General features: G+C 40.0%; 3 protein-coding genes across 7 annotated transcripts; 1 reads left to right on the top strand and 2 right to left on the bottom strand.

Moving 5' to 3' along the window:
* Window positions 1-6,509: 6,509 nt before the first annotated feature.
* On the bottom strand, window positions 6,510-136,757 carry LOC125232804 (trithorax group protein osa). The gene is given in 20 exon segments (XM_048138619.1): window positions 6,510-7,792; window positions 7,795-7,870; window positions 7,872-8,696; window positions 10,044-10,352; window positions 12,149-12,280; window positions 13,866-14,118; window positions 14,521-14,608; window positions 15,414-15,494; window positions 16,549-16,698; window positions 17,151-17,367; window positions 18,680-18,868; window positions 21,532-21,573; window positions 22,217-22,371; window positions 23,243-23,426; window positions 28,141-28,427; window positions 42,895-43,024; window positions 85,966-86,028; window positions 94,879-95,037; window positions 115,095-115,259; window positions 135,545-136,757. Coding segments are annotated over 20 exon segments (5,064 nt in total). The 5' UTR covers window positions 136,094-136,757; the 3' UTR covers window positions 6,510-6,782.
* A 25,478-nt stretch (window positions 136,758-162,235) lies between these two features.
* LOC125233241 lies at window positions 162,236-163,294 on the top strand. Its single transcript, XM_048139177.1, has one exon. The coding sequence runs from the start codon at window positions 162,236-162,238 to the stop codon at window positions 163,292-163,294; it is 1,059 nt and encodes a 352-aa protein (XP_047995134.1).
* Window positions 163,295-174,191: 10,897 nt separating this feature from the next.
* Window positions 174,192-238,366, bottom strand: LOC125234307. Of its 5 annotated transcripts, XM_048140604.1 has the most exons (12): window positions 237,895-238,366; window positions 208,405-208,510; window positions 190,368-190,497; window positions 189,609-189,757; window positions 189,100-189,258; window positions 187,937-188,058; window positions 187,383-187,454; window positions 187,109-187,216; window positions 186,454-186,612; window positions 185,380-185,460; window positions 177,837-185,194; window positions 174,192-177,328 (listed from the first exon to the last, which is right to left on the bottom strand). In XM_048140604.1, the coding sequence occupies exons 1-12, from the start codon at window positions 238,084-238,086 to the stop codon at window positions 177,130-177,132; spliced, it is 8,835 nt and encodes a 2,944-aa protein (XP_047996561.1). In that variant the 5' UTR covers window positions 238,087-238,366; the 3' UTR covers window positions 174,192-177,129. The 5 variants fall into 5 exon arrangements, with proteins under 5 accessions (XP_047996561.1, XP_047996482.1, XP_047996636.1 ...); XM_048140525.1 differs by lacking the exon at window positions 187,109-187,216 and having other exon boundaries at window positions 177,180-177,328; window positions 177,837-185,460; window positions 187,275-187,454; XM_048140679.1 differs by lacking the exons at window positions 187,109-187,216; window positions 190,368-190,497; window positions 208,405-208,510; window positions 237,895-238,366 and adding an exon at window positions 190,213-190,315 and having other exon boundaries at window positions 177,180-177,328; window positions 177,837-185,460; window positions 187,275-187,454.
* Window positions 238,367-238,804: the final 438 nt, after the last annotated feature.

Raw genomic sequence — 238,804 nt, 5'->3', positions numbered from 1 at the left:
TTGGTGTCGTGAAAATGTATTAACTCTTGTCTATTGCTATAACCCTATGGCTATAGCTACTTTATTGCTAAGAGATTTTCTACAGGAGCTTTTCTTATAGGAGCAACCACCCGATTTCATTTAAAATCAAATCGTTTCAGCCGTTGACCCACAACTTGTCAATATGTGCGTATCCCATGTAAACAAGAGTAGCGGCGCGCATCAGTTATATTCTACGCTTTAGAAACCTTTGCTCATCTCATAGTTAATTTTTATTCGTTGCAAATATATTTTGCCAGGCGCTTATTTTACTTACGCTCGTAGAACAATCACTAGCGGAACGTGCTAAGGACCTGCCGCCCTCTTCTTCCCTTTTCTTTTTTCCACGCTTACGTTTAGATGCATCGAACACTTGAAACAATTTCTTACTTTCACTTGCCTTACACTCCATTACAATCTAACAAGGAACATGAAGTGTTTAACTTAACTAATACAATTTTAATGAGAAGTTACTACAATAAATTAATTTACGTTAAAATGTTAACCAAAGATACACGGATAAGATGCATAATGACGGATGTGAAAGAAGTTGAATAAAGAACTTCAGTGAGACTTGAGCTTGACGTGAGTTATGTCATTAGCTGCCAGTTCCAAATACTGACGGTTAACCCTTTGAACGCTTGGTTGATTAATGTAACCATTAATACCTACAGTCAACCAATGAGGAGGCACACTGACATTTTATCCCGCCAGGCGGCGCTGGTGCAAGTGTCTAGGCTTGGTTGTAGCACAGTATAATAAAGAGTACTATCGTATTGGTTGTAGTGACCTATGGTTCCAATTGGTTGACTGTACATTCCAAGACTCTTCTTCGCATTTATAAACGCCTGACCAGAAATATATGACTACGCGCCATGTTACGGAATTACATTAGAACTATTTTCTTCATACTATTCTGAACTGCCACCCCATACATCAGAATAACAGCGCCATCCTGACAATAGTAGTATATTTCTGATCAGGCTTTAACTATGAAGTTTAATACTTAATATGCATTTCAGTGCCTGCGCGTGTTAGTTACTTAATTTCCCTGCTAGTTGCGTACGAAGTACGAAAATGACAAAGTACCTACTCGTATATGTTTCCCAGCCCGCTCAGATGTATCTGCTGCCTGTCTAACGACTACTGTCCTGATTTGAGCGTTGGCGAATTGCAAGGCCTTTGGTTTCATATTCATAACACGAATCCTTCATAATTGCATGTCGTTTTATATCACAATTTCATGGATGTTTCCCATTTAGGTAACACTTGCCCAGTCGCTGCTATCAAATACCCTGCAACAGCAGACTAAGCTTAGCCTGTCTATTGACTACAAATTAAGAGGGCCATTACCAGTGCCCATGACAGTAGCTAGGATGTATTTTCAGAGGTAGCGTTGCACGCTATAGATAAGTATAAGCATGGTATAAGTACCTACTCGATGCAGTCATTTATTCAATACTCAGACCCCACCGTATGACGCCTGTCAATTTTTGACAATTGAAAAAGTGGCATTTTAAAATATTAGATTAAAATTCCCACGCATGGGTCTGAGTATACGAGGAGTTAGTGGTGTTCATGTGGATTGAGTGAGCACCTTCCGAAAATAAAAAAAAATATGCTGGTCATTTAGTAAAAGTTCTAAAACAATTGTAAAACGAATCTCTGAATTTGTAAAAAGATAAATCAAAAGATACAGTCATTAGCATGTGCTCACTCAGTTCTCACAAACTACCAATGAAAACAGTGAATGTATTCATTTAACATATAATATTTATATACTAACATTTAGTAAAAAATATGCCAACCTACCTCTATAAATTTTAGATCACCTAGTTACGTATTTAATTTTTTACAAATAGTTTCTTATGCTCACTCAATCCTCACACTTTTGAAAAGCCGAATTTTGATGAAAAACATAAGATTTAGACCGCTATTATATGTGTATAGTTTAGTAAAAGTGAAATGGGAATTTGTAAAATACAAAACGAACCATTAACGTGTCAGGTTTTTTTATAATAAATTTTTGTAAGTGCTTACTCAGTCCACACGTTTTGAGAAAGTTAAAAATGTAATATCTTAAGATTTGTAGTACCACAGACACTCGAAAGTACTTCAACATTTAGTAAAAAATTTTACTAAATATCCGCCATCTAATATTTTATATTCGTTGTCTGGTTTTAAAGATATTCAGACATAACTTTTCTCATACAAATGTATCATGTAGGGTGACCACACTATATCGGCTCCTGATTTCTGGTTTCTTACTAGTGAAGTATTATATTCTTTGTTTCTTACCAATTATCATTCATGTCCTTTTTAATGCATGAATGTCGATATGGTTATTATCCTGACGCCGATAAAAATTACACAATACACATCATCACTAGGCCAAGAACATAACTTAAAAACAGTTTGCAGATGGAGAATTAATATGGTATTATAAATTTAAATAGATATCATACACGAAAGAAAAAACGACAAGGCCCACTGGTGGCCGAGCCGGGAAACGAACCCGGGTCTTCAGCTTACGCGGCTAACGTCTTCACCACTAGACCACCCGCCCGCCGTGGTACCCGACGAAATTTCTCTAGTGCATGTTATCTCTGATAAGGCTAGGCGCCTTTTGACCAACTCTAAGGGCGAGCAATTAGTGCTTGCACCTCCTAGTGCAATTAGTGCTTGTGTTTTTTCCTTCGTGTATGATATCTATTTAAATTTATATATAGTAGTGTGACTACTTGAAAAAAGAACAAATCAAAAAATATTCAATAAAATAATTTGATTTGTTCCCTAGTTGTAATATGGTATTAGTTTAATATAAACTATTATCAAAATTGAACGAAACTCCCCAATCTCAATATGACAATGAGAAGGCGGAGAAAATCAGGAGGGGACATAGTGTGGTCACCCTACATGATACATTTGTATGAGAAAAGTATGTCTGAATATCTTTAAAACCAGACAACGAATATAAAATATTAGATGGCGGATATTTAGTAAAAATTTTTACTAAATGTTGAAGTACTTTCGAGTGTCTGTGGTGCTACAAATCTTAAGATATTTACATTTTCAACTTTCTCAAAACGTGTGGAATGAGTGAGCACTTACAAAAATTTATTATAAAAAAACCTGACACGTTAGTGGTTCGTTTTGTATTTTACAAATTCCCATTTCACTTTTACTAAACTATACACATATAATAGCGGTCTAAATCTTATGTTTTTCATCAAAATTCGGCTTTTCAAAAGTGTGAGGATTGAGTGAGCATAAGAAACTATTTGTAAAAAATTAAATACGTAACTAGGTGATCTAAAATTTATAGAGGTAGGTTGGCATATTTTTTACTAAATGTTAGTATATAAATATTATATGTTAAATGAATACATTCACTGTTTTCGTTGGTAGTTTGTGAGAACTGAGTGAGCACATGTTAATGACTGTATCTTTTGATTTATCTTTTTACAAATTCAGAGATTCGTTTTACAATTGTTTTAGAACTTTTACTAAATGATCAGCATATTTTTTTTTATTTTCGGAAGGCGCTCACTCAATCCACACGCACACGAGTTAGTGCACTACTGGTAATTTTCCCTAACTCGTCATTTTCGTCAGTTTCCTTAATTCGTCAATTCCCTAACTGGTATTTTTAACCCCCGACGCAAAAACGACGGGGTGTTATAAGTTTGACGTGTCTGTCTGTCTGTCTGTTGCAGTTTGTCTGTCTGTATGTGTGTCTGTCTGTGGCATCGTAGCTCCTGCTGGTTATCTTTCGACTCGTCACCTGTCATTATTAGTATAGATATAGAGTCTGTTGGGAAAGAGAGGAGTCGTGAAATCAGGGAGAATAGAGGTACCTCTAATCTCCATACGTGAAATGTATAGGGTCCAATCAGGGTCCAATACATTCCACGACTCTTCTCTTTCCAAACAGATTGTAGTCAGGTGTGTGTGTGTGGATTGAGTGAGCACCTTCCGAAAATAAAAAAAAATATGCTGATCATTTAGTAAAAGTTCTAAAACAATTGTAAAACGAATCTCTGAATTTGTAAAAAGATAAATCAAAAGATACAGCCATTAACAGGTGCTCACTCAGTTCTCACAAACTACCAACGAAAACAGTGAATATATTCTTTAACATATAATATTTTATACTAACATTTAGTAAAAAATAGGCCAACCTACCTCTATAAATATTAGATCACCTAGTGACGTATTAAATTTTTTACAAATAGTTTCTTATGCTCACTCAATCCACACACTTTTGAAAAGCCGAATTTTGATGAAAAACATAAGATTTAGACCGCTATTATATGTGTATAGTTTAGTAAAAGTGAAATGGGAATTTGTAAAATACAAAACGAACCACTAACGTGTCAGGTTTTTTATAATAAATTTTTGTAAGTGCTCACTCAGTCCACACGTTTTGAGAAAGTTAAAAATGTAAATATCTTACGATTTGTAGCACCTAAGACACTCGAAAGTACTTCAACATTTAGTAAAAATTTTTACTAAATATCCACCATCTAATATTTTATATTCGTTGTCTGGTTTTAAAGATATTCAGACATAACTTTTCTCATACAAATGTATCAAGTAGGGTGACCACACTATATCGGCTCCTGATTTTCCCCACCTTCCCATTGTCATATTGAGCTTGGGGAGTTTCGTTCAATTTTGATAATAGTTTACCGGATTTGTAAGTGGGAGCGAGAAAAGAATAACTATTTCTCGCTCCCACTTACAAATCCGGTACGCTCATCTGTTAGCGCGATTAGATTACCAGGTTCTGGTTTCTTACTAGTGAAGTATTATATTCTTTGTTTCTTACCAATTATTATTCATGTCCTTTTTAATGCATGCATGTCGATATGGTTATTATCCTGACGTCGATAAAAATTACACAATACACATCATCACTAGGCCAAGAACATAACCTAAAAACAGTTTGCAGATGGAGAATTAATATGGTATTAGTTTAATATTATCAAAATTGAACGAACGAAACTCCCCAATCTCAATATGACAATGGGAAGGTGGGGAAAATCAGGAGCCGACATAGTGTGGTCACCCTACTTGATACATTTGTATGAGAAAAGTTATGTCTGAATATCTTTAAAACCAGATAACGATATATAAAATATTAGATGGTGGATATTTAGTAAAAATTTTTACTAAATGTTGAAGTACTTTCGAGTGTCTTAGGTGCTACAAATCGTAAGATATTTACATTTTTAACTTTCTCAAAACGTGTGGACTGAGTGAGCACTTACAAAAATTTATTATAAAAAAACCTGACACGTTAGTGGTTCGTTTTGTATTTTACAAATTCCCATTTCACTTTTACTAAACTATACACATATAATAGCGGTCTAAATCTTATGTTTTTCATCAAAATTCGGCTTTTCAAAAGTGTGTGGATTGAGTGAGCATAAGAAACTATTTGTAAAAAATTTAATACGTCACTAGGTGATCTAATATTTATAGAGGTAGGTTGGCCTATTTTTTACTAAATGTTAGTATATAAATATTATATGTTAAATGAATATATTCACTGTTTTCGTTGGTAGTTTGTGAGAACTGAGTGAGCACATGTTAATGGCTGTATCTTTTGATTTATCTTTTTACAAATTCAGAGATTCGTTTTACAATTGTTTTAGAACTTTTACTAAATGATCAGCATATTTTTTTTTATTTTCGGAAGGTGCTCACTCAATCCACACACACACTAGTCAGGTTACTGCGTTTTCACATGTTCTTGTGAATTAAGTTAAATAAATTTTGAAATAAATATTAAAGGCGCCATATTTGATTTTTGCCTTTGACATAATTATATCCTTCCTACATCCGATTGATCGGATAATGTGAAAACGCACTCGCGGGCGGTAATCTGTACCTGTAATCTTAACCTATATTTACTTGTCTACAATCAACATCCCAAAAGTCAAATGAATGATCAGTTAGGTAATTAACGAATTAACGATTTTTTTGGCATTGAAGATTTAACGAAAATTGCTAGTTAGAATTACCAGAAGTGCAGTCACTCGTGAAAAATAAACCCGGATTATATATTTAGATTTTTGAGCCTTTTTTTAATCTTCAAGCGTTTGACAGATTGTTTTCATACATTTGATTTTCTACTTAGTGGCAGTGTGTTTCAAATATTAACATCATTTCATTTCAAGGCAGAAAATCAATTGAATTAAAACTTTTCGTCACGCATTAACTAATTTCGAAAAATAATTTGAGATATACTTGAAAAGTATATTCAATTTTGAATTGAGGTGAGCAGAATTTTAAAAAAGCCAATTCAAAAAATAAATAAAATTCAGATTCAATTTCAATATATTATAGATTATTGTAATAATTCACATTAAACTTAATTTAAACTTATAGCCCACATAAGCTCCTCACACTCCACTAAGATTTCTTTTATAGACAAAGGCGCTAAAGGTACTCGGTATAAAAATCTCCATCATAAAACCAATAAACAGATTCAAGTCCCATTTTATTATAAAAATCAAAATTACGAGTTATAATACATCTTTTCTCAATCGAACAATATAAATCGATTATAGCACATTGACATTCTTGTAAATAAATCATCGTGGACATAAATAACAAAATCGGATTGTACAGCCTAACACGTCAGACGGTGCCGCGGCCTATCGTCGGCCAGCGCCGTATCACTATATGTACACGTACCGACAGGTATAACTCAGTCTCATGTGACATCACCACACGCACACACCGCACTCTAGCGTCTATTGTTCGTGGTGGTCGGGCGCGTCCTCGGGCCGCGGCTGGCTGCAGTGGTACAGCACGTCCGCCAGCTCGTGCGCCACCTTCTGGTCCAGGATCTGCGACATGACCAGCGACAGCAGCCGCCGCTCGTGCCGCCGGATCAGCGGGCGGTTCTCCGCGTGCTCCGCCAGCCGCAGCAGCGTGGCGGCCGCGCGGCGCAGCATGTCCAGCGACGTGCCCATCGCGTCCGGGTTGTCGCGCAGCGCCGCCACGCCGTGCTGGTTGGCCACGCCCAGCGCCGTCTGCTCGGCGCGCTCGATGAACGCCACCAGCTGCGCCACCGCGGGCGCCTGCAGCGCCACCTCGCGCGCCGCCGGCCCGCCCGCGCCCGCCAGGTAGTGCAGCAGGTTCACCGCGAACTCGCGCACCACCGGCCGCTCCGGCCGGCACAGGTCCCGCGCCAGGCCCGCGCACAGCGCCGCGATGCGGCCCCGCGGCGGCGTCGCCAGCACCAGGTCCACGTTGGCGTCCGTCACGCACAGCTTGCACAGCGCCTCCAGCGCCAGTCGCCGCGGCGACAGCGGCGAGCCCGGCGCCGCGGCCGGCGGCGCGTCGCCCGCCACGGCCGCCGGGCACACGGCCCAGTGCAGCAGCCCGTCCAGCAGCGGCCGCGCCACCGCCTCCGGCTGCTGCTGCAGCTCCACGGAGCCGGCGATGTTGGCGCACGCCACGAGCGCGTCCTCGCGCAGCTGCGCCAGCGCGTCCCACCACCACTCGCCCTCGCCGCGCAGCGACGAGCAGCACGCGTCCTGGTCGGCGTCGTCCCGCGCGGCGCGCTCGTACGCCCGCGCGCGCGCGGCCCGCGGCGCGTGCTCGTGGTGTAGCAGCAGCAGCTTGCCGGCCAGCGCCAGAAACGCGCCCGAGCGCGAGAACTCCGCCTCGTTGCCCGGCACGAACGTGAGCCCCCGCAGAATATTGGATAACGCTATGCAGCGCTTCGCGAGAGCGTCGCGGCTCTCGCTAACTAGTTGAGACTCGGCTCGTCGCGCGTGTAGCACTCGTCCTCGTAGTCCTCGAGGCGGCGCCGCTTGAGCACGCCGGCGGGGTCGCGCACGGCGAGCGTGACGCGCCGCTCGACCTCCAGCTCCATGGGCTCGGCCTCCAGGTTGTCGCGGTCCTCGGCGGGCGTGGCGGGGCGCGGCGCGGGCTCGTCGGGCGGCGTGGGCGGGCGCGGCTCGGCGCGCCGCGCCGGGCTCGGGCGCCGGCGGCTCGGGCGCGCGCTCGCCGGGCAGCACGCGCACGAAGGGGAGCGGCAGGAACTCGGCGCGGAAGCAGGGCATGACGTGGTCGGCCAGCTGCCAGGGCTCGAGCGCGTCGTGGCGGTCCTCGGGCTCGTCGGGCGGCTCGGGCGCGAACAGCTCGGCGGCGGCGGCGTCGGGCTCGGCGCGGTAGGAGACGTGCGAGCGACGCCGGCGCGCCGCGAGCGTGTAGTTCTCGCAGGCGAGCACGCGCACGCGGTCGCCGGGGTCGGGCGGCGCGAGCGCGGGCTCGGCGGGCGCCTCGGGCTCGGCGGGGCCGGGCGCCGCGTACCAGGGCGTGTCGGGCGGCGGCGGCGCGTCGAACACCTCCGCGAGCCCGCGGTGGAAGTGCTCCAGCAGCAGGTCGAGCAGGCCCGGCATGTGCTGGAGGCCGAAGTAGCCTATGCAGTTGTCGTCGAAGAGCAGGATGTTGAGGATGTCGAGCGCCCAGCAGGTCTCGGCGAGCAGGCCGGACTTGAGCGCCATGACGACGCGCCAGGCGTCGACGGGCGCCACGTCGGCCTTGGTGAGGCGGCGCCGCTTCTCGCCGGTGGGCGCGGTGGCCTCCACGCACTCGGCGGGGAACGTCATCTCGCGCTTCAGCTGCCCGCCCGGGAGGCTCATGCCGGGGGGACCCTGCAACACAAACGAGGCCAGTCTTAAAACTAAACCACCGATAGAGTATATGGTAAGTATAAGTATTGCAACGGCGAAGCTAAGTAATGAAGTATGATGTGTGGATGAGGTGACTTACGGGCGAGGGCACGACGCCGGGCGGGTAGGAGTCCGCCGGCGGCCGCGGCGCGCCGCCCCACGCCGCCCCTGCCTGACCCTACAAACAGTATGTGCTCTTTACCATCGACTGAACTGAACCAAGCGCGCGATGGGAAGAAAAACGCCGATACGCAATTTACAAGAGCTAAAACAGCTCATACTATGAAATGATCACGTGATGTTAGTTATGTTATGTGTTTTATGTCATTTGGACGTGTGAATTTTTGAACAGGGTTACTTATTTAACCTTAAATGATAATTTTTTAAAAAATAAATGTACGGACACTGTTGATAATTATGATTAGTGTCAAATGGATGCCGGTTTGATTTCGTGTACTATGTTCAATTTAAGGGTCCCCCCACATCTAGGTCTAGGTATAATAAGTTGGTATGTTTAAACTAAAACAGTGTATGTAATATTGTGTAGCTCTGTCTAGTTCGTTAATTTTATTCAATGCACCTGTAGAGTTGTGATTTAGTGTAATGTAACCTATAACTTACATGTTTGGTTTACCTAGTGTAAGTTGGTTGATAATAAAGGAAATGAAATGAAATCTAGCGTCTCGCGAGCGTAGCGTCGGTCCAACTGTATGGCAAAGCCTGACGCCGCGTCGGCGCGACGTCGACGCGACGTCTTTTTTCATACAGTTGGCCCGACGCTACGCTCGCGAGACGTTAGATGTGGGGGACCCTTAATATGTGTAGCTATGAAAGAAGTCGAATAAAGCGGCATATATCAGAAGTCACTATCGTAAATAAATGTGGTTCTCCATCGCAAATGGGTTCTGAAGGGGAATTAGGTACTTTTCATTTGAAATTTATACTGAGAATCGCCGTCGTATTGTGACTCTGTGGCGCTATCATATAAGGCATTTTTTACTACAGATGCGTTTCGCCCGATTAGACTAGTCAATAGTGTTTTATTTTATAATGCGATGGTTTCTGACTATTGTAATCCCGTCATCCTTACTTCACACAGCTCGAACGTTCTTTTGTTATTTCGAATTGAGCTTATTTTCTTTGGATTAAGAACTAACGCTAATGAAGTGTTTAATTATCAATACTGTGGGTCTAGTGAAAAGGGTATAACTCAAATCGACTCGGCGAATTGAATCAATTTGAGTTATTACCCTTTTTCAGTAGAGTCACAGTATAGTGAGCGTCGATCGAGAAAGTATCAGGTTCGGAAGGGGATAGTGCGGGGCGTACCTGCGGCGGGTAGGGCTGGTGCGGCGGCCAGGGCTGCGGCGGCTGCTGCGGGCGCCAGGCGGGCTGCGCGGGCGGCGGCTGGCGCGGGAAGGGGCCGGGCGGCCAGGCGCCGGCGTAGCGCGGCCCCGGTGGCGGTGCGCCCGCCGGCACGGCCGCGCCCGGCGCCGCGTAGCCGTCCGCCTTGGTGAAGTCGGGGTGTCTCCGCGGCGCGCCCGCCGGCGCCGTCGCGCCCGCGCCCGCGCCCGCACCCGGCCCGGCGCCCGCGCCCGCGCCCGCTCCGGGCCCCATGCCTGGCTTGCCCGCCCCGTACTGTGGACAGATCGGTGTGTTAACGCTTCACCCTAGCCGGGAGGACGGACCCCGAGATGCTCGGTTTTATTACATTTCGCGTGCTAATTTTATACCGATATCGAAATTAATGAAAACCGTCGTCTCGAGGCCTCCTTCGATTTTTTTGTGCGATGCGTCCGACTTTTGGAATACGATCACGCGCGGGCCCATTCCTGCAAATGTGAAATTAAACCTTCCGTTATATTAAACGACCGATTTCGTTTTCGTACGACGAGCGATCCGTTGTGATCGTACCCTACGAGCCTTCCCACTTGAATAGTCAAAACTTTTACATAAATCACATACGAACCTTCATCTAAGAGTGTAAAATTTTGACTATTCACTGATAAAAAAACAATTGAAATCAACCGTCTGTACTGAAACATAAATCGTTCATAATGCGTAAAATCGTCAATACAAAACTATTCACTCCATTAAAATTTGTCAGTTTACCATTATTTATTACTTGACACGACAGCAAACTATTCCTCAGTCAGACAATTAATTCAAATATTACCAACAGAATTATATAAAAAGCAACAATAGGTGTTATTACTCTGGCCGTGATCCCGTAATGTGAACGCTTATAGAAAAATAATGACGCTTGTGGCTAATCTGAAGAGCATGGCGGCGCGCTGCCGTTTGTTTCTAGTACTCATACTGAGGCTCAACTGCAACATCCACAGATTTTCGTAGCATTTTCTTTGTCAAATAACGTTCGTTCTTTTTTAAAAGTTCACGACAGCAGTATGCACATAAAGAAATGTACATACTGCACGGCTAGTATGTAGTTAATAATCATTTGAGCCAGTTGCCTTAGTTTCCACGCCAGTATGGAACAGCGAGAAAACCCTCAGAAGTACGGCAGCGCGCCGGCCGTGCCAGCGAGCCGCTGCAATGTACAAAGCGGCTCTGCACTCGCGGCAAAGCCAACATGATCTGTGTAATTAATGCATGCAGATGATTTAGTGACCAAAGATTTATCATAAAAGCCACCACCACACACTCTAAACCTTTACTTCCATTTTTTAAATATGTTTTGGTTAAATTTTGACGGACGGGTTTTGGCGTGATGATTGAACAAACCGGAAAGCCAATTGATAGTACCGCAAGCCGAATTTAGTGAACAAAAAGAAGGATTGAATAGTGATATGCTCGGAATTTTGTCAAACTAGCTAGTAGTATTAATCGAATAAAATAAAATGAAGCCAAAACCACGGATGAGATTATGTCCCACATCGATCGCCATAAAGTATTTGCGTCGGTCTATCGACTATATTTGTAATCAATTCGATAGACCGACGAAAATACTTTAAAGCAGACATGTGCTATACCGCTTCATCTTATTGTTCACTGGAGCACCCTGGGTATGCGAAGTTACTCGGTTACTTATCATCACAGGTCTCATCGTTTCATATTTACAGTGAATACGAAATTTATTGAAAAGATTAATCGTATATAAAGTCAGGTGCCGGGTTTTGAGAAGTCAAGTTATGACGAATTTTTCAGAAGCAAAATATAATTTTTTTTGGGGCGTTGAGAGATTTTAATGTAGTTCCTGAAGAACAGTCGCTGCAATAACAATAACGCAGAATATGTTTAGAATAAGATAAGGTCCTGTGATGAAATCGTAACCAAATATGTCATCACATTCAGAGGTACTACAGAGGTATCAATAGATGAAGGGTGAGCACAGCCCTTGCGGGAGTCGTGAGTGCGGATGACCGGTCGCCAATGTCGGAAGCGTGGTGGAGTGCGTGGTACAAACGTCGTACATGGTAGGCGCGCGGCGCGGCCGGCAGCGGCGCCACCAGCTGGCGCGCCAGCTGCGAGCTCATTATCCCGCCCCCGCTCGCCGCGCTCACCGCGCTCACCCCGCTCACCCCGCTCACCCCGCCGCCCGACATCTACACAGACACTCAGCCTCAGCTCTGCGGCCGCGCTCCGTGGTGGCCCGGTGACCGGGCCCACCAGAATCCAGGACAGTTCAATAGACGAGGATACGACTAGCGAATTGTGAGAGTTGGCCGTAGCAGCTATGTTAATGGCCGTAGTCCACTATTATATGTTTATCATAGAAATATGATCATAGGCAACATGCCGTCCTTTTTCTTCACGTTGGAGAAAAAGGGAGGCATACAGACCTATGAGGGATCAATCCTAATTTAGACTGAAGCTTTGGTTTCCTAGGACATCGTTACCGTCATATACCGGCCGTTTCCATACTTCGTTCGTTCTAGTATGTAGACGGCAGCTACGAGTATACAACGGCACCGATTTCCTCGGAAACCCGCGCTTGACATGGCATATGTCTTAACACGTGAAACCTTGTTTACTGTACTGTCCGGGAGTCCGATATATTTTCGACTTTTGATGCAGCCTTAAAAACTATGCCGTTTTAATTACCATTTATTCAAATCATCATTTCTGTCATTCCTACCATTATATATTTTTCTTCTGGTCACTTAAATATCAAAATAAGTAATCAAAACGTATAATCGACGTTCTGTCAAGTTGGGACAAAAATACTTTTCTTAAATAAAACATGCTGCCATATTGAACCAATCGGATACTTTGAAAAAAAAGGGAATTTACTTTCATGCTAAGCTAGCCTGTTACAAAGACTACTAGTTCAATAGACAGGTAAAAGTATAACACACAAGCTAATTTGAGTACTAAAACTAATTATGCATATATGAGAAGTTATATAAGAAAAATCTAACTGGGGTGTTACCAAAATTCATCTTTACGGACGGGCAGTAAGTAAGTATAGAATACGATACAATAAGGCACAATATCACAAACATGATGCGACTGCCTGACATGCCAGGCATGCAGGACATGAATATTCTCAGGCTGATACTAGTTACGAACACACATTCCATTTATTGTCATAGTAAATATTATATTGATAAAAGAATCTACGTTTACAATTAACAGTCTACAGATCCATCCGACCTGAGATCTTTGACGAAATGAATAATTTGAAAGGTAAAGTACATATATGTCTCGTCTTGTCTTGTTTGAATCAGCAGAAATTACTTCGACACCCATTCCATTTCAGATTTGAGGCCTGTTTGGATCTAATAGATATAAAAGGACGTTTAGTTCATGAACAGGATTGAAAAGGACGTCTCGCTTCTATCCTACAGATTCATTTATACACATCGATCCGCCAAGACATGGGATAATAAATTATCTCTCAGTAAAAAATATCAGCGACACTTAAGCTCCTTCCGTGCAGATTAATCGATATGTTTAAATGAGTAAACAGTTGGCCATATAATTCGTCCAGTTCTAGACTATAACGAATCGAGGACCGCGAAACGCACACTCCGAGCGTGATCGTGAGACTGACGTCCGTTCGTTTCGTCCCAATCGTTTTAAACACTGGCGTTCAGTATACGCGTCCGACACGCTAGGAGGATAAATTTCGGGTCCCCGGCGTGACACGTTAATATCGTATACAAGTAGTATAAAAGTAGTAGTTACCTCGTGTTGCTGCGGCGGCGGATGGGGCGGATGGGGCGGATGCGGCGGGTGCGGCGGATGCGGCGGGTGCTGCGGGTGCTGCGGGTGCTGCGGGTGCGCCGGGTGCGGGTGCGGGTGCTGCGGGTGCGGGTGGCCGGCGTGCGGGTGCGCGCGGTAGTAGTCGGGGTAGGGCTGCGGCGGCGGCGTGCCCGCGCCCGGCGCCGCGCCGCGGTAGTAGCCGCCGTAGCGGTACTCGCTGCCGGCACCGTATCCTCTGATTAACATCACCATTATCGTGCGGGGCGGCCGGGACCGACTCCCGGCCCCGTGCCAGATACGCTTATATTTTGGTGGACGTTTAAGCCCCGACTTCGGTAAAATAACTTGATAGCCGTACGCCGGTTGTCCGGGTACGGGTTGAAATATTATATAATATACGGCAGAATTGAGCCACAGAGGCCGGATCACGATTTCTTTATACTTGATATTATATTTAAAAAAAAATAACAATGAAATATACTAGATAATAATCAAACTTTCATAACAGAATAATAATTATGTTCATTGTACCTACAGAATATCAAAATTTCAATCATAGAAAATATAATGTATGTTAATAAACAAATGTCAACAATAAATTATTTGTAAATTAGTAATTAAGATGAACAAATCTTACCTATCCCCTTCGGGGCCGTAAGGTGGATATACCGGCCTCGTAGACTGGTAGGGTGACCCGTATTCGTAGCCGTAACCGGGCTGGTAACCTGAAATATAAACAATTACGAGTTACTTACAGATCTAAAAAAATAACCTAATAGAACGAATAGTATATCATGCTCCATGTTAAAATGTTATTTCATGCGAAAGTAATTAAAAAAGTGTATTATACAATATTAAAGTTAACATTAATAATAAGACTAGCAAAATAAACTAGACAATAATAAGCCAGAGCTAGTGTAATGTTTTTTTTATCATCTTATTCGAAATTTTCAGACATCTTTTGTTGTTTGTTAAAATTCAAAGTCAAATATATGTATGGGCTGCGTCTTCAGTTTCTTCAATCAATTTAATTCAGTAAAACTTGTACATGAAATATGTGTTGTGCAAGAATTCTGAACCTTGTCGCTATTGGGAAAGTATTCAAATGCGAGCTGACCGAGCAAGGTGTCGACTCGGCTTTTGATAGGCAAGGTTTCGATATCCGAGTGTGGAACGGAACTAATAACCACCGCGCCGCTTGTTGAAACTCAACGTAGTCGGCTCTCTTTTTTGTCATAGTAAAGTACTCGAATTAAAATGTTATTTCATCCAAAAAGTTACTGTAACTCTTAAAAAGTCGTTTATTTGTAAGCTCTTCGGTGAATAAATGTGAACTTAATCGTTTTTGTTACTCAAAGTATGTACGGAGCGGATGATGATCGAGAACGGTGAACATGCGTAATGGTTATTAGATCCGCGGTTAAAGTGCGGGCGGTCGGGGCACCGAATCAAAACGGAGCGCTCTTGAAGTTGGCGGTGGCGGTGGTGGTGGTGGTGGGAGGTGGGTGGTGGGTGGTGGGAGGAGGTTACCTGGTGGCGCTCGGCGCGGCCCCGGCGGCTCGTCGAAGGGATTAGACGCGGCCAGGTTGTCGCCCGGCCCGGCCCCGCCGCCTACAACCACACAACTTGTACCGGGCCCCGGACTGTACGCTCACCCCGCAGGAATGTATATACGACTCGATGCTCTCCAACTATACGAACCCGGTCGAGAACGTTCTTCGAACTTGTCGCGTTAAACACTATTCGCCGACTATAAGTCGCCTAACATATACAGGCTTCCCGGACACCGACTCGAATCCGTTCGGTCTCGCTAAACCGACCGGTGCATTCCTCTAGGGTGAGCTGTACGGTTAAGGGTTAGTGAGAAGCGGTCACATGAGACGAATGATTGGTTAGCTGTGAGTATCTGGTTAAAAGATGGAGTTAGTAAAATTGCGCAAATAAAAATAATAAGCACCGCACGCCGCACGTCATAATCATATGCTTTAACTGCGTGCGGACTTTTCTAAGGTTAGATATTACGAAAATATTCGATTATATAAAAAATTAATGATAAAACATGAAATCTTTACAAGAGAGAAAATAAACTATTATTTTCGTAATACTTTGCTATAGAATTTAAAACTGTACAGGAATATTATTTAGTGCCAATATTATATCACAATGTGCCACTTTAGCTCGTTGTATATCCAAAGGATTTTTTTATCAACCTTTTCGCCGCCGCGTAAATGAAGTAAAAGGACGCTTTTTATTTTAACACGTCAAGTAACAAACAGATCAAGTCTTAACGTGTGGGGCACGTAACTTTATAACAAGTAAAATGCGGCGAAAAGGTTAATTGTGATACAATTTAGTAATTTCTATTTTTATTTGCACTAAACGTGAAATAATTTACATTTTGTAGCAGTAGTTCATATCGGATATAAAAGATTTTTGTTCGTATAGTTAGATGATATTTTGTAAATTCAGTAATTATTATTTTTGTAATAATATTTCATCCATGAAAACTACTACTGCAAAAATCAAGGTGCAGTTATGTTAGCACAACGTCCGACAATCACAAATGAGTACATACATACTGTTTTAATTTACAAGTGTGGATATGTACGGACCGGAGTCTGTCGAGAGTTTTGAATAGTAAGGTAGTGTCGGGGCGCGCACTCACCCTGGCTGGTGTTGGGCTGCGGCGGGTAGGGCGGGTACTGCGCCGGGTAGCCGTCCATGCCCGCGCCCGCGCCCGCTGCCGCACCTGCGCCCGCGCCCGCGCCCGCTCCCGCGCCCGCTCCCGGGAATGATTCCTGCGAGTTGCCCGACCCTGTGCACAGAAATCGCATTCAGTGATCGGTTCCACATTCTAAATGTGATCGCGCTTCTTATCTAAGCGGGCGACGGATTGTCGAGATTCAATATTAACATATCTATAAAGTTAGTCGAAGGAATTATACTCGAAGGCTTTCGAAATGCTCACGAAATGCGACACATTTTCTACGGAGAACGTTGTGAACTTCGCACGACAAATATCCATAATATTGACGACCGACGCTGACTGAATCTAGTATTGTTCACCGAACGACTAAAAATACACGAACTTTGTATTTTTTTTTAAATATCACTTGTGTACATCAACATTTTAAGATGAAAATTAGAATGTGTCTAACTAATGGACATTTTACCAATTCTCATCGAATAAGGAATTAAGTCAGTCACCAATCGAATAAGGAATTAAGTCAATAATTATAAGCCAGTGATAATGTGAAAAACATGAACCTTGTGTAGGAGTGGCGTTGGACTTGCCGCCCTTCTTCTTGGTGGAGGCCTCGACCTGGTTGATGATGGGCTGCGGGTCGATGCCGCCGCGGTCGAAGTGGCACTCGTACGCCAGCAGGTTCTTCGTGTAGTGCTTGCGCAGCGTGTACGCCGCCGACGACGACGCTCCGATCCCCAGCAAACCCGCGATGTCTTTCCACGTCTTGTTCTTTGTCACCTGGAATCCACAACGCTCAATTGAACGAAAGTGCGAGGAGAGAGCTGACGCGCGTCGTAAAAACGGTCGAGTCGCACAGCAGGCAATAAACTGGCGCAGAGTTATATTCGAGAAATCTTAGATTGATATATGAAGCGGAGTCGCGCGTGAGCGTTTGAGGTTATTACTAATCGGCGAGAACACGATTGGACGTAAACGGCGGGACATAAAGTGTGCATGTTTAGAGCGGCGATAAGTCGGAATGTTAACGAGTGGACTGACCATGGCGACCGGCGGCGGCGCTGGCCGACGCGGCTCTGCGGCAACATTGTGCCGAGCGGTCTTTGCGAACGCTTCAATGATAAAAATTTATTAACTATCGTTAAAGCCCCGGCGAGTTTATGACGCCTATTTCCATAAAGCCGGTACATGCACTAACATAAATCCTGAGCAGAGCCCATTAGCCTCGGTTGCATCACGAGCGTCGCTCGTAAGTTTTACTAGCAGCGCTTAAGTGATATTCCGGAGTGCAAATATTTACGTTCCAAAATGTCTTTCCGTAAACACAATTGCGAATAATTGGACTTCATTACATCTAGTAAAGTAAAGCTATTTGTGTGTAAAAAGAGATATGTAGGTATTATAAGTTAAAATTTCCAATTCACCAAGCCAACTAAGGTAAGTCGTATAGCAAAAAGGTAATTTATTGGCGTAAATAAATTTTAACTCGGTTTTTTCTGAGGCTATAAGTTAACGAAGCTTTTAGCCGTTTTTTAAGATATTATTTGCAATATTACTGGAATCATGCCACAACAGTCCAAGGCTTTGTTCGAGTATAACTAGTATAAGTACGACCACAAGATCCGCACAAGGTAATATTAATTAATGATAATGTTTATGATCTTAAGAATCGTTTAAGAGTAGGTGTACTTTTATGTTTATCACAAATTTTCTGATCGATACTTGACAATTTTCAAGCAAAGTCAGTGTCAACCACTTAATGATGTGGATGGGTCGTGTGTAGGAGCGTGAGCTCCATTTGTGTCGTATACCTACGGGTCGCAAAACTTTATTGAATTTTTACGCTACGGTGGCTCAACGATTGTACTGTTACCGTACAGGTCAATTCCCAAGAGGTGGCACGAATGGGGAATAAATGAGCGAATGAAAATATGCACGCGTGTGACAGATTAACCAATACAATGCATGTATATCGATACAGATGTCGCTCATACAATCAAAGTTTAGTGTATTCGCGGCCAGCTTTCGTGAATCGATCTGTAGTGTCGGTCCCAGATATAGGGGTGGGTATGGGTATGGGTATACAACTCACCTCGACGAAGCCGCCGCGGTCGCGCACGAGCAGATAGAGGCGGTAGAGGTCGAGCGGCTGCTTGGAGATGGTGGGGCAGGCCTGGATGGGCGTGCGGCGCTCGTCCATGAAGCCCAGCAGCCGCTCCACCCAGCCGCGCCGCTCGGGCGCGTCGTCCATCTCGTACAGCTTGCCCAGCGAGTCCGACTTCTGGCGCACACACGCTAGTCATACATCTGCTCCGGGGAGCGCCTAGCCGACGACCGACTGGGGACGCACCACGAGTCTACCCGACTACGATTAACTACACGCTTTTCACGTGTGTGTAGTCTATTTTGCGAGGCTCGGATTCGTGTGCGACTCAGTTGGCTTTCGGCTAATTCATAAACAGTGATCGGGTTTGGCTGCAAAGAGTGCAAAGCCGCGGTAAATCAAGTTGAAAAATAGTAACATTAATGCGACTTCTGCGTGGGACGAGGAAATTAGTAGCTCGTGTCAATTTAAAACACTCCCTTCGGTCCTGTTTTAATTTATCTCACTCGTACCGAACTTCCTCTTTTCGACACTTGTATTGTATTGTACTATTTACAGTATAGGTAAGCAATATTGTTATAGAATAATTATAGTAAAATAAAATTTTGGTAGACAATTTTGCCAGACTTGCAATCAAATCGCCGATCACTGTTCATGAATACTCATAATATTCAAGAAAAAAAGAAAGAGAAAATCAAATGTGCATTCACTAAAACTACTCCTCCTGGCAAACTCCTTTTGGCAAAAATGTAACGCGTTTAAATTTTAAATCAATTAGACCCTGAAACCTTTCTAACATTTAATACTTGAGTCAATTAAAATGGTGTTCCCTAAAAGTTCCTCCTACTTGGGACAGCAGAGCACGCCTCGGGGAAATAATCGTAGTCGATTGCGTCACCCGACTTCAAAATTGCTACGATTAGTCATCAGGAGTATAACCCTTTCTCGTATTAAAAAGTAACTTAGGTACTGGAATAAGTTTCGTATTTGTATGGCTTTTCCCTCCCAGGAGATTCCCTAATCCTGCATGATGTTATTGCTATTAATTGTTAAATATCTAAACGTCGCTAATGCACTTAAAACACAGCGACATTTTTTTAACTAGTCACGTATGTATCAAACCCCATACTTCTTTCACGAGTGAGCAATAACTATAAACGTCATGTCCGAAACGTCGAGTTAAATATAAACAATACAATACAAATACAATACAAATACTCTTTATTGCACACCTCAATACACGAAACCACATAGCAAGTATAAACAACAACTTAAGAGGTAAAACAAGAGGCGGTCTTATCGCTAAAGAGCGATCTCTTCCAGACAACCTAGGTAGTGGAGAATAATAAATTTAACCGTAAAAACGTAAGTTTTACGCGATTATGTCCCGATTTAATTTAATAATATGAATAACTATAACGACAAAATATCAATATAATTGACTGTTTCTTGTATTTGGATTGCAAACACTGTTTGAGTACAGTATTTGCAGGAATGTGTAGTAAATGAGCAATTCCAAGCAGGACTGGGTGAGTCAGTGCTGCAGCCGCAGCGTTCGAGCACTCGTCACAGTCAACAAGGAAAGCCCCGTGACGTCATTTTATACTTGCCAATAATAAACTTGAATCATGTCTAATTATAATGCATGACGCGTTTTACTATCAATTTGTTGCCTAACATATTTATTGTTAATACTCATTAGCAATAATAAATGCCTACTGACAGTAACGATAAACAACCAAAGAAAAAAACGCATTATCGGAATACGTTTCCTGCGTCCAAATTAATGACGTATACAGTTTATAAATATATTCTACTATAAGGAAACATTTAGCAGCGATTAACTACTTAATAAATAGCAAATTCATTCACAATATGAAGAAAATAAATACAATTACGGACAACACATCAAATCCAATGCAATAAATATAACCATCCAGTTACGCAGCTAATATTTTCCCCATTGTGACATACACAATACTTGACACAAAGTTTACATAGCATACGGATGTAGAGTATAATAATATATGAATAGTATAGAAACAAACAAAAGTGGCAAATAAATTTTCCTAAATCAAAAGCCAATAATGCCAACACCTGATAGAAAAGAAACAGCAGAAAGCAAGACACTATAATTGACACACCACATAATGGTACAAGTTTCTGTAACAAAAAACGCATAGTCATGCATTTTTCAGTGTCAATGTAACTTCATAGTTAGTAGATGCTCAAGGTCGCGAAGCGAGCGTCAGAAAATTATCATCGTTTTTCGACCCACTAGGTTTTCGACATTTTTGGTTCTCATTTCATTTTGACACTAAAACTAAGGAGGAATCTTTCTATTTTATCTGCTTCGGTGCATTTTATTTGCGCTTTTTATCGTTTCGTGCCATATTCGATATTTATAAAATGGCCAGGAGTGTGCTTCTATCAAGAAATATCGTAATCATGTGTAACAACGAAAAAGAACGACAATCAAGTGACATGAAGAATGTAGAAATGTCGGTGTAGGTAAATTTAACTATCTAATGTAAAGTACATTTGGTACACAAAAATGTCGACAATCTAATAAGAAGAAAAACGCTGACGATGGTAGGGGGTTAACCGCAAACATTGTGAATCGGAAATCATGTACTCCTTTCTCTATGGCTCGTTTTATACAAGAGCGATAGAAATGGATATGAAACGATGTCCCGATTTGAATGTTGGCGATAACCGCGACGAAAAGGAACGCTCGCGTCAGAAGGATCGACTACCATGCATTTGCTAACACAAGCTACGAGTAACGAGTGCTAACTTGGGTACTACACATGCTTAATGATCTTTGACTTGATATAAACCTTTGATCTGTAGGACTCCGGCTGTATGTGACTGTTAAACACCTGAAATATATGACAAATTGGATATTTGCTATGCTCCAGATTCGTGTAAATGTCAGTAAGTGTCTACATGTTCTGAAGGTAAGTGTTTGAAGAGTAGTAAGTAGTTAAAACAAGTTCCCAGACGGCACATTTAACAAACATAAAATAATAAATTCAAACATACTTTTACATTATAAAGCGGTATTTTCACTGATTAATTTAAACGCCCGCCCTAATAATCAAACATGTAGATGCAACCAGTGATATCACAAATAAGAGTAGGTATAAAATAGTTCTCGTTATACACGAAATAGAGTTATATTATTATTACGTGAGTTACCCGATTTTACACGTTTAATACTTTTACGAAATTACGAAGTGTACTTTTCCCCGGCGTCAAAATCGGTGTGAATTTAGCTTGAATCAATTTTAATAAAAGCCTATGTTATGTAACTTTGCCAACTATTTAAAATTTACAATATCATTCCCACACGTCGTCTTCCCCGGACTCGTTTCCACGCTCTAGACACGGGAAGCATACCATAACCGCTTCGAAGCACACCCATAGGTTTTCGCCTTCGCGGATAAGCTTTCGAGGCGGCTAAGGCGCGACCGTTGCGAAGTCATCTCGTCAGACGTGCGATCAGTAGGAGGCTCGACTCACGGGACTAGAGGGCGGGCGCGGCCAGGAGGAGGGCGAGGCGTCGTAGTCGTCGTGCGCGGAGTGCGAGCCGCCGCCCGGCGACGGCGAGGGCGCCGCGCTGCCCAGCCCGAACTCCTTGCGCTTGCCGCCGCCGCTCACCGGCTCCTCGCCGCTCGCTGGAAACACGACCGAGACACATTAGCGACTCCCAAACACATGCAGCTCCGGTTCCGAGGAGACAACTGCCCGGTGCCCACCCGACTCTGAAGTGGCAAAGGGTCCCTATAAACGTTTACATTCAATTACGGTAAATTTTGTTTCGAGTTAGCTCAGTCTCACTCTTTATTCTCTTTACCTATATGCCGAAAACGTATTCGGCGTATATCCAAAACAATATTGTGCAAACAATGACACAATCTATTGCCTAGAATAGACATTGTACTTGGTCCTCCACCAATCTACGAAGGTCATGAGAAACCTTACCTTTTTCGTGGGAATACCGTTGGATGCAATTAAACAGCTTCGAGAAAAATGAATATTTGACATATTTTTACGCACTTAAGACACATTTATAGAATAGAAAAAACTTTATTTAGGACGCTTAAACAATGAAAAAAATACATAAACATGTCACAATAATTGCATTTAAACGTCACTGAAAAGGTTTCTACTCAGCTTGGTGTCAAGGTACCTTTTGGATACTCTGACGCTGGTATTCCGTGGTACTTTGACTATTATAAAAATAAAACTTCAAGATATACCATGAGTATAAGAGGTAGATCCGTAAATTGTGGTCGGCCCGACTGGATATATATATATATTTTTCATTTATTCAGGAAACAAACATAAGTGATTAAGTTTTAAGAGTACAAAAGACCTATAGTTCCATTTAGTATCAAGTACACATAATTAAGATCGTCGAAACAGGGCTTGTGCGGCGTTGCCCACAAGTAACAGAATGAACAAGGTGACATATTTATATTAAGTACACCACTAAGAGAGTATCTACATTAGCGTTTTGGCATCGGAGATGAGGTTATATGTTACCTGCGGAGGCGTTGCTGAGCGTGCTCTGCTGGCTGCCCTCGTCGAGCGGCGCGCCGTCGGGCCCGGTGGTGACGAGCGCGGTGGCGGGCGGCGCGGGCCCGTTGTCGTGCGCGTCGCCCGGCGCCGTCGGCGGCGGCATCGCGCCCTCCATGCCCGGCGGGCCCATGTGCCGGGGCTGTTGCTGCTACACAAATACATTCATTCATCTTATACAAATCGTCACTACTTTAAAAAAAAAACTTGTATCTTCTTCTGTCAATGAAGAAAATAATGTAGTAAGTATGGTATAGAATGCATAGAGACTTACTACGTTTTAACTTTGAGGAAAAGTGTGAGATACGAGATTATTTCAAAGTAGTGACGAAATCATAATATATACATATTACAGTAGGCTCAAAGGACATAGGAGACAAGATGGCTCAAAACTCAAATGGTACACAGCAATAGACAAACAAAAAAGTGTACACGCTCTTTACTGAAGTCTTGATCTGTTTTGTGCCTAACAGCTATTGCTATTGCGGTAATCAACATTCTAAACTAACTATACAAATAAAATTTTCAGTATAAATTGAAAACTTGTTATAAAACATTATAAACTCAATGGGGGAAATAAGTCCGACACTAAAAGACTGAAAATGAAAATGAAAATGAAATATTTATTTTTCAAGTAGGCATATTACAATGCGCATATGAACGTCAAATAAAGCTACGCCGGCTCTAACCCTACGCCTCAGCCTCGAGAAGATTTCAGTCCCCCCTCAGTTGGGAGGGGGGTATCCACTATGGGACCGGCAAGAAACTCGGCGGGCAACTTCTTTTCAAAACATTACATCTTATAATTAACATGCATTAAATAACAACATACTTACAATTTAACATGCAAAAGTATTCATCAAAGAATATGAACAGACTAGGTACTCTATGGAAATCAATTTCAATAAATTATATTATTGCTTAATAATACGTCGTTCTTCTTCAGAGAAAACATATCAAATTGTCATAGAAGAAAAAGATAATATGAATCTCAATATCATTAAATATGTAATTTACCTACACAACATAAAATATAAAATATTTGATGTGCTTTCTTATCTGAACTGTGTCCTCTATACATAATACAATTATTTTAATTGCTATTCGTTTTTTGTAGTTTCTGGTTCGGGCCATGCATGTTTGTCTGTCAAATAGTCCTCGACTCTGTAATAAGCCTTTAACATCAATGATTTTTAAGTAGTTCTTAAGAGCTGGGAGGGGTAATCTCAAAGCAGTGTCAGGTAACTTATTATAAAAATGAATGCATTGCCCAACAAATGACTTCTGTACTTTACGGACACGAAACTTCTTTATGGCAAGCTTATTTTTGTTTCTAGTGTTATAATTATGGATATCAGAATTCTTAGTGAAACAGTCTAAATTCTTAACAACATAAATTATACTATCATAAATGTATTGGGAAGCTACAGTTAAGATATTAATTTCTTTGAAGAGTTCTCTTACTGATTCACGTGTTCCTAAGTTGTAAATAGAACGAATGGCTCTCTTTTGTAATACAAAGATAGTCTGTATGTCAGCTGCTTTGCCCCAAACCAGAATACCGTATGACATTACACTGTGAAAATAACTATGATACACTAGGCGAGCTGTCTCAACATTAGTCAGTTGCCTGATTCTCCTAACGGCGTATGCGGCTGAACTTAATTTGCTTGCTAGTTTCTTTATATGAGGACTCCATTGTAGATTTTTGTCCAATGTTAAACCAAGAAACAGTGTTGTATCTACCATCTCTAAGCATTCATCATTCAAAAGTATTTTTGTATCGATTGGTTTAACATTCGGCAGAGAAAATCGAATACATTTGGTTTTCTTAGAATTAAGAAGTAAATTGTTGACAGTAAACCACTGCAGTACATCAGCTAACGTGCTATTAATTACATTGTAATCCGTAGATTTTCGGTCAACATTAAAAAGCAGTGATGTATCATCAGCAAAAAGTACTATTTCACAAAAGTTTTTCACTATACATGGCAAATCATTTATATAAACCAAAAACAGGAATGGACCTAAAATTGAGCCTTGTGGCACTCCTAATTGGACTACAGTCCCGCTAGAGCGAGTTTTGTTAACAACTACTGTTTGTGTTCTATTGCTAAGGTAAGAAGACATAAAGTTTAGGGCATTTATAGACAAACCATAGTGTTCTAATTTCAAAATGAGCGTTCCATGATCCACACAATCAAAGGCTTTTGAAAGATCACAAAATATGCCAATTGCATCACAAGAATTTTCCCAAAAATTATATATATGTTTAATGAGTACCGAAGCAGCATCGGTCGTGGAACGGCCCCTTGTGAAACCGAACTGTTTGCTTGTAAGTAATCTATGTCTGTTGAAGTGTCCCAGTAGATCATTTAACATTAGCTTCTCAAAGACTTTACTTAGTACAGGAAGTATTGATATGGGACGGAAATTGGTTATATCACTCGAATCACCCGATTTAAAAAGCGGTATGACTTTGCTACATTTCATAAGATCTGGAAAGGTGCCTTGTGAAATTGAAATATTATATATTACGGCCAAGTAAGGTGCTATTATATCTATGACATGACTAATTACTTTAACTGATGTTCCCCATAAGTCTTCCGTTTTCTTTAAATTGAGTGACTTGAATGTTTTAACAATATTTACAGAGTCTACTTGACTAAATTCAAATGAATTATTACATTTCTTAACATTAGCACAAAGTAATGAATGGGCTTGAGCCGCAGAAGAATGTAAACATTTTGTGGTGTTAACGGCTATATTTGAGAAATAATCTTCGAATGCCGAGGCAACATCGCTGTTCGACACTATTTGTTGATTATCTGATACAATGTTGACTTGACAATCGCGTGATTTACATTTACCAGCTTCTTTATTTATAATACTCCAAGTTGTTTTCACTTTGTTGTCCGACACTTTCAATTTAGAACTAATAAAGTTTTTCTTGGCAGTTAAACACACTTTCTTGAAGATTCTTGAGTAGTTTCTTACATAGTCCAGGAATTCTGAATTCTTGTTCAGCTCTCTCTCACCATAAAGTTCATAAAGTCTTTTTCTACTTTTGTGAATACCTACAGTAGCCCATTCACTAAACTTTGTTTTAACTTTTGACCCACTAATAGATTTCACTTTGAAATTGTTATTAAATTGATTAAGAATTACATTGAAAACATCTTGATACAAATGATTACAGTCATAATGCGAAAATGGTATTATAGACAAACTATGTAGAATTTCATTTTTGAATGATTCCAAGCGAGATCCAGTAATGGGTCTATATGTTATTGTTTGTGGAGTATCATGAATAACGTTTAAGAAAGCTGCCCTTTGGCCGCTGTGATCGGAATGAAAACAGTTAAATAATTTCTTATCTATACATTCACAGTTACAAAAAATATTATCTAGGCATGTTGCACTAGTCACACCTACCCGGGTAGGTTCAAGAAATAAATTAAATAAATTAAATGATTTAAACAAACAGAACATTTTAACAGTATTACTAGATGACTCGAGCAAGTTAACATTAAAATCTCCACATACAATAACATGTTTTTGGCCCTTGCATACTAAATTCAGAACATTTTCCATTGTAGATTCAAATATGCTGAAGTCAGCTGATGGTGGTCTATAAACACATACAATAATATATCTGTCTAATTCAACACATGAAATTTCTATAGTTCTTTCTATGGAATATTTTACAACATCTTTGCGCTCTTTACACTTCATACAATTTTTAACAATAATAAGGGAGCCACCATGAGCAGCAGATTTTCTGGCAAAAAAACTAGCTAATTTAAAATTAACATAATCAAATATCAACTGTTCTTGCTTCAACCAATGTTCAGTAATACACATAACTTCAACATTATTACTATCTAAAAATAATCCTACTTCTAATTCTTTGCTGGACTAGAGTAGAAGACCGTGAAACAATTTAAATTACGTATATTATTATACGTCATTTCATTCGTTATTGTTAACATAACACATAATTACTATTACATAATATTACTACAATTTACAGGGCTAAACAACTGTAATGGCAATTAATTTGACATACATAGTTGTACAAAATGAGGTCAACGTTCATCAATAATAATGCAAAAAAATGAAATGGCTTAAAACGTTATTTTACGTTACTATGCTATTAGTTACGGTTAATGTGGTAAATGGCATAATTCTAGGAGCGCCTACCGTTCTGTGTAGTCAAAATAACGTCACAGTAGTTTTAAAAGTCATGATGAGTGTTGGAAACCAATTAATTATTGCCCGACTAATATCATGAATATACTGACAGGCCACATCGCTGCGTAAAAGACGTCGACGAATCTTTCGTTATGTTGTTAAGCATGTTACACTGCGGTATGGTCGGTCCTACGACAAATATTCTGCCCTCCTAAGCCGAAAAGTATCTATAGCTGACAGTTCCATTTTCCAAATTTTTTTTTGAGATAGCGCCACTCGGCTTAGGGCCACTTGCACCAACGGAAATGGAGGGATAACCCGAGAGTTAACCCACCATTTTATATGGAATATGACAGTTGACAGCCCACTAACCCTGAGTTAAGTAGTTGGTGCAAGTGGGCCTTAGCAGGGCAGTATTACTAAATTGACTACCACCTGTTCTTTAGTGATTATGCAAGTCATCGAAATCAAGACCGCGTAAGACCGTTTTCACATTATCCGATCCGATATCGGATGTCGGAAGGATTTCGATAGAAAAAATCCAAAATGGTGCCTGTAATGTATGGGACATCGGTCCGACATCCGATATCGGATCGGATAATGTGAAAACGCACTAAGAGCATGCGTTTTATGTTCTAGAATGGGACCTGGCTTCCTTTTGCGCAACTTACTTTGAGCGGCGGGTAATGTTGTGGCGGATGGGGCGGCGGGTGCTGCGGGTGCGGCGGCTGCGGCCGGTAGCCGTACTGGTAGGGGTGGTGGTTGCGGGGCGGATAGCCGTAGGGCTGCGGCGGGTAGGGCTTGTAGCCGTGGTGGTAGGGCTGCGCCACCATGGCGCCCGGCGGCGGCACGGGGCTCGGCGCCGGCCCGGGCGCCGCGCCGCCCGGCCGCGACGTGGGCCCGCTGCCGTCCGACAGGGAAGACGACGGCCGCGGCGGCATCGGTACGTTCTGCGTACCTGGAATAATCAAATATATTCATTTAAACAGTGTATTACCGTGTGACGTTTGATAATATTCATTAAAATCCTCTGACAAAGACACGACATACTGCAATGTCGATAAATTCCCCGTCAACAACCGTCTAATCTAGCTAGCCGCTAGATTAGACGACCAGAATCGATGTCGTATTTAGCCACTTCAATTAGTGCGTCACCGGGATGGCGTATGACTAGGGATGTAGACATAATTCGACACTAGTGTGATTAAGCTGTATCGAGAGTGCAAGCGGCATCGTTTTCGGGTATCGGGTGTGATCGATCGTCGGCTGGAGCTCGTATTTGAATAATACTGTTAACGAGGGCTCGCCTAAGCCGGGCGCATCAATCGAGGGCGGAGAGACGCACCGATTCACTTTCGTTTTCCGCCGGCACGTGAGCGGCATGCACCGCTAGCCTGCGAATTCTCGCTGCACTTTATTGCATCCGTATAAGTGCATACGACATGCACGCAACGCATTGACCGAGGCAGAGATACGGGCTGGCAGTGATTTGCGACGATGAAAGTGGTAGTGCAACTTTTATGTGGGTCGAAGTGGCATTACGAGGTCGCGTTAGTGTTACGTGAGGGTTAACTAACGTCTGTCAACGCTGCCCGCTTCACACGTCCCCGTCGGGAGCGTGACGCGTGCGTGGGTTTTGATCAAAATCAAAATCGCGAGAGAGCTTTGCACTCAATCACCGCCGGCTTCAGAGCGCATTCATGGAAGTGTCAGAAAAAGAAAGGGAAAAAACTGATTGCGAGAGTAGACTGGCAAAAGAACGGGAGCGCTTATGTGCGCACGGGTAACACAATCAAAGTGTTCAATTGCGTTTTGCAAGAGCGCAGAGGTAAAAAAAGAGGCACGTGTTAGTAGTCAATTTAATCTCATCAAGAGAGGGCCATTATCGAGTGTGGGGCGCGATCAGACGGCCGTCAGACAGAAAGGCGCCGCTTAATCATAGATAACACGGTGCCATACGCGCCCACCTATGAGCCGCGTAGGTACCTATTTGTTTATGAACGCGACCTTTAACGACTGCCACTGGTAATGGCTCCGCGCCGGATCAGTAACCTACTCGGAACCAATTAACTGTCAAACACATTCACTAACCAATCAGGAAGGCAAGCATGGTCGCGCGATAAGCGATTAAAACATCGGGCCGTCCCTATCGCACTTCCAAATAGTGCGGTAGGGATGACCAGATACTTTATCATTTATCGCGCGATTATGCTATCGTGCAGGATTTACGCTCTAAGCTAAAGCAGAAATACGCTTTTTGTTTTCAAATAAAACTAAACTTGAGAGTAAAGAGCGTTCCGATGTTGTCATTAGATTTAGTTACAAAACTTCGTTCTAAAGTAGGTATTGCCCTCATAGCGTCGGTAATCCAAGGGAGACGTTGACCTTGCTAACAAGCGTAAGTACTCGACAACGAGAGTAAACTTCCAAATAGAAAGTTATTCGAACTTAGCGCTAACTTCTCTCATATACCTAGAATTTAGTTTGACAGAGTTCCTTACATATTATTCAAGTAGTTGGGTAAACAGAATCACTCAAATTCACTTAAAGATCCTGCTTAAGTTCTTGGGAACTATTAGTGTAAATAAGATAAGCTGCTGCTGTGTGAAGTAAACTTGAGCTTGATTAGAATTTATTAGTAGCACAGTAAATCACGTTGCTACGGCTAATTCTTGGTTGTCATTCTAATGTATTACAGAGCGTAGACTTAACGTAATCTCGGCTCAGGAAACCCAGGATAAGCAGCTCTCTGAATACCCTATAGTTGTAACGAAGCCAGAGAACAACTAACACTGGGGAGCGGAACACGCTCAGTCCGTGGCCGCGCAATCAGGGATACACGACTTGTTCTGAATGTCAGCGGTTCCAATGTTGCACGACTAGGCGCGACCGAGACTTATGGCTGCGGATCGAAGTTCACTGGGTTGCATTGAAATTGAATTCTGGCGGTTGGGAAACATCGTACGTGCGTTATGCCAATATGCCGGCCGCTTAATAGAGGATTTTCTATCACATGGCTGCTTTAAGAGCCGACGGCGACTATTGCAATAGTCGCCGTCGGCTCTTAAAGCAGCCTGTGACACTATATTTCAAGAGTTTACCTGTATATATAATATGTGCAACAACAATTCACGGTGCCCTGTTGTTATGGTAAATATCAAAACACCAAAAACTTACTTCGTACAACATATGCTAATATTACGTGTGCAAGATTGTAGCTCAAACCTTAACCTTTAACACAACATGTATAAACACACGTACCCGAGTACATAACGTACCTGGCAACAGCCGCGACTATGATTAAAGTAACAACGTTCTTGTTATAGTAGAGTTGCAATTCTGAAACTGGAATTAGTACAAAACCAGCTCTGTCAAGGGCAGAGCCCGTCACCGCGGCCACCGCGCCGAGGTCTTTACTTTCCCATCTGAGCTGTGCCTCGGCGCAGATCTCTTGTCCCCTTCGAAGACACGGTAGGAACGACAGTTGGAGCGAGACGAGATAAAAGGCACTCGATTTAAACTTACGACGTGATTTCTTGGTAGTTGGCAGTGATATATCAAGCGCATTAAAGGATTGATCATGCACGATCTATACGACAAGAGCTAACTTCGCCTTTGTGATCATTGACGTACCTACTGTAATACATTTAAAAGCAATATCGAGTTCATCAATTATGTTCTAAACAGAAAATATAATTTAAAAAAACAGTAAGAATTAAATACCAATGCAATTGAGCAAATTGATTTTTATTCATTTAACACGTTCACTGCGAAACAGGTCATTCTGACCCTGTTCTGGACTTCCCCCTGGTGCGGCGACAGAAATGCGCAACTTTACCCTAGTGCGAAGCCAATATCATTGTGATATTTTATTATTTTTATATAGTCAAGTATACGTTTATATTTGTCATTTTACACTCTATTTGACAGCATATAAATTAATAAACAGGTCACATATGTCCTGTTCGCACCAGTCTTAAACTTTTGTTATTCAGTGCGGAACAGGGCCTATAATGACCTGTTACGCACGACCTTGTATAGCACTGGAGCAAAGTGCAAAATGCATTAATGTTGTTACCATATTATCAATCCACACGTTATTTTGTGGTGAAAAAATGTGTTTCGATTGTTTTAAATGAAATTCGTTAACTACAATATAACGCTTTTATACGCAAAACGCTTACAATTTTGCTAAATATTATTACGTAAAAATATATTGTAAAAAGTTTAAATTGCTTGATGCAAAATATTTACTAAAATTTCTAAAAATCGTTTTGTAAATAATGTTAAGAGCAAAGTTAAAAGTTTTGGTTGTATATAAAAATCTGGTTACATTAAAGGTAAAGAAAGTAAGAATTGGATGACTGGATCGATATATTAGTTCGTTTATTTTCCTCATCACTACTAAATCATCGACATTTTTACCTGTGCCCGTTCTGGCTGTGCGGTACAAGTCAATTTTGACCTGTAGGCCTAGCACATGATTGCCGCGAGAGTATGTCGCCGCGAGATAGACTACCCGTCCTTATGTCATTAATACAGTTAGAAGAAGACGTGTGATCTATCTCGCGGCGACATACTCCCGCGGCCATCATGTGCTAGGCCTACTGTTAATTAATTCGTCTATAAAATCTAAACGAACAGTCATCAACTTCGGCGAAGACAGTATTGTGTAGATTAGTTATTAGACTAAACATTGTTTCAATAAAATTTAATAAATGTGTATCTGGTAAAGGTATTTTAGGTAAAATATGAAACCCTCCTTACAAGCTGTAATTGACTTGTACCGCACAGAGAGAAAGCTCAATACAGGACTCTCATGGGTTGTAACGCACTGAGAGCGAGTTCACAAAATCCGGCTCCGCATGAACGTGTTAATCATATTTTACTTTCCACCGGGAGCTTAAGTTAAAGGCTTTAATTGGTGATGGGTTCATTAATTATACCAATTAAGGTCCGACTATTTATAGTCGTCATTATGATAATCTGCTAACCGGTTTCCTCTTCGCCCATCATTACCGGTCATAAAAGCATTTTTTATCTAAAAGTAATTGAATTTTTATTATACAGCCTACGTTACCTGATTGTGAAATGTGGTGCAAATCTTTGATTTAAATATCCCTTTCATTAATTACGAAAAAACAACGAAAGTGATTAATTTTGTAATTAAAATTTAATGACTTTGATTTTTAATATATTTTCTATTACTTTCATAATTTTTTTATACTACGTCGGTGGCAAACAAGCATACGGTCCGCCTGATGGAAAGCGGTCACCGTAACCTATGGACGCCTGCAACTTAAAGTGCCACATGCGCGTTGCCACCCCATTAGAAACTTGTATGTTTGTACTTGTACTTGTATGTATGTTAAGTATAAGTACACAGCAAAAAGGAGTGTACAAGTTTAAAGGAGGGTTTGGGTTGCCGACGACTCAGAGGACAATAGACGGAACAAATTAGTTCCGTAAGTCCTCCCGTCGTCACCACCCCGCACCCTCGTTGAGCTCTGGTAGCCTTACTCACCGACAGGAACACAACACTATGAGTAAGGTCTAGTGCTATTTGGCTGCGGTCTTCTGTAAGGCGGAGGTACTACCCCAGTTTTTTATTTAAGAGCGCTTTCAAAAAATCTGCTTGCTCGCATTTCGACGCCGGCGGCGCTGGCGTGCGCCTGTGTGCAGACGCACACTATAACCAGAAGCATAACGATTGTAGCCTGCGGTACAGACATAGCCTGCGATCCTCTTCGAACCAACCTTACATGCGGCTAGAGCGAAAGGGATAGCATTCATGGTCGGTACCGCCACGCCGTCAGTAGCGTTGCGGACTAACCATTATTGATACTTGCGTAAAAACACCACCATATATATTACATATTTGCATACATGATTTCGTGCATAAATACTTGACCTTTTAGTTTAATTATTAAACTTATCACAGTTTTTTTTATTAAAACGTGTGTAGCCTTGGAAGAAATAAATTAAAAAACTTTTATAATATAATAAATTGTGTATATAATATTGTCTTCTGTCACCGCGATAGTTACTCATGAAATAAATTTATGGAATCAGATTATATCGCGTATAATGAATATAATCCGTTTTCTTAGTTTTATTTCATTTTGTATATGATATGTTTTCTAGGTTCTTTTCGGTGAAGGAAAACATCGTGAGGAAACCGGACTTATTCCAATAAGGTCTAGTTTACCCTTTGGGTTGAAAGGTCAGATGGCAGTCGCTTTCGTAAAAACTAGTGCCTACGCCAAATCTTGGGATTAGTTGTCAAAGTGGACCGCAGGCTCCCATGAGCCGTGGCAAATGCCGGGATAACGCAAGGAAGATGATGATGTTTTAAACTTTCACGATTATTACACATAATTATTTTTAAAAACCGGGACTTAATCGCGTATAACTACATAATATCTGGGCGACCGAGCTTCGCTCGGTTCTATTTTAATATATCACGTCTTTAGATAAAAAAAAACTCTTATAAATACAAAAACAAAAAAAAAAGACAAAAAACAAAAACTTAATTTCTGACCGGGATTCGAAACCCTGACACCTACGATCTATCTGCGTACATTAGACCGACCTCGTGCGACTGAGCTAAGCGGAATCGATGCGCGCGCGGCGAAATTAAGGACCATATTTTACGTTTACAAATGCGAAAGAAAAACTCATGAAAACTCGAAAATTCGCGTTTTCCGGGATCTAAGGCTATGCTAGATCGATTTTTCACCCCCGAAAACCCCCTCAAAACAAATTTCAGCGAAATCGTTAGAGCGGTTTCCGAGATCGTCGGTATATATAAATAAATAAATAAATAAATAAATAAATATACAAGAATTGCTCGTTTAATAGTATAAGATTAAACTGACCTCCAACGTATAATAACAACAAACAATAATCAACAAATAAACAATAATAAACAGTAATATCGACAGTCGTTAAATCGAATATCGTCAGTGTTGTATGTCGACAGAGTAACATTCCTAGTGCGCAAAACTCGCGCGGCTGTCAGAAGGTGTTGATGTCATTTCAAGCCAGTCTTCTCCGAGACCACGGGGACAACGCCGTCCTTGAAACGTTGGAGGTCAGTTTAATATGTAGTTATACGCGATTAAGTCCCGGTTTTTAAAAATAATTATGATGATGTTTTCTAGGTACATATATATAATGGAACTAAGATCGGTTTTCTTTTCATTAATTTTAAGTAGTTTTTTTTAATATTTAAAATGTGTTTTTAGGGTTTCGTAATCAACTAGGAACCCTTATAGTTTCGCCATGTCTGTCTGTCTGTCCCTCCGTCCGTCCGTCCGTCCGCGGATAATCTCAGTGACCGTTAGAACTAGAGAGCTGAAATTTGGTACCAATATGTATATCAGTCACGCCGACAAAGTGCAAAAATAAAAAGTGGAAAAAATGTTTTATTAGGGTACCCCCCCTACACGTAAAGTAGGGAGTGATTTTTTTTTTCATTTCAACCCTAACGTATGATTTATTGTTGGATAGGTATTTAAAAATGAATTACTGAAATCGTTTTTTGATAATATTAATATTTTCGGGAATAATCGCTCCTAAAGGAAAAAAAAGTGTGTCCCCCCCCTCTAACTTTTTAACCATATATTTAAAAAATATTTAAAAATCACAAAAGTAGAACTTTATAAACTTTCTAGGAAAACTGTTTTGAACTTGATAGGTTCTGTAGTTTTTGAAAAATATGGAAAACTACGGAAGAGCCGAGCGGCTATTTACCAACGCGGCTTTAAAAACCGGCCGAGAGCGTGTCGGGCCACGCTCAGTGTATGCACTGAGCGTGACCCGACACGCTCTCGGCCGGTTTTTAAATATTATGTTGTTTTAATTGCATGGAGCACAGGAAGGTCCACATCTATGTATTAGTTTTTTGTAAGGAAATACAACTCTACGCTACGCTTACCTGCTTTAGTTGACTGTTGACACACTGAGACAGTGGATGCGCCAGAGTATAAAAGAGTGATTACCATCTCTTGTCAAAGATCTTGTTGAGACGAATCAAACGAACCCAAACACGAAGTGGTTTCAAGACCTGGTCGTGGAATACTCTTGACTACCTTCCAGCTTCATCATCAGATCCTGGGTACCATCTCTCGTCAAAGATCTTGTTGAGACGAATCAAACGAGCCCAAACACAAGAGTTTCAAGACCTGGTTGTTGAATACTCTTGACTATCTTCCGGCTTCACCATCAGATCCTGGGTACCATCTCTTGTCAAAGATCTTGTTGAGACGAACCAAACGAGCCCAAACACGGAGTGGTTTCAAGACCTGGTTGATGAATTCTCTTGACTACCTTCCAGCTTCATCATCAGATCCTGGGTACCATCTCTTGTCAAAGATCTTGTTGAGACGAACCAAACGAGCCCAAACACGAAATGGTTTCAAGACCTGGTTGATGAGAACTCATGACTACCTTCCGGCTTCATCATTAGATCCTGGGTACCATCACCTCTTGTCAAAGATCTTATTGAGGCAAATCAAACGAGCCCAAACACGAAATGGTTTCAAGACCTGATTGATGAGAACTCATGACTACCTTCCGGCTTCATCATCAGATCCTGGGTACCATCACCTCTTGTCAAAGATCTTGTTGAGGCGAATCAAACGAGCCCAAACACGAAATGGTTTCAAGACCTGGTTGATGAGAACTCATGACTACCATCTGACTTCATCATCAGATCCTGAGTACCATCTATTGTCAAAGATTTTGTTGAGACGAGTCAGTAACCTAAAATGATATTCGATAATAAATAATACTTACTAAAAATATTAGTCAAGTTAATTAGTTAGTTACCAAAGTCGTCAACCCAAGGATCAAAGTTTTCGGTCGCAGTATACATGCAACAGTACAGCCAAACACGCACACAAGTGCGGTTTTGGAAACGGCGGGTGCCGCACACAATGACAAAATAACTTCGCGATCGTCGAGCCGCGTGCGGAGCGGACTAACATACGTCCTGCCTCTACAAGCTCTGCCGCGGTACTGACATCGCAAGCGCGCGTAACCGGTAATATGGAGGCATTTTTAAAAAATCGTCAAAAATATTAAATTGCAATTAATAGAAAACTTTTGCATAAAATCTGTTTGAGTAAGCGTTGCAGATTATTTTTATATTAAAACTACTTCAAAAACACGTAAGTTTTCGAAGAAATTGACACTTATTCTGAGGTGATTTCTGAAACAAATTGGATTCATCATATCCTCATTTACTCTATTCTAAAGCCTTATAACAAAGAAGTAGTCTCAGAAGATTGTAGTACAGGATATACATAATACAAATTTACCACTTGAAGCATTCAAAACTATCCAAATTTTACAAATTAGACGGACTAAGTCAGCACTTTTCGCGGGTTTTCCTAAACATGCACCAGAAAAAAAATCATAATTAATTAAGTGAGTTAGTTTTTAAAAATCCAGTCTCACAACATGTAAGTTAAGAAGATGTCCTAATCGAATCCTGAACTTAATAAGTCTTTTAGATGACGGAAAGTGTAGCATTTTGCCGACTAAAACTATCAATTTTACATTATTACGACGTTTTCGTTGAATGCCCTCTTAATACTGGAACAATGTGTAAGTTCCAATTAATATGAGGCTGCTAGAGTCTGTTCGGAAAGTGAAGAACCGTGGAATGTATTTGACCCCATACATTTCCAGACTCTTCTCTTTCCGAACAGACTCTACATGGCACATCATGAGTTCATGTTATATATCGTATAATATTATACACTTCAATTAATACTAAATATATAAAATAAAGTACGCTTTAGTCTATGTTCGGTTTTGCCATTTTGGCTACGGGATCAAAGAGAGTCTGGCTCTTATGTCCAGGGAATGAGGCTTGTGCTCGACATCTCGCACCGTTTTTAGCGTGTCTATGTCCGCGGCTAACTTGCACATATGTATGCGAGCATTAAGGAATAACTCGATGCTGGTGCGCGAATATGAGTATCGTGCACGTATGCAGTAAGTACCGTTGGGCGATGCGCGGCGCATGCGGCCGAGGTTCTCGAGCTATGTGCGGCGAGCCGCGGACCGCTCATCGCACAGCGGAGCCGAACACATTCCAAGCATTCGATCACACCCTTACCAAAAGTACCGCACGCATACCTGCATTACAAAAATGTTGCCAATACTATCTAGAATACATGAATGTTTAAAAACGCCACACGCCAATTACACTGACCATTTTCAGCGGTAAGGTGTGGCACGTTATATTATTTCTACATGTAGTGGAACAACTTGTTCATATCATATGTTTCAATGTGGCTTTTGAGAGTTCTTGTGAACTCAAGTTAAAATCGGCCATGTCATTAACTCTGCATACGTATCCCGATGGCGGACCTGTACGAGTAATAACTATGTTGCAAGATAACAAACCATAAGATCATAATGATGACTGTAACAGTATTAAATTGCAATCGGATAAGTCCGAGGCCAGTCAATAAAGCTCTAAAGTTATTCGATTGGATCGTAATCAGAACAGGTCTGTGAGTCGCCCTGGCAATGTAAACAGAGCATAGACAATGGCGTTAACAAGAGCGGCCTAGTTGAGACAAATGGTGGCGTCACGACGACCGCCGTGTTTGTCGACCCATTTAGTTGATCACCACCAACGCTGGCGCCGGCAGGCAGCGGCACTACGTTATCAACGCGACTGGCTTTTCTCGCTAAACCTTATTTGTCTCCTAATCTATTAGAGACTGTTGTTTCGTCTCGCACTAAATGATGTTAATGTCTAAAGACAATGTTTAGTCTGTTAGTTAAATACAGAAACGAAGAGAAAAACTGGCGAAGGCAACATGTATGTCGTAGATATTTACATATCTCAAGAAACGCCATGAATGGAATCGAGATGTCGGCGAGGGTATACCCACCTAATTATCAAGCGAGGGACGGGAAGGCAAAAGTAAATAGGGATATGTATAATAAGTGGTACGGGTAAGTCTGGCTAGGGTCTGTTAAAGAATGTCCGCACCATTAGAGGGGGCAGACGGAACGGGGTGAATGGGCTGTCGAACCCTCGGGCGACCTTGACTCACTGAGATTTATCACTTTTCCGGGGTAATCTGAATACAATTAAGCGATGGGCAGTGGGAACGGGTGGGTACAGCCCCGGGCCCGCAACAAGTTTCAATTTTTTTTTGTTCTAAGATATATTTACTTTCCTTACGCATTAGCTCATTAAAACTTTAATGAATAAATCTTTTTTTTTAATATCCAACGGCAATAAATTGATACCCGCAATAACATTTAGAAAATAATTATGATACTCGAACGCTCTTATAAACAAGTTGTACACGTTCAGCTATAGAATAGACAGATTGATTGGGTTGAGAAGAAGTAACTTGTGTATGGCGCCAGAGAGAAAAAAGCTAAGATGAAAAGTTGCGAGGATTTATTTAAAAAACTGACGCAGTGCAACATACACAATAAAAACGAATAATTAATTCCATTTGAATGACAGAGAGGCTTTAGAGAAACCACAGAAACGAAAAAAGATTTCACGATTCACGAGAGCTCGTTGACGTCAACAAACAAGATGGGAAGGTTTACGCTACTCTCTTTTTTATTTAGATTAGGGAGGTCGTTGCCCTGTCAAGGACGCGGGGCACGTGGCCGGCGGAATGGGAGTATTTATGTGATGACAGACACACTGGCCGCACAATTACTGTTATAATAGTCCCAAAGGGTCGTAAACCGACCCTTGATAATGGATCACAAAGGAGACGGATACTAACTTCATAAAATCACAAAGGCATATATTATATCACTTCTGTTCTGATGCTTTTGATTTAAAAAAGGATGTTTAGAAATGTACTTTGGGCTAAAGTATGGTTTAACTGGTTTACTGGGATAACACAAATTTTAGTTCATTACGCCTACAATGGAGACAATGAAAATATTTAAAACCTTAAACGCATAACAATCTCAAAATGTATTTCATATTGTACTAAAAAAACAGGTTTTTATTTTGGTTACTGTTTTATATTAGAATACAATTTAGCGCAGATACTTAGATAGATATATGCAAATGTATATATATATATAGAAGCCTTTAAATGTGTTTGGAGACAGCGGACGGCGGCGGCGGCGGCATTCAGTGTGAGCTGCGCTCCCCAGAGCCAGCCTTATCTTAGTTGATGGCATTCCTGCGCTCGGCCGCCGATACGCACGACGGACGACTGCGAAACGCTTTTAGCGCCCGTATGGCGTATACTATTCAACAATCACCTTATAGCGGCAAAATCAACTTAAAACAAACTAACAGTAAGGTAGGAAATACCATATTATGGTAGAAACATAGACACCACACAAAAGAAACCTTATTGGACAAAAATTAAAGTCGTTTTCGAAAGTCGCGTTGCATGCGGGCGTCAAACAATACGCAATTCACCTTCGAACGCGCCTGGTTGCGGTATTGCGGCTTCATTGTGTTCAAATAACGATGGAACTTAGATTGGAAAAGAGCATAATGCTGTCGATAGTAGATACTTTGAGAATCGATAACGATTGTCCACTATATCGGACAATGCCTAAAATGAGAGATGACGTCCAATTCAACAGGCAGATGCTAAATAACCGGTTGGTTTTTAATGCCCTTAATATACTATTTTCAGTACACGGCATGCTGTTCCATAACCAAGAACATGGTGTTCCATAACTAAGAATTGACGTATAAATCCATAACGCTGCCCTAAAAAATTGTAAAAATGTTAATAGTATTAACTAACTTTATACATGAACTGAACCAATAAAAAAAGCTCTATGTTTAGGATTTCCTCAAGCGCTCGCTAGGTCTATAATTTTCTAATACGAGACTCCACATTATCCGAGTGTTTGTCGAGAGCCAAGAAGCCCCACGAGCCGAACGGTTGACGTCATGCCGTCATGTATAACTTGTACCACCTCGCCAGCTCGCGGCCAAGTTGGCGGTGGGGGCCGAGTCCAAGGCGCGGGCGCGACCCGAGCCTAGTATTGCTCTCGAGCGAACCGAGCATTGGATCAGAAATAGCGGAGTGTTTCGATAGCACATTCAAATCGAAATGGAGGTATATTGCGGTCATATAACCGGTATTCGAGTGCGACGGCACAGTTGCCGCTCGCCCGGTCTACAATCCGATGTTTTGAGAAAGCCACGCTAGGCAATCGTCCGTGGTAACAAAACAAGAATCGTTTTCGGTGGGTGTTTTTATATTCATAACTGACGTGATAGTGATAGGGTATATGTAATTACAAATCTGTTTAGTAACAAAAATAAATTAAATAATGTAGGTATTCCTTGTAAGAATAGCGTGATGCAGTCCAAAATGACAGATAAAAAGTAATATTACTTACTAGTTACTTGATTAAAATAAGAGCCTTTCTAGAATTAAATGGCTTCAAGCAAGCGCGTTAGTTTTTTATTATTATTTGTTGCGTGTATAAAAATCTAGCGTGAAATTAAACACACAAGTCGGTGATGTCCGATTTGAAAGCAATCATGAATTTATTTTCTCATTTCCATTCAACGGGGCGAAGAATAGTTTTATTCATTTTATGATCTTCATGCTGTGCGCTATGATTCAAATGTATAATCGAGAGACTCGGCGATATTGCCAGACAATAAAAGCAAATAATATTATGTATCTTCTCATACGCATGTAATTGAATCAAGAAAATCAGTCTCCGTATCATGAATGAATGAATGAAGTAGTAGTAAATACTCTGAAATCAGATAGACGTAGGTACGTAGGTATGTAAAGCGATTCGTGTCAGTGGGTAAGTATATAAGGTGGCGGGTGAACTCGTCAAGGACACTTTGAGGGAAGCCCGACAAGGGCGTTACAGAGATCTTGGCATAATTGTGCCGACGGTCCGGCACATAAGACCGACGCGTCGGGACTCCGGGGTGGAAGGTCCTGTTTTGCGTGCTCGCCTCGGCGGTGGGTGTAAGTTTTTCACGAGGCCCTATATACCGCGACCACCCCGGCTCGTACATAAGGTAGGCGGGTGGGGTGGTTCGCGCCCGCAAAAGGGGCAAAATACGGCGTACTGTGGGAGCCCGCTCTATGTGGGTCAATGTCGGGAAAGCCCGTGTCTACTGGTGACGAAGCAAGCATGCACAACGAATCTGATCAACACGCCACCGGCCAAATAAAGGATCCTACTAACTCTATCCAAAGTTAAATTGATCCTTATCACCAAAGTATAAGGTTCAAATTACTCACTCCTAAACTAGACCTCGTTAACCTATCAAGAAATCAATCTCATAGATATTGCGTTACATTTTAGGAAATTCGTTACAGCGTGATCTATTAAAATGGAACATTGAAATGTTGTTTATTCTTGTTCACAAGAATCACAAGCAACGTCAATTCAAAAAAACCGGCCAAGAGCTTGTCGGGCCACGCTCAGTGTAGGGTTCCGTAGTCTGTATTTTTCTCAAAAACTATTGAACCTATCAAGTTCAAAACAATTTTCCTAGAAAGTCTTTATAAAGTTCTACTTTTGTGATTTTTTTCATATTTTTTAAACATAGGTTCAAAAGTTAGAGGGGGAGGACACACTTTTTTTTTCCTTTAGGAGCGAGTATTTCCAAAAATATTAATATTATGAAAAACGGTTTTAGTAAACCCTTATTCATTTTTAAATACCTATCCAACAATATATCACACGTTGGGGTTGGAATGAAAAAAAATATCAGTCCCCACTTTACATGTAGGGGGGGTACCCTAATAAAACATTTTTTTCCATTTTTTTTTTTACACTTTGTCGGCGTGATCGATATACATACTTGTACCAAATTTCAGCTTTCTAGTGCTAACAGTTACTGAGATTATCCACGGACGGACGGACGGACAGACAGAATGGCGAAACTATAAGGGTTCCTAGTTGACTACGGAACCCTAACAAAAAATTACCTAAACAGGTAAGATGTGAGATGGGTATATTTGGTATTCTTATTTTAAAAGTTGTACTCACAGACCTCAGGTATATATAGGTGTCACGTACAGATGTAGTGCGAAAAGATTTGCCTTCGTATTGTTACGGAAACGTACGAAGTACGAACGTGTCATGTTATTTCAGTCAGTGTCAGTACAAGATGTACTGAATTTGACTGAACTAGCATGACAAATACGAACGTTTCTGGAAAAATACGAAGGAAACCCTTTTCGCACTACATCTTGTATTAGACGGAGCGTTCAAGCTAACTCAAAGTCACCATTCACACTCACATTATGCTTTCGCTGACAGTGCTCCGCCTGTTGACGTACTGTCACTGAAAATACATACACGGGTATGTGGGGCATTTTTGAACACAGCACGACTTGTGCAGCATACAATAAACGGTATTAAATGTTGATACAGACGTGAAGCTTGTATTGTATATAATGATAACTCACCGACAGCCGGTGACATGGAGCGGGATCCACTGGAGCCGGTGGGGCTGGGCGTCGGCCTCAGGTGCGGCGTCGAAGCGCGCCCCGCGCCTCCGCTGCCGCCGGAGTCATTGCTGTTCTGACCGGTCAGATCCTGGAACAAACGACATGTTCATTGTTACTGTAATGTTAATTATACCACAATCAATATCTGATTGTATTGTTATAACTTATTAACCCTAATAAATGTAGTATTTTGTACCGAACAACTAATACTTGCAGCTTGCTGGAAGGATATCTACTAGATATATCTACATTCACTGTCCAGTGTTCGCACAAAAGGGTCGCCGAAAATTTTATTACAAAGCCGTAAGGTTATTAGGTAGGAGGTAAGAGGAGGTAGGGCATAGCGAATGATATTCCGCTTTGTGTGGTAGGGCACAGCACAGCGGATATCGTCTCGCTCGAATCTAGAGCAGAGCCCAACTGGGGTAGTACCTCCGCCTTACAGAAGACCACAGCCAAATAGCACTAGACCCTACTCATAGTGTTGTGTTCCTGTCGGTGAGTAAGGCTGCCAGAGCTCAACGGGGGTGCGGTGTGCTGATGACGGGAGGACTTACGGAACTAACTTGTTCCGTTTATTGTCCTTTGAGTCGTCGGCAACCCGAACCCTCCTTGGAGCTTGTGCACTCCTTTTTGCTGTGTACTTAACACAGCAAAAGGGAATGTACAAGTTTCTAATGGGGTGGCAACGCGCATGTGACACTGTTTGAGTTGCAGGCGTCCATAGGTTACGGTGACCGCTTTACATCAGGCGGGCCGTATACTTGTTTGCCACCGACGTAGTATATAAAAAAAAAAAAAAAAAAAAGGTTTACAATTCATACATAGGGAGAGTGGACATGTTAAAAGTAAATATAAGTGTATAGCTCTATATGTTTATGGGTGTTCCTTATCTAAAGCAAATATCAGGGGAAATTATGGCAAACTTAATGCCTTAAGACATTCTCTAGCATTCAACCGGGCGAAACAGAAACTCATGACAATTACAACACACATTTCTTGTAAAATATCTTCATTGAAAATTGGTCAATGTCATCTAGTTCGTGCTAGTCCAAATGTTAAGTAGTGAGCATATGAAGCTCCATGTGCTAAGTACTTCCAAAAGGCTTCATGGTAAAGCTACTTATGTCTGAGTCAACGGACACACCAAGTACCTACGGCGGCATATACTTAAGGCGATAGACGCTATCAAGCGCGATTATTCTGTCGGCTCCTCCGCTCCTCGGCTCCTCACTTATACTCAGCACGAGATCGAGTGAAATAATACTCTCAGTCCGCTACTGTCAACTCAGGGACTTCAAGATTATTGGGGAATTTATATGAAATGTCCAATAACGTATTTAACCCAAAACTGTTTGCGCCATCGTGAAGGATTCGCGTTGCTAATGAAATAGAACCGACACCATCTACCAATTATTCCTAGTACTTATGTAATTATCAAGCTTGGAAGAGATTCTGGATTTCTAAGTCTGCATTATTGGTGACAATGGATTATTATGTGGCAAATCTGCAGTCGCAATCTGCAGAACAAAAGTATTTACATTAAATATTCTAGTATCCACATTAGTTAGGTGGTTTTTGTAACGAAACGCCATGTTTAAAAATACTTTTCTGCTGAATTAGCAAACCTAATAGTTATCAATCAATGCCCCAATGTTTTAGTCTATGAGAGATCAACGCGGCGCTTTGTTGTACTCAAATTTTTCACCATTTTTTAAATCAACATCTTCTGCCTCCATGTAGAACATTAGAATGGTTGAAATTTTTTTGAAAATCTCATACAAACCTAAAAAAAATTCAACTTTCAGATGAAGCAAAAAAAAATTTCGACAGTATTATGTTTAGTATATGTTATTGATACATATCATTATGAGAAACTACAAAAAAATAAAAAGTTGCGAAAATAGCGTCAAGAATCGCCATAATTTGTCTAGTTTCAGTACATTCAGTATGCCAAAATAGCCGCTAAAATACTGAATATTGGCGATTTTTAACGCTATTTTCGCTAAAGTTTATTTTGTTTGTAGTTTCTTGTAATAATATGTATCAATAATGTATACTGAACATAATACTGCCGAAAAACATTTTTATCTAAAGTTGAATTTTCAGGTTTGTATTTTGGACGAAATGAAGGACGGTTCTATTAACACTGACGATTTTCACTAAGGAAAATTTCAAACCTAAGTCCGCATTGAGGGACTTCAAGATTATTGATTTATCCTATGAAATGTCCAAACCTTTTTTTGAAACTGTTTGCTGCATCGTGAAAGATCAGATCGCTTGCTAATGAAATACAAGAACCGACACCATCTACACAATTATTCTTACTATGGTATATTGTTATTTCAAGCTTGGAAGAGATTGATAAATATTTGGATGTGTTTCTAATTAAACAGACTAGTTTAGTTATTTATACTATGTGAACAATTGTCCCAGAATTTACAGAAAATGTTTTACTTCAAGATTATTGGGGAATTTATATGAAATGTCCAATAACGTATTTAACCCAAAACTCCTGGATTTCTAAGTCTGCATTATTGGTGACTAGTCGCAATCTGCAGAACAAAAGTATTTACATTAAATATTCTAGTATCCACATATCGTGTAGTAGCAAAAATAAATGGATCCAACCATGAAAAATTACCCCTAATACAAGTAACTTCCCTTCAGATGTTGGCGCGTTACATTTAACCTTATTCGGAAAGTTGTTTACGACGGCAAGTGCTCAATTAAGTCAAATGAAACTTCAGAAGGGTAATAATTAGCATACATAAACAGTAAAGGTAGGAAGTTGCCTTGACATTGCAACCTCGGCAGTTAGCCCACAATGGCAGTCCGTGTCAATAGAGCACGGGCACTTGCGGTAATCGCACAATAAAACAACGCGCGGAATCCCGCAAATGCAAACAATGCCTGTGCTGTGCCCACCGGTCGAAATAAAAACAAAGAGGCTGGCCCGGCACGGCGGAGACGTTGTCTTTGCGGATCATCTTTCTGAGCTGCAGAACATAAGGTTTCTGACGTTTTGTCCAAAATCTTTTTTGCACCATCTTATGTATTTGATAAGGCTTGTATCTAGTCATAATTATATAGGTACCTCGACTTGGGTTGTCTCATAGATACAAATTATAATCCAAAACTATAGAGTAGTTTGTCAAGGATATGTGTTTTTTTTTACAATAAGACATTCAAGGAGTTCATCCAAGTGGCATGGCCGTAAACTGTCAAGAACAAGCGAACTGAGCTGGGAACCTAAACAAGTAATATAATTTGTCGGCCCTACTTGTCCGTTGGAAGCGAGCGAGCGAGCGAAGGAGGCGCACGAGTAAGTCGACCCCACGCCGCCTGCGTCGAGGTTAGTCCGCCCGCCTGCGAGAGGCTCCGGCCGGTGCCGGTGTCGATCAGAGTCCGGTCCCAGGGGCGCAGGCGGGCGCGGGGCGAGGGAGGGGCCGCGATAACCGCGCCGATGTTTTTGCCGCGCTCCGGCCGGCTCGCTCGCTCGGCGCTCCAGCGCGTTCTTCATTTCGTACAGAGTCCATTATCTCTCTGGGCGTCCTGCTCGCACCCGCGGCGAGTCGTCGCGCCTCGCCGCACCCGGCCGCTGTTTTATTGCCGGCCGACGATTTTAACGTGCGCTCGCAACGTCCGCCGGAGTACAAAAGTTTTTATGGAAATTTCATTCCGAACGCGCCTCGCTCGCTCGGCTGCTCGCTCGGGAACGTCAATATAAAAGCACGATAACGAACGGACGAGTCAATTAATTATTATTGTTGGGAGCTGTCGGGACGTGCTGGGCCGCCTCTATTTTCTTTTCTGTAGGTACTATGCACTATGTATGTAACTTGGTTTCTGATTAACCTTCAGATTTGGATAGGTACAATGAATGCTACAAATATATAAGTAACCCCAAAAATACCAGTAGTAGAAATAATAAACATTGGATAAATAACAATTTGAAAAACATGATAATAGAGAGAGATAGACTGTATACAATGTGGTGCAATGACCCAAAGAATATGATTAAAAGACTTAATTATACTAGATATAGAAATAGATGTACCAAAGCTGTCACCAAATGTAACAATGAATACGATAGAAAATGCATTTTAGAGTGTAACAAGAACATTAAAAAAATCTGGGAAAAAATTAATAGTTTATTAGGAAACACTAAGAAGTCAATAGATGATAATATACTAAATAACATGGGCAAGCAGGGTGATATAAAATACATATGTGACAAGTTTGCGAGAAACTTCTCTAACGATGTGAGTGTTATCAAACATATATGTACGGATAAGTGGTTAGACAGGGGCACCTATGTAAAGGACTCAGACATGAGCATGAGGTGGCAGCAGGTGACCAGCCATCAAGTCAAAAAAAAAATTAATAACATGAACACCAGAAAGGCTCCGGGCAGCGACCTCGTGCGCATGTCTGATCTAAAATTACTTGTAGATAAAGTAAGTCCTATTATAGCTAAATTAATTAATTTATCAGTTAATCATAATTTATTTCCCAACAAATTAAAAGAAGCCATCATTCGTCCGATTCATAAAAAGGGTGACCGTTCAGAGTGCTCAAACTACAGACCAATATCAATCTTGTCAAGTATAGAAAAAATTATGGAAAAGTGTATAATTAGTCAAGTAGGGAATTATCTGCAATCCAATTCAATTCTTTATAACTATCAGCACGGGTTTCAAAAAGGCAAAGGTACGCATACTCTATTATCTAAATTCACCGATGAAATAAATACACATATAGAACACCAAAAATTTGTTATAGCAATATTTTACGACTTTAAAAAAGCTTTTGACACTCTCGAAACGGAAACTCTTTTAAATGCTATGGACGAATGTGGCATCAAACAGCCGCTTAACGGATGGTTCCGCGACTATCTCACGTCGCGGAGCTATCGAGTGAAGGTTGGCGACGTGCTCAGTGACGAGGTGGCGGTGGACTGCGGGGTGCCGCAAGGCTCGGGGTGCGGCCCGGTCTGCTACCTGATGCATGTCAACAGCATAGGAGGAGTTGTACGTCACGGTACACCCTACATGTTTGCCGATGATCTGTGCACTGTAAGTGCCGGAACCGATCTCGATGACATGAGCCGAAATATACAACAAGACATAGATGCAATAGTACAATGGTCCCACGATAACGGAATTTTATTAAACGCAGAAAAAACTAAACTTCTTGTAATACATTCTCCGCACTTAAGTATGCCAGATCGTAGAACTCATCTTGTTGCCCATAGTTATCAATGTTTACATAATAATAGAACCAACTGCCAATGTAACGCCATAGACAAAGTAGACTGTGTAACCTACCTAGGAGTTAAAATAGACACTAAATTTTCTTGGTCTCAACATATAGATTATATTTGTAGTAAACTAAAAATATTATTATGTAAGTTTTATCATCTCAGTTATAAAGTACCTATCGGTACATTAAAATGTTTGTACTTTGCACTGGTAGACTCTATATTGGGATATGCTCTTGATTGTTATGGTCTCACATTTAAAACCTATATAGATAAATTAGAGTCACTGCAGATTAGGTTTTTAAAACTACTAGTCCCCAAAAAAACTAAAAACATGTGTAAAAACGACTACCGAAAACTATTTAAAATATGTAAAATACTCCCGATTAGTTTAAAACACAAGTACCTATTAGCCATCAACAACCATGACAGTCAGGAGCACGACCTGTGTGGGGCTCCACACGCATATGGCACCAGATCGGTGTCCACGGGTAAATATGAAGTGCCTAGAGTTAACAACTATTACGGTGACAGAACTCTAAAAAAGCGTTTACCATACACTCTCAATAGTCTACCTGTGGACATCCGTCTCGAACCAAACAAGCATAAATTTAAGAGAAAATTAAAAAAGTATTTATTAAATAGCCTGCCATAGTAACTTGTTCAGTCCTAATTTTAAATGTTTTTAGATATTACTTCCTGTAACTATTCTTAATAAGATACTCTTATCCTGCAGTCAAACTGTTAAACAGTTTTGCAGGGCCTGTGATAAATTGTAATATTTGTCGACTGTATAGTAATTCAATAAATAAATAAATAGAAGCCAGACTATGGGTGGATTATTTTATTACATCCCGGGAGATTTAGATTTGCTTGAACAAAAACAACAAAAGCAAACTTTTTTCATACTACTTTTTTATATTTACGTCGGTGGCAAACAAGGATACGGTCCGCCTGATAGAAAGCGGTCACCGTAACCTATGGACGCCTGCAACTCAAGGAGTGTCAGGTGCGCGTTGCCAACCCATTAAAAACTTGTACACTCCTTTTTGCTGTTTGCTCTTTAACACAGCAAAAAGGAGTGTACAAGTACTAACTATGGAGGGTTCGGGTTGCTGATGACTCAAAGGACAATAGACGGAACAAATTAGTTCCGTAGGTCCTTCCGTCACCAGCACACCGCAGTCTCATTGAGCTTTGGCAGCCTTACTCACCGGCAGGAACACAACACTAAGTAGGGTCTAGGGAATTTTGATTCTTATTGTACTTGCGATTGAATTCAATTTCATTTGTTCGAAAAATTTTAGAAACAAAAGAAATTATATTTTATTTATTTACATGAAAGTTAAAATTCCATTGAAACCAAATGTACTTCAGAAAGTACATTGGGCGCCAAGATGCTAGTTTCGAGTGATATGATATCCGCTGTGCTGTGCCCTACTCATCTCAGGAACGCTTGATGACGCGAACGCTTCTTTTAATGATTAGATCATGGAAAGAAACGTTCGTTTTCGCTTCAACTCCAAAAAGCAGTTCACAACAACAAAAAATTTAAAGATACTTTTGTGCCTAGAAACCCGTTGGCACTACGATTTACAACGAGGAATATTCTGAAAAACTTCCTTCACTAGTGCAATTCTTTTGGAGTAGGCGGGTTCTTTGAAGATGCAAAACATATAATATGTAGCTTATTTTACACTAGTTTGTGTAAGTTAAGAATGAGGTAACGTCATTCAAGAAGGCGATATGTAGAATGTGCTAAGTATTTACTCTTCTAGAAGAGTGTTATCTTATCTTATCTTAAATCTGCGGGGGCCCTTCCGGATACACTTCGACCCATCGGGATCTTTTGTGCAATTACCCCCTACGATCCTAAGATCCTTCAGCTATTCAGGAGCTTCTCGACCATCTCCACGTATCGGATGATGAGGCTCATGGGTAGCTCTCTGAAGTCCTTCGGTGCCAGGTAGCCTGCTCCAAAGTTCTTCATTCTTTGTCTGGCGAGGGCGTGACAATCACACTTTAGATGTCTGACGGTCTCTTCCTCTTCGCCACACATGCGGCAATCAGTGTTGTCAGCGTGTCCCATCTTGGCCAAGATTCGTTTGACCCCGTAATGGGTAATGGCCTGTGAACCGTTATAATTTGGAGTTGTCTTTTGCCTAGCTTTCCTAGCTTTTTGCTCCATCCAGAGTCAACCCTCCGCATAAAGAGCTTTGAATGCTTCAGACCTACCAGGGCATCCCACTCTTTTTGGTGATAACTAATGAGCCTTTGTTCGGTCTTTCATAGCCGTTTTTAGGTTCCTTGTGAAAGGCCCACAAAAGGTTCTAGAAGAGTGTTACAGGATTATAATCTGGGGATCGATTTTTGAATTTCGAACGCACGAATTCGCCGTTCGAAAGTCTGTGGAAAATGACGTAATGCTATTTTTGAAAAGGGTGGCTAGTAGTTTTAAAACTAATGGTGATGACCACTCGCTTTCGATTCTGTTAGTAGAATTTAAATCGCTAGTAGTGGCGATATTATTGAACGAATTTCACGAAATCGAATGGCCGAGATTCAAAAATCGGCCCCATGGCCAAGAAATCGTATTCTCATATTATTAAAGTGGGAGACGGCGGCAATGGGTTCTACTGAACATGTTCTTTCCAATTTATATTTACTACTAGTGTTAGCTCGGTAGAGGTAGTAAAGTAATGTAGGTACGAGGTTCTGTACAAAATGAATATTGCTGTTTGGTGTAGGTGTACCTATATTAAAATCTACTAATTATACGGATAATCAAGTTAGAAATTGTTAAATTGAACAATTTTTAAATTGAAACTCAAAAGCGAATAAATTGCTTAACTAATTATCGATTAAATAGGTATGCATAATATTTGCCCAACGTGTGTAAAAATGATAGTGGCAGTTTAAGCAAACTCTACCTAGGTATATCCTGAATCTTATTAATTGAAATGTATTTCTTTATGATATTTTTTCAAAGCAAGTTGACCATTTTCAACGTTTCAGTGAACTCAATTGGGGTGTACAGACTTACAGGGCAATAATTTCCACAAAAATAGTTATTGTATTCTTAGACCTTTTGTAAGCTTAGAGGAATCTCTGTATGAAGAAACAATGCACGTCTTTAAAGTAAGCCGGAAATAGCGTCCGAGTCAGTCAGCTAATCCAACGGCAATCAGCTGTTCGGCTCGGGCGTGTTCTGTGATATATCGGCACGAACGACATCGGCTTAAATTCGTCGACCGAATGCACTTGGCCCAAATCCGACGCAAATAAACACCGAACGCTCCTGTACTACGTCTACCGCACAATGTGCCCGCAGTAAATAGAAGCACGCGGAGCTCTACATAGTACATAGAGCTAAGGCTATGTGCAGCGGAACCAGGCGACGACAATCACGAATTGCGCCATTGATCTTTGAGGGAAAGTTGGAGCCCGTTGTGCAATATATTTACGTTGTTATATTGCATCTATCTAGTTAGTGAGAACTATTTGTGAGTGTGCACGGAAAACGTACCACTTTGTCGATTGATATAAAGCCGCTTTGTCAGTTTATTCATATAAACATTCAAGTAAATCTCGCCTTAATGGTAACCGACAAAGTGAGACGTTTTGCTAAACACACTCACATTTTATTATAGTAGCTTTAATTTTGCTATTACGACTATTACGTTTACGAGTTATCGTAGCAATTAAATGATTAAGGGATGCAAAAGAAAATGCCTCTAAATATATCTAAATATTGTACTCCATTGAATAGGAGCATTCAATGGATAAAACCACACCTACACCATTTATCCAAGCCGAAACTAAAGACTGGTCTGGATTGTCGGTAACACTTGACTTGGGTGAACTTTAGAGGAAACACATGGCAGGACGAAGAAAAGGGACGTTTAAAAAACGTTTAGCTAGGTCAGTGGCACGCATCACAGGAAAGTTATAAATAGATGTTGATGGGCGGACTCATCGAAATAACCGCACATCCCCTACGTGGAGCCGCCGCTGCATTGCCTGGCGTGGCGGTTACAAGCTTGCGGCTATTTGTACTCATTTTTCTGTTGTTTGGTTACCGTTTTTATGACGCTATTGCGGTTTATGATATTATGTTGAAAGGGAAATAGTGAGACTTCAGGTTGCAAGAGTACGTACTTGCAACACTTGATTGACCACTGGAAAACATTTTCGAATTAAGACAAGTTCTGGAAACGGTGACTATATATTGCTGTTGATATGAATCACAAAACAGTCCACTATACGTCAGCTACACAACACGATACAAGGTGATCATAGAATAGAACTCAAAAAGATTATCAGACGGTAAGCGATTAGAGCGCTAAGAAATAGGTGCATTAGCGTCATTCAAGAAATGGCGAGATTAATCAGAGCAAATGCGTTCCAAGATCATTGAAGAGTTCGTCGACCGGCGTGTGAAAATGTTGCCTCGTAAATAAATAATTCACAAGGCTAGTGTTCTCGGGTGGGCACGTGGCGGCAGCACGTGTAGTAGGTTCGTAAACATTTACATTACATAACCGGCCGTCATTGACGACCGCGCTATCGAGAGCGAAATGCCGAGTCTTGCGAACTATCTGCACTGCGTCTGCCGCTGCACCAACAAGCATATTCCACGGACGCGCTGGATGTATTCAACATTAATTATTAGTTGTTAGTGTCATTATAATTAATTTCCTTGTGACACCGCTAAATCCTACAAGTTGTAGGTACACAACTCATAATCTCATAACCGACTAAAGAAAAAGAGAATAAGAATGATGATTACTACTTGATTCCAACTTTATAATATCTTACAACACGTCAAAGTACATACTAGTAACACGAATATGCCATCACAGGATCATGTGTCGGTTTTAAGCTGCTTTCCAATTTCCCAATAATCCCAATATCTCTGCCTACTCTAAAAAATCTAAGCTACAACATATTCCATGAAATGAAAAGTTTACACAGAGTAACCCGATATAAAGATAAAAGCATGAAATTGAAAGCAAACTTCAAAATTTCTCGCTTGCATTACAGAGGGAAATACGAGCGTTCAAGAAGATGAGAAGGGCCTTGATTGACTTGGAAATGAAAGCTAAACATTGTGGGCGCTTCGGGCGGCTCGCTGCGACCGGGTTTCAGATACAGAACGTTGATGAACTAACTTGTCTGTATGTGCCTACTGAATAATAGTGATCATATGGTTCGTGTACCTAGCCACGTGTTGGGGGGACAAAAGGTCGCCTCCCCAGTCGAGTCGGTCACCCATTTTCTTTCAACCTCACCCACCTCTCGACTGGCCTATTAAAATTTCAAGCTTCCGCGTTATAAGAAGGTATACCTTAAAACCCTGTCGCACTAAAGCCTGATTAGAAATGAAACAACGAAATGACTTTTTCAGTACATATGGTATTTTTTCTACGCACTAGTGCGAGAAGTGGTTCATTATATGCCAGGTCGAAACTTCGGAGGCTCATCTGTACTGAAAAACGTCGTACGATACACGTGCGAAAAGGAAATTCGTAACTTGTGTCGATTTAAAACACTCCCTTCGGTCGTGTTTTAATTTATCGCCACTCGTTTCGAACTTCCTTTTTTACGCACTTTTATCGTAATGTACTATTACGTAAAGTCTTGTTTGTAACTAAATTCGATGTAATATAAAAATTTGAAAAAAAGGACGGACATCAAAATAACTTTTTCAGTAATAACTAAATTAATATGTAATTAGGTACCTGACTCTATATATAATACGATACGACTGCATTGATTTTATAAGTATACTAATATATTCTAAGCATTAGCATCTTCACGGTGTTTGTTAACAACGGCTCTTATAAATAACAAACATCTTTGTCAATCGATTTGATTAATTACTTACTCATCTAAGGACTGTATCGTTAAGTATAAGGACAAAACAAACCTCGTCTAAATGTTGACATGTGCATAATTTTGTATTATTATGTTCCGAGAGTATGATCTTAAGGTATTGGTAAGTACTATTTGATATAAGAAGGTCTGATATTTTTTTTATTTTAGGGACTTTATGGTACTTTCATTAAGGTCTAGCAAATAAATTTCGGACAACCCCTATCTGGCTTAATTTGAGAATATTTCAATGACTCTTTGTACGATTTCAACAAACAAAGGTTAATATGCTGCCAAAATATATTCTTTAAGAGTCCTTTTCATGGTTTTTCCAATTGGGTACTTGTAGAATAAATGCGGCGAATTTATATAATTAAAAAAAAACGCAATTTTGAGCAACGTTCCGGATTGCCGTAATTTTTTGATGCTAGCAGGATGAGAGAAACAGATAAAAAAATTAGCCATAGGCCAAAGTCTAATTGACATTCATGGTGTTTGAACAGTGCTTAAACCAGATCGATATAAACAATGTATGATAGTCAAATTCGACATCAAAGTTGGAGTTAGAGTAAGCACCATGCCACATTCTCTAAATGGCCGCCATACACAGATCCTGAACTATATTTTTTTTAAATAACAGTGGCTAGACTATGTCCAGATATTCTGCTTTGTGGATCATGTGTCGTTGAGGTTCACACCATACAATTTTTTTTCGCAATCGTATCGTCTTTTACGCACTTTGTGAATTTTCTAGTAGCATTTGTCCGGAATCGTAATTGGTACTCGGGAGGATTAAGTCAATACTGTCTAAATCTAAACCATATGCTTTACGTCGAGTTTCTAGGACAAAATGTGTACCTTATTATGTGCCTTATTAAGCCCATGGCTTGTTATAAGAAAAAAATATAATAGCAAATAAATACGGCTACTCAACGTTGTCTTCATACTTAACGATACAGTCTTTAATCTGTTTCGACTTGAATACCAAATCTTTATCGGCGTTAGATTACTTGAGCGAGTAATTAACGACAGTAAAAGAATAGCCATAAAAAGTCTGTCAAGTCCGGGTTTACGGGTGTATGCGTAGGAAGCGGGAGCATTTGTGTAAAATAGAGGTTCCAAGCGAAAGGCAAGTGGTACACTTTATTGAATGTCTTTATAGGCCACCTGTTACTCGGGTCGGTGTCGACTAAACAGCTGATCGGGCCCGAGCGAATTATTATTATTGTTGTCGGATGCCGACTTTGGTTCATTTATTTGTGACGAGCGGCGAGGGGTGAGGGCGCGCGCTCAACTTTCGCCGGCAACTTATAGGTACCTACTGATGTACATAGTTAGATGTTATTAGCGGTGACGAGAAACGGATTATTTATAAACACTAGCAATTTGTGATTAGATAATAGGAGTGCGTTGACCTAGTGACTCATTATAATACAATTACACCGTTTATGGAATTTAGAAAATGACGTAATTGTTGACACATTATTCTGAGATCGCGTGTCATTGCGACCGGCAGAAACAACAGAAATAATATAGCGCTGCAGAGACGAGTCGAAGCGGGGAAATTATGGAGTACATGTTCCTGCGGAGGGTGTAATCAGTGGTAGCAATGTTGCAGTGGCTTTTTTTGCCAAATGACATGTTCCTTGCACGGTTATTGGTAGTCTATACTATTTTGTGCATACAACTGCCGTCGTGGTACAGATATCATTTCCCGAACTATAATATAGTCTACAAAGACAGCATAACCAACTATGAAATCATTAATAAACTAAAGAGCATGACAATGCTATTCATGAATGAATTAAGTAACAAATAAATAGCGTCGAGTTATTAATTCACAACCAAATAAGTTTATCAAGCGTATCAATCATTACAACGATAGGTACATAAAAACACGAGGGAACAATGTGAATGTCCAATTAAGCGGAGCTCGAACACGTCATCGAAAGGTGTTTCCCGAAGAACGCACACACACATTGAAGATCAGCTGACTGCTCCGATTTTAACCCACACCACAGCCGACTGTTAGAGAGAACATAAATAATGACGGCCCACCTACCTAGCTATACGTAACACACATCGTATAATTTGTATGAGCGACCGACGGAGGAATGTGCGATACGCCGACGTTTTCTCCGCCATTATCGTTTTTACGACAAGAATAATAAAAGCTGTGAACGATTCGCTTTACAGGCAGTTAGGACGTTCTCGACGGGCGCGGACGATGTGAGATCGCATTAAATAATCAGAAATACATACAACCAGTATAAATACACGTGCGACGATAACTATAAGCTCGTTGATACAAACAATGCATGGCAACTTTACATATTTACAGCAAAGTTTAAGATCGTGCAGATATTTTCTTCACTATATTCAAAAACTTTCGGACATGAAAAATTGTAGAACAAGGTGTTCCATAATGTAGTAGTCAGCACAAGTTACCTCTGTGTCGCGTTTGCAATGATAATGTTTGCAATATTGCATTGATTCTTCCTCACTTTGAGAAAACGGTGAAAAGAAAAGTTAACGGACTGCAAAACTAGGGACAAGAGTATATTGCATAGAGTTCTGACAAAATAGACAATCTATGTACCCCAACAGGAAAAAGATGACAGACAAAATTGTTCTCCTGAGTCTAAGTCTAGGAATATACGTTTTAAAACTTTTAAGAATAATAAATACACCTATAAGTATATGTGTAAGTATGTGTGTGAAATGAATTGTGAGATCTCATCATAGTTGCTACTGGAAATAAGCGGACTAGATACTTTATATTTGCAAGAGATAATCCACTTCTAAAGACCCATTATTAGCAACCTTAAATTTAGCAGTTTCTTTACTGTTTTATTTTGGTGAAAGTACAATTAATACCGTATTGTGGCCGTATATCCATAGTAAAGAAAAACACAGAAATTTGTTTTTAATAGGTTACTAAGTAATACATAATTACATGAGTACGTTACTTGTACTACTTCGTAAATTTTCCATCAAGTATCCTTCCAACAATTATAGGTATTTCAATAAAAAGAAAATACATAAAAAGACCCGTTCCACTTGTATACCCATGATTGTAAGCATGAAAAAATCAAACGTTAAGTTGATTTAAAACGCTTGACAGTTAGGTAGAGGTAGTAGAGATTTAATAAAATGTTAAGTTAACCAATGGCAGTTAAATAAAAGCTGCACGAGGCTGAACAGTGCCGACGGCAACGTTCAGGCGACCATTTGGACAGTTTGTTTTATCGGCTCTTCCTGACATGGGGTATAAATACTACAACTAGGGGATTAAAGTAAATGTAGAATAAAATACATACAACTTTTTGATATTATTAAATCCACCACTGATACCGAACTAATGTTGGTATTTGAAGCGATAGAAGAAGACACTATATGAAAATGCTTAATCACAATTTCATAAAGCTGACAATAGATCTAAATGAACTTGGAGCAGTTGCCGGTCATATGATAATAAAAACAAACATTTAGCGGCTACAAAATAGAACTGAGTATTGAGCCAACACACACGAAGGCGGTATGTAACACAGGCGAGCGCATTCGATGTAGCACACTCACGCACACACACAGGCAGTAGATAAGAATCGTCCCATTTTACAGTCATGTGGACGTACAGCGGCGGCAATACTCACTGTGTTTGCAGGCAGCCTTATGATGAGGGCCGTCTCGAAACCTTTAACTGTGCAGCTCCAGATCACCAAGTACTCGACGTGCACATGCACTCACACAAGAACACAGTAGGTACGCGATTTAAGGGCGCTACGGTGACGGCGAAAACGTTCCCTTAAAGCGTCTCGTTCGTAATCGTGGCGATATTGGCGGGTACACAGGGTGCAGGGCAGGGTGGGTGGAGGTGGACGACGAGAGAGCGAGGGTCTGTTGAACGTTCGATTGCGCTAGCGGTGCGCGCGTTTCAGTTGGCGCACGGCGACTGGCGCAGGCGAGGCATGCGGTGCGGCGAAGCGGGCGGGCGAGCGATTTCACCGGGCTGATATTGCGACGGCACGCCGCGCGCCGCCGCCGCGACCCATATGTACGTATGTATAGCTCCGAGCGAGCGAGGGCAAACCGAACCACCAACCTAGAGCGGGGGGTCGCTACAGAACACACAATTGCCTGCACGCACCCGACCAAGTCTCCAACTCGACCAGTTGTTTGTTCGCTCGAACCATATTTCGTATTACGAAGGTAGAACATGACTCAGAAGAAATAGCTGCACAGAAATAATGGCTGCGGGCCGTGCTGTGTTTGTATTCTGAGCTCACATAGACACGAGGTGGTTATTAGAAACGATAAAAGCGATTGTATCGTTAATGGTGAATATAAACAGAATGGTTCAAGCAAAAAGTATGTGAACAAGCGGTCGGAGCTTCGTTTTATTATGAAAGGTTACGAACGTGTGCTCAGTCAAGAGCATTATGAATAATAAAAGCCGGCTCTCTGATGCGAATAATGCCGAGGTAACGTAACACAATAAACATGAAATCGTTCACATACACGTGTGATAACAGTGTCGTTAATATCAATGACAACGATGTGCCAAAACAGACAATGCTCAGAAGTCATATATTTCCGATTGTGTCTTGAACACAGAAACTAAGGACAAGTCTAATTTCGGGAATGTACTAGTTTTACTACATCAACCTCACAATAGATAATTATGTTAACTTTTAAAGCATTAATTTCAGTTCTAATTCTAAATAAAGCGTATTGGTAACGTTCCGGTACCAAGTAATATATACTACGCTTTAAAATTAAATTCTTGACAATCTTGACAGGAACTTATCAAATAATCTGTAGAATTGGATTTATCTCCCGAATCTAACATTACATTTAGCATCTGCCAATAACTGCACAAAGAAATATTCGGTCCAATGCAGTGATTTTAAATGAAGCAATGATTTAAAAAGCAATCAGATATAGATGGATGTGTAACTAGCGGTGTATTGTGTAGAGAGAGCGTAATTAGGCAATATTGATCTGCATGCGACCGACGTGTGTTGAACATCAGCGCCCGTGCTGCAAACAATATCACTATATTACCTATTAGGGATGCGGGCCAAATGTATGTTGATGTATGTGCATCACATAACTACGATATAGCCCATAAATGCTACCTCAAAATAGAAGTGAAATGATTTAACAGACAAATCGTCAAATTGTTACTTACAATCTCAAGTAACCACTTAATCAGGTAAGTGATGGGCTGACTTTCAAAATAGTTAAATTTACACTTCCGTATTCGACGCAGCTTTTGACAATCAACGTTATTAAGACGCTACAGGAGCGAAAATGCTAAAATGGAATGGAGCCCCCCACAGAACTTAATTTAGATAGAAGAAACAAATTCATATATTTGTATAGGGGCCGAGCGTGTCAAATTTTGTACTGAAGTTGATTCTTGCCTGTAATTTTAAATATGTCTCAGGCTCTTGATTGTTCATAATTTTTGTGTTGTTGCAATTTAATATCACGTAACGAGGCATTTTTTATGTTTTGGTTGACTTCAACTTACAAAAATTGACGCCCGAAAGCTGTAAGCTGCGAGTAAAGACGGACAACTCAGTGGATTTCACTGAGTTCATTTGACACGCTAAGTAGATACGTTTGCTTGATCTAGTGGAGCCCCCCTTTCAATTTGGGAATTTAGTTAAATTTACTAGTGTTATTAACTAGATGTATCGAAAAAAAAATGTCCATTGAGAACAACTCAGTTAAGAGGCCTTTCATGTGAAAAATAGTGAAATCGCAACCGAGCGCTTAATCATACCGTGTGTCACCGTGTGTGGTATCATATTGGTATCATATTAGTAAATATATAACATATTATAGGACTTTTTCTACTTGGTCTAACAAAATATGAGAAAATGTCCAGAAGTGGCAATAATTGTGACGGGGAAGGCTCGATTTCAAAAAATTGCCAAAAATATATAATAGAAATTTATAATCACTAAGGCATAAGAGTAATTTTAGTAAACGTTGCAGATTAATTTTGTACGAAAATAAATCCGATGTGATGTAGATTTTCAAAGAAATTGTCACATAATTTTAGGTAATTTCTAATAAAAATGTAGTCTGAGAAGTTTGTAGTACAGGATATACGTATTATAAATTTACCAGTTTCAGTATTCCAAATTGTCCAAATTTTACAAATAAGATCGACTAATCCAGCACTATACGCGGGTTTTCCTAAACGTGCATCAGAGAAAAATTCATAATTAATTTAATGAGTTAGTTTTCTAAAATCCAGTCCAGTCTGATAAGTATCAAGATAATAAGATGCTCTAATTGAAACTTGAATTAAATATATCTATTAGATAACGGAAAGTGTAGTATTTCACCGACTAAAAGTATCAATTTTACATTATTTTGACGTTTTTCTCGAAAGCACCCTTAAAAGATATTGCGAAATAAACTTTAAAATCGAGGTTCCGCTCTCGACTGTTTCTCCTTCAAAACGTAATCAATCGTAACGAAATTTGAAAAACTGTATGACAATGAAATAATCTGTGTCGGACCGTTAAGTTTTTTTGGCTAATTGTTAATTTGTTACCAATTTTGAATACCACACCTTTTTTGCGCCTTAATCAATAAGACCGATTTTGGAAATTTTTGATGGGCTTCTGGCGTCTTTAAAAATAAGAATATCAAAAAAATAAGAACGGTCCGACACAGATAAAAATAACAATAATCTGTGTTGAAAAAATCATTGCTCTATTTTCAAAGACCAGGGAGGAAATAGTCGAGAGCGTTTGTATGGAGAATTGACCCCTCTTGTATCGTCTTAAAATATATCAGATCGTACACAATCTTATTATGTATTATTGTATTTGCAAAATTTGGTTTGTTTTGTGCTAGCCTGTAAATTACCTTCGCATCCTATTTGTGGACACCTGTAATTGGCTTTTCAGATACACATTTTTGCTAACTTAGTCTTAGATCTTAAGCTGTTGGTTTTCCGAATAAAATAATATAAAAATAAAATAAAAAATAGCAATCATATAATATTCTTACTGAAGTTGTCGTCTATCTTGTGATGTCCTGGTTTTTTGCTACAACTCATGGAAACCAGACTTAACGTATGGTATATATTTTGTCCTGTTGTTACGATTAGTCGATATGAAATGAAATGAAATTAAATATATTTATTTGCTTTAAGTGTGGTACTTTGAGGTTATTTTAGCATAATATAAATTTGAATCGCACACTTACCTACTAAAAAGCATGCAAAAATTGTTCTTATGCCTAAACTACATGCTAATATTAACTATAGTACATATTTACAATAATTACAACATAATATAATTTAAAAAATAAAATTATAGCAACGAAATAACATAATATTACAAAATGCAAATACATTGTATACATGTCAAAATCTAAATACTTAACTAAGGAACTACATTATTCATCGTCACAAGGTTCAAAAATTCATTAATTGTATAAAAACATTTTTCTTTCAACCATCTAAACAGATGCCGCTTAAAGTGGGCAATCGACAGTTGTTGCCTTATTTCGAGAGGTAAACTGTTAAATATTTTTATTGACATTGCCTGACAATTTTTCTTCTGTAATGCGCTTTTACATTTTGGCATAACTAATTTTTTAGGATCTCTGGGTCGGAGCTTAGGGTGTGTACTAATTGTCGTATATAAATGAGGATTACCATAAACAAATATAGATACTTCAAAAATGTATAGCCCTGTGAGAGTCAAAAGGTTTAGCTTTTTAAACAATGGCCGGCACGGTTCTTGATATCCTACTCCGCTTACGGCTCTCACACATTTCTCGATATTAATTTATTATGTATATTATTCGGATTATACCGCGATATTATGCAGCCAAATGTTTTAAACGAATAAAGATAACACTGCTATAAGTCCTATCCCAATAAGGCCTAGTTACCCTTCGGGTTGGAAGGTCAGATGGCAGTCGCTTTCGTTAAAACTAGTGCCTACGCCAAATCTTGGGATTAGTTGTCAAAACGGACCCCAGGCTCCCATGAGCCGTGGCAATATGCCGGGATAACGCAAGGAGAATGATAAAAGATAACACTGCTGGTAACGTAGAAGAATAAAAAGAAACCTCCTCAGAAATCTGTGCGTCTTAGAAGCTGTGATCAATAAAGAAAAGAACGTCTAATAAGTTGAGATACTTGAGATGAAGCGCGGCGCCATAGCGGCGCCTACGTTCTACGGACAATAGACGCCCAACGGTCTGCGCAGGGGCATTATCCTAGTATTAATTATCTTTTGGACAAACTAACAATGCAAATGGTGTTGGGTTTTAAATCTCGACTTTCTTCCGTTAAAATTTGCGTGTATAGACAATTTCGGGCACTTAAAATTATAGATAAAAACTGTATCAGATCAGAGCCAAATCCATAGCCGGAGACTTCAATACAGAAAATTATTAAATAAGGTAATTCCTTCCTTAGGAATGTTAAAAAACCGCAATATAACAGACACGCATAATAATTGTATTTCCATAAAAAAATTAGATGAACGTTTAAAATTGTCCTCAGAAATGGATAATTATATTAATTATTAAACTTGAGCTAACAATAATTATTCGGCTCGAAGTCAATGACGATATTTTACAAGAAAAACCAACACAGTGTTTTAGGAGCGTTACATAAATGCCGCGCTCAAATTTAAGACGGAATTAGGAAAATATGCAGAAAGGGTGAGGCTGCGGCGGCAACTCGCAGGCTTTTATCGTAAATTTATATAGAAACCTGTTCGAGGCGGCTGATGCCAGGCTGGGTATTCCCAACGCGACACCGTGTCCGGGAAACCAGTGTACATGACTGTGGTCCATCTCCTATGCATGCACGGTTTCATGAAGAACTCGTATCTTCACTATTACCAATTATTGGCTTGCCTGGATTAAATGCCTTAATTATTAAGATTGTAATCTAGTAGAATAATGCGGTGGGGTGCTTGAGTCCTCCAATATATAATTTTGATATAAAGATTAAAGAATATAGTATAATACACTCTGAATACCACGATAAAATAATCTGGCATATAAGGATACATTGATATTATTTGTGTTCCAATTGAATTCAGGTAGCCTTAGGAAAACACTCGCCTGCTCGTACCAAGCCTGCGATAGGAATACAGCCCGGAGGCCACCGCAAAATAAAAGAAATATGTTTTAGTGGGTTAGCGAGCCTGTTTACGATCGGATTCCTCTGGAGCGATTATGCCGCCATTAGTTACATAAGCGGCCGGGCCTCGACGTAATTAAACCATTTGTCTTATTATCGATATTGCCGTAAAATTATTTTTCTCAAACATGCAATGAAATATTGTCTTTACGTTCCTTAAAATGGGCTGGGAAGTATCGCTTTTTGGGCGCAACAACTCGAGAGGACTGTAAAGGGATTTCATATTATTTTTTAGGCCTAGGCCTGCAAAGTAACTTTTTTTTTATAAAATATTGTCCTTTAGCGCATTTTTTTTTTATTTCATTGTATGTTTGAGAAAAGCACTGTACATGCCTCGGCGTGAAAACGGATTCCCGGCCTCGTATCCCTATCCGGCCTCGCTCGCACGCTCGCTCGGCCGTATATACCCACTTGGCCGGAAATCCTCATTTTCCCGGCCTCCGATGTAATGTACTATTCCGAGATAGCAACTTATCGGGTAATAGTAGCCACTGGATCTGTGCTGAACTTTCTACGAGTTTAAGGATTCTTTTAATCAATATGACGACTTGACGTCAGACGGGGAAGGAGAACCGGATAGTTTAATACCAATATTTTTTTCGGAATTTATGTACGAAGTGTTAAGTGATGGCATGAATCATCACCGAAACACATCGCGAAGAAACCGGATTAATCCCAATAGGGCCAGTTTGTTAAGTCGGAAGGTCAGATAGCAGTCGCTCTCGTAAAACTAGGATTTGCCGTAGGCAAGGCACTACGTTTCCGGTTCGCTTGAACCGAAACTCAAATTACCCTATTGTATTGCACAGTACAACATAAAGTCAAAAACACATATTCTCATATAAACATAAATTCAAAATAGCCTAACACCGAAATACCAAAGTCCCAAAATACCCTAAAAGTCAAAATTCAAAAGGAACTTATCTCTGATATACACTATTACCATTATCGCCTACTGTCATAAAAGGAGAAGGCCCAATCAAGCTATTCCCGTAATACACGGTCCATGTTCTACACGATATTCAAAATACAATAGTTTCAAAACAAGCTAGTCCCAAAATAGCCTAAGTGGCCTAGGCCACTAGTGTTTAAAAAAATCTTGACGCGACTTCATTGCAATTAGAATAAGGATCTGTCAAGCCAATTTAGTGAGTAAGCTTTAAAAAATAGGGTGTTTTGAGACTGTTTTATTTTAGAGAAAGGTGTATTTTAGGATTAGTCTATTATGGGATTAGTTTGATCTAAGTTTCAACTTTTATAACATTATAGGTGATGCGGGAGTAGTACGTAATCACGATAAGTTCGTTTTGTTTTTAGAGTGTTTTGTTTTGGGACTAAGGTATTTTGGTGTTAGGGTATTTTGAATTTATAATCATATGAGAACATGTGTTTTTGACCTTATGTTGTATTGTGCAATAAGGGTAATTTGAGTTTAGGTTCAAGTGAACTGGAAACGGCACTACTTGCCAAAGAAGTCCACAAACTCTCGTGGGCCGTGGCAAAATGCCGGGATAACGCAAAAAAGATGACAAACAAAATTTTGCTCAATAAAATTCCTTGAGTTTTCAAGAAATTGATTGAATCCTCAGTGGAGTACCTAAGCCTTATCCTTTGGAACACTTGATCATTTCGGTGCTATTGTAATATGGCTGACAGTGGGTGCAGCTTTCCAACGGTTCCCTTGTATGAAGTACAAGTCCTGCGCAATTGTTAAGTCGGAATTTGTTTACTTGGTTGGCATTCACAAGGAACGTTAATTCGTATGGGAACGAGGGGCGCCGAGCGAGGCAGCGCCATCTGTCGGGCGGCCGGCGCGGCGCGGACCGGATGCCCGACCAGTTTGGAGACACCGAACACCTGCAGCACAACCGCCACCGCACCAGCGCGTTTGTTTTGATCAAACTTATACTGTGCATCTTCTTGAAAAATTTGCACTGTATGGCATTAACTACACTTACCTAGGTTGCCTAGGTACCAGCGGACTTAGACTGCATGAAAGATGTTTATTTTGTGAAGGCTCGAGGACTTTTAAGGTTTTGTTTAATGTTGATGTACTGCCTATGCCGTCAGATATTGTTTGGTTATTTGTTAGACATATACCACAGCAGCCGTAGCATGAGAAACGTCGAGTCCAATCTGCTGTTTCATTAAAAATCTCATTAAATTGGTCGAAGGAAATGGTCTGCGTGTCCGGACCGGAAACGTCGGCCACAATGGCAATCTCCACACGTTTCGCGCAGAACACTATGTTAAATTAAACGAGAAATTCCACTTCGTTAAATAACGTGATTAAAACTTTTAGCTCCCGGCGCTTGAGTTTACTAAAAGTGTAGGAGAAATATTGTCTTGTGAAAAAACCTTTCCAAAGGCCATTTAAAACTAAACTTTACGTCAATATGACAAAGTTTGATAAGACTTTGCAGATAACGTGTTTAATGTTTTTATCACTACTGTTTACTAGCAACGTGTGTAGTATAGGGTCAACTTCTGATTGAGAATCACTGCCGCATTACCGTTTCCCTTACACGCTACGTGACATCACACATTATGCACTTGTAGGGCGGCCCACATGCAAGACAATGCACGGCCATTACGTAAGTGAAGTAACGAAATGAACGTCACTGTTCAATGGCATCTCGCTCTCGTCACTGACCCACATTACTCGACCATTATACGATTACAATACGCGGACGTATTAGGCAGTGCAGACTGCAGACTCACTTTAGACGCATGTTTCTTGAGTGGGTGATCTACATACATGCTTAAGTGAGGCCGAATAACCAGGGCCGATTGATGTACGATTATATGTACATATAATGAAAATCAACCAATTAACTTTTTCCTGCAACTTGTTGGTAGAATTACATACATACAACATAGACAATTGTACATATATCTCTAGTATGTTTTTGAGTGTGTATGTCGTATTAGTTTTAGTTTTGAGTGATCGTTTAGAGGTATGTGATGAATAAAGGTGTGTGTAATTTACATACAACATAAAAATGTATTATTTACTTTTTGGAGTGTATTACTACATACACACTGCATCGTAGAGTTAAAATTCAATTGTTCATCATGTTTATTACTTATAGATGATAATATATCTTTGTAACAATTTGTTAGATAAGGATGAGCTAAGCAAATGAGACAGGACAAAAACATCGCTGACATAGACCTTGGACAGTGTCAACAACAGTAACTTAGATAAGGTATTTAATTCAATGTCGTGTGGTTGGTAGTCAGTTCCTTGTTAATGACAGATAATTATTTATAGCATCGAAAGTTAAATGAGGCGTTCGTGACGTTAGAGTGGGAGTGCGTGTCCCAGTGTCGATGTAGGCCATTGCCAAGGTCGAATGTTTAATATAAAGTCTGGCGTCGGAACATTAAAATGGTCGGCCTCCTCCCGGCCCCCCTGTCCCGGCGGCCGCAATCGTTGCACTCTTTATTTATTATCTGGCGGCATCCCCCACTCACAAACGCCTCCGGCCCTCGGTGCTTACTTATACAATATATACCTATAGGTACAGAGCAACAAAGTAAGAGCCGGTATCGGGACGACCCGGCCGTAACAACCGTCTGAGCCATCCCATGAACAGCTGACACGACGTCTATTCATAGCTCTACTTTGATAGGATTTTGCCCAGTCCTATGCGCTGCGTAGCGTTGTGTCTACCCTTATTCCTGCTACAATGTTCGTGAATAATTCTGACGCATTCAAATGTATATTTTTATTGGTGATCTAAACAGAGCAGACGACTGCGAGACGAATTTGTTTTGACGCTTTTCTAGGGTAATACATACTTATGCAAATGACACGGGCTATATAAATCCGCGAGGATCGGTCGATGCGAGACGCAGAGCGCAATCTCGAGAAACTTGGAACTCTCACTTTCGAGCAAGAAACGCTTGGATGCTTGCTAACAGGCACGTGCTTACAACGTCAATAATAAATACACAACAACTACACAAAACAAAGATGGATGCCGGTTGACGTGACATTGACCCAAACGCGGCTCCGGCTATGAAATTGGAATGTGTTGAATGGAAGAATATCTATCCGCCTAATACATATAAACATCGTACACATTACAACACACCACGCGGTAATTATCAAATCGTCTGGTATACGTAGGGGTTTCCCCGTTGGATCACCGCCAACCGGAAGGGGCCATCTGTAAATATATTCCGAATAATAATGCGTACAAAGCCGTGTGGAAATTAGATTGATTGTTTTTGAGATACATATTTCATTTCTATCGACTACTTCATATTATATACACAGTCATGTAAACAATAACATAGATTTCTGCTGTAACTTCTATAGGGAACGACATTAGTAATAAAAAGTTGTAATAGGTTACCCCATATTCACATAAATTATTTACATTAAAACCTAAGTCAGCTGGGTATATAAAAACTTACAGTCACATGTATTTATAATACTTATAATATGAAACTTTAACACTACCAAGTAGAGTTTGAATTTAAGCTAACATTTTATACGACATGCAGTAAAGGGTTGAGCACGGAAATATGATAAACAGAAGTACATAATATATCCTCCCATTACTTTACCGTAGTTTGCATTAGATGCGATGCGTATCAGTACGGCATGGGCAAGCAATTGTTTATGAATCCGTTTCAGCTGACGTGCTGTCGCAGCGCAGTCGCAGTCACTGCGGCGAAAAATATTAAAGTCGATTTTGTTTTCGTTTATAAATACATTGATAACATATAAATTTAACATTTCGTTTTGGGTCACATTCCTAGGGTGCTTTTTTAGTAATTTGGTAATTTGTGGTTATAATTTTTAATTTGACCTAATGTGGTAAAAAAAATATTCGAGAGAAAAAATGTAACTGTATTGCATTTAGAATGATATTTTTAGCGTGTATACGTAGTTTGGGTCAATTTACTCGAGTGTTATATGACAATTTGTCATACCTAGCGAAACAGACACAAAAAAATATTCATGTTAAAAAAAATAAGAAACGTCGCATTGCCTCCTTTAAATATATCAATAAACTGAAATTGTGTTTTCCTACTCCAGTGCTTGATAAAATTTGCGATAATTTAGCAAAAATAGGTTTTTACCATTCCAAAAAAATATTAAAGTTACTAGAGTTCTTATCTTATTAACTAAAAAGACAAGATAAATAAGATACGTGAATTTGGGTAAGTTTAATAGAATGCTTCGAAAAATAATACGGTATTAATATTTGCGTTCGATCAAGTCAAGCGAGCGCAGTGACGCGGGTAGTGTAGGTATTATGATACCGACCGCGCGGCCGTGGCGCGGCAGCGGGGAAGGGCAATGACCTCTCTCGACATTCGACAAACCACACGTTGTGTGTGCACGCCAAAATTTATTTCAACTGTGCGCATCACGCTATTTAATGCTAAGCCTGAAAGGGTTGTATTTGATAAGACTACTAGAGTAACAATTTTAACTTAACATACCTATTTTCCACATGCGTCAGTAAATAATTTAATTTATAAATAATAAATTTAGTATACATCGTGGAATCTACTACTACTACTGCTGCCAAATAAAATAATGCGATTTATCATCTAAGTACTTTAGACTTATATTTAAGCGTGTCACTCACTATGCAGGTAGCTGAGCGCTTATCTTTCAATATGAATCCACATACATAAAATATATATAATTCAATGAGCTAACACACGCGCCGCCGATTATTCATATTTTATTTTGAAGTACATGTGGGGATCGACGTTGGTACGAGATCATATTATATCGTAAAATGGTGAGGAATTTATATGTAGAAAATACAGGATTATAAAGCAAAATACAGGATGTACTTTTTATAACCGGCAATATTTAACGTGGTGAAGTCATATAACTGATATCGAATACAAAACACTAAACGCCCAATGGACTTGCCTCGCGTGACGTCACGTAGTGTTTTTAGGGTTCCGTTGTCAACTAGGAACCCTTATAGTTTCGCCATGTCTGTCTGTCCGTCCGTCCGCGGATAATCTCAGTAACCGTAAGCACTAGAAAGCTGAAATTTGGTACCAATATGTATATCAATCACGCCAACAAAGTGCAAAAATAAAAAATGGAAAAAAATGTTTTGTTAGGGTACCCCCCCCCTACATGTAAAGTGGGGGCTGGTATTTTTTTTCATTCCAACCCCAACGTGTGATATATTGTTGGATAGGTATTTAAAAATGAATAAGGGTTTACTAAGATCGTTTTTTGATAATATTAATATTTTCGGAAATAATCGCTCCTAAAGGAAAAAAAAGTGCGTCCCCCCCCTCTAACTTTTGAACCATATGTTTAAAAAATATGAAAAAAAATTTTTATAAAGGCTTTCTAGGAAAATTGTTTTGAACTTGATAGGTTCAGTAGTTTTTGAGAAAAATACGAAAAACTACGGAACCCTACACTGAGCGTGGCCCGACACGCTCTTGGCCGGTTTTTTAGATAAAAATTAAACGAAATCTTTCCTCAAATTACTATTAAGCCAATCTTATCCTATCCTACCTGTCGTTTAAACAAAGATGAAATAAAATAACTTAATTCTTTGCATGTTAATTTGGTTAAATATAACTTATATATTTTCTTTAAGAATATCATATACTTTTAAATGAGCAATTCTTGTATATTCATTTATTTATCAATTCTATATTCTATTCTATTTTTCTATATAATATAAAGCTGCAACCCGACTGACATTTTTCCAAAAATAGCCAGGAGATTTTGCAGGTGGCAGTATTTGGTGTGGCTGTGGTAGTATAGAGGTTGATCTTGCGACCCCGGAAAAATCCGACCGTCGGTCTACCGGTTCCGGGTAAAAAAATGTTGAACGGTCTGGCCAAACGGCAGGAGATAACCGGGGGGTGCTCGACCAAAATGTCATAGAGGACCCTGGGCAGTTTTTGACGCCGCCATTTTTTTTTTTTCAAAATGGCCGACTTTTTTTGAAGATTTTTCAAGTTTGTCGTAGAGTGCTCAAATTTTTGTTGTAGAATCTCCAAGAGGCCTTGATTGGAATGAAATAAAAGAAATTGAAAAATACTACAAATGTGAGAAAACTGGCCACTTTTGTTTTGTATGGCAACTTTTAAACGGTAAGAGATAGCCGGGGCTGCTCGACCAAATGTCATACAGGGTTTTAAGTAGAAAAAAGTTTCATTAAAAAAATCAATATGGCTGACTTTTTTTTTGAAAAATTTCAAAATGGTCCTAGCGCGCTGAGATTTGTCACACGGGTGGACGGCCACCCGAAGATTAGCTTCGCTGAAATTTGTTATATAGGGGTTCTCGGGGTTGGAAAATCGATCTAGCGTAGCCTTAGGTCCCGGAAAACGGCGAATTATGGAGTTTTAATGAGTTTTTCTTTCGCGTTAGTAAACGTTAAATATGGTCGTTAATTTCGCCCCGCGCACATCGACTGCGCTTAGCTCAGTCGTACGAGGTCGGTCTAATGTTCGCAGACAGATTGCAGGTGTCAGGGTTTCGAATCCCGGCCAGAAATTAAGTTTTAATTTTTTGTTTTGTTTTTTTTTTTTTTTTGTTCTTGTATTTATAAGTTTTTTTTTCTAAAGACGTGATATAATAAAATAGAACCGAGCGAAGCTCGGTCGTCCAGATGTTTTAGGATATTATTTATTGATTGGCTGCAAGAAATGCCTAGGAGTATTGGCCGAACGGTAATTAACAAAAATTACACAGTCAAAAGGTTAATTGTCATTAACCATTAAAAATTAATGAACACCAATTGTCATTAAAGTTAATGTATTTCGAAAAATAACAAACAAATTATCATCGTAATTAAAGAAATCGTCACGGTGAGTTCGTGGGTGAGCAGTATCCAAGATAGAGCTGACACTGAGCTGACACTGGCTCGGCTGTACCTAGTAGAACTCAGGTTTGGTACAATATAGAGATTATATAAAGACACGCTGTTTTGGTACGACTCATCATGATAAGCGCTTGGGAAAGTAGTACCTAAGCTTTAGCTCATGCTGAACCCTGAGCCCTGTTAGCGTAGCCAGCGTTTTTGGGTATCTCTTTATGATATCACTGCATGATTTGTTTTGTTGATTTTTACGCTGGGTAACGTTTGCTCTTAACGCGGTTGTACAAAATGGCCGAGGCGATGCCAGTCACGGACGTCTGAAAACTGTCACGACTTCGAAACTAGTCTCCAAAGTACTATATAAAAAGTTTTCACAAAACAACAGTTAAAGCTTTTGAAATGGTTGATACTGTAGGTATCTCGAAAATAATAGATACATCATTTCCTTATTGAGGAATTATACTATGAAATAATAAAATCATCCCCTATCAAAAATAAACACGCCAGTGTTAAAGCCTGTTAAAGGTATGGCAAAAACCATCGTTTTGAACTATGATTTTAATATATATCCATAATTTTAAACAGGCCTATCACAGCTCTCGTTAAATATTACTTAGATACGAGAGACTAATACGATTGGTCGGCCGAAGGCAAGACAACTCATTGTGATTCGCTGAGACGCTGCTGCAAAAGAATACAAATAGATAAACCTTTTCATTAAACTTAACTATCTTATAATTTAATCTGGGGGCACGGCAGTACCCCCGCCAAGTCGAGCACGAAGCCAACACTGCCGTACCATCCTTTACTGGAACCATTTCGCCGCATTTTCAGGCCCCTATTTGAGAACCTCTGGATAAGACCGGAACGCAGAAATTTTCATCGTCTAGTAAGCTATAATAACATACTTAAAACTCAACATTTCAAGTCTGTACGTCGCAACACAGGTGGATAGCCGCCCCAAGATTAGTATACAAAAAGAAAATTTCTAAAAATTCAAAATGGCTGCCTTTGAACGCCAATTGAAATTTGTATGGAGGTTTTTTTTAATCACCATAGCTCCGTAACGGTAGGAAAAAGGTTAAAGTGCTTGAACTAATGTTGTACAGTTATCTTAGGTCCATCGAATGGCATTTACAAAATTTCAAAATGGCCGACTTTGAATTATTTTTTTTTATCTTCGGTCCGAGCGCGGTAAAATTTGGCACGTGGTAAAAACGGGGGCCAAAAATAGGAATGAGAATTTTTTTTTTGGAAAAGTCAAAAACGGCGGCGAGAGGGGACAACGTCAAATTTCCCAAAATCAAAGTCGGTCATTTTGAAATTGTGTAGTTCAAGCTTTTTTGACCTTTTTCCTACCGTTACGGAGATATGGTTATTAAAAAAATCTTCCATACAAATTTCAATTTGCCCACAAAGGCCGCCATTTGAAATTTTTCAATAATATTCTTTTTGAATACTAATCCGTCGGCCGTCCACTCGTGTGCCAAATCTCAGCGCGCTAGGACCATTTTGAAATTTAAAAAAAGTCGGCCATTTTGAATTTTTTTTAATACAACTTTTTTCTACTCCGAGATCTGTATGACATTGACCCGAGCACCCCCGGCTATCTCTTACGATTTAAAAGTTGCCATACAAAACAAAAGTAGCCAGTTTTCTCACATTTGTCGCATTTTTCAATTTTTTTTTATTTCATTCTAATCAAGGCTGCTTGGAGATTCTACGACCAAAATTAGAGTGCTCTACGACAAACTTGAAAAATCGTCTAAAAAAGACGGTCATTTTGAAAAAAAAAAATGGCAGCGTCAAAAACAACCCAGGGTCCTCTATGACATTTGGTCGAACACCCCTTGGCTATGTCCCGCCGTTTGGTCAGGCCGTCCAACATTTTTTTACCTGGAACAGGTAGACCGACGGTCGGATTTTTACAGGGTTGCAGGACAAACCTCTATACGGCCACACCAAACACTGCCACCGGCGGAACCTCCTTCTGGCTGTTTTTTGAAAAATGTCAGTCGTGTTGCAGCTTTATATTACACTAGCTTTTGCACGCGGCGTCGCTCGCGTTAGAAAGAGACAAAAAGTAGCCTATGTCACTCTCCATCCTTTCAACTATCTCCACTTTAAAAAATCACGTCAATTCGTCGCTCCGTTTTTCCGTGAAAGACGGAGAAACAAACAGACATACTTTCGCATTTATAATATTAGTATGAATAGATAAATGTAAGTAAAAAAAATACATACGTATTTTAATTACCATTTTTCTAAGGTAGGGTTAAATTCGAAACCAATTGAGGTAATGTCGAAAATCTGTAAAAAGGATACTAATGCCATATAATGAGAATAATTACAATAATGGCTACCGCAGTCTCACCACCTGTGTTTGCACACACGCGCGCGCACACAGACACACGCGGCGGGGGACTTTGTTTTATAAGGTGTACAGATATATTATGCCGCCGTGCGCTTCGTGTCCATTATAAATGAAAATTAAGGAAAATATAGGAAATAATATTCAAGTTACAATTTATTGTTTTTGGGTTTTGTATCCATTTGCATCCATAAATATTTCCCGTCATAAAAATTACACCCTGTATTGTGGAACTAAAAACTGAAATCAATAGTTACAATAATATAATCACGGTGTATGAATAGGAGCGCCGGATCGAATTAGGTACTTCAATATCGGGACAAAAGGTTCTGGAGTTTCGAGGATTTCGTAGGGAAATGTAAAATAATAGTGCATTAGGGTAATTCCGAAAGTTGTTTAATTACGAAAGTCACATAAAAATCACCATTATTTCCATCATATCAAGATTCCCTCTTCGAAATTACCAGAGCATTTTTGTCATTCGGAATTACCCTAATGCACCATAATAAAAATTTACGATAGTTTAGCTAGTTTACTTCGTTTATTTTAGATAGTAGACCTTTACGTGTTTTCGACATTTATAATTGGTCTGTTTTCGTTACTAATGTAATAAAGTTCTTAAGGTTACCTACTATGTATAAGTTTTAATTGGGAAGACTTACAAAAAAATCGGGAGAATCCCGCCAAAGCCCGACCCTCTGGCAATCTTAAATTATGTATGACTGCGCACGAGAAGTAGGTACCTACGCCTCGTGTCACAGCGCGGCGTCGCGCCAGCGGCATGCGCCAACCTGATTGGCTATCGGTTGCGCGCCACACAGCGCAAAAATTTAAAATACTACTCTATTGCGTTGCGTTTTATTCTGCCAAATATTGAAAACCCATGGATGAAAGTGACCCAAATTAAAAATGATGACTTGATATCATTTTATAATAATATAGACGTCAACTTATTAACATGAAATTTTTTTTCAGGCTTTGACAGGGTTTTTATTAAAAAAAATTTTTTTATATATAAGCAATGGATAAAATGTGACACACTTTAAGAAAATATATATATAATAATGTCCTGAATGGTATAAGACTTCACTTACCAACTCTAATATTTTGTTAGGTGTTTTAGGGCCAATATTAGACATTTTTAAAATATCATTAAACCCATGGATGAAAATGACCCAAAATGCATATGTACATCGGCAACCACGTTGTTTTTATATAGATACAAATAATTTCTTCTCGAATATTTCTTTGACTGAACACTGCTTAAAAATAGAAATACCTAAATTTCGAGCTAAGCAGGTACCTAGGACGACCCAAAATATTATTTTTATATTTGATCAATAGTCTAAAAACTATATGCAAAAAAGAAGCAACGTGAATATTATCGAAACCTCAAAAGCTATCGCTACCCGACTACCGTGCCTCGGCATAAAAACGGCTCGTTTTGATGCTTCGCAGAACGCGCTGTTCGGCTTGGACTGGCACTAGGTATGCATGAGTCGTTTGCAGTCTTGGTCACGGAGCGGCCGTAAGACCGGAGTCCGTGCCGCCCATACATGACATCATTCAACGGGAATATTGCAGTGTTCTTTGAAAGTTATACAAAGTCAATAAGGTAGTGTGAGATTGGTATAAGAATGTTTTATTGTGTCTCAACTTGGCAAATTCGTCGTGATATCAGTCTATAAATTACAGTGGCGGGGCGTGAAAATTTTCGATGGTGATATCTGTTTTGTATCTACAGATAAATGACCCGTTTCAAGTTGTATCGACGCTCCGCCACTGATAAATTATTCAAGTATCGGCATATCAACTACTATTAGGATCTTTAAAAATAATACGCACCGTGGTAGCACTGTTTCACAGCAATACATAGGAGCGACCAAGCTAAGTTTTTATCATCAGATCAGCCGAATGGTTCTAATAAAGTATGAAAAAAATCTGCTTAGTAGCCTTAATTGCCCAAATTGCAAAAATTGTAAACTAAACACTATCTACAAAGCGTAGTGAATGACGCAGAAAGTTAAAATACGTTACCCAGAAAGCGAGGACCCAACACTTACAAGGTACAACAAACAGTTCGAATGTCGTATGTCTCGCCGCAGGGACATAGTATTGGGAGCAGAGGAACAATGGGATTAGGTAACAGCCGGTGTTGGCGTCGCGAAACGTCACCAACGAGCCGGTGATTGATGGTCGCGACATCGTTGCGTCACCACTTGGGGTCGCGGGGTCAATGCCGTCATGAGACTCATGAGCGATTACCTATAACTACTCCTTTAGGCCGATCTTTATGTTGACCTTCGTACGTCATAATTGGGATAACTCGGGAGGCGACGGTTAAATTCAGTCAGGCGAGCTTCCACGTGACTCGTGAAAAGCAGTTATTGCGGAATACAGGGACTAGGGTGTCATAAATATGTGCATTGAACGTGCATATGACTGGCTGTGATGCTGAGTTAACAGTTTAGGGAACAAACTTCGTAACTTGATTTCAATATCAGTACTAGCCTCATGTAACTGTTTCAATAAGATACGTTACTTGTCTACGCCATCTATAGCCTAGTAAGTAAGGTGACAGATGATTTCTAAACAATTCCAAATTCTACCGTTGCTGTCGCTCTACTGGTATCGAATTGAGTAAGTTACTCTAGTAAATCAAGAACGCTGCACAGTAACAACTGTTTATAGTTTATGAAAATTGATAAACAAACAAGGTGGGGTGGTCCAGGTTACGACCGGGCGACCGGCGGGCTTGCGACCCCGCAGGGTCGCCGCCGTAAACGACACGGCTGTTTTACGACGACTCGACATCCGAACTCCACTGAAATAATAACGACACACAGGACACACTGTTTCCCAATAAAGTTTGTTTTGGTACCTACTTCCTTTTGATCAATTTCGGAAGGTTGGCAGACAAGTTTTGCTGCGTTAGGAAGATAAACTCGAAGTTGGTAATGTTTTATTCGTTTGTATTAAAATTAAAATGTCGACAGTCTCACTACCAGAGCTCTACCATGTACTCGTATGTAAAGCATATTTCAAGCAATGTTTAAGGGACCGGCCACATCAGAGCGTGCGTGTCTCGGGGCGCGCAACGGACGTCCGCGCCACGCCACCTGAGTGTAATTCAAAAAACGTCTCCTCAGTACATTTTGTATAGGAAGGACGTAAGACGCGCCGCCAAGCGGCGCGGCGCGCGCCACGCCGCCGCCACGCCACCTGGGGCGCGTCTTAGCCAGCATTCCCACTTAAACGTCGCGTGTCTCGGGGCGCGCAACGGACGTCCGCGCCACGCCACCTGAGTGTAATTCAAAAAACGTCTCCTCAGTACATTTTGTATAGGAAGGACGTAAGACGCGCCCCAGGTGGCGTGGCGACGTCCGTTGCGCACCCCGAGACACGCGACGCTCTGATGTGGCCGGTCCCCTATACAAAATGTACTGAGGAGACGTTTTTTGAATTACACTCAGGTGGCGTGGCGCGGACGTCCGTTGCGCGCCCCGAGACACGCGACGCTTAAGTGGGAACGCTGGCTAATAGATCCCATAATTCAAAATTTACTTAATATATCACTTAACTGCTTGGAATAGGTGTTCCCCTCCTGCAAATAATGCCTAGTCGAATGTCTAATTCGAGGTACAAAACGGTAAGCGGTAACTAACGTCTATTATCCCATAAAAATAGGGAGATCAACCTACCCCTACATTATTTTAAGGTTAAGTAAACTAACCAAATGGAAAGCGGTAAATTTTATCAACTGACATTTAATTGGAAGTTTTCCTTATCTGGTCATTATAGTCGTAACTTTATATCTGACACATCGTGCCCGTGATCGTGAATTTTAAGACTGCCGTAAAGCATTTATAGCACGCCCGGATTTCGCTTTAATGTGAAATGAAAATAAAAACCCTAAAAAGAATTAATTAGGGCGGTAGTAAAAGTCACAATTGGGCTTAAATTTATAGTGGTTGCAATGAGAAGTATGTTAATATCGTCGGGTGGAAATTGCAGCGATGTCCGATGCAGTTAAAGTAAATGCGGCGGCCGGCACGCGAGCTCAGGAGTAGAAACAGATTAACTAACTACCCGAATGCGAAACATTTTGCAACCGTCTATTTTGCTCCCTGTATTTTTTTGCGATTTGGATTTTATAAATAGGCTAGTACTTGTGTAACATCATGTTGTTGGATGTTTATACATCGTGCTATGTCAGTATAGACAACCATCACCTCACCCTTATATTATTACTACTACTAGCATTTTTAAAGACACTGTACATACGAGAACGAGGATGATGTCCAAATGAATCAATCATATTCTCACGATGCGTGAAGCAGAATAGAACTGCAAAAGACTTACCACAGAATTATTAACTTATTTTTCACAAAAACAGCGCGCACGAATGTTTGCTCTACAGAAGCAATTAATTCCAAACTGTGGTCGTAACTTATGACACACAACCCGAGAAGAAATATAGCGTTGCAGAAGTTGAGAAGGTTCGGTTGCGTATCAGAGCCGTATCGTACGGTCCGGTTTACGGCCTCGTTACCGGCTGTATCGTTTTTACGGCGCGATTAAAGTGCCCGGCGCCGGCACACTACGGCGCAGTAATTGGGGTAAATCTTTTTATTGTGTACCCTACTGCCAAACGAACCGTCGCCTCTTTGCATAGGAAAGCCGTGTGCGCATACCTGAATAGAGAGTGTAAAAAATATATTGCAAATATTATTTTTCTTTACGTACAATCGTTTTACAAAGGTCCTTAAATTCAGAAGTGAAAAGTTATGACAATTAATTAATTGTTGTATTTTATCATGCGGTAAAACAGAAAAATCAATACAACAGATATGACATTTTTTATGTGTCTAAAAATAAATTGTTTTATGTCATGTGTGGGGGTTAATATTTAAACCTTTATTACACTAAAATTCACAATAAATCCACAGCTCAGGCTTCGTGATAGGTAAAGCCTGACCAGAAATATATGATTACGCGCCATGAACTATTTTCTTCATACTAAACTGAACTGTCACCCCATACATCAGAATAACAGCGCCCTCCTGACAATAATCATATATTTCTGGTCAGGCTTTAGTATGTTAATTATGAGGGGACGGATTAAAAATTACATCGTGCAATTTAATCAATACCACGCTGATGTTTCATTAAAATAAATGAAAAACATGAAAATGCTTTATCTGTTTTGTGAACCGCATAAATTATGAAAACGCAGCACGTTTTCGAGCACATTATGTCCGAGCGGCCTCGCGGCGCATTATCGAAATCTCACCGCAATAATTACATTCGGCCAAACGCGGCCACTCCGTCCATCTGGGCCAACTGCATCAATATAAAAGTGGACATTTTGCCGACCGATACATAATAATGTGGTTCTGAATTCTGAACATGTTTAATTAATAGCTCATGTTGATCGAGTCAGGAGGGTCTCAGAAAAAGTTGATGTGACTGGAGAGTATACTGCTGACAAGTGGTATCGTTGTGATCGGTAGACTTTACTGAGTACGAAATAATGACTTGTCGCATTCTCAGACTGTGGGGGGTTAACTATGACGTCACAAAGATCGCGGTCCCGGGTTTCAATTTTTTGCTAATTTGTCTAGAACCCCTTATCCAATTTTGAAAAATGAGGTGTCGATTGAAAGCGTATAACATGCTGATTAAGATTATTTATATGTGAAAAGTATAGTTTTTTTAGTTATTTTTTAATTGACAATAATGCAAAAAAATACTTTTTTTTACTCTCTTTTTTGATTTTTGTGACTCAAAAAGGCAATGAAAACGGCCACTTAGCTAAAAAATATGTTATATAAATCATTTAACTACATTATTAAGCTATCTGTTGCTTTTTAAATTTCTACGATCGGATAATAAATAAGCAAACTACAACCACATACCTGTAGGCGGGGAGTACCGCTTGACACGCGTTCCCATACATTCGGCGTCTACCAAATTACACCTCGCGCAAAATTCGTTTCAAGCAGATACACCTCTAATCTTATTCATCGTAACCTATCAATATTGGTATCATTTGAAAGCACAATTAAAGTACTTTAAGAAACAATGTCAATCATTTTCTTAAAATCAATAATCGCCAGTCTGCGGTGGTTACAAAGGAAAAAAGTGGGTATGCAATTTGACTGGTTTCCTAGGTTTGATACCCTAGACGAGTTTAAAAGGGGAGGTAAAGAGGTGACATATGGGTTGTTCTCTGGCCTAAAAGCTATACAGAGGGTCAGGGGAGAAAAAAACTAGGGTTTAAGTTTAGTTTTAAGTTATTTTTTCTTTTATTTGTTGATTTTATTGTGTTTAATTTTTTTGTAATTTTATCAAGGATACACGTTGGTTTCTTTTGCTGAAAATTCCCTTTTTTATGAGAAATGTTATGAATTTCATGGCATTTTCCGATAGAGACTAAAATTAACTTTCAAATAAGGCCACATAGTCATACTTTTACTTATATAATATTAAGGGTAATAGCCCCGGCGAAGTACCTAGTGCAAGCGGGACAGCAGTGTAGCAATCCATAGACCTGACTTCACTGGTTCCTCAGTGCCACACATAGTCTTACGAGGCGGCCTGCGTGCCCTGCTCTCTAATATGTGGGTCAATACTGCTTCAACGCAAACGATTGAGATGTGTGATTTTTTTGACACTGAGTGTATTTGCAGGAGCTGCATGTACTTAACAAGTGTACCTCAACAACTATTTCATATTTCTAACGCATTATTAATAATAAATATGCTCTTAATGTTATCTTGACTTCTGTGAATAATTATGTTTTGAGAAAAGTGGCTAAAAGTGAGGATTATAATTACTAAAACATTATAGGTAACTTCATTTTAGTGATTTGATGTGTATAACGACCGAAGCCCAATCGTTTTGATTTTACGATTACTTTTTAATACCTACTGGGTCAAAAAACCGCACCTCTAAGTCGTTTGAGTTCAAACGGTATTACTTGGTATTACCCTTAATATTATATAAGTATCAGTATGACTATGTGGCCTTATTTGAAAGTTAATTTTAGTCTCTATCGGAAAATGCCATGAAATTCATAACATTTCTCATAAAAAAGGGAATTTTCAGCAAAAGAAACCAACGTGTATCCTTGATAAAATTACAAAAAAATTAAACACAATAAAATCAACAAATAAAAGAAAAAATAACTTAAAACTAAACTTAAACCCTAGTTTTTTTCTCCCCTGACCCTCTGTATAGCTTTTAGGCCAGAGAACAACCCATATGTCACCCTTTACCTCCCCCTAAACTCGTCTAGGGTATCAAACCTAGGAAACCAGTCAAATTGCATACCCACTTTTTTCCTTTGTAACCACCGCAGACTGGCGATTATTGATTTTAAGAAAATGATTGACATTGTTTCTTAAAGTACTTTAATTGTGCTTTCAAATGATACCAATATTGATAGGTTACGATGAATAAGATTAGAGGTGTATCTGCTTGAAACGAATTTTGCGCGAGGTGTAATTTGGTAGACGCCGAATGTATGGGAACGCGTGTCAAGCGGTACTCCCCGCCTACAGGTATGTGGTTGTAGTTTGCTTATTTATTATCCGATCGTAGAAATTTAAAAAGCAACAGATAGCTTAATAATGTAGTTAAATGATTTATATAACATATTTTTTAGCTAAGTGGCCGTTTTCATTGCCTTTTTGAGTCACAAAAATCAAAAAAGAGAGTAAAAAAAAGTATTTTTTTGCATTATTGTCAATTAAAAAATAACTAAAAAAACTATACTTTTCACATATAAATAATCTTAATCAGCATGTTATACGCTTTGAATCGACACCTCATTTTTCAAAATTGGATAAGGGGTTCTAGACAAATTAGCAAAAAATTGAAACCCGGGACCGCGATCTTTGTGACGTCATAGTTAACCCCCCCACAGTCTGAGAATGCGACAAGTCATTATTTCGTACTCAGTAAAGTCTACCGATCACAACGATACCACTTGTCAGCAGTATACTCTCCAGTCACATCAACTTCAAAACTAGACGACTTTTTTCAATTCCGCCGCCTTACTAATACTTTAATAGGCGTGTTTGATAATTTCCCGAGTAATAAATGCTTAAATTCGATTTTTCGAACATGAACTATGTTATGTTTAAATCTTCGGTTGGAGTAATTATTTTATATTATATGTATATATCTACTGACATGTAATAAAAAATACACTACATATCTTTTTCTTATGTTAAATTGCATTTTTTAATAGCGTTTGCACTCGGTGCACTTTTTTTTTAGACCTGTTTCGTTTTGATTTTATATGGTGTTTGCACATGGCACATTTATTCTGTGGAGTAAATTTGTGTGACATAGTAACACTAAATTGACACCGTCCGCCATTGTTATGTCACAACTGGTCTTCAGTGAAACTCTCTCTGTCTACTATAGTACCTCTATGCTCTATCCATTGTCCATACTCAAAAGAAGGGATTGTCAATTGTCATCTTACTTTTTTTTTTCAATTTCATAAGAGGAATGGGCGTGGGCCATTTACATTTTTTTAATGGTAAACACAATTATATACATAAGTATTATATAAATTTTAGTAAGTGATGAAATTTAAAAAAAATCACAATTAGGTAGGTAAATGAAAAATGCCAAAGGTAAAACTAGCAATGATAAGTCGAGAACACTGCGAAACCAGAAAACAGGCACAATTTTCAAATCAAAAACAAACAGAGGCTGCGTACCTACTGCGTAGGCTGCTTACTCGACTTTGGCCCGAGGCGCGCCCGACCGGATTATATAGCACCCTCGGCTTATTCAATTAAAAACGGAACTCGGGCGCTTGACTATTCGCAATTTTGGAGGAAGAGCTCATGTTCCCCAAATGAAATTTGTGCTTGGGGCGGTCGTGAACGGAGGAAGGCTCGCGAAAACTCGCGAAATTGAGTGCCATCGCTTTTTCGGTAACATTAGTCAGGAATCCTAGTTTAGTTAAGGTAACTGAGGGAAAACGTATCATTAAAAGGACACAAGACAAGAACAGTAAATTATATTCAAGAAACTAGGATAACGTATTTTAAATATAAGACTTCGTAGCAATATTTTTACGTAACAACAATTCAGAGATAAGACTCGTCTCGTGTCAACCCTTAGCAATTTGGTAGACAGGGATGGAGGTCTCCATCAGAAAGTTGGGCGGCTCGAGGACCCAGCCGACTGCGATGGCTCACTCGATAAAGATATTTTGTTTGCGGCGCAAATTGTCAATGCCGCGTTTCAGAGGTTAAGGGTTGTACAGAAATCACTAGGAGGGATCATGAGTGGTTTATATTTTGTTTTATCATGTCAGTGAGTAAAGTATTATTATGCTGGAAATGTCGGCCGAGGAGCCACGCTCGTCGGATCGCACCGGCGGCTGATTACGTTCGCTGGTGCCGTCATTCATTTGCGTCCCGCCCCACTCAATCTCGTTTGTTATGAGCGTGCACCGGGCTGCCCTGCCTCTCGCTTTTTACATTTGAATATTACGCATTACTTTTATACATGCTTACATAAGTAATGTTTCCAGCAGAGCATTATTATGCTCGCGCAAGTTGTACGAAGTTGGGTATTATGGTCGTAAAAGGTAAAAAAGTTGTACCCTATGAGCCCCATTTTTTTTAAAGCATAATGTTGTCATTAAATAAATAAATAAATAATAAATAAATATTAGGATTCTTACACAGATTGTAACGGTAGCTCAGGCTTGTGTTGTGGGTTAACATATTTCTCACATCCAACTCAGGAACTCTGTGCTCATCACACAAATAAATGCCCTTACCGGGAGAACCCGGGACAAAGGGTCACATAAATGCGCCAGACCGGTCGTCAAATGTCATTAGATAGTAATAGCAGTTAACATTTTCTCAATAACCGCATTTCAACACTGAGAAACAAATACATATGTGACAAGTTAGCAGCACAACACGCCATTCTAGCAGCCCGAACATATGACTGGTTATACGGTAATCCCAGCTCAAACTGCATTGTGAGCTCCAATGTTAAGGCATTGTATAATCGTAGTATATTGTTTCCCATTCTGGTGCTCGGCGGTAATGCACGCGATTATGAATGATATTGTAAAAGGACATTTATACAAAGCACTCCCCTCGGCGCCTATTCCTCTTGAGCCGGCACATTAGACCCGTCATTCAGAGAGCCTGGAGTTGCATAAATAAATAACTTGAATTAGAACCCTTCGCGTTCTTGCGAACGGCGGCAGAGGCGGTGAATAATTTTCTTAGCTTTTGTTGAATATATGTATTGTGCTCAAAATAAACATCAAATTTGTCAAAAGAATTTTACTTCCTATATCTTAAAATTGTTTTTCTTTCACGCAATAGTTTTTTTATGTACTTTGATAATATCACTGGGAGTTTTGCTAACCCTTTAACAAAACAAGACGCTAATCAAATACAAAATAATAGTCATAAAAATCCTAATATCATATCTAAAAATCGCACTTGAAAGAATCAAAGAGCGAAATAAAAAATACGGCTAGGATCTGTTGTTGGGCGCTACAATAGATAGCGAGGGGACCCGGGGCAGTCATTACAAAAAGCGTCACATCGTACGGGCCGGGTTTAATAATTCCACTCATTTGGGCCCCCCGGCCGCGGCCCCGAGACAATGCCGCCCGCCTAACGGTATCAATCAACATCAAACAGGCTCGCGTACAAGCACACGAGTTATAGGGTTGATAGATTCTGACAAAAAGACTAAAAAGGGAAAAGGGGGATTAGATCAGCTGTTGCAAACGAGATTGTGTAATATATTTGTTAACCGTGAAATGATGGCATTTTATGATTTTTAGTAAGATTCTACAAAATAATATTGATCGGATGTATGATTCTAGCAAATAATTTGACAACGTTTAAATACTTTTAAAACTAGGCAGTCTAAAATAGCCTGAAGTACTATACTAAAAACCCTAGCTGCTCAGTGCTCACTATGTGCCTACATTAACCGTGCATACTGATAATGTCTGACACTACTAGCTGTCCGTTAGGGCGAGTGACAGCCCTTAACGAATATGTCACTGTCGCCGGCAATACTTTTATCGCATAGGTCGCAACGCAATGCACGCAAGCGGCACCGAGGGCGCGCCCGCCGGCTAAATGAACTCTCCCATCACCCGTCCGACACAGCCATCACTTTGATCCGCTCCAAATGAAATGGCCAAATGAATAGCTGCAGCACAAATAGACACCCGATCAACAAAACCACTCCGCTCTTCCTAACTTAATCAAACTTAACTTTCATTCATGTTACCGGCGCGCAAAGGTGCTTCGATTTCCTTCAGGTAAAATAAGGAAATTGCTTTCAATTCGCGAATAAAAACAATAGCGATGTATGTAAATAATATTATTTACGGCGCAAGGTTTCCGTTTTAAACGGAGCATCGTCGAGCGAGGCATAATTTAGCAAACAAGCTTATTGTGAAGTGAGTGCGCTTGCTAACTCGGAATATGGAGTGTCAGTCCGCAAATAGAGCCCGGCCCGGCTCCGCTCATATTCACAGGCCCACATGTGCTGTGCGCTAATGAAGACGCGGCGTTTACAATTATTTTTATTCATAACCGTTCCGTTTGGAGTACGGCTCCCGCACGTGTGAGACGGCGAGGCCGTGGTAATTACCGACCACTACCACGAATATTGAGCTTATAACGATCTCATTAATCAGTTAATGCAGCATCTTTATCATATCCCGCAGAAAATTATCTTATTAATATAGGTGATTTTATAATTTTAAAGGGTGTTTGGTGTTTAAAGAAGCAACACTGTTCGCAGGATGTTACTGGCACTAAATGCTACGAGAAGTCTACTTCGGCATTAACTCGTACGTGTAGCACTCAGTATAGCGCTTTACTTGATTGTTTACGTACGTGACTCTAGCCGGTACGTTACTCAGCCATTAGCGTACATCACTCTTGTCCAACGTTGCTAATTCAATACAGAAATGCTTCGCTATTTGCATTCCAATGAGATAGAAAAGATGTTTAATCAGTTAAAAGTCGGGCCAGAAACTCTTGACTACCTACACTGCTGACTGCACTATCTTTGCGAGTGACTTGGTTACGCAGAAGGTATTTTATTCGATATTAGCACGCGCCTGATAGCTTTTTAATAAGCGGTCCCGTGACTCATCAGCCGCATGTCGTCGTTGATTGATTGCGGAGAAGTCAACGCTCTATTCACATAAATTCAAACGCTAACGGAAAACTGAAGACGGTTTTTGAATTAAAATTCATAATTACTAACAACAGTAACAACACTAACATGAAAACAAAAAAAATAGTGGTAATTGCTAGAAGATAATTGATTTGTCTGCTGTTCTCTCACTTCATTGATTTTGCTCATGAAACTGGTTTTTAAAATACCTCCGTAGATTACTCTCAGTGACTTGACAGATTATAAATGAAGCTCCTACAAGTAAAAATAGTATTAATAAATGACTCACCGAATCAGGATCGTGTGCGTTTGGCGTGGACGGCTGAGGTGGCCTCGGCGGAGGTGGGTAACCCTGCGAAAGTTAAAACATACCTAGTTAAGAAAAACATACCAAAATAAAGTACTATTACTACAACATTATTATAAAAAATAATTTAGAACTTATTATTACGTGCCACTGACATACGAATTATATCATATATATGTTAGCCATCAAATGTTTGAAGGCTTAGAGGAACTTGTAATAGTGACAAAATGTCATGTCAAGTAAATGTACGACCGTACAATCTCAAGATATTGTAGTCGGCAACTCAGTTAAGCGACTAATTGAAAACGGCGGCGGGCTTCTACGAAACTATTCCTTTCCACTTCCATCTGCCTTTATGAGAGATATTTTAAAATCTTTCTCGACCCGAGAATTCTAGGAACGGACGCGGAGAATACTATATACGAGGTATACTAAGGCACTAGGAATAACTTTAAGTTTTAGAGCTACATTGCAGGAAGATAAAAGATGTTTGTTATTGAATGAATCATAAACATTTTTGTAAAATAACACCGCTGTGCCGTTATTTAGCACTGGCCTTTTTAAAATCAACGCAACAACTGTCTCGCCATAAAAGTAAAACTGTCGACGATTTAAGTGTCCAATCGTTTCGATTCATGTTAAGCGTTTAAACGACAGTCGAACTAAGGCGAAACTCAATTTCTCCCGTTACATTGAATAACAAAAACAAGTTCGTGCTTACATCCGAGGGAAGAAAGAAATGAGTCTCGAATGCGCCAAAGCGAAACGTAGTTATTTTGTCGACAATTTACTTTGTCGTCCACAGGCAACCCTCATTATCCCCGTCTGTGTGGCAAGTCAAACTTGATCATAGCTTTTCCTTTAGCCTTAATGAATGAATGTTTTTAATGTGTCGACATAAACTAATGATAGGACTAGTAAATATGTGTCCTAATTATCTCGGTATATTATTGTCTTATAATTTGTTTTTACTATTTTACTATTTATAACCTTTAGGGATTACATGTTAGAAAAGTATTAATTTTTAGGCGACCAATGATTTGAATGAGGTGGAGTGGAATATTTTTTTTATCTTTAAAGCGTTTATCTTATTCGCGGTTTTGTCACAACCTACAGAGCCCGTATTGGTTTAGTCATTGTAGTTAGTTAGCAAGAAATTGAGCGTGTTTTCGCGGAATAGCTTTAATATTGGGGCGTCTGTCGTGAAACCGACGTTTCGAGCGCCGTCGCCCGATATCGACGGCGGCGTTACAAGTTCTAATCTTTCAAACGTGCTCTTCATGTGTAATACGGGGGGGCAAATTACTACGACTACCAGACCCTTCATTCCCCTAGCGTAACGAGCTTTAACCGCAGACAAGCCAGTATCTGTGTAATATCCCAATATGAATAGTTGTTACGTTACGACGTTCGAGTCACACAAATACTAGTTTGCATGCCCTTAGAAAGTACCTACCAGGGACTAACAGTCCTGAGGTTGCGGTATCTCTTCGCATACCGAATTTAGATTTGGATAGAACTAACCGGCGCTAGTGAATCCGAAAGAGTACTTCGACTCTACCGGGTGCAGTGTAAATGAGAGTTTGCGGTTAGAGCCGGCACGGTTCGGCTGTAGTCCGCCTTCGCAGTGAGATGTTATTCTAACGGTAAACGAATCGGTATAAGTACGCGCTCCCCTCGTGCAGATAATACGGATTTAGAGGTCACGTTACCCTGGTTGGTAAGTGTTCAGCTCAGCTGTGCTCTGTAGGCAACCAGAGCATGGCTTGCAACCGCCCGCACTAAATCGTGCCGTCGTCAGGGTAGACCTTTGACGTCCGTTCCGAGAGTCACTTCAAATAGGGTTGGCTGCATTGAATGTGTCCTTTCAATTTTCTTCCTTGACTCGTACATTTTCTATAGTCTGGACGCACTCTCCTCTCTGAGAGCTACTCTGATTCCTTTGTAATACAGGCTTACAGAGCGATAAAGGTAAAACTAAAATGTAAACACCAGCAAGAAATGCTTGTCCTATCATCCTATACTGAATTTTGGGCATTTTAGTCTTGCATTAAACAGTAATCACAACACATTTTAAGCAGCTAAGTGAGATAAAGCACGTCGTATTAATTTTAGTTTCCTTTTACTTGGCTAGAATATGATTATTCTGCAGGGGTGGCTCCGCCCCATTTGTTAGCGTGCATTCCGGCAACCCTGGCCTGGTATTCTTTTTGTTGCGCAAGTGGAGGTGACTCGAGAGCCAAGTGTAACGTGGCCTCATAATACTCGACAAATATGCGTGTCCAGAGAGTTCAGATAGAGTGGTTTGTTGAGCAGACAAGTATGCGAGCGTCGGGAGTGACAGGCGTGCTGTAGAATGCGCTGCAGTCAGCGCTTTAGAGGCTTCCTGCTAGCGAGGGCGATATGCCACACTAAAGTTCGCAGAATCTGTAGCATTTTGCTGTGTGTTTATGAGAGCGGGCTGGAGCGCCTGGAGCACAAGAACTACATATTTTGTATTAAGTTTTTGACCTTAAATGTGTTTCATGAGGGTAATATATCCCGTATGCCTTATATTAATCTAACTACATACTCGTATATCAATATTACTTGTTGTTGTTGCACACAGTACGGAGCTTCACTACCTGTTAGGCAGAGCAAAGTAAAAGCAAACTAACTAAACTATTAACCTACAAAGACATGAAAAATGACATTATGCGTTATAAACCACTTTTTTCCTATCCTGACTTCTGTTTACAACTTTTAACTACAACAACTTTTATAACAGTTTGTTAACAATAACAACCTTTAAATAATTAAGACAAATATCTAAAGAAATTCCAAAACTATGTGAGTCAAATTCCTTAAGGCAAAAATCCCCAAAGCCCACTTCAGAAGAGTCGAGCAATTAATCGCACGGCCTTTGACAATATATTTCCTTGACAATAAAATATACTGTGTTATCTGTTTTTTACTGTCGGGCTAGCAGCGCGCAGAGCTGTCGCGAGCGACTGTGGGGGAATATTAAAGCGGCCCGCCGGACCATTATAACTTGTCATTCTAGCCCAGTTATATTCAGCGAGCTTTGGAGATAGCGTAGCGAGGCTTAAGTAAACGACACGTATGTATTCTTATGGATTTAAGCTCAAGCAAGCTAAAGTCAGTAATGATAAAGCATTATAATAGCTGCAATAAAAGTTGGATGTTCCGATTGTATGTAAAAATAAATCTACAAGTATAAAACGCAGCATCGCATAGTAATTATCGTTGGTTTAATGCTGGAGTCCAGTAAAATATAATTAGTGATTCCTCATTACCGCGCTGGCCTGGCCCCTCTGGACGTTCGTGCGTCTACGGGCTTATGGTTATTAATAACGCCGGCCGGCCCGCCCCGCCCCGCGCCCCACGAGCCCCCGTGCTCGCCCCCTGAACCGCGCGTCTGACATTTTAATTCCGGACCCGCACCGCAAGCCTTTTATATCGACATTATTTTATCGACACATAAACTTCTCTATACAATTCCTAAGTTAATGTCCCCTATTTACACGACGCTGAATCTACAACTTCGTTGATTGCTGTCGCCTATGAGCATTCATAAGTGAATTTGCATTCCATTTAGCATAGAAATGTGATGTGACATCGTTATGCTTCTTTATTTCATCAATCTAATGTTCTAAGTCTGATAAGAGGTAGTGGTGAAATAGGTACTATGTAAGACAACACTTTCTCATTGTTCTTCTTCAATTCAAACCCAAAACTAGCATCTTCATAAACCATTCAAAAACATAGCGAGAATGAAATATTTTAAATTGAATATACTGTAGCAATTTCTATTAGATCCCTTTCGTAGATTTATAGAAGGGAAAAGCAATTCGGCAGATATTGGTGCAGGCCGAGTAAGTTGGGCGAGAGTTGGTATTAATAGCGTGTTACATCGAGTCGAAGTTACGAGGAACATCACTAGCTACAATGGCGGTCGGGCGAGCGCAGGTCGAGCAAAACATGGCTGCCTGGTAGGCGGTGCGCGCGACAGGGACCGCGCTAGCGCCGGCTGGTGCCGTCCCCGTCACTCTCGCACGCAACACGCGCATCGATCTCCACTCGCCGTACTCGCCCCCAGCACCAGAAAGGCGGAACTAACAAAATTACTGAGCGCTTTCGAGCCGCTAATCATAAAATAAGATACGACGTTTCATTTCGAGCGTAGGACACTAGCGATCACGATGCTGGAATGGTCCTTGACTCTCGAAATTCTCTACTGACATCTTGGAGTACTAACCGCGCGTCGCTTGCCGAGACTTTTGTGAAGCCTGCCTACTGAGAAACAATTTATTTTTTAGAAGAAAGATTAGGTAGGTACATCGATATGCGAATTACACTGATCACACTTCAGTGTTTGTTTAACACGATAGTATTATCGTTAGGTACATTGTTAATGAGTCTTGCAGAACTCTACCTTATTTTGCCGTCGGTGGGCAACAAGGGTAACTGTCGGCTGCCTGACAGGTGTAATAAAGATTTGAATAGACGGGTATCGGCGCTCTCGGCTCCGGTTACGCTAGCATAAATTGGAGGTGAAGTTCTCGTAACCCTAACGGAGTGTTTAGAGAGAAGCGTAAAGTTAAATCGACAGAAGACGCGCGCTCCCGAGGGTTGATGTTCTGCTCCGTCTATCATGTGATAGCTATAACTGACGTTTCATTTTTTCCACGTAAAGTATTTTCTATGTGAATTATCGACCAACATGAATTGCTTAGTTTAAATGAAATTTTTGGAAAAAATATACCTATTCGAAAGGGAAGTTTTGCTTTTGTATCTAACTGTCCAGGACTACAAAAATGTACATATTCTAGTTCATACATCGTAACCAAAACACAACAATTGTGTTACTGTTAAACTTTTAAACACGTGTCACAAATTTGAACAAAACAAATGATGGCCTGATGACTGCTGTATGGTACTTATTTTAATAAAACCTCTCATGCATTAAATGCTAATGGTATAAGATATTACATAATAAGAATTCAAATCACCTGCACATTTGCATAAACAGTAATGTCACTTTGATAGCTGTATCTACGTTAGTAAGGACTAATTGCTTTGCTAATATCGTATCGTATCTACTCTGGAAAACACAAATCAGAAGCAACCGTATACCTGAAGACACAGAGCTTAAATTAGATGGACCGTGTTTATAGATAATGTTGAATATGTAGGAAGAGGTAGTTAAGGAGCATGTCTTATCGTTGGCAGCAGACCGCCGGCCACGTGCGGCTCATACAACCGGGAGTATAGTAGAAATATGTAAATCTTCGAGGATGCGAGCGTGCCAAACAAAACCCTTCGCTCCCGTTGCAGTCAATTATTCGATCGCTGCAGTAAGCTCTGATGATATGAAGTCACGCACACATATGACACGGCACGACATGTATGACATGCCTACGTTTATTATAATAAGGGGAAATCTATGGAATTTTTAATTACGCAACAACCATTCGTGCATCACACGTGAATAGCTGATTCTTAACTGAAAAGAATGTGCTCTGGCAATGGTAGTATGTCAGTAATAAAAACATTATTGGCACTAATTTAATTTATGATACCTACCTACAACAAGCTTTTGCCGCTGACCGTACTTCTTGTAACAAGCAACTAATAACCGTCGAGATAATTTATAATATAACAAACCCAACAACAATACAGTTACGTTGTTTTAGCACAGTTCCCCTAGACATATGCCAATTATGTCCGGTGCGTTTCATTCATGCAAATATTGCCATGTCATCCAATTTACATTTATTGTGAAAGTTTCAGATTTTTCGGTAACCGAGAAGTGAGTCAAATTCGAATGATATTTTGAAAGAGAGCATGCAATCATTGTACCTAGTGATGTGCAAGTTGCGGAAACTTTCCAAAAGAACCTTAAATTTCTTGAAAAATTCACGAAAGTTTCATGAAAAATAAAGGGAATTTAAATTTATGAAATGGAAAGTTTCCATCCATACAATTGTCCATACAAAGTACGGAAAGTTTCCGAAGTTTTCCTATGTGAAAAATTCAGAATTTTGGAAACTTTCCGTAGGCACATCAGTTTGTACCTAAATTCAGTAAAAGTTTGTGAGAAAATACCTCTGGCATGCCCAGTTTTGGAGCCTCAAATATGCAACTCGGAATGAGTTTTACGGGCGCTTGGCCACTAGAGCTTTATAAAGCAACAAGTAAGTTAATTTAGGACAAAGTAAACAAATAAGACAGTTATGACAAAGGCCACTTATTACCGCGCCGCCCACGCCCACGGCGGGAATAAACAAACCACGGGCCGAGGGTTGCGTCCAATGCAATAAGAGGGTTCATAACCCGAGTTTCACCTCACCTAGCCGACTTTAAACTTGGTATAGCTTTTCTTCGGATATTTCAGGCGTGACTGAAATATTCTCTCTGACGCTACTTTGGTAGACAGTTTTCATTAAACTCTGCTTAAGTCTTTTTAGCCGAGATTTGCCGAAAAACGTAAAATTTACCTAACAAAAAAATACAATAAATATAAGGAAATACAATTTTCAGGAGTAATACGAGATCATTCATGATAATGTCAATACGTAACGTACAATTACTCTATAGCGTACAATAGCAAAAAAATATTAAAATGCACAGTAGCTACACCTCATGAGTCATGAACGTGTTACAGAAAGAATATATAAACGGCGAAAAGTAAACATCAAATGACTCTGTAGTAAAACCCGAAACTAGATAAACATCGACGAAATCAACTTCAGAGCATTCGGAATCGGAGAAAAGCCGTTTATCTTGCCGGCTCGCTTTGCTATCTCGCGCAAACGTATTTCAGCGGAGCAGCCGACTCGGCCGAAATTATCGAAAATTTCCGCCGCCGACGCCGCCTTGCCGTGATATCGGAGCGGTAAACGAAATGCAAACATGACCAGTGTTGCCAACTTGGGAGTTTATTAAGCTGCCAAAACATAACGTGTTACACTGAACTACTCAAAATATCCTACCAACATGAACCCAAGCAGTTTTACAAGTGTTCTTTATTTTTATCCGTTTACTTATTATACTGCTAAATAAAGGGATTGTTACTAGTCGATATGTAAATCAGTAATCTGTATCAGTCATCTCGTAGGTTAAGTTTCGTGTTACATTTTCAGTAAAGCCGGCAATGCCAATCTAGAACTTTACCTGGATGCTGATGTCACATTCTGATGAATCAATCTTACACGGAATCTGAACTATTGGTTAATCTGATTTATCATTGTTAAGAAACGGGTAATAAATTATCCATACTAATATTATAAATGGGAAAGTGTGTGTGTCTGTTTGTTTGTCCATCTTTCACGGCAAAACGGAGCGACTAATTGACGTGATTTTTTTAGTGGAGATAGTTGAAGGGATGGAGAGAGACATAGGCTACTTTTTGTCTCTTTTTAACGCGAGCGAAGCCGCGGGCAAAAGCTAGTTCCTAATAATTAGCAAATTTAATAAGTACCGAATTCATTCGCTGCTAACTAGAACTGTCAAAAAAATTACGTCGCTCGCTCGTCGCCACATGTGGCTTACATTACGGTCCAGCAAAACACAGGTTCCGATACTTTTCAAAACAATTACAAACGTTATCCGCTTCTTTAACGCGAATTGTAATCAGGGGGTGGATCCTTTTCGACGTGTCCGACACATTGCCGGCCGTGTTTGATAAAGGTACGTCGATATCAGCGATTTGTTATCAATTGCACGGTTCTACTTTTATACGTGCGTCATCCAGTAGGATATGCAATCAACTGATTGCAATTTTCTGGGTATATGAATCCATTGCCACATATTTAAATATTGCCCATACAATACAACAGTGATATTACTAGTTAAGTTACTGTAGGTGTTAAGAATAGATACTACGTATCACAAAATTACCAGGGCCCGTAACTTTCATGCCGATGACATAAATTTGACGTCACGCGGCATATAGGATGATTCAAAGTTTTATTTAATAATTAATCATTATTCATCAATCATTTTAATCATGACTTCAAAACTAATCTATTCATACGTGATATAATTAATACTTACTTGATACGTGAAAAGTAAATTAAATTGTTTGTTTATTTTTTATACACACATTTTATTAAATAGTTTTGTTATCATATTTCAATAAATAATTAAAATTAAACAAATTGTTTCCTTTTCGTTTCACGTATCAAGTAGGTATTAATTATTCCACGTATGAATAGCTTACTTTTGAAGTCATTTGTACATGATTAAATTAATTAATGAAGAATGATTAATTATTACAATAAAACTATTTGAATCATTCTATATGCAGCGTGACGTCAAATTGATGTCATTGGCATGAAAGTTACGGGCCCTGATTATTACAAGTATTTACGAACTTTACTATACAAGTGCAAGAAAGAACTAAATATTCAAGAGCTGGGTCCCACAACAGTCTAACATGCTTGCATTTACTGCACCACTAACAATGCACGTTTAAATTACGTAACGATCTAACGATGTGGTGCGAGGGTCGAGGTTGAAAGGTCTGACAGTTGTTCGCTTGAGGCAAATTTGCTTCATGGCTTTAGTCTAACAAGTGAGCACCATTTGCACTGTGCAGGTACCTATCGATCTGATCAACATTTAAAACAGAGGTGGTGCCTGTCATCCCAAATGTTTCATACTAGTAATTAATCACAATGAAGTTAGCAGAAGCCACAGAAGGTACCCCATTAACGCATGGTGGCAGCGCGTGGATTTGGGTCGAGCGCTTCAATCTTGCATTGACGGTGCCCTAGCTGGGGCTCGGAGAAACGAGACAAGCTCCGAGCTCTGAATAATGCTTGCATATACCTGGATGCTAGCGGACCCCAGGCTCCAAAGTCGAGGTAACGGAAGGAAAATGGTGATTACCTGGTGCTGAGGTGGCTGTGCCCCGTGGGGCGGATGGTGAGGCGGGTGCTGCGAGTCTTGCGTCGGGGACATCCCGCCGGGCGCGCTCGGCGGCGCTCCGGGGCTCGGCGCGCCCGGCGGCTGCGAAGGAGGCTGTGGCGAACCGCCTCTCTCGTAACCCTGCAAATATTTCGATACCTTAAAACTGAGTCAACAAGTATAATGAACAGTTACATTGACTAAATTAATGAAGCAATTTTTGACTGTATCATAACTAGTCAAAACTTACAAAAGTTACAAACGTGCCTAATGTGACCAGAAGAGGCCTAGCACATGATTGCCGCGAGAGTATGTCGCTACAGTCCAGAGTCTGAGGCCTATGGGACGGCACATTTATGACTTTATTTAAAAGTAAAAAAAGAACGACGCACGTGGTAGCAACGATGTCAAGTTCATCAATATTTCATTTAAACAGCATGGGACGTATTACTTAATACTTCTATTACATTAAATGTATAATGCATTGTTGATTGTATCTTATTAGTCTTATTACCCATTTTTTACCAATTCTCTTCATTTTTATCAATTCTCAAGTAAGACCGTAACCGAACGATTAAGCTATCAAAAAACGTGGCATGTAGTTGCGGAAAATAGCACAGCGGTAAGCATGTTGCGTACATATGTCCAGCAACAATCGAATCGGAATAAGATCGTACGATTAATCATCTTAGCCGTCCTTGGCCATGACTCAAACAATCACATATACCGAATCAGCCCACTCCAAGACCCCCACAAACCTATATTTTGTTGACACGGTACCGCATTCTATCAAAGAGATTTGCAACTATAATACGTTGCTGATTATGATAACGTGAACTAAGATTGTTACTTTTTATTCTTTAGCCATTATCTATTTTTCATATTTTAATTATTCAACAACTTTCAATCTTACGCGCACGATTCTAGGTAGTACGTATGTATGTATGCATATCTACTGATAAATTAGTAAATAAGAAATGGCTTTTCATGCAATTTGTGAATACACAGTTAGACATTGTATGGACAGATTTTGTGAATCATTCCAAAATATCGGGATATCGTCGGGTTTTCGAAATATCGGGACCTCGAAAAAAATCAAGAAGATAAGTAAAATAATTTAATAAACCAATCATTTTTATATGTGACGCAGACGCGTAATGTTAAGGTAGAAGTCAGTTCATCAAACTAGTGTCGTTCGCGGGTTGAATCGCTTTTGTGAGATTGAAAAGACAAAAGCAGTCAATATTTCATAGTAAGTTAAGTACCTAGATTTCAAGATTTCCCAGCACAAGAGTGCGATGTTATATAGAGGTAGACCACAGAACATCTATCAGACGCCAGCGACAAATGTACGAATTTAAATTCAGCTCATAACCAACCAAAGCTTTGAAAGTACCATTCAACAATAAGGTATGAAACAATCGAGCACGTGCAGAGGTCGTCGGCCGCGGCCTTGACCGTGCATCCATTATGCACACCCGTTTACTTGCGAACGAGTGCACTACGCACCTACCAGTATCTACCTACTATACAATGTCTGCTCAGGCCGCAATTAACGTCGAGCCTCGCTAAACATTGGATGAGGCCAGCGCAGAAAACATTTCATTTCAGTCGGCCGTGCATGAATGGCTGGAGTGACGTGTTGGCAGTAATAGCTTTCTGATGTTACTTTATGGGGTGTTTTCTCCCTACTTCGTCCACCAACGGCCTTGAGACCAATGCATTTGTTATGCACAATAAATTATTACGCTTCTGTTCCAATTCCCTCCCAAGGTACGAGAGTAGTATACAAATGAGTCTTCTAATTTTTCCGAGAGTATAGTTACTACTACTTATTAATCTTATTACTTGGTTGTTCATAAATCTAATAAGCACTATGCTCCATCCTCTTTGCAATTAAACTGAGCTAAAAAACAAACAGTGTTTAAGTAATATGAGCGCAAAGGAATACTCCTCGTCATCAAGTCATGATTGAAGGTCATCATCATGTAATTTCTCTTACCGAGAGCGCTACGGAGAATAACATAATTGAACACAATGATGTATGGACCATAGCGAAACGTCGAAATCGGTCACAAGCTTCCCTTGTCAGCTATGTGGCAAAATATGTCGCTCTCGCATAGGTCTGTTTAACCATCAAAAGCGTTGTCTCTCGGACATTGCACCATAAAATGTCTGAAATAGACGCTAAGGCTAAGGCCAATATATAAATTTCAGAAAAATATTCCTTCTTAGAATGTATAGGTACATTTGATATAAAATAACCTACAATAAAGACTACGCTTTCTCGACTACTTTAGATACAGTGACTTAAATCTAAATATTGAATTATCATATGACGCAACGTTTAGTAGAATAATGTACCTACCGACAATCCGCTCATTTTCCTAAGTAAAAAAAAAACTACTGAAGCTCAATCGTTCCTTTACAAAAGGTTTTTTAAATATGATGTATTATGACAAGCAACAAAAAGGTGCATCTTAACAATTATTTATAAGAACAACAGTAGGAGATTGTATAAACTTTTTCATTTTAGACATTTCATGTTATTCGGAAGAAAAACGAAGGCAAATAAAGCAGTATTTACGATGTTATCAGCAGTAGCCCTGCGGTGAAGCGAGGCGTGCTCGGCACGGTTCACTGCAGCAGTCATTCCGTCAATCTCCGAGTGCTTTCACTCCGGGTAGCCACCCGCGGTCTCCGCGGTCACGTTTCAAGGTTGCCAGATAAGCCTGTGCTGATATTTGTGACCCCGGGTCAGAGTTATTTCACTTTACTTCCTCTATTTGCATGCAATTACGAAGGCTACCTACATTAGCTACAAACAGCTGTGTGGCTCTAAACTAGTTATAAGTGATATTACCTAAAGCGGTAGTTAATCAAATACAAAGAGTCCAAGGTCATTCCACAAACATCAAATTCAAGGCATTTTCTTTAGATATGCACAAAAAATAAATTGTATCAAATATTATATCAGTCTCTGAGTTTCGAAATCAAAGGAAGTTTAAGTGACCGGCCACACCAGAGCGTCGCGTGTCTCGGGGCGCGCAACGGGCGTCCGCGCCACGCCGCTTTAGGCAGCGTTCCCACTTATGCGTCGCGTGTCTCGGGGCGCGCAAAGGGCGTCCGCGCCACGCCACCTGAGTGTAATTCAAAAAGCGTCTCCTCAGTACATTTTGTATAGGAAGGACGTAAGGCGCGCCGCCAAGCGGCGCGGCGCGCCCCGCCGCCGCCACGCCACCTGGGGCGCGTCTTACGTCTTTTCTATACAAAATGTACTGAGGAGACGTTTTTTGAATTACACTGAAGCGGCGTGGCGCGGACGCCCGTTGCGCGCCCCGAGACACGCGACGTATAAGTGGGAACGCTGCCTTAGTGTAATTCAAAAAACGCCTCCTCAGTACATTTTGTATAGGAAAGACGTAAGACGCGCCCCAGGTGGCGTGGCGGCGGCGGGGCGCGCGCCCCGCCGCTTGACGGCGCGCCTTACGTCCTTCCTATACAAAATGTACTGAGGAGACGCTTTTTGAATTACACTCAGGTGGCGTGGCGCGGACGCCCTTTGCGCGCCCCGAGACACGCGACGCATAAGTGGGAACGCTGCCTTATGTTATTACTTATGAATCTTAATCTACTTATGAGTATAAAGGTCAATGTACCGTTAGTACAGTTTATGTAGATGGCGACATCAACTATTCCTCCCCAAACTTGGAAGCGTCTTTAAGTTATAATAACGACCGGTCCTATCAAGACATTAAAACAAAGTTCAAAAGGGCAACGTTTTAATCGGCTTAGGGCGTCGGTACGCCTTGGGTTTTCCACTTCTGCGTAATTGGATATGCAGCGACCCATTTATTTCGCAGCCGAAACCTATTCAATACGATAGGACGGCGGCTATCATTCCAATTAGCATCGTGGCTAGATTCCTCAATTTGTATCGAATCCACTGATTCAAAGGGGTCGATTTCCATTCCAAAACTGGAGAATTAAAGTTTTGTATTTCTGTATACTTACTGTATAGCACATGATTCACATGAACAGTTTATCCGTATGAAAGATATTGTTAAGTAAACAACGATTTCTGTCGACAGATTTATAGAAAGAATTGTTAAAGAAGGGTCGCAAACAAAACAAAGTATGAACAAAAACTTTCGCAGAATTATAATTTCGGAGGTAAAGTTTGTCTGGAAGAGCAAAACAGGAAATCGGGGCTATTGCCTTGCTGTGGAGTTGAAGCGAGTTTCAGTGGAATAATCCGCGCCAGTCGCCAACCAATCCATCAAAGGAAGGCGACCGGATCGGGTGTGGGTACACCCCCCCCCCCCCCCCCGTACCCACATAAATATTGCGGGTAGGTGAATACAAACCCTTTGACCGAGTTCTGTTTACTTTCGTTTTCGCTCAGCTGACGGGGACGCCACCCCCATCGTACGCCTCCACTATTATTATGATAATTAGAGAGCTATCAGCGTGATATTCACTACGCAATGTCTAATTGCAGTGACGCTGACGAGCGGCACTGTTGTTGTCCGCCGTCAGCTGCTACAATGAATATCGACGTTCTTGTTTAGATACTCGTTCTTATTATGAGCGTTTGTTATTGTTTTTGAAGTACGTGTGAGGATTTGACGACTCAAGCACGGATTCACCGACAGTAAGGAAGGCGAGGCGTTGCGGTTGGGCGATGTATGTAACTAGGGTGACCAGGAGTTGTGTGGATGGTCCCAGACTTTTGTCTTTTTTCTTTTTCTTTTTCTTTGCGGGCGTCCCCAAGAGCACTCAAGGTTGCAGCGGGTGCGGACGCGGCAGACAGGGCGCAGACGTGCATTATTAGGTGGGTGCCGGAACACCCGCGGGAGCCGCGGTGGGTGGCGGTGGGGCGCCGTACGTCATCACCTGAGGCGCGCCCTTGAAACCGTCGCATTCATTGCACCCGGATGCGGGCCGTATCTCACAACCCGCAAGATACCACCTAACCTATGTACAGAGACACCCGGCACAATCCTTACAACAATATACTCGCGCCCTAGTTCCTCTACAAGGAGAAAGTGACTTCCTCCGATGCATCTATATCAAAAAGTGAAGATAAAGACTGTATCGTTAAGTATAAGGACAAAAAAAACCTGGTCTAAATGTTGACATGTGCATAATTTTGTATTATTATGTTTCGAGAGTATGATCTGAAGGTATTGGTAAGCACTATTTGATATAAGAAGGTCTGATATTGATTTTATTTTAGGGAGTTTATGGTACTTTCATTAAGGTCTAGCAAATACATTTGGGACAACCCCTATCTGGCTTAATTTGAGAATATTCCAATGACTCATTAGTACGATTTCAACAAACAAAGGTTAATATGCTGCCAAAACATATTCTTTAAGAGTCCTCTTCATGGTTGTTCAATAGGGCACTTGCAGAATAAATGCGGTGAATTTATATAATTAAAAAAAACGCATTTTGAGCAACGTTTCGGATTGCCGTAAATTTTTGATGCAAGCAGGATAAGAGAGACAGATAAAAAAATTAGCCATAGGCCAAAGTCTACTAGACATTCATGGTGTTTGAACAGTCCCTAAACCAGATCGACATAAACACTGTATGATAGATAAATTCGACATCAAAGTCGAAGTTAGCGTAAGCGCCATGCCACATTCTCTAAATGGCCGCCATACACAGATCCGAAACTTTATTTTTTTTAAATAACAGTGGCTAGACTATGTCCAGATATTCTGCTTTGTGGATCATGTGTAGTTGAGGTTCACACCGTACAATTTTTTTTCGCAATCGTATCGTCTTGTACGCAGTTTGTGAATGTTCTAGTAGCATTTGTCCGAAATCGTAATTGGTACTCGGGAAGATTAAGTCAATACTGTCTAAACCACATGCTTCACGTCGAGTTTCTAGGACAAAATGCGCACCTTATTATGTGACTTATTAAGCCCATGTCTTGTTATAAGAAAAAAATATAATAGAAAATAAATACGGCTACTCAAAGTTGTGTTTATACTTAACGATACAGTCTTTCATCATAGGCCTCCCTTCGTGTACGCCACTTATCCCGGTCCTGGGCTAATCTCATCCAGAAGTGCCCCGTAGTTTTTCGGATGTCGTCCACCCAACGAGCCAACGGATGCCAGGCGCTTCTTACATCCGATAGCGGCCACCATTCGGTCAACATTTTAGTCCACCTGCCATCACTCTGCCTGGCAACATGCCCCGCCCAATTCCATTTGCGTTTGGAAATGACGTCACCCACGTCCCGCACCTTGGTGCGGCGTCGGATCTCGACATTCCCCACTCGATCTTGGAGTTTCATGCCGAGCATGGCGCGCTCCATCGCTCTCTGTGCTACCCGTATCTTATGCACAGCCTTTCTAGTGAGCGTCCATGTCTCGGCACCATATGTCATGGTGGGCAGGACACACTGGTTGAAGAGACGAGTCTTCAGGCATTGTGGAACATTATTTGACTTAAGGATGTCCGCTAGTTTGTTGAATGCCGCCCAGCCTAGCTGGATTCTCCTGGATATCTCCTTGTCTTGTTGTCCTTTATCAAAAGATAGAATATGTCCAAGATAAACGTATTGTTTGACCATCTCCAGATTTTCGGCTCCAACCGTTATAGTAGGATTCGAATCTCCAGTGATGTTCGACATAACCTTGGTCTTGGACATATTCATCTTGAGACCTACCTTTAAAGAAGCATGGAATAGACCTTGGAGCATGCTTTGGAGATCATCCAGGGACTCGGCAAACAAAACAATATCGTCGGCGAATCTTAAGTGCGACAAGAAGACACCATGGATGTTGATACCGGTTCTGTCCCATTCAAGCGTTTTTATGACATCTTCCAGTAATGCTGTAAAAAGCTTGGGTGAAATAGTGTCTCCTTGTCGCACGCCCCTTTTGATGGAAATCGGGTCGCTTGTCTTATGGAGACGAACTTGCATGGTTGCCGAGCCATACAGCTCCCGAAGCAGATCAACATAGCGCGCATCTACAGAACAGCGATGAAGAGCGTCAAACACGGCCCAGTGCTCGACACTGTCGAAGGCCTTCTCATAATCGACGAAGGCCATGCACAAGGGCCGATTGTATTCGTGACATTTCTCCATCAACTGTTTTACCGCGTGGAGGTGATCAACTGTTGAATATCCGCTTCGGAAGCCGGCCTGCTCGGGTGGCTGGCATTCGTCGAGGTTGCGAGTGAGACGGTTGCATAAGACTTTGGAAAACAGTTTGTAAGTGTGTGAAAGGAGACTTATAGGGCGATAGTTTGATAGTTTTGATATATCTCCTTTCTTGTGTATAAGCGTGACGATGGCCGTTTTCCAGGACTCCGGAGTTCGAGTTCCCTGTAAGACTTGGTTAAAGAGTGATGCGAGGATATTAAGAACAGGCTCGCCACCAGCGCGTAATAAATCAGCTGTTATGCCATCTTCACCAGGAGATTTGTCGGTTTTCATGTAGTATAAAGCTTTCTTAATTTCGCTTATTATTATTAGAGGTAAATTGTTTTCTTCTGTGTGTGCTATGGGTGGTGCTCTTAAATCGGAAATTATTGAGATTGGCCTTTCTGCATGCGAGGAATATAATTTTCTGTAGAAGATTTCAACTATATTAACAATTTTGTCCCGGTCTGTAACTAAATTATTATCATCATCTTTAAGTTTCACAATTTCTTTTGTTCCTGTTTTTAACTTTCTTCTAAAAACTTTTGGGCCTCTGTACTTTTCTATTGTATTTACTATAATTTTGGTATTGTGGTTTCTTAAATCCTTTCGAATTGATTTACTGATTACTCTATTTAATCTTTCTATTTCTTTTTGATCTGCTATTGTATGTTGTTTCAGTCTCTTTCTTTCTTCCAATAGCTCTAGTGTCTCAAGTGACAGCTTATTTTCCTTCTTTTTTCGTTTGCCGAGGTGTTTTTTCGCCGTATCTGTCATGGTCTTAATCAGCAATTTATGTAAGTGGTCAACATCGAGGCCGATACAGGCGAGGGCGATACAGTCTTTATCTCGCTCTAACAAATTTCGATTCGATATCAGGTCCTGTTGTCCTGTATGAAATTGTTCTTTTTTTATACACTTGTATTGTCGACTGGTCCTTCTTTTGCACATGAGTACCTACATGACGCATCAATTCCAGACCTACTTGTAGGAAACGTTTACCTATGTAAGTACAACCTCATTACCTTAGTATTTCTAGTTACGTTTAAAAAACGGATTACACAGACTTATCGCTTTGAAAAGCTGCCTGCGTTTTGAAAAAAAGTCGATATCATTATGTCTAGCAAGTTTACGAAATTAATTATAATTATGTATGTAGTTTGTACTAGAATTCAGTTATCAACCTTATCATAAACGCAATAAATTAAGTTGAATTTTAAAGCTTGGTAAACCAAATGCCTCCTTAACACAATTCTATTGGATTATCACTTTATCACTACACGAGAATCTTCAGAACATAAGCTCAATACGTGCTAACACGCGGCGTAAATGTACCACCTGACATGGCGTACAGTGCACATGAATGGAGGTGGAAGTGATTGGTCATAATAAACAAAGACTAGACCCGTGTTTCCGGAGACTGCAACCTTGACGCACGGGGCACGGGGAACACTGACCAGGAGAAATGAGAAGCTGTTATAAACCAGTTTTATTACTTTTATAATAGTTATTTGTTATACAAGAGTGCAAAGTTGTATTTTAACGCCGAGTGTGGAATTGAAAAAGGAGCAAGCGAAAGGATTCTTTAGTTGAACCACGAGCGAAGCGAGTGGTTCGAGAATAGAATCCTGAGCTTGCGAGTTTTTCAACACACGAGAAGTAAAATACATTTGCACTCGTGTGTAACACAAAACTTTTCCCCTCACTATAGCGAGGAAAGTACAACGCAAAAAACGCCTTTATCACTGCTTCCAGTAGTTCCACAGGTGGTAAAACATCTTCATCACTAGATTAACCCACTTTTATCAATTTTAAAGCAGAAAATTTGCCTCTATTCAAGGTCAAATCACTTTATCCACTAGTGGATAAAATGCGTTTTTACCCGCTGGTATTAAAGGACAAAACACGTGTTTCCGAGCTAGTGAGGGGAAAATAAATATTATGTATTTATGTACGTAAACACTTTATTGTACATAAGATAAGTTAGGACATAGAAATACAGTATAGTTATAGAGTACAAGGGCGAACTTATCCCTATTATCGGACCTTCTGAGTTCTGTTGTATGTCTCTGTCTACGTCCTTCCTATACAAAATGTACTGAGGAGACGTTTTTTGAATTGAATTACATTCAGGCGGAGACACAGATTGACTAAATTCCACGATAAGCTCGTCTTGTGTTGTGGATACAACGATGTAATTATACATAATATATACAAATACGTAAATACATAGAAAACACGCTTGACTCAGCAACCAATTTCTGTGCGCATCACAGAAATTAATGCCCTGACCGAGCAATTTTATGCAAGTAGGTAGTATGAGTTTGGAGCACATAGTAATAGTAGACACGCTAAACTACTGAAAATTAATAATCTTCTAGATTAAAACATCAGAATTTTGTGTTTTGTGAGCTGTGTTTTTGGACTACGCCAGCTAGTACTATTATATATTCTGTGCTGGTACGTACAAAAAGGGAGCCCTTATTGACAAGCACCTGTACTTAGCACAGAACATCGGTATTTTGATTTTTCGTCAATGCGTTGCCGCCGGGCGAGATAGTGGAGCGTGTCTGTTCTGTATGAAGTTCAATAATTTTTACTCTGTGATAGAGACTAGACCACGAAATAGAATCTTCGTGTGTGTTCACCTTGAAGTAAACACAAAGATGGCTGGATATAGACTGCTTTATTAAATAAGTAAACCTACCCACATAGGTATTTATAAATATGCTACATCTTCCCCTTAATGAAAGAAAGTAGTAAACTTAACAGACTAACGAGCTTATACTTACTTACTACATTAAATATGAAGGCCTTTACACAATGCAAATATAGCTAATACATTTCACGAATACACTTGATTTTCAATCTTATTAGTAAATATTCAAAGTCCACTTTCGCTGGCCAGATTCGTGAGATGCAGTATCTATAAGATTATTTAATCTTACGCATTGGCCGTATGTAGAGAATATCATCTATTTACTAAACTTATTTACTATACAATATTTTATATGTTTATCTTTCCTATCCTAAGAAGTTATTGCTTGGCACTAGTATTGTACCAAATCGAATGATGCACATACATAATAGATACACAAAATGTGTTAAGATTAAAATATTTAGAACACAATAACTTTCCATACAGTATTTATAAAAGCAAATAGCTACTTACATAATAGTAATGTTTAAAGTATTTATGGGTAGCTCTTAATAAGACATTAATAATAACTAATTTTTATTATAGCAGGAACCTAATCTGCTTTAAAAATTTCTAAGGTTTCTTTTATGCTAATACATACATAAGGTTCATTTTAGAATAACAATAAGATAGGTACACATCTTATTTTATCTCTAATTTTAGTTTTTGATAAACAGTGATTTCAGTTTACACACCTGTACATGACCTATAAAAATATCTAACCTTATCTTAACCTAATACATAACATTTGTTATTATTGTTTAAGCTTTTTCTTAGCCTCGATTGCAGCAGTTCGCGGTAAGCGCTGATTATTATTAGGCCCTGGAACAATTATTGACTGCTCGGCCTGAGAACGTGTGTCCTGCATCCGCCCCGCGGTGTCGGATGCCGCGTCAAGCGTTTCACCCATGTCGTCGTAAATGCTATCGTCATTAGAACACCCTGCATCATCACCGTCCAATACCTCATGAGATAATGTGGGAGACGCATCCTCGGGTTCTAGTTTGATCAGATGCCGCCTGTTTCTTCGATAACGCTTGCCTGAGGCATCCGTTACGAAGTAGGATCTTGGCTGCGGCGCCCGGCCCGCGACACGCGCCGCGCGCCTCCGCCCGCCGGCACCACTCCCGTCCATAGCGATGACGTCATCGCCCGGCTGCAACTCCGGCAAGGCTCGCGCCCGCTGGTCGTGCCATTGTTTACTACGCACCTGATTACGAACTATATTGTCATAGTCGACAGTGTTGTCCCTATCCGGTACTAGTTTATTCTCATGAATTGGCAATCGCGTATTTAATCGTCTGCCCATTAACAACTGTGCAGGACTAGCGATTCCATCCCTCGGCGTGGCCCGAAAATTCAATAAACCTAAATAAAAATCCGCACCTGTGTCCAATGATTTTTTTAAAATGCTTTTCACGGTCCTAATCATCCGTTCACTGCGCCCGTTAGACTGAGCGTAGTTAGGAGACGATGTGGAGTGCCTGAAGTTCCAAACCTCAGCAAACTTCTTGAACTCCCTTGACGAATATGCTGGACCGTTATCTGAGATGAGTTCTACTGGAATTCCGTGTCGAGCGAATTGATCCCTTAGTGCAAGGATAACAGAGGTCGAATTTATTGATCGTAAGGGACATACCTCGACAAAGTTTGAAAAGTAGTCCACTAAAAGCAAGTAGTTTTTACTTTTATACTCAAAAATGTCAGAACCAACTTTGACCCATGGCAGACCCGGTATGAGGTGCGGCACCATCGGCTCCCGCTGCGGCGCGGGCGCGTGCTGCGCGCAGGTGCGGCAGCGGCGCACGGCGCGCTCCACGTCGCGCGACATGCCCGGCCACCACATCACCTCCCTGGCGCGCCGCTTGCACCGGTCTATGCCGAGGTGGCCCTCGTGTACACGCGATATCATCTCTGACCTGAGACCGCTCGGAATAAACACCAGATTGTTCTTGAATATCACGCCCTCTGTATATTCAAAGCATTCCCTTGCGTCCCATAACGCTCGCACGGATTCATCAGACTCATGTTTCGAGACAGGCCATCCATTTTTCATATAATTTATTAAAACTTGACATACCTTGTCTTCGCGAGTGAATTGTCTTACTGTATCCATCCTGCAATCACTTATGCGCACCAACCGCAACAGGAAACAGGTTTGGTCGTCTACTTCTTGTGATACCTTATCGCTCATTAAGTCTGGAAGGGCCGCACGAGACAATGTATCCGCGATGAACATGTACTTTCCTGGTTTGTATACCACAGAGAAATCATACCTTTGAACCCGCAACATCATACGCTGCAACCGAGCCGGTACCGCGTCCAGTGATTTTTTAAACAGCGCTTCCAGCGGTTTGTGGTCGGTCTCAACTACCACGTCTGATTTCCCAAATACATATTGATGAAACCTCTCGAGAGCGAACACAATGGCCAGCATCTCTTTCTCAATCTGCGCATAGCGCTGCTGGGTGTCGGTGAGCGTGGCAGAAGCGAACTCCACCGGCCGCTCCTGCTGCAGGATCACCGCGCCCAGAGCCTGGCTGCTGGAGTCCACGGAGAGCACGCAGGGCTGGTCGGGCGCGAACAGCGCCAGCACCGGCGCCTCACACAGCGCCTGCTTCAGCGCGCGCACCACGCTCTCCTCGCACTCGCCCCAGCACCACTCGCTGTCTTTTTTAAGGAGATTTCTAAGCGGAGCTACTTGTTCTGAATAACACGGAATGAATTTGGCAACATAATTGATCATACCTAGAAACCTTTCCAAAGATTTCCTGTCACTGGGGCTGGGCATTTCTTTAATAGCTTTTAATTTGTGTTCGTCAATTTTAACCCCTTCAGAATTAAAAGTATGACCCAGATATGTTACCTCATTCACAGAAAATTCACATTTTTCTTTATTAAACTTTATACCTACTTGCCTTGCTCTTTCGAGCAAACTCCGCAATCGGTTGTCATGCTCCTCTTGCGTGCCTCCCCAAACGATGACGTCATCGACAAACGAATCTACACCTTCGAGGTCCTCCAGCAGCTGCCTTATTTTACTGTGAAACACTTCAGAAGCCGAATTAATTCCATACGGCAAACGTAAAAATTGGTACCTACCATATGGGGTACCAAATGTGCACAGATCAGCACTGTCATCGTCTAGCTGGATCATCCAGAACCCGGACCTAGCATCCAACTTACTGAAGTAGCACGCCCCCTTTAACTTTGTCGCAATTTCCATTACCGTGGGTAACGGGTAGTGCTGACGACGTACTACACGATTCAGGGGCCGCGGATCGAGGCACACACGGAAACTCCCATCTTTTTTAGCAGCCATAACTATGGCATTTACCCACGACGTGGGGTGCGTCACTTTACGTATGACACCTAGGCTCTCCATGCGATTCAGCTCGGTCAACAGCTGATCCCTGACACCCAGCGGTATCCGGCGCACAGGACAAATGCACGGACAAGCATCGTTCTCAATAGGTATCTTATACTGACCCGGGAGTTTACCTAAACCACTAAACAAGTCAGAATAATCATCAATGTCTAACGAATAAATACGCTTTACGAGACCCAATTCTTTTAAAGCGTATTTTCCTAGTATACTTTCATAATCATCAGTGTCATTACCTACTATGACCATTTTCAACATATATTCTTGCTGCTTGTATATAAATTTAATGATACACGAACCAATGAAGGGAATAATATTACGACAATACGATTGGGCTTTTACACAATCGGTTCGTATATCTGACAGACTAAAACCTAATTTTACAAAATTAGATTTGGATATAACATTCAAATCAGCACCAGTATCCAATTTGAATTTATGTCTTACTAGTTTACCTGAACAAAATAACGGAAAAGATTCATACCACTCAGAGTCCTCGATGCGATTAATATCCTGTATAGTGTCCATATAATATAACTCGTCATCGTTCTCCTGTATCTGGTACACTTTGTTTGACTTGCGACCGGGACACACTTTTTTAAAATGACCTCTTTGCCCGCACAAGAAACACTTTACACTTTTAGCCGCGCAACGAGCCCCGCCGTCACAATTACTTTCCGCACAAGATGCACATAATCGCTCCCTCGCGCCCGCGGCCGCTCCCGCGCCACCAGCCGCCGCGCCGCCGCCGCCGGCCGCCGAGCGCGCGCCGCCGCGGCCTCCGCGCCAGCCCCGGCGCGCCGTCCCGCGTCCGTAACCCGAGCGATTCCTCAACACATCTACCGACAAACTGTCCACGGACTCCTTTTTTACGCCTTCGATCTCCCGGTTCTCTTCGCTTGTTATTTCACCCGCCTGACATATACGTATAGCTTTTTCTAATGTCAAGCCGTCTGTGCGCAAGAGTCTATCCCGCACTACGCTATCCTTGATCCCGCACACGATGCGATCGCGTAGCAAGCCATCTTCGAGTTTATCGAACTCGCACTGTTGACTAATTATCTTCAAAGCGGTTACGTATTCATCGATTCCTTCGCCCGCCTCCTGACTTCGTGTAAAAAACTTAAACCGCAACATAATAACGTTTGGTTTTGTGCCGAAATGCTGATCAAACTTTTCAATCACCTTATCTATGTTATCGCGGTCCTCTTTTTTGTCAAACTTCAAAGTGGTGAAAACATCGTACCCCTCGGGCCCGATCAAGTTTATTAATAAACTCGCTTGTAGATCCGTAGATTCCTTGTACACGCCCGACGCCTTCAAAAACACTTGAAACTGTTTTAACCATTTACGCCATGAATCAGCACGATTCGCCGGACCGCCTTCTAACGATAATTCCGCAGGAGGACGCGCGTGCTCCATTGTTGAAAACACGTATTTACTAAAAGTTCACTGGAATTGGTGTTAAGAGTTCGCACAAAACACTAAAATATATATTTTGTTAATTATTTCCGAGCACCGCTGCCACCATGAAGTAAACACAAAGATGGCTGGATATAGACTGCTTTATTAAATAAGTAAACCTACCCACATAGGTATTTATAAATATGCTACACACCTCACTGCGACAATAATATTTGCTTTATTTGTTCGTACTTATTTCGACTGTATCATACGTCTTATCTTGTGCATATTTAAAACTTCGTCTTGAAACAGTTTTAAAGCCTCCGCCACACATAAAGCGTTTTGATAGCGTAACGAAAAAATTGCGAAGTTCGAAAATAATTATCAACTTCTCGTAAACTGTTGGGTCTACAGAGACAATTTTACTATCTTCTTTAAAAACGTGTAAAAGAAGGTTTTTCAGAATTTAGTCATTAGGCTTACAATCGCCAAAATTTGAAAAAGTATCGTTTTTTTCGCGGTTTTCTCGATTTTTTACAAAGTTGCGTTCGGCGCTCGAGGTCACAAACTTGGATTATTCATTAGGTCAACATCATAAACAATGCAAAAAATCATAACTACCGGATTTGACGCATACTACAGATGTATGAAGTTACTGGATTAAGTATGTATTTCACGAGAGAAAATTTTCGTACCATGATTTTCTATGACTTTCGATGTCATTTAAGTCAACAAAAGAGTTACTTCGTTTGGCCTTTCACATTGAAGCCCCATATCGTGGCACTGTTTAAATCTGATTAATAAAATTAAACGTGGTCGCACTAATTTCACTGATGATCAGCGTGAGCAAGATAACATCAGTGTTATGCGGCGTATGATAGAGACTGACAAAAAAGTGACCTACCAGCATATTCCGACAACTTTAGGAATCGGTATGAGTCAAATGCACAAAGATTTAATGAAACCAATATAATACATATAACATCAATCTTCAATATACTTACATAAATTACCCCCTACCAACCTTAAATTAAAAACAATAACACTAATCACATTTGAAAAGTCATCCGCAACGCAGGCTTCGTCAGGTGGCCACAAATGCAAATCAGCACCATGCTTCGTCACAACCAAACCAATGATTATATCCGCAACAGGCTTCGTCATATGTATATAATAATTTATGCTAAGTAAAAAACCGTCTCGAATCGTACCTGGTTCAAATGTCCCTATCACACCTGGCAGCATTACCGCGTTGAATAGCCACTGAGATCTGTTGGATCAGGTACGATCCGGACCGAGGGTCACACCCCTTGTCCCTTAGCCACAGTCCTCCATGGACAATTGGACATTTAGTAGTCAGGAGGCTTTGTGCCCGTTGGATGATACCTCATAATTTGACACGAGACCCAAAAACTACCTATTAAAGAAAAGTGGGCAAAGTGCTTTTCTCAGTGGTTCCATCGGATGCAGCGATGTATTGATGTGAAGGAACACTATCTTAGGCAGCGTTCCCACTTAAGCGTCGCGTGTCTCGGGGCGTGCAACGGACGTCTCCGCCACGCCGCCTGAATGTAATTCAAAAAAGTCTCCTCAGTACATTTTGTATAGGAAGGACGTAAGACGCGCCCCAGGCGGCGTGGCGGTGGCGTTGCGCGCGCCGCGCCGCCTTGGGGCGCGTCTTACAACTACAGATTTCGTAAATTTTACTTTTATAAGACCAGAAATTAAAGTTATTTGATTAAATTCGTTTAATAGTTAACATTAAGTCTAAAAAACCAAGCAAGAAAAAAAACCGCTTTTTTGCAACCCTAAGTTAGTCTATTGAATGAATAATATTTATCGAGGTGAGTAGAGGTTAGATGAAGATATAATGGTCAAGCTGACAAGGAAGATAATTAGGTGCGTGTATTGCACTAATGACCGCGTAAGGCAATATCGGGTCTGATGCGATTTGCATGTATTTGTCCTCTGGACGAGTGACGACGTGTCGTACATGGGATGACTGGGATGTATTGCTTGCATTTACATAAACTCCAATTATTTTGCGAATCCAGGATAGAACGTTATCAAGAAAATATCACTCAACTTGCTCTCATCCCTAAATGCCATAACTATAAAATTGGCCCGTAACTGTTCTGAAAAATTATGGCACCCCTAGCTATAATACTAAAAGAGTATAACTTGAACCCTTGCTTATGTATAATGAAATAGTATATGGGACTTTTAAAATTACATTATAGGTACATTTTAGTCCATGTTGAGGCAATAAAGTAAAAATCATAATATCTAAAATTCAATCAAGTATTCAAAAGGAAGTGACCGGGAAAATCTAAAATTATATTCTACGTCAATCGGAATTGGCAGACTGAAAAATGGCAAACAAGTTACCGCTAACGGAGAATTAGAAATAAACTGAATCAAATAATAAATCGCAGACGCTTGCTTGCTATCGGACGTTTTCCCCATTATCATTTTCGCTCGCAACTGTATTGAATCAGAGTATTACTTATTATTATTAATATCGGTTTTAGTGTACCTAAAAGCAAAGTTAGAAATGATGGCACGGTAGTGCACGTTTACGTGGTTTTTTATTGTAACACAAAGGATATGTGAGTCATCAAAAACAATTTCTATACTGACTGAAATTGTAATAATCTTAATTTAATTGCTGTTAAATAATTTTATTGATGAACGTGTAATATTTATAATATTATTAATAAAATGTCTATGTCTATGTCTATCAAGCTTTTAATTTACAAGTACAGTCGCCATCAGACATATCGGAGCGGTCAAGGTGCTCAGAAATATCTGAAACCGCCTCTATTTTCAAGACGATAAGGCGTGTTCAGGTATTTTTGCCGCTGAGATATGTGTGTTTGTACGAGTTAAATCTTGCAAATTTAACATCTTCTCGTATTCAGATGAAGCTCAAATTTTGCACGCGTATGTATGTATGTAACGGACGACAATGTAATATTATTATGGTGACATCAACTGATAAACGCAAATCTACTATCGTAGGTAGGTAAATAGTAGTCAAATTTATATAGTTTGTTGTATCTAGTAGGTTCAGTTCCGTAGAGAGAGAGAAAACCTTGATGTTGAGAAGAATACTCTTTCATTTTGATTACCTACATTACGCTGTTGACGAAAATAATCACATAAAAGCTGCGCTTCATATACCCACATAATATACCTATTACGAGTGTTAGGGACTGTATGGTATTATTAAAAGCTAATGGCAGCCTGCACTAGCCCTTGCCTCCGAGCTGTCCTCCCGCCTATTGAGACGGTTTCTTAACTCCGATTTCTACACGAATTCGCTCCAAGAGCCCTGCTTCAAACCGTACCTCCGTTGCACAACGAGCTTACGTCAGCGAGCGCGAAGCGGCTTACGTCATTCGAGCGTATCTCGCGCTGTCGAGCCAACATAGAACCTACGCCTATTGGATTTAGAACCGCGCTAAGAGAAGCTTAAGTATGATAGAACGTTATGTTCGTATGAGTGGATGAGGCTCCGAGTGCTCCGACGCGCCGCCGCCGCCGGCTCAACGATTCTGAGAAAACGTTCGACTCGGCTCTCTACTTTGGGACTTAAATATGAATCGTGTAATAATGCCTCGACAGCGACGATAGAGCGGAATATAAGTAACTTATAATGAAATTAATCACAATAATCTTCTTAAAATTCAAGCATATTAACACGTAAATCTATCCTGTCGTATTATGAAAGAGACTAAAGCATTAAACAAACACATGACAGCGTCATACGGACAATAACTCAATAAAGCTACGCCGGCTCTAACCCTACGCCTCAGCCTGTCCCCCTCAGTTGGGAGGGGGTATCCACTATGGGACCGGCAAGAAACTCGGCGGGCAACTTCTTTTCAAAACATTACATGATAATTAACATGCATTAAATAACAAATACAATTTAACATGCAAAAGTATTCATCAAAGAATATGAACAGACTAGGTACTCTAGAAATCAATTTCAATAAATTATATTATTGCTTAATAATATGTTCTTCTTCAGAGAAAACATATCAAATTGTCATAGAAGAAAAAGATAATATGAATCTCAATATCATTAAATATGTAATTTATACACAACATAAAATATAAAATATTTGAGCTTTCTTATCTGAACTGTGTCCTCTATACATAATACCTCGTTTTTTGTAGTTTCTGGTTCGGGCCATGCATGTTTGTCTGTCAAATAGTCCTCGACTCTGTAATAAGCCTTTAACATCAATGATTTTTTTAAGTAGTTCATAAGAGCTGGGAGGGGTAATCTCAGTGTCAGGTAACTTATTTAAAAATGAATGCATTGCCCAACAAATGACTTCTGTACTTTACGGACACGAAACTTCTTTATGGCAAGCTTATTTTTGTTTCTAGTGTTATAATTATGGATATCAGAATTCTTAGTGAAACAGTCTAAGAAGATAGAATGCTAAACAGTCATATTAATAAAGATGATGTTGATTAGGCATCAAGTTACGGGTAACCTGTTATTATGCTAACACGCACATATGTCCTCGGGTTATTGACCCTAATCCCCACATATCTAAGCTATCAATCAGAATTAATCTGCGGCTTGCATACACATAATGTGCTACATAGACGCAAATTACAATCTGCATAGAGCCATTGGGATTGTAATCGGTCAAGTTGATAACATCAAAGGCACATTCAACACAATTCTATATATCCGTATATTGAATGCCATAGTTGATATATTATATCGACATGAATAATAGATTAGAAAGAGTTAATAATGATTCAGAGAAATTCACATAATTCATTTATTACGTACATACATGTTTCTAAGGGCATCTTTATCACTTTTTACTCTAAAACAATATCGCTGATGTCAGTGATGTCGCTCATTTTTTACGAGGGAAAGTTAAAAACTCTGGCTTCGTGGTTAAGTAAGACTTCATGGTCTAATAAGTAAATTTTTTCGTAGCCCTACTGTGTTCTAAACTCGCTAAGCCTTGAGCACTCCACTAACTCCACTTCCACTCTTTGAACCTACCAAATCTTAATATGAACCACTAACTGCACTAACCGAACGGTTTTTAGAAATGAAAGAACTCCAGGTTCATTCAAAGAGCTGTTTTCATTGATAGGTGTGATAAGACTGATAAGTCGTATGAACCCTATAATTATTTAGGGCCACTTGCACCAACGAATATGGAGGGTTAACCTACTATTTTATATGGAATTTGACAGTTGACAGCCCAGTTGCTGAGTTAAGTGGTTGGTGCAAGTGGGCCTTAGTGCAAAGAGGATCGAGTAACTGTAAAGTAAAATATTTAGCCTGCCATATATTGGTACAGGAGTCTTTTAAACCACAGTTTTGGCAATTTCGCACATATTCGGTCTTTTAAACCACAGTGTTGGCAATTTCGCCCATATTCAGACACATCAACGTTCAGAGATCCAACCAAAGGTAGCGCCGTCTAGTCGACCATGAATTATTCTTGATGGTCTATGCGCAGTTATGTCCTTGTTTAGCGTGTTTCGGTACTTACCGGGTGCGAGGAGAACGGTGGCCTGGAGTTGGGTGCTCCCGGCGGGCCAGGAGGCGGCGGATACCGCTGAGGATAGGACCCTGGCGGGCCGTAGCCGGCCGGGGGCTGCTGGGGCCCCCCCGGGGCGCCCGCGCCGTACGGAGGCCCGCCGAAGCCTCGCGGTGGCTATAAACAACAACACATTACATTACACCACGGCATCATAAGGCGCAGCCGGCCAAGCGGCGGGGCGCGCGCCCTGCCGCCGCCACGCCAGTAAAAATAATACGCAACGTTATATCATTGAAACGTATCAGGAAGGTAATCACCCCTGACCCTCGATTGGCCGAATAATTATGGTTTAAAAAAAAATCAAATGAGGGTTTTTAAAAGTTATGTCGCTCCTGCTCCTGACCTAGTTACGTGACGTCATAAATAAATTATTAATTCTACTGGTACTTTTCATAACATTGAATTGATGGTTACTAGTACCTACTCTGTTGAATAAGGCTTTTGCCGTGCAATAAATATAGTTTACACTAATGAAAAATTTAATTCGTAAGATTTTTTTTTTTTAATTTCCGAGACTATCTCTCTTAATACAATACCTTCTTTACACAATCATGCTCTTTAAATCCCTGTTCACTTTAGATACGTAAGTTTGTATTTGTAACGTCAAATGATAGTTGATAGGGTTTAACTAGTTCCTTTTTTATCATCGGCTTATTTCAAGTTTTGCTGCTGTTTCCATTTTTCTTACATATGTCTGATCTAAAGGGGCAGGCAGAACATATGAAACCGCTCAAGTTTCTGTCCCACTTTTAGCAATTATGGGGTTGAAACAAAACGAGATCGTGATATTCCAGTGACAGATTGCTAGCCCACCGACCATACCACAATTGAACCCATATCCCACAGTCGACTTCTACGACACACATACATTTATTCTAAAATGCCAAATACATATGTCCATGTAGTAAAAAGCTATGGTTTAGGATAGAGAGGTTTCCAGACTTATCCTTGTGCCTATTATAATCCATACTAATATTATAAATGGGAAAGTGTGTGTGTCTCTTTGTTTGTCCGTTCTTTCACGGCAAAGCGGAGCGACAAATTGACGTGATTTTTAAGTGGAGATAGTTGAAGGGATGGAGAGTGACATATGCTACTTTTTGTCTCTTTCTAACGCGAGCGAAGCCGCGAGAAAAAGCTAGTAGTTTATATTTAAAGTGTAGTATAACCGATACACGTTAAATTCACACAAACCACAAAACTAAATTGTACACACAATTACTCAAATCTAGGTTCCGACGGCGTCGGACGTGAGTACGAGAATGCAAACAGCGTAAACAAACATACTGTCACCTGGGACAGCGACGACTCAGAATACGACGTTGTCAAGGCAGTAAATATCTTATAAAAGCATCCAATAATTCCCCTACCCTTTCACGTCATGCTTCATCAAAAAGTAGACCGTTCTATAATAAATTTATCTGTAATTCTAAATTCCATCGAGATAACATGTCTAATAAATTGACGTCCGAAATAATTCGTTGTGCTAACAAAGTCGCCCCGCTTCAGTTTTCATTTTGTTCTATGATGGAAATTCAATTATTCGTACGAGCCCCGCTACGAGGCAAAAGAGTGACGGAGAGCCGCGTTCGCTTTGTTCGCACTAAATGTTTTAGATGGAACCCGCAACTACATTCCGGCCCGGTTCTCGGATGTAGGTAATTTTACTAGAAGATATGAGAATTGTGTCCGCAATTAGTTTCATTTTTACGAACATCGGGGGTGTTTTATGGCGGATTCAATGATTTATGGGGGCGGTGTTGGGGGTGTGCGGCGCGCGGGACGGTGCGGCGAGGGTTGCGCAGGGCGCGAAGCCGGGGGGCGGCGGCGCGCTATTGGCCGACACGGCATCGATCGCGCGACGAGCTCGACTCGGCCCGCCCGTGCTGCCAGCCAGCCTCCACCTACGTTAATAAGTAATCATCCGGCCCCGCGATACCTCTGCGAGTTTTCCGGAGCTGGAGCCATTGAGACGGGCCATGGATCTCCAGTCTGCTGGAACAAAGAACCACCGCATAGGGCGACATCCGTATTGATTTATGGAGTAATTGGCCGACGGTGCGCGGGCTGCGCACCTACGCCCTCCACGCATCCTCAATATGTCCACAAACATGCATAACTATCCATAGATGCAACATAAAACTATTGCAAATACAAAGTCTAACTGCCGATCAAAATGTCCTGGCCTCGAAACGTAAACCGTGTCTCATAAATGTCAGGGCAGTAGAGGGAGGCATTTGTCACAAAGATAGGGGGGTAAAGGATCACTTGTCCGGACCACAAGTACTTAAGTTAAGCCTAACCAGAGAAACAAGTTCCGTAATCGCTGATGTGGCTCTAAAATGAGTAATGAATCATACCTCAAATTTGCCTTCGAATTAGTACCTGAGCATTATTTTCTGTAGCTAATGTCGATTTTTTTTTTTAGGATAAGGAAATGTAGTTTAAAAATAGCACCAAGCAGTAGGTATTATCGTTTCTGGGTTGCGTTGTTTATCTGTTTTAACATGTACAAAACGCCACTTCCAACGGTCCTATTTCAGTTTGGAACAAGTAAAACCAATGCTCTAATTCCTTTTTTTGCTATCTAAGCCAAACGGTTTTTAAAGGCTCATTTGCCTTTGAGTTTTGTTTTACATTGCTACACTTCGTTTACCTTCAAAGGTTCATTCAGTGAGTGAACATAGAGGTAAGTCTTTTGAACAAGCAATGCCAAAGTGTAAAATGAGGAGTGAATGTGGTTCGGAAGCGTTTTATATCCAACGGAATGGATTCTGTTTCATGCTTCGAGGATAAAACTGGACTATTCGGACGTAGAAAAATAAGAACTTTCCTACAGGAATAAAGCTCATCTGTTTAGATGAATACAATTTTGCCTAAAATGATATCCTTGCATAAATCCAGGTAGTTTAATGAGCCTGAGTTGTGATGTGAATGATGTGATGCACTAGCATTACATATGAAAATATGTTGTGAAAAAAACTATTCGTCACGATAACATTTTTTCAGTTCAGATGGTGTTTTTTTGCGCACTAGTGCGAGAAGTGGTTCATTATATGCCAGGTCGAAACTTCGGAGAGTCATCTGTACTGAAATATGTCGTACGATACACTGGCGAAAAGGAAATTCGTAACTTGTGTCGATTGAAAACACTCCCTTCAGTCGTGTTTTAATTTATCGCCACTCATTTCGAACTTCCTTTTTTTCGCACTAGTATCGTAATGTACTATTTTAAGCGTTATTTAGAAAGAACGATGTATTTAATCTCTATTTTTGGCACTCAATCGATATGTTAAATTGCATAGGGATAATTTGAATTCGAGTACAATAAGCACTTTAAACATTACAATATTTTTCTTCCTATTTAACTTCCTCAAAACGTTGCAATGTTTTTAATGTGTTACAAATAAAATAAAAAAAATAAATAATAAATAAAACGTTTATTCAGAACGTAAAGCTTAACCCTATTACATATCTTCTGCCAAACCACTTTGTGGTTTGTTGGCAGACGAGAATGATTAAGCCTCGCCTATAGAACTAGTGGGTTCTACCCATACGAAGTAGTTTTCAAAACCTTACTATGTTTTGGGTATGCACTGCATTTTGAATATCCTGGTGGGGGAAAAGTAAATCACATATTCAGCCATATCGAACACAGTAACAAGTTTCAGGGTAACAGTAACTTGGCGAAACTTTAGCCTACTGCATTAAATTTAGGTTGATAGGTAGGCAGTGAGATTTCCTAGCATGCAAGTAATTCTTATTCGATAATTAAAGGAGAAAAAATTATCCACCAGTCATATTTAATGTTGCGACTTTATAGTTTATAAGGTCACATTGAACGATCTTTCCTATTAGTTGCATCTGTAGGGTAAATTATACGGCTATTGCTGAACCAAAGATGCACACTCCTATGTAAGACCTGTAATGGCAACTGCGATAATTCTAGGTATATTAGTGTTTGAATAACACTCACTTTTAGTTTGCTTGCTGGTTTGTTTCAACTTTTTTGGATAATAATTGTTTTATTTTTTGATACATTGTAATAGACCGCGAAGCATTCATCAAAGATGATATAGAATTGGATTTAGAGGTATTGGAAGACGAGGGCTAGGATCCTAGGAACCATTGTGCCAATTTTTTGGATTTTTTTTTGTGTTAGATTTTTTTTAATAAATAGGTACTGTAATCTTTACTTATTTTTTTATTTTACGAAGTTTAACATCTTCCTCGTGCACATATGAGTCCTATAATGTATTTGACATCCTTAAGTCATACAAATATGGTACCAACTTGGAATAGTAGCATAATGAATACCACTATATAGATTGAGACCTTATTTTCCTCCAGAGCAGAAGCTGCCAAAACCTCAAAAAACTAACATCAAAAATCACGGTGGCCCCACTTCGAAAATTCATTCTTGGGCCCTAAGGACCAATCCTACCAAAGGAAATCTTTGGTTCAGCAATAGCCGTATTCCTTGTTTTTTTGCCTTGTACAATTGCAACTATATGCGACCAATGCCGAAATAGCAAAAAAATATTTCCTGTTTCATACATTCCGGGCATTCCAGCTGATGTGATGCCGCAGATTTCTATATATATTTTCACCGTAGCATGTTAAAAGCTGTTCAGTACAGTATGACTTTTAATTTAAAGTCAATACACAGATCATGATTGGTGGTTAAAATATCCACCAACAAATAAATAAACGAATCAACATTTTGAACAATTAAGAACTTAACGTGCATATGCTGTAAAGCTACAACACGCTTACACACATAATCGCACGCTATAATTCAAGCCAAACATTTCTCAGTTTAGAATGGCATAAATATGTAGGAGTGAGATGTGTTGTGAGTTGTGATATAATTGCAGCAGCAGAGTGCAAGTGCAGGCCGTTAGGAATGTGACCGGATTCCAGGCCGGTAGAAGCGGCGCATTCACCCACTTTGCATCACTATTATGTCATTGCCAACCGACGGCCGAAACATTACACAATAATGCCAATTACAATCGCCCTTTACAACACAACGAGTGACGTTTACCTTACCGATTTTGAATTCATTAACAGGTTGTTACGACTGTACCTGTGTTTAATGGCAAGGAGTGTGAATTATTAACATAATTTCCTTATAAACTGTTAAAGACATACGTTTGTTTAAATAGAAACATAGGACAAATGACGTCGATAGTTCGGCAACACAATGCACTTGTTTCCACAGAAGAAATAATATGACGGATAAATAAATTCCGAAGTCAAGGTAAAACAATTTATTACCCTGCATGTAAAAATGTAAACACCGTTTAACGGTAATGTTAATGACCTATGACTAATACAAGAGGCAAGTTATGTGTAACATCGGCATTCGTACAAACAACGGTAGCAGCCCGTGCGCCGGCGGATACGAGCAAACATTACATAACTTTGATTGTGTTTGTAAAAAGTTGGGGATTCCCTCCACTACAAACGCACCTTACGCCGACACACCACTATGTAAATGTGTGAGTGTAACCTTGCCTTCCTTTACATAAAACGCCGTCGGGGTATCCCTTTGCGTATCTACAAAAAAACTCAAACCCATATATTGTTGAGAGTAAAAGGGAAAATGAATGAGATTGACTGTTATTACTATTATTACTCAATTTCATCGGCTCCTGCGAGGAGCGATAAAAGGTCTGCTGACCGGTTTACTTTTTATACAAGTTTTGAGTTACAACAATGGGACGTAAACGGTATTCATCGAATCATCTGTTCCGACTTCCGTTGATGTGTGCCTGAAAGTAACGGCGCGAGAGCGATAGCTAGTTTTCAACTTTTTAACACTGGCCGCTGTGTTTTGTCATAATAATTACAACGGTGCTAATTAAAAGGGACTGACTGAGTGAGCTATTCATAAAAGGAGTTTCTTTCCAAACACAAACTTCTGCAGCATCGGTTGGTCGTCAGTGAGCGGCGACGCGCGTTCGTATCGCAATCCGCGATGGCGTCACGGACTAGCGGTTGGTAAATACAAATGTCTGTGTATTTAATTATAAGACTCTATAAATAGAAAGAGCATTACGTCGTGTTATGCGGTCGGTTACGGCAAGTTATTTCGGTCTGCGCCGTCACGAGCGCCCCGTGAATGTCAAGCTCGCGGTAACTAGGTGCTGCGGCTGTTGGGCAACAGGTGGCTTGCACTCCGATCTTACACGACACATTCTTTGTTTACTATCTAATCGCCCGAATCAACTTTAGAGCACATCACGTCGAGTCTGAGGAGCCAGGCAGCTCTTCTTGAGAGCGGGTAAAGGTGACGTCTAATCTAACTGGGTATCGATTGATATTATTATATTTATATTTATTTATTTAGAGATCCAACAGCTATGACAAAGGAGATGCTTGGAAACTGAAGGACACTTTCTGAATCAACTACACGGATGGCATTAAGTGTAAAGTTGTAAACTGGAATAAAAGCTACGTTTAGTAAACTAAATTATCATTATTCAAAGTAAGGACAACATCTCAAACAATATCATCAATTTACATTAAGTAACAGTTTCCTTATTTAAAGCTTAAAAAATAGTCAAACTCATCCTTCAGACGCCACAAGTGTAAACAAACGGATTACAAGTGTTACTGACCTAATAAACCGACCCCTTTTCACCCAAGACGGTTCAATAAAGAACTCCCTATAGGTACCTACTATCTGGAGTACATAAAGAGTGGCGGTCGTGACCTTTCAATGTAGATGTACACTATGTATAGACGCGCGCCCCGTTATGTACCGACAACTCATGGATTAAAGAAATATTCACCCCTCGCTGGATACGGTATGCCACCATTCGTCTACATTGGACGTCTGGATTTCTCGGCGAAAACGTATATAAGTATAAAAATATAAACGTACGATCGACTTATTTCTACGTCATTACAGATTACGCAAAATATCCTTAACTTTCAAACATACCATTACAAGTATCTCAACGAGGTTAGTTAAAACCAGTTTCCTATTTAACCGAGGCCAGTATGAAATGATCAACACCCGTAATACCAAGGAATGACACTCTTGAGATAAGGGTCCAGTTAATAATGTCGCACAAAACCTGATACTCAAACTAAAGCACGTCATAAGAATTGTAAATTACGGACTCGAAATGACATGATAAATTGAAGTCTGACTATTCCATATTACTCTTTTGATGAAAGCAGTATGGCAATAATCGCTCAGTTAATGATTAACATTTCACTATATGACTTGAATTGTAGGTCGCGACGAGATAATAATAGAAGGCTGACTTAATAGCGCACTACTTTGAACCTGTCGCTTGGGCTTCATGCTAGCAGACATTACCCAGTCAATGGAAAGGAAATCATTATTTCAAAGCATAACCTCAAGTGGGAAAATAAATGATTAAGTTCATTAATGATTTGTTTATATGAATATCCTGTTACATTGACATGACGTACCTACAATTTTGTTCTTATCGCGTTAATTGAAACAATAGTTGATAATGTGCTTGACCTACAAAGGCCTCCCTCGTTGTTTTGTTATTAATCCGTCGTTTTGATTTCAACTGGCGAGTGGCGAAGGGAGCCGGCAATTATGTGACGTCAGGTCGGTTTAACGACCCCATTACAACGTTCAACATATTGTATGAATGAATGCAGGCGTGTGACGTATCAGTGACGTCTCAGTCCGCCGATACGAATCACGATGATGCAAGAACCTTGTTGGATACTTTAAGATTCACAGCAGTGACTACAGAATACAGATACTGCACAACAACATTCAGACACGTTGAGAGAGACGTTGCCTTGTTCGTGATCTCATAGAAACAATTTTGACAACCAATCTTTTCATGGGTTGTCCACCTGCTCAGGTGCTACTCCAAATTGAATGTCGGAATGTCAATAAGTCTCGGTATAAAGCAAGTGAAATTTAAACACATTAAATTAAAGCAGTTAAACGGGCAGTGACCCCTCGTAGTTGTGGTAGACGATCGGGGCCGTCCCTATTATCCAAGCACAACACAATGACACGATTATCGGCGGTACGCGGGCCCGAGACGGTTCGCATTGATTTTACGAAATCCACATCACGGACTCGGAACGAACGGTCTCCGTCGGCCCATTCATCTCGTTTTCATGTACAGTGCCTCTATTGCGATACGAAAGCGAGAGCGAAATTTACTCCGGCTGCACTACGCACCACGTATTGCCCTAAATACGGGAGAATAGGAAATCGATCACTTCTCCGACGAGCTAATTCTAACTGGATAAGCCGCCCCTCCTAATATACAGGCGCGTATTACATTTGATATACCTGTCGGTGCTGGCACGGCATGTGAAGCGAGAAACAGGTGTGAATACATTATTTACACCTGTCAAGAGATGTGCCACTGCCACATAAGCAGTCGTTGTTAACGTTTGGATCGAAACGCTCCGTAAGACATACATGAGCGAAAACAGGTAGAGAAAAATAACGAGAATATTTCAACGTAAGACAAGTGCAGAGCAATACATATCCACAATACACAGCTAAATCTAAATATAGCGGGCGCCGATATCAGCGGGTCGCCCTTGAACCAGTCGCACGGAAACATTTTATTATTATTACCGAGCTGTCGGCGAACACGAGTATGTAGGGTCGTTGACCTCGCAACCACGTGTCTCCTTATCGACAACTATCTAACACGATTGTGAGTAAACGACATGCCGAGATAAATGACTAATTCCACAATGCTTGCCCATTCATAAATAATCAGCGTAACGTCATAGCGATTTCAATGACAATGTGCGTTCACGTCCGAGACACTGGAATTCCGAAAGAGCAATGTAGGTAGCTACACATTATGTAAGAAAATATACAATGACCTACGTCGATTTTCCCACATAAAACAATAAATTTATTAGTCCCTGCTACTGATGTGCCTACGGAAAGTTTCCAAAATTCTGAATTTTTCACATAGGAAAACTTCGGAAACTTTCCGTACTTTGTATGGATGGAAACTTTCCATTTCATACCTTTAAATTCCCTTTATTTTTCATGAAACTTTCGTGAATTTTTCAAGAAATTTAAGGTTCTTTTTTAAAGTTTCCGCAACTTGCACATTAGTCCCGGTATCTGAAAAACATGGCCGGCAGAAATATTCAAAGAGTGCATTAGACACTCAAAATCCTCAGGCAAAACATGCGCGGCTCATTCGTCGAGTTTCATAACTTTCATAGAGCGAGCACCGAAAGTATAATAAAATAATAACCTAACCACAAAATTAAAATTTTGGAAAAACCCCCGACCGCGACATAGTAGACCGATTTTCATGAAACATGGCTAAGAACACTCCCGACTAACTCAGCTTTCAGCTTTCAGACAAAAAAACTAAATCTAAATCGGTTCATCCGTTCGGGAGCTACGATGCCACAGACAGACAGACAAACAAACAAACAGACAGACACTTCAAACTTATAACACCCCGTCGTTTTTGCGTTGGGGGTTAAAAAATATATAGCATTGTTTTACCGCTACTATTGATGCTCATTGTACAACAAAAATAGTAGCAATTATTTATCCCAAATAGACAAGCAAAGCATTTGGCCTAAATTTTACCTAATGGAACATCGTAGCGGTTTAATTTGTTTTAGCTCCCCAAGCGCACAGGAACGTTAGGTATATGTAATGGGTATTATTTGAATAGCTTTCTAAACGGTCATTGAAAACTACTGAGAGCCATTACATGCGAAACTACTGCGATTATAGCACAATTGGTATAAAAATAGTGTCAATAAACCGTTTACCGTCATCATCATATCAGCCCTTTATCGCCCACTGCTGAGCATAGGCCTCTCTTCTAGTACGCCACTTGTCCCGGTCCTGAGCTAGTCTCATCCATTTGTGACCCGCAATTTTCCGGATGTCGTCCACCCAACGAGCTAACGGATGCCAAGCGCTTCTTACATCTGTGAGCGACTACCATTCCGTTAACATTTTAGTCCATCTGCCATCACTCTGCCTAGCAACATGTCCCGCCCAACTCCATTTTAGTTTGGTAATGACGAAACCCACGTCTAGCACCTTGGTGCGACGACGGATCTCGGCATTCCTCAACCGATCTTGAATCTTGATACCGAGCATGGCGCGCTCCATGGCTCTCTGTGCAACTCGGATCTTATGCACAGCCTTTTTAGTGAGCGTCCATGTTTCGGCACAGTAGGTCATGGTGGGCAGGACCCATTGGTTAGGGACCGGCCACATCTAAGAGACGCATGTCCTGAGGTGCGGAACGGACGTCCGCGCCACGCCGCCTGAATGTAATTCAAAAAAAACGTCTCCTCAGTACATTTTGTATAGGAAGGACGTAAGGGACCGGCCACATCAGACCGTTGCGTGTCTCGGGGCGCGCAAAGGGCGTCCGCGCCACGCCACCTGAGTGTAATTCAAAAAGCGTCTCCTCAGTACATTTTGTATAGGAAGGACGTAAGGCGCGCCGCCAAGCGGCGCGGCGCGCGCCCCGCCGCCGCCACGCCACCTGGGGCGCGTCTTACGTCTTTCCTATACAAAATGTACTGAGGAGACGTTTTTTGAATTACACTGAAGCGGCGTGGCGCGGACGCCCGTTGCGCGCCCCGAGACACGCGACGCGACGCTCTGGTGTGGTCGGTCACTAAGACGCGCCCCAGGTGGCGTGGCGGCGGCGTGGCGCGCACCGCGCCGCCTGGGGGCGCGTCTTAGGGACCGGCCACATCAGAGCGTCGCGTGTCTCGGAGCGCGCAAGGGACGTCCGCGCCACGCCACCTGAGTGTAATTCAAAAAACGTCTCCTCAGTACATTTTGTATAGGAAGGACGTAAGACGCGCCGCCAGGCGTCGCGGCGCGACGTCCGTTGCGCGCCCCGAGACACGCGACGCTTAAGTGGGAACGCTGGCTTAAAGAGGCGAGTCTTCAGGCATTGTGGAATGTTAACAGGTTTGAGGATGTCCGCCAACTTGTTGAATGCCGCCCAACCCAGCTGGGTTCTCCTAGAGATCTCCTGCTCCTGGTGTGTTTTGTCAAAAGATAGAATATGTCCAAGATACACGTAATGCTTGACAGACTCTAGCTCTTCGTTCCCTACCATAATGGTTGAGACCGAATCACCAGAGATGTTCGTCATTACTTTAGTCTTGGACATATTCATCTTAAGACCTATTTTCAAAGAAGCATGGTACAGGTCTTCGACCATGCCTTGGAGCTCTTCTAGGGTCTTGGCGAACAATACAATATCGTCGGCAAACCTCAGGTGCGACAAGAAGACACCATGGATGTTTTACCAGTTTTGTCCCATTCAAGCGTTTTTATGACGTCTTCTAGTACCGTCGTAAATAGCTTGGGTGAAATGGTATCTCCTTGGCGCACCCCCCTACGGATGGATATTGGGTCACTGAGTCTATGAAGCCGGACTTGCATTGTTGCCGAGCTGTATAGCTCCCGGAGCACATCCACATAGCGAGCATCAACTGAGCAGCGATGGTGAGAGTCAAACACGGCCCAATGTTCGACACTGTCGAAAGCCTTTTCGTAATCTACGAATGCCATGCACAAAGGACGGTTGTACTCGTGACTTTTCTCCATAAGTTGCTTTACTACGTGGATGTGGTCGATCGTCGAAAAACCGCTCCGGAAACCGGCCTGCTCGGGAGGTTGGCATTCATCGAGAGTACGAGTAAGACGATTACACAGAACTTTTGCAAATAACTTGTATGTGTGGGAGAGAAGGCTTATGGGGCGATAGTTGTTTAGTTTTGAAATGTCTCCTTTTTTATGCAAGATGGTGACTTCCTGGATGGCTGTTTTCCAGGATTCTGGTGTGCGAGTACCTCTCAAGACTTGGTTAAATAGGTTAACGAGAACTTTGATGACAGGATCACCACCTGCCCGAAGAAGGTCAGATGTAATGCCGTCTTCGCCGGGAGACTTTTCAGCTTTCATCTGATACAGTGCTTTTTTAATTTCACTGGGTATTATTAATGGTATGGGCTCTTCATCATTACAAGGGAATGGGGGTGCTCTGGGATCAGTAGTAGTTATGTGTGGTGCGTTCGTCTGTGATGCATAAAGTGTACCATAAAACTCTTCAACAATTTTAAAAATTTCGTCACGGTCGGTTACCAAATTGTTATCATTGTCCTTTAATTTAACTATTTGATTTAATCCTGGTCTTAACTTTCTTCTAAATACTTTTGGCCCTCTGTGATCTTCTAATACGTCAAGAATTATTTTAGTTTTATGTTTTCTCAAATCTTTCCTAATACTTTTGCTAATTATTTTACTTATTCGTTCGATTTCTTTTTGATCCCTTACAGTTTCGTGCCTCAATTGTCTTCTCTCTTCCAATAAGGTTAGCGTCTCAGGTGATAGCTTTCCCTCTTTTTTCTGTTGTTTGCTAAGATGTTTCTTTGCTGTTTCCGATAGGGCCTTACTCAACAAACTATTAATATGGTCAACATCAAGGCTTTGCTCTTCCAGCCCCTCGTCTAGCCGAAAATCCTCCTGAAGAAAAGCGATATCCTTTGTGTCATATCTTGAAGGAGTGACTATCATCTTTGCTCGCTCTTTCTTCAGGTTAAACCTTAACGTTGCCCGAACCAACCTGTGGTCACTACCAGCTCTAAAGTTTTTCAGAACGGTTACATCGGTGACTACATCTTTACGAGAACTTATGATGTAGTCGACTTCGTTCTTCGTTTTTCCGTCGGGACTCGCCCATGTCCACTTCCTTGACGCACGCTTTTGGAAAAAAGTATTCATCGCGTAGATATGTCTCCGCTCAAGAAAGTTTACTAGGGTTTGTCCACGGTTGTTACGCAGTCCCAGCAGGCCTGTCCCACTCGCGCGTGTAGGTATCGAATCGTAAGCGCCCCTTGCAAGTGGCAATCAGTGGGGCCTCACGGGCGAGCGGTGACGCACGCGCCAGAGGTGTTCGTCGCATACCTACGTACTGATTCGACCGCTGTCACAGAATTGATACGAGTATTAATAATCTGATAACAATGAACAAAAAAAAGGCCAAAGAAATATTGTGCAGTGTTTAGCTGTCTTAACACGGAATGCGAACCAAATTTAACTTTATTTAAGGACGATAAAAGCTAAGAACTGTTTTTAAATTGATATTATTATTATAGGTTTACATCCAATTACAATTACTTATCATTATATGATTATACTAAATAGGTTTAATACTTCTAGGTAAGTATAATAGATACTAGTTGGGTTACCAAAATAAGTAGGTAGGTACCTTTATTAACGTAGGTAGATAATAAGTACTGGGTTGGTGTTATTTAAATATTAAGATTATATTATTTTTTAAAAGGAGACTACCCTATATCGTCAGAAAAGGTACGAGTTACGTGATAGAAAGAGAGCGCGCTTCTACGTCAATATAATTGTAGGTATTTAGCGTTGCGCGGTCGGAATTTCAACTTAATAGTATCGTAGCGCGAGTCGTTATTTCATTAGATGGGCTGTTGGAGTGGGCTTTCTGTACTTGTACTAATATGTATTCTGTGGTCCCAGGCCAAATCTTCCTACAGACCTTTCGGAATCTAACTGTTGCCCAATTTTGGCATTGAAATCACCTACAATAGTGAAATATTGGCACGGACAATCTTCAATAGCTTTTTCTATGTCGTCATAAAAGCGTTTACGTAATTAACAGTAAGTAATTAACAGTAAGTAATTACTAATTAGTAGTAAGTTTAGTTAGTAGTTGGTTTATTATACATAGAGAGATCATATCATACTATTTAACCATGTTTCTAGTTGTCCATGTGCATTAAATGTGCGTCTGTAAAAAAATTAAGCAAGTTAACAAGGAATACTGTTAACTTTAGTAAGCATATGACACGTGGAACCTTCCTATGATCCTATGATCACTTGATCAGCACCACTGTAGATGTACCTATGACTATTGTATTTAGAAAGGGGAAGCCTTGCCTAGATTATTGTATGTATGTGATCTATTTCCCCAACCCAGAAATCGGCTTTCCTCAAACTTTTATGCCGATAACTCGCCGCAAGTGTCAGAAGATAATCCATTACCGTGGGAAGTGGGACAACGTTACGTAACCGGTATTTGTTCACCGGCCAACCTACACGGGCACATCCTTTACAAATGCGTACGACCTTGAATGTGAACTCGAAAGTGTAAACACGTGCTCGATGCATTGTTTTATGGCCGCCTGTTATAGCTAGCTGTTCGATTCAGTCGTAGGATTTCAACTTGAAATAGCTTTTGCGAATATCCGTACGACTTTGTTTACAATCGCCTGCCTGTGGAGTTTCTTTTTACGGAATCGTGGTAGGTGTAAGGTTTCAAGAAAACACAACCGAAGAACACGAGGTATCTAGTATCTACCTTAATCATCTTTCTGTAAAAAACATCTTCCTACTTTCGTCTGATAAATATACATAAAATAAAACTATGGAAACGGATTAAATCGCGTATAATGAATTTAAAATACATCCCGACGTTTCGAACTCTTTACAGCGTTCGTGGTCAGCGGGTGACTGAGGAAAAATTAAAATGTGCAAAAGCTACCCACTTACAAGAAATATTAACGAACCATGACCACAAATAATATAGATTTCTAAGGCAGGTTCACACTATTAATAAAGCCAGTTATACAATATTCAAAAAATTTTACCATTACTCTGTTAAAAAAATAATTAACCAATTAATCTACACAAAATTGACAAAGAAACAAACTGCAAATGTCCAACACCATACAACACAAATGCCTCACAGCCTTCAGTTTTATTTCATGAGTAACTATCGCGGTAACCGAAGACAATATTAAATATAATATACATAAGTTAAGTTGTTTTATACATACCTCAGATGCAGAAAACACATCTGACATGCGACAATATATTTACTTACCACAGAAAAATACAAGCAAAGAAACTGCAGAAAAAACAATTTCCGCATCTTGAGCTGGGTATTCAAATGAACCAGGCAACGATACTGGCAGGTTACAACGAGGAACTAAACAAAAAAGATATCCCTTTCATCTCCCAAGCCGAACTGGATGTGTACACGTGTCAGATGTCAAGGCCTCCTCCATTCAGCCTGGCTCCGTCAAACACACGTCCCACCGGCGTTGGCTACATAATGTATGTGCAAAGAGAGGAGCCCGGGAAACGCCGGTGTATCCGCGCTTTTCGGCAAGCTTTATTCCATTTCGGAACCGAGAGGCGAACGCACAAATCTCCGCCTGGAAGCGAGTAATATTTGCCTACACATCAAACTTTCACTATCGCAGTGCGCTTTCGTTTTTATATCTCACCAACCCACAGCGACGGACCGCGTTATTATTCTGTCGCGGCGCTTTTCTTGTTTGCTTCCTCTCGACACGCCGCCAAGATATTACTATAGGACATTTCTTTTTAGGTGAAATAGGTACCCACTCTTGAAATTGAACATCATTATTTAGATCAAAATTACATCTCATGTTCTAAAATCACAATTCTAATTTTCATGAACTGTATGTACTCTTCCACTGAAATAAAGTAAAATAGGAACTTAGGAACTATACTAAATGTATCAAGAACCATGTAAATAGAAAATCATAATAATTGTACCAAAAATCTAACCTATGAACCTAACCTTTCCTTTCCTTCCATAGAAAAGGGAAGTTGAAAACATGGTTCGAAAATATCCGATATTTATAATAAATATCAAAATATCGGATATTTATGATATATATATATCGGATAGATATCAACTTTGATATATATCCATTTTGTATGGAAGGCATATTATTATTTTGTTGCATTATTTATGAATACAATTTTAGATAAGGAAAATTCTACTAAAAAACATAACATTTAGTAGAAAAACAGTAACAAACACAAAAAACTATATTTTTAACAATGTTACATTTTTAAAACCTTTTTTGTATTGCAATATTTATAAACAAATGATAAATATCGGATATTTATATCCATTGATATATATCGTCGAACCCCGCTGGATATATATCGGATATACAACCTGTTTTTATTGAATTCCGTTAACTTCAAGAGAAGATTCTTTAGTTCAAATACAATCAATTTATCTAAGAAACTAGCCTCTTAACTCTTACGGTTATCGAATTATTAAAAAAAAAAAATTAATTACTGAACACGTGTGTGGCATCCCTTACCACTTCCTAATATTATTTGTTTTGACATGTGCCGTCAAACACTTGACAATGACTTTAATGTTATGATTAAGGTGCCCTCACACTAATTAATCCATTTATTATGTATGGAAACAAAAAAAAATGGCCTCTCATGCGCCCGAAGCGCTGGAAGGATCCCGCGCCACGCCAATATCAATGATGTTATCCGTCGGGCCCTTGTCAGCGCGAAAGTGCCAGCAGTCCTGGAGCCCAGCGGCCTGGCTAGGGACGACGGCAAGAGGCCTGACGGTATGACGCTGGTGCCTTGGAGCATGGGTCGGCCGCTAGTTTGGGACGCTACTTTCGTTGATACACTGGTGCCGTCCCATGTTCCAGTCACCAGCGTTGCTGCTGGCGCTGCAGCATCCTCAGCCGAAAGCATCAAACGCCGCAAATATGCCGCCCTAGGAACCAGCTACATATTTGCGGCGTTTGGCGTTGAGACCTTGGGGCCATGGGGGCCCAGTGCCCGTCATTTGTATAAACATTTGTCATCACGCCTAATAGAGACCTCAGGCAACCAGAGGGCTGGCCAGTATTTTGCGCAACGTATAAGTATCGCTATACAGCGTGGAAATGCTGCCAGCCTTCTGGGTACCTTGCCCATTGACGGCGATTTAGGCCAATTTTTTTATTTATAAGTAGGTTAGGTATTTCGTTTTAAGTAGTTTTATCATGTTTTTATTTGTTTGATGTTTTTTCGAATTTAACAAAAAGCGATATACCTACAGGATGGTTCCTGATGATGAACCTAACTGCGTGTCGAATTTAACGGAAAACAAAAAAAACACGGTGTATATCTTGAAATATATCCTCGAACCCTGGTTGGAAAAGTTTAAAGGATTATCGCTTACTAGCTTTTGCCCGCGACTTCGCTCGCGTTAGAAAGCGACAAAAAGTAGCCTATGTCACTCTCCATCCCACTATCTCCACCTAAAAAAATCACGTCGATTCGTCACTCCGTTTTGCCGTGAAGGACGGACAAACAAACAGACACACACACACTTTTCCATTTATAATATACATTCCTCCTCCACCATGTACTTCTAAATTCTATAGCAACTCTTTTTCCTTCCGGGCTGTACGGTTATGGAATTCCTTACCAGTAGAATCACAGAATATATAATAGTACAAGTACAGAAGGCCCACTGCTTTGATGTTCACGAAATGCCGCCTTTTTAAATACCTACAAAATTCTTACAAAGAAACGAGCCGCACGTGCGCGGCGTCCGGTGATAGGGTTACCAATGGATCCAAACGAATTAATACTCACATAAAATGTTATAAAATCAAGTCTTGGGTACTTTTTAGGTATATATAATTCCGTGAAAACGCGCGCAACCCCTGAGTAGGCCGCGAACTCGCGGCCGCCAGGATGTACTTGTAGCGCGGCGATAGAATCGCGGAGTGAGCCGCCCCTGGTAGAATTAAGGCTAGCTAAGTCTCTTCCAATTTTCAAAAATCAGCTTAAATTATACTATCTATCTCTATCTTAAGTTGCCATTTTTAGGGTTCCGTAGTCAACTAGGAACCCTTATAGTTTCGCCATGTCTGTCTGTCCGTCCGTCCGCGGATAATCTCATTAACCGTAAGCACTAGAAAGCTGAAATTTGGTACAAATATGTTAATCACGCCAACAAAGTGCAAAAATAAAAAATGGAAAAAATGTTTTATTAGGGTACCCCCCCCTACATGTAAAGTGGGGGCTGATTTTTTTTTTCATTCTAACCCCAACGTGTGATATATTGTTGGATAGGTATTTAAAAATGAATAAGGGTTTACTAAGATTGTTTTTTGATATTATTAATATTTTCGGAAATAATCGCTCCTAAAGGAAAAAAAGTGCGTCCCCCCCCCCTCTAATTTTTGAACCATATGTTTAAAAAATATGAAAAAAATCACAAAAGTAGAACTTTATAAACATTTTCTAGGAAAATTGTTTTGAACTTGATAGGTTCAGTAGTTTTTGAGAAAAATACGGAAAACTACGGAACCCTACACTGAGCGTGGCCCGACACGCTCTTGGCCGGTTTTTTATTTATTGTATGTATGTATGTATGTATTATGTGTATGTAAGGTATATTTATTTATGTATTCGGTATATATGTGTGTGTTTGTGTTAGTTTTCTCTATATTTTTTGTTCTTGCACTGCCTGTTAGCTTTAGTTTCTGTTCCGTTTTTCCAGCTACCCTAAGGTTGTCTGGAAGAGATCACTAGTTTTACTCTCACTCAACATTCTGTATATTTGTAACGTGTGTAAAATGCTAAAATGGTGCAATAAAGAATATTTACTTACTTACACTTAGCGATAAGACCGCCTGTTGTTACCTAGTTTTACTCTCACTCAACATTCTGTATATTTGTAACGTGTGTAAAATGCTAAAATGGTGCAATAAAGAATATTTACTTACTTACACCTATTAAATCCACTGTTTTACTAAATATTTTGTTGCAAGGAATTCAAGGACATCGAGTATAGATTATTTTATTTCCAATAGAATGTTAATTTTGTTATAGTATTGTATACTACATGTATGTATTTAGAAAAAGTTATAGGCACAGTTACAATAAGCACAGACTTCACTGTCAGCAAGATTTCCTTTGACAGATTAACATTTGTGTTTTTAAGATGTATTTTTTAAGAAGTGGGGCCTCCCATATTTTTGATGAAGGAAGAAGGGTGGAGGGGATTTTTATGGTCAACAACGTTTATGATTGATAACTATTTACCCATACAATACCTTTTAAGGTCGAGAAAACTAGGGTCCGCATAAGTCTGATCTTTGTTTTGCGGTTGATGCTTCTATTCTCCCATATCTTCTCGAGTCGAGTCGTCGACGGAAATTTGCTACTGTGCTAACCCTACAGTATAAATCATATAAACAGGATAAAAAATAGATTATTTGTTTTGGCAAACAATGACAAACAGGAACACCAACCAAAAAACATGATCATATGTGGATAGGTGTTTGACAATATATCGGTACTTTTTTTTTGGAAAAATCAAAGGGGTGTTTGACAAACAGGCATATTCACCAAGCTTGAGGATGCCATTTGTGGTGATACACATCTGAGCCTGTGCTTGAGCGGCACAAGCAAGAGCTGCGCGTCACGGAGATGAACATACTCCTTTGGATGTGTGGAGTTTCGCGGAGAGACCGCGTGAGAAACTCCCGCATTCGCGGCAGTCTTCATGTCCATGACATAGCAGACAAGTTCCAAGAGAGCCGCCTGCGATGGTACGGCCATGTTTACATAACCGGCAAGTTACAAGTTATAATTTACAAGTGGTAGTCAATGTCTAATATGACAAGTTGAAAAGAGAGTTCCGTTCCAATTGTAGCTTGTAACTTTCAGTTTTGAGAAAGGGGCCACTGGGATCTGGGAATATATGTATAAATAACTTAACTAAAGTAATAAGTTTTTATTAAAGTCCAAAGTCTATCTCAAAAAGCTATTGGGATGGATTTCAAGACCATGTTTCAGTAACTGTGAGTGGTTCTACATATTGTAAGTTCACAGCGAATTTCAAAGACCCATCTGGGCAAGGGTTAAGTAAATAAGAGATTTGAATGACTCACGGTTAGTTTCATATTAGACTTATCATCATTCTCTTGCCCTCTTCCCATTATTTGGGGTCAGCGCAACAGATTTTCCTCCTCCATTCATCTCTATCAAGCGTCATTTCCATACTAACACCTATCACTCTCATATCATTGTTCACACATTCCATCCATCTCTTCTTAGGCCTTCCACTACCATTGTCGTTATCCACTTTCATATTTACCACATGTTTTATAACATTGCTTTCATCCCTCCGCATTACATGCCCATACCATGCTAATCTGCTTCCTCTCACCTTAGATTGTGATTACCTTTTTGACATTTGTAAAGCCCCCAATACATGCTTCCTGATCTTGTTATTGCAGACATTATCAGTTAATTAGATATTTAGGTCTAATGTAATAAATAGTATTCTTGATATAGGTACTGTATTTCAAGAATAATGTTTTACATTTAACACTATATAAAATATCTAAATCAACACATGGGATTGGTAGACTCTTCTTACACCTAGTTTGAAAATGCTGATGCTTTTAGGGCCTCTGCATATACCTTTTTTTTAAATTTACCACCACAGCAAAAAATGTTCAAAGGATAGCGCTATGATTTCATACAAAAAGTGTTATTAATACAATGTATGATGTTGACTTACCGTTGAATTCCTATAGGGATTGGCTTGAGGGTTATACGGAGGCATGGGCCGCGGCGGAGGCCAACCAGGCCCGGGCCCGTAGCCCGCCGGCGGCTGCTCGTAACTATTAGGGTAGCGATGTGGCGGCGCACCACTCGACTGTAGCAACGAGTTGAGCGTTGGCGTGGGTCCCGGCGCCTGCGATGTCGGCTGTCCCGGGAAGAAGCGCTGCTGCGGCGGTGGACCGCGCGGTTTCCCGCCGAATCCCGGCCGCTGCGCGTAGTACGGATCTGTGCCATCCGGATATCTATATTGACCGTACAGATCACCGGGCGGCCGGTCTGCGATCCGGTCGTGACCGGGCGCGTCGCCGCCGTCTCGTGGCGGCCCCGGCTCGCCTGACATTGGCGATTTACTCTTTGTGTTCACAACGCCATCGGGCGGAACGCGCCCGACGGACTTGTCGGTGCCGTTTTGTAATAGAGCGTTCCGAGATTCACTGAGCTGTTCCGATGGAGTCTGATCTACGTTCGTATCGCTACGCTGAGACTCGGCCTGCGTTGCAGCCATGTCGGCTGGTGGCGGACGGCCGCCTGCTTACACTCGGCTCTAGCGATCGACCGGCTCGCTTACGTTACGTCGAAATCGGGCATCGGATTGCAAAACCGCGACGCGGACACTTCCATCACTAATAACCCGAATAACTTCGCACAAAATAACGCGAAACGGACGAATTATCGTTCACCGACGCACACACATCGATCACATATCTACTCCATTGGCGTAAACGAGGTTAGGGAAAAGGTTACATAGCTAGCAGGCGCTTTTGTCACGTTATAACAGAACATTTCATAGCACTTTCACGTTTGAAACACTTTGAGCGCGATCACTAATAACAAAACTCATTCCCGAATGATTAAACTATTGAAATACTTGAAAACAGAACAATAGAATCACGAAACTTCCAAATTATTGGCGTCCGCCATTAAACGGACTTGAAATTTCTATAGCGCTTGACGACGCTTCCACCTATATTCACTACGGTTACAGAAAATAAATTGATGTCGAAACTTCGATAAATAGATATCTTTATCATATGTCACTTGAATTGTTTTTTGTAAATATAGTTCGTTAGAGGGTAAAATGGTTATTATAACACCAAGAATGGAAAAATATCAAAAAATGTTTGTGCATGTTTACATTTTCGTACTCTTGCGACCACGTAGTTACTACAGTGTAGCCAACCTCAGCGCGGTTAGCTTGTGACAAGTTCCGCTGGCGCCAATATGTTTCTAGCTAACTTCACGCTCTAACATGAGATAAATGTAGGAAAAATAGAAGTTATTTACTAATGCATTCTTTAAAATATATTATCAGGATTGTAAAACTTATGTTTTATTTTACTTGAAATAATAACTATCTAATTATTTTATGTCATTTTTAAATTCATTGATAGATAGACCGGAACGGTGTGCGAGTCCATTTTATTTTGATTTTTAAATTATCTTCGTATAAATGAATTGAAGATTTTAATTCAGAAAATATTACGTGTATTTTACTGTCTTTTTTCAATTACTCAATGATTATAATCAAAAATATAATATATTATAGTTCAGCTTGGCTGAAAATACGAAGGTCTTTGCTTCTATGGAAAAATAAAGTTTACATAGAGATATTTGATCTATGGATTAAGTTGGTTTCCTATTACAGAAAAAAAATCGGTTGTTAACTTTGATTCAGTATCGATTCGTATTTTAATCGATCGAACATCATTTATTTATTTATTTAATCTTTATTCAGAAGTAATGCATGGAGGAGCTATTGGTCCATGAAGGAACTGATGAAGGGCGACCTTCCTCTGACCTTGAGACGGAAACTCGTTGACATGTGCATCCTGCCCGTCCTAACCTACGGTGCTCAAACGTGGTCACTCACCGAGGCGCAAAAGACCAAATTGAAGGTTTGCCAAAGAGCTATGGAGCGCAGCATCCTAGGAGTAAAACGGATTGACCGAATCCGCAACTCCACGCTGCGCTCAAAAACACTCATTACAGATGTTGGGGTTAAGACCGCCAAACTGAAATGGGACTGGGCAGGCCATGTCTGCCGTATGCACCCACAGAGGTGGGCTAAAATAGCCACCGTATGGGTGCCGCAAGACGGGCGGGGATCTGGCAGGCCCAGGCGGAGATGGCGGGACGACCTGGACGTGTATCTCAGCGACTGGCCGGAGATCGCTCATAACCGGGACGAGTGGAAATCAAAATACAAAATACAAAATCATTTATTCAGCAAATAGGCCACGGGGGCACTTTTACATGTCAACATTACAGAGTATTCATTAAAGTTAAACAAATGAAATTAATAGAAATATTAACTAATCGAAGGGGGAGGCCTTTGCCCAGCAGTGGGACACGGTATAGGCTTTAAATAAAATCTTTATTGCCATTGAGGTATATGTACTACGTACTAGAGGCGACGTTGCCAAGCGAAAACACTGCACATGCTGACAAATGCGCGGGGCGGGGGGAGCGGCAATTTACGCATAGAGTAGGTCCACCATCAGATGTGACACATTATTATTATATTCTGCCTAACGGAAATTTTACATTTTAAAATACGGCTATTCTAGTCAAAATGATTTATTTATTTACAACTTAACACGTTCGCGGACGCTCAGTCACCCCTCTGGGACACCAATATTTTGTATGGGAATTTTTTCGACTGCTATAGCATACTTGTCCTTAGACAGCTTATATTAGGGTTATTATGTGACGAGGAACGCCATAGCATTCGGATGCTATAGCATACCTGACAAAATACAGAGGTAAAATGTGATCTTATGTGACACCGTATGCTACAGATATACATACGATGCTATAGCATACCGTGACACAATACTGAGTCAAAATGTGATCTTATATGACACCGTATGCTATAGCATACGATCCATAGATGGTGATACAGCAGATTCATTCTGTAGAATCATATCAAATAAAACATTTAGTGTTTCTGGCTGCGGGGATGATGCCCACAAATAAAAGTATAAAGCTTGTTCACGAATACAGAGTTTTTTGGTACAAGAAGAATTGTCTAAATGTGTATCTCCTACAGACTCTTTTGGAGTACCTAACTTTCGTCAGAACTGTAGTCACCCGTTTCTTCATTGAGACTAGAATAATGTTTGTTCAAACCTGTTGTTGTATAGGTGCTAAAGGCCTTCGTTTGGTGCGATGATTTCTGGGTAGAACTCATCCACTACCTCTCACTACGCGATGATTCGCCCAGCTTTATATACTATTTTACAAGCATCTAGACCAAGTTCAAGTAGTTAAACACCAACAAAATTCACTCAAAAAGACATAATTTAACGTAAACAGTCAGTATCAACCAGAAATAGGGTTTATTCACAATTATATGAGCAAAGCAATGACTAAGTACGAAGGAAATTACTCAAATAATAGGTTGCCTCGGTTTTCTTAATTTATCGTTATCGTAACCAAAATCACGGTGTATTATTATAAAACGACAGTGGACATGTTTGTTAACAAAACCGCAACACAAAAATATATAGAATGTGTAAAAATAATTACTTATGATTTTTTAAACAATCCGTAAAATTGCGTTTGCGCTCGAAATTTGGCCACATTTCACGGGCCAACTCCCGGTGACACCAGCGGGGCTACTGAGCAAATTTCCATACAAAGAGGTATTCTATAAATCTATAGCATACGCGTCACAAAAAGGTGAACTCGATTTGTGATGCACCAGCATATTTTTTAACTGCGATAAAACTATGTAATGTTGCAGTATGCATACTATGATTCTAGTGAATGGTAGAGGAAATGTTGGTGAATAATATTATACTGTGAACAAGCAGATTACTAAGCAAACAGACGCAGAAATTCAAACCAAATAACGTATTCTATAGCATACGCGTCACCAGAAGTAGTACAAAAACGTATGCTATAGAATACGCGTCCGCGAACGTGACAATACAAATTAATATAATTGTGCTGTACTTATCTTCTTCTTTAAAATACAATGAATGAACATATTATATATGTGTTGGACAAAGCGTATCCATTGTTCCCTTTTTTCATGACCAGATCAAAGAAAACTGCAAAAAGTGAGCGTGCTAAAAATACAATTTCACTCAAAAAATATTAAAAATCAATAAACAAATAAACTTTTTTTATATTATAGTAACATAATTCATGAAGTAGTCATTAGTTACCTAATAATTTTCCAAATAGAAATATTTATATTTCGCAAATATATTAGAGGTGAAACACTTAGTAGGAACAATGTAAATGGCACATCTGCGCGGTTAGTGTAGTGTATAGGTGTCTCGAGTACATATGGGAGTCGGTGTCCGAGTGCGATGGAGCACGGACGTGCGGTGTGTATTGGCGAGCCAACCCGATGTATATAGTGTAATAGCGTGACATTACAAGTGGCGACGAGGATAAAAGCAAGTACTTACCACGTGAATCTAGTATTCGGAAAAGATGGGATAGAAACATAAGTAACATAACCTATAAAATCGAGTAACGATGCGCCATGATGCACCGTTATCTTTTTGTAAACAGGTTTGGTTACCTGCCGTTTTAAATTACTGGCATTCTTAGTAGTTTCGGAACGTAATGAAGCTAAATGAAAGTGTTCATTAAATACTACAAAGCGAAATGATTATAACGGCAGTTTTTCAAGAATTAAGTCAAAACCAAATAAAAAATAAATGAAATGTTATTTCTTTTAACCGTGCGAATATAAACCTTAAGCAGGTAGCCAAACGATGCAATTAATAAAATGTTTGAGGCAATTGACAACATACGGCCAGCCTTCCTAGATTGTCATGCCTATACAGGTGTCGGTGTGTGGCTCCTACCTACCTAGTAAACGGTTTGGTTACCTACCTAGATTGCCAAATGTTTTTAGGTACCAAAATGTTATTTGAGTTTATGTGTAGTGGGTTTATAAAATTGATTTATTATTTACATAAATCACAGCCCGGAATCATTACAATAATTTCCGTCCAACCAAAAGAAATGATATTTATTTTTAATTAGTGAAGTTACCATCTACCTGTTGGTTGGTTTAATACACAAAATTATGTGATGTTGCTAAATTTATGAATGGATAAGCTATTTACCTAAATAAGGCATTTACTTGAATGATAAAATGTTGTACAACCATCACACTTAAATGTCCTATGGTAGCATTAGTCGATGTTTGAGAGTAAGGTGAAAACCAAAACAAACTAGATAAATACTTACCTAAGTAGGTATACTTCCTTACAGGGGTGAATTTACGTAAAAGTAACGTAAGTCACGACTTCATTAAGTGGTTATTTGAACTACAGCTGCAAATGAAAGGATCTATGCATATGTCGGGAAAGTAACACTTATTTAGAGATAGATTATCACTTGAACGTGAATCTTTTGAATTGATTGAACATGCCATAAAATCGTGACTAATACTCTTGTCGCGGATTGACTTACGTAAACATTCCTAACGCCGATTTCGAGCAGTTTTATCTGAGTATTTAATTACTTAAAAACCAGAAAACTCGATGGGTTCACATTAAGTGCTAAATATACCTACTTATAATAAATAAAGAAATATACACCCTGTTGTTATTGGATTATGTTAACTTAAAAAAAAAAAGAGATTCATTACATCAAATACAATTAATTTATCTATGAAACTAGCGTCGTAATTCTTGCGGTTATCGAGTTAAAAAAAAAAAAGTGCTGAATACAACAATTCCTAATGTTATTTGTTTTGACATATGCCGTCAATCACTTGACTCTAACTTGAATGTTATTCTTAAGGGTCTCTCACAATAATAAATTAATTTATTATGTATGAAAAGGATGAACATTTTTTATTGCATATTTACCTAAAAGTGATATACAGGATGGTTCTTGATAATGAACCTAACGACGTGTCAAATTTAACGAAAAAAAAACACGGTATAGAACAAAAAAAAATACATTTTTGAAGCACTTATGATAAGCAGTTTCCATCTAAGTATTAAATTACTTTGTCAGTAAAGTCGGCAGAAAAAAAGAGGCATTAAACGGATATGCAACTCTGTACATTCAATTGTATCGAACATTTAATTGGCACCTAAGTACTATGAAATTTTATGCCATTTGTGGCTGAAAATAAGGCATTAAATTGCGAATTTGGAAACAGCACATGGAGGTGCACTCTGTACATTCAATTGTATCGTTTAGTATCGACCATTTAAATGGCATCTAAATACTATGAAATTTTATGCCATTTGTGGCTGAAAATAAGGCATTAAATTGCGAATTTGGAAACAGCAGATTACAGAATCTGGACATTTAATTGTCATGTGTGTGAATTGGATAACAGAAATTCTGGTTATTAAGCTAGTTAATACAGCAGATTACCGAATCTGGACATTAAATTGTCATGGAAAAAAAAACCTACTGGTAACAGAATAACAATGACCTGACCTGTACAGTGTGCACGGCTCATTCAAAGCAGATAAAATGTATCTGGTCATTAATTTGACATGACTTTAGCCTTACGAGGATAAATATAGATATATGTGGATTTAGCAGCAGATTACTGAATCTGGACATTTAATTGTCATGTAAAATAAATGAAAAAAAAAAACATACTTACCTTGGTTAAGGCAGATATATTTATCTGGTCATTAAATTGTTGTAAACATAGTTAAACAGCAATAAAAAAAAAAAAAAAAACTGAACATTGAATTGTTGCAAATATGAGCTTAATGATAATAACCTAAACACGAAGTAAATTACGGTTATACTGGTTGAACGTGCGCTTAAATGACGCTTAGATCAGATGATAAATGCTATCTGAGCCTTCAATTGTCATAATAGTAGATTGACGTCGGTCAATAAATATCATTAAATTGAAACCGAAATAAATTACACATATGAAAGAAAAAAATACCAAGGCATCCAGTGCCTGAGAGTCTGAGACAACTACCCCAGTAAAACACTCAAGTACAATGACTGAGTACTTTGAGATAGCATAAGTTGAAATATTTTCAATATAATATATTTTGACTTGTGTTAGTTAGAATCATTAAATTGATTGGGTACAGGTTGCCCCAAGAAAGTCCAGTATGGCTTCTTAATTGTCGTTGGAGGCATTTGACAGCGAAGGTGATCCTACATCAGTAGGAGTTCGGTGGGAGCGCTGGAAAAGAGCACTCTTTATATACCTAGATGCCGCTAACGTCAATCAGAGTGAAAAGAGTGAAAAAAATAAATAAATAAAGACAGTTTATTGGTTTGACATTGCATTGTATATAAAAAAAACACGTAGTGGTGCAGCTGAATTGAATAAAATTAAGCGAACGCTTGATACATTTCAACAACGCGGAAAAAAAAAGAAGTTGCTAACTCTGCTTACCGTCAACAAGGCTTTGTCAGTATGGGTGACCTCAAGAGAAAGACATGCCTATTTAAGTTGATCTATGATAGATTTTCAAAGACAATCTACGTCAGTTGAAAATCATTACAAAAATATATTGGTACTGAAGGTACTCGTTATCAGTTAGGGTAATAGGTACATACTGCAGAGATTCATGTAGGTGAATCTCATACAAGTCAGGTGTCCAGTTAAAACAAATAAACTAATGGATCTGTGAGCCTCTATTGAACTAATATAGAAAAAAAAATAAGAAATAAAAATGCTGAACTTGTTTGCGTAATTTCACGGGAGGATATTGAAATGTGGTCTCTCTTTCGTGAATACATATTAAATTTGTATAAGATTTTCCAAGCGAACTAGTAACCTAAGTTTGTAAATTTATAAAATAAATCTCACTAGTGACCTTATTTCGTCTGGTCAAGAAAATGAATAAAAGGACAACAGTCAGCGGCTGAATCAGCTTTGTCTGTAGTGATTGTAAAATGTTAAATAATCACAGATTTCAATGCTTCACGTCAATTATCTAGGTACCTAACTACTTACAATGCACATTATTTAGAAGTTAGGGAACATGATTCTATTCTATATATAAATGGATTGATAGACGGATGTGAAGTTAAGGGTACAACTGAGAGAAATTTGCCTTGTGAATCTAACAAACTCGTCTTGTTGCGTGTTTATCTGTTTGAAACAATAGTATTTTAGTAAAGGGAATAAATCACAATATTGATGATACAAGTCAAATTTGTACGAACCAAACAACAAGGTCAAACTTGTTAAAATATATTTTATTGAATCAGCCAAACATATGTTTAAATCAATCGTGGTACCTGGGGAGAAACACTGTGCTTACCTACTACGAGGTAGTTACCTCGTAGTTCGGTGAGCTGTATAAGTATTCTGTTACTCCTGTTACTCCGGTCAATTTCAGTATGACTTGATGCCTTGTAAATGGGCATGCTGATTTGTTCGGTTAACAGCGCAAAGAAAGTAAATGAAGGAGATAATATTTGGGTAATAATTTAGATAATATTTTATCAAAGGAATGGAATGCACTCCCACCATAGATGTTCCCAGAAAAATACGACCTCGGTCTCTTTAGGATAAAAGTGAATATGCTAAGTATTACTGAATCGGTGAGCTCCATCTTCGACTATATCTTCACCTTCCATCAGGTGTGACTATGGTCAATCGCCAATCAGCCAAAAAAAAAAAAGTGGTTTTGTAATTTCTTTAATAATCATATTATAAAATAGCCTAGCCTAAGAGTTAAGATCTTAAGATAGATAAAGAGATAATAATAATAAAAAAAGATGTTGATAAAATACTTTAAAAGAAAAGTGTTATCTAAAATATATACATACTGTGTAGATATAAATCGGATGTTAGTATAATTGGGTCAATTGGGTAAGCACTTCTTAAATAGTATATGAACAGCTATCTATTTTAGAAAATTAATCGTTGATTACTTTGTGTGGTACAAAGTATCTACGAGAAAGAAAGCTGATCATGATGAAACAAAATCAATAAAACGATAAAGTGGATACGTGACCCTGAATAGGATTTTAATGCATATTCTATATAGTATCTCTATGTATTACAATGCAATGAATCACGAGCCCTTTCGATCCCAAAAAAAAACAGTAGACAGTAAAAGTTTTAATAACTATGCACTGCAATTTATAATTAAATTTATGAGTAGATCTAACTAAACATTATAATATCCGTAAGTATTATGAATTGCATTAGATGAAATGAAAAATGAAATAAAATGAAATAAATGTTTATTCAAAAACTAAACCTACAACTAAATTTATCTTCTGCCAAACCAGAGTATGGTTTGTCGGCAGACGAGGCTCCAGATACATTAGGTTCTATAACTAAATACTTATATGTACTATTTACTAGTTACTAGCAATAATAGGTGCATATAATGAAGTATAGGGCCGATACAATCAGTTATCAATGTTATCATCAATAATTACCTATTATACATTAGACGCCTGACAAGCGACCTATTAAAAAAAATAATAATAATAATAATAATGTAAATCATGAAAAGGTATGAAATTAGTGAAATATTATTGTACGAGCCGTACACCTTAGATGATATGATTCTTGATGGTTGATGGTAGTCTTGTCGCGACGTTTCGCGAGTTACCTGGCAACACTACCAACTGAACGAAACAACCTCCATTCAAACCAGTAAAAACCTGTTTGTCACTTTATTATTCGTAAATTAAATTCGTAAATTAATATTCGAATCAGTGCTCATCAAGGGGAGCCGAGTCACCAAAGAAAGCTAAGTGGTGTTTTTTATCTCTTGATAAGAGGAGTTATTCTCCCAAAACGTTCTCGTACATTTAACCTAAAACTAACTTTTCATGATTGAATATTATTGCTATGCATTATTACAAAGTTTACGATGATGGTGTTTCTGTTGTTGATAATATGTTGAATTGGAGTTTATTCCATGTTTATTCATATTAAGAACATTTGTAGACGTAACAATTGTTGCACCACAAGATGGAGTCTGCCTCAGCAGACTTATAAATTGTGATTGTTATGAAATATAACTATTATGTCTGTTTAGACTAAGTTAAGAATTATGATTTTGCGTCTGGAGAGACGGCAATACGAAAAGAGCATGATTGCAACACACAATGGCGTATGGAGGGCGTCAAAAGGCAATCATGGCTGTTATTAAGTCAGCGCGGCCCCAAATAGTTTGGGACCAGGCATCGGGTAACTCTGATGCTGGTACGACCGCAACCAGAGGCTGGGGGTGTGGTCCAGCCTTGGTAATTGTGCTATCTATTTAATATGAGGAAAGTTATGAGTTTGGCTGGGGTTGGAGTCGCCCCCGGCCTTGGTAAGCGCCGGATGAGTTTGTTAGACCCGGCCGCTGACGCCTGAAGGCCATGGGTTCACGCATCCTCTGGGAGGACCCCCCAAGATGGTGAACACTGTAAGGGCAGTCAGGCATGTGTACAAGATTAGCGCTTTTCTGGGAGGTTGACGAACCTTCGTACACAGTTTGGGTCCATAAAAGTATTTGTCAAGCGCCGGCCATTGATGTGGGGCGTTGTGACGCTATGTAAGTGTATAGCCTTAAGTCTGTAATGTATATATGAGAGGCTTTAATAATGTGGTTACCAAAGAGAGTTTCTGTGGTATATGAAAGATAAAAGAGGCTTTAATAATGTGGTTACCAAAGAGAGTTTCTGTGGTATATGAAAGATAAAAGAGGCTTTAATAATGTGGTTACCAAAGAGAGTTTCTGTGGTGTATGAAAGATAAAAGTGGCTTTGATAATGTGTGTACTACAGAGGTGTTCTGTGGTTTATGAAATATCTCTAATAATCTGTAATGTGTTGATCTATGTGTAATGTTAATGTGCTTGCCATAGTTGTGTTTATGAGTGGTGTTAAGATACTTGCAATGATGATGTTATACTCATCTGATCTGATGTTGTATCCGTGATATACCATCTGCATTTATTCTCTATATTTGAGAAGTGTACTTTGTGAGAGAATGGTTACAAAGCTTTCATATTGAGTTTGACTATCATATGTGGAATTTTGTATCCTGAATATGCTGAATTGAGTTGATATATCTCAATACATTAGTTGAGATAATAGCAACTATAATGAAAGACAAATGTTGTTAGAAATTGACTTTGTTTACTGATTTACTGCATTATTTGTGTAGTACTTTGGTATGAATATTGATGCACCATAATGGTGGCTGGAAAGTATCTTTGAGATACTTTACATATGTATTTAAGTACTACATTTATGTAGTTCAAAGGGAACTAACATGATGATGGTCATGATAATGATGATGATGATAAATAGTTGGAACTGTAATAACTTTAATAAGCAACTTGGAATTAATGATTTCAGTGAGATTTGAGAACCTATAATGGAAAGAATATAATATGAGATTAACCTTGTAATAATACTTGCATAGAACTAAATGTGTGATATTATATAGAGATAATTTAGTGACTTTGTAAGTCATAGTTACCCCTTTTTTAATACAGATCTTGAGATGCCAGTCATGCTGACCAGTGTGGAGGCAACGAGGACAGCGGTTAGAGAAAGGCTCTAACAGTCATTCCATACATGCAGTGTAGCCACTGCTAACCAAAGGTATGAATCATTCCTTTGCTTGACTGACGTTTATACAGATTGAGTTATAATGATAGCAGTTATAGTGATAAACCTTTGGAGATGAATTCAGGCAATGTTTTAATTCTTTTTGTTCCAAACTTATTCCCCAGAGTTTGGAACAAAATTGGTTGAGTTAGTCTGGGATATTTGGTAGTGGCTGGGAGACGCTGCCAAAATCACAGAAAGAATAAAGTTAAAAGTACATTTCATTTGTTAAAATTCTATTATGTATGGTATCTGAGAAATTGCATAAAGACGTCAGTTCATGGGATGTGTGATTCATATCATTTAAAATTATTTATTTGTGTTCTACATTCATCAATTTAATGAAAAATAGGTTTAACAGGTACTAGAAGAAGCTGATTTGAAATTATTAATGTCATCTAGCGTCGAGTAGAAGTGATAGCCACGAGATGGACACAGAAATTGGCAGCATAGCATTTACGTTATGTGTGTTATAATAAAGATATATTGCTCTTTTACTTAAGCATAAATGTACGAATTGTATACTTATTTTATTGTGATTTCCCTTCATACCAATTATGTGTAGAAATATTGATAAAGAATGTTTGTTTGTTGTTCGACAAAGTGAGGTTGACAATTGGTGCAAGTTTACGAAGTTTGATAAGTACAAGTTTACGAAGTTTGTAGAGCTCAAGTTTACGAGGTTTGTTAGTACTTACAACATTTTATTTTCAAATGCTTATTATAAATTAATAAATATGTTAAACATTAACAAAATTAATACACAAATAAAAGGACAAATAATTGCTTTCTGTAATTATTGGTTCTTAAAACATAAATGAAAAATCGATGTGATCGATAAACACGCATAAAAAACAGTCGAATTCCGAACGTCTGTCTTTGACATATGACATTAAAGGATTGTAAATGTAAATATTGTGACCGGCAAAATATGTGTTTATATAAACAAAGGTAGTGAAATTACTTGTTGATTACCTGAAAATATGACGGGGAGTCCGTTTCTACACAGGGAGGTAGTACCAGGATAAATCTACGCTAATTCTAGCCACTGTGGTCCCAATGCAGACATTCGGTTTTATGGCTCATTGGGAAGCAGGCACAGCAAAGAGGTTTGGGGTTTAATCCCTAGCAAGGACGCCCTTGTGGCGATATGAACGCCCTTGGGGCAAAATGTTGAAAGACTCGGTGAGTGTTGTAAAAGCTTTTAACTACTTTAAAGTCAGGGGATATTAATGATAAAGGTGTTTTGTACATGTTCAGTTTTGCATCTTTTGGCAAATGATAAATAATGAAATTCCACGCAAATTTGTATTGTACGAATGTGTTCATCTCAAAATATCTTTACGCATTGAGTATAGGTACTCATCATTATAGTGTTATTGTGAATTGTGCTGTTTGACATCACATAAAATTAAAATATTGATGATCCATCATTTGCAATTTAATCACATGAAAATTTTCTGAAAATGAACTACGAAATAACCGCATAATTGACGTTGTTAAAATACTTCTTATTGGAATCAACCATTTTATGCCCATATTAACAAAGCCTGCTTGACCAAGTATCCACATTTGTTAGTAATATAGAGAAGTTAACCACTGACACCAAGTGCACTAATACCATGAGTTAAAAACAAATCAGAACAAAGCGTCATCATTTCATCAAAAATTACACACTATAATAAACCGGTTAAATACTGAACTTTATCAGTATTTTAAAATTGTAAACAAACAAGTACCAATGAAATTTCTAAAGTGACTACCTACCTCACAGCTCGGAGGTGAAGAAGTACTAGCTGAATTTGAAAATGCCTTAATTCTACAATTTAATATAAAGGTGTCTAACATACAATTAAGTAAACTACGGGTTAATAAGCGAAGCAAATTATCTGAGTTTATACTCCACAAGTTTAAGTGAAATGTATTGGACTGGTACCCCTTGATGGGACCAGTTTCATTCTTGTATAAGTCAGTGGGACTGATGTGATGTTGATAAATTAATATACTTAAAAGGAGGTATGGAGGACCTCAGTACTAAATTGAACTTCTTCAGTTTTATTAATTTTCTTGTGACCTCGAAACGAGAGAGAGAGGATTCTCTTGCCATTATAACAATATCAAGTTGTTTTCTAAGTTCTTGAGTAGATTTAAACTTACTTAGTTTCACTTCATATATTATATATTCTGGAAACTTTTCTATGAGTATGAACCTCAAGTGATGATGATCAATATTTCCCTAATGACTGTTAAGAATATGAGATGTTATTGGATCTCATTTATGGTCTTGTGCCAATCTTCAAACCTTTCACTCTGTATAGAGTGGCATAATGGATATTAACCACTTGCTTGGGTTTTCAGACCTATTTTTGAGTATATCGACAGCACTCTGATAACTAAGGTTGGTTATCTATACCTCATCACCTATTAAAATTTAGGCTCTCCTTTTTTAAAGAGGCCTTATGACACCAAAAGTGAAAATATAAAATATCAACTTAAATGGAAAGCTAGAAAATTGTGAAAACAATTATTACAGCCTGCCTGTGTGGTGACGGGTTAAGAATTTCACCACCCCCTTTCTTCCCGTGGGTGTCGTAGAAGGCGACTATGGGATATGGGTTAAATTGTGGTGTAGGCGAGAGGTTGGCAACCTGTCACTGCAATGCCACAGTTTTATTTTCTTTTAACCCCTTATTTGCCAAGAGTGGCCCTGAAGCTTTAGTAGTTTCATGTGCTCTGCCTACCCCTTTATGGGATACAGGCGTGATTGTATGTATGTATGTATTATTACAGCGATTTTGCCTTATCTATGAGGTCATGGAAAACCGTATAAGAAATTAACAAACAGCTGCTATATTTGTGTTAAAGGAAGACATAGAGAAAAGAATATAATCAAAATGTCAAATGCGTTCATTACAATACTACAGGGAAAATTAACAAGGCCTTGTGTCCGAAGCCATGACTTTCAAATAGTAAATAAAACCTGTCAACACCTTACACATACACAGAGAAGGAACCACTGTTTTACAAACAGCTGCATTGTCTGCTATAAAAAGGAATGGAATTGTCAAGAAATAAATATCACTTATTGAGGGACAGTAGTTCTCAAAGAAGTTATATGACACAAAGAATTGAAAATAAATTATATTTAAGCACAGAACAGAAAATTAGCCTATTTTTTCATATTTGAAACTGAGCAACTAAAGGAAATTAAAAGTAAACTGATTAGAATTTGCTTGAAAATATAGGTATTAAGATTATTGTTTACCAATATGGTACCAGCAATTACACCAAGTGTATCATGTCCCAGAGAAGATCTGCTTACATATGTGAGCAATTACAATAAAAGAATAAATTTAGTAGATGATAACCCTTTGTCAGATCGTATTGACATACTTATAGGAAGAGATTATTATTATTATTTGCATCTCCGTTTAAAATTCTCGGGTCTTTCGAGCCCGCTCATTTATTATTATTATTATTCTTTATGAATACTGAGAAACAGAATTTTCAGAAAATCTATATTAGGCTAGATCTTATCAGGAAAACCTGATCATAGAGACAAAATGACCTGATGGTTTTAACTTACTTTCAGACTCTGTATGAGAATAAATTAACAAAACCTGACCCTACTTTAGATGTAGGAAATGTAAAAGTTGTGTGAGAACTAGAATCCATTATTATCACAGATACTTCTAGCACGGATAGAGATGAAGAAACTATTAATAATTAATAAGACCACTACTATTATTAACAACTGTCATGTAGTTAGTTGGCGGTAGAATGAGTATCCTACGGATCTACCTGCAAGCTTCGAATTGGCCTAAGGTAGCCTAGTCAGTCAAGTGAAAGGGGCTATAGAGAGTCGCACTGCTCATTTATGAACAAATCCCACAAGACCGATTAAATAAAGAGATCATAGAGTTTGTCCCTAATCACAGCCAGGAAGACCATTCAGTATATTTTGGCCCACCATGGAATTTCATTGAGGGGAAAGGACATGAGAACTGTACAACGTTTCAGCAGAGGGTAGAGAAGGTAAAAGCTTGATTGAGTCTATATCATGGCCCTCTGATGCTAAAAGATCTCATCCAACTCGTGGTCAAGTTCAGATGTCATAGAATAACAAATAGCTGATATAGAAAAAGCTTTCTTATAAATCGGACTAAATGAAAAGGAAAAGAGATGTGACTAGATTTTATAGCTAGAGAACATTAACAAAACGTATTCTATGGATACAAATCCTACGGATCTGGAAAATCATTCCAGAAATAGACAATAAAGGCACAGTAAAAACTTTAGGATTGGTTTGCGATATGTGCAAAGATACTTAAATTAAGAACAAATCCAACAAAAATACTTTTACCAAAAGAGAAATACTAAATACCATAGCTTACATCTATTATCCGTGTGGGCTTGCAGCGCCTATCGTTTTACCAGCTAAATTGCTCTTACAATCTTTATGGGTAAAATATATTAGATAGAGCTCTACCTTATTAAAAGATATATGTAGGTATACTTACCTAGAAATATATCCAGTGAAGAAACTTGTCAAAAAAAAAAAAAAAAATTGTAACATACTGGAAAACTATATTAAAGAATTAGAGGTAGTAAAAGATATATGTAGGAATACTTACCTAGAAATATATCCAGGGAAGAAACTTGTCAAATATATGGTTTCACAGACGCATTAGTCAATGCATATTCTGCTATAGTGCATAGAGATACTAACTATAATGTATACAGCAAAGGCATTAACTGAAATAGACTGACTCTCATAAGAAATCAAGGATGATTTAAAAATAGTCCGTTTAGAACTATGAGGCACCTCAATAGAAAATAGATTAATATAATATGTAAAAAGATATCTCCCAATAAAAGGTGACTAAGCAAACATTAGAGTGTGACAGTCAGATTGTTATAGGTGGCAGTCAAACAAGTTACTTGTACTATTTGTAACAAAAGGGATAGAAGAAATGTAAAAGAACAGAAACTTGGATCTACGTTAATGTACCCTCCAAATTGAATCCGGCTGATGTGGCAAAAGGACCGTTAAGTGACATAGAAAAGTTACATTTTTGGCTACTTAAATTGTCCCGAAGTTCTTGTTATATAGCCCATCTAAATGTCTGAGCAATCAGATGATTGACAATTCTTTTTCTGGCGCGGGAGGGTCTCTCGAATTGTGAGAGGTTAAGAATAAACAAGTGAGAGTTCAAGTTAAGGTGGCACCACGTGTTGTGTTGGTGACATAGTATGTACAAATTAAGAAAAAATCAAGAGAACAGAGAGACTCAGAAAGTTGATCGTATATCAAAATTAATTACAGAAATAAATGGGCAATGTAGAGTGACTAAAGTAAAGTAGGTAACACTATATTTATAAGATATATAGCACATTTGTGTCCTTGAGATAGGAGAATCAATGGTGTCTGTGGATCCTGCAAAGGATATATTAAATGATAAACATCCTATGAGGAAGAAGTGATGGATCTTGATATAGAAGTAGATATAGGTACCGATTCAAAGAGAGGATGTGAAACTAAAGCAAAATAGATCAAAGAAAGAGATAGTGGATAATAACATATTAAGTGGACAGAGATAAGATAAGGTGGATATGGGCTTAAGTAGAAGGCATCAATGAAACAGAAATCATGTAAGTATACCTCTGAAAATATGTCAGAGTGATTTGCACAAGATGGCATAGAGTCAGTGACGCCTAGAGATGAGAGACAAAAGAGAGCAACAGCGGTCCAAGCAATTGGAGAAGATCAAAGAGTGGTCCCGCCACTTGTTGCTTACACTAACTCCTTTTCATTAAACTTTCGTCGTCGGGTGTGTCGCGACGTTTCGCGAGTTACCTGGCAACACTACCAACTGAACGAAACAACCTCCATTCAAACCAGTAAAAACCTGTTTGTCACTTTATGGCGTGTTGAATTTAATTATGTAAATTAATATTCGAATCAGTGCTCATCAAGGGGAGCCGAGTCACCAAAGAAAGCTAAGTGGTGTTTTTTATCTCTTGATAAGAGGAGTTATTCTCCCAAAACGTTCTCGTACATTTAACCTAAAACTAACTTTTCATGATTGAATATTATTGCTATGCATTATTACAAAGTTTACGATGATGGTGTTTCTGTTGTTGATAATATGTTGAATTGGAGTTTATTCCATGTTTATTCATATTAAGAACATTTGTAGACGTAACAATTGTTGCACCACAAGATGGAGTCTGCCTCAGCAGACTTATAAATTGTGATTGTTATGAAATATAACTATTATGTCTGTTTAGACTAAGTTAAGAATTATGATTTTGCGTCTGGAGAGACGGCAATACGAAAAGAGCATGATTGCAACACACAATGGCGTATGGAGGGCGTCAAAAGGCAATCATGGCTGTTATTAAGTCAGCGCGGCCCCAAATAGTTTGGGACCAGGCATCGGGTAACTCTGATGCTGGTACGACCGCAACCAGAGGCTGGGGGTGTGGTCCAGCCTTGGTAATTGTGCTATCTATTTAATATGAGGAAAGTTATGAGTTTGGCTGGGGTTGGAGTCGCCCCCGGCCTTGGTAAGCGCCGGATGAGTTTGTTAGACCCGGCCGCTGACGCCTGAAGGCCATGGGTTCACGCATCCTCTGGGAGGACCCCCCAAGATGGTGAACACTGTAAGGGCAGTCAGGCATGTGTACAAGATTAGCGCTTTTCTGGGAGGTTGACGAACCTTCGTACACAGTTTGGGTCCATAAAAGTATTTGTCAAGCGCCGGCCATTGATGTGGGGCGTTGTGACGCTATGTAAGTGTATAGCCTTAAGTCTGTAATGTATATATGAGAGGCTTTAATAATGTGGTTACCAAAGAGAGTTTCTGTGGTATATGAAAGATAAAAGAGGCTTTAATAATGTGGTTACCAAAGAGAGTTTCTGTGGTATATGAAAGATAAAAGAGGCTTTAATAATGTGGTTACCAAAGAGAGTTTCTGTGGTGTATGAAAGATAAAAGTGGCTTTGATAATGTGTGTACTACAGAGGTGTTCTGTGGTTTATGAAATATCTCTAATAATCTGTAATGTGTTGATCTATGTGTAATGTTAATGTGCTTGCCATAGTTGTGTTTATGAGTGGTGTTAAGATACTTGCAATGATGATGTTATACTCATCTGATCTGATGTTGTATCCGTGATATACCATCTGCATTTATTCTCTATATTTGAGAAGTGTACTTTGTGAGAGAATGGTTACAAAGCTTTCATATTGAGTTTGACTATCATATGTGGAATTTTGTATCCTGAATATGCTGAATTGAGTTGATATATCTCAATACATTAGTTGAGATAATAGCAACTATAATGAAAGACAAATGTTGTTAGAAATTGACTTTGTTTACTGATTTACTGCATTATTTGTGTAGTACTTTGGTATGAATATTGATGCACCATAATGGTGGCTGGAAAGTATCTTTGAGATACTTTACATATGTATTTAAGTACTACATTTATGTAGTTCAAAGGGAACTAACATGATGATGGTCATGATAATGATGATGATGATAAATAGTTGGAACTGTAATAACTTTAATAAGCAACTTGGAATTAATGATTTCAGTGAGATTTGAGAACCTATAATGGAAAGAATATAATATGAGATTAACCTTGTAATAATACTTGCATAGAACTAAATGTGTGATATTATATAGAGATAATTTAGTGACTTTGTAAGTCATAGTTACCCCTTTTTTAATACAGATCTTGAGATGCCAGTCATGCTGACCAGTGTGGAGGCAACGAGGACAGCGGTTAGAGAAAGGCTCTAACAGTCATTCCATACATGCAGTGTAGCCACTGCTAACCAAAGGTATGAATCATTCCTTTGCTTGACTGACGTTTATACAGATTGAGTTATAATGATAGCAGTTATAGTGATAAACCTTTGGAGATGAATTCAGGCAATGTTTTAATTCTTTTTGTTCCAAACTTATTCCCCAGAGTTTGGAACAAAATTGGTTGAGTTAGTCTGGGATATTTGGTAGTGGCTGGGGAGACGCTGCCAAAATCACAGAAAGAATAAAGTTAAAAGTACATTTCATTTGTTAAAATTCTATTATGTATGGTATCTGAGAAATTGCATAAAGACGTCAGTTCATGGGATGTGTGATTCATATCATTTAAAATTATTTATTTGTGTTCTACATTCATCAATTTAATGAAAAATAGGTTTAACAGGTACTAGAAGAAGCTGATTTGAAATTATTAATGTCATCTAGCGTCGAGTAGAAGTGATAGCCACGAGATGGACACAGAAATTGGCAGCATAGCATTTACGTTATGTGTGTTATAATAAAGATATATTGCTCTTTTACTTAAGCATAAATGTACGAATTGTATACTTATTTTATTGTGATTTCCCTTCATACCAATTATGTGTAGAAATATTGATAAAGAATGTTTGTTTGTTGTTCGACAAAGTGAGGTTGACAATTGGTGCAAGTTTACGAAGTTTGATAAGTACAAGTTTACGAAGTTTGTAGAGCTCAAGTTTACGAGGTTTGTTAGTACTTACAACATTTTATTTTCAAATGCTTATTATAAATTAATAAATATGTTAAACATTAACAAAATTAATACACAAATAAAAGGACAAATAATTGCTTTCTGTAATTATTGGTTCTTAAAACATAAATGAAAAATCGATGTGATCGATAAACACGCATAAAAAACAGTCGAATTCCGAACGTCTGTCTTTGACATATGACATTAAAGGATTGTAAATGTAAATATTGTGACCGGCAAAATATGTGTTTATATAAACAAAGGTAGTGAAATTACTTGTTGATTACCTGAAAATATGACGGGGAGTCCGTTTCTACACAGGAGGTAGTACCAGGATAAATCTACGCTAATTCTAGCCACTGTGGTCCCAATGCAGACATTCGGTTTTATGGCTCATTGGGAAGCAGGCACAGCAAAGAGGTTTGGGGTTTAATCCCTAGCAAGGACGCCCTTGTGGCGATATGAACGCCCTTGGGGCAAAATGTTGAAAGACTCGGTGAGTGTTGTAAAAGCTTTTAACTACTTTAAAGTCAGGGGATATTAATGATAAAGGTGTTTTGTACATGTTCAGTTTTGCATCTTTTGGCAAATGATAAATAATGAAATTCCACGCAAATTTGTATTGTACGAATGTGTTCATCTCAAAATATCTTTACGCATTGAGTATAGGTACTCATCATTATAGTGTTATTGTGAATTGTGCTGTTTGACATCACATAAAATTAAAATATTGATGATCCATCATTTGCAATTTAATCACATGAAAATTTTCTGAAAATGAACTACGAAATAACCGCATAATTGACGTTGTTAAAATACTTCTTATTGGAATCAACCATTTTATGCCCATATTAACAAAGCCTGCTTGACCAAGTATCCACATTTGTTAGTAATATAGAGAAGTTAACCACTGACACCAAGTGCACTAATACCATGAGTTAAAAACAAATCAGAACAAAGCGTCATCATTTCATCAAAAATTACACACTATAATAAACCGGTTAAATACTGAACTTTATCAGTATTTTAAAATTGTAAACAAACAAGTACCAATGAAATTTCTAAAGTGACTACCTACCTCACAGCTCGGAGGTGAAGAAGTACTAGCTGAATTTGAAAATGCCTTAATTCTACAATTTAATATAAAGGTGTCTAACATACAATTAAGTAAACTACGGGTTAATAAGCGAAGCAAATTATCTGAGTTTATACTCCACAAGTTTAAGTGAAATGTATTGGACTGGTACCCCTTGATGGGACCAGTTTCATTCTTGTATAAGTCAGTGGGACTGATGTGATGTTGATAAATTAATATACTTAAAAGGAGGTATGGAGGACCTCAGTACTAAATTGAACTTCTTCAGTTTTATTAATTTTCTTGTGACCTCGAAACGAGAGAGAGAGGATTCTCTTGCCATTATAACAATATCAAGTTGTTTTCTAAGTTCTTGAGTAGATTTAAACTTACTTAGTTTCACTTCATATATTATATATTCTGGAAACTTTTCTATGAGTATGAACCTCAAGTGATGATGATCAATATTTCCCTAATGACTGTTAAGAATATGAGATGTTATTGGATCTCATTTATGGTCTTGTGCCAATCTTCAAACCTTTCACTCTGTATAGAGTGGCATAATGGATATTAACCACTTGCTTGGGTTTTCAGACCTATTTTTGAGTATATCGACAGCACTCTGATAACTAAGGTTGGTTATCTATACCTCATCACCTATTAAAATTTAGGCTCTCCTTTTTTAAAGAGGCCTTATGACACCAAAAGTGAAAATATAAAATATCAACTTAAATGGAAAGCTAGAAAATTGTGAAAACAATTATTACAGCCTGCCTGTGTGGTGACGGGTTAAGAATTTCACCACCCCCTTTCTTCCCGTGGGTGTCGTAGAAGGCGACTATGGGATATGGGTTAAATTGTGGTGTAGGCGAGAGGTTGGCAACCTGTCACTGCAATGCCACAGTTTTATTTTCTTTTAACCCCTTATTTGCCAAGAGTGGCCCTGAAGCTTTAGTAGTTTCATGTGCTCTGCCTACCCCTTTATGGGATACAGGCGTGATTGTATGTATGTATGTATTATTACAGCGATTTTGCCTTATCTATGAGGTCATGGAAAACCGTATAAGAAATTAACAAACAGCTGCTATATTTGTGTTAAAGGAAGACATAGAGAAAAGAATATAATCAAAATGTCAAATGCGTTCATTACAATACTACAGGGAAAATTAACAAGGCCTTGTGTCCGAAGCCATGACTTTCAAATAGTAAATAAAACCTGTCAACACCTTACACATACACAGAGAAGGAACCACTGTTTTACAAACAGCTGCATTGTCTGCTATAAAAAGGAATGGAATTGTCAAGAAATAAATATCACTTATTGAGGGACAGTAGTTCTCAAAGAAGTTATATGACACAAAGAATTGAAAATAAATTATATTTAAGCACAGAACAGAAAATTAGCCTATTTTTTCATATTTGAAACTGAGCAACTAAAGGAAATTAAAAGTAAACTGATTAGAATTTGCTTGAAAATATAGGTATTAAGATTATTGTTTACCAATATGGTACCAGCAATTACACCAAGTGTATCATGTCCCAGAGAAGATCTGCTTACATATGTGAGCAATTACAATAAAAGAATAAATTTAGTAGATGATAACCCTTTGTCAGATCGTATTGACATACTTATAGGAAGAGATTATTATTATTATTTGCATCTCCGTTTAAAATTCTCGGGTCTTTCGAGCCCGCTCATTTATTATTATTATTATTCTTTATGAATACTGAGAAACAGAATTTTCAGAAAATCTATATTAGGCTAGATCTTATCAGGAAAACCTGATCATAGAGACAAAATGACCTGATGGTTTTAACTTACTTTCAGACTCTGTATGAGAATAAATTAACAAAACCTGACCCTACTTTAGATGTAGGAAATGTAAAAGTTGTGTGAGAACTAGAATCCATTATTATCACAGATACTTCTAGCACGGATAGAGATGAAGAAACTATTAATAATTAATAAGACCACTACTATTATTAACAACTGTCATGTAGTTAGTTGGCGGTAGAATGAGTATCCTACGGATCTACCTGCAAGCTTCGAATTGGCCTAAGGTAGCCTAGTCAGTCAAGTGAAAGGGGCTATAGAGAGTCGCACTGCTCATTTATGAACAAATCCCACAAGACCGATTAAATAAAGAGATCATAGAGTTTGTCCCTAATCACAGCCAGGAAGACCATTCAGTATATTTTGGCCCACCATGGAATTTCATTGAGGGGAAAGGACATGAGAACTGTACAACGTTTCAGCAGAGGGTAGAGAAGGTAAAAGCTTGATTGAGTCTATATCATGGCCCTCTGATGCTAAAAGATCTCATCCAACTCGTGGTCAAGTTCAGATGTCATAGAATAACAAATAGCTGATATAGAAAAAGCTTTCTTATAAATCGGACTAAATGAAAAGGAAAAGAGATGTGACTAGATTTTATAGCTAGAGAACATTAACAAAACGTATTCTATGGATACAAATCCTACGGATCTGGAAAATCATTCCAGAAATAGACAATAAAGGCACAGTAAAAACTTTAGGATTGGTTTGCGATATGTGCAAAGATACTTAAATTAAGAACAAATCCAACAAAAATACTTTTACCAAAAGAGAAATACTAAATACCATAGCTTACATCTATTATCCGTGTGGGCTTGCAGCGCCTATCGTTTTACCAGCTAAATTGCTCTTACAATCTTTATGGGTAAAATATATTAGATAGAGCTCTACCTTATTAAAAAAAAAAAAAAAAAATTGTAACATACTGGAAAACTATATTAAAGAATTAGAGGTAGTAAAAGATATATGTAGGAATACTTACCTAGAAATATATCCAGGGAAGAAACTTGTCAAATATATGGTTTCACAGACGCATTAGTCAATGCATATTCTGCTATAGTGCATAGAGATACTAACTATAATGTATACAGCAAAGGCATTAACTGAAATAGACTGACTCTCATAAGAAATCAAGGATGATTTAAAAATAGTCCGTTTAGAACTATGAGGCACCTCAATAGAAAATAGATTAATATAATATGTAAAAAGATATCTCCCAATAAAAGGTGACTAAGCAAACATTAGAGTGTGACAGTCAGATTGTTATAGGTGGCAGTCAAACAAGTTACTTGTACTATTTGTAACAAAAGGGATAGAAGAAATGTAAAAGAACAGAAACTTGGATCTACGTTAATGTACCCTCCAAATTGAATCCGGCTGATGTGGCAAAAGGACCGTTAAGTGACATAGAAAAGTTACATTTTTGGCTACTTAAATTGTCCCGAAGTTCTTGTTATATAGCCCATCTAAATGTCTGAGCAATCAGATGATTGACAATTCTTTTTCTGGCGCGGGAGGGTCTCTCGAATTGTGAGAGGTTAAGAATAAACAAGTGAGAGTTCAAGTTAAGGTGGCACCACGTGTTGTGTTGGTGACATAGTATGTACAAATTAAGAAAAAATCAAGAGAACAGAGAGACTCAGAAAGTTGATCGTATATCAAAATTAATTACAGAAATAAATGGGCAATGTAGAGTGACTAAAGTAAAGTAGGTAACACTATATTTATAAGATATATAGCACATTTGTGTCCTTGAGATAGGAGAATCAATGGTGTCTGTGGATCCTGCAAAGGATATATTAAATGATAAACATCCTATGAGGAAGAAGTGATGGATCTTGATATAGAAGTAGATATAGGTACCGATTCAAAGAGAGGATGTGAAACTAAAGCAAAATAGATCAAAGAAAGAGATAGTGGATAATAACATATTAAGTGGACAGAGATAAGATAAGGTGGATATGGGCTTAAGTAGAAGGCATCAATGAAACAGAAATCATGTAAGTATACCTCTGAAAATATGTCAGAGTGATTTGCACAAGATGGCATAGAGTCAGTGACGCCTAGAGATGAGAGACAAAAGAGAGCAACAGCGGTCCAAGCAATTGGAGAAGATCAAAGAGTGGTCCCGCCACTTGTTGCTTACACTAACTCCTTTTCATTAAACTTTCGTCGTCGGGTGTGTCGCGACGTTTCGCGAGTTACCTGGCAACACTACCAACTGAACGAAACAACCTCCATTCAAACCAGTAAAAACCTGTTTGTCACTTTATGGCGTGTTGAATTTAATTATGTAAATTAATATTCGAATCAGTGCTCATCAAGGGGAGCCGAGTCACCAAAGAAAGCTAAGTGGTGTTTTTTATCTCTTGATAAGAGGAGTTATTCTCCCAAAACGTTCTCGTACATTTAACCTAAAACTAACTTTTCATGATTGAATATTATTGCTATGCATTATTACAAAGTTTACGATGATGGTGTTTCTGTTGTTGATAATATGTTGAATTGGAGTTTATTCCATGTTTATTCATATTAAGAACATTTGTAGACGTAACAATTGTTGCACCACAAGATGGAGTCTGCCTCAGCAGACTTATAAATTGTGATTGTTATGAAATATAACTATTATGTCTGTTTAGACTAAGTTAAGAATTATGATTTTGCGTCTGGAGAGACGGCAATACGAAAAGAGCATGATTGCAACACACAATGGCGTATGGAGGGCGTCAAAAGGCAATCATGGCTGTTATTAAGTCAGCGCGGCCCCAAATAGTTTGGGACCAGGCATCGGGTAACTCTGATGCTGGTACGACCGCAACCAGAGGCTGGGGGTGTGGTCCAGCCTTGGTAATTGTGCTATCTATTTAATATGAGGAAAGTTATGAGTTTGGCTGGGGTTGGAGTCGCCCCCGGCCTTGGTAAGCGCCGGATGAGTTTGTTAGACCCGGCCGCTGACGCCTGAAGGCCATGGGTTCACGCATCCTCTGGGAGGACCCCCCAAGATGGTGAACACTGTAAGGGCAGTCAGGCATGTGTACAAGATTAGCGCTTTTCTGGGAGGTTGACGAACCTTCGTACACAGTTTGGGTCCATAAAAGTATTTGTCAAGCGCCGGCCATTGATGTGGGGCGTTGTGACGCTATGTAAGTGTATAGCCTTAAGTCTGTAATGTATATATGAGAGGCTTTAATAATGTGGTTACCAAAGAGAGTTTCTGTGGTATATGAAAGATAAAAGAGGCTTTAATAATGTGGTTACCAAAGAGAGTTTCTGTGGTATATGAAAGATAAAAGAGGCTTTAATAATGTGGTTACCAAAGAGAGTTTCTGTGGTGTATGAAAGATAAAAGTGGCTTTGATAATGTGTGTACTACTACAAATACTTTCTAATACAAATTACCTTACAACAAAATGATTTGCGTAGCTTGTAGGAGCCCGGTTATCGCCGAGGAACAGTTATTATGTGTGGGTTGCAAAAGTGCCTACCACTACGAGTGCCTCGGAATTCCGATGGAATACTATAGTCAAATGGCAAATACTGTTAAAAGCAATTGGCTCTGCGCGTCATGTAATAACGTCACTCGACGTCAGAAGGGGGACAGTACGCCAGTGCGAAGACACTATGAGCACTCGCCGCAAGCTGACGCTGAAATGTCTATATGCAACGACTCACGGTATGATTGCAGCACCACTGAACCCTGCGAGATGGAGCATAACCTAAACTTCACCTGTAATAATATTACCACCGAGTTTAGTATGGACTCGCTGGCCAGCTTATTAGACTCTAAACTAGCGGGCCTGAGACGTGATCTGGCCTCGATAGATACTAAATTGGACACCACCAAGCAGGAGCTGTTTTTGGAAATGAAAAACGAGTTTACGCAGGCCATCGATCATATGAAGGCAGAATTTACGGCAACAACGGACCATCTCAGCGATCGAATAACAAGTTTTCAGTCGGAGCTCTCCACAGTACATCAAAAAATTAAAAGTTTAGAAATGGAAAATCAGCGCCTGAATAACGAACTGTTATCAGTCAAAAACAGTCAGAGCACGTCGTGCAATATCGCAGAGTTACAAGGCGTTATCGACCAAATGAACACCGAACTAAACGAGAAAGACCAAGCGCAACTGCTGAATGACGTCGAAATAACGGGCGTTCCTGAGTATCAAGGCGAGTCGGCCCTGCATATTGTTCAGGCGCTTGCGCAAAAAACTGGAATTACACTGGACATGCGTGACGTCGTCAGTGCGGAGCGGGTCGGCCCAATAAGAAGCTACAGCAATAGTGTGGGAATAGCATTAACTCGCGGCGCGACGCAGGACGCTCAAGGAATCGGCGACAGCGTAAGCACACCAAAACAGCGTCCCCGTCCCCTCGTTGTGCGCCTCGCCAGGCGGTCTCTGCGTGACGAGTTGTTACGTAGCGCACGCGCACGTCGCGGCCTGGATACCGGCAACATTGGCCTTCCTGAACATACCCACGGCCCAGTTTACTTCAACGAGAGACTAACGAAAGCTAATCGCAGGCTGTTATGGAAGACCCGCCAGGCAAGCGCTGCAGCAGGCTGGAAGTTTGTATGGACGAGAGAAGGACGTATTTATGCCAGAAAATCGGACAATCACGACTGCAGACCGGTCCGAATCGTGAGTGAGAGAGATGTAATGCGTGTTTTCGGCATGGACCCTACGGAGGTTAATAATAAATAAGAAAAATGTTATCCGGTTTATGTCTATGTTGTTATTGTCCCACTGTACTTACAGGGTAAATTATCATGTTGTGCAAACCAACGAAATGTATAAGTTTGTATGTTCCTGTTTCCCCCGACTTTTTTTCCCAACCCTACCTCTATTTACCTATATTATAACCCCTATTAAAAACCCCTTATCAATGTATATATGCTATGAAATACACGATTATATGTATAAAGTATGTATCTGTTATTATCATTTTTTATTCGTTACCTATTCTTATTACTGGAATGCGTCGCATCCGTCACTCAAATTACACAACACGATTTTAAGTAAAACCTTAAGCCAGTTCTCTATTGAACACCGACATATGACTATCCTTAAACAACTGCTTATTAATTGTTTGTATTGCCAACTGGTTTTCTCATATGTAATTAAATTCATGGTAAAAAATAAAAATATTAAACTAGGATTATGGAACGCAGGCTCGCTCGGTACGCGTCACGACGAGTTTTTGGTAGCCCTTCAGCGTTACCCTGTGGACATCCTTGCGATAAACGAGACTTGGCTGCGTGCGGGCGAGGAGGCGCGCGCCCCAGCGCCGGTCGGATTCCGACTGAGACACGTGCCGCGCCCGGCAAGCGTGCGCGCGCGGCGGCGGCGTTGGATTTTACATAAGCAAGGACATACGCACGCGAGGATTAGTTACGCCCTCTATTAACGCTGTTGAGCAAATGTGGCTCAGTTTAACACTCAATGGTATCAAGATTGCCATAGGGACTGCCTATAGGCCCCCGTGGCAAAATGTGGACCTATTTCTTGATGCACTTAACGAGTCAATATGTACATTATCGAAATATGATCGCGTCGTTTTGCTTGGCGACTTTAACATTGACTCTTCACGCGTATCTGATCCTAATACAATTAAGCTAAACGACTTTTTAAGTACTCTTCAGCTAACGCAATTTGTTGAACAACCCACACACTTCACCGATCACTCGGAGACGCGTATAGACTTGATATGTTCCAATTTTCAGCTACGACACGTAACAGTTAACCACATTCATGACCTTGGTGGTCATGCATTTATAACGTGTGAACTCAACATCCGTAAAACTAAACCGCTCCCTAAGTGGGTATCATTTCGGCCACTCAAGGATATTGATACACAGAAATTCAGCGAGGACCTTGAATCTGTGAACTGGGAACGATTGATATGTGACAATGTAAATGACACGCTTCATTATTTTAATACAACTTTGCTTCACCTGTTTGAAATCCACGCGCCCTTCAAAAAAACTCTCATAAAAAAACAGTCCCACCCGTGGATCACCCACACAGTAAAAGAGATGATGAGACTCCGTGACGACGCTCACGTCAGAGCTCGCAAAACCGGTCTTGAGTCACACATACAGTACTACAAGGATCTAAAAAATATTGTAAATAGGGCCCTTTTCACTGAAAAATCTGCTTACTTCCGCTCTCGTATAATAAATAACCAGAATTGTCCCCGCGCGCTCTGGCGTAATATTAAACGTGACATCGTCGATTTCAATAAACTTAACGAACTGCCTTATAATTTTAATAATCCTGACATAATCAACAGTCACTTTCTTAACGTACCCGCGGGGAGAGGCGTAACTATATCTAGACTGACTTATTTCGAACATCACAGGCATGGACAGACTTCATTTGAGTTAAGGCCAGTCGATGAAATTGTTGTCTTAAACGCCATTAAGTCATTCACGAGTAATGCAATGGGTAGTGATGGCATCACACTAGATATGGTCAAATTGACCCTACCTAGAACACTAACCCTTATTACCTCTTTAATTAATCAATCCATCGCTACCTGCAATTTTCCTGAAGTTTGGAAGTCGGCCATTGTTAAGCCTATACCCAAAGTTTCTGAACCAACTGATTTAAAAGATCTTAGACCCATTAGTATACTTTGCTGTGCTTCCAAAATTTTAGAGAAAGTCGTTTGCTTACAACTAACTGAATACCTGGAAACAAATAATATTCTTCCGAGTAAACAGTCTGGGTTTCGCAGGACGCGCAGTACAGCCACAGCTCTGCTTGACGTGATCGACGACGTTCTGTCAGCACAGGATAAGGGAGAAGCTTCTCTTCTGGTCTTATTGGATTTCTCTCGAGCCTTTGACACAATTAACATCCCCCTCCTGCTATCCAAACTTACATACTATGGTTTCAGCAATAAAACTGTTAAATGGTTCGCCAGCTACCTTTCGGGCCGGACTCAGCGGGTTGGACTGCATAATCCAAGGGGATTGACTGATTTCTCCTTAAATACTGCTGTGAAACATGGAGTTCCCCAGGGTTCCATTTTAGGCCCGGTGCTGTTCATTTTGTATGCGGCGGATATAACCGACTGCATTAAAAATTGCCAGTACCACATGTACGCTGATGACCTACAAATCCACATAAGTTTTGCCCCAACGGGAACACAGCCCGCCGTAGAGCTGCTGAACCAAGACCTTGCCCGTGTTCATGACTGGTCTGTGCACAGTGATCTGGTCCTGAACCCCAATAAGTCTAAATTCATAGTGTTAGGCACCAGAAGGCAAGTGGAGAAGGTTGTCAGTTGCAACCCTCACATACAGTTGGGAGCAGATCGCCTCGAGCGTGTTGCCGCTGCACGAAACCTTGGCCTGCTATTCGACGAGCAGCTCCGCTTTGAACAACACGTCGTAGATGCTGTAAAAAACTGTTTTTATAGACTTAAAGTGTTGTATCAGGTCCGCAACTATCTAAGCGTAGACCTTAGAATCAGATTATGTGACACTTTAGTCTTATCAAAGCTAAATTACGTAGATACTGTTACGAACGGGTGTCTGCTGGCTCGATCCAAGGCTCTACTTCAACGTGTCCAAAATGCCTGCGCGCGGTTCTGTTTCCCTATCCCCCGCGTACTCACGTCACCCCTTACCTTAACAGTGGTGGCATGTTAAAGATGGAAGCGCGACGCTTTTTGCATTTTGCCTCCTTGCTCTTCGGAGTGGTGCGCCATCAACAGCCATCATACCTCTTTCACAGGCTAACTTTCTCTACGCGACCAACGAGAGAAGCCACCCGACTAGTTTGTCCGAGACACGGCAGCTCAGCAGCATTTCGTGGCAGTTTTCGATATTCTGCTACGAAGTGCTGGAATAATATACCACCCCCTATACGCAACTCCAATGGTCTTAGCTCATTTAAGAGTAAACTAAAAAAACATCTTTTAACCCTGCAGCTGTCGTGATCTCTACGAAGTGTGAGCCGTGTGAGTGTTACGGATCGTGGTGTTTGTTAGTTTATGTTGTATGTTTATGTATCGTTTTACCCCCCCCCCCCCCCTCCCACTCCGCTCTTCCCCCCCCCCCCATATCTCATTTTATCTCATTTTCTTCCCCTCGCTACTCCTGCTATATTTTTTGTCTCGTTCTAATAATACAAATATATTTTTCTATTGACTTTTTGTTATGGTTTTAGTGTGAATTGTATCTCTAAATGTTATCTTACTGTACTGTACCCTCACTTATTGTGTTACTCTATCGACCGACCCTGGGCCCCACGGAAGACCAGCGCTGTGGCACCATCTGTGCCTGAGCATATGCTGAGTGGTGTCCTTTTGCGACCACTATATCAAACATTATGCATTTACATGTTGTGTTTATGTACTCTAGTATATAAGTAACCTTCTGGTCGTAATAAACGTATTTTCTTTCTTTCTTTCTTTCTTTCTACTACAGAGGTGTTCTGTGGTTTATGAAATATCTCTAATAATCTGTAATGTGTTGATCTATGTGTAATGTTAATGTGCTTGCCATAGTTGTGTTTATGAGTGGTGTTAAGATACTTGCAATGATGATGTTATACTCATCTGATCTGATGTTGTATCCGTGATATACCATCTGCATTTATTCTCTATATTTGAGAAGTGTACTTTGTGAGAGAATGGTTACAAAGCTTTCATATTGAGTTTGACTATCATATGTGGAATTTTGTATCCTGAATATGCTGAATTGAGTTGATATATCTCAATACATTAGTTGAGATAATAGCAACTATAATGAAAGACAAATGTTGTTAGAAATTGACTTTGTTTACTGATTTACTGCATTATTTGTGTAGTACTTTGGTATGAATATTGATGCACCATAATGGTGGCTGGAAAGTATCTTTGAGATACTTTACATATGTATTTAAGTACTACATTTATGTAGTTCAAAGGGAACTAACATGATGATGGTCATGATAATGATGATGATGATAAATAGTTGGAACTGTAATAACTTTAATAAGCAACTTGGAATTAATGATTTCAGTGAGATTTGAGAACCTATAATGGAAAGAATATAATATGAGATTAACCTTGTAATAATACTTGCATAGAACTAAATGTGTGATATTATATAGAGATAATTTAGTGACTTTGTAAGTCATAGTTACCCCTTTTTTAATACAGATCTTGAGATGCCAGTCATGCTGACCAGTGTGGAGGCAACGAGGACAGCGGTTAGAGAAAGGCTCTAACAGTCATTCCATACATGCAGTGTAGCCACTGCTAACCAAAGGTATGAATCATTCCTTTGCTTGACTGACGTTTATACAGATTGAGTTATAATGATAGCAGTTATAGTGATAAACCTTTGGAGATGAATTCAGGCAATGTTTTAATTCTTTTTGTTCCAAACTTATTCCCCAGAGTTTGGAACAAGTCTTGATAGAAACACTGATTTTTGATACACTTATAAATTTATTGATAACCAAGGTATACTGAGTACTAGCTAGGAGCACGTATACTATAAACATAAACTAATGCATAAATCGATGTATAGCGTAATCGCAAATACAGCGATCAATCAATCAATCAATCATTATTTATTTGCAATAAAACATAACTAAATGCATGCAAATGCAATCAAGCAATGCAAAGCAATTCTAATCAAGTCATAATTATATTAATTTTAATGCTGACGCGAGAAATGTGCGGTGCTTGCATTGTACAATTATATTGTACGCTATTGAAGAAAGAAAAAAAAACAATCATAAAAAAAAAAAAAAAAATGTACTAATCTAGTTTTCAAAACAGTCTGAATTGAAAAAGGTAACAGATTTAAAGAAGAAGGAGTGAGTCTGACATCTAGGAATTGTAGTTAATAAAACACACAAGTATGTTTGAGTATACACTGCAGGTGGTGGTGCAGCGTCCGCTCTGAGTCAACCCTCAGACCGGAATGTCCTAAACATATGACTAAAGATAGAAAATTAATCCCTAATTATAACTACTTCACATACAGTACTAAGTGGTAAAGACGGAGATGATCAAGTTAGGAATGACGAAAGTGGGCAGACAATTAGAAGAAACGTAGTTCATTAAAAAGAAAAAAAAAAGATACACGGCACAGCATGGCAAGTATTTGAATTAAAACTAAATTGACCTATTATTTAAATATTTATAAAAAAAAAATTAAAACAAGAAAGGGATGTAGTGTATAGGTGTCTCGAGTACATATGGGAGTCGGTGTCCGAGTGCGATGGAGCACGGACGTGCGGTGTGTATTGGCGAGCCAACCCGATGTATATAGTGTAATAGCGTGACATTACAGTTAGTCTATGATTGCGTCACCAAAATGGCGGCAGTCCCGCTCCCGCTCGCGTATTTGTAGAATATTCAATCTTAAAATATTATAGACGAGTTTTTTGTTTAATTTACCGATGAAATGTCACACCTTGACTTTTATTTGATTTTTTCGAGTGATTAGAACAATTTTTAAGCACACAAGAACGTATTATTCACGTGGAAAGTAAATGCATCACGGCACATCACTGCACTGCGAGGGCCTGGTGACGACTGACAACGTTGCGGTCCATGGACCGCAGTGGGGTGTGTAAAAAATTCTCTTAGCAGCGTCGCCTCTAGTACGTAGTACATATACCTCAATGTTTATTGCACAAAGAAAATACAATGGGGGATGTCTGAAAATTTTAAAATCGCCTGATATTTTTTCTGGTGATAGGAATAAGCATTTCTATTTACAGAAAAAAGTTACAGATTTTTTGGTAGCACCATACATTTTATAAAAATAAAAACGTGTTGCTCGACTGCGCGTACGACACACTTCGGCAGTTATGAGATTTGTCTTAGTCTTTAAAAAAATTCCATTTTGAATCTGTGCTGGCCACAGACACTGACAGTTGATTGTCAGCTTGACATTTTTCTCGGAGAATTCATAACCATATCTGGTGAACTATTTATTACTGTTTTCGACTCATTTTCTCTCCCTGGCCTCTGATTTTGCCTCCTTCTACGACTACCTTCGCTCTCGAACCCCGGACGTTGATTTTACTGGCTTAAAACGACGACCTTTGATATTAACCTCTGGACCTGATTCTGCTTGCATTAACGAAGACGTTTGCTTTTAAACACTGGACCTGATCCTGCTGAACTGTTTACGATCCGTTTTGCCTCCCTGACTTCTGATTTTGCTTGATATAAGGACGATCATCGCTTTTAAGTTCCGGACACTATTTGTTATAATGAATACAAGTACATAAACACGATATAAGGATCCCAAAACATGCTTTATACCAACTTGTTCTAAAACCAACCAGAAAAACCCAGATTTAAAATTGTTCATATTAAGAAAGGAGCTGAAGGAAAGTTGGTCTCAATAGGTTGGCAGGAACTGCCCAACCAGAGTGTGATTTTGCTGTGAAGACCACCTGAGTGTAAGATACCGTGTCTTGTTTACCAACCTTAAAATGCAGTTACACACTGGCAATAATATCATAAAAAAGAAAGCCATAAATATCTGACACGGTGGCATTTTATAAAATGTGTATTTTGTTGGATAGACCAATAGGAAAAATATGGTAAAATACATTTTTTTTTATAATTTGCAATGTCCTATAATAAAATACAATTGATTTATTTTATTGTGTTGTTTTATTTTACTTCTGAGTTGTAGGTGTGTCATGTGTGTCGAGTTACTGTCAAGTTACTATCAAATTCAGTCGGCTATGGCTTTCCATATTCTTCTATGGCCCTCCATACTGTTAAAGCATGATTAACAGCACTATAGTAGATTGTGTTACGAGGGAGCAAAATTGCATATTTATAGCGAGGATATAAATGGAATTGTGAACAAAGTGAAGTATTCTATATGTAATTGAATACTGAGTGTAGTGACTGGGATTCGAAAAGAAAGGGTTATTTTCTTCCCTGCACTGCGAGGAGGGTGCAAAGAGGCACTTTTCCTCTTTGCTATTAGGGACCAAAGTGATACTTTTCCCTTCAAGGACACATTTTTTTTACATGGTTACATAACATACCATTTTTTATGTTCATATAACATATCATTATATATAAATTTCCTAAAAGTTCATATAACATATCATTATATATAAATTTCCTAAAAGTTGATGTTAATATGTGTAGCAAATTTAATTCCACCTTGTGTCTTAACACTTGAATCCCTCACTACGCTCAGGATTAAATTTAAGAATACCTTGCTACACTCAAGATATATATCTCATTTTTCTCCCTTGTTGCACAATCTACTATTGCTACCATTTGACACTTTTTTTTTCATATCATATAAGCAAAATACTAAAATATGAATCAGGTCTGTTGTAAAAATATTATGCACTTAATCGACACAATTTTTTTATACATAATATTAAAATATGTTACAACATAAAAATGTTCTCATAGCAATATAGGTATTAAGATTTATAAGATTATAAGTATTAAGATTTTTAGTTATTAAGAACTATATTTGCAGTGCCCTTACAGGGTTCATAGCTGTGCTATACCTACTGAAATGTAACAACTTATGTACCTATGATAGCAATAAAGAATTACTGATTACTGATTATTACTTATGTGCAAACACTTTCCGTGGCGTTAATATTTTATACAGGCCAGACAAAGTTATTGAACAGAAAAGTGTCACTTAATTCCCTCCTAACAGGGCCGAAAAGTACCCTTTCTGAATGGGTGATGTGAAAAGCAGTAGGCGTCACATCGCAAACTCATTTCCTTTTTGAGCACTAACTACTTAAAGCAGACAATAAACCAACAATCTAAAGTTATTTGTTTAGGGCACAGGTCCTTCTCTAGTTCTCATCTGTAGGCAGGTGCGCTTATGAATCACTACTAGGAGTTAGCCTGTTTTCACATTACCTGATCCAATATCGGATGTCGGAAGGATTTCAATGGAAAAAATCCAAGACGACGCCTGTAATGTATGGGATATCGGTCCAACATCCGGTATTGGATCGAATAATGTGAAAACGTACTTATGGGTGCTAAAATGAGTAATAATGTTAATATAGATCAAGACAAATTTATGTTTATTACACTCTAATAACATGTAGTTGCACTTTTCAAAATTAATGGGATACACATTCTCTGTCCAAAATATCTCTGCATCTTTCATCAATTTCTTCTTCACAGGCATTGTGTTTGTCGCTGTTCCACATTTTGGCAAATTAGATGAACTAGCTCTTACAAAATCGCTAGTACCTATCCACGTTTTCCCAACTCAATGGGCTTAAAAATTGTAATCAGGTCCGGGGTTCAACGCAAAGGCCGTCGGCAGCAAGCAGGGCAAGCACACGTCTTCGTTAATGCAAGTAGAATCAGGTCCAGGGTTTAAAATCAAAGGTCGTCGTTTTAAGCCAGTAAAATCACGGTCCGGGGTTCGAGAGCGAAGGTAGTCGTAGAAGGAGGCAAAATCAGAGGCCAGGGAGAGAAAATGAGTCGAAAACAGTAATAAATAGTTCACCAGATATGGTTATGAAACTTATGAATTCTCCGAGAAAAATGTCAAGCTGACAATCAACTGTCAGTGTCTGTGGCCAGCACAGATTCAAAATGGAATTTTTTTAAAGACTAAGACAAATCTCATAACTGCCGAAGTGTGTCGTACGCGCAGTCGAGCAACACGTTTTTATTTTTATAAAATGTATGGTGCTACCAAAAAATCTGTAACTTTTTTCTGTAAATAGAAATGCTTATTCCTATCACCAGAAAAAATATCAGGCGATTTTAAAATTTTCAGACATCCCCCATTGTACACAAGGCGGACTTAATGCTATAAGGCATTCTCTACCAGTCAACCTTCGGACAAAACAGAGAAATTGTAGGCGGTGCAACATTAAATTATATTAAGAACAAAATAGTTAAGTTATTTGCACAATATTATTAAGCTAACCTATATGTAATACCTAACCTATATGTGTGTCATGTCATCGTGTTTTTTCATCATAATTATTTTAAATAAATTAAGGGTGCGCGCCCACGGGTAACGAAGTTGCTCGGCGACTTAGGGTCCTCCCACATCTAGCGTCTCGCGAGCGTCGCGTTGTATGGAAAAAGACGCCGCGTTGCGTCGACGCTTCGTGTTTGCCCACAGTTGGCCCGACGCAAGCCCATGGTCGCGACGTATTTGTATGAAAAGTTGCGTCGCTTCGTGTGTGCACTTTCATACAAGCCCATGGTCGCGACAAAAAAGTCGCCCGTGGGCGCACCCTCTTATATCATTGAATTATGCCACGAAAACCTGAATAGTACTTATTTATATCTATTATGAGTTCTTAAATAACTTAACAATCCTCATTGAATCTTTAATTTGAAATGGAATTAGAATAATTCAATTGTAAAAATTTTTTGATGTTGCCACTGCCAAAAACTTGCTTCAAATATCGCAAAAAGGTAAACGACCCCCGACGTCGGGTCTGTTGCATTCAAAGCATTTCAACGAGCATTAATCATTATATATTAATACTAACTAGGATCACTACTAAACGTAGTGATTATATTCTCTTTGCTACTAAACTTGCATTTTACAAAACGTAATGTAACGTGGCGGCGGCGTGGCGCGCGCCGCGCCACCTGGGGGCGCGTCTTACGTCCTTCCTATACAAAATGTACTGAGACGTTTTTTGAATTACATTCAGGTGGCGTGGCGGAGACGTCCGTTGCGCGCCGCAAGACATGCGACGCCTTAGTGCGTTTTCACATTATCCGATCCGATATCGGATGTCGGACCGATATCCCATACATTACAGGCGCCATCTTGGATTTTTTCTAGTCTTTTTTCTCTTGAAGTCCTTCCGACATCCGATATCAGATCGGATAATGTGAAAACGGTCTAAGTGGGGTCGGTCCCTTATATGACCGTCGTTAGATGTAGAGATGGTAGAGATCTTGTGAACTACAACACCCATTGTCTAGAATAACAAATAAAACAAAATAATTTCATCATTAAAATGGTTTTATTTTATCTATTTTTAAGTTTTTTAACGCAAGATTTGTTAACAGGTTGCAAAAATAAATTTTAGGTCCTCTAACTTATAAAATAATTTGAATGTACAATTCTCATTTATAATGTTCTGGCAACACATTTTATTTTCAAGATGCCATGTTTAGAAACCTAATTGAGGAAAAGTTACAATATTTCTTACTATTACCTACATATTTTGTGTGTAAATTAACATATACAAAAATTTAATATTGTTATGAAGAGTTATGACAATCTATGTTAGAAAAAAAATGTTAGAATGTATTTTATACTAGGGAAACATCGTACAATTTTACAATGATTTACAATTATATACAGTAAGTAGTACTCGTGTGATTTACTACATGTGTATACTAAAGAGTGTCATATTATAATCATTTTATAGTTAGAGGATTACTAATTATAATCAATGTTTAGGCTTTACAAGCTCAAGAATATTATTACTATTAAGGTGCATTAGGGTAATTCCGAATGACAGACATGTTCTGGTAATTCCGAAAGGGGAATCTTGATATGATGGAAATAATGGTGATTTTTATGCGACTTTCGTAATTAGACGACTTTCGGAATTACCCTAATGCACCTTACAGAGTGTAACAAAAATGGTGGTGATCCGTTTAAGGGCGTATTCAGTATCGTATTCTGATCAGGAAAAAGTAGAAGAAAAATTTTTTTTCGCGAAAAAAATTTTCATTTTTGTCTGGGCCGGGCCGCGAGAATCGGCCGAACCGCCATACAAAGGTAAAAATTTTTTCGCGAAAAAAAAATTTTATACTTTTTCCTGATGAGAATACGATACTGAATACGCCCTTAAAGGGATAACCACTATTTTTGTTACACCCTGTATATAATTTAAGAGATCTTAGAGATAGGGCAAGATGGGATATGACAAACACTGAGACAAGACTAACAATTTCAGGTAATCCTCGCAGATATAGGAAGGAAGGAGATCAGTCATGAGACTTTTATTGAATTCGCCTATCGCAAGTTCTTGAACCCACCCACACACACACACACTTATAGGTGGTCGCAAACACGCAAGACATTTCCATGCCTGTGTAAACGCGACCGACCATCGAGTCGTGTCATCACGCACGCACACAACGACAACTGTATGCTCAATGAGCTAACAACTGCGACACGTCCGCCGGCGGCGTGTCCGCTGTCTAGTATTATATGCTCTGAGGTAATCCTTATACTGGTGCTCTTGATCTGAGTATAATAAACTTCAAAGTATGTTAGTCTTACCCCACCTGACTTTAATAACAATCATATTCTTAAACTAGCAACCTAAGGTTGAATATAAATCGTACTTTTTATTTTGGAAACATGTTTATAGCTAATTTATATGATAATAATCACCTTTGTTAAGATTTAGTTTTCCTATTGCGTTTTATTAAAGAATTAAAATTTATTTCGATAAAAAACATGTCAAAGGTAGTAAAAGCATTAGGCACATGCATGCGGTGTTCGCGGGAAGATTCTGTTATGTATATGTACAAAACAACCAATTATTGGTCATACAGGCTACAAAGGTATTCACAGTCTTCTATAAAAAAAAAAACTCAAAACACAATTCTAGATTTTAGTTGAGCTAAATTATGAATAAATGCCAAATATATATTTCATACTTATCAAAATAACGTTACGATTTGCTTTCAATATAAATCTATAAAAAGTACACATAAATTAGTTATGGCATATAATTATATCTTAACAATAAAAAAATCTCGAATTTAACCTAATAAGTACAAAGATCACTGCTCAAAAACAATAACGAAGTAACAATATGTCCCAAGGATGTTTCGATCTCGAAGGAACCTGACGCGCACTCACAAATTTAGTTGCTTCTAATAACAATAAAAAGAAAGCACGCATCGTTTTCGATCTGAATGATTACAGTTTATCATGTATATAATTTCAAAATGAGACAAGTAAATTTACAACGGTGGAAACAAGCTATAACGGCATTCACTGGATAATAAGCTCATTTTCAAAATTATTGTATATAGTTTGTGCTATGTAATACTATGGATTATCTTGAAAAAATAGTATATCTTTTTAAAAGGTTAAAATGCCAAATATATTACACACTTTTTTAAGTTAGAGGCCTATAATCTATATTATTTCCAAATCGGAATGTTTTCCTTTTGATAATTGATTTCTACATTTAGCTGACACTTATTATTAATTTCGATATGCCACTATAAATGTTACTTGTTTATTAATACTGACACAGTCCTAATGTTGCTCCGATAGCTTACACATCTATGAGTTAATAAGGCATAAAGTCATTCACTCTTCAGTTATTTCTTGCAATTGGATCACAATTTGAAACAGTAAAGGAATATTTCTAGTGTTAAACACGCATGATATTTGATTTCTGTGAAGTTCTGAGGGCCCTAACCTGCTAAAAGTAATGGATAATTTCAGAATATTTCGCTCTTTATGCGCCAATTGACAGAAATTGTCACACACATTCACCTGATGATATTTGTTTCTGGTCAAATCGATTTCAGTACTAGATATTACTAATTAGTTAAACATTGTAATTGAAACATGCACTCAGGAATTGTATGCACAAGCGACCAAACCCGTAATTTCTAGCACTAAAACGCGTACAATAAAATTTGATGATTAGAACACTCAGAACCGACTTCTTATGAAACTGTCGACATCTTGTATACCTATGGTCCAAACAGGCTGTTTTTGCGACACTGATACAAATATTAAACACAAAGAAACAACATTAAGATATTATTATGCTGTGTGTATAACTTTCATACAGTATAATAATCCACCTGACGTGACGAAAGACATTACGGGGAAAATTTCATTCTTCACAGGAACACCAAGGTTCAAACGGGGACATATGGCAACCCTACCGTAAGGGCCAGCCCTAACGTAAGGAAGACGAGAGTGTGAGGCGCCTTTATAGACGGCCGCCCACTTTACACCTGGCGGGCACAGTCCGCGTGATAACGGCCACGTCAGTCCGTACTTTTCGCACTAATTGTAAGTGCGATAGGGACGCACCGACACGATAAAGTTTATCATACTAGTTTACATAAAGTTTATCAGCTAGCTAAGCTAGCTGGTGTTAGTAAGATACCCTTCATAAAATCTGTGCTGCGATAGCGTCCATGAAAATTGTCTTTGTGTGATGAAAAGTAACGGCTCGGCTCCTTGGCGAACTGTTATGTTGGCTGCTTTGAATTTCTCCACGATCCTTTGCCATATAGTATTAGTGTCGCAATTACAACCGTGTTTACTCACATGCAATCATATTTCACCAGGACACTAGACAACTCACCTTTTGACTATAAAACTGTGAGACTCAACCATATTTAAAAATAGTTTAAGCGAAAACATGGATCGAAACATGTAGAACGCTATATCGACTTAACACGTGAGTAACCCGCTTAAAATATTTTTAAACTCACCCTTTATTACATTTAGTGGATGGCTCGTCGGTATCGCCATAGTGTCTCAATGAAATATTCTAAAAATCATTTTTTTCTTTCAAATTTATACCAACAATCAGGAGGAACCGAACTCGGCCATCCAGGACAAGTATTTCTGTATGTCGCCCTTGGAGACTGATTTGTTGCACTTGTGTAGCGCGTCCACGAAGTCGGCCTTGGTGACGGGCAGGTCGAGCTCTTCCTTGGCGAGTTGTTTGATCTGCTCGGGCTTCAGGCCGGCGATCTTGCGACGCATTGACATCATTGATGCGTCTCTGTAAGCAAAAAAATGGAACATTAAATTTAGATTTTATAAACGCACGAGTTCTTAAAAAATACCTACGTAGAAATGCGCAACGCTTCTGGTACAAACCTTTTCCTTGTCTTAAACTTTAGAAGAGTTTGATTTTCCTGAATATCTACATAAATAATGGTTTTTCATTTACAAAAATGGTGTATTCCTCCTTGATACAGTCAGAATAATTACCCAAGTCAAGTCAGAATTATTATTAGGCCTTATTGGAATTAGTCCGGTTTCCTCACGAAGTTTTCCATCACCGAAAAACGACTGGCAATATCAAATGACATTTCGTACATAAGTTCCGAAAAACTCATTGGTACGAGCCGGGGTTCGAACCCGCGACCTCCGGATTGAAAGTCGCACGCTCTTACCGCTAGGCCACCAGCGCTTCACGAAATAAATAAAAGTAAAACATGTGTTCGTTGAGGTCGTCAGCGTCACTGGTGTCTGGTATGCAGCGGCGGCAGGAGTACAGTACAGACCTGCAGACGTTGGTGATGTCGGCGCCGGAGTAGCCGTCCAGCTTGCGCGCGATGTGCGCGAGGTCGACCTCGGGGTCGAGCTTGACCTCCTTGAGGTTGATGGCGAGCAGCGCCTCGCGGCCGTGCTGCGTGGGCAGCGCGATGTAGATGCGCTTCTCCAGCGGCGGCAGGAGTACAGTACAGACCTGCAGACGTTGGTGATGTCGGCGCCGGAGTAGCCGTCCAGCTTGCGCGCGATGTGCGCGAGGTCGACCTCGGGGTCGAGCTTGACCTCCTTGAGGTTGATGGCGAGCAGCGCCTCGCGGCCGTGCTGCGTGGGCAGCGCGATGTAGATGCGCTTCTCCAGCGGCGGCAGGAGTACAGTACAGACCTGCAGACGTTGGTGATGTCGGCGCCGGAGTAGCCGTCCAGCTTGCGCGCGATGTGCGCGAGGTCGACCTCGGGGTCGAGCTTGACCTCCTTGAGGTTGATGGCGAGCAGCGCCTCGCGGCCGTGCTGCGTGGGCAGCGCGATGTAGATGCGCTTCTCCAGCGGCGGCAGGAGTACAGTACAGACCTGCAGACGTTGGTGATGTCGGCGCCGGAGTAGCCGTCCAGCTTGCGCGCGATGTGCGCGAGGTCGACCTCGGGGTCGAGCTTGACCTCCTTGAGGTTGATGGCGAGCAGCGCCTCGCGGCCGTGCTGCGTGGGCAGCGCGATGTAGATGCGCTTCTCCAGCGGCGGCAGGAGTACAGTACAGACCTGCAGACGTTGGTGATGTCGGCGCCGGAGTAGCCGTCCAGCTTGCGCGCGATGTGCGCGAGGTCGACCTCGGGGTCGAGCTTGACCTCCTTGAGGTTGATGGCGAGCAGCGCCTCGCGGCCGTGCTGCGTGGGCAGCGCGATGTAGATGCGCTTCTCCAGCGGCGGCAGGAGTACAGTACAGACCTGCAGACGTTGGTGATGTCGGCGCCGGAGTAGCCGTCCAGCTTGCGCGCGATGTGCGCGAGGTCGACCTCGGGGTCGAGCTTGACCTCCTTGAGGTTGATGGCGAGCAGCGCCTCGCGGCCGTGCTGCGTGGGCAGCGCGATGTAGATGCGCTTCTCCAGCGGCGGCAGGAGTACAGTACAGACCTGCAGACGTTGGTGATGTCGGCGCCGGAGTAGCCGTCCAGCTTGCGCGCGATGTGCGCGAGGTCGACCTCGGGGTCGAGCTTGACCTCCTTGAGGTTGATGGCGAGCAGCGCCTCGCGGCCGTGCTGCGTGGGCAGCGCGATGTAGATGCGCTTCTCCAGCGGCGGCAGGAGTACAGTACAGACCTGCAGACGTTGGTGATGTCGGCGCCGGAGTAGCCGTCCAGCTTGCGCGCGATGTGCGCGAGGTCGACCTCGGGGTCGAGCTTGACCTCCTTGAGGTTGATGGCGAGCAGCGCCTCGCGGCCGTGCTGCGTGGGCAGCGCGATGTAGATGCGCTTCTCCAGCGGCGGCAGGAGTACAGTACAGACCTGCAGACGTTGGTGATGTCGGCGCCGGAGTAGCCGTCCAGCTTGCGCGCGATGTGCGCGAGGTCGACCTCGGGGTCGAGCTTGACCTCCTTGAGGTTGATGGCGAGCAGCGCCTCGCGGCCGTGCTGCGTGGGCAGCGCGATGTAGATGCGCTTCTCCAGCGGCGGCAGGAGTACAGTACAGACCTGCAGACGTTGGTGATGTCGGCGCCGGAGTAGCCGTCCAGCTTGCGCGCGATGTGCGCGAGGTCGACCTCGGGGTCGAGCTTGACCTCCTTGAGGTTGATGGCGAGCAGCGCCTCGCGGCCGTGCTGCGTGGGCAGCGCGATGTAGATGCGCTTCTCCAGCGGCGGCAGGAGTACAGTACAGACCTGCAGACGTTGGTGATGTCGGCGCCGGAGTAGCCGTCCAGCTTGCGCGCGATGTGCGCGAGGTCGACCTCGGGGTCGAGCTTGACCTCCTTGAGGTTGATGGCGAGCAGCGCCTCGCGGCCGTGCTGCGTGGGCAGCGCGATGTAGATGCGCTTCTCCAGCGGCGGCAGGAGTACAGTACAGACCTGCAGACGTTGGTGATGTCGGCGCCGGAGTAGCCGTCCAGCTTGCGCGCGATGTGCGCGAGGTCGACCTCGGGGTCGAGCTTGACCTCCTTGAGGTTGATGGCGAGCAGCGCCTCGCGGCCGTGCTGCGTGGGCAGCGCGATGTAGATGCGCTTCTCCAGCGGCGGCAGGAGTACAGTACAGACCTGCAGACGTTGGTGATGTCGGCGCCGGAGTAGCCGTCCAGCTTGCGCGCGATGTGCGCGAGGTCGACCTCGGGGTCGAGCTTGACCTCCTTGAGGTTGATGGCGAGCAGCGCCTCGCGGCCGTGCTGCGTGGGCAGCGCGATGTAGATGCGCTTCTCCAGCGGCGGCAGGAGTACAGTACAGACCTGCAGACGTTGGTGATGTCGGCGCCGGAGTAGCCGTCCAGCTTGCGCGCGATGTGCGCGAGGTCGACCTCGGGGTCGAGCTTGACCTCCTTGAGGTTGATGGCGAGCAGCGCCTCGCGGCCGTGCTGCGTGGGCAGCGCGATGTAGATGCGCTTCTCCAGCGGCGGCAGGAGTACAGTACAGACCTGCAGACGTTGGTGATGTCGGCGCCGGAGTAGCCGTCCAGCTTGCGCGCGATGTGCGCGAGGTCGACCTCGGGGTCGAGCTTGACCTCCTTGAGGTTGATGGCGAGCAGCGCCTCGCGGCCGTGCTGCGTGGGCAGCGCGATGTAGATGCGCTTCTCCAGCGGCGGCAGGAGTACAGTACAGACCTGCAGACGTTGGTGATGTCGGCGCCGGAGTAGCCGTCCAGCTTGCGCGCGATGTGCGCGAGGTCGACCTCGGGGTCGAGCTTGACCTCCTTGAGGTTGATGGCGAGCAGCGCCTCGCGGCCGTGCTGCGTGGGCAGCGCGATGTAGATGCGCTTCTCCAGCGGCGGCAGGAGTACAGTACAGACCTGCAGACGTTGGTGATGTCGGCGCCGGAGTAGCCGTCCAGCTTGCGCGCGATGTGCGCGAGGTCGACCTCGGGGTCGAGCTTGACCTCCTTGAGGTTGATGGCGAGCAGCGCCTCGCGGCCGTGCTGCGTGGGCAGCGCGATGTAGATGCGCTTCTCCAGCGGCGGCAGGAGTACAGTACAGACCTGCAGACGTTGGTGATGTCGGCGCCGGAGTAGCCGTCCAGCTTGCGCGCGATGTGCGCGAGGTCGACCTCGGGGTCGAGCTTGACCTCCTTGAGGTTGATGGCGAGCAGCGCCTCGCGGCCGTGCTGCGTGGGCAGCGCGATGTAGATGCGCTTCTCCAGCGGCGGCAGGAGTACAGTACAGACCTGCAGACGTTGGTGATGTCGGCGCCGGAGTAGCCGTCCAGCTTGCGCGCGATGTGCGCGAGGTCGACCTCGGGGTCGAGCTTGACCTCCTTGAGGTTGATGGCGAGCAGCGCCTCGCGGCCGTGCTGCGTGGGCAGCGCGATGTAGATGCGCTTCTCCAGCGGCGGCAGGAGTACAGTACAGACCTGCAGACGTTGGTGATGTCGGCGCCGGAGTAGCCGTCCAGCTTGCGCGCGATGTGCGCGAGGTCGACCTCGGGGTCGAGCTTGACCTCCTTGAGGTTGATGGCGAGCAGCGCCTCGCGGCCGTGCTGCGTGGGCAGCGCGATGTAGATGCGCTTCTCCAGCGGCGGCAGGAGTACAGTACAGACCTGCAGACGTTGGTGATGTCGGCGCCGGAGTAGCCGTCCAGCTTGCGCGCGATGTGCGCGAGGTCGACCTCGGGGTCGAGCTTGACCTCCTTGAGGTTGATGGCGAGCAGCGCCTCGCGGCCGTGCTGCGTGGGCAGCGCGATGTAGATGCGCTTCTCCAGCGGCGGCAGGAGTACAGTACAGACCTGCAGACGTTGGTGATGTCGGCGCCGGAGTAGCCGTCCAGCTTGCGCGCGATGTGCGCGAGGTCGACCTCGGGGTCGAGCTTGACCTCCTTGAGGTTGATGGCGAGCAGCGCCTCGCGGCCGTGCTGCGTGGGCAGCGCGATGTAGATGCGCTTCTCCAGCGGCGGCAGGAGTACAGTACAGACCTGCAGACGTTGGTGATGTCGGCGCCGGAGTAGCCGTCCAGCTTGCGCGCGATGTGCGCGAGGTCGACCTCGGGGTCGAGCTTGACCTCCTTGAGGTTGATGGCGAGCAGCGCCTCGCGGCCGTGCTGCGTGGGCAGCGCGATGTAGATGCGCTTCTCCAGCGGCGGCAGGAGTACAGTACAGACCTGCAGACGTTGGTGATGTCGGCGCCGGAGTAGCCGTCCAGCTTGCGCGCGATGTGCGCGAGGTCGACCTCGGGGTCGAGCTTGACCTCCTTGAGGTTGATGGCGAGCAGCGCCTCGCGGCCGTGCTGCGTGGGCAGCGCGATGTAGATGCGCTTCTCCAGCGGCGGCAGGAGTACAGTACAGACCTGCAGACGTTGGTGATGTCGGCGCCGGAGTAGCCGTCCAGCTTGCGCGCGATGTGCGCGAGGTCGACCTCGGGGTCGAGCTTGACCTCCTTGAGGTTGATGGCGAGCAGCGCCTCGCGGCCGTGCTGCGTGGGCAGCGCGATGTAGATGCGCTTCTCCAGCGGCGGCAGGAGTACAGTACAGACCTGCAGACGTTGGTGATGTCGGCGCCGGAGTAGCCGTCCAGCTTGCGCGCGATGTGCGCGAGGTCGACCTCGGGGTCGAGCTTGACCTCCTTGAGGTTGATGGCGAGCAGCGCCTCGCGGCCGTGCTGCGTGGGCAGCGCGATGTAGATGCGCTTCTCCAGCGGCGGCAGGAGTACAGTACAGACCTGCAGACGTTGGTGATGTCGGCGCCGGAGTAGCCGTCCAGCTTGCGCGCGATGTGCGCGAGGTCGACCTCGGGGTCGAGCTTGACCTCCTTGAGGTTGATGGCGAGCAGCGCCTCGCGGCCGTGCTGCGTGGGCAGCGCGATGTAGATGCGCTTCTCCAGCGGCGGCAGGAGTACAGTACAGACCTGCAGACGTTGGTGATGTCGGCGCCGGAGTAGCCGTCCAGCTTGCGCGCGATGTGCGCGAGGTCGACCTCGGGGTCGAGCTTGACCTCCTTGAGGTTGATGGCGAGCAGCGCCTCGCGGCCGTGCTGCGTGGGCAGCGCGATGTAGATGCGCTTCTCCAGCGGCGGCAGGAGTACAGTACAGACCTGCAGACGTTGGTGATGTCGGCGCCGGAGTAGCCGTCCAGCTTGCGCGCGATGTGCGCGAGGTCGACCTCGGGGTCGAGCTTGACCTCCTTGAGGTTGATGGCGAGCAGCGCCTCGCGGCCGTGCTGCGTGGGCAGCGCGATGTAGATGCGCTTCTCCAGCGGCGGCAGGAGTACAGTACAGACCTGCAGACGTTGGTGATGTCGGCGCCGGAGTAGCCGTCCAGCTTGCGCGCGATGTGCGCGAGGTCGACCTCGGGGTCGAGCTTGACCTCCTTGAGGTTGATGGCGAGCAGCGCCTCGCGGCCGTGCTGCGTGGGCAGCGCGATGTAGATGCGCTTCTCCAGCGGCGGCAGGAGTACAGTACAGACCTGCAGACGTTGGTGATGTCGGCGCCGGAGTAGCCGTCCAGCTTGCGCGCGATGTGCGCGAGGTCGACCTCGGGGTCGAGCTTGACCTCCTTGAGGTTGATGGCGAGCAGCGCCTCGCGGCCGTGCTGCGTGGGCAGCGCGATGTAGATGCGCTTCTCCAGCGGCGGCAGGAGTACAGTACAGACCTGCAGACGTTGGTGATGTCGGCGCCGGAGTAGCCGTCCAGCTTGCGCGCGATGTGCGCGAGGTCGACCTCGGGGTCGAGCTTGACCTCCTTGAGGTTGATGGCGAGCAGCGCCTCGCGGCCGTGCTGCGTGGGCAGCGCGATGTAGATGCGCTTCTCCAGCGGCGGCAGGAGTACAGTACAGACCTGCAGACGTTGGTGATGTCGGCGCCGGAGTAGCCGTCCAGCTTGCGCGCGATGTGCGCGAGGTCGACCTCGGGGTCGAGCTTGACCTCCTTGAGGTTGATGGCGAGCAGCGCCTCGCGGCCGTGCTGCGTGGGCAGCGCGATGTAGATGCGCTTCTCCAGCGGCGGCAGGAGTACAGTACAGACCTGCAGACGTTGGTGATGTCGGCGCCGGAGTAGCCGTCCAGCTTGCGCGCGATGTGCGCGAGGTCGACCTCGGGGTCGAGCTTGACCTCCTTGAGGTTGATGGCGAGCAGCGCCTCGCGGCCGTGCTGCGTGGGCAGCGCGATGTAGATGCGCTTCTCCAGCGGCGGCAGGAGTACAGTACAGACCTGCAGACGTTGGTGATGTCGGCGCCGGAGTAGCCGTCCAGCTTGCGCGCGATGTGCGCGAGGTCGACCTCGGGGTCGAGCTTGACCTCCTTGAGGTTGATGGCGAGCAGCGCCTCGCGGCCGTGCTGCGTGGGCAGCGCGATGTAGATGCGCTTCTCCAGCGGCGGCAGGAGTACAGTACAGACCTGCAGACGTTGGTGATGTCGGCGCCGGAGTAGCCGTCCAGCTTGCGCGCGATGTGCGCGAGGTCGACCTCGGGGTCGAGCTTGACCTCCTTGAGGTTGATGGCGAGCAGCGCCTCGCGGCCGTGCTGCGTGGGCAGCGCGATGTAGATGCGCTTCTCCAGCGGCGGCAGGAGTACAGTACAGACCTGCAGACGTTGGTGATGTCGGCGCCGGAGTAGCCGTCCAGCTTGCGCGCGATGTGCGCGAGGTCGACCTCGGGGTCGAGCTTGACCTCCTTGAGGTTGATGGCGAGCAGCGCCTCGCGGCCGTGCTGCGTGGGCAGCGCGATGTAGATGCGCTTCTCCAGCGGCGGCAGGAGTACAGTACAGACCTGCAGACGTTGGTGATGTCGGCGCCGGAGTAGCCGTCCAGCTTGCGCGCGATGTGCGCGAGGTCGACCTCGGGGTCGAGCTTGACCTCCTTGAGGTTGATGGCGAGCAGCGCCTCGCGGCCGTGCTGCGTGGGCAGCGCGATGTAGATGCGCTTCTCCAGCGGCGGCAGGAGTACAGTACAGACCTGCAGACGTTGGTGATGTCGGCGCCGGAGTAGCCGTCCAGCTTGCGCGCGATGTGCGCGAGGTCGACCTCGGGGTCGAGCTTGACCTCCTTGAGGTTGATGGCGAGCAGCGCCTCGCGGCCGTGCTGCGTGGGCAGCGCGATGTAGATGCGCTTCTCCAGCGGCGGCAGGAGTACAGTACAGACCTGCAGACGTTGGTGATGTCGGCGCCGGAGTAGCCGTCCAGCTTGCGCGCGATGTGCGCGAGGTCGACCTCGGGGTCGAGCTTGACCTCCTTGAGGTTGATGGCGAGCAGCGCCTCGCGGCCGTGCTGCGTGGGCAGCGCGATGTAGATGCGCTTCTCCAGCGGCGGCAGGAGTACAGTACAGACCTGCAGACGTTGGTGATGTCGGCGCCGGAGTAGCCGTCCAGCTTGCGCGCGATGTGCGCGAGGTCGACCTCGGGGTCGAGCTTGACCTCCTTGAGGTTGATGGCGAGCAGCGCCTCGCGGCCGTGCTGCGTGGGCAGCGCGATGTAGATGCGCTTCTCCAGCCGCCGCCGCAGCGCCTCGTCGATGTCCCAGGGGAAGTTGGTCGCCGCCAGCACCATCACCACCTGGAATAACAAGGTCATACTTCAGGAATAGACGGACAATTTATCCTTTTTGATTTTTTTACTTTCTCAGTGCATCCCCTCTTACCGGTCGCGTCTGTTTCTAATGTTTCTGTTCGTGTTATTGTTTAAATTTAAGGAGCTCATCTGGGGAAGGAGACGAATACTAATGCACCTCCCTTCTACACATTTCCTCAAAGGTTGACTGGAAGAGATCCCATTAAGGGATAAGTCCGCCTACATGTTCTATTACTGACTCTGTAACTGTGTCTCTTTTGTTTCCTTTATGTACAATTATTGTACATAAATTGTAATATGTATTTATTATAAAGCTTATACATACATACATACATACACCTCCACTCCAACTTAATGTGTCACGATAGATAGATAGAGGGAGTTGATGAAGATTGAGGAGATATTTATCGATGAGTGAGTGAGATAGACCATTAGTTTACCTTGTGAGGTCCATCCGTAGCGAAACCAAGCCCGTCCATCTTAACCCGTAGCTCTGATTTGACGCGACTCGACGCTTCGTGCTCGCTGTCGGAGCCTCGTCGCGAGCAGAGGGAGTCGATCTCGTCGATAGATGATTGTTACATTTATAGAAGAAATGGTTAGACCATTAGTTTACCTTGTGAGGTTCATCCGTAGCGGATTCAAGTCCGTCCATCTGAACGAGCAACTCTGATTTGACGCGACGCGACGCTTCGTACTCGCTGTCCAAGCCTCGCCGCGAGCCAGGAGTGAATCTCGTCAATAAAGATCGAGATATTTATCGATGAGTGCATGAGATAGTTGGACCATTAGTTTACCTTGTGAGGTTCATCCGTAGCGGATTCAAGTCCGTCCATCTGAACGAGCAACTCTGATTTGACGTGACGCGACGCTTCGTGCTCGCTGTCTAAGCCTCGCCACGAGCCAGGAGTGAATCTCGTCAATAAAGATCGAGATATTTATCGATGAGTGCATGAGATAGTTGGACCATTAGTTTACCTTGTGAGGTTCATCCGTAGCGGAACCAAGTCCGTCCATCTGAACGAGCAATTCTGATTTGACGCGACGCGACGCTTCGTGCTCGCTGTCGGAGCCTCGTCGTGAGCAGAGGGAGTCGATCTCGTCGATGAAGATTGTGCTCGGCGCGTAGAACCGCGCCTAGAATATAATAGGAGGAAATTGTGTGTAAATTTCATCAAGAGTGCTTTAGAATGAAAGATAACCGCAATCAATGGACTCAGCTTGTGCTGGTGTAGGCGAGATACTGACAACAGTATCTTGCTTTCAATATACATAGAAGTCGAAAGCCTTGGTCAGCAGAATGGGAGGAATATAATAACTTGACAAAAAAAAACGAATGGGATGATCCAAGACGATACCGACGGATATTGTGCGATATATATAAAAAAAATATTGTCCCAAACTAGGTGGCCACAGCCTTGGCCAGCAAAATCTCTCTCTCTCTCTCTCTGGCAGGGGAGCCATAAGCGTGTTTCTTACCATCTCGAACATCAGTCTCACAAGCTTCTCATCACGATACTTGAAAGTGAGGGTAGAAGATACGTTGAACGTGGTCCCACACTCGGTGGCGACGACCTTGGCCAGCATGGTCTCTCTTTCCTTCATACTTGGGAACCATAAGCGTGTCTCTTACCATCTCGAACAGCAGTCTCACGAGCTTCTCCGACTCTCCGCGGTACTTGGAAGTGAGGGTTGAGGAGGAAACATTGAAGAACGTTGTCCCACACTCGGTAGCGACGGCCTTGGCCAGCATGGTCTCTCTTTCCTTCATACTTGGGAACCATAGGCGTGTCTCTTACCATCTCGAACAGCAGTCTCACGAGCTTCTCCGACTCTCCGCGGTACTTGGAAGTGAGGGTTGAAGAGGAAACGTTGAAGAACGTTGTCCCACACTCGGTAGCGACGGCCTTGGCCAGCATGGTCTTGCCCGTGCCCGGCGGACCCACCATCAGCACGCCTTTCCACGGCCGTCGGATGCCCTGGAAATATATTCATGTTTTACACTGGGACTGGGAGGTTTCTAAGAGGTTTGTCGTAACGTAAAAGTGTTGCTCCGATCAAAGTCAAGAAAAGAGCTAAAGGGTTAGTCGCATTTTTTTTGTCAAATTAGTGGTTTAAAACCTTAATCAGGGGCCCATTGCATAACAATTTACAACTCATATTACAAGCGGTAGTCCCCCTCCAATTCATTTTATAAGAAAGAGAGTTCCACTTGTAATACAAGTTGTAAATTGTTATGCAGTAGGCCCCTGAACACTACTACTACTTGTACTATTACATATTCTGTGATCAGAATAAATTTATCAAGTCCCATGAACGTCAGAGATAGAAAATCTTCAATCCATAAACAAAGACCCTACTACCGATAAAAAGACGCCATAAAAAAACTCCCAGAAGTTTTTAAAAAATTTCAGCCCGAGATTATGTGTAAAATAATTTCATACGACATTTTTAAACGTACTTTGAAGAAGTCGGGCATCCACATTGGCAAGACTACGGCCTCCTCCAGCAGCCGCTTGGCCTCCGACAGGTCCGCGATGTCGTCCCACCGGATGTTTGGGTTCTTTTGTACTATATCCCGCTCTGGAAATTACAACAACGATGTTAGACAATAAGAAAACTAGGAAAAAATGTTTTATGGGCACGGTTTATTATTGTTAAGAATTTTAAGCCACTTATGACCGGAATAGACGGATTGGAACCAACTGCAATTTATATGGAAACCGCACGCTGACTGTACGTTGCCGTCAGATTGTAGTCTTCTGTATCGATTTATGATGTAAGCTAATTTTGTTCCACGCTACGAAATCCCGATTTTGTACCGAATTGAAAATTTAAAATTGGACTTAGTCTTTTTGATTATAATTTTGTAGATCTTGGTTTTGAATAAGTACCTACTTAAGACATCTGAATGGTCTGACACACAAAAACATCTAAATGGTCTCCCAGTTTCTGGAACCGACTTGTGTGGTCCTATGTTATCAACATTAAGCTATCCAGATGCAATCGGCAAAGGCTTTAAGCCCACTTGAACCCGCGCACTTGAATGTATGTTATTCAAGAGGGATTACATTCATGTGGTGGGTCTGTTTTATTTATATCGGGGCAAAAACCAGTATAGTGTACTGAAACGAAATTAAGTTACAAAGTACATAATAGAAAAGAATAAGAGACAAGCAGTGATCGGCTATGACCTGTCGGTGACATGACTTGAATGCCAGAATGCCACATAATATCTTGTGTAATGGATACCGCGGTGTAGCGCCGTCCGTACCGATCACTGGACATAAGTCATGTCAGTTAAGTCAGTTTTCTTTTCTTTTCTTTTCTATGCTCACCGGTGCCAGATCGAGCCGCCATTATTGCTGTTGTAGTAGTCCTGCACGGGAAGCATGGTCGCGCGATAGACTATATAATATCAGGCCGTCCCTATCGCACTTAAAAATAGTGCGATAGGGACGGCCTGCTATTTTATCGTCTATCGCGCGACCATGCTTCCCGTGCTGCTAGAGTGTGTACTGTGTATGTAGAGAAAAATGTCCACGGGCGAACTACTCGCCGTGGTTGGGTTGTCATTTGCCGATGTGTCGTGATACTTGAGATTGGTATGTTATGGAAACTCACCGAGCATATCGACCAGGTCGCCGTCGCAGGCCGCGGCCGGCTCGAACCGCCGCTCGTCTTCCTTGTGTTTCTCATCATCAGTGTCTCCGTTGTTGTTGTCGCGGTCCTGTTTGTCTTTGCCGGCCGCGGGCTCTTTGCTGTTCGGTTCTTTTGACCGTGCTGCGAACAGACAATATTTTGTATTAGTAACAGTAGTTTTTACGTGTTTATTGTTCTGGAGTTATTTATAATGAATGTTTGATTGCTCTTTGCTCCGGCGGGTCGACCCAGGTATCGCTGGGAGGACAGTGTGGTGGCGGATCTGCGTCGGCTTCAAGTCAGTGATTGGCAAGAGGCTGCGCAGGATCGGGACAGGTGGCAATCTCTCGTTTCGGAGGCCAAGATTCACTTTGGATCACTGAGCCAAAATAGTTAGTTAGTTTGATTGCTCGTTTACTATACAATGAAAAATAAGTCAGCTAGTTTGCCACATACAGGATTAACGAATTCTTGAAATAGACATGACTTACCACTGTGACTGTGGTTCTTATTGCCCGCGAGCTTAGGGTTCCGAACGTCTGAGGTTTTGCGTTGCGATGTGGTAGCCTGTTTGCCGGTTGGTTTCTTGGTCGGAGCGGTGCGCGGGTTGTTGCGCGCCGAGCGCAGTGGTGGAGGACCTCTGGAAGAGACGATTTTGAAGTTTGTACATAGAAAATTAACGGTGATGATGATGACTCACGATGCGGTGACTGACAAAATAAATATAAGAGTTAAGAAACGCCTCACATCTGGTCTTGCGTCGGGACGTCGGGAGGTCATTGCGATTAATTGATACTTGTAGTACGAGTATACGGGGATCCCGGTCTGGGAGTGGCCTCTATATGGACCATATGTCAGGATCTGGTTCATGTGGCGCCGGGCTCCACATCTGGGCTCACGTCAGAAAATCACCGTGATTATTTGATGGCTGGAGTATACTAACTTGTGTTCAACACTGGTGGGCGGGGGCCAAGCGTTAACCCTGCCCGGAGGCGACGGCCATATGTCAGGGGCGAGCTCATGCGGCGCCGGGCCCCACATCTGGTCTCACGCCGGAAAGTCACCGTGGATATTTGACAGCTGGATTATACTAACTTGTGTTCTACACTGGTGGGCGGAGGCCAAGCGTTAGGGTCCCTGTCCAGCGGCGGCGGCCATATGTCAGGGTCGAGCTCGTGAGGCGCCGGACCCCACATCTGGTCTCGCGTCGGAAGGTCACCGTGATTATTTGACAGCTGGAGTATACTAACTTGTGTTCTACACTGGTGGGCGGAGGCCAAGCGTTAGGGTCCCTGTCCGGCGGCGGCGGCCATATGTCAGGATCGAGCTCATGCGGCGCCGGGCCCCACATCTGGTCTCTCGTCGGGAAGTCATCGTAGTCTGCAACAATGGAAATATGAGGGTCAGGAAAACTCACAAGTTACTTATCGCCTATATTTGTCTCTTAACAACCAATATAAAATAACTTTCAAAACTTCCATGTTCCATGGGATAACCTTTGATTTTGTTTTTACTTCACACCATAGCAGCAGCGGCTGGTCCATACAAGTCGATTCCCACCGGCTTGCCTAAAATTGATTACTAGTAAAGTACCTATATAGTAATGTTAAAGTTAAAGTAGGTTTCAGTGTTGCCTAGCAGAAATTTTCACCAGCCGCCACTGCACCATAGGCATTAATTTACGTACAGGTATTGTATTATAATAATGTATATAGGTATTATAAGATTTGTTTGTGTAAGCGCAAATTCCTAAGACACGGCACTGCATTTCAGTCAACATTTTTGCATATTCTATTATTTCATTCTTAGCATACCTACAATACATACGAGTATGTCAATCATTTCATAACACAGCTTCTGTTATGCTGTAATCAGGTGGTCTGTGTGGGCGTCGCGAGTCATTATCAGTAACGTAATTAATTTATCAATTATCGATTCACTACAAGGGCCCTATGATATCAAGCGAACACCGCAGTCTGTGCTAGAACAATCATTATATCTGTTTCATAATCTTATCGTAATTTGAGATAGTTTACGTCCGTGTATAGAGGAACTAGCAACAGTATGATAGAATTACATGATGATATTGATACGGGAGCGTTGACCTTACATAGAGACAGACACTCAAGAACACTGGTGTCCAAGCTCTTTGAATCCTTTTGATTGAGCTGGATTCTCTTTGGAACAATTTTTTGTACGAATAGACAAAAGTATCTTAGATTCAAGTTTTACCTCCGTGTGTTCCAAATCCAAATTTCAATTTTTTTCTACTCCCGAACTGTTATTCATCATTTACAGGGTCGTGCACAGATCTTTAAAACCCTACATAAATGACTATTCCCCAAAGCCAGCGTCCGCCGGCTTTCCGCGCATGCGCGCAGTATCGAAAAAACTGAAAACGCATTGTTTGGCTCTGTAACCATGGCAACGCCTTATAACGACACTGCGGGCGTGCGCGGGAAGGCTTTGGGCAGCCGAGCTGACAGTGCAAAACCTTTGAGTCAAAGTACAGGAAACAGTGTGAATTTCACGAAAGTTATGCACGAAAACTATTAAAAACTAAGTGCATGGTCATAGAAAAAGTATTGTATGCAACGGTGTTTAACTGAGTCAAAAAATACTCGTGGCGTCTCAATAACAATTTTCGGCTTCGCCTCAAATTGTTACCCACGCCACTCGTCTTTTTTGACCTCCATTAAACGCCTGTTGCATAAAATACTATTATAGCAAGAATATAATGACATGCATATTGCAACAATTGACTGTCGAGATTTTAACAACCAGTCTAACAAATGACAAACAGTTATACACTACGAAGACGCAACGGATATCCAAGAATCGATATACATAAAAGTACAGTCAATTGGTTTTAAATCTCCTAAGTCCGTTAGAACCAGAGCGATCCTTGCAAAGTACAGTTGAACGGCCCCCTGCGGGGCGATTCGTTCTGCGTCGAACTTACGGTATCCGTAATAGCCAAAACAAAAGAACTATGCCGGTACAGTTCATCTCAATCTAACTGTGCACGAATTCGGCCACACGACCTTGCGTAAGGGGTATGGCTGTTCGCTTAATGGAACTTTTCAACTTTAATGTTTCACGGATGACTTGTGGATTTTTTGGATGTTACGTTTAATTAGAATTCATTGTTGTTTTTGCAAGCCATGTTGCAGGTAGCCCGTAAAATAGTTATTTAATTAAACACTATGCTTTCATTTTGGAAGCGGGAATTTCCGTTGGTTCTGAGGAGAGAGTTAAAAGGGTTTCTCAGAATCTTGTGCGCCACGAAGGTACAGAAACTTTCGCGGTTAATTCCAAGTTGAATAAGGCAACTTTTTACTCATGACAGGTTTTTATCAAGAACAGATTGAATTTTAAAGGTGGAATACTTGTATACATTTACCAGTGGGTACCGAAGAGTTTAATATCAGACATAGCCTACTTTACACATGTAGAGTCATTGTGTACAGGGTTGGAACCATAAAGAATTGAGTGATGTTACAATTATTATATCCAAAGACATAAAAAACTCGAACCCTTCAACTACATGAGCAATCTTCTCCCTTTACTCGAATCTCGCATTTCACCAGTTTCATGTAAAAGTTTAGAACATCAGCCCAGCAGTCCGTTGGCCCGTCCAATTAAGTCGTTATTATTGTCAAAATACTTGACCGTGTTCCAACCCAAGTAAATGTCATTTCCCCGTAATGACGGCGACCTGACATTTCCTCCCGCCGCTCACGTATAGTCAGGGACCAAACGACCTCTTTTACAAAAAGTCGTCGACATCTCTTCTAAATACCTAAAACAGGTATGGATGTGTTCCTCGTTATGTCCAGATTACGAATTGACCTGTTTTAGTTTAAGGAGAGGGGGACGGGTTGAGAAAAAGGGGGGAGAAAGATGGCGGCCGACCATCATAGATATTTATTCACATCTCGAGTCCTATGGCACCAATCTGTTCGTGCAAGGTGTCGTTTGAAAGCTTATTAAATCTACTTTAATTGTTTATAAATAACTATACTCATAAAAGTAACCGTTTACGAAATATTTGAAAATATGTGTTTTTTTATCGCGCATGAATTGCACAAGTACTAGAAAAAATGCGTCTAACTCAATAAACAATAACTTTACCGCAATTGATGTTATTATAAAATTTTCGCGTCTATTCATGCTCTTTCTAAAAATATAAGTTTCATTGGTATATGATAATATATAACCATGTAATTACGAATTTGGTTTAGCAGAAGTCACTCTGCCCGGTCGCAGAAATGGGCGCTGACCGTAGTAAAGTATTCAATATTTTTGAGGTCCTATTTTACGGATCCATATGCGAGAGGTATCGTTTCAAAGCTAATTAAACCTACTATATTTTTTTATAAATAACTATAATCATAAAGGTAGCTGTTTAGAAAATATTTTAAAATATGTGTTTTATAGACCATGAGTCGCACAAGTACCTACTGGTAAAAAATGCTTCTTAATCAATAAACAACAACTTTTCCGAAATTGATGTTAATATAAGATTTACGCGGAATTTCGTGCGCTTTCTAATAACATAAGTTTTATTGGTGTATAATATTATATAACCAAGTAATTACAAATATGGTTAAGTAGGGGCCACAGCGCCCAGCCACGTATGGATGCTGACCGTCGCCAAATTTTCTATATTTTTCAGATCCTATTTTATTTTACAGGAATCTTTTGAAAGCATATTATGCGTACTATCATTAGTTCTCAATAATTTTAGTTGTAACTGTAGTAGCTAACAAAATATTTAAAAATATGCATTGGAACCGATGTGAGTAAAACATGCTTCTAGCTCAATGAATTATATTTTTTCCGCAATTGATATAATAACAAAATAAACGGCGAAATGTATGACCTTTTCAAATAATAAGTTTTGTCAGTATTGCATGAATAATTAATGTTAATTTATCCATCATACTCACTGCGCACCGTCATATACATGGATGACCATTTTCGTTGCCGTTTTCATAATTTTTAAGATTGTATCTTGGTGCATGACCAATAAACAATAACTTTACCGCAAATAATGTTATGATAAGATTTACAGGACATTTCATATGCTTTCTAAAAATATAAGTTTTATTGATGTATGATATTATACAACCAAGTAATTACGAATTTGGTTTAGCAGGTGTCACTGCACCCCCGTGACGTAAATAGGTGCTAACCGTCGCCTAATTTTATGTATTTCTCAGATCCTATTTTAGCGATCAATTTGTGAGAGGTATCATTTGAAAGCATATTATGCGTACTATCGTTACTTTTTAATAATTTTAGTCGTAATTGTAGAAGTTTACAAAATATTTGACAATATGTGTATTTTTACTGTATATGAATAGCATTCGCACTGATACGAGTGAAACATGCTTCTATCTCAATAAATTATATTTTTCCGCAATTGATATAATAACGAAATGAACCGCAAAATGTATGGCCTTTACAAAAAATGAGTTTTGTTAGTTTTGCTTAAACAATTAATGTTAATTTGTCCACCATACCCACTGCGCACGGTCAATCGTCATATAAACGGATGTCCACCGCCGTTGCCTTAATTTTTTCATCATTTTACAGATTTTATTTTACTGATCAATTAAGTATATAAGTAAATTCGATACGTGATAGATTATATTTATTATGAATATACGATTAGTGAAATAAAATCTGAAAAATCATGAAAAAAGGCAACGACGGTGGACATCCATTTATATGATGGTGCGCAGTAGGTGAGCTGAACAAATTCAAATTAATTGTTTATGCAATACAAACCAAACTTATTTTTTGTGTAAGTCATACATTTTCCGTTTATTTTGTTATTATTTCAATTGCGGAAAACTATAATTTATTGAGCTAGAAGCGTGTCTTATCAATGCCAATGCTATTCATGCACAGTAAAATACACATATTACTAATCAAATATTTTGTAAACTTCTACAGTTTCGACTTGAAATATTAGAAATAAAGATAGTACGCATAATATGCTTTCAAATGATACCTCTCACAAATTTATCAGTAAAATAGGATCTGAGTAACGTAGAAAATTTGGCGACGGTCAGTCAGCACCCAATATCGTGACAGGGCGCAGTGACCCCTGCTAAACCAAATTCGTAATTACTTGGTCATATATTATCATACACCAATAAAACTTATATTTTTAGAAAGCGCATGAAATTTCGCGTAAATTTTATTATAACATTAATTGCGGTAAAGTTATGGTTTATTAAGTTAGAAGCATTTTTTATCTGTATATGTGCAACTCATGCTCGAAAAAAAACTCATGTTTTCAAATATTTTGTAAACAGCTACCTTTATAACTATAGTTATTCAAAAATAATTATAGTTGGTTTAATTTGCTTTCAAATGATACCTCTTACATATGGATCCGTAAAATAAGAACTTAAAAATATTGAATACTTTACTATGGATAGCGCTCATTTGTGCGACCGGCGGAGTGACCACTACGAAACAAAATTCGTAATTTAATGGTTATATTATCACTTACCAATAAAACTTATATTTTTAGAAAGCTCATGAATAGTCGCGTAAATTTTATAATAACATCAATTGCGGTAACGTTATTGTTTATTGACTTAGAAGCATTTTTTACCAGTACTTGTGCGATTCATGCTCGATAAAAAACACATATTTTCAAATATTATGTAAACAGCTACCTTTAATACTATAGTTATGTGTAAACAATTATAGTAGGTTTAATTATCTTTCAAACGATACCTCTCACATATGGATCCGTAAAATAAGACCTCAAAAATATTGAATACTTTACTACGGTCAGCGCCCATTTCTGCGACCGGGCAGAGTGACTTCTGCTAAACCAAATTCGTAATTACATGGTTATATATTATCATATACCAATAAAACTTATATTTTTAGAAAGAGCATGAATAGAGGCAAAAATTTTATAATAACATAAATTGCGGTAAAGTTATTGTTTATTGAGTTAGACGCATTTTTTACTAGTACTTGTGCAATTCATGCGCGATAAAAAAACACATATTTTCAAATATTTCCTAAACGGTTACTTTTATGAGCATAGTTATTTGAAAACAATTAAAGTAGGTTTAATAAGCTTTCAAATGACACCTCGCACGAACAGATTGGTGCCATAGGACTCGAGATGTGAATAAATATCTATGATGGTCGGTCGCCATCTTTCCCCCCCTTTTTCTCGACCCGTCCCCCCCTCCTTAAACTAAAACAGGTCAATTCGTAATCTGGACATAACGAGGAACACATCCATACCTGTTTTAGGTATTTAGAAGAGATGTCGACGAAAATCGTGAAGGAGACGACTTGTGGCCAAATTGGCTCTAGACTACGTTGTAACGAGAGTGTTGCATTGTTCGGGTTGCGGCGGAGCAATTGTGCTTCCATTAAAGGAAATGTTTTGTTTATGATGAAATTGCAAGTCTGAATGCAGGCTAAGGCCAAAAGTTGGATATCCATACATGTGGCATAAAGGCAATTTAAAGGTCATGGGTGCTCTTTACATTTGTTTTGCAAGAGTTGGCGTCGAATTTTTATAAAACTACTAACATTTAAGAATCAATCTCATTCCACGTTACAAATAAATCAGTACTTCCGTAGCTACGCTCTTTTGTAACAGTACAACACTAAATTCCTAGTAAAATGAGAACGTGGTGAAGCGAAGAGCCGCTATCGGTCTCCAACAACAGTATTGAACGTACAATATGGATCATTTAATAACAATTATAATGCAAATGGGAAAGTCGATTTCATCTGTCCGTCATGGCCGATTACCCCGCCTCGTTTGAGCTTGTGCTAACAAAATTGAAAGTGACATAAAAAAAACCATATTGCATAACTGTTTTCATTAACACCAGGTTTTGGCTTTATTAAGTGTTGTAATTCTTAAGTCAACGTGTTGGTCCCTTTACCTCGATTTTTATCTTTATCTGTCTTAGAGCGAATAGGAAATAGGAGCATGCATTTTGTTTAACATTGAAGTATAATTTTAATAAGAAGCATAGAATGACAAGTCTTGTAGTCTTTGGGACATTGCAAAAAAAAATAATTATAAAGAAATCCTACGTTTCAAAAATAGCTAAATATAGCTAAGTTTTGTAATATCAGTACATGCTTATAAGGCTGCAAATGAACAAATTATTCAATTTTTTACAGTATTTATTTTGTTTTTTAGTGGTGCAAGAAGCTACAAATGAATAAAATATATGCTAGAAGAAACATGAAGTTTTTTACCGCGACAGTGCGCGTACGGCATTGACCTTGCATCGCAATCAATTTAACGGCTATACTTGTTAATAGTTATTTGTTATACAAGGGGGCAAAGTTGTATTTTAACGCCGAGTGTGGAATTGAAAAACGAGCAAGTGAAAGGGTTCTATAGTTGAACCACGAGCGAAGCGAGTGGTTCGAGAATAGAATCGTGAACTTGCGAGTTTTTAACACACGAGAAGTAAAATACATTTGCACCCGTGTGTAACACAAAACGTTTCCCCTCACTATAGCGAGGAAACTACAACGCAAAAAATGCGTTTATCACTGCTTCCAGTAGTTCTACAGGTGGTAAATCATCTTTATTACTAGATTCACCTACTTTTATCAATTTTAAAGCAGTAATTTTGACTTTATTCAAGGTCAAATTACTTTACCCACTAGTGGATAAAATGCGTTTTTACCCGCTGGTATTAAAGGACAAAACACGTGTTTCCGAGCTAGTAAGGGGAAAAAATAATTAAATGCGTCCATGAACTTATTTAAAGTTACAGTGACTAACAAACATGTAAAGAGGACGATTGCAGAATTTGCAGGCCTTTAAAGTTCAAGTGAAATATAATCTCCAAACGTTACCAAAAGCTTCACAGCAAGCGAAGTATCGGAAAAAAGGTTTAACCCTATATGTATTTATCTGAACATGAATCCAACTAGTAGGTATAGGTATATTTGGAAAGAAGTAAGAACAACTATATCCGGTAGACCGCTTATGGAAAATGAAAGGACAGCCAATCATAAAACATTCTCAGAATTCCCTAGTCCCTCGGCCCAGTTCGTGTTACTCCAAAAGACACTTAATACCAAGGATTGTCGTGAGATACAAAAACCGGAACAAAAAGGTATACGGGTAAGATAACAGTGAGGGTCAACAAACTATCGACAAGTCCCGAAATTCAAGGATTCTTCACAAAGCCCTTTTGTATGATATCGCTTTTGTTTCTTTGTGTTTAGTAGAACGGGGTAGGGTTGGATTTTGCGCGTAATCAAATCCCAATTGAATAATGGACGCTCGTTACTAATGGAAAATAGATTGATTGTCCGATCGCCTAACTTAGGAATTGTCATTGAATCGGCTGCTTTTGTCGAATTCTACCTGACCAAGGCATATTATAAAATTATACATGTAGGAAATTAGTGGTAAATAGTCAAACATAGCTTGAATAGAACCAGAACTTAAATGCAGAGGGTTCTTAAAACTCAAGAACTTTTAACACTTTGAAGTAGTTCTCTGTAGATTTTAAATCATTATATTTTGTTGAATGCTGGCGTGGCAGCCCTGCTCACCTTAAATAGGCAGACGACAAACCTTTCCCTTCCTGTCCGTCCATTGTTACCGCGGTTGACATAATGCGCCCATTACGCGCCCAATCGAAGGTCAAAGTCGATTAACATTTCAACCTACGGCCTGGGCCAATCTTCGACGCCATTGTGTTTTTGTTGATGAGGTGATGATGGTGGAGAATGAACATAATATGATAGGAAGGAAGTTACTTAAATATAGTGAAAGATGTTATGTATTACTAGCTTTTGCCCGCGGCTTCGCTCGCGTTAAATTTGAAAAATGCGGAATGTTCCATACAAACTTTCACCCACTATTTTAGGGAAACGGGGGGTTGGAAAGAGACAAAAAGTAGCCTATGTCACTCTCCATCCCTTCAACTATCTCCACTTAAATAATCACGTTAATTCGTTGCTCCGTTTTGCCGTGAAAGACGGACAAACAAACAGACACACACATTTTCCCATTTATAAAATATTAGTATGGATTTGTCAGAGATAACAGGGTATGTAGCCGAATGGCACAACGCTCACGAAACGAAACGCTAGTAGATATCTATCTCTATCGCTCTTGCGTATTGGCGCGACAGAGCTTTCGCGGCGTTTCGTTTGGCGTCGCAGAAATGTAATTCGGCTACGGCACCAGGAGTATTTAACACTACCATCGTTTCAAAGAGGGCTGTTACAATCACAGAGCCAACCTTGGGCAAATTAGATACATATATAATACTACAGCTACGTCAGCTACCGACCGACAACACTTCGTAAAGCTCCTCATCGAGGAAACATGGTCTCTATTTTATTGGCATCATGTCATCAATATATTTTGTTTTAGGATAGAAGACGCTCCTTTCCTATTCCATTATAGTATTGGCTTTCCGTGGGCTACTATAGTTATATAAGAAAGTATACAACCTTCTTGGGGAAGATTGGAAACAATGTGCTTTCTGTTTAAAATGTTTGCCTACTCCTTTCCTACTTCAGCCATTATTTCATACGACTCCCAGTGGGCTATTTGACCACAGTGACATTGACACTTGACACTGACAATTCTGTGCCTATTTCTGGTTTGGTAAGTAATAATATTTCCTTAATGAACAGGCAATGAACGGCGAACTGTAACTGTCGGGCGACAATTGTCACTATTGTGCGCTAACCCGCCCAATCACAACAGGTCGTGAGCGGAGCGGGACGTGCGCGGGGCATTGTCATTCGGGCATTGTCAGTGTGTGCCTCACCGCGCAGCCAGCGCGCGTGTCACGCGCGCCTACCGCGGCGCTAGCGACCCGCGCCCGTCCCGCTCCCGTCCCGCTTTGCGGTGTGTGGCAGCCTTAAAATATGCCACAGAGTCCCCAGGGCTTGGTATGGTATAAGACTTGGTATGGAGAAGACGGGCAGACATCAAATATGAAATTTTTGCCATTCGTTTCAAGAGGAATGATGGGATGAACTTGTTTTTTGTTAACATTCGAAGAACAATGGCGTGTTGTTTAAACGATAGAATGGCCCACCTGAATGACGTGCGTACGATCTTTAAAGGCGAAGACTTAATTGGTTTTGTCTATATTCGTTCCATTCGATAGCTTCAATCGGATTTAAGAGCTTTAGTGGAAAAACGACACTTGTCAGTATTTTGAAAGAAAATGTAAACCTTATGTTATCTAAATTTTAAAGTTCCTTTTGATTGAAATTGAAATTTGACTATGTTGTCATTTTAGAGTAGTACTGTATAATAATATGGCAAGTCAAAGTCGCGAAGACCATTCGATTGCGTGCACATTTCAAGGATTTTCCAGTAAATGATTGTTATTTTTCTTTTGTTGCATTTTATTCTTTGTAGTTGACAGTTCCGTCTTTTGTGTATGCATTAATATAAGTTGATTCATAAAAGCTAGCTACCATTTTATATGAAAATGTTGAAGTTAAATAGATAGATAGAATACTCTTCATTGGACATCTCAGCAATAGATACAACAGAGACAAAACGATTGAAATTCAATTAATACCATCGGAAACACTGTTAGCTAAACATTTGTAATCCTTATTACAAGGGCATAAAGTCTACCGATGGTTAGTTAAGGGTGTTGCTGTTTGTACAAATAAAATAATGCGCCAAAATGTTGTAGAAATTCGATTTAAATTTGTTTATATTATCGTTTAGCTCGAGTGTCTCATAGGATTATACTTAATTTTGTATCATTCGTATACATAGTCAGCTAGGCCTCTGCACTAAGGGATTACACCAAACAGCCCCTGATGCACATGTCAACTGCGGTGGTCGCGCACAATCCATATGCATTTCAGTCAGCTCACGAGCGATCGAAGCACGATCAGCATTAAGTTAAACACATCATGTCACGTTGCACGACATCGTGTCTATAAGTTTCCGTCGTCGGTAACTAACTAACTACCTGCAGGCGAATTATGCTTCCAATTTTATCACTCATCAACGTGGATAAGACACCTGTCACTCTCACACTGACATACTTGCCAAAACATGACGGATGCTTTATCCACGTAGATAAGTGATAAAATTGCAAGCGTAATAGGCCTGCTGCGCATTACAGATGACATATTATGAAGATGTGCTTTTGGTGAAAAGCAAATCTTCAGAAATGTGAAGCAATCAAGCATTGATTCGAGAGGAATAGTCGTTTCGTCTAATAATAAGTATTCGGCTAAGGCTACCTTGACTACCTGTTTGGATCTTTAGGATGATACCGAAAACCGAGTATATCCAAAACTGACCGTGTGACAAAATTAGCCAGTCAGTTCCCTAACAAGTTCCGATATTCTAAGCTCCTAAAATGGTATGAAATGACGGTTAAATAAAACTATGGAAACGCAAGTAAAAGCTAGATGCCTTCTAAGACGGTGGTTATACATAATTCACAATAATAATTCATAATAATTTATTGATAATTTAAAATTACATGTCCATGTACTACTACTAGTTACAGTGCGTATTTACATTTATTTTAGGTATTACAATATTTTAAACCATTGGTTTCACATATGTTGTCACAATAATCAACTAAACAACTCCTTGTGGTCGTAAAACATCTGCTCGAGAAGCCATTTTTTCAGTTTTGCCAGTGCAGCACTATGCATATTCGGCAAACAGCTCGCTTAACCCATTCAAGGAACATAGTGAAAATTGAAAAAGGCCGTACGTCGTCGCTAACTGTAAGCCTAACTACATAATTTATGGTGGCATCTTATATCGTTTTATTACCAGCGTTGACAGCCTGTTACTGGGATTGTACAAAAAACACTCATCAACTTCCTTTGCGCAAGGTAATCCACCTTTTTCTATAGTCAATTAGTATCCAGTCTTCAAACGTTATCCTTAGGTCGTTAGTAATTATAGGTAATTTTTACCATATTCATTTTTGCTATCGTACGTGGAGTTGTAGGTTTTTGCTATGTGACAAGGCATAGGTACTTAAAGCTTAGGCAGCCTATTCCCATTCACAACACGAACGGATTGATTTATTTTAACGACAGCCAATTTATCGTGAGGCCAGGCCCTCTAGCCAATAGTTGACTCTCCTTATTGTATCGTTAATTCTCTCTATCGCTCTTCCTTATTGGCGCGACAGAGGTAGTTGCGTATCGTTCGACACAGAGCGTTAACGATTGTTCGTTTGGCTAGAGGCGAGCGTGCGCTAAAGGCTGCCACACACCGCAAAGCGGGACGGGAGCGGGACGGGCGCGGGTCGCTAGCGCCGCGGTAGGCGCGCGTGACACGCGCGCTGGCTGCGCGGTGAGGCACACACTGACAATGCCCGAATGTCGGCGCGACGGACCCGCGCGGGTCCCGCGGCGGGAGCGGGACACGACCTGTTGTGATTGGGCGGGTTAGCGCGGGACGGGCGCGGCGCGGAGCGGGGCGTGCGCGGAGCGTCGGTGTGTGGCACCGTATTTGATTCAGTGTTATACAGCGCGGCGCTCGCGCCCCGCGCCCGTCCCGCTCCCGTCCCGCTTTGCGGTGTGTGGAAGCCTTAAACACATCAAATGGCGCAGATTTGGACACTGAATATTTAATGTCGTAATCTTGCTATAAGTTCAGCGTGGGACGAACTTAATTATGAGCAGATAACGAATGAGACTTGGCTAAGTAACGAGGCTAAAACAGCTTTACATTTTGTTTATGAAACTATATTTCAATTTGATTGAACACACAATTTAAGAAACCGCAAGTGACTTAATAATTTTAATCTATGAATCATCTTATTGACCGAGTGACAAACTAATTTCATTATTATTTTATGTTTCCCAGAAAACATAAGGTCAAGGGTAAATTACTAAATTCGCGTTTCAGTGTAATTCATATTTGACTAACGAATCTCAGACGAACTATGTCATAAATTCGTAAATTGACTACTAGAATTAGGTATAAATCCACTTTCATAGCTTGCATCTCTTACCAGCTTAATTCGTAGCCTGTGCTCGATCTTATACCACCGTTTATAACTCCATGCATAAATAAGACATTACCATATCTTATGCACTGAATGCAAGCGGAACTATTAGCCTGTCGGAATCGTGCATGGGTAATTAGCTATGGTTGATTCAATTTCCATAAGAACCGCAGTCGAGCCGGCGGTGAATGGCAAGCCGGAAATTCATTTTCATTGAGGCTTTCAGTCATGCGGATGGCACTTCATGGGATTAATTGGACATTTTTGGTTGCGTTTGGACAGTTTGGACTGCAGCACTCTAGTTGTTTGGTTTACGATTAGATATATAGAGGGACTCACTCCTGACCCATAAGGTATAATAATGAACATTCATTTGGGGTTTAAATTAACAGTTTCTATAATCAGCTATACCTACAGTCAACAGAGAACACGACATGGCGTCATTACCGCTGTAGTACCTATACGAGTACAGTAGCCTCAGAAATATGAATCTGTTTCAAGACAATTATGTCCTATCCATACCCTGCTTTTCTAGATAGTTTCCATGAATCCTTGACGTCATGACGTGCGAGGTGTCTATTCTTCTCAGTATATGTGTTTAAAAATCTGGGTTAATACATTTTATAATTTTATTTTGAATACGTTATTTCACTAAGCTCCTTCCTTTTGAATAGATAAAAAAAAACTTTGGAGTATAATTGTTTGTTTTTCTTCCTATAATAAATGAATTGAGATGAAACGATTTCTTGTTTTTATTTTTAACTCCGGACCGGACGCAAACAGTGGTTTAATAAATTTAACTTAAGTATCCGTGTATCTTCCAATACAAACGGAAGCACCAAATTAGATTTTTATTTTTGTTTAGTGGCTTTTGATTGAGAATCTTTAGTTTCTTACACATCTTGGTTTCGGTTTACATCTATCCCTACTAATATAATAGGTAGGTACTAGGTATTATAAATGTTAGTGACTGTTTTGAAGCACTCCCTAGTGTCCGAGGTGTGCTTGAGGTATGGAGATGGAGATAAATTAATGCCCGGGTATCAATTTTTATTATACCATTAAAACAATTAAAGTAATTAAAACAATAAAGAGAGCAGAAGAAAGTCCAGGGCACAAGCTTGATTTTATTACTGAGTAATCTATTCCAGCCAAAAGCAAAAAATTACCTGCAAAAAGTCAGTAATTTTATCTATAAATTAATATTTAATAGACTATGTATCTTGATGCGTAAGTACAAATTATAAAAGAAAAGTTAGTTTACAACAAAGTTTTCAATTAATGTCAGAGACGTGAAGCCTATAATCAAACCACCTACATAAAACTCAATGGCGTATTTCCTTATAAAGTAGGGCGAACGCAAGGGAAATATAGAATATTAGAGCACAAAAACCGCGTGCCCCAGTTCGAAAGTATTTGGGACAAATACATGCACATTTGTTATACACGATTGTTCAGTTGGCAAATATTCGTAATGAGTGGAACTACATTTGCATAAGTGGAGTGACTTTTGCGCGTCACGTCCGGTACTGTCGGCTGAAAAATGGTTTCTTTTATTGTTCTTGCTTTAACATCAGTTTTCATACTCGTATTAAACAAAACAATCCCGGGTTACCATAGAAATGGCGAGAGTACGTATATGTCGCCGCGAGATAGATCACACGTCTTCTTCTAATCGTATTAATTACACAAGGACGGTCAGTCTATCTCGCGGCGACATACTCTAACCCTGCTGATTACTGAGTTCTTCCTTGACTATTTTTTCTCACAACTCAGGTTACAGTGCGTACTTACAGTGCGTGAGCTTTCAAAAGTGCCTTAGAATTTTGTATCGGAATCGGGCATAAGACAAATCAGGCGGCTCGTCTGCTCGTTTCCTGACTAAGTTTTTTTTCCTCCTTGCGTTATCCCGGCAGTTGCCACGGCTCAAGGGAGCCTGGGGTCCACTTTGACAACTAATCCCAAGATTTGGCGTAGGCACTAGTTTTTACGAAAGCGACTGCCATCTGACCTTCCAACCCGAAGGGTAAACTATACCTTATTGGAATTAGTCCGGTTTCCTCACGATGTTTTCTTTCACCGAAAAGCGACTGGCAAATATGAACTAAGTATATCATAAAAAAAAAAATAAAAAAAACAGTGTCCACTTTACGATAACTTCCGATAGTTCCGATTTCAACCGAAAACCGAAGATGTGTTTGAAAAATCACGGATAAGTCGAATACGGCACAACACTGATTTAAACTTTCACGATTATTACACATCATTATTTTTAAAATCGGGACTTAATCGCGTATAACTACATATTAAACTGACCTCCAACGTTTCAAGGACGGCGTTGTCCCCGTGGTCTCGGAGAAGACTGGCTTGAAATGACATCAACACCTTCTGACAGCCGCGCGAGTTTTTCGAACTACCCGCACTTGGTTTTGATTATCAACTTGAACTGTTTGCGCACTAGGGATGTTACTCTGTCGACATACAACACTGACGATATTTGATTTAACGACTGTCGATATTATTTTCGGCTTACACTTATTAATGACAGGATTCCATGTGGATGAGATCCTAAAACCTTCGTCCCGATTGAAATTGCGATGTTTTTTGATTTCAATGGCTTCACGCACTTTTCTACTGTAGAAATGGCGTTCCGTGGAAAGGACTTTAGGGTCATGTAGTTCGATCCAGTGGTTTGGCCCTGACTCTAACAAATGTTCAGCCACGGCAGACTTGTTAACCTGACCCGACTTGTTAAGTCCCGATTTTAAAAATAATGATGTCGAATACGGCATATGAATATGACCCTCGTATATAATTTAATTACCGCAAATGATTATTGAACTGTTTTATTTAAGATCAAGGTTTTCGTCGTTTCTTTTCCCACAATTCCCAGCGTCGTGCCCTTGCCCAGTGAGTGTGTTTGTTTACCACGAGATGTGGTTTACAATACGGATTGTGTTACGAGATAATCAAATTGCGCAAATGGATTACCAAACTGACCAAACGCAGACAGATAAGGTTGCGTTTGTTCTGCTAGATCATTACATTACTCTCTTGCATTTTAATGTGATTCCAATTCTCTGTGTTTATTGTTTTATTTCTAGGAGTAGAGTTCACTGATCGCAGGATAGGAAGATAAATGTGAGTGTGTTTAGTAAAACGTCCCACTTTTTCGATTGCTATAAAGCCGCCTTGTTAGTTTATTCATATAAAGTAACAAACGTCTCGTCTTTAGGTAAGCGACAAAGAGGGACGTTTGACTAAACACACTCACATATTTCGAGTTTCGACTTTATCCATAAGCAAAGGTTTTTAAGTTGTTAAAAGTGCAACAACCTGGTAACCATACTGTCGTCTGACCTCACAGTTCGAATTATATGCCAAAGCAATAAAACAAACAAACTAAAATCTTGATTTCAAAAGACAATGTATAAAACACATAAACACAATTAAAAAAAACCGGTCAAGTGCGAGTCGGACTCCTCACCGAGGGTTCCGTACAAACTTTCAATAGTTGAATCATCAAAATGTTATTCATAGAACTCTACAGATTTGACTAAATTTGAGGGACTCAATTTCCCACATAACAAGTAATATTTTAATATACAATTTTATTGTACAACGTCCAAATAAAATCAAGACTATTCTACTTCAATAGTTTACGACTTACGACATGTCGCAGGGACGCTCCTGAACCGACCTCATTATATCAGGAAAAACGCGATGTAGGAAATGAGCGTTCAACGTACAGCGACATCTATCGGCAAATTGAGTAAACTAATGCGCGCGAGCTAGTCTGGAGGATGATTTTTATGGAATAATTGTTTATTGCGTGAACCGATTTTAACCATTTTTCCTCTATTTGAAAGCAGTTAATTTCATTGTTATTTTGTTAAAAAATACAGGTACAATAAACACCCGCAAGGGTGTTGAAATTGAAAATGTAAATCTGAAAGGTTTTTTATAAATTAAAAAAAAAAGTTTTCAAGATACGTGTACGATTTTATTTTTCCTGTAATGTTCATTATAATAGCCATGTTTGGTGAAAATTTCATAAATTTATGTTGGTAAACTTCGGAGATAAGGGGGGGGAACGGTATTTTTTTTTACATTTTCCTTCAAAAAACATTTTTTTTTCCATAACCAAAAAATTATAAAAAATAGTTTTGATATGTACAGTTTGAGCTCTTTCTAACGATACCCCACTTGACCTAGTTACTTGAAATTTTCAGTTTGCCCCCCTTTCATTTTGGCCATTTTCTATCATTTATATTAATTAATTAAAAAAATAAATCTTTCAACTTGTAGAGGTTCACAATGTTTATAACTATTCCAAATTTCATATCGACAGCATAAGTAATTCTCGAGATATTTAACAATGTGACAGACGGACAGACAGACGGACAGAGTCGCACCATAAGGGTTCCTGTTGTACCTTTTTGGTACGGAACCCTAAAAAGGTGACTGAAGATGTGGATCAGAATCATTATGTAGCACAGATTAATGGTTAATTGTAATGATTGTCCACACTTCTGAAACTTAAACTAGAGGCTAGCTACCGCCGCTATAGTAACGGTTTTGTAGTTTAAGGTGAGTAAGAGCTTTATAAAGAAAACAAATGCGTGTTTGAAATTCATCGCTATACGACTGACGACAACATTTAATTGCACGCTTCATTTGTGTGGACGGAAACAAGACGCCGAGGAGCGACCAAACGGCGGAGATGCAGTGAATGCAATCTAACTTCCATAATTGTGGTTATGGTACAGTTATCGCAGTTATATGGGACCGCTTGAAACGTGATTTCACTTTGGTAGTTTTTGTACGCGGCGAACCAGGCGTACAAAAGATTCTAGTGGGTCGGAGTGCACCCGACAAAGTTTCCCTTTGTCAAGATAAGATAAAATTGCTGTTATGTTGGAAAAGGTAGCGAAGGTACATTGAACCCTTATTTGTACACTCATAAGTGGGTTGATTCAAACCAAAAAAGGATAGAGGACGAGCATTCTTTAAGTGAAGCAATCTTATTTCTTGTGTACACTTACTAGAATGAAAGCGCCGTAAGAGCAGAAATAAAAATATGTAGTCCACACTGTCAAAGCATTCCGAAGACAATTCCTAAACCTTGCGACTTGTGACAATGATAATCAATAAATGGTCACCAACGGTCAGAAAAGAGCATAGAGTTGCAGGCAGTAATTAGCGCATTTCGTGCCTGTTCTAACCTGTTAAAACAGATTTATTGAGTAAATGTTTTTATAGTTTAAAGTAAATATGTACTTACTGCCAGTCATAGGCGTGATGGCTTTCTCCCCCTCGTGCTGGAACATCTGCAGCGTGGCCACCGTGGCTTTGAGCTGCTCGTATTCGCGCGCCATCTGTTTTTGTACCTGGACAAGAGAAACAGTAAACATATGTGACAATCCATCACAGAAAGGCCCTTATGGCAGGTATTGAGTTAGGCACAGATCCTAAATCTGCATTAAATAAGCTATCTAATACAACAAAAATCATGGCCCTAGGCCACGTACTTTTTTTTTTAAAAATCATCAAGCATACACATGCTAAGTATTGCACTTTTGAGAAAACGTGAAAAGAAGTTTGAAACTCACTTTAAGGGTGTTCCCATTGGAAGTTACATAGATGACGATTGATTGTGTATCTCAAGGTACATTTCTTTGAGAATCAGTTGTGATTGTGTTTCATCGACTTCCAGATCATGAAAAATCGAGCTTTGATTAGGGCAAGTCGCTTATAAGAAAAAAATTAGGAAAACATATTTTTTTGGCTTTTCTTCTAATATGTTGCTATCTGAACTATAGTACATAGTTATATATGTTTCAACTTACATTTAAGGATAGAAATAAAATCCCATGGTTCATTAAATATGTATATTTTAATCAGAATATCACAATTAGAATATTTAACATCTGCTCCTATAATAATAATAATTTTCGTATAGAGACTTCTAAATTATATTTAATCAGTCTACACATTTATAACTAAAGTGTCAGAATTATTCTGCATGTCTTATTTTTTTATTTATAAATTTTTAAAGTTACATAAAAATCACAAATTATTGACTCCCATACATTTGGGAAAAGGGCCCTTATGACCATCACAGATAAAAATTACTCATTGCTAATGTATTTTATTATTTTAGTTACTTATCTTGTATTATAACAGAATACCAAAGAAAAATGTTATATGAAGTAAACTTAAAATCTTGATCATTAATCAGCGCGGCGTGCGAAGTGTCGCGAGTAAGAGAGAGACAGTGGTAACGGCGGCATTAGTCAAAGGAATAACATCTTCGCTTTGACACGCCGCCGAGTGAGGTTTGAAGTCAGATTGCACTTAGTAGCTACTCACGAGTAAGATTTTTATTTTAAAGTGACGACTAGGTACCTAAATCGGGTAATTTTTAAATTAGGTATCAAAGTACTTCATTGAATCGTACCTATATAACATAAACTAACTTATAAACAAAAGTTGTAAGTAATTACAACATTTTTTAACAACAGTTTTCATATTTTCGAACGCGCTCTGGCATAAGGGCCCTTTTCTACTAAACTTTGAGCTGAATTTTAATATAGAAATACTTAACGTACACTACTGAAACCAAGCTACAATTGCACGTCTATTCGTATATTTTACTATTTTGCATAAATTCAAAAATCGATAATTTCGAACGATTTTACAAAAACGTCGATATCTCCGTAACTAGAAACCGCCATAAGGGCCCTTTTCTTATGGATTGTCACATATAAACATTTCAACGTCAACAACAGCCTATTACGTACGAAGCTAACGACCGAATAAATAGATAAAAAAAATATATCTATCAACTGTTGTTTGATGCACAAAAACGTGATGAAAGGAGAGGTATTTGTTAAAAAATGGTTTTAAAAAGATACCTCCGCCTCCGGTGATCTGACATTTTCATTGACATAAATGGTGAATCAATATGTTCCGATAGTTTGCTTGTCTCTTTTGACGCTGTGTAAACAATTAGTTCGAGGTGAGACATTTGTTTGTTTAACACAGAATTAATCAACATGTATCGGATACATCGATAGTTTGTACTTACTAATGCCTACAGCGCGGATCATATTGATGTGGAAGAATTCTGTAGGTACTCGTGTTCAAGATTCATATTAAATTTTTTGCAATTTATAATACCTATTAAGGTGTGTCTACGTACTTATGAGGCAATGTTCACAGTAAAAAGCCTATACCTACTGAACTATGTATATTAAAAGACATATCATTTGTATTGCATTTGTATTTGTAGACTGGACGTGTCCATTCCAGGTGGTATAAAAGGCTATTCGGAGAAAGTTTCCCCGCGCTTGCATAAATAAAACGTCCTTGTTAGGCGAACTCAATGTGAAACCTAATCGAAAGTCTATACCAAAGGTTCAGCAGAATTACTTAAATTATCCGGTCCAGTAAAACTACAGTTACTAACAACAATGTGACAAAATTCGGAATGAACTGTAAATTATTTTACAGCCACGGTGCGTACATAATTTAATAAGCGTGCGACAGCCGCGTTTCATACATAACTAACCTACTTTACTCGCGAGGCAAGAAACAATTCAGCGTTAGCACAATAGGCAATAAAACTTAACGATATTGAACTTAGAAGCGGTCTCCCGTCATTAATATTTAGCAATGCACAAAGCAAGAAACTTTTCGATTACCAGACGCTGAATAGGTTCGTCAATTTCTTCCTTCGCCATGCACGCACAAAAGTGAAATTCGATCTCCCACAACTATTAGCACACAATGATCTCGAAGGCAAACAATAAAAATATTCCCACACGATTCTTACATCCGTTGTGTAATATGAATATCGAAGTAGGATCTAAGATCTAACTCACGGCTTTTCTTTATCCTTGGCGGTATACGATTTCTCTAAGCTAGTCCAAGTTTTTGTCACATGTGAGTTCACCACTGAAGCAACAACCCCGAATGCGTCACAGTGCAGATAAAATTTATCGACAGTTCAACGACCGCGACATCAACACTTGGGAACCGAACGGTAACACGCATGACAATACAAAACGACTGTGACGGACGCACGACAAAAGAACAAATGCTTGGCGACCATCCAGCCACTGAATTAGACTAGGTGACCTAAACCGACTCAAAGCCTACCGCCGCATAATCAACTGCGACGTGTGAATTAAGCCAAGTGAGGCCAATTTAGCAGCATAAGTAAAGGATTTTATGGTGCGTGTCATATAAATGCGTGTAATTTAGTGGAGTATCGCACGTATGATATTACGAGCCGCGAGCGAGATGTGTCTCGCCGGCTAAATGCTAATAAGCTGACTAATGAGCAATCCCCGAGCTTGTTAACTGATGAGTGGATATGATTATGAGTTATATATGCATATTTATACACGCGATATTATATATTAAAATCTTAGATATTTATTATTTACGTTATGTTTTTACCCGTTTTTATATTAAGCCCATGGATAACCAATAACCATATTATTCCGAATCTTTATTGATGTGGGATTATTTTCCGAAATTCCATTCCCAAAGGTGGTAGGTAATTCTGAGTTATGAGTTATCGCGTTATTACAGTCTGGCCATCGAATCTGAAAATTGCCGCGAAATTGCAATTGCATGTTATTATCGTCCTCGAGTAAACCAATATTGTTAATAACCGCAAAATTAAACAAAGGCAGTACGTATGAAAAAAAAACTTAATTATCATGTTTGGAATAAAAATATACTTAGCTTAATGAATGTGAAGTAAGTAAATTAAACAGGGTTCGAGGATATATATCAATGGATATATATCCAGCTGGGTTCGACGATATATATCAATGGATATAAATATCCGATATACATATACAATTTGTTTGTAAATATTGCAATACACAAAAGGTTTTAAAAAATGTGACATTGTTAAAATATACTTTTTTTTTGTGTTTTTTACTGTTTTTCTACAAAATGTTATGTTTTTTAGTAGATTTCTTCTTATCTAAAGTAGTATTCGTAAATAATGCAACAAAATAATAATATGCCTTCCATACAAAATGGATATATATCAAAGTTGATATATTTCCGATATATATCATAAATATCCGATATTTTGATATTTATTATACATATCGGATATTTTCGAACCCTGAAATTAAAACAGCGAAGTAGTCTTAAATTTACATGTTACACGATGCTATAATTATGTTCTTGTTGTATACTTGTACCTTATGTTTGAAACCAGTAAAACATCAAAATAAATTGTTAATCAATGTCACTTCGTTTGCCAAACATTTACCGTTTCACATTTATGAAAAATTGTTCCATCGTGTCAGATATTACAAAGTGTGATACATAGACGCTTGCCAAGAACGAGAAGCCACAAAAGAATTTATACAATTTCCGATGCCCATTGCAACCAAATTCCATCCGGTCTCCCTTGAGATCGTTCTGTACTTTATGTTTGACATTTATCGCTACGTTGAATCAACTTAAAAGTTCATTTCCGGATAGTGCAAGCATGTGGACTTGACACGAGTAAAAATCTCGCAACAACATAGCAGGATATTTAGATATCTTTGCCTTTTTAGAAAATGTAGGTACGTTTTTTTTTACTTTTACTTTACTTGCCGAAGGCATGCCATGCCTACGCCTAGTACTGTCTCTAAATCCTCATCCTCCTCCTTTTGTCAAAATGAATCAAAGACATTGAAATGGATATGCAATTCAGTCTGCATTACCAAGAACCCATGACCCAAATCTTTGAAAGTCAAATCATAGATCACCATTACCACCACTCCCCTTCTATATTTGAATGGAATCACATTAAATGGAACACCCATGCCGGAGCCAAGTAATAGGCCACGTTTTTGTGAACATTCCTCATACCATCTAATTGTTCCGTGTTCCACATGATTAGCCAGTGATGAAACTGGACGATTAAAATGGCTGCGCGTGATCATGATTATGATAACATGCAAATGGTGAAGAGCTCGTGCAACGTTTAAAAACGCCGACAAGTAAAAGTGTAACGATTTAATTACCCGTTTCTGGGGTTTGGTCGCGGGCCTTCGTTATGGCGGGCGTGGATGATGGAGATTTCACGATGGCTTGATAGCGGCTCGTGAAAACTTTACAGTTTAGTTTCTGTTCGTGGAAATGTGAAAGAATTAATCAAGACTATCAAGAGCCAACTATCAAGGTATTAAAAGTAGTGGTAATTAATATATACACAGCGGAAACAAAAAACTTCAATTCAATGCAAAAGACGAAGGTTTAGAGGAAACGGAAAAGTAACCGGTGTTTTAAGAGAAGCCCTGTAATTTATTCGCGGTCGACGTTATAGTTATAATTGTTATAAAGTTGAAAGGCAGTCTTAGTTAGACTCTCCCTTTCTTAAAAATCTTTATATATTTCAGTTAACACTTTCATTGGAATATATTCTTCGTGCATTCCTTTGAATAAAAACAGTAACATATTTTTCTTTGTAGAAAAATTTAGCACACATCGCGTAAACTAGTTGAAGTTACGTGGGGTGGCAGAAAAACTAAAATATGCCGTGTGATAGACGTATTTAGGTCAAATTATACTAGGTACAAATTGTTAGAGCTAATTAACAACATGCAATGGACGTCGTGGATTCATTATGTGGTCATTCGTGTTATTGTATTAAAAAATTATGTGAATAATGATGTTCTTAAGAAATTACGAAGTTTGCGCTCTTTGTGAGACACAGACCAACCCCTATAGACATCTATTACAAGACGACTCGCGGTTGCCAGCCTTCCTAGTATTTGCACTGATATAAGCGCGGGCGCTCGCCGTGCCCGATCAGTATCGACCAAGTAACAGACCCGAAAGCAGCGCGTGTTTTTCGCACAAAAAAATTGGAAAAGGGTATTTTGATGCCTTAAAGATGTCCACCTGTAGTGTGAAATGGTGTGGAAAGGTAACAAGAAGCTCAAATTTAAAAACAGACGGCATTACATTCCACAAATAAGTCATATTTATAATTTATTCAGAGCCGGCATAGGTCAACTTACATTGGCCACTTACGCGTCAGTAGAGGGACAGTCATACTTCTGTCCCTTTTCATCTGGCGCGACTGCCCGCCGTCCTTGAAACGGCCAATCACAGCGCGCTTAACACATTCCCCGCCCGCTCCTCGCACCCCAAACACTGGTCACTCGTATCGCGAACCAAATATACAAGACTGCCACTCTATAGGAGGTTCTCTGTGTTGTGAGACCAAACTACACTCAGGTATATAAAAAGTAAGCTTGCGATGCGAGTCTTGCGACTATGAAACCAGGCTCCTGACCGACGTTTCTAAAAATGTATGCACAAAATGATATTTGATATTTGCCAGTCGATGACTGGTATGTCTGGTATAAGATAAAATCGCGAGGAAACCGGACTGAGAGTACTGAGCATCTCAATAGGGCCTAGTTTGCCCTCTGGGTCTAGATTGGAAGGTGTAGGTGTAGATAGGTAGATGTCATTCTCTTTCGTAAAACTAGTGTCGACACCAAATCCTAGTTAATTAGTTGTCACAGCTGACCCTATGTTTTCATGAGCCACCAAATGGCGAGATAACGCCAGACAGAAGAAGAAAAATCTCTGCTGTATATTTTCCAGCCCATTCATGTGAAAGTCTATTTACTAAGCTTTCTTGTTTGTAGCAAGTTATAACGGCCATCGTTAGACATCACCATAAAGATAGCTAGTTTACAAGTCGCTTTATGGAAGTCATTAAAGGTAAACGACAAGCCAATACAATCTAGACTTTATGCTGATGACGTATGACCAGAGAGATAAATTATCTTTTTCATTATGACGTTTGTTATCGCGTTTATTAAATCTAGTTGAGATAAGATCTGAACTGTGATTTGATAATTTGTTACATGAGGGCCAGTTGCATCAAGCACATTTGACAAACACATCATCGTCACACAGCAGACGTCTATGGAACTTCCCATACTATAAAATTTAACGAACGCTTTAACGGTGACAAAGGGTTTGATGCAACCGGCTCTAAGTCTTGCGCAATTTTGGTTTAAAAATATATGTAAAATTTCAAGGACTGTAGCCCATCTGATTGAAAATTCCAAATTGCTTCTAATCTTTAGCGGTTGTTTTCAAAGGTACGAAACCAATTTAATACAAAAATATGACAAGAAACTGTGTTATACCTATATTTATTTAATACGTCACCTACTCGTACGTTGACAGCTAACCTAAACACACTAACTGATATAATAAAGAGCTAATATATTTTAAAGAACAAGATGATTTAAAAGGCTTTAACGCCTTATTTTCTTCTTTCGGAAACCCGTAACGTAACCTTACGTTTTACGAGTCCTCGCCTCGATAAGATTGCGGCACAAACCGGTGACCTCCCACTCATTAATTATGTCACTTCGTCTGCTTTCACGAAGGTTTAATGTCACTACAGCTGGCATTCGCGAGACGAGTACAAGTGGAGCACTTATGTAAATACAACGTGGTTATTGTAAATCTTTAAGGGGCTTCAGCCAGGCGGTTACTTTGACGCCTCTTTATCATCTATCACCATATCTGCTACGTTCTAACTAGTTTGTAAGTGCGAATAGGACGAACTGACGCGATAAACGAAAAAATGTATGTGTATATCGCAAGTAGAGTAAGATATTGAGGGATGTCTAATATAATAGAGACCGCTCAAGATATGCGGCTGGTAAACAGTACTTTAACAAACAATTCAAAGAAGTAACCTTTCACCAGGAATCGACTACGAAGTTGCCTCACCAACCCTTTGAATTACTACCAAAGGACTGAAATTAGAATGCTATTTCCATAGCTTACACATGCATGACCTCGTCTGTATGGATATGACTGTATGTTTAAAACCGAAGCTTTACAAAGCGGTAAAAACAGTCACATGTAATTGCAGCCCAGCTTTAACAGTTAGCTACTTCGCACATCTCTGACGATAATTGCACGTTCTACAATTGTATTTGCACAATGTCCCTTATAGGCAGAAAAAGGCCTGCACTTAGTCCCTATGTCCGTCAAGACCCAATGTCATCCAGTTATAAGAACTGACCCGACCGCTACTTAACTCCCGTTATCTTCCTAGAAAAAGTATCTCGTAAATCCGCTATACCGATAATGACGGAGATAATCTATCTGTAATGAAACGTAGATTAATTCTGCTATTTGCCTTCCTAGACTCTAGTTAATCCTCGTGGATTAGTTAGGAATTTGGCGATTAGGAGAATACGATAGTAACATTTGAAAAACAAAATGGTAACTTGATAGCGCTGAACAACGCAGCACAATTGAACTGCCACATAAAAAGCTAAAGTTAATACTAGAATATTATAGCAATATTAGCAATCCTGATAGGATCGCTTCGACTTTGACCGCCAACGCCATGTATAATGCTCCCTAAAAGTTATTTCATGAGGTACTTCACTAAGTACGTAGTAAATACTATCGGTAACGTATCAAAACAACATTATAAAGTGTCTTACGCCAGCTGTAATCCTCTAATAGGTAGGAAACCTCGATAAAATCGCGAGAATCCCGGAAAGGTTTCCCAACCGAACCAATCCGTAGATTGGACGTTCCACCCGATCGAGTGTGAAACGGTTGTCGGGTTTCACGTTAATGAAAACAGCTTTATTTAATACTTTAACAAGCCGATCGCAAGGACGCGACTGTTTAAATGTATATGTATGCGCAACCAGTCATCGTACGGTGACCAGCTTTGATTTCTCTGCAATAAGTTATTGAAGATTTAAAATACGTTATTTAGTCGATAACATGTCACGGAAATTGACATTCATTGTATGGAAAAAGTGTAGACCGGCCTAGCCGAAATAACAATTGTTGACGCTAGACGCAGAAGACCCAGACGGCAACTGCGCAAAATAGTAGGATTCATTACAGGACACAACAGATTGAACCAGCACCTCAATATAAACATAGGTATAACCAGGGGCGGCTCACTCCGCGATCCTTTCACCGCGCTACAAGTACATGCCGGCGGCCGCGAGTTCGCGGCCCATTCACTGGCGACGACCTTCGCGCGGCGCAATAGAATTCAATGTCGTCTGCACGCGTGCGGTCCGTTTGTTAATGTAGGTAAGAATTTAGAATGGCGGCGTTTTGTGAACATCAAAGGAGTGAGCCTTCTGTACTTGTACTATTATATATTCTGTGGTATAACGGACAGCCCCATGGGCAGAGCGTGCATGGAAGCAGGATAGACCGCCAAACACTTTCTTCTGGAGTGTAAACAGGTAGAAGTACACAGGAACAAGTACCTAGGCACGCCGAACACACTGAAAGAGGTATTGAGCAACCTGAAAACATTGCTAGGATTTGTACAGGAGCTGGGGTGGCTAGAGATAGGGCTATCCTCGTCTATTTCCCGCAAAATAGGCGCAATGGCTGTCGACTTGCGGAAAAGCCCAATACAACTAACCACTAGCTAGACGCCGATAAAAACGCAGTCTGACTCTGACGCGCAAATATGGAAGAGCAATAGAAATAGTTACGCTACGATAACGATAATATTGTCGTAAGCGTTTGTGCATTTGGCTACCTACCCTAGTCCTCTTACAGCTACTATACTTATACAAATTTTAAATTAATTTTCCGTGACGTTTATACGCTATTGAGTGACGTAGGTATTCTAGCGCCAGAAACTCATGTTGGAAGCTCGCTACTCAAGGGGTTTACGAACTAGCACTCCCTGAAATAGCTAGAGATTAAATACCAATCGTTAAGATTGCAACTCGTAAGAATCGTAATTAACCCTTGTTGTACCGTATACCTCTGCAATAGGGTTAAATTTTGATAGTTACCTACCCCGTTGCTGCCTTATGGCCCCTGTACACATATGGCCAACGGTTCCACCAACCCTTTGTGAAACCCCTTGGCCAAGATAAGAGCCGCTGTTTACACATTGGCGAACCAATCACTTGGCATTAGCTCTTCATGAAAGATGGACGTGGAATGGAAAAGTCTAGGAAATTCTAGGTCATAGACGTTGACAGAAAAATTTGATTAAAAAATAAATACCCCGTAGTAAAATTAAATTATTTGAAATATTAACAATTTTTTGAATATTATGATAAGAACATTTATCTTTTTTAGGAAATACATTAAACATTTGCAAGGTTATTTTATTTCCTAAAATCTACACTATTATTGACATAGATAAACTTATTATTTTCGTAAATATTTCACTACTGTCCTCTCTGACGGCTGACGACCAACTGAATGAAGCGCCAACGTGTAAACGCAGTTGGCCATTGGCGCCAAGATCCTTTGATGTGTGGACAAAAAACCGACACCAATCGGTTGGCCGGCAAGCGCAAGCGCCAACAGCCAACTTACGGCCAAGTAGCCCTCTACACGCTTGGCCAAGGGGGTTGGTGGAACCGTTGGCCATATGTGTACAGCGGCCATTAGACCTTGGATGCAGTTTGGGCTTGGCTGCAGTAGGTGCGGGAGTAATTTTCATGGGAAGGAAAAAAACCTGGTAAAACCATTAAATTCCTATTAATTAGTATAGTGAGGTTAAGATACCGGCGGAACGTACAGCAAGATTGGTAGAGTCGCAGGTTCAGTTACTTGGAGACGAAAAAAGTACTATTTTTGGATTCGTCATGGATCGTCCCATTCGGTTTCTGTTAAGTTCAATTCCTCCCATTCTGCTTTCGTCACCCATTCTTCATTCGTCACTAACGTCGGTAGTGGTAGTCTAAAAGTCTTTGTCGTCTTTGATCATGAGTTGTTTGCCTTTTTCTTATTTCGGCTTATTCGTTGTCATCAGCTTTTGCCAAAAAATAATGGAACAAACCAAGACTAAACTATTTTATACTATTAAAAATATGTGTATAAATACATAATTTTGCAGCGTACAGTACATATTACTGTACACACATACCTGTTGATTTAAACAGCTACTAAGCTGATGTGATATAAAGTATATGTTGTATGACTTGTATGTTACACTTTGTAAATTAATATGCGATCTGACATTGGCATCAGATTACGGAGCTTATTTTGGCTATGGCTGTATCGTATGATCAACCTTGACTGAACTTTGGAAACTTCGATACTTTACTAGTACATATAGATAACTGAATTTCTAATACGTGTAGATTATTAGGAACTTAGTTTAATCATGATTATGAAATAATTATCATTACATTAAACATGACCACACCTCGGACACTGGCAATCAAATATATGAAAGAGGCGTGTTCCTAGCACACATTCTAAGGTCGTGTAGGTGAACGCGTACTAAGCTTGTATGAGTGAGATATGACAGGTCGACTGGTCGCGTTTTTGAGGCGATAACTGTGAGGTAACCGAGAGGGTGTGGGCGGCACTTTTAGCGGGGAGCGGGAGTGGCCATACTGTACGATAGTACTCTTTATTATACTGTGACATGACACGTAAATCAATATATTTATATAATATACATACTCACATTAAACATGAATGCTACAGGCAACGCAGAAATAATTGTATGAAACTTTCATGTTTTTAAGATCTGAAAAAGATAGCTTTTTCGATATTTGTAGACATGTACGTTGACTGTAATAATCTTGAGTGTGAACCCACAAGACTGTTCATAATATTCTATTGTCTTCACACTTTCATGTTGAAAGGAGAAAAGCTATAGACTCCTACGTACAGTCGGTAACAACAGTAGCGAATGAAACAATGGACCTACCTAGACCTAGTCTAGCCATAATAGTCATAAGGATCATTGAGGTAATGTCTATGCAAATTAATTTTAAAAATAGGCTGAGATCATTTCATTATCTGACAAGACTTACGCTAACAAAGGATATTGGCATTTTGTTTACTGTCACTACACTATACTAGATAATTCAAATCAAATATAACCACAAAATTAAAATTTTGAAACCCCCGACCGCGACATAGTAGACCGATTTTCATGAAACATGGCTAACACTCCCGACTTACTCAGCTTACAGACAAAAAAAAACTAAATCCAAATCGGTTCATTCGTTCGGGAGCTACGATGCCACAGACAGACACACACACAGACAGACAAACATACAGACACGTCAAACTTATAACACCCCTTCGTTTTTGCGTCGGTGGTTAAAAATCAATCGGCCATAAATATATGCAGATTATTAGAAATAGTTACTCGTACATTTTGCAGACTGTACCTAGTTTGTATCGCTTATCAGTTTAGAAGGACGGAAACGAGCCTGAGTCAAGGGCTCTGACGCCTCTGACTAATTAAGCATAGCACAAATAGCTCCAATATATACGCATTATGCAAAATACTGTTTCGGTGAAAATACAACGTCTATAACATTTGGACTCGAGTGCCACGTGCAGGCCTGAATCCTCCATTTAATATGACCTGAAGCACAGCCTGAAGTCGCCAAACGGAGTTGAAAGAATTTGGTTAATTTGCGGACGGAATTTGCAGTAGCGTGGGCCCATTCTTACACGCGAGCCATAGTTACGGAGATCGGGCTAAGGCTAACATCTAAAAACGTAATTTTCCTCTCAAGTCTCAACCGATCGCAAAAGAATGATAATATAAAGGCAGTTCACGTTCACAATATTAATATAATATTATAAAAGAAAATCGCCAAAGGGACATCGCTCTTTAATTACGTACGACCTGAGCAAGTGCTACCACAGAATATATAATAGTACAAGTACAGAAGGCCCACTGCTTTGATGTTTACGAAATGCCGCTTTTTAAATACCTACAAAATTCTTAGAAAGAAACGAGCCGCACGTGCGCGGCGTCCGGCGATAGGGTTACCTATAGATTAAAACGAATTAATACTCACATAAAATGTTATACTATTATATTCAAGTCTTGGGTACTTTCTAGGTATATATACTGTTTTTAAATATTTTTGTTCAAGTTCCAACATTACAAGCCTTATTGAACTTTTTCGTGGGACTTAATTAGTAGTAGATCTGTGTAAGAATGCCCTATGGTATTTATTTTATTCATGATGTCTATTTAACAAAGTATTATTAGCCATTCGACACGCAGACATCGCATATGAACCTTAAAAAATCTCGCGACGTAAAGTAATAATAGAAAGTGCGAACGTGCATTCCATGAGAACGCGCGCCACCCCTAAGTAGGCCGCGAACTCGCGGCCGCCAGGATGTACTTGTAGCGCGGCGATAGAATCGCGGAGTGAGCCGCCCCTGGTGCTACTCAACTATACTTTCATGTGAATCATGTCTTAAGCCTCCGCCACACAAAGCGTTTTTATAGCGTAGCGAAATGCGCGCTGAACGCATTCCGCTCGCAATCCGCGCTCGTTAGTTCCCGCCGGCGTCCGCTGGGCGCAACGTCAGCGTTCGTCCGGCGCACCGCTATCATTGCGCTCCACTAACGCTCCGCCTACGCTCTCAAAACGCGCATGTGTGGCCGAGCTTTTAAGCCTTAAAATAGCTAAGCCTATGACTACACCTACTTAGTACTACTTATATTTTTCCCACCCTTTTCCGTCATGCACTACTTTATTCTAATTAGTAAGTCGTGTAAAAATATATTAGCTGTTAAACCAGTGTTTAAGTAGGTGTTGAGTACATTTCACCAAGTTCTCATACCTAATCTTTGTGCATTGAAATCTTAGTCATACAATCTTGATCCGCAAGTCTGTGACTCATTAAAATGAAAGAATGGAGCCAGATTAAACAGTTTTTATACATTTCCAGTTTAATATAGGAGTAGGTATTTTTACCTGCACTGCATTCACTGGATTCAATAGAGAAATAGTGGAAAACCTTTATATGTAGTAGAGAAAGGTAAGGTTTTTTTATAAGTATTGTATGCCCATTTTTCTGCGCCAAACCCCAAATTCATGGACAGATTTTAGTGTTAGATCCTTTTTAACCCCCGACGCAAAAACGACGAGGTGTTACAAGTTTGACGTGTGTCTGTCTGTCTATGTGTGTGTCTGTCTGTGGCATCGTAGCTCCCGAACGGATGCACCGATTTAGATTTCGTTTTTTTTGTTTGAAAGCTGCGTTAGTCGGGAGTGTTCTTAGTCATGTTTCATGAAAATCGGACCACTATGTCGCGGTCGTGGGTTATTTCAAAATTTAAATTTTGTGGTTATAGCTGAGGATGTGGGAGCATCGAAGGTCTCGATAAAGGACATATCAGACATATGTGCCATTTGGAATCAAGAGGGTACTTATTGTTATTGTGGGTTGTGTCATGATTTATTTAAAATTACACTTATGATAACAGTAAAATACATTTGAAGTGTGGCAACATTATTATGTTACCCTACAAATACACGGGTTATTGGTAAAATAATATTATACTAATGGCAACACGGCGGTAGGTTCAATAAGTGGTGGGGACGATGGCAAGGCGGGAGAGAGACACGACCGGCTCGTTCACTTGGGTCGAGGTGGTCGAAGAGAGCACATCGTGAAAGATCAATCAGATAAGTGTACCTGCGAGTACCCCTTGTGGTGTAGATAATATTTAGAGTAGGATAATGGTGAACCTTCACAAATCAGAAGTGGTCACGGAGCACTAACCCACAAAGCAGATTTTGAGAGTCGTGCAAAAAAAAAACGTAAGTTTAAACATCATTATATTTTTGCAATGACTTAGATTGGCAAATACAAATCGTATTGTTTTTGAAATATCTTATTAGCGTGGAATAAAACCCTTACAATCCTTACAACTAGCCTGGTAAGCGATAACGGTGATCGTTCAAATAAAATGTATTGAATTAGCATATTGAGTTATTGCACAACAGAAATTAAAAAAAAAAAAAAACATGTCACGTTGCAACAGCTGTGCCTGTAGGTTTCACCTACGAAGTTCAGTTAAAGAAATCTTTATTCTCAAAAGAATTACATGAGAATATGTTGCATAACATCACTTTAAACGTATTTTAATTCTACGATTGTGTGAAATTAGTCCAACTCCTTAACAAGTAGCAGTGGTTTTCAAATGATACTGATTAAAATAAAGCATTGTCTTAAACATATTAAAATATTTGCTTCGTAAAAATGAATCTAAAGTGAAACAAAGAATTCTGAGGGTAGTTTTGTCTTTATGTTAATTTACGTAAATTATATGATTGTTGTAAAACATTGAAAGTCCAACGAAGTAAATAAAATGATTAAGAAGACGATTAAAGGTATTTAACACGTTAGCAACTGATGCATCATGACATGACTACAATAAATCAGTTTTAAACATCGGCTTGGTGTGTTTGTTCTTCTGGATTGTCATTTTTAAAAGTACTTATGCACATAGTTCAATTCTTGTACACGTAATGTATACTGTGTAAATTCGTATCTAAAGACCAAACATACAAAGTTATCTTAATTTTAAATTTATACCTGTGCTATAAGTAGATTGGTACAAATTTCGTTTAAAAGAAAAAAAAAATCATTGAAACAAGTGAAAGTATTTGATTTTAAATGAAGGAATTTAATAAAAATTGCAACGAAAATGTACGTTAAATACTTTATTTTATTTCCTTCAATTGAGTAAATACTTAAGATTATAAAATATGCCAACCGCCATTGTGTTATTGAATTATAAAGTTCAACTGATTGTAATATAAAAAAGAAAAACAGTAACTATCCATTGACGTATACAACTACTAGTAGATTTACCTCTCAAAATACACATAGGTATTTTGAGTTGAGAAAGTTCGATGTGCTTATGTTTAAAGCTGTATGAATCAAAATATTGAAGTATCCTTAAACCTACAGGTTTTATTATAAAATTATGATATTTTTTTTTAAGTATGAATTGTGTCAAGATTAGTTTGTTAAATTATTTTACTTATTTTAACCTACAATTGATAAAACAGAAAAGAATTACAATGGAAATCTAAGTGTCAGTAGGCCCATAGTTCATGCTAAGTAATTAAACCGTAAAAGACTCTAAACGAGTAAAAATACAAGTAAAGATAGATAATATTTTAAGTAATTTAGTACATAACGTGAACAAACATACTACGTCGATCATGTTTAGTAGTTGTTTATTGGGACAAATGATTGCAGTTTCATAATGTTAGCGTACATTATGGCTAATTTACATGAGCGTATGTAAATTTGATGATTGCAGTTTCATAATGTTAGCGTACATTATGGTTAATTTACATGAGCGTATGTAAATTTGATGATTGCAGTTTCATAATGTTAGCGTACATTATGGCTAATTTACATGAGCGTATGTAAATTTGATCATTGCAGTTTCATAATGTTAGCGTACATTATGGTTAATTTACATGAGCGTATGTAAATTTGAAGATTGCAGTTTCATAATGTTAGCGTACATTATGGTTAATTTATATGAGCGCATGTAAATTAGATGATTGCAATTTCATAATGTTAGCATACATTATGGTTAATTTACATGAGCGTATGTAAATCTGATGATTGCAGTTTCATAATGTTAGCGTACATTATGGTTAATTTACATGAGCGTATGTAAATTTGATGATTGCAGTTTCATAATGTTAGCGTACATTATGGTTAATTTACATGAGCGTATGTAAATCTGATGATTGCAATTTCATAATGTTAGCATACATTATGGTTAATTTACATGAGCGTATGTAAATCTGATGATTGCAATTCCATAATGTAAGCATACATTATGGTCAATTTACATGAGCGTATGTAAACTCGATGATTGCAGTTTCATAATGTGAGCGTACATTATGGTTAATTTACATGAGCGTATGTAAATTTGATTTTGCAGTTTCATAATGTTAGCATACATTATGGTTAATTTACATGAGCGTATGTAAATTTGATGTAGTTTCATAATGTTAGCGTACATTATGGTTAATTTACATCAACGTATGTAAATTTGTTGATTGCAGTTTCATAATGTGAGCATACATTATCGTTAATTTACATGAGCGTATGTAAATTTGATGTAGTTTCATAATGTTAGCGTACATTATGGTTAATTTACATCAACGTATGTCTTAAACTTGATTTTTGTTGACGTGAGCGTACGTCGTGAATGTTGAATATCAAGTGACGTGAGTGTACGTCTTAAACTTGACTTTTGTTGACGTGAGCGTACGTCGTGAATGTTGAATATCAAGTGACGTGAGCGTACGTCTTAAACTTGATTATTGTTGACGTGAGCGTACGTCGTGGATTTTGAATATCAAGTGACGTGAGCGTACGTCGTGGATGTTGAATATCAAGTGACGTGAGTGTACGTCTTAAACTTGATTTTTGTTGACGTGAGCGTACGTCCTAAACTTGTTGTTGACGTGAGCGTAGGTCATGGATGTTGAAAAGCAAGTGACGTGAGTGTACGTCATGGACGTTAAGAATTAAGTGACGTAAGCGAACGTCAAGGAAATTGAAAACTAAATGATGCGAGTGTACGTCTGATTTTCTGATTTTGTTGACGTGAGCGTACGTCTGATTTTGTTGTGAGAACGTTTAGAATGTTACGAAAATTAAGTGACGAGTGCTTACATTTTTTATTTGATGATTTAATCGAACGTAAAAGTATATATAATTAAATATCGAAATTGCGAGCGAGTAAAACGTCTCTAGTGATATTTTATTGACTTGCACATGCATAAGGACGTTTTTCAAAGTGAAGTTATACGCCATTGATTAAAAGAGATATTCGGTACGAATATGTGAGTGATAAATAAAGTGAAGAATTTAGTAGTTGCTAGAACTGTCAGGTGATAACAGACACCGGGAGTATTTATATATACACGAGTCGAGTTAGTTGATATTGAAAGTAATAGTTCACAACAATTAGTTTTGCTATCAAAACTGGATTTATTTTAGATTCCAACAAATGAGGATTAACCGAAATCACAAAGTATGAGCTTCGTATGTAAATAATGAGAATAAAGTAATCTTGTAGCGAACATTTGTTCTCTTGAAAAGGTGTTTTGCTCAAAATTATTTGAAAACGACAAATAATTTTACGGTCAAAAGTTGAAGTTGAACGTATGTACCAAACTAAGGTTGAGAAGCATACGGGTTTACCAGTATAGCGATGATACTGTCATGTATCGTATACGTAGACAATGAAACTACTTAGTCCACCTAGCTTTCGATTTTTTCGATGCAGTTATGAGTTAACGAGAAGTATGTTTAGTTACTCAGATTTTTGATGACGCCGGAGTTCACGATCGTAGTAAATATGATGGTTATTTGTTGTGTATCACTGTTAGATACACGATTCTTTTATAATACTTCGTTGGTATTTATGTATCCTATAGCTGTGTTGTTAAAAAAAAAAAAAAAATGTAGTAGTACGCAACACGTAAGAATACATTCAAGTTACAAGTTAAATCGAAATGAATCTTGATCATTTCCGAATTCTATGAAAGCAAAGTTGGACAACGATTCTGGGTCGTAGGACTCGTAGGTGCCTTGTTGTCCTTAATGAATGTAAAATTCTAATGAATGGTCAAATCAAGTGATTCACTGAAAGTATAGTGAAGTGATTAACTATGTGAGGCGTGCAATAAAGTGTATTGTATTGTATTTTACCTTTGTAGATGTAGGATGTGTGACAATTCGTACAAAGGGATATAGAATATTATTCGAATGGGGCAGAGTACGCCTACATCCAATATTTCCTAATCCGTAGGAATTTGCCATTGCACTGAGAGAAATTTGCATTGTGAATTTAACAAGTTCGACTTGTTGCGGTTTATCCGTTTGAATCAGCCAAACGTATGTTTAAAACAGTATGTGTCAGGTTGTTTTTATAAAATCGACTTGTTGATTCAAATATATTGCCGATTCAAATGACAAGTAGCTTGTTGTTTGAACCAAAGAGCACGTAGGCGCTATTTTAACCAAAAAACTTGTTGAACGAACATGAAAACTGGTTGTATTTTCTCTCAGTGTGACAGAGGAGTTAAAATGATGTTTTTTTTTTAAGCAATGCCTTGTTACAATTCAAAACCTAAATTTTGAACTACTTCGGAAAAGCATCACTACTTAGATTTTTTTATTGGACCGGATAGCGATATTGTAACTAATATAAATATGATTCACTGTGAAACATGGATTAAGTTTGATATAATCATCCTGAAACGTTACCTAATGATTGCACTTGTCCAAAAGCAAATACATTAGCGACAAGCACATGATAAATTGTATCAATAGTAGTAGGTACGCAATGTGACCAAATTTTAAAGCTGCATGGTATGATTCTACTTCTATATTTTTTTTGAGTTAGTTAGCTATGTTTACGGAGATAAGTTAAATTGGGTATTAGTTTCTGAATGAAGTCAAATGTTAAGAGAGAAAGATTGTTAAGTCTTTTAATATGAGATCGTCAATTATAACAGAATTTTAATGATTCATTGTTATTAATTGAAAAAATTAAAAAGGATAATTAGTACCTACATCAGAGCAGTTTAAAGTTGACAGAACAAGTTTTAATTAAAATGGAAACATATGATAGAAATATTGATTTAATATGACAAGTGACAATATTACGTAGTAAGGTATCAGAAGTTACCCAGTATGGGCAGTATGGATATGCAATTAAATACAAAGTATTATTATTGTCATGCAAGTCAAAATTATATTCCATGGACCCGAGATATGGAAAGAATAATAATTGTTAACGGTACGAAGTACTTTTTAACGTTTTGATGTAATTGGTTAGGACCAATTAATTATGTATGTTTTCCGGTTAGATTTCAAAGAAATTACGTAATTTCCTGGGAGTCAAAATAAAATTAAAATTATTTTGACTGAATACTTTTTTTTGAAACATAATAGTATAGTTCAATATGCATCAAAAATGTGATTGAATTGAGACTGAACGTAAAGCCCTTATATATCAGAATCTAGATAAAAAAAAGAGTAATTGCTATTTTGGATACCTACATATTCTACACAAATCTTAGTTACTGAAAGTTGAATAACTATAATATTTGTCTTCGTACTATAGTAAATTTAAGACAGTAAGTCTTGAAGATACATGATCAAGAAGCGTAGCATCACATTAATATGTGGCTCTGGTACACAAAGTGTAAATCCTGAAGTAATTTAAATAGACTAATGAAAATGATAACAGTTGATATGACGTCATATTTTAACTAGATATTTAATTCAGATCTTTTGTGTGATGAAGCCCTCTGTAAAAAAAAAAATTACCCATCCAATTGTTAGCTATGGTTTTTTTTTTCATGTATAAACAAATTAGTTTGGCATTATTGAGAAAGCAAGATAATTAGGCATATATTCTGTGAAAACGATTTCCATATAATGTCATGATTCGTGTTAAATATAAATAAAATTACAGACATAGTTTTCATAATGAATTTGAAAAGGTATATTGTTGAGCCAAAAAAGAAGACACGGAGTGCGAAACGATAAGTACATTCAGTACATAGGTAAATTGGTACATAATTATATTCGTTTGTGTAGAAACCATGAAGCATAATGATCGATTGTATGAAGCATAACTAGTTGATAACGAGTCCCGCCGGAAGCGTAATTTTTCCGTTTTTTTTTTCTCCCTTCAAAATAAAAACTTGAAGAGTCGTTAGTGAACGTTTCAGATGACATTTCTAGAAATATTATTTCCTATACCTGCGAATAAAACAAGTAACTAGTCATAAAATGGTAAAAGATATATTGAAGTATTTGGTGTTTGCTTAATTAATGATGGAAAATGAACGTATAAAAATATAACACAAGAAGTGATCTCCTAAGTTTAGACGATAATTATGACACTGCTCGCAATAATATATAGTAGTAATCTATATTAGCGTATAAAAAAGGAAACTGATTAATAATGATTGTTAATAGAACTTTATTAAAAATCGTATGACATTTATTTAGAATAAGTTAGAAGTTATGTAGGTATGTCCGTAATTAACTGATATGTGACAATCCATCACAGAAAGGCCCTTATGGCAGGTATTGAGTTAGGCACAGATCCTAAATCTGCATTAAATAAGCTATCTAATACAACAAAAATCATGGCCCTAGGCCACGTACTTTTTTTTTTAAAAATCATCAAGCATACACATGCTAAGTATTGCACTTTTGAGAAAACGTGAAAAGAAGTTTGAAACTCACTTTAAGGGTGTTCCCATTGGAAGTTACATAGATGACGATTGATTGTGTATCTCAAGGTACATTTCTTTGAGAATCAGTTGTGATTGTGTTTCATCGACTTCCAGATCATGAAAAATCGAGCTTTGATTAGGGCAAGTCGCTTATAAGAAAAAATTAGGAAAACATATTTTTTTGGCTTTTCTTCTAATATGTTGCTATCTGAACTATAGTACATAGTTATATATGTTTCAACTTACATTTAAGGATAGAAATAAAATCCCATGGTTCATTAAATATGTATATTTTAATCAGAATATCACAATTAGAATATTTAACATCTGCTCCTATAATAATAATAATTTTCGTATAGAGACTTCTAAATTATATTTAATCAGTCTACACATTTATAACTAAAGTGTCAGAATTATTCTGCATGTCTTATTTTTTTATTTATAAATTTTTAAAGTTACATAAAAATCACAAATTATTGACTCCCATACATTTGGGAAAAGGGCCCTTATGACCATCACAGATAAAAATTACTCATTGCTAATGTATTTTATTATTTTAGTTACTTATCTTGTATTATAACAGAATACCAAAGAAAAAATGTTATATGAAGTAAACTTAAAATCTTGATCATTAATCAGCGCGGCGTGCGAAGTGTCGCGAGTAAGAGAGAGACAGTGGTAACGGCGGCATTAGTCAAAGGAATAACATCTTCGCTTTGACACGCCGCCGAGTGAGGTTTGAAGTCAGATTGCACTTAGTAGCTACTCACGAGTAAGATTTTTATTTTAAAGTGACGACTAGGTACCTAAATCGGGTAATTTTTAAATTAGGTATCAAAGTACTTCATTGAATCGTACCTATATAACATAAACTAACTTATAAACAAAAGTTGTAAGTAATTACAACATTTTTTAACAACAGTTTTCATATTTTCGAACGCGCTCTGGCATAAGGGCCCTTTTCTACTAAACTTTGAGCTGAATTTTAATATAGAAATACTTAACGTACACTACTGAAACCAAGCTACAATTGCACGTCTATTCGTATATTTTACTATTTTGCATAAATTCAAAAATCGATAATTTCGAACGATTTTACAAAAACGTCGATATCTCCGTAACTAGAAACCGCCATAAGGGCCCTTTTCTTATGGATTGTCACATATATATTCAACGTGATGTTCAATTTTAGAGAAATCAGAAATTATTTTATTGGCTGAGTTGCGCTGTTGAAAATAAAAACAATACGATAATTCATTTAAGCGTAAAATAACTGTTGGATGTAAATAATTACTCGTATTGTAAAATTGTTCAAGTTTGTATAGTTTTGAAATATCAATGCGTTATTTCTAAACTAATTGAAATGCAGAAAAATAAAAATACATTGCAAAACGTAACTTCTAATGGTGCGAATCTTTTGATAATTGATGATGAATAGTGTCAAAAAGAAATAAAAACAGCTTACCTCTGAAAATCAAATTACCTAATACATAGCTCGTGTAGACGGCGATTGAGTCTTGACTAATGAGTTAATGGCGATGAACACATTGCATATGCACCTAACAGTTAAATAAGAGGTAACGGTCAATTTGTCAATCGCGGTCCTAAAAGTTTGAACCCTGTGTCAAGACATGGCATTAAATGCATAATCTTGTCTATAGCAACAAGCTTCCAGAATACTTTATTTTTATTTGATAGTTATACTATATAGATAGTAAGAGTATAATTAACAGCTGGTTGAGACAAGAAAGTTAATTAATTTACAACTTACATGAGGATCGACTTAAGTTGCATTTGCAAACCTATTAGATATAGATTTGACAGAACATGGTGTGAAGCCAGAGACGAGTCTCATTTTTTTTTCTGTAAATATTCATGAATATTGGTCGAATCGAATAATAGTAGTTGTTTTGTAATTAGTAAAATGGATCAATGCAAAATATGAAGAAAACAAACCGTAATGATGAACAAATTGTTAAACATACACCAAAAAAAAAAAAAAAAAAAAAAAAAAAAAAATTCCAAAATAGTGAATGTTGTCCTTAGTACATGTTTTGCCAAGTTATGGGATCAATTTCTATGAAATTTGATGAGTTGATAATAAGAACTGAGGTGTAACTCTGACATAAAAAAAAAGCGATCATCAACCGTTGAGAATGCGCGTAAAACATCCTAAATCTTAAAGGGAATGTTTCATTAACAACCTAAACGAGAATTTTTTAATGAAAATATCTAGTATAATATATTTGGCATTTTGAAAAAGTTGCAACAAAATTGATTAATAAAAGTTAAAATCAATTTCCTAATAGTTAAGTCCCAGTAGTAGACGTCCTGACTTCAGTATCATCATGTTTAATTAAAAGTCTTTAACAAGCGACTTTTCGATTATTCTTAATGTGGATTATGTTAATATAGCTATGCATATTTGGTAAATGTATTAATATTGAGTGAAAATCAGTGAAATCACTGTTATTCAAGATCGAAATTTTCGTAATAAATGGTCTAATATTGATTTATTATTTATAATTTTCTCACTTTCTAAAAAAAAAATTTTCTTGAGATATTGTAGTACGAACAGATGAGTACAAGCTCAAGTAGCCAAATGTACCTTGAAGTAAATAAAAAAAGTGTTTCATTTTTTTTTTCTTTATGATATAAACCATAAGTATAATATCAAAAATTACCTTACGATATGGATACACAGAAAATTATTGTAGATGTGAAAAATTTAAACAGTACTTAGGTTGAAGCTTGAAAGGGAATCATACGTAGTCTAACGTCATAGGTTTTAGAACTATCGTTCCGGGAATGTTGAGTATAAATGATTGGATTAGAATCATTCTACTCAACATAATATAATTGGTTAAACAGAAAATAATTAAATGTTTAATAAAGGTGTAATGTGAGAAAGACACGTAATGGTTGAGGGCAAGCGATTTTTGGCTGTGACATTAGCAATGACATTAGGTATATGTAACGTACATTTAAGTGATGCTAAAACGAGTTTTAGGAAAATAAACAAAAATTTACAATTATAAATTAATATAAGAATATTATTTCCGCTTGATTCTAAACAGAATAAGATTTTTTATTGACTAATGCGTATAGATTTTACGTAAGCATGCAACAAAATAAAAGAATGCTGACAAGTAGGTAAAATATCTGAACTGAATTCATAACTAGATGAGAATGATGAAATCGGACACGAGATAGAATAAATACCAAGTCATTATTATGAACAGAAATATACATGCAACAGACCGAATGTCATGATAGTCTTTTGTGGTAGATATTATATCATCATTTTATTTAAGACGTTTTCCGGAAAAGTTTATGTACCAGTTGTATATTTTCTGTTACAACTTCCACAAAATGGCCTTACGAAAAACAAGACTGTCAAAATATATAAAACGGATCTAGCTTTTCTTGTTTGGGTTCGTGCGCCGGAGTCATGCACGAAGCTGGATGGCCGAATGTCATGATTTATTTAAAATTACACTTATGATAACAGTAAAATACATTTGAAGTGTGGCAACATTATTATGTTACCCTACAAATACACGGGTTATTGGTAAAATAATATTATACTAATGGCAACACGGCGGTAGGTTCAATAAGTGGTGGGGACGATGGCAAGGCGGGAGAGAGACACGACCGGCTCGTTCACTTGGGTCGAGGTGGTCGAAGAGAGCACATCGTGAAAGATCAATCAGATAAGTGTACCTGCGAGTACCCCTTGTGGTGTAGATAATATTTAGAGTAGGATAATGGTGAACCTTCACAGTTGTCAATAAGGCGTTATTTTCATAATAGCTTCAATATGAAAATATGTATCTTATCGACGACCGACAATGTGGTACTTTTGATTGAAAACATTACATATGGTACGACAGTTTTGGAAAATAATCACTGTCAGCGTGTTCTTGGTAGCTTAATAGGTAGAACGCGTCGCGAAGTCGAGTCTTGTCCAAGAAAGTGGATTTTTCTACTTTTCCTTTATTTTCTAGGCGTTCAACACGTTTGCAAGTTCAAATAAAAAGATTTTAAATGAATGTTACAATAAAACGTGGCTGTAGTAGTCAATGTCGACACGTACCGAGAATGTCATGTGTGGGCCGACAGAGATGAGTGATTCAGTAGTAGCATTGACCTCAGGCAACTGCCACTCGTTATTTCATTGCAAAGTATTCAGTTTCAAGTGACTTTAAATAATATGAGATTAAATGGCTACTTTTTATACACCACTCTTGAATGAGATAGGGGGATTGTTGTTTATTTATGTACAGTAAGCAAAATATAAATATAAAATGAGAGAGGCATCTTAGAACTTTAACTGACTTTAGACTTAACTTGATAGTGAAATTTTATTATCCTTTGAGTTTTAACAGAAACCCACAAACATGTCATGCTATTACCACAGTATAATAAAGAGTATTATCGTACAGTATGGCCACTCCCTCTCCCCTCTGAAAGTGCCGCCCACCCCCTCTCGGTTACCTGACAGTTACCGCCTGTCAAAAACGCGAACAATCGACCTGTCATATCTCACTCATACAAGCATGGTACGCGTTCACCTACACGAGCTTAGAATGTGTGCTAGGAACGCGCCTCTTTCATATATTTGATCGCCAGTGTCCGAGATGTGCTATTACAGTCAGTCTCAGTGACTCAGTACAAAAAGTACTGACGTTGTCCAAAGTTCCAAACTAGCAATGGAAAACTATTATGTACATGCAGATTTATATAGTGTTATTTGACATTCTTCATTTAAATTGTCATGTGTTCACTGTTCAATCACGATTTGAAAAGATGTTGCTAACTGCTGGAGGTTAATAATATACTGTATAGAATGAAAAACAAAACAATTGATTGAATGTATCAATGGACAATGGACAATGCAATACAACACAGGTGTTGAAATTGTTTATCATTATTATTCCAGAAGTAAACATAATAATAGCATTCTTTCTATCAGTGTTGACTTCTAGAAGAAATTATCAGAGAATGCTATGAAGCCATGAAAATTTTGACATTGGAATTACAACATAGGTATCGAAGGTTTTTAGGTTTTTAACTAATAATTTCAGTTTTTTTGATACACGAGTTAAGATTTTCAATAGTTTTGACACCAGAATATGGCCAGCCTAGGCTCCAGGGGGGAGTCATGACCCCCATGACCCCTCCCCCCCCTTGGATCCGCGCATGGTTTTGACACCAGGATATCCTCCGGTAAATATTGTTACTGTGGGAACATTTTCAGTATAAAATTTTGTTTATCAAAGAGTGAGCCATATTACCCGCTCATTTCAGGAAAGACAAACAGACATTGTAATCAGTTTACTTTCACCATAAAAGTGACACACAGGATGTTTTGAGGTTTGTCAGACACGCAAGAAGACACAGTCTGTAAATAATGGTTGACATTTGACAGTTACTCAGTGCTTGGATTTGAGGAATATTCCACTAAGGCCCACTTGCACCAATCACTTAACTCAGGGTTAGTGGGCTGTCATCTGTGCTATATAAAAGTTGAACCCTCCATCTTCGTTTACAAGTGGCCCTAAGTTCTTGTTATATTACATTAGTCACAGTATTATTAGTTGTTCATGAATATATAATACACAACAGTAAAGTTGTTAAATAGGAATCTGTCCTTATTTTACAATTAAAATTTGTGTTCTATATATGAAATAATAAATTTTATTTATAATCCATCTCCTACTATTGGTGTTTTATATCAGGTGTAAGTATAGATTAGTTAATTTGTGAACTTTACTTTGTATAAAAATAAAATTTTACTTTGGATAAAAGAAATAATATTGTATCCAATAAGGATAATTCATCAAAAATGCAATATAATCAGCTGAATTTCTAGCCAGAAACTTACCTAAATAAGTTTTTTTTTTATTTTATGAAATAGGCAGCAAACGAGCAGACGAGCCGCCTGATGGTAAGCAGTCATCGCCGCCCATGGACATAAGCAACATCAAGGGATCCACTTATGCGTTGCCGACCGTTGAGAACCCTAAATACCTGCTTCTTGAAGAATTTATAAAAACCAATGTTTGATTTATTGTATACCTTTAAGCCAGCAATTCTTGTATATTTATTTATTTATATACACCGGAGATGTAGGAAACCGCTCTAACAATTTCGCTGAAATTTGTTATGTGAGGGTTTTCGGGTGAAAAGTCGATCTTGCTTAGTCTTAGGTCCCAAAAACCCATATTGAATATATTAGAATAGATACATATAATAAAAACATTTTTACTTAGTCTAAATCTTTGTGATTTGCTAGCAAAGTGTTACAACATTTATTTACATATGGTACAGAAACATAAAAATTCCGAAATCATGCATGACCACCTGTTATTATTACTAGATGCACCCCTATAAGGATTCTGAGCTTGCCACCTGTTATGCTTGGTTGCCATAAAAATGAACACACATACAAACATAACCACTTGTCGGCCTTCCGCCTTCCTCGAGTTTAATTAGCACTACTTATCTTATAAGGTAACTAGCTTTTACCCGCGGCTTCGCCCGCGTAATAAAAGTATTCTTATTGAAACGTTTACAAAAAATAAGATTTTCATTTGGATCCGTAGGTTTCTTTGTAGGTACATCTGTCCGCGATTATTTCGATTAAGGTAAAGCGGGGCAATTCTCGACTGGGGGATACTACTATTGTTTTAAAAGAAATTCTTGCAATGATTGTAGAATTGTTACACAGCGACCACAGCGTAGGTAGTAGGTACGAATATGTATGAATTTACCTATATAAATATTTATACTGGGGAAACTTCATACAACCCACATAGCCAGTATCTCGACGCTATGGTCGGTAGGGTAAAAAGTTCTTCCTTGCATTATCGCTTACAATTTTTTCCATTTTGCTTATACTTATTGCAAACGTAAACATATAAAAGGCAAGCAAACAACGATCTTCTTACAGCACATTGAATATAATAGTTATCACGGATGCAGGATACTCGCCGATGCCTACTTACTAATCCCTTCCCACTGAGCCACCTGCATTTTACACTGCCTAGATATCGATTACCGACCGATTATTCCGACCCCAATCCCTATTCTTATCCCCGTCCCTATCTCTATCCTTGTCCTCGTCCCCGTCCCCGTCCCGTCCCTGTCCACGTCCCTCCCCTATCCCTATCACCGTCCCCGCCCCCGTCCCCTATTCCTATCCCTATTTCTATCCCTATCCCTATCTATCCCTATCCCTATCTCTATCCTTATCCCTATCCCTATCCCTATCCCCATCCCTCCCCTATCCCTATCCCCGTCCCCGTCCCCTATTCCTATCCTTATTTCTATCCCTATCTATACCTATCCCTATCCCTATCCCCGTCCCTCCCCTATCCCTATCCCCGTCCCTCCCCTATCCCTATCTCCGTCCCCGTCCCCTATTCCTATTTCTATCCCTATCCCTATCCCCGTCCCTCCCCTATCCCTATCCCTATCTATACCTATCCCTATCCCCATCCCTCCCCTATCCCTATCCCCGTCCCCGTCCCCTATTCCTATCCTTATTTCTATCCCTATCTATACCTATCCCTATCCCTATCCCCGTCCCTCCCCTATCCCTATCCCCGTCCCTCCCCTATCCCTATCTCCGTCCCCGTCCCCTATTCCTATTTCTATCCCTATCCCTATCCCTATCCCCGTCCCTCCCCTATCCCTATCCCCGTCCCTCCCCTATCCCTATCCCCGTCCTCTATTCCTATTTCTATCCCTATTTATATCCCTATCCCTATCCCCGTCCCTCCGCTATCCCTATCCCCGTCTCCGTCCCCTATTCCTATCCCTATTTCTATCCCTATCCCTATCTATCCCTATCCCTATCCCTATCCATAGGGACGGGGATAGGGATAGCCCTATCCCCGTCCCTCCCCTATCCCTATCCCCGTCCCCGTCCCCTATTCCTATTTCTATCCCTATTTCTATCTCTATCCCTATCCCTATCCCTATCCCTATCCCTATCCCTAACCCTAACCGTAACCCTATCCCGTTCCTGTCCCTGTCCCTGTCCCTATCCCTGTCCCTATCCTTGCCCCTGTCAAATTATCATGCTAGGAAAAATCCTTTCTTAATGCTCCTCTTATGGCTATTTTGGATATTTTAACCCTATTGCACTACAACAGGGGAGAAAATTTATTTTCCACCTCATTAGATTTTAAAATCGTTGTATTTATCGTGATCAGCGACCCGATAAACCATAAAAACGATACCCATATTGTGTTTTTGACTTTACCCCCTTTGCACCCCTTTAGGGGTCAAATTTTCAAAAAACCTGAAACATGTATTTAGTCATATGTCTTTAGGAATCCTCCTGTGAAGTTTCGTATAAAATAGTCAAACTAATCTTGTTTCCCCATACAAACTTTGAACCCCCATTTGAGCCCCTTAGGAGGCGAATTTTGAAAAATCCTTTCTTAGTGCTCCTCTACACTATATAAGGAACCTACGTGCCAAATTTGACATCTCTAGGACCAGCGGTTTCGGCTGTGCGTTGATATGTCAGTCAGTCAGTCAGTCAGTCAGTCAGTCAGTCAGCTTCTTCTTTTATATATTTAGATGTCACCTACTTCAAGGCAAACCACAATACCACAAACAGCTACGTTGAAAAACAAATCTAAACGTGGAACAAAACTCAAACTCACCAACTGCCACTTGGACTTGCGTGTGGGGTCTGCGATGGTCACCAGCAGTCTATGTATCATCTGAACTGTTCCTTCGTAGTACACCAGCGCTGACTCGTAATTACCCGTAAGGGCCATCTCCCGAGCCAGCTTGGTGTTCTCGCAAATTTCGCCAACAGAAACTGCCATTATTGTCATTCCCGCTGCGTACATGTAACGATTCCTCCTCAAAAATTTACTCAATTCCTGAGACCTCCTCAAAGTGAGATCGCGTGTGACATCCACAGAGACTCCCAACAACACACTTCATTTTACCACAGAAATTTATTCAAAACGTGGTGTAGATTTGGATTTAATTTACACTATTGAACTGTTTATCATTTTTATTTGTCACTTGTCACATGGTTTGAGGTCCGTTGAATTTATAAATTGGTATTATTTTTTTGACAAAACAAACTTATCAATTTGGTTCGTCGACAGCTACTCACGCACACAATCGAACATATACTTTGATATCAATGTTGCCAACATTTTAAATGTAGCCGAAACAACCAATCACAGTAAAGTATTGTTTGTATGATGATGTTGGTGCATCGTAATAAGTCAGTTTTCGTTTAGCAAAATGTAAGAAAACGTATTGTAATCGAATCGTTGTAAAATAATCGATTTTTCGTCAATTGTCTATGGCAATGAAAAAGTTTCAAAGATGGATAGTGAATGAGTCTGGCAGCAGTAGCATCTTTGCAGCATGCTGAATAGAGGAAAAAAACATTGTAAACGGTCAACTAGGGACTTTTCGGAAGGATTTCAAATTTCAATAGAAAAAACCCAAGATGGCGCCTGTAATGTATGGGATATTGGTCCGACTTCCGATATCGGATCGGATAATGTGAAAATGCACTTAGAGATAGGGACTGCGCTTTCAGATTAT

Source organism: Leguminivora glycinivorella, chromosome 1 (assembly GCF_023078275.1).
Source record: "Leguminivora glycinivorella isolate SPB_JAAS2020 chromosome 1, LegGlyc_1.1, whole genome shotgun sequence".
Taxonomy (NCBI): domain Eukaryota; kingdom Metazoa; phylum Arthropoda; class Insecta; order Lepidoptera; family Tortricidae; genus Leguminivora; species Leguminivora glycinivorella.
The sequence above is the reverse complement of the archived record's forward strand: the minus strand, read 5'-3'. Positions and strand labels throughout refer to the sequence as shown.

Bases quoted from the DNA above. Each gene is read 5' to 3' on its own strand.
- LOC125233241 (XM_048139177.1), top strand. From the start codon at position 162,236: ATGTCTATATGCAACGACTCACGGTATGATTGCAGCACCACTGAACCC.
- LOC125234307 (XM_048140604.1), bottom strand. From the start codon at position 238,086: ATGTACGCAGCGGGAATGACAATAATGGCAGTTTCTGTTGGCGAAATT. The intron at 189,758-190,367 runs GTTAGTATACTC...CGTCTCTTCCAG, and splicing joins CCCACCAGTGTAGAACACAA to AGGTCCTCCACCACTGCGCT. The intron at 185,461-186,453 runs GTAAACTAATGG...TTGTTATTCCAG, and splicing joins CTACGGATGAACCTCACAAG to GTGGTGATGGTGCTGGCGGC.